At 45.0% G+C, this 288358-nt stretch overlaps 1 protein-coding gene across 10 annotated transcripts; it reads right to left on the bottom strand.

Moving 5' to 3' along the window:
* Positions 1 to 104931: 104931 nt before the first annotated feature.
* Positions 104932 to 286866, bottom strand: LOC139275034 (phospholipid scramblase 1-like). 10 transcript variants are annotated; one of them, XM_070891927.1, is made up of 14 exons: positions 286583 to 286601; positions 286101 to 286143; positions 269012 to 269090; positions 265953 to 266045; positions 165952 to 165993; positions 162397 to 162436; positions 157281 to 157400; positions 149999 to 150156; positions 146546 to 146588; positions 143299 to 143519; positions 123920 to 124081; positions 117251 to 117412; positions 112551 to 112651; positions 104932 to 105630 (listed from the first exon to the last, which is right to left on the bottom strand). In XM_070891927.1, the coding sequence occupies exons 6-13, from the start codon at positions 162407 to 162409 to the stop codon at positions 112586 to 112588; spliced, it is 945 nt and encodes a 314-aa protein (XP_070748028.1). In that variant the 5' UTR covers positions 162410 to 162436; positions 165952 to 165993; positions 265953 to 266045; positions 269012 to 269090; positions 286101 to 286143; positions 286583 to 286601; the 3' UTR covers positions 104932 to 105630; positions 112551 to 112585. The 10 variants fall into 10 exon arrangements, with proteins under 10 accessions (XP_070748028.1, XP_070748030.1, XP_070748029.1 ...); XM_070891929.1 differs by lacking the exon at positions 286101 to 286143 and having other exon boundaries at positions 286583 to 286866; XM_070891928.1 differs by lacking the exons at positions 286101 to 286143; positions 286583 to 286601 and adding an exon at positions 286482 to 286575.
* Positions 286867 to 288358: the final 1492 nt, after the last annotated feature.

Raw genomic sequence — 288358 nt, 5'->3', positions numbered from 1 at the left:
AAACAGCTGGGGCCCCAGCACAGAACCTTGCGGTACCCCACTAGTCACTGCCTGCCATTCTGAAAAGTACCCATTTACTCATACTCTTTGCTTCCTGTCTGACAACCAGTTCGCAATCCACGTCAGCACACTACCCCCAATCCCATGTGCTTTAACTTTGCACATTAATCTCTTGTGTGGGACCTTGTCGAAAGCCTTCTGAAAGTCCAAATATACCACATCAACTGGTTCTTCCTTGTCCACTCTACTGGAAACATCCTCAAAAAATTCCAGAAGATTTGTCAAGCATGATTTCCCTTTCACAAATCCATGCTGACTTGGACCTATCATGTCACCTCTTTCCAAATGCGCTGCTATGACATCCTTAATAATTGATTCCATCATTTTACCCACTACTGAGGTCAGGCTGACCGGTCTATAATTCCCTGTTTTCTCTCCCTCCTTTTTTAAAAAGTGGGGTTACATTGGCTACCCTCCACTCGATAGGAACTGATCCACAGTCAATGGAATGTTGGAAAATGACTGTCAATGCATCCGCTATTTCCAAGGCCACCTCCTTAAGTATTCTGGGATGCAGTCCATCAGGCCCTGGGGATTTATCGGCCTTCAATCCCATCAATTTTCCCAACACAATTTCCCGACAAATAAGGATTTCCCTCAGTTCCTCCTCCTTACTAGACCCTCTGACCCCTTTTATATCCGGAAGGTTGTTTGTGTCCTCCTTAGTGAATACCGAACCAAAGTACTTGTTCAATTGGTCTGCCATTTCTTTGTTCCCCGTTATGACTTCCCCTGATTCTGACTGCAGGGGACCTACGTTTGTCTTTACTAACCATTTTCTCTGTACATATCTATAGAAACTTTTGCAATCCGCCTTAATGTTCCCTGCAAGCTTCTTCTCGTACTCCATTTTCCCTGCCCTAATCAAACCCTTTGTCCTCCTCTGCTGAGTTCTAAATTTCTCCCAGTCCCCGGGTTCGCTGCTATTTCTGGCCAATTTGTATGCCACTTCCTTGGTTTTAATACTATCCCTGATTTCCCTTGATAGCCACTGTTGAGCCACATTCCCTTTTTTATTTTTACGCCAGACAAGAATGTATAATTGTTGTAGTTCAACCATGTGGTCTCTAAATGTCTGCCATTGCCCATCCACAGTCAACCCCTTAAGTATCATTCGCCAATCTATCCTAGCCAATTTACGCCTCATACCTTCAAAGTTACCCTTCTTTAAGTTCTGGACCATGGTCTCTGAATTAACTGTTTCATTCTGCATCCTAATGCAGAATTCCACCATATTATGGTCACTCTTCCCCAAGGGGCCTCGCACAACGAGATTGCTAATTAATCCTCTCTCATTACACAACACCCAGTCTAAGATGGCCTCCCCCCTAGTTGGTTCCTCGACATATTGGTCTAAAAAACCATCCCTTATGCACTCTAGGAAATCCTCCTCCACCGTATTGCTTCCAGTTTGGCAAGCCCAATCTATGTGCATATTAAAGTCACCCATTATAACTGCGGCACCTTTATTGCATGCACCCCTAATTTCCTGTTTGATGCCCTCCCCAACATCACTACTACTGTTTGGAGGTCTGTACACAACTCCCACTAACGTTTTTTGCCCTTTGGTGTTCTGCAGCTCTACCCATATAGATTCCACATCATCCAAGTTAATGTCTTTCCTAACTATTGCATTAATCTCCTCTTTAACCAGCAATGATATCCCACCTCCTTTTCCTTTTATTCTATCCTTCCTGAATGTTGAATACCCCTGGATGTTGAGTTCCCAGCCCTGATCATCCTGGAGCCACGTCTCCGTAATCCCAATCGCATCTTATTTGTTAACATCTATTTGCACAGTTAATTCATCCACCTTATTACGGATACTCCTTGCATTAAGACACAAAGCCTTCAGGCTTGTTTTGTTAACACCCTTTGTCCTTTTAGAATTTTGCTGTACAGTGGCCCTTTTTGTTCTTTTCCTCTCCCTTAACCCCATCTGTATTTCTCAATCTTTATTTTGCTTTCTGTACATAATTTAAAACTAATTTATATTTTCTGCTTTATCGTTCCCAGTTTAGACTCTGCAGCCTAGAAATTCTCTACCATACCATCAGAAGTCACTGCCGCAATCCTGGAGAAAAATAGCGGCTGCCATTCTAATACCCTTCTCTAGCATGGGACTTAGCCGCTGCCATTTTGGTGAGGGCCTTAGCACTGTTGAGCGCAGCACAAACCCTGGAGATGCAAATATGGAGAGTATGATGTCACGTGGACTTAACGTCACGCTCTGCGAACTTGGACCTTAGCGCTGAGTTTTGCACTAACTCTGAAAAGCGAGCATGTGGCAGAGTGACTGAGATGCTGTCAGCACTTCTTAAAGGGACACACACATCTTTCAGTTAAGTTTGCATTTAAGCTTTTGGACTGGATTTTTAAGATTTTATTGAAGTAGTGGGTTGGTGCAATAAATGTTAAAAGTGTTTAAAGTGATAGGGAGTGCAGGGAGTAATGCTGGATGTTTGCAAGGCCTCAGATCTTAAAGGAAGGCCTTGGAAAAGACAGAGAATGCTGGAAATATTCAGCAGGTCAGGCAGCATCTGTAGAGAGAGAAACAGAGTTCACATCTGTCGGGGGTGGTGTGTGGGGTCAGTTTGCCTTCCCTGACCCAGAGTGGTTACGAGTCGCTCCCACTCCCTGGTTCTCGAGCCTGGATTTATTAATCAGGGTGTGACAAAGTACAGCAGACAACTGTTTTGTACAAAGAAGGTATGAATTTTATTGAACAAAGTAAATAACACAAATACATTCCAGTAAAACTGTAAAATCTTACAAAAGCTTCTAAACAATGGAGAATACTTTATTACAGATAATAAACACAACAGAAATACCTCCCACCTCCCACTTACTCTCTAGCTAAGTTAGACTCTAGGACAACAGGGATAATGCTCACCAATCCTTCTTTTGACAGTTAGGGCTGTTTTGTGGTTTCAGGGTTCTTTGTTTATAGCCAGTTTGCCTTGCCGTACCTCGGATGTGGCAGAAGATCTCTGCTGTGTATTGAAGCCAGTTGGGCGAGTTCTTTTCTACGATATCACGATGTTTCTTCCTGCATTTTCTTGCCGTGTGCTCTCGATCTTTTTGTTCCGAAGTGTTTGGTCAGAAATATTCTTTCTGTGATGGTCAGAATAGAGATAGCTCTCTTGGTACGATAGGCCTTTAATTATACTCGGAGAGCCTGTTTAATCTTCGCACCAAATCAAACTTTTCTTTTGTTTAAGTTTTGCTGCCCAGCTAACTGAAACTTAATTCAGTTTTAATGTGGCGTTGATAGCCTTTTCTGAGTTGATGAGCTCTTGTCCATTGTGATAGCACTGCTTTTTGCTTCCAGAAGTCTGGCCTGAGCCAGATATTTCTATGCCTGTTGAAAAGGTGTTGGAATATATATGTGACATTTGGGTCCTCTGGGTGGGGTGGATAATGTTTCTTCCGTGGTCGATTGTTTAACTGCTAATGTTTTCTCGGGGCAGGTTTCGAGGGTAAACAGTTCCCAGACAATTTGATTAGCTCCAATGTCCAAACTTGCCTTTTAGAGATTGACCCCACCCCTTTTCTTGCAGACCCAAAATTCACCTTTTAAAAATCCCAAGCTTGGTTAAAACTTGTAGATTTCTTCCATAAGCATTTTAGGATCCCAAACTTTCTGTTTGTTAGTCCTAAATCGAATTTCCTTTCCAATGAGTCCAAACACTGAGGGGTTTCCATGAATTTTGCAATCTTACAGTCCCCCCTGTGATACTCTTCATGCTAGAGTGTCATGCTAGGTGAGCAAAATTCCGGATTCCTGAGAGTCAACCTTCCCCTGTAAGTTACCTAGCTAAACCCAAACGTACATTCCCCTTTGAAATGTATTACTGTTTATAGGTAAATTCAGTCATAAGTTACATTACAGCATAGAGGGGGTCCAATGCCCCTCCATTACTACAGTTTCACAAAAATACACAGTAAAACAGACATAGTAAAAACCTTTTAACACTTGACCTCTGCGTTTTTTTTTTACAGCAGGTAGAATCGAAACCAGACCTCACCGGGTGACTGCGAATTTTCTGCAGTGTCCTATCATATTTTGTGTTTTCCTCCCTGATACAACCCTTAAGTTCAGCTAGGGCTCGATCAGCACCCTCTGGTGCCAGGACCGATGACCTCTGCCCCTCACCCTGCAGGTTGTACACCATAGATAAAGAATAATCGCGAACTGGCAGATAACTAAAATGTGGGAAGCTAGTCTGATCCCGGCAGGGACCTCTATATTTCTGAAAATATCCCACCAGGGTGGAACTGTGATCACCAGAATTTTTCTCCCTATCTCAATTGTTTTCTGTTCTATAGTGTAGAAACATTTCTGTGAGATTACTACAGCTTCCAGTAGAGCAGTAAGGTGTTCGGGTAGAGGGGGAATTTCATAGCAAAAATGTGCAACATAATCTTGCAGGTTTGTGATTTGAATGTGTGATATTGTGTTCTTTATTTGAATGATTACAAGTATGACATTGTATTTTCTTGTCCTTAATAAAATCAAAGTTCTTTGCACCAAACCAGTTGTCTCTTGCACTTTGTCACATCCCCCAAATAAATCCAAAGTCTAGAACCCAGGGAGTGGGAGCAATTTGAACCACTCAGAAGGTCAGAGGTGAACCTGACCCCACACACCACCCCTACAGAAATGGCGACCGCGGCAGGACTTTGGTATAAGGGATGTGATGCAGAGAGTGCTGTTTTGGAAGAAAGAACAAAGATGGAAGAAAGGATTTCCTCTTATGTGTACAAGAAAGTGAATGTGTCTAAAAAATGGGTGCTTGGTCTATTGCGTGCTGAGCGCCCGGGAGATGCTGTGGCCCAGCGGACAGCAAGCAAGGACCATAAAGAATTGGTATAAAAGGCAATTTGATCTGTCTACAGCGACAGGTCCAACTCCTAGATAAAACCATGGAGTCACTACAGGCAGAACTATGGGACTGTGCAGAGACATCACATGAAAGGGCTATGGCAGGAGAAAGGTTATGGGGAGAACTCCGCAAGCTGAAGCATGGAAAGGCGCAGCTAATAGAGAGGTTCAAGAACAGCCAGGACTATTTTCAGTGTCAGGTTACCGAGGTTGGGAATAATGAAAAGATAATGCGGGAAGAAAACACTCGCCTTACCCTCCAAGTAAAAGAGCTGGAGGAGATGTTAAGAGATGTACAGGCAGCTTATAAAGTAACCAGCACTAATGGGTTTGAGTCAGGAGACCACGGTCCCTGCCAGCAACAAATCAAGTGTTTAACCCTTGCTCTGTTCAAGGCCAAAGGCATGGTATGCCTAATAAACTCAGGTACAGCCTGGGTAAACCTGAAAGAGAAGAAGGAAACTGTTCGACCACCAACTGTGGCGCCGGTAACTACACCGGTTCGTCAGCAGGAGGGGCGAACGAGTTGCGGGGCAGACAGGGATAACGAATTACCACCTGTGGTGCCGAGGTTCAGCTCGGTCTGGCAGCAGGGAGAGGTGGGTGAGCCAGAGCAGGAAGAGCCAGAGCCGGGGCCGATATGCCCGGTCCGGCAACAGAGGTTCGGCCCGCTCACCGGTGCTGGGGGTCAGGGGCCCCTGGAAAGTCAATTTGTGGTTCCCCACATGACCCAACAGCTTAGGGCTATGATAAGTCACATGGGAAAGCTCACTCCAAAGGGAGACACCTCGGTTCACTTAATGGAAGTGGAACAGGCAGGGGATATTAACGGGTGCGATGATGCCGAGATAACAAAGATGCTCCTCCTCTCACTGGATGGCAAGCTGTACCAGTCCCTCTCTGCCGAGAGCAAAAGTGGGCAGAGGACATGTGCCGCCATCCAGGAAGACATTCTAGAATCCATGGGCTGTAATGATGGGAGTCCCTTCTCCAGAGTGGAGAAGACAGTGCAGCTCACAGGGGAAACCCCACAGGCTTTCGCAGGCAGACTGTGGCCTATGTACCAGTACGCCTGTGGTGGGGACCTCAACCGGGGTCACCTAAACAGGGACAAGAGAGCCCACTGGCTCCAAAACCTGGGGGCAAACAGTTCGCTATGAATAAGAGCAAAGGCTGAGGCCTGGTTTGACCCGAGAGATCCCCAGGCCACTGAGCAGGGAGTGTTCAGGCCACTGACCCTTGACTACTGGAACGGCAGGAGGACGGAAGAGCACCCATCCAAGGGAAGGGTCCATGAAATCAGACCTCGTCAGGATAAGAGGGAATGGCGCCACGAGGGGGGAAACCCCTCCGATACAAAACGTACCTGCTTCGGGTGCGGAAAGAGTGGGCACTGGAGGAAGGATTGTAGGAATCCATGGAAGAGTAGTGCAGGGAAGAATTCTCCAGCCCCTGCACAAACGACCGAGACCGAGAAACCAGTCCCTCCCCACACGTTTGACACATTCAGGACTGCGCTCCGAACAATGCTAGATGGCCCTCCGCCACCGGTACCGAAATCCCATCTGCCCCATCCCAGCCAAAACAGTGACTAGGACAGGCGCAGCCTGGTCACCTGTGTTCCCTCGAGTACGATGCGTGGGGGAGACTGAACGTTCAGATGGAAGTGGAAAAGGTGAAAGGGACTTACCTGCTGGATACCGGTGCATCAAGCACCCTCGTCTATGCAGCTAACCCTACCGCCTCACCTCTGTCTAGCGGGGTCCCCTACAGCTTGGTGGGTTTCACAGGCGCCGAACAGGCTGGCTCATTCTCCGTTCCGTTCTCTATTCGTTTAGGAAAACTCCACACTAAGTGGACTTGTGTCCTGATGAAGTGGGAACAGGAAGGGAGGGGGATCCTGGGGGCTGACTTCATTCTAGGCCACGGGATCCTAGTGGATTTAAGAAATCACTGTCTTTGTGGGGCAGTATGTTCGGGACAGGTGGTGATTATACCAGAAAAACAGGGGAAAGGGACGGTGTGCACCATGAAGCCAAAGGAAGGTTACGATCTTGAATCACTGGTCAGTAACACTCCGATGGAGTACCAAGAGTATGTGAGGGCAAACCTTACAGCTTTTGCCACTCTCAAACACGACTGTGGAAGGATAAATGGGGTCGAGGTTAGCATAGATGGGGACCCCATGACCCGACAACGGAAACAGTATAACTTCCCCAGGGAGGCGGAGGCCGACATGGAAACAGTCTTGGGTTCGCTGGTTAAACAGTGGGTATTGAGACCAATAGCTACCCATGTGAACTCTCCATTGTAGCCGGTTAAGAAACCAGACAACTCCTGGAGAGCCACGGTGGATTATAGCCATGTACTCAACCGTAACATCCCCGCCTGTGCACCCACGGTTGCTGCCGTCGCCGACCTCATTGGAAGTATTCCAGCCTCCACGACCACCTTCACGGTGCTGGATATTTCCAACGTGTTTTGGTCCATCCCTTTACGAAGAGAAGACCAGTACAAATTTGCTTTTACCTTTAAAGGACCGCAATACACTTGGAACTGCCTCCCTCAGGGCTTCCACAATAGCCCTATCATTTTCCACCAATGTATGGCCAACTGTTTAAAGAACTTCAGCAGACCCCAGCAGCTGGTACAGTATGTGGATGACCTGCTCCTATTCACTGATGAGGGGGAGGAGCATGGCCCACTGCTGGCTGAGCTGCTGGAGCTGATAAAAAAAGAAGGGTTTAAAGTGAACCCCAAGAAGGCACAGATCGGCCAGAAGGAAGTAAAGTTCCTGGCTGTGCGTGCTGGGGAAAGGGCCATTGACAAAGCTAGAAGGGAAGCAATGCAGAAGTTACCCGCCCCCAACACAGTAACAGGAGTAAGATCTTTTCTTGGGCTGACCGGGTACTGCAGAGATTTCATTGAGGATTATTCAGCCACAGCAGCCCCTCTGCTCCGACTCCTACACAAGGGAGTGGAGTGGGATTGGGACGAAGGTTGCGAGGCAGCATTTATCCAACTCAAGAAAGACCTGCAGACTGTGCCAGCTCTAGGGGCTATTGATGGGGGAAAAGAGTTTTTCCTGGAGGTAGCAGCCAGTGGGGACAGTCTGAGCACAGTACTGCTCCAGGAGCGGCACGGCCGGCTGAGGCCAGTGGCCTACACTGCCAGCATACTCACGGACGTGGAGAAGGGATACTCCAACGGTGAGCGGCACCTCCTAGCCACTCACTGGGCTATGAAAAGATCACTGATCTTCACAGGGGGGTCCCCTATCACACTCCTTACCCACCATACACTCACTCAAATGCTCCTCGATGGGAGAATCAAGGACGGGACAGTGAGCAGTGCCCGCATTGCTCGCAGGACCCTACTCCTCTCAAATGGACCTGAGGGTAAAGGGTCTCTGCGAGCCAAGGCTCGCAGCCAACATGATCTGTCCAGGGACAGCCCATCGCTGTTCCATAGAAGGGGTATGGGAAGTTAACATAGGCTTTCGGGCCGGGTTACACCCCACAGGCCGAGAAATCTATGTGGACAGTTCAAGCATGGTATCTGCGGGTGAACGACTCACAGGCTGTGCAGTGTATGACCCAAAGGCAGGTATTGCCCTAGCGATTAAACTCCTGTTATTATGAGTGCCCAGCATGCTGAACTATCAGCGGCGGTGTACGTGGTCACACACCCAGAAGAATTCCCTACCCCATACACGATTTGATCGGACAGTATGTTCACATGCAATTCGTGTACGGAGTTCGTGGCCGAGGAGACGAGAGTCCGGCTTCACAGGCCTATAAAAAGGCCGCGAGCTCAGCAGTCGGGAGTTCTTGGTCGAGGAGGCGAGAATCCGGGGTCGGAGGCCTATAAAAAGGTCGCGAGTTCAGCAGTCGGGAGTTCTTGGTCGAGGAGGCAGAGTCCGGGGTCGGAGGCCTATAAAAAGGCCGCGAGCTCAGCAGTCAGGAGTTCGCGGTCGAGGAGGCGAGAGTCCGGGGTCGGAGGCCTATAAAAAGGTCACGAGTTCAGCAGTCGGGAGTTCTTGGTCGAGGAGGCAGAGTCCAGGGTCGGAGGCCTATAAAAAGGCCACGAGTCCAGCAGTCAGGAGTTCGTGGTCGAGGAGGCGAGAGTCCGGGGTCGGAGGCCTATAAAAAGGTCGTGAGTTCAGCAGTCGGGAGTTCGTAGTCGAGGAGGTGAGAGTCCGGGGTCGGAGGCCTATAAAAAGGTCGCGAGTTCAGCAGTCGGGAGTTCGTAGTCGAGGAGGTGAGAGACCGGGGTTGGAGGCCTATAAAAAGGTCACGAGTTCAGCAGTCGGGAGTTCGTAGTCGAGGAGGTGAGAGACCGGGGTTGGAGGCCTATAAAAAGGTCACGAGTTCAGCAGTCGGGAGTTCGTAGTCGAGGAGGTGAGAGACCGGGGTTGGAGGCCTATAAAAAGGTCACGAGTTCAGCAGTCGGGAGTTCGTAGTCGAGGAGGCGAGAGTCCGGGGTCGGAGGCCTATAAAAAGGTCGCGAGTTCAGCAGTCGGGAGTTCGTGGTCGAGGAGGCGAGAGTCCGGGGTCGGAGGCCTATAAAAAGGTCGCGAGTTCAGCAGTCAGGAGTTCGTGGTCGAGGAGGCGAGAGTCCGGGGTCGGAGGCCTATAAAAAGGTCACGAGTTCAGCAGTCGGGAGTTCTTGGTCGAGGAGGCAGAGTCCAGGGTCGGAGGCCTATAAAAAGGCCACGAGTCCAGCAGTCAGGAGTTCGTGGTCGAGGAGGCGAGAGTCCAGGGTCGGAGGCCTATAAAAAGGTCGCGAGTTCAGCAGTCGGGAGTTCGTAGTCGAGGAGGTGAGAGTCCGGGGTCGGAAGCCTATAAAAAGGTCGCGAGTTCAGCAGTCGGGAGTTCGTAGTCGAGGAGGTGAGAGACCGGGGTTGGAGGCCTATAAAACGGTCACGAGTTCAGCAGTCGGGAGTTCGTAGTCGAGGAGGTGAGAGACCGGGGTTGGAGGCCTATAAAAAGGTCACGAGTTCAGCAGTCGGGAGTTCGTAGTCGAGGAGGTGAGAGACCGGGGTTGGAGGCCTATAAAAAGGTCACGAGTTCAGCAGTCGGGAGTTCGTAGTCGAGGAGGCGAGAGTCCGGGGTCGGAGGCCTATAAAAAGGTCGCGAGTTCAGCAGTCGGGAGTTCGTGGTCGAGGAGGCGAGAGTCCGGGGTCGGAGGCCTATAAAAAGGTCACGAGTTCAGCAGTCGGGAGTTCATGGAGGCGTGCTTGTGCAGCTGCAGGGAGAAGGAAAAAAAGAAGTAGAAAGAAAGCAAAAGGTGACGTCACAGCCAAGGGGGTAAGTGATTGGCTGGTGATTGGTAAGTCGTTTTTCGTTTTCTTTTTTTTATCAGCAGGTAACCTTTATCATTGTTCTTGCCAATTTAAGTTAATCTAAGGGTTAAGTCATGGCAGGAGAGCTCAGACACGTGTTATGCTCCTCCTGTACGATGTGGGAAGTCAGAGACACTTCCAGTGTCGCTGACGACTATGTGTGCGGGAAGTGTATCTGCCTCCAGCTCCTGACGGATCGCATTGCAGCACTGGAGCTGCGGGTGGATGAACTCTGGAGCGTGCACGATGCTGAGAATGACGTGAATAGCACGTTTAGCGAGTTGGTCTCATCACAGGTAAAGGGTTCACAGCCAGATAGTAAATGGGTGACCAACAGGAAGAGCAGTGCAAGGAAGGTAGTGCAGGGGTCCTCTGCAGTCATCCCCCTGCAAAACAGATAACACCACTTTGGGTACTGTTGACGGGGATGACTCATCAGGGGGGAGCAGCAGCAGCCAAGTTCATGGTACCATGGGTGGCTTTGCTGCACAGGAGGGCAGGAAAAAGAGTGGGAGAGCTATAGTGATAGGGGATTCGATTGTAAGGGGAATAGATAAGCGTTTCTGCGGCCGCAACCGAGACTCCAGGATGATATGTTGCCTCCCTGGTGCAAGGCTCAAGGATATCTCGGAGCGGGTGCAGGACATTCTGAAAAGAGAGGGTGAACAGCCAGTTGTCATGGTGTACATAGGTACTAACGATATAGGTAATAAATGGGATGAGGTCCTACGAGACAAATTTAAGGAGCTAGGAGCTAAATTAGAAAGTAGGACCTCAAAAATAGTAATCTCAGGATTGCTAACAGTGCCACGTGCTAGTCAGAGTAGGAATCACAGGATAGCCCAGATGAATACGTGGCTTGAGGAGTGGTGCAAAAGGGAGGGATTCAAATTCCTGGGACATTGGAACCGGTTCTGGCGGAGGTGGGACCAGTACAAAACGGACGGTCTGCACCTGGGCAGGACCGGAACCAATATCCTAGGGGGAGTGTTTGCTAGTGCTGTTGGGGAGGAGTTAAACTAACATGGCAGGGGGATGGGAACCTATGCAGGGAGACAGAGGGAAATAAAATGAAGGCAGAAGCAAAAGATAGAAAGAAGAATAGTAAGAGTGGAGGGCAGAGAAACCCAAGGCAAAAAACAAAAAGGGCCATATTACAGCAAAATTCTAAAGGGGCAAAGTGTGTTAAAAAGACAAGCCTGAAGGCTCTGTGCCTCAATGCGAGGAGTATTCGGAATAAGGTGGACGAATTAACTGCGCAGACCAGCAGTTAACGGATATGATGTAATTGGCATCACAGAGACATGGCTCCAGGGTGACCAAGGCTGGGAACTCAACATCCAGGGGTATTCAACATTTAGGAAGGATAAGCAGAGAGGAAAAGGAGGCGGGGTGGCGTTGCTGGTTAAAGAGGAAATTAATGCAATAGTAAGGAAGGACATTAGCCTGGATGATGTGGAATCGGTATGGGTGGAGCTGCGGAATAACAAAGGGCAGAAAACGCTAGTGGGAGTTGTGTACAGACCACCGAACAGTAGTAGTGAGGTTGGGGACAGGATTAAACAAGAAATAAGGGATGTGTGCAATAAAGGTACAACAGTTATCATGGGTGACTTTAATCTAAATATTGATTGGGCTAACCAAACTGGTAGCAAGGCAGTGGAGCAGGATTTCCTGGAGTGTATTTGGGATGATTTTCTCAACCAATATGTCGAGGAACCAACTAGATCGCTGGCCATCCTAGACTGGGTGATGTGTAATGAGAAGAGACTAATTAGCAATCTTGTTATGCGAGGCCCCTTGGGGAAGAGTGACCATAATATGGTAGAATTCTTTATTAAGATGGAGAGTGACACAGTTAATTCAGAAACTAGGGTCCTGAACTTAAGGAAAGGTAACTTCGACAGTATGAGGTGTGAATTGGCTAGAATACACTGGCAAAGAATACTTAAAGGGTTGACGGTAGATAAACAATGGCAAACATTTAAAGATCACATGGATGAACTTCAGCAATTGTACATCCCTGTCTGGAGTAAAAATAAAACAGGGAAGGTGGCTCAACTGTGGCTAATAAAGGAAATTAAGGATAGTGTTAAAACCAAGGAAGAAGCATATAAATTGGTTAGAAAAAGTAACAAACCTGAGGACTGGGAGAAATTTAGAATTCAGCAGAGGAGGACTAAGGGTTTAATTAAGAGGGGGGAAATAGAGTACGAGAGGAAGCTTGCAGGGAACAAAAAAACTGACTGCAAAAGCTTCTATAAATAAGTGAAGAGAAAAAGGTTAGTGAAGACAAGTGTAGGTCCCTTGCAGTTGGATTCAGGTGAATTTATAATGGGGAACAAAGAAATGGCAGACCAATTGAACAAATACTTTGGTTCTGTCTTCACGAAGGAAGTCACAAATAACCTACCGAATGTACGAGGGGACAGTGGGTCTAGTGAGAAGGAGGAGCTGAAGGATGACCTTATTTGGTGATAAATTGTGTTAGGGAAATTGATGGGATTGAAGGCTGATAAATCTCTGGGGCCTGATAGTCTGCATCCCAGAATACTTAAAGATGTGGCCCGAGAAATAGTGGATGCATTGGTGATCATTTTCTAACAGTATATCAACTCTCGATCGGTTCCTATGGACTGGAGGGTAGCTAATGTAACACCACTTTTTAAAAAAGGAGGGAGAGAGAAAACGGGTAATTATAAACTGGTTAGCCTGGCATCAGAAGTGGGGAAAATGTTGGAATCAATCATTAAGGATGAAATAGCAGCGCATTTGGAAAGCAGTGACAGAATCGGTCCAAGCCAGCATGGATTTATGAAAGGGAAATCATGCTTGACAAATCTTCTGGAATGGTTTGAGGATGTAACTAGTAGACTGGACAAGAGAGAACCAGTGGATGTGGTGTATTTGGACTTTCAAGAGGCGTTTGACAAGGTCCCGCACAAGAGATTGGTGTGCAAAATCAAAGCACATGGTATTGGGATAATGTACTGACGTGGATAGAGAACTGGTTGGCAGATAGGAAGCAGAGAGTCGTGATACACGGGTCCTTTTCAGAATGGCAGGCAGTGATAAGTGGAGTGCCGCAGGGCTCAGTGCTGGGATCCCAGCTCTTTACAATATACATTAACGATTTGGATGAAGGAATTGAGTGCAATATCTCCAAGTTTGCAGATGACACTAAACTGGGTGGTAGTGTGAGCTGTGAGGGAGACACTAAGAGGCTGCAGGGTGACTTGGACAGGTTAGGTGAGTGGGCAAATGCATGGCAGATGCAGTATAATGTGGATAAATGTGAGGTTATCCATTTTGTGGGCAAAAACACGAAGGTAGAATAATATCTGAATGGCGACAGATTTGGAAAAGGAGAGGTGCAACGAGACCTGGGTGTCATGGTTCATCAGTCATTGAAGGTTGGCATGCAGGTATAGCAGGCAGTGAAGAAGGCAAATGGTATGTGGGCCTTCATAGCTAGGGGATTTGAGTATAGGAGCAGGGAAGTCTTACTGCAGTTGTACAGGGCCTTAGTGAATATTGTGTTCAGTTTTCGTCTCCTAATCTGAGGAAGGACGTTCTTGCTATTGAGGGAGTGCAGCGAAGGTTCATCAGACTAGTTCCAGAGAAGGCTAGACTGTCATATGAGGAGAGACTGGATCAACTGGGCCTTTATTCACTGGAGTTTAGAAGGATGAGAGGGGATCTCATAGAAACGTATAAGATTCTGACGGGACTGGACAGGTTAGATGCGTGAAGAATGTTCCCGATGTTGGGGAAGTCCAGAACCAGGGGACATAGTCTTAGGATAAGGGGTAGGCCATTTAGGACTGATATGAGGAGAAACCTCTTCACACAGAGAGTTGTTAACCTGTGGAATTCCCTGCCGCAGAGAGTTGTTGATGCCAGTTCATTGGATGTATTCAAGAGGGAGTTAGATATGGTCCTTACGGCTAAGGGGATCAAGGGGTATGGAGCGACAGCAGGAAAGGGGTACTGAGGGAATGATCAGCCATGATGTTATTGAATGGCGGTGCAGGCTCGAAGGGCCGAATGGCCTACTCCTGCACCTATTTTCTATGTTTCTATGTACCTGGCTATCTGGTCCTGTCGTGGATACACATCTGCAGACGGGAGACCCCTGGCAATTAAGCTTTTACTGGAAAAGATCATGACAGCCGTGCGGGAAGAAGGGAAGATTTATATACATAAAGTGAAGGCACATTCCACCACTGAACCCCGTAGCGGGGAAAACCAGCAGGCTGACATGTTGGCCAAGCAAGGTGCCTGCACGGGCAAGCTCTGGGATCCGTACAACCCAGGCCCCATCGCAGAAGTCAGGGGCAGAATTGGAGCGGCAAGAAGGGCAGGGGTAGCATTGCCCCCGGACCTGAAAACGGTTCAGAGCAACACTCCGTCCTCAAAATTGTCCTGAACACGCTAGCGAAAGGGGAAAGTGTAGACGGTCCGTATGTCACCGTAACGATTGCCATTAAGGAAGGCATGCTGTTCAGGGGGGAGCAATGGGTGGTACCGCAACAACACCGGAGAGAATTCCTCCAGCTGGCCCACGAGGGTCTAGGAGCAGAACACCCCGGACATGAGACCACTTGGCAACAAGTGGAACAGGCAGGGTGGTGGCCAGGAGTCGGGGAATATGTCCGCGAGTTCTGTGCCAGCTGTCTGGTGTGTGCTGCCAACAACCCTGACCCCCAGAAAAGGAAGGTGTCGATGGGACATATCAGGAGGGTAGAGGGACCCTGGCAGTCGATCCAGGTCGATTACATCGGGCCCCTACCCACTGACCAGGGAGGCTACAAGTACTGCCTAGTGTTGGTGAATGTATTCACCAAATGGGTGGAAACCTTCCCATGCCGAACAGCCACTGCTTTGGAAACAGCTAGGATCCTGGTCAGAGAAGTGTTCTCCCGATGGGGACCATGCCAGTATGTGGAGTCCGACCAAGGGAGTCACTTCACCGGGCAGGTGATGCAAGAGACCCTTAAGGTGCTCGGCATCGAGGGGAAATGGCATGGCGCCCACAAGCCGAAGTCAGCCAGGCCTGTGGAGCAATTAAACTGCACTTTAAAGGAAAGGTTACGTAAGGAGACAGGGGACTCACCCAAGAAGTGGTAGCGATCCTACCACTGGTCCTCATGGGGATCGGGGTCAGCCAGTCAAAGAGCACGGGGTACTCCCCGTACGAGCTCATGACCGGCAGAGCCATGCGAACCCCTACCCATGCACTAGCCCCGGTACTCACAGAAAGACAGCACAGGGAAGCGAGCCGGGACAGCTTTGTCAGGAATCTGTTTGAACACCTTAAACAGATTCACTGGCAGGCTGGTAACAACATGGGAAAACAGCATCGGAGCAACTGAATGCTGCTAGAACCCTGCCATCACCATGAATGGGAGGTAGGGGACCAGGTCATGGTAAGGAACTACACTCGAGTAGGGGTTTTTGAGGCACTGTACATGGGGCCGTACCACATTGTCGACAAGGCAAGCCCCATGGTCTATGCCATAAAGTTGCCCCGCAGTACAAAGTGGTTCCACATAAACCAGTGCAAACTTTTCAACCCTGGAATAGCTGCTTAGCGCAAGGGACAGCCAGGAACAGGGAACCGTACTAAAGACAGGGATCCTCAGCCAGCAGCCCCTGACTATGGAGATCCCACAGGGGACGTGGCAGACCCACAGACTGCACCCAGAGGGGCGGTGGATTGTGTTACTGGAGGAGCTATCCCCCCAATCATTTGGGACTCGGACGCGCCCCCAGTAGTTGGAACCCTGAGAAGAACTCTGCTCATGTCACGGCCTAAGACACCGTGGTCACCAGTGCCCCAATTTAAGTGGGTCAGCCCCGGGAGAGGGATCAGCCGCAAAGGGGTATCTAGGATCAGGGATCGGCCTGCGAGCAGGGACACCCAGCCGGTAGTCTTGGGCGACAAGGGACCCCCGGAGGAGATAGTGGTGGACCAGCCACCAATTGGGAGGCCCCAGCCCACAGCCCTTGACCAGGTAAAACCCTCAGGTGACGAAATGAACCGTGCAGCCACCCCCAAAGGGGCAGTGTGCTGCAGCACCAGAGGGGACGTTCCCCCAATAGTGTGGGACTCAGACCCACCTCCGGTCAGGACACACCGGGCCCTGCGGTACAGGCCAATCTGCTACCGGCCCCGCTGGAAACCCAGAGGCCAGAGAAGAAAGGAGAAGAACAGGAGTTAACCTGGCCACCCGGAGATGTGTGGCAGATATACATAATTCGGATGATAAGAATCGAGCGTAGCGTAGGATTATCTGTGTAAGGTTTTTTTTTAGGGTCACCATGACCGAAAGTAAACCATGTGTATGGAAGTAGTGAAACGAGTAAAATAGGATAAAAGCATTTGTATAAATATGTAATGGACGAGCTCCGGATGCCAGCCGATGCCAAATTAGTGACATAGGCCTAGTAGTATTTGAAAGAAGCATCAATAACAGTTCTTGGGGAAAGGAAAAGATCCCATCTTGTAAGCAGTAAAAGAGGCACTACAAGAACGATAAGAATAAGATGAGACAAAAGTTGATAACAGACATCAGTTCCTATGGGAACTGGAAAAGACAGCCAGTTGATTAAAGACCTTATTGTGTTCTCTCAGAAGAAATGAGCCCAAATTGGAATTCGATCACCTTTTGTCAAGCCGGAGAGCTTTTCTCAGGGTTGGACAATCTGTTTTATGTGCCCCTACAGGAAGGAGAACAACATGAGAAGGGTCCTGTTCCTGCTCACTTTGATAAGGATGAGCAGCGGCAGCTGAGGAGATGTGGAAGAATCCCTCATTTATGGGTGGTCAGGAGAGAGAGCACCGATCGTGACTGCAGGGGGTAGCACACCAGGTGTGGAAGAGCTCGTCGTTTATGCCCACGGAGGGAGGTGGCCAGGGTGGCTGGGGTCTAATTCCACTTGCTACTCCAGCCAGGAAGAGGTTACCTATGAGGAGGCTTCCGTTCCATGCCCCAGGATAGGGGCCTTGTTGCGCAGGTCAGTGTTACGGAGTGAAAACGTGTGTGTTTGACTTGTAAAGGGCAGATTCCCCTGGGTAGATGGTGGTGGCTTAGGAAGCTGAGCAAGGACGCGTGGAACCAGGAATCTGACTGGGAAAGACTCGATAATGACACGTACCTTACCATCACGTGGACACGGGGAGGAGTGAAGGTGTGTTGGAACAAGTGGTGGGAGTCTGAACAAGGAATATTTGTCTGCATGTGGGGGTCAGAGGAGATCTGTTCCACAGGCATATCAATCGCCTTCGCCAGGCAATGGCAAGATGGGGTGGGATTCCAGCCTACACGGGTATGCAGTCCCGCACTCCCCACTCCCAATTAATGCCACTGAACTTAGAGCGCACATTAAGAAACCCCTGCCCACGACCCCACCAGTGCGAACAATAATAGAAAGGTGTCCTGCCACCAGCAAGGGATCAGGGAATGGATTAGTATTGGTACTGACTGAAAAGGTACCAGGGGGTACACTATGTTGTAGCTTCAGTAATTTTAAACCTTACCAAGGTGCACTTACCTGCATGGTGCCCAAAGGAAACAGAACAACTATACCAGGCTCTACTTAGAGAAATGTTCAAGAAATTTTACGAGTTAGACTTTGGCAATGTAAACAAAGCAGATCTATATACCCTATATGCTAGGGACACCATGGGCACGGGGAGACCTAGAAGGGGAACCTTGAACAACACTTTTAATGCATATAATACAGGATCCTCTGTGATAAATAGCCTAGATAATATAGAACTGCAAACACAGATAAATAGTTTAAAGAACCAACTGAGAAAGATCCTAAAAGAGGAAAACACAGTAGTAGGCTCAGAGCTACACGAGAACCAGGCTGTGACGGTCCATTTAAAAGAGATTGTGGCTGAGCTGGAAAAACATGCACAGACAGTGAATGCACTCATACGGGAGGATAGCAACGCTTCGGACCAGGCTGCACAGAATGAGGTGTGCGTGCTGCACGAGGCATGGTTGTTGGGCGAGGGCCGCAACAACCTGGAGGATTTGAAACAAGGTTTAGTCCCCTCCTGGATCAGTAACAAGCACCTCGCAGCCCTCCACCCGTCTAGTAATTCACTAAGTCCGTGCCAGCTCCGCCTAGCTTCTGAAGCCTACCCTGTCCCAGTGGATTGCGGGAATTCTAATCATACCATCATGGGGATAGTACTAAGGATTCCAGTCATGGGTGCGACAATCCGACCCGCACCAGTATACAGGGTGGAGAACATTGGAGTCATTCAGGGAGGTGCACACGTTCATTTCACAGCGATCCCACCGTATGTCATAAAGTGGGAGCAAACTATGACGGGTACTGACCTCTCCAGGTGCCGGAGCCGGGGTGCACACATAATACTGTGTCCCCAGTACTTGAACGCCTATTCTAAACCACAGTGTGGGTTTAAAGCTGCTGGCGCACAGACTATCAACTGTACCATGGAGGTAACAACACAAGGCCATGTTCCTCCACAGGTAGCAAACATAGGGGGTGGGACATATTGCGTCACCACCAGCGCGCCCCACTACCAGCATGGACAACACTTCTGGTGTCCGGTGAGTGACAGCAGTTTTTGCTTTAAACCCGAGGCAGAAGTTCAAGTGGCCCGGGAACAGATTGTCCCCATCCCTGAACCCTCCACTGTTCACCTCACTGTGAGAGAAAACATCACAAACCTGCAGGATTATGTTGTACATTTTGGCTATGCAATTCCCCCTCCACCCGAACATCTTATCGCTCTACTAGAAGCTGTAGTAATTTCACAAAAACATTTCTATACTCTAGAACAGAAAACAATTGAAATAGGGAGAAAAATTCTAGTCGAGGAGGCGGGAGCTCGGAGCAGCGCGAGTCCGGGGTCGGCGAGAGGCCTATAAAGGCCAGCGGGAGTCGAGTAGTTCGAGCAGTCAGTCGAGGAGGCGGGAGCTCGGAGCAGCGCGAGTCCGGGGTCGGCGAGAGGCCTATAAAGGCCAGCGGGAGTCGAGCAGTTCGAGCAGTCAGTCGAGGAGGTGGGGGCTCGGAGCAGCGCGAGTCCGGGGTCGGCGAGAGGCCTATAAAGGCCAGCGGGAGTCGAGTAGTTCGAGCAGTCAGTCGAGGAGGCGGGAGCTCGGAGCAGCGCGAGTCCGGGGTCGGCGAGAGGCGTGCCGGTGCAGCTACAGGGAGAAGGCAAAGATACAAAGGTGACGTCACAGCCTAGGGGGTAAGTGATTGGCTGGTGATTGGTGAGCAGTTTTTTCTTTTTCTTCTTATATTGGTCAGTAACTTTTAACATTGTTATTACCAATTTAAGTGTATCTAAGGGTTAAGACATGGCAGGAGAGCTCGGTCGGGTGTTATGCTCCTCCTGTACCATGTGGGAACTCAGGGACACTTCCGGTGTCCCTGACGACTACGTGTGTGGGAAGTGTGTCCACCTCCGGCTCCTGACGGTCCGCGTTACGGAATTGGAGCTGAGGGTGGATTTACTCTGGAGCATCCACGATGCTGAGAATGACGTGAGTAGCACGTGTAGTGAGTTGGTCTTACCGCAGGGAAAGGGTCCACAGCCAGATAGGGAATGGAAGACCAGCAGGAAGAGTAGTGCAAGGAAGGTAGTGCAGGGGTCCCCTGTGGTCATCCCCCTGCAAAACAGATACACCGCTTTGGGTACTGTTGAGGGGGATGACTCATCAGGGGAGGGCAGCAGCAGCCAAGTTCATGGCACCGTGGCTGGCTCTGCTGCACAGGAGGGCAAGAAAAAGAGTGGGAGAGCGATAGTGATAGGGGATTCAATTGTGAGGGGAATAGATAGGCGTTTCTGCGGCCGCAACCGAGACTCCAGGATGGTATGTTGCCTCCCTGGTGCAAGGGTCAAGGATGTCTCGGAGCGGGTGCAGGACATTCTGAAATGGGAGGGAGAACAGCCAGTTGTCGTGGTGCACATTGGTACCAACGACATAGGTAAAAAAAGGGATGAGGTCCTACGAAACGAATTTAAGGAGCTAGGAGCTAAATTAAAAAGTAGGACCTCAAAAGTAGTAATCTCAGGATTGCTACCAGTGCCACGTGATAGTCAGAGTAGGAATCGCAGGATAGCGCAGATGAATACATGGCTTGAGCAGTGGTGCAGCAGGGAGGGATTCAAATTCCTGGGGCATTGGGACCGGTTCTGGGGGAGGTGGGACCAGTACAAACCGGACGGTCTGCACCTGGGCAGGACCGGAACCAATGTCCTAGGGGGAGTGTTTGCTAGTGCTGTTGGGGAGGATTTAAACTAATATGGCAGGGGGATGGGAACCAATGCAGGGAGACAGAGGGAAACAAAAAGGAGACAAAAGCAAAAGACAGAAAGGAGATGAGGAAAAGTGGAGGGCAGAGAAACCCAAGGCAAAGAACAAAAAGAGCCATTGTACAGCAAAATTCTAAAAGGACAAAGGGTGTTAATAAAACAAGCCTGAAGGCTTTGTGTCTTAATGCAAGGAGTATCCGCAATAAGGTGGATGAATTAATTGTGCAAATAGATGTTAACAAATATGATGTGATTGGGATTACGGAGACGTGGCTCCAGGATGATCAGGGCTGGGAACTCAACATTCAGGGGTATTCAACATTCAGGAAGGATAGAATAAAAGGAAAAGGAGGTGGGGTAGCATTGCTGGTTAAAGAGGAGATTAATGCAATAGTTAGGAAAGACATTAGCTTGGATGATGTGGAATCTATATGGGTAGAGCTGCAGAACACCAAAGGGCAAAAAACATTAGTAGGAGTTGTGTACAGACCTCCAAACAGTAATAGGGATGTTGGGGAGGGCATCAAACAGGAAATTAGGGGTGCATGCAATAAAGGTGTAGCAGTTATAATGGGTGACTTTAATATGCACATAGATTGGGCTAGCCAAACTGGAAGCAATACGGTGGAGGAGGATTTCCTGGAGTGCATAAGGGATGGTTTTCTAGACCAATATGTTGAGGAACCAACTAGGGGGGAGGCCATCTTAGACTGGGTGTTGTGTAATGAGAGAGGATTAATTAGCAATCTCATTGTGCGAGGCCCCTTGGGGAAGAGTGACCATAATATGGTGGAATTCTGCATTAGGATGGAGAATGAAACAGTAATTTCAGAGACCATGGTCCAGAACTTAAAGAAGGGTAACTTTGAAGGTATGAGGCGTGAATTGGCTAGGATAGATTGGCGAATGATACTTAGGGGGTTGACTGTGGATGGGCAATGGCAGACATTTAGAGACCGCATGGATGAATTACAACAATTGTACATTCCTGTCTGGCGTAAAAATAAAAAAGGGAAGGTGGCTCAACCGTGGCTATCTAGGGAAATCAGGGATAGTATTAAAGCCAAGGAAGTGGCATACAAATTGGCCAGAAATAGCAGCGAACCTGGGGACTGGGAGAAATTTAGAACTCAGCAGAGGAGGACAAAGGGTTTGATTAGGGCAGGGAAAATGGAGTACGAGAAGAAACTTGCAGGGAACATTAAGGCGGATTGCAAAAGTTTCTATAGGTATGTAAAGAGAAAAAGGTTGGTGAAGACAAACGTAGGTCCCCTGCAGTCAGAATCAGGGGAAGTCATAACGGGGAACAAAGAAATGGCAGACCAATTGAACAAGTACTTTGGTTCGGTATTCACTAAGGAGGATACAAACAACTTTCCGGATATAAAAGGGGTCAGAGGGTCTAGTAAGGAGGGGGAACTGAGGGAAATCTTTATTAGTCGGGAAATTGTGTTGGGGAAATTGATGGGATTGAAGGCCGATAAATCCCCAGGGCCTGATGGACTGCATCCTAGAGTACTTAAGGAGGTGGCCTTGGAAATAGCGGATGCATTGACAGTCATTTTCCAACATTCCATTGACTCTAGATCAGTTCCTATGGAGTGGAGGGTAGCCAATGTAACCCCACTTTTTAAAAAAGGAGGGAGAGAGAAAACAGGGAATTATAGACCGGTCAGCCTGACCTCAGTATTGGGTAAAATGATGGAATCAATTATTAAGGATGTCATAGCAGTGCATCTGGAAAATGGTGACATGATAGGTCCAAGTCAGCATGGATTTGTGAAAGGGAAATCATGCTTGACAAATCTTCTGGAATTTTTTGAGGATGTTTCCAGTAAAGTGGACAAAGGAGAACCAGTTGATGTGGTATATTTGGACTTTCAGAAGGCTTTCGACAAGGTCCCACACAAGAGATTAATGTGCAAAGTTAAAGCACATGGGATTGGGGGTAGTGTGCTGACGTGGATTGAGAACTGGTTGTCAGACAGGAAGCAAAGAGTAGGAGTAAATGGGTACTTTTCAGAATGGCAGGCAGTGACTAGTGGAGTGACGCAAGGTTCTGTGCTGGGGCCCCAGCTGTTTACATTGTACATTAATGATTTAGACGAGGGGATTAAACGTAGTATCTCCAAATTTGCGGATGATACTAAGTTGGGTGGCAGTGTGAGCTGCGAGGAGGATGCTATTAGGCTGCAGAGTGACTTGGATAGGTTAGGTGAGTGGGCAAATGCATGGCAGATGAAGTATAATGTGGATAAATGTGAGGTTATCCACTTTGGTGGTAAAAACAGAGAGACAGACTATTATCTGAATGGTGACAGATTAGGAAAAGGGAAGGTGCAACGAGACCTGGGTGTCATGGTACATCAGTCATTGAAGGTTAGCATGCAGGTACAGCAGGCGGTTAAGAAAGCAAATGGCATGTTGGCCTTCATAGCGAGGGGATTTGACTACAGGGGCAGGGAGGTGTTGCTACAGTTGTACAGGGCCTTGGTGAGGCCACACCTGGAGTATTGTGTACAGTTTTGGTCTCCTAACTTGAGGAAGGACATTCTTGCTATTGAGGGAGTGCAGCGAAGGTTCACCAGACTGATTCCCGGGATGGCGGGACTGACCTATCAAGAAAGATTGGATCAACTGGGCTTGTATTCACTGGAGTTCAGAAGAATGAGAGGGGACCTCATAGAAACGTTTAAAATTCTGACGGGTTTAGACAGGTTAGATGCAGAAAGAATGTTCCCAATGTTGGGGAAGTCCAGAACCAGGGGTCACAGTCTGAGGATAAGGGGTAAGCCATTTAGGACCGAGATAAGGAGAAACTTCTTCACCCAGAGAGTGGTGAACCTGTGGAATTCTCGACCACAGAAAGTTGTTGAGGCCAATTCACTAAATATATTCAAAAGGGAGTTAGATGTAGTCCTTACTACTCGGGGGATCAAGGGTTATGGCGAGAAAGCAGGAAGGGGGTACTGAAGTTTCATGTTCAGCCATGAACTCATTGAATGGCGGTGCAGGCTAGAAGGGCTGAATGGCCTGCTCCTGCACCTATTTTCTATTTTTCTAGATCACAACTCTACCTTGGTGGGACATTTTCAGAAATATAGAAGTTCCTGCCTGGATCAGAATAGCGTCCCACGTTTTGGTTGTCTGTTAACTCACGATCATTCTTTACTTATGGTGTCTCACTTGTCAAGTGAAATGCAGAGGCCGTCAGGTCAGGCACCAAAAGGTGTTGTACGCTCCCTGGCCAAACTTGGGGATCGCACAGGGAGGGGTAACACCATATTACCACGTTTGATTTGTTTTAATCGTCACCTGCTGTAAAAACGCACAGGCCGAGTGTTGTAAGAATGTTACTTAAAAATGTGTTTGACTATGTACCTTTATTTTCTGTAAAACGAGTCATGGAGGGGCGTTGGACCCCCTCTATGCTGTAACATAATTGAAATGGTTGTATCCACCTGTAAACTGCATTACATTTCAAGGGGGATGCACGTTTAAGTTTTAGCTAGGTAAATACAGGGAAGGTTGACTCTCGGGAGATCAGGAATTTTTCTCACCTAGCATGACACTCTAGCATGTAGAGTGTCACGGGGGGGACTGTAAGGTTGCAAAATTCATGGGAACCCCACCTCCCTCCCGCCAGTATTTGGACTCATTGGAAAGAAAATTTAATTTGGAACTATCAACCAGAAAGTTCAAGATCCAAAAGTGCACATGGAAGAAACTACGACTTTTAATCAAATTTGGGATTTTACAAGGCAGATTGGGTCTGTGTGGGAAGGGCTAAGAACTAAAGGATAACTATCCTTCAAAAGAAACCAGTTTTGAGTATTGAAACTGTCTGTGTATTGAAGCTGAAACAAATTGGGGAATTGTGTAAACTCGAAAAACCTTCTCCCCGGGAGACATTAACATAGCAACAATCAACCCAGAGATAGCCAGTCATCACCCTGAGCAAGAAACAAATCCAGCATATACATAATGACAATGGCACATCTAGCCCACATGGAAAACCCAGGCCTAGGCAGACATTGCAAATACCAAAGCTAATTTTTCCCCATCAAGAAAGAAATTTAAAAGATCGACACATCCGAGACAGGTTAACATTAATGAGCCCACCAAAATATGAGAAAGAGATATCAAGCCCACCAAAAATTAAACAAAGAATCCGGGCTGATTTGGCATGACGATTAGAACAGCTCCAAAAGTATAACTGGGACCCTGTTTTAACAAAGTTTATGCATAGCATCATAGAGCATCAAGAAGGGAGGAGAGAGAGACCACCGCAGCAGTTTTAACAAGCCTCTCCAGCCTCGGCGACATTACCAGGGCCACACTGCCCTGCTATCGAGAAGGAAGGAAAAACATTGCCACAGCAGAGAAAGCAGCCCCAGAACCTCGGACATCACCATCGCGGCAGCAATCGAACATGGTACCATCGAAAACACTGCAATCGACCAACTCCGAAACAAAACTCCTCAAAGAAGAAACCAAAGATCTGAAAGTTTCCACTCTACAATCTAGTCCTGACTACCAACAGGTGAAACATTATCTAAAGAGACTGTTGAAACCTATTGCTAACGGAAGAAAGTGGGTACTCACCCCATAAGTCCAATACATGCCCTACCGCATCAGCGGACACCACCCAACTGAAGACTACACAGTCAGAAGTCCTCACGACGTTCAGTGTACAGCAAGCAGAACCTACAGAGTCCAGCGAACCCCAAAATCGCGAACCACCGCCAGCTGACAATAAAGGATTGGTGAGCAGAGTCCCTGTTTGCCCTGGAGTTTAACCTAGTCAGAGTTAGGCATTGGGAGGTGGGAGGTGTATTATTTCTGTAACCCCTTTGAATGTGTGATATAGTGCTCTTTATTTGAATGATTACAAGTTTGACGTTGTATTTTCTTGTCCTTAATAAAATCGAAGTTCTTTAAACCAAACCAGTTGTCTCTTGCACTTTGTCACATCCCCCAAATAAATCCAAAGTCTAGAACCCAGGGAGTGGGAGCGATTCGAACCGCTCAGAAGGTCAGAGGTGAACCTGACCCCACACACCACCCCCTACACATCTCAGGTTGAGATGCTGCCTAATCTGCTGAGTATTTCCAGCATTTTATGCTTTTATTTCACCCACTAGCTGAGGCAGGAGGAAAACGCAGAAGAGGAGGAAGCAGAAGAGGAGGAAGTAGAAAGAAGGATGCAACCCAGACAGCTCCTTTGTGGTCAGGATATCCAGGATGGAATCATCTGCCTGTGGTACCAGTGGCTACAACCCCAATTCCCTTTTCAACATTTGTCCCACACCTTACCTACCCTCTGTTACTGACCATCACAGCATCCTCTTGGCCACAATGCTGAAATAAAAGTCGCCACAAAGCAAACTTTCTAATCCAACTTTATGTATCAATCCATCCAATATAACATCAAGAAATCAACTCATCACCCTTATGCATTCTCCTAGTGACTGCATGTGTTTGCGTTTGCCTATCCTACTGATGTCACACAGTGCTACCCCAGTGTCTGCAGCATGGCTGATGGAAGGCTGCTGACTTTCATGGCGGACTCTGCAAATGGTCTTCTTCTTCTCCTCCTTCTTCTCCTTCGTCTTTGTTATATATGCAATAAAGGTTCAAACTGAGTACTGTTTAACTAAGCAAGGTACAACCTAGCTTCTGCTTTATTTAGGTCCAAAGTGCCTGACTCACAAAATGACTGGTCTTTTATACCAGAGCAGCACCATGTGCGTGCTGCTCAGTGGCCTCCAACAATGACACCATCTGGTGGCTACAAACAGCATGTACATACATGACAATACCCTCCTCTGAGATCTTATCACAGCCTTTCACAGGTTGAGATGGTCCAGTGCTTTACGCTCCCGAGTTGACCATCTCAGTTCGATTCTGACCTTGAGTGAATGTGCGGAGTCTGTTGTGGCTGGTGGCTGGATGGCTGACTTGTTGGGGGTGGCAGTGGCCATGTCAGGAATTGCAAGTCAATTTTTATTGAACAAGTCCGTAATGGAAATTCCGGATTCACTGATGACCCTTGAGTCCACTGAAGGCTGCTCGTAGGTTGGTTGGTCGGCAACGGTTTCTTCATCCGACTGCTCTGGCTCGTCCGTGTGCCTCAGCTTTGTTTTTTTATCCATGTGTTTCCTACAAGTTTGCCCATTCTTGGGCTTAATAATAAATACCCTGTTGCCCTCCTTGGCCATGACTGTACCAGCGATCCATTTGGGACACTGACCATAATTCAGCACATATACAGGATCATTAACAGAAATCTCGCGTGACACAGTTGCCCTTGTTGACTCAATCTTCTGTATTCAACATGATTACTTAAATCCGGATGTACAAGAGATAACTTGGTCTTGAGACCTCTTTTCATCATGAGTTCAGCAGGCGAGACCCCTGTGAGTGTGTGGGGTCTTGTCCTGTAACTCAGCAGTATGCAAGACAAGTGGGTCTGCAGTGACCCTTGGATTACTCTCCTCATGCTTTGCTTGATAATTTGTACTGCATGTTCTGCTTGCCCGTTGGATGCAGGCTTGAACGGTGCTGTCTTTACATGTTTTATACCATTAAGTTTTACAAACTCCTGAAACTCCTGACTGGTGAAGCACGACCCATTGTCACTCACTACTATGTCAGGCAGACCATGTGTCGCGAACATGACATTGAGATTCTCTATGGTTGCCGTGGATGTACTGGATGACATTATTATGCATTCTATCCACTTTGAATAAGCATTCACCACCACTAAAAACATCTTGCCCAGGAAGGGACCTGCAAAATCTACATGGATCCTGGACCAAGGTTTGGATGGCCATGACCACATACGCAGCGGTGATTCTGTTGGTGCTTTGCTGAGCTGCATGCAGGTGTTGCACTAATGCACGCATGCTTCCAACTCAGAATCAATTCCTGGCCACCATACGTGGGACCTGGCGATGGCCTTCATCATCACTATACCAGGATGTGTGCTGTGTAACTCACGCACAAACTTCTCTCCCTTTCTTAGGCATTACAACTCGATTGCCCCACAATAAGCAATCTGCTTGAATAGACAATTTGTCCTTGCGACGAATGTACGGCTTGGCTTCCTCACACATTTGCTTAGGTATGGCAGACCAATTCCCTTTGAGGATGCGACCCTTTACCACCGATAATATTGGGTCCAGGTCTTAACTTGTTGAGCCGTGACAGGGATACCTTCACTCTCAAAAGCATCCATGATTGTGGTGTTTCCACCTCTGGTGTGGGAAATGGCAACCGGCTCAAAGCATCGGCACAATTCTCTGTGCCAGATCTGTGGCGAATGACGTAATCATAGGCAGATAATGTCATTGCCCACCTTTGGATGCAGGATGAAGCATTGGTATTGATACCTTTGCTCTCGGAAAACAACGAAATGAGAGGCTTGTGATCGGTCTCCAATTCAAACCTCAGACCGAACAGGTATTGATGCATCTTTTTAACACCATACACACACGCTAAAGCTTCTTTTTCGACCATACTGGAGGCTCTTTCTGCTTTAGACAAACTTTTGGATGCATACGCGACAGGTTGAAGTTTCCCCGACTCATTGGCTTGTTGTAACACGCAACCAATTCCATATGACGATGCGTCACAGGCCAAAACTAAATGTTTACATGGGTCATAATGTACCAGCAGCTTGTTCAAGCAAAGCAGATTGGTGGCTTTCTCGAAAGCTCTGTCTTGCAATGTGCCCCACACCCAATTGTTGCCTTTTCTCAGTAGCATGTGCAGCGGTTCAAGTAAGGTGCTCAATTTAGGTAGGAAGTTACCAAAGTAGTTGAGTAGTATCATGTATGCAAACTCTTTGTATTCACTATGTAACTATGTACAATGTACCACCTGAAGGTGCTGCTGTTGGAAGCCCAGGGGTTTCCTGCCCTGGTGTGCAGGGGCATATAAAAGGCAACCAGCCATGCTGCCCTTCACTTTGCAGTCGTATTAAATGGACTGAAGTCACACACTCTTACTCACAGTGCAAGGCCTTGTGGAGTTATTCGATGGTAATTGCAGGCATTATAAGTAGACCCAGGAACGAATGCAGCTCTGTCATGTTCTGCGGCTTGGGTGCATTCTTGATGGCTTTGGTTTTCACGTCAGTAGATCTGATGCCATCAGCGGCGATTTTCCTCCCAAGGAATTCGACCTCCAGTGCCATGAAGACGCACTTTGAGCGTTTCAGTCTGAGTCCCACTCTTTCCAAATGCAGTAGAACCTCTTCCAGGTTGTTCAGATGTTCCTTGGAGTCATGACTGATGATCAGGATGTCATCTTGGAACACGACGGTTCTGGAAATGGATTTCAGTACACTTTCCATATTCCTCTGGAATGTTGCTGCAGCCAAGTGAATTCCAAACGGGCACCTGTGGTAAAAAGACAGTCATTTGTGCGTGTTAATGCACGTGAGTCTCTTCGACGTCGCGACCAACTCCTGCGTCATATAGGCCGATGTCAAATCCAGTTTTGTGAACGACTTCCCTCCGGCTAGTATCGTAAACAAGTCATCAGCCTTCAGTAACGGGTACTGATCTTGTTTCGAAACCCTGTTGATCGTAGCCTTGTAGTCTCCACAGATTCTGACTGTGCCATAACTTTTCAGCACAGGAACAATGGGACTGGCCCATTCATTAAATTCGACCGGTGATATAATCCTTTCATGCTGGGGTCTGTCCAGTTCAATAACGACCTTCTCCCTCATCACATACGGCACTGCCCGAGCTTTATGATGGACGGGTCTTGCATCTGAGTCCACATGGATCTGTACCGTGGCTCCCGTGAAGTTGCCAATACCCGTTTCGAACAGCGAGGGGAACTTGCTCAATACTTGGGCACATGTATCTTCCTCCGATGACAACACCTTTATGTCGTTCCAGTCACATCTGATTTTCTCCACCAGCTCCTGCCGAGCAGCGTTGAGCCATTGCCTGGAACAATCCACGGCAGTAACTCGTGAACCGCACCGTTATACGACACGTTAATTTGTGCACTGCCAATCACCTTTATCAGTTCTTTGGTGTACATGCGCAGCTTGGTGTTAACAGGGCTCAGCCTGGGCCTCACAGTCTTAGTATCCCACAGCTTATTAAATGCCCTCTCGTTCATGATCGATTGACTCACCCCTGTGTCCAGTTCCATCGATACCGGTATCCCGTTAAACTTCACATTAATCAAAATTGCTCTTGGTTATGAAAGAGTACAGTCCATACACTTCCTCCTCTGGCATCTCGGATTGCGTATCCGAAACCACGCTAGTCTAATTCTCATCCTCCACATGGTGTGTCGCAGCTCGCTTGCTCATCTGCGGACACTTGCGCTGGAGGTGCCCCACTCTCAGACAGCCTTTGCAACTATATTGCTTAAATCGGCATTGCTGGTGCCGATGATTTCCCCCACAACGCAAACATGGAGAAGTCGGATACATTCCTGCTGGCAGACTTTGGGCAGCCACAGATTTCGCGAACGCAGCCGGATAGGCTCTGCCATGTGCCGTGCTGCTGAACGCCGAATCATTCGCGAACACAGCTGGATAGGCCCTGCCATGTGCAGCTCTGCCGAACGCCGAATCAATTACACTACTTGCCGAGGTTCGGTTCTTCACCGATATTTGCTTTAAACTCCTGTCTGTCGTCACACATGATTGAGCGATCTGGATGGCCCTTTTTAAATCCAACTTCTCCACCACCAGAAGTTTGCGCAGGATCATCTCATGGTTGATACCGATAACCGCAGCATGTCTGCCAACACCGTCCCGAACTTGCACAGCCCCGTTCGACATCTCAGGTTGGCAACGAATTCCACTGCGCTCTGGCCCTCTGATCGAACGTGTGTATAAAACCTGTATCTCATGATGATGATGCCGTTGTCTGGCTTGAGGTGCTCCCAATACAATGTACACAACTCCTCGTACATTTTATCTGTTGGATCACTAGGTATGAGTAGATTCTTTATCAGATGTAGTTCTTTGAACCACACACAGTGAGGAACACGGCCCAGCGCCGATCTGCATCGTCGACCCCCTTCAATTTGTTGGCCACAAAGTACTGGTTCAAATGGCTCACAAAGTCTGCCCAATCTTCTCCCTCCACGAATAGCTCTAAAAATCCAATCTTGCTCATTTTGCAAACAAAAGTTCTTGTATTCTCGTCGACAAATGTTATGTATGCAATAAAGGTTCAAACTGAGTACTGTTTAACTAAGCAAGGTACAACCTTGCTTCTGCTTTATTTAGGCCCAAAGTGCCTGACTCACAAAATGGCTGGCCTTTTATACCAGAGCAGCACCATGTGCGTGCTGCTAAGTGGCCTCCAACAATGTCACCATCTGGTGGCCACAAACAGCATGTACATATATGATAGTCTTCTTCTTCTCCTCCTCCTCCTCCTATCCTCCTCCTTCTCCTCCTCCTCCTCCTTCTCCTCCTCCTCCTCGTCTTTCTTCTTCTCTCTCCTTTCTCCCTTCTTGGTCAACCATTGGTTGGGCAAGCTGCAATTCTTGGGTTTGTAAAATGAGGAAGGCACAAGGGTGGAGTTGAGCTAAGGAAATGACAAGAAAGCAAGAGGTGCATGCGAGAAGGAGGATAACTTATGAGGATACCAGCATTTTTTATCCTTTCAGCTCTGCTGCTGGCCAAGGGCTCAGCCATGCCCCAGCCAAGAATGGCCAGTGCCATTTCCTCCAATAGGAGGCGTGCCTCCTGTTTGGTGCAGATTGTTGATAGGTGAGTGATTGTGGGTGGTGGTCGTGCATTGAGCAGTGGGTGAGGTTAGCAGTGCAGTTGTTAGGAGATGGCTTTTGATGATTCATTCACTGAACTTGATCACTAGTCTGAGGTCATGGAGCTTCTTTGGGCACTTTGGCCAGGTTGTGGGGGCGACACTGCTGGCAGTGACAGCCTCGGTGATGTGGTCTCACATCCTTCTTTCAGGTGGGTTTTGCTGGCCCCTGTGGATAGAGGACCTCTCTTGCAATATTGAACCCATGCACAAAGCTGGAGTGCTATGTGCAAGACCCTGGGTGTCCCTTCCCTGACTAGCTGAGCCATTTGTGTTGGTGCTGATGCACTTTTACGATGTTTTGAGGTGTAGATGGCAATTCAGCTTTAAGAGCTGATGACCCCCCATTTGGGAATTCTTTATAACGTTCATTTTTTTTCAGAAGGCAGTTGAGTGTAGGGCTAAAGATTGCTTATTTTTACATGACTTTTATCTTTTTTCATTTTGGAAGGCAGTTCCCCTTTAAGTTTCTGCTTTCTGAAATGACAGCCAAGCAGTAAGAGAAGGCTGTTTTTGCTGCAATAACGCTATGGCTATGCTACATTGTGCCTCCTGCCAGGACTACCGCCATAAAACCGGCCTTGCACAATGAGTTTAGCGCTGGACTAATGTTAATTAGTAGCCAGCATGAATATCCCAGTCCTGCCAATGCAATCAATTCTGGCGGCTGTTAGCTCCGGCCCACAGTGGCACCAGCAGGTTTTTAGCGATCTCAAAATTTCTAGGCCCGTTTGTCTCAGTGAGAATTCTTCAATATGCTTGGTTGAAGAGCCTCACTGTTTCTTGGCCTGCTCACAGATGCCGGATTAGAGCGAGCCTCCACTCTATACGCAGAGCGCTGTTCCTTCACCGCTGACCGCAAAGTTCAGGCCATTATTTGTAGAATAAGCCAATGTCATGCCACTCCATAGTACATCATGTTGGTGCACTAATTGCACAATCCTCCCAACTTTCTTTTACATTGAATTAAAAACTAACAAGTTTTGCCTCTCGCCAAAGTGTAGTCAGAGAGATTCTAACAGTCTTATCTCTTCCTTCTTCCCACATTACAACAGTGACTACACTCCAAAAAGTACTTCATTGGCTGTAAAGCGCTTTGAGATGTCCGGTGGTCGTGAAAGGTACTATATAAATCCGAGTCTTTCTTTTTTCTTTTGGTATGTCCATAACAACAAAACATATCATCAAAATTTTACATTCCGGAAGCTACAGTATCTGTGCCAACTTTCCTGATTGCAACTATGGCTGATTTTCAATGTGTCCTTGAGCCAACTATTCCTAACTCTTCCGGGTTATGACCCAGCTGAGAATTCCCCCATAATGTAGTAGCATTAATTTCAAATCAGGCAAACAACAGGAATTAATCGTCATTCCTCTGCGATCTGAAGTTATCATCTCTCTGTTGGGATTTGTTTGATAGCCAAAGGGCAATGGATGTATTCTCATACTGGTCTACCTAGCTGGATATTATGGATAGCAACTTGCTGAGTTAAAAGGTAGTCACATCTGAAATGTTTCCCTCCAAGAATACACAGAAGAATTCCAGTTAAATGGAAGATCATTTCCTTGTCTCAGACCTTTAGAATGCATTTAATGATTAAAATGCAAGCCCTGATAACAATCATTTTCAAGCCTCTCCACAGCTTTTACAGTTAGTACTGGAAATAAAACCATAGATTCCCACTGCCGGGCTCTATTCTTTATATCTTGCTCTGTTTCAAATGTTTATGTACTTTTCACCGACTATTCCCTGTGGAAAACTTTTCCATGCTCTAAAAACTATCTTCATGAAGACATTTCTCCTAACCTCTCTTCTCCTTTCATAACTCCTTGTCATTGAATCCCCAAGCAGAGAAAATAGTTTCTTCCTAATAGGAAATTTAATGGATAGAAAATCATGGACTGAGAGTTGTGCCATTTTCCTAATATGTACTCTATGCCTGAAGCAGAAAATCTCTCTCTAAAGTGCATCTGGCACCTCCTTTGACCTATCTATATCCTATTGAAGTGTTATAAGGGCCTCTTCGCTGATTGCTGAACCCGCTACTTCTGTGTCATCACCAAATACTAATATTGTGGCCCCTATATATTGATCTACAGACTATGCCACTCTCTCAGAAGTCTCAGAAGAAGGAGGGCTAGAAGTTCATCATAGCTAAGAAATGGGCAGAATTTAGACTAAAATGATTAAGTAGCACCAATTGAAAATCATCTAGGTTGCGTGCAAAATTTGTCGTCGTTCCTTATTAAAATAATTGCAGTCGTGATTCTAGTCTAAAAACCCAAGCTCATTGGCAATATACTGAAAAGATGGATCAATATTGGGGGCAGTCTAAACGCAAGTAATGATTGCTACAGGCCTTTTTCACTACTTAAAGGGGAGATTCATTTATGCTGCCTCAACTTATTCTCAGCCTTGTTGGGTGTGCAGCTGCCTCAACAACCATAAAGAGAAGGACATGGAGAAGGAGCACTTATTTACAAATCCTGATGGCAGATCTTCACCCCAGAGAGAGAGCCTGGAGGTTTTCCAAGAAAGCTTTAGAGGCATTGGTTTTAGTGGTGGAGAGAAAGCAGGCAGTCCTGAACCCGCCAATTGGCAGGAGGCTCTTGCCACAGGTCTGCCAGACTATATGGAGGGTGGCGGTACACCACGTCATGGGCAGCACTGTGCCCACCAGGACCCACACACAGTGCAGGAGGAAGTTTAATGAGCTCACACAACTGGTCAGGGTGAGTTAAGGCTTCAACAAATGCTACAGATCACCATCTGTACCACAAGCTTCACACACTGCTCAATGCACCACGTCCCCAGCACTCACCCACCAATAATCTCCACCTAGAAACACTCACACCCACATCTCACACCCTGCACATAATGACAGCTATTCAACTATGGCAGGCACAAGTGTAATTACTTATTAGAATTCATGTGATATGTGTGATATGTTTATAAAGATAAATTTATTAAGTGTATTTGGAATATTTTGTGGTCTCTCTCATTTCACCTTTGTGCCCAGCAGGATGCTGTGATATGGCATGAGACAAGGATGGTATTATGGGGATATAGGGTTTCATTCATGCGAATCAGAGTCGGATGAGCCAGTCACGGACATCCCGTCCAGAAGGCTGATTGTCTTGCTGCCTCCACCTTACCCCCTGTTCCTCTTCCTCCTCCTCCTCATCCTCCTCTGCATCCTCATCCTCCTGAGGTAATCCCACAATCCCTTGAACTCCATGACTGTGAGGAAGTGTTGTTGGCAGAAGCCTTTAACAAATTATGAGTGGATCATGCATTTGAATCAACACTCCCTGTCACCAAAAAACTTGAAAGAATGAAAGAAAGCTGTTTCAGTTGCAGGAAGTAGCAAACAGGCACTGAAACTGCAGAACCATGTTAGTTGGAGCTGATTGGGGATAGTACCTTTAAATCTCATTGCTGCAGCCTGCTTCCTGCTGGTAGACGCCAGCTCGCCCTGTCATTGTTCTGCACTGCCATTAAGGTAAGTGACTATAAGAAAGTTTGAAGATTGGACATCCAATAAGTGTTGCACATTCACTAACATCACGATCTCCATGATGGCGAGGTCCCCAAAGAGCGAATTTACCAGCAGCGCTACAGGCTACACTCGAGATATGGCGTGGGGCGCTGGAATCGGCATTAGCTGTCGTTTCAGCTGTCAATGGCATTGTAGCACCATCTTGTGGCACTAACAACACAAAGTTTCCCTGTGTGTCCCATTGCAAACTGACTTCCAGCATCCTCTCAAACACAAAAAAACAAATAACACACTTACTTCATTGCAATAAATTTCAAATCAGAAAGTGTTTTTACTCTAAACATAAACATTCAAAGGAAGTGCTTCTACACTCACCTACTCCTTATGATGTCCTTAAACCTATCCTGGGGCTCTGAGGTTATACCTAAGGGCCAAGGACCCCAGTGATGCTTGGCTGCACTGTGGTATCATGAGCTTTTTGGGACCCAATTGGTTCTCAGCTCAGGGTTTCTGAGTCCTAGGAGGCCTCTTCAGCAGGCTGTGTCACCAGAGGCTGGTGCCCCAGCAGCACAGTAAATTTCATGGCAATCCACCCAAATTATGCAAATGACCAAAATAGAATAGAACTGATGGATGCTGAGAAATTAGTAACTCTGTCTATCTTAAAAATACACAACCTGAATTCAGCTCACAGTGTCATAGCTTTGGCCAAAAATAGCAAGTCCAAGCCCAGGTTTTTGAGAGAGGCCGAGGCCTTCGAGTAACACTTTAATGATGGCAATAAAATGCAAAAAAAAAGACAATTCCATCTATAAATGTGACAGTGATATTGTCCATTATATCATTTTTAAAATTTTGTTTTAGTCTTTATTTTGGTCATCAGATTTTCAGTTACATAGAAACATAGAAACATAAAAAATAGGTGCAGGAGTAGGCCATTCGGCCCTTCGAACTTGCACCACCATTCAATAAGATCACGGCTGATTATTCACCTCAGTACCCCTTTCCTGCTTTCTCTCCATATCTCTTGATCCCTTGATGACAAATAGTGAATGAAATAATTTCAGAAATCATTTTGAGTGATTTGTGAGGAAAAGATAATATACCACCACCTAGTGGCTAGAGTGTCACATAGTGACAAGACCCAGTTGACAAATTTAATATGCACACAGTAATTTATGAAAAATGTATTAAATGTGCAACAAAAAGTTTGACAACAGGAAGTAAGGTTCTGAAGACAGGAAGTCTGTGCAGATGCAAAAGTGTTAATAGGATATATAGATAGTTATTTATCTGTCTTGTAAAAACTGAGGTGATCTTTGTATAGTATGCAACATTTTACACCGCTTTCTGTATTTTAAAACTGATTTATAAGCTTTTATATCTGTTATCTGCTTCTTTGTAAAAGTAGTTAGCAAAGCTGCAGTTTTGATCTTTCCCTTCCCCTTTTTGTTTTTTTGTCAGCTGGATATTTTCCAAACTGACCATGCCAGTTCTGATGAAGGATCACACCTGAAACTCAGGGCTCTTAACATTGAACACGTCCTAGGTGAGAGATTTCCAGCCACATGAAAATGCAAATATGGCTAAAAGCAGAAAGGTGTGTTTATCACAAAACCCACAGGAGATGGCCAAGTAGTTGTGTGCTCCTTCACTTGGCTATTCTCTTTTCCTGCCTTCCACCACTTTTGTTCTCCCTTTTCCTGTATTTCTTCTTTTTCTTCACAGTTCACCTCATTGTTCATAGAATTATAGAATCATGGAATCATAAAATAATACAGCACTGAAGGAGGCCATTCGGCCCATCAAGTCTGCACCAGCTCTTTTGAAGCACAATCCAGTAAATCCCACTCCCCCACTCTTTCCCCATATCACTGAATTTTGTTCTGCTTCAAGAATGTATCCAATTCCCTTTTAAAGGCTACTATTGAATCTATGTCCACTATTCCATAGGAATTGCATTCCAAATACTAATCACTCATGGCGTAAAAAAGTTTACCCTGATGTCTCCTCTGGTTCTTTTGTCGATCACCTTAAACCTGTGCCCGAGGTTTAGCGACCTTTTAACCATTAGAAACAGTTTATCTTTATTTACTCTATTTCAACCCTTCATGATTTTAAATGCCTTTATTAAATCTCCTGTTAGTCTTCTCTGCTCTAAGGAAAACAACCCCAGTCTATCCATGTAACTGTAATCCCTCATTCCTAGAACCATTTTAGTAAATGTCTTCTGTACTTTCTCCAAAGTCTTCATATCCTTCCTAAAGTGTGATGCCCAAAATTGGATACGATACTCCAGCTGAGGTCTAACTAGTGTTTTATGTAGGTTTAACAGAACTTCCCAGCTTTTGTGTTCTACGGGCTAAATCTTAACACCTAAAAACAGGTGGGTTGGATAAAATGTTAATCCTGTAAAAATTTCAAACCCGACCCCAACCTGCCTCCAGCTCGCTCACTTCAGATTTTAACAGAGGTGCACAATGTCCAGGCACCCAACCCACTCCCAGGAGGCAGGTTGGCCAATTAACTTATTTAATAAGGCCAGCAGCCTCTTATTTAACCTGTTTTATAGATTTAATCCTGGCCATCTTGGTTTCCCAGTCCTCTGGAAACCTGGCAGCTGAAGGGAGGCGAGGACAGCTTCAGGGAGAAGGTAAGTGTTTTCCTAACCCACCCCCCCCCCCAAGCTACCCCCAACCCCCACCATTCAGACCCCACCCAAAACATCGCCCTCACCCTTGGGTCGTGAATCAGACCCACCCCCCACCTGGGTCGGAGATCAGACCAGCCTCTTGCTCCCACTAGCAATAGCAGGCGACTTACCTGCAGCTGCGGCCTCCTCGGGCATGTACCCTGCCCAACTGGAAGCCAAGCCTGTCAATCAGGCTGACTTCCGGGAGGGGAACCTGTCAAACCAAAACTACACATGCTGTGAAGTCAAAACCCCACAGCATGGATGGGAACCGATCTTCCGGGTTTCCCAAAGGCAACTCCGTCCCCCACCTACGCAACCCGCCCCTGTCACGATCGAGGCTTATGCCTCTATTTATAAAGCCCGGGATTCTATTATTTTTATTAGCTGCTTTGTTAATCTATCTAGCCACCTTCAAAGATTTGTGCATACACACATCCAGGTCTCTGTTCCTGCACCCTCTTTAAAACTGTACCATATAGCATTTATTGTCTCTCCTCATTCTTCCTACCAAAATGTATCATCTCACACTTTGATATGCTGAATTTCATCTGCCATGTCTCCGCCCATTCCACCAGCATGTCTATGTCCTTTTGAAATCTATTACTATCTTCCCAGTTTCATGTCGCCTGCAAATTTCAAAATTGTGCCCTGTACCCCCAAGTCCAAGTCATTAATGTATATCAAAAGCAGCAGTGGTCCTTGTACTGAACCCTGGGGAACACCATTGTATACCTCCCTCTAGTTCAAAAAGCAACCATTCACCACAACTGCCTGTTTTCTATCCCTTAGCCAATTTTGTATCCCTGCTGCTACTGCCCCTTTAATCCCATGGGCTTCAATTTTGATAACAAGCCTAATATGTGGTATTTTATCAAATGCCTTTTGAAAGTCCATATATGTAACATCAACTGCATTGCCCTCATCCCTGCTCTCTATTACCTCATCAAAAATCAAGTCAGTCAAATATGATTTGCCCATAACAAATTCATGCTGGCTCTCTTTTATTAATCTATGCTTGTCCAATTTTCTCCTGGATTATTGGTCTGGCATTTCGGCTCCCTTGCACCTCTGGCTGCGCCCCGAAGGGCCGTTAAAGGCGTAACGGCGGGCAGACTGCTTTTACCGCCCAGTCGGAAAATTCGGCTCAGGGTTTGCAGCGGCACAAAAATTTACCACCCCGCCTCCAGTTTCAATGAGATCATGAAGTCAGTCGTCGTGCAATGCTCCGTTCGTGCCCCTAATGCATAATTTGGCCCTAACAGCGCATTATACGCATGCCCCAAATGACGCCTGAAAAACCAGGCGGTCTCACGGTCCAGTAGGCGGTATGTGCCGCGTATTTAAATTGAGGGAGGAGGATCCTACACTTCAGGTCACATTGACTGCAATGGTTACACACAGCACATTGCGTGAAGCTCTGACTTGAAAGCATCAGTTTTATCTGTCATTATAGTGTCTTTTCAACTTCAGTGAGAGAATTTAATGGGGCATTACTAGTTCGCCAGCATATCATGCTCCATGCTATTGCCAGGTGGCTTCAATCTAGTAGAAAGGCTGATGGCCATGTCGGGCCACGGATGAGGAGAGGCCGAAGACATCTGGGGAGGGGAGCTTACCCTCCATGGGTTTACAGTCACCAATGCTCATACCTCCAGTTCTTTAAGGAGCAGTGTGTGGGAAGGCTGCGCTTCCAAAAGGAAGTGCTGACAGAGATATGCCATCTACTCCAGGCAGGCTTACAGCTTTCCAGAGCCAACACAACTGCGATGCCCGTCACACTGAAGGTCACTATGACGCTGGCATTCTATGCCTCCAGCTCTTCCCAGGCAGCAGCAGAGGACATATGTAGCATCTCTCAATAAGCTGCACATCGCTGCATTCACCACATCACAAAGGCTCTGTATGCCCACAGAATGGTCTTCATAAAGTTCCCAATGAGCAGGAACAGCCAAAATAGATGAGCATGTGGGTTTGGCAGAAATGCTGGCTCCCCAAGGGTTCAAAATGGAGATCTACCTTCACCACACGACTGCAGCGGTTCAGGAAGGTGTTGCGAGCACCAGTACACAATGCAGAGGTATTCAGAAATTGAAAAGGATACCACTTTTTAAACGTGCAACTGGTGTGTGACCATATGCAGCGCATCCTCGCAGTGAATGCCCGTTATCCAGGGAGTGCACATGATGCATTCGTCTTGTGTGAGAGCAGTGTCTCACGATTATTTCAATGACCAACGGAAGGGCGCAGCTGGCTGCTCGGGGGCAAAGGATACGGCCACCTGGCTCATGACACACCTCCACAACCTCACCACGGAAGCGGAGCAGCGCTACAATGAGAGTCATGCAGCCACCTGCAACATCATCGACAGAAAATTGGGGTGCTCAAGCAGCGATTCTGATGCCTGGACCACTCTGGAGGCAGTCTTCAATACTCCCCTCAACAGGTCTTCTAATTCATTGTGGTGTGCTGCATGCTGCACAACTTGGCCATTTTGAGGGGCCAGGCATTGCGATTGGGGATTGCAGGCCCACCTCAGGAGGTAGAGGATGATGAATAGGACCCCATCCACAAGGGAGGCCGCGTGGAGATACTGCCGGACCAAGAGTCGCATGTTTAGTTGCCCTTGAGAAGATGGTGGTAAGATACCTTCCTGAACCGCTGCAGTCGTGTGGTGAAGGTAGATCTCCATTTTGGTCCCTAATTGGTTCCACAGCTCCTCTGACAAAACTTTTAATGTTAATATGCCTATAGAAGACCTTTGGATTCCTTTTTATGTTAGCCGCCAATCTATTCTCATACTGTCTACTTGCCTCTCTTATTTCCTTTTTAATTTCTCCTCTGTGCTTTTTATAATCAGCCTGATTCTCCCTTGTATTATCAAGCTGGCATCTGCCATGCACCCCCTCTTTATGCTTCATCCCACTATCTAACTCCTTCATCATTCAGGAAGCTCTGACTTTGATTGCCCTCCATTTGCTCCTTGTGGGAATGTACCTAGACTGTACTCGAACTATCTCCTCTTTAAAGGCCACCCATTGCTCCATTATATTTCTGCCTGCCAGTCGTTGACTTCAGTTTACCCGGGCCAGATCCCTCCTCAATTCATTGAAATTAGCCCTCCTCCAGTTAAGTATTTTTATTCTAGATTGTACCTTATCCTTCACCATATCTAATCTAAACCTTATGATACTACGATCATTATTCGCGAGATGCTCCCCCACTGTGACATTCTTAACTTGACCCATTTCATTCCCCAGGTCTAGATCCAGCAATGCCTCCTTCCTTGTTGGGTAGGAAACATACTGATCAAGAAAGTTCTCCTGAACACACTTCAGAAATTACTCCCCCTCTCCACCTTAACATAATCACTGCCCCATCCAATATTGGGGTAGTTAAAGTCTCCCATTATCACTATGCTATAGTTCAGGCACCTCTCAGTAATTTCCCTGCAAATTTACTCCTCTGCTTCCCATTATTTGGTGCCTACAAAATACACCAAGTAGCGTAAGCTCCGGTATTGTTTCTTAACACTAACCAAATATATTCTGTCTTTGATCCTTCAAGGACATTATCTCTCTTTTTCTAGCACTGTAATATGTTCCTTAATCAAAAAATGTTTTGTTCTCTATCTTTCCTGAATATCTTGTATCCTGCAATATTAAGCATCCAATCCTCCCCTTTTTTGAGCCAGGTCCCCTTATTGCCACTACATCATATTCCCACAAGAATGTTTGTGCCTGCAGCTCACCAACTTTATTAACTACACTTTGTGCATTTATACACGTGCACTCCAAACTTAACGTAGACCTCTTTGTATTTTCTATGAACTTACCTCATTCTGTATTATTTCTAACTCTAACGGTCTCTCCCAGTCCTCTGTGCACCTTGTTTCTACCTTTTACCACTACATCTTGGTGCCCGAAGCCCTATTAAATTTAGAAATTTTTTTTGTACTTTCTCTCACTGGACACCAAAAGAAAGAAAGAAAAACAGAAAATGCTGGAAATCTCAGCAGATCAAGCATCACCTGTGGAGAGAAACAGAGTTAACGTTTCAGGTCGATGACCCTTCATCAGAAGAAAGAAAGAGATGACTATGGAGGCTGGGATATTCCAGCATTCACAGCAATAGTGAACACTACAGGGCAATACTTCCAATAGCAGGATTTCATTAACACTATGACTCCAGGGGAAAAAAAACAAGAGAAATACTGAGAATTACCTTGAAGTTCATACATGAAGGAGATGTAATCCTCAGGTGGGAGGGAGGAAGATTGCAGTCTCCCTCATGAAACTTTTACAAATATGGAAAACTTGTTAACTTATCATTTATTTCAGATGTTGACAGATCTGCTGTGCATTTCTAGCATCTTCTGTTTTTATTCTCATTATACTCATCATAAGTTCGCAGATGTCTTATGGTCAGCCGTGCCTGAATGGTAGCACTGTCACCTCTGAGTCAGAAGGTTGTGGGTTGAAAACCCAGTGCAAAGACTTGAGCATCAAATTCTAGGCTGACACTCCAGTGCAGTGTTGAGGGAGTGCTGCAGTGTCAGAGGTGTCGTCTTTCGGATGAGACATTAAACCAAGCCTGCTCTCTCAGGTGGATGTAAAAAATCCCATGGCACTATTTTGAAGACGATCAGGGGAATTATCCCTGGTGTCCTGGTCAATATTTATCCCGCAATCAACATCATTAAGAAAAACCAGATTAACTGGTCCTTATCATATTGCTGTTTTTGGGAGCATGCTGTGCGCATATTGACTGCCTCATTTCCTACATTACAACAGTGACTACACTTCAAAAGTACTTAATTGGCTGTAAAGCGCTTTGGACGTCCTGAGGTTGTAAAGGTGCTATATAAATGCAAGTATTTCTTTCTTAAGCTGCGTACTGATTTTTGCTTGAACACACAACCTCTTTGAAACTTTAACAGCTTGATTTGGCTAAATACTTTGTCACAGAATTTAAGTGAACTGCCACTTCACTGAACGTGCTAAAACTGGCAAACACACAGCAATAAGAAATCATCATCCTCAGTGACAAGGCATATCTGTTCATCCAGATAAAGTATGACAACTTTGTTGAGGAGAAGAGTGAATTATTTATTTTAAATTAATCAGAATCCTACCATGAATAAAATAATGGTCCATTAATTCAGAATCCTCAGTGATTTGGCAGTTTAAGTTTGTTAAGCTGTAGGGCTGAATTTCCACGGGGCTTCTATCACTCCGCCACCATAACTTCAATGTAGGTTCAGCTGATACTCCATTTATGCAGATAAATGGGGTTTCTGCTGCACTTTCATTGGCGTTATGGCAGCGGAGTTATGGTGGAGGAGTTACAAGGCCGGAGCTACGGCACCAGAGTGGGAGAAGCCCAGAGGAAATTCACCCCCGCAGCTTTAATCCATTTCAACAAAGTGAGTAAAGGAAAATAATTCTGCTTTAGATGACCAAAATATAGGTATGAATAGAAAAATGAGTCTGTCTAGAATTATAGGATGTATCACCTCCACAGAACACACACAAACACACAAATCAGACCACCTGACAGGGATAACATTTATATTCTGCCTCTTTCTGCCTTCCTTTTGACTTAGTTGGTAAAGGTAATGTGTAGCTAAGCCGTACCAATGAGTATGTCCCTGGTCTTTGTTAAGTTACATAAGAACATAAGAAATAGGAGCAGGAATAGGCCATAAGGCCCCTCGAGCCTGCTCCGCCATTTAATAAGATCATAGATGATCTGATCATGGACTCAGTTCTGCTTCCCCGCCCGCTCCCCACAACCCCTCATCCCCCCATCGCTCAAGAAACTGTCTATTTCGGTCTTAAATTTATTTAATGTCCCAGCTTCCACAGCTGTCTGAGGCAGTGAATTCCACAGATTCACAACCCTCTGAGAGAAGAAATTTCTCCTCATCTCAGTTTTAAATGGGCGGCCCCTTATTCTAGTTCTAGTCTCCCCTATCAGTGGAAACATCCTCTCTGCATCCACCTTGTCAAGCCCCCTCATAATCTTATACGTTTCGATAAGATCACCTCTCATTCTTCTGAATTCCAATGAGTAGAGGCCCAACCTACTCAACCTTTCCTCATAAGTCAACCCCCTCATCCCTGGGATCAACCTAGTGAACCTTCTCTGAACTGCCTCCAAAGCAAATATATCCTTTCGTAAATATGGAAACCAAAACTGCACCCAGTATTCCAGGTGTGGCCTCATCAATACCCTGTACAGCTGTAACAAGACTTCTCTGCTTTTATACTCCATCCCCTTTGCAATAACGGCCAAGATGCCATTGGCCTTCCTGATCACCCACTGTACCTGCATACTATCCTTTTGTGTTTCATGCACAAGTATCCCCAGGTCCTGCTGTACTGCAGCACTTTGCAATCTTTCTCCATTTAAATAATAACTTGCTCTTTGATTTTTTTCTGCCAAAGTACATGACCTCACACTTTCCAACATTATACTCCATCTGCCAAATTCTTGCCCACTCACTTAGCCTGTCTATGTCCTCCTGCAGTCTCTTTATGTCCTCCTCACACATTGCCCTTCCTCCCATCTTTGTATCATCAGCAAACTTGGCTACGTTACACTCAGTCCCCTGTTCCAAGTCGTTAATATAGATTGTAAATAGTTGGGGTCCCAGCACTGATCCCTGCGTTGGTCTCAGCTGGATTGGTAGTAGAGGTCCTATGAGTAGTCTTAGCATCTATACACTTGGGAGGGAAAAATCAGGCAGGGCTCCTATGCCCGATCGCTATTATAAAGGATTACATTGGATATACAGCACTGAATCAGGCCATTTAGCCCAACCAGTCCAGCCGGCATTTATGCTCCACTTGAGCCTCCTCCCGTCTTTCCTCATCTAAATCTTATCAGCATAACCCTCTGATCCCTTCTCCCTCATATGCTTATCTAGCCTCCCTTAAATGTATCTATACTATTTGCCTCAACTACTTGCAGTGGTAGCGAGTTCCACATTCTCACCACCCTCTGGGTAAAGAAGTTCTGAATTCCCTATTTGATTTGTTGGTGACTACCTTATATTAATGGTCTCTAGTTATGCTTTTCTCCACAAGACGATAAATGATTTCAAAAGGAAATTGGATAGGCACTTGAGGGAAATAAATTTGCAGGGTTATGGGAATAGAGCGGGGGAATGGGACTGACTGGATTGCTCTACAGAGAGCCGGCATGGACTCGATGGGCCGAATGGCCCCTTTCTGTGCCGTAATGACTCTATGACTCTAAGTGGAAACATTCTCGCTGTATCTACCCTGTCAAAACCTTTCATAATTTTAAAGACCTCTATGAGGTGACCCCTCAGCCTTCCTTTTTCAAGTGAAAAGAGATTCAGCCTGTTTGCATTTTTGGTATCATCCTTGTAAATCTTCTCTGCAACCTCTGCAGTGCCTCTACAACTTCACTGTTTTTCAATTCGATCCCTCTAGTAATAAACCCGAGTGCTTGGTTTGCTTTTTTTATGGCATTGTTAACTTGTATAGCTACTTTTAATGATGATTTGTGTATTTGTGTTCCCTTTGCTCCTCTACCCCACCTAGACTCTCACCCTCCAAGTAATAAGTGGCCTCCCTATTCTTCCTACCAATTGTAATATAGTGTACCTCACATTTATCTGTGTTGAAATTCATTTGCCAATTATATGCCCATTCTGAAAGTTTATTAATGTCCTCCTGTAATTTGTTGCAGTCCTCCTCAGTATTGACTATCCCCCCCCCAATTTGGTGCCATCGGCAAATTTAGAAATTATGTTTTTGATTCCAAAGTCTAAATCATTAATATAAATTGTGAAAAACACTGGACCCAGCACTGATCCCTGTGGAACACCACAACCCATCTTCTGCCACTGTAAATAGCTACCCTTTACCCATTCTCCCTGTTTCTGTCTTAAAGCCAGCTAACTTTCCAATGTGCTACTTGTCCCCTGATTCCGCATTCTCTGACTTTTTTTTATTCGTTCATGGGATCTGGGCGTTGCTGGCAAGGCCAGCATTTATTGCCCATCCCTAATTTTCCTTGAGAAGGTGGTGGTGGTGATCCACCTTCTTGAACCGCTGCAGTCCGTGTGGTGAAGGAACTCCCACAGTGCTGTTAGGGAGGGAGTTCCAGGATTTTGACCCAGCGATGATGAAGGAACAGCGATATATTTCCAAGTCAGCATGGTGTGTAACTTGGAGGGGAACTTGTAGATGATGGTGTTCTCATGTGCCTGCTGCCCTTGTCTTTCTAGGCGGTAGAGGTCATGGGTTTGTGGGATGCTGTCGAAGAAGTCTTGGCGATTTGCTGCAGTGCATCTTGTAGATGATACACACTGCAGCCACGGTACACTGGTGGTGAAGGGAGTGAATGCTTAAAGTGGTGGATGGGGTGTCAATCAAGTGGGCTGCTTTGTCCTAGATAATGTTGAGCTTCTTGAGTGCTGTTGGAGCTGCACTCATCCAGGCAAGTGGAGAATATTCCACCACACTCCTGACTTGCACCTTGTCGATGGTGGAAAGGCTTTGGGGGAGTCAGGAGGTGAAACAGTCGCAACAGAATACCCAGCCTCTGACCTGCTCTTGTTGCCACAGTATTTATGTAGCTAGTCCAGTTAAGTGTCTGGTCAATGGTGACCCCAAGGATGTTGCTGGTGGGGGATTTGGAAATGTGAATGCTGTTGAATGTCAGGGGGAGGTGGTTAGACTCTCGCTTGTTGGAGATAGTATTTGCCTCGTACTTGTGTGGCGTGAATGTTACTTGCCACTTATCATCCCAAACCTGAATGTTGTCCAGGTCTTGCTGTATGCAGGCATGGACTACTTCATTATCTGAGGAGTTGTGAATGGAACTATGCACTGTGCAATCATCTGTGAACATCCCCACTTCTGACCTTGTGACGGAAGGAACTTCATTGATGAAGCCTTGAGGAACTCCTGTAGTGAAGTCCTGGGGCTGTGATGATTGACCTCCAACCACTACAACTATCTTTCTTTGTGCTAGGTATGACTCCGGCCAGTGGAGAGTTTTCCCCCTGATTCCCATTGACTTCAGTTTTACTAGGGCTCCTTGATGCCACACTCAGTCAAATGCTGCCTTGATGTCAAGGGCAGTCACTCTCACCTCACCTCTGCAATTCAGCTTTTTTTGTCGATGTTTGGACCAAGACTGTAATGAGATCTGGAGCCGAGTGGTCCTGGCGGAACCCAAACTGGGCATCGTTGAGCAGGTTATTGGTGAGTAAGTGCCACTTAATAGCACTGTTGACGACACTTTCCATCACTTTGCTGATGATTGAGAGTAGCCTTATTGGGCAGTATATGGATGGATTGGTTTTTTCCTGCTTTTTGTGGCCAGGACATACCTGGGAAGTTTTCTACATTGATCGCTAGATGCCAGTGTTGTAGCCATACTGGAATAGCCTGGCTAGAGGCGCAGCTAGTTCTGGAGCACGTCTTCAGCCGGGATGTTGTCGGGGCCCATAGCCTTTGCTGTATCCAGTGCACTTAGTCATTCCTTGATATCATGTGGAGTGAATCAAGTTAGCTGAAGACTAGCTTTTTTGATGGTGGAGTCATCAGGAGGAGCCCAAAAGAGATCATCTATGTAATATAGAGCTCTCCCTAGTGAACTACTGCTGCGCCTAGTGGACAACTGTGGTAATGCAACTACTGATATTTAACAATAAAAGGGTTATGTGGTCATATGAATACAGTTTCCAGTAAGAGTCATCTTGTGTAATGTGTGTTAGTAATGTCATAAACAATATATCACATTGGCGATGTAGGATAGGATTTCTGGATTCCCTAGCTGAAATTATTGTTGGTGGATGTTACTGCCAACCAACAGAGAGACTTTGAGAGATTCTTTGTTTTGCAATACAACTAAAAATCCACAATAAATTTCAAGCACACGTGGCTGATCTGACAGAGTCAAGATGGCTGTGCCTATGGGAATAATAGGCCACTTGGGTGAGTTCCATAGCGACTGAGAGACTTTTGGAGCGTATGTGGAGAGGCTAGAAATATTTTTCACCATGAATAGCATCATAGAAGTCCCCGATGATGAAAACCATAATCCGGTAGTTTTAGAAAGAAAATGGGCTATTTTCTTGACTGAAGCAGGCCCCGAGGTGCATGAAATCTTGAAATAGTTGCTTGTTCCCATCAAGCCAAATGACACGCCACTGACAGAGTTTGCATTACAGTCCTGAACCCCTGCAAATCGCTGAAAGTTATTGTTTTGGAAATCAAGAAGAGTTAAATGATATGACTATCTGGGAGTACATTAAAGAAGCTATCCATTCACTTTCATTTTGGAAACTTTCAGAACTGAGCATTACATAACCTCTTTGTTTCTGGGATGAAAAATGAAGCAGTCAGAAGAAAATGGTTGACAACCCCTAACTTGACTTTTGATTTAGCTTGTCAGACAGCTATGTCGATGGATATGGCCGACCAATACTCCCCAGAATTTCGCACCATTTCCAGTCATTCCGTGAAACAGGCATTCCAATCCGAGGCTTCAAGGCGAGTGTCAGAGTACAGAAGGAAGCTAGACCAGTTTATTGCAAGCCACGTCCTGTACCATACATACTTAAGGAGAAAGTTGAACAAGAACTCAAAAGACTAGAAACTGAGAACATTATCTCTAAGGTAGATCTGAGTAATTGGGCTACACCCATTGTTGTTGTACCTATGTCAGGTGGTAAGGTAAGGTTGTGTGGTGATTATCAAGTAACCATAACCATGTTCTAGAGGGTAAGTTACCAATACATTGCCAAATGTAGAAGATTTGTTCATAACACTGACAGGTGGTCAGATCTTCTCAAAGTTGGATCTTACAAATGCCTACTTACAACTTGAACTAGATGAGGAGTCCAAATCATGCTCGACTATAAATACTCATCTAGGCCTATATCAATTTAATAGGGTACCATTGGAATGTCTTCCGCCCCCGCCATATTCCAAGGATTGATGAACCAGATTTTGCAAGGCCTTGAGTGGATAATATGTTATTGAGATGACATACTCATTTCAGCACCAAACAGGCAAATCCATAATAATGTATGGAATAAAGTGCTCAAATGGTGCTGTTGGGGAGGATTTAAGCTAATAGGGCAGGGGGATGGGAACCTATGAGGGAAGTAAGATGGGGTCAGAAGCAAAAGGTATAAAGGAGAAAAGTAGAAGTGGAGGGGAGAAAAATCTAAGGCAAAAATCAAAAAGGGCCACATTACAACATAATTCTAAAAGGACAAAGAATGCTAAAAAGCAAGCCTGAAGGCTCTGTGTCTCAATGCGAGGAGCATTCATAATAAGGTGGATGAATTAACTGCGCAGATAGCTGTTAACGGATATGATGTAATTGGGATTACGGAGACATGGCTCCAGGGTGACCAAGGCTGGGAACTCAACATCCAAGCGTATTCAATATTGAGGAAAGATAGACTGAAAGGAAAAGGAGGTGGGGTAGCGTTGCTGCTTAAAGAGGAGATTTACGCAATAGTAAGGAAGGACATTAGCGTGAATGAGGTGGAATCTGTATGGGTAGAGCTGCGGAACACCAAAGGGCAGAAAACGCTACTGGGAGTTGTGTACAGACCACCAAACAGTGATAGTGAGGTTGGGGATGGCATCAAACAGGAAATTAGGGATGCGTGCAATAAAGGTACTGCAGTTATCATGGGTGACTTTAATCTACATATAGATTGGGCTAAACAAACTGGTAGCAATACAGTGGAGGAGGATTTCCTGGAGTGTATAAGGGACGGTTTTCTAGACCAATATGTCGAGGAACCAACTAGAGAGCTGGCCATCCTAGACTGGGTGTTGTGTAATGAAAGAGATTAATTAGCAATCTTGTTGTGCGAGGCCCCTTGGGGAAGAGTGGCCATAATATGCTACAAATCTTCATTAAGATGGAGACTAGAGTCCTGAACTTAAAGAAAGGTAGCTTCGACGGTATGAGAACTGAATTGGCTAGGATAGACTGGTGAATGGTACTTAAAGGGTTGATGGTGGATAGGTAATGACAGACATTTAAAGATCACATGGATGAACTTCAACAATTGTACATCCCTGTCTGGCGTAAAAATAAAACGGGGATGGTGGCTCAACCGTGGCTTACAAGGGAAATTAGGAACAGTGTTAAATCCAAGGAAGGGTCTTATAAGTGACAAAAAAAAGCATCAAACCTAGGACTCGGAGAAATTTAGAATTCAGCAGAGGAGGACTAAGGGTTTAATTAGGAGGGGGAAAATAAAATATGAGAGTAAGCTTGCAGGGAACATAAAATCTGAATGCAAAAGCTTCTACAGATATGTGAAGAGAAAAAGATTAGTGAAGACAAATGTGGGTTCCTTATAGTCAGAATCAGGTGAATTTATAATGGGGAACAAAGAAATGGCAGACCAATTGAACAAATACTTTGGTTCTGTGTTCACTAAGGAAGACACAAATAACCTTCCGGAAATACTAGGGGACCGAGGATCTAGCGAGAAGGAGGAACTAAATGAATCCCTTCTTAGTCAGCAAATTGTGTTCGGGAAATTGGGATTAAAGGCTGATAAATTCCCAGGGCCTGATAGTCTGCATCCCAGAGTACTTAAGGAAGTGGCCCTTGAAATAGTGGATGCATTGGTGGTCATTTTCCAACATTCTATAGACTCTGGATCAGTTCCTATGGACTGGAGGGGAGCTAATGTAACCCCACTTTTTAAAAAAGGAGGGAGAGAGAAAACAGGGAATTATAGACCGGTCAGCCTGACATCGGTGGTGGGGTAAATGTTGGAATCAATTATTAAAGATGTAATAGCAGCGCATTTGGAAAGCAGTGACAGGATCGGTCCAATTCAGCATGGATTTATGAAAGGGAAATCATGCTTGACAAATCTTCTAAAATATTTTGAGGATGTAACTAGTAGAGTGGACAAGGGGGAGCCAATGGATGTGGTGTATTTAGACTTTCAAAAGGCTTTTGACAAGGTCCCACACAAGAGATTAGTGTGCAAAATTAAAGCACATGGTATTGGGGGTAATGTATTGACGTGGATAGAGAACTGGTTGGCAGACAAGAAGCAAAGAGTAGGAATAAACGGGTCCTTTTCAGAATGGCAGGCAGTGACTAGTGGGATACCGCAAGGTTCAGTGCTGGGACTCCAGCTATTTACAATATACATTAATGATTTAGACAAAGGAATTGAGTATAATATCTCCAAGTTTGCAGATGACACTAAGCTGGGTAGCAGTGTGAGCTGTGAGGAGAATGCTAAGAGGCTGCAGGTTGTCTTGGACAGGTTAGGTGAGTGGGCAAATACATGGCAGATGCAGTATAATGTGGATAAATGTGAGGTCAGCCACTTTGGTGGTAAAAACAGGAAGGCAGATTAGTATCTGAATGGTGATAGATTAGTAAAAGGGGAGGTGCAATGAGACCTGGGTGTCATGGTACATCAGTCATTGAAAGTTGGCATGCAGGTACAGCAGGCGGTGAAGAAGGCAAATGGCATGTTGGCCTTCATAGTGAGAGGAATTGAGTATAGGGGCAGGGAGGTCTTACTACAGTTGTACAGAGCCTTGGTGAGGCCACACCTTGAATATTGTTTACAGTTTTGGTCTCCTAATCTGAGGAAGAACATTCTTGCTATTGAGGGAGTGCAGCGAAGGTTCACCAGGATGATTTTGGGGATGACAGGACTGACATATGAAGAAAGACTGGATCGACTAGGTTTACATTCAATGGAATTTAGAAGAATGAGAGGGGATCTCATAGAAACATTTAACATTCTGACGGGATTGGACAGGTTAGATGCAGGAAGAATGTTCCCGATGTTGGGGAAGTCCAGAGCCAGGGTTCACAGTCTAAGGATAGTGGTAAGCCATTTAGTACCAAGATGAGGAGAAACTTCTTCACTCAGAGAGTTGTGAACCTGTGGAATTCTCTACACAGAAAGTTGTTGAGGCCAGTTCGTTAGATATATTCAAAAGGGTGTTAGATGTGGCCCTTACTGCTAAAGGGATCAAGGGGTATGGAGAGAAAGCAGGAATGGGGTCCTGAAGTGCATGATCAGCCATGATCATATTGAATGGTGGTGCAGCCTCGAAGAGCCAAATGGCCTACTCCTGCACCTATTTTTTATGTTTCTATGTTTCTAGAAGCACAGAGTATGAGTGACTGCTCGCAAGTATGAGTTATTTCAAAACTCAGTGGAGTACTTAGGGCACAGAGTAGACAAAGATAGTTTACAACCAACCAAGGGAAAGCTGGAAGCAATCAGAAATGCACCCACTCCCAAGAATGTCACTGAATTGCGATCATTGTTGGGTCTTTTGAACTATTCTGATAAGTTCCTACCAAATTTGGCTACAATATTATATCCACCGAATGAGCTGTTGAAAAAAGAAGGTCCAGTGGAAGTGGTCAGAAAAATGTGACACAGCATTCCAGGAGTGTAAAAGCCAATTGATGGAGCGCACCATGTTGGTTCACTATGACCTTGCCATTGGACCAAGACCGAGCTCAGTCAAGCCTGTGTGGTGGCTGATTTGCAACGGCCACCATACGCTAAACAAAATCCAAGCATAGGCATCTTCCACCCTTCAGGATGTAGTTCGGAATCTGGAATATTAAGTCCTACATTGAAACACCTGTTAAACATAGAAACATAGAAACATAGAAATTTACTGCGCAGAAGGAGGCCATTTCTGCCATTGTGTCTATGCCAGCCGACAAAGAGCTGCACCGCCCTTGGTCAGCAGCCCTAAGGTTACATATAAACCTATGAACAATGACGGAAAGGCAAAGAGCACCCAGCCCAACCAGTCCACCTCACACAACTGCAACACCCCTTATACTGAAACATTCTATGCTCCACCCCAACCGGAGCCATGTGATCTCCTGGGAGAGGCAAAAACCAGATAAAAACCCAGGCCAATTTAGGGAGAAAAATTCTGGGAAAATTCCTCTCCGACCCATCCAGGCGATCAAAACTAGTCCAGGAGATTACCCTGACCACATTCTATTCCCTGCAGTACTTACCATTATATCTGCGCCGTTCAACAAAAGTCATCCAGTCTAATCCCAATTACCAGCTCTAGGTCCGTAAAACTATAGGTTACTGCACTTTAAGTGCCCATCTAACCATCTCTTAAAAGTGGTGAGGGTTTCTGCACCCACCACTCTTCCAGGCAGTGAGTTCCAGATCCCCACAACCCTCTGCGTAAAGAAGCGCCGCCCCCATCCCCCCCGCCTCAAATCCCCTCTAAACCTCCAAACAACCACATTAAAACTATGTCCCCTCATAATAGACTTCTCCACAAATGGAAATAGACCCTTACTATCCACTATGTCCAGACCCCCAATATTTTGTACACCTCAACCTCCTCTATTCCAATGAGAACAAATCCAGCCTATCCAATCTGTCCTCATAACTAAGATTCTCCATTCCAGGCAGCGTCCTAGTAAATCTCCTCTGCATCCTCTCTAGTGCAATCATGTCCTTCCTATAATACAGCAACCAGAACTGCACGCAGTACTCCAGCTGTAGCGTAACCAAAGTATTATACAATTTAAGCATAACCTCCCTGCTCTTATATTCTATGCCTCGACCAATAAAGGCAAGCATTCCGTATGCCTTCTTAACCACCTTATCCATCTGGCCTGCTACTTTCAGGGATCTGTGGACAAGCACTCCAAGGTCTCTTTGTTCATCTACACTATTAAGTGGCCTAGCGCTTAATGTGTATACCCTTTCCTTATTAGGAACTCATCCTTTTTGGCATGAAGCAAGTTATCCTCGATACAAGGGACCGCCTATGATGATGATGATCTAAGGAGATCAAGTTAACATGTGACACCTCTCCGCCTGAAGTTAAGGCAGTGATCTCTCATGTACTAGTTAGTGGGGAGGAGAGACCAATTGCTTTTGCTTCACGCACTCTCAGTGCCAGTGAGCGTAATTATGCGCAGATCGAAAGGGAAGCTGTCGCATTGATTTTTGGGGTCAAGAAGTTCGACAATACTTGTATGGTTGTAAGTTTACCATCATTACTGACCAAAAGCCCCTGCCAGCAATCCTACATCCAAAATCCCCAGTTCCAACCTTAGCTACAGCCTGAATGTAGAGATGGGCTTTGATTTTGTCAGCATATACTTTTGACAATGAGTACAGATGATCAGCTGATCACAGTAATGCTAATGCCATGCCTAAATTGCCTTCCCCATCACAAGTTACACCCAATAGGGAAGATGTGATCTATTTCTCATACATTGATGAGCTTCCAGTCACAGCTGAAGAGATTGGTAGAGCAACCAAACATGACCCAGTTATGTCAAAGGTCTATGATTACATAGCAAATTGCTGGCCAAACCAGGTATCAGATGAAGATATTCATCCATACTTTGTTCATAGGAAGGAATTATCAGTGAATAAAGATTGCATCATGTGGGGTGCAACAGTAGTTATCCCAAATAAGTTCAGGTCCAAATTATTAGGGGATCTTCATGACCAGCATCTGGGAATGTGCTTGACCAAGAGTTTTGCACACAGTTACTTTTGGTGGCCAGGTCTAGATAAAGATATAGGGCTAGAATCTCCACATTTTTTGCATGCTTAACACCCACAACGCCCATTTTACCGCTGAAATGACGTATAATGCCCAGATATCACCCATTTAGCCACAAAATGGAAGCTGACGGGCATTTTTCGGAAACTTATCGCCGAGCGTTACTTTCCCCATGTGCTTAACGCCGGGAAAAAATAATACCGCATACCCACTTTTTGGGGGCGGAATTATCAGAATGGGTGAAATCAACACCCATAATATCGCCCAGCATTAATTTCTGCACTGATTTAACGCTGAGATTCAATAATACCGCCCGCCCACTTTTTTTGTCGTAAAGAGCATATTTACCGAAACTAACGGTCATGAGATCGCCCATCGTCACTTTCACCACCTCGCACACATATCGGCCACAATCTTGCTCACCCAAAAAAACGCCCGGAGAAAGTGGAACTAACCGGAACTAATCACAGTGTTATGGACGCCATGTTCTACATCACATGTCGCATCCTTTAAAAGGTTGCTGTGCTTCAACCTCAGGAGAGTTTGGATCTACTCTGGAGGTCATTGGAGTTGATGTAAACATCTGTACAAACATCTTGACCATACTGTAACCGATTGGAATTGAAGAGGTGTCTTCGTCAGGACATTCATTGTTTGTGACCAATCGGTGGAAAACAGAGAGCTACTGCAATGGGGCCTGTCCTTTCTCACCCTCTCTTCGTGACCAATTACATGCAGCTGACTCGAGATCGCCGAAGGTATGCTCCACCGCATTACGTGCCCAATGTAAGATGCGACAGACTGATGAGGAGGACCAGACGTTACACCCCCCCACAAGTACAGGGAGAAGAAGTCTTACCTCGACTTGCCCGACACCATCTGCCTTCAGAGACTACGCTTCCACAAAGAGGTTATCACTGAGTTATGCCAGCTGATAAGGGGAGACCTGCAACCTGCCAGCACCATCAGTACTGCACTGTCTGTCGAGGTCAAAGTCACCTCGGGTTCTTTTCAGGCCACATTTGCGGACTTTCTCAGCATGCCACAAATTGCTGCATTAGACAGGTCATTGAAGCCCTATACGCATGCAAGAGGGACTTGATCAGCTTCCCTATGGCCAGGAGGCACAGAGTGAGAGGGCTCTAGGATTCTCCAGAATTGCAAACTTCCCCAAGGTGCAGGGAGCAATAGACTGCATGCACATCGCGATGTGGGCACCTTTTCAAGATGCAGAGGTTTTCAGGAACTGCAAGGGATTCCACACCACGAATGTCCAGCTCATTATCGACCACCAGCAAATTATACTGGCAGTGAATGCTCAATTTCCGGGCATCATCCATGATGCTCACATCCTGCTTGAGAGCACTATATCTGACTTGTTTAACAATCAGCCACAAGGTCAATGCTGGATGCTTGGTGACAAAGGATATGGCCTCGCCACCTGGCTGATGACCCCCCTGCATAACACCCACACTGAAGCTGAGAGGCAATACAATGAGAGGCATAGAGCCACTCGCAATATCATGGAGAAAACCAATGGAGTGCTTAAGCAGAGATTTAGATGCCTGGACCACTCAGGAGGTGACCTCCAATATCACCCTGAGCAGGTAACTCAATTCGTGATGGTGTGCTCCATGCTGCACAACTTGGCTATCAGGAGGGACAAGAATGGCCTGATGAGTCTGGAAGAGAGGAAGAGGAGGATGAGGAGGCGGACGCTGACATCAGCCCACACCATCAGGCTGACACTCAAGCCATGCCCCCGTCCCCCTGTATACCACATGAAAGGGCCCGTGGTGGCATGATAGCTGCAAGAGCCTTACATCAGGAGCTCATCAATGATCATTTTGCCCGAAAGAACGTTGTTATTTACAGGGCTGGCACACTGCTGAGTGTGCAGGTCATACATCAATGGTGGCCATCACCTTGGTGACAGTTAAAGTTTAAGTTGATTGAAGTTAAGTGTCATTATACCCTTTGATGTTAAAGAATCACCAGTGTGTAACGATGCAGCTATCTGAGCCAATGCGCAACAAGATTTTGTTAAATAAAAAACATTTAAACTGAACATTTTCTGAAATCATCAGTATTTCTGTAAAAGCCAAACATTCCACCCCCCACCCCCGGCTTCTCATCCCCACCTCTACCCCTTTCCCTGCCCCTCTTAACTCCAAGCCGCCTGGCCAAGGAGCTCCTTAGGTGATGCTTCATTGCTGGGGGGGGGATGACGGCCGAACTGCTGCTTGGACGGATACGGGAGAGGAAAGTCCCGAGGTGGGAACGTGCTCCGAGCCAGAAGCAAGATGTTGCTCCTGGCTCTCATGTGTGGTTGGCAATGGGGGTGCAGCACCTTGGGGTGCAGTGCCGTGCTCCGGAACCACTTGGAGCCCTCTGCCACCAGTGTTCCTGGCTACCAGCTCCAGGGCCTCCACCATCCTTCCATGTTATATCTTAATTGTTGTACAAAAACTCGGTGCCAACTAAGTTCTTGGTGCTTAGTAGGCTTTTTGCTGATGGTGAATCTCCCTCTAGCCTCCCACAACAGCCAAACAAGCACACACCACACTCACACACGCTTTCAGTCCTTCTCAGCTCTCTCTCTCTCTGTCTCCTCTTCTGCTCATGTCATGATAAACCTTGACTTCCTGAATGATGGGAATCGAGCGTTGCCATGCTGTTGCTAATGACGGCTACACTTTATAGCAGAAAGTCAGCAAGATTTAATGCTACCGCCCATTTCGTATCGCTCGCGGTAACGCCCATTTTCAAAAATGGAGACAATGGGCGAGAAGCCGGCGATCTGAAAACCCTTTTTTACCACCCATGCCAGAAATAATGCCCATTTTTGGGCGATAAGCACAAAAGTGGATAATCTAGCCCATAGAATACATCGTCAGTCAATGTACAACATGTCAATCGGTAAGCAAGAAATCTATGATGAAATGTTAAGCGGGTTGGGCCAATAATCATTGTAGCTTAGAAGACCTAGAGGTGATCTTATTGAAACTTACAAGATTCTGAGGGGTCTTGACAGGGTAGATGCAGAGAGGAGGTTTCCCCTCGTGGGGGAATCTAGAACTAGGGGGCATAGTTTCAGAATAACGGGTCGCCCATTTAAAATGGAAATTAGGAGGAATTTCTTCTCTCTGAGGGTCATGAATCTGTTGAATTCTCTACTTCAGAGAGCTGTGGAGGCTGGGTCATTGAATGTATTCAAGGTGGAGATTGACAGATTGTTGAAAGATAAGGAAGTCAAGGGTTATGGGAACGGGTGGGGAAGTGGAGTTGAGGCCAGGACCAGATCAGCCAAGGCAGAGCAAGGCTTGAGGGGCCAAATGGCTTACTCCTGCTCCTATTTCTTATGTTCTTATGCTCTTATGTAAACCACCATCAGTACCATTACAGCCATGGAAATGGCCTCCCAGGGTCTGGCAACGGTTACGTGTAGATTCTCTGAGCTAGAAGAACAACAATTGCTCTTTGTGATTGATAGTCTTTCGAAGTAGATAGAGATATTTCAGATACGGAAAATAACAAGTAAAACACTAGATAATTTGCGAAGATTGTTTTCTTCATCTGGCCTCACAGAAGAAATTGTATCTGATAATGGACTGCAATTATGTTCAGAAGAATTTGCACAATTCATGAACAGAAACGGTGTGAAACATACCAAAGTTCCATCGTACCACCCTGCTTCAAATGGTGCAGCAAAGCAAACAGTACAAATTGTAAAACATGCCCTCATTAAACAAATGTTGGATCCAAATTAGCAAACGGCAGTTGTCATTGTACCACAAATTAGCAAATTTTCGAATTACTTATCGTAATACTCCTCATACAACTATTGGTAGAATACCAGCAGAGTTGTTTCTCAAATGACAGCCACGAACCAGGTTCTCATTGTTAAAGCCAAACTTGGCATAGTCAGTAGTGTTGTGTATGGAGAAAGAGTCAGACTGAACACTGTGAGCTCAAAGTAAAGTGTGACTTTAGTCTTTTGTTGCAGGTCTCCAGAGTGCCTCTCCAATCTGTGAAGCCTTCTTAAATACCTGTGCTCCCAAGGGATTATGGGATCCCTTGGGGTTCCGGGGAATGAGCCCTCTGGTGGCTGTTCAGAGTAAATACAAGTCCACATATATAACAAGTAGAAGAGAAACAATTAAGACAGAATGAGAATCATGATAGAGGTAGAGTAAGAGAGGGAAGTATGAAATTAAATCAGAAGGTTAGAATGAAGAACCATCACCATAAATGGCACAAGTAGTTACCAGGAAGAGTAGTGAAGATATGTGGGCCTCGCACATATTTGGTCAAGATGTTTGATCATGGACAGGTTAGGTTTATTCACATTGATCATATTTTATCTACATGTGGAAGGAGTTGAAAATTGGAATGATTCGATTATTTCTGATGAGTCAGATAGTCTTGTTACAAGTAGATTACAGATGTTGGAAGCAGTGAGGAGCGGAGGTCGGAAGCTGCATGGAGCTGAAGTCAGAATCGGGGAGGAGCGGAGGTCGGAAGCGGCGTGGAGCGGAAATCGGAAGTGAAGAGGAGAAGACGGACGAGGCATGGAGGAGCGGAGAGGTTGGAGCGCAGAGGTGGAGCAGCGTGGATAAGACCAAGGAAAGGAACAGCATGGGCCAATAGCAAGGCTATGAGGTCGTGAGGCTCATATTGTGTACTATGAATTCTACATAGAGAGAGGTCCTGTGGGAAGGAGGAAGGAAGGAGGATAGTAGGAGTATGTTTGAGCTTGTGTGTATGTAATGTACTGGTCTCCAGCCATCTTGGATCCCCTTGCCACTGTACCAAGACCTTGCTCCATCAAGCCCATGGGGTAGCTGGTGTGCAATGGCCACCCCACAGTAAAAGATTTCATGCACAGGCATCTTCCACCATTTAAAATATGTTCATCATTCACCTGAGTACTCATTTTTAGTGTGGAAGCAAGTCATCCTCGACCCCGAGGGACTGCCTATAATGATGATGATGAGATTACCAGTAGCAAATCCTACATCAGATGTACAAGAAACAAGTCCAAAAGAAAGTCAGAATTTAAGTCTGAATCGGAGTCAGGCAGATGAACAGTCTGAAGTTGTAAAGAGTCAAAATGTAGATCAAGGGTTGCCTTTGGATCAGCCTAGAATGAGTCTAAGTTCGACACCAAGTTTGGAAAGTTCTGTTCGAGAGCGAAGGTATCTGCTTCGAAACAGTGGTTAAGTTTGATTTGTAAATGTAGCAAAATAAGTCCATATCTTTTGTTGTGTATACCATGCAAGTTATGTATGATGATTATTTTGTTACATTTCTCCCTCCTTAATGAAGAAATAATTATAATATAGAGCTCTCCTAGTGGACTACTGTGGTAGTGCAACTACTGATGTATAACAATAAAAGGGTCAAGGTCACATGATGACAGTTTCCAGTAAGAGCCGTTTTGTGTAATGTGTGTGTTAGTGATGTCATAAAGAATATATCACAATCCACTCGGCACTTCTGGCTGAAGATGGTTGAAAACGCTTCAGCCTTGTTTTTTGCACTCATATGTTGGGCTCCACCATCATTCAGGATTGGATATTCATGGAGCCTCCTCCTCCGATTAGTTGTTTAATTGTTTACCACCATTCACGACTAGATTTGGCAGGACTGCAGAGCTTTGATCTTATCCATTGATTGTGGGATCGCTTAGCCCTGTCTATAGCATGCTGCTTTTACTTTTTAGCAGGCTTGTAGTCCTGTTTTGCACTTTTCCCAGGGCACCTCATTTTCAGCTACTCCTGGTGCTGCTCCTGGTATGTTCTTCTACACTCATTATTGAACCAGGGTTGGTCCCCCGTCTTGATGGTAATGGAAGAGTGATGGATATGCCAGGCCATGAGGTTACAGATTGTGGTGGAATACAATTCTGTTGCTGCTGATGGCCCACAGCATCTCATGGATGTCCAGTTTTGAGCTGCTAGATCTGTTCTGAATGTATCCCATTTAGCACAGTGGTAGTGCCACACAACACAATGAGGGGTGTCTTTAGTGTGAACATGAGACTTTATCTCCACAAGGACTGTGCGGTGGTCACTGCTACCAAAGCTCTCATGGACTGATGCCTCTGCAACAGGTAGATTGGTGAGGACAAGGTCAAGTAGGTTTTTCCCTTGTGTTGGTTCTCTCACCACCTTAGTGCTTCTTCCAAATAGTGTTCAACTGCAGGAGTACTGATTCATCAGCTGAGGGATAGTGGTAGGTGGTAATCAGAACATGAGTTTAAATTCCCCAGCTGTCCATGGTGGGATTTGAACACATGTCTCTGAATCATTAGCCCAGGCCTCTGGATTACTCGTCCAGTAACATAACCATTATGCTACCATTACAGAAATGTGGTACCATATCGAAGCCCTTTTGAAAATCTAGATAAATTACATCGATTGCATTACCCTTGTCTACTCTCTCTTTTACCTCTTCAAAAATTTTAGTTAGGTAGTCAAGGGAGACTTTCCCTTTTGAAATCCATGCTGACTATTCAATAGAGTCTGCTGTGGCTCAATGGGTAGCAGACTCATCTTTGAGTCAGAAGGTTGTGGGTTCAAGGTTCAAGTCCCACTCCAGGGACTTGAGCACATAAATCTAGGCTGACACTCCAGTGGAGTGCTGCCCTGACAGAGGTGCTGTCTTTCAGATGAGATGTTAAACTGAGTCCTTGTCTGCTTTCTCTGGTGCATGTAAAAGATTCCATGGCACTATTTCAAATAAGAGCATTAGAGTTATCCCCAGTGTCTTGGCCAATATTTATCTCTCAATTAATGTCTCAAAAGCATATTATCTGGTCATTATCACATTGCTGGTTTGTGGGAGCATGCTGTGTGCAAATTTGCTGTGTCGTTTCCCACATTATAACAGTGACTACAGTCCAAAAGTACTTCATTTGCTGTAAAAAGTGTTTTGAGAAATCCGGTGGTCATGAAGGGCGCTATATAAATGTAAGTTTTTTTTATTGTCAAATGCCTCTTCCTAAAAAGAGAATTTGTGTGGACATCAGATGATCAGCTCTACAGTAATCTCTTTCTGTGATTAAATAACCTGTCAAAATTCTGTTGAGGCTCACTCATGAATACTGGCCACTTGGACAACAGGGCAACTGTCACCCATGGAACTGCAGCCCCTGCAACAAAAAAAAAAGGAAAAAATTAGCAACAAAAAAATTAAGTAAAGCCTAAGCCTCAAAATTGGCTGTGGCCTGGTACATGAAAGATTTGAATTTACATAGCGCCTGAGGCATTGGGACCGCTTTTGGGGGACAAAAGCTCACAAACTATAGGGCAGTAATAGTAGGGGATTTCAAGTATCTTAATATTAACTGGGACAAAATTAGTGTGAAGGGTAGAGAGAGTGCAGAATTCCTAAAATGCATTCAAGAGCAATTTATTAGCCAGTATGTAGCAAGCACAACACAGGAGGGAGCGATTCTGGATTTAGTTTTAGGGAATGAAGCTGGGCAGGTGGAAGGGGTATCAGTAGGAGAGCATTTAGGTGTTAGTGACCATAATTCAGTCATTTAAGGTAGTTCTGGAAAAGGACAAATATAGACCAGGAATAAAAGTTCTAAATTGTGCAAAAGCCAACTTTGCTAAGCTGAGAAGTGATTTGGCCATAGTGGACTGGAAACAGCTACTTGAAGGTAAATCAGTGTCAGAGCAGTGGGAGGCATTCAAGGAGGAGATCCGTAGGGTTCAAGCCAAATATGTGCCCTTAAAGAAAAATGGAGGGACAAACAAATCTAGAGCCCCCTGGATGTCGACATACTGGGTAGGATAAAGAAAAAAAAGGAGGCTTAAAAGAACATAAGAACATAAGAAATAAGAACAGGAGTAGGCCATATGGCCCCTCGAGCCTGCTCCGCCATTCAGTAAGATCATGGCTGATCTGATCATGGACTCAGCTCCACTTTCCCGCCCGCTCCCCATAACCCCTTATCCCCTTATCGTTTAAGAAACTGTCTATTTCTGTCAAATTTATTCAATGTCCCAGCTTCTACACCTCTCTGAGGCAGCGAATTCCACAGATTTACAACCCTCTGAGAGAAGAAATTTCTCCTCATCTCTGTTTTAAATGGGCAGCCCCTTATTCTAAGATCATGCCCTCTAGTTCTAGTCTCCCCCATCGGTGGAAATAGCCTCTGCATCCACCTTGTCAAGCCCCCTCATAATCTTATACATTTCGATAAGATCACCTCTCATTCTTCTGAATTCCAATGAGTAGAGGCCCAACCTACTCAACCTTTCCTCATAAGTCAACCCCTTCATCCCTGGGATCAACCTAGTGAACCATCTCTGAACTGCCTCCAAAGCAAGTATATCCTTTCTTAAATATGGAAACCAAAACTGCACACAGTATTCCAGGGTGTGGCCTCACCAATACCCAGTACAGCTGTAACAAGACTTCCCTGCTTTTACACTCCATCCCCTTTTCAATAAAGGCTAAGATACCATTGGCCTTCCTGATCACTTGCTGTACCTGCATACTATCCTTTTGTGTTTCATGCACAAGTACCACCAGGTCCCGTTGTATTGCGGCACTTTGCAATTTTTCTCCATTTAAATAATAACTTGCTCTTTGATTTTTTTCTGCCAAAGTGCATGACCTCACACTTTCCAACATTATACTCCATCTGCCAAATTTTTGCCCACTCACTTAGCCTGTCTGTGTTCTTTTGCGGATTTTGTGTGTCCTCCTCACACATTGCTTTTCCTCCTATCTTTGTATCATCAGCAAACTTGGCTACGTTACACTCAGTCCCTTGTTGCAAGTCGTTAATATAGATTGTAAATAGTTGGGGTCCCAGCACTGATCCCCATGGCACCCCACTAGTTACTGTTTGCCAATCCGAGAATGAATCATTTATCCCAACTCTCTGTTTTCTGTTAGTTAACCAATCCTCTATCCATGCTAATATATTACCCCCAACCCCGTGAACTTTTATCTTGTGCAGTAACCTTTTATGTGGCACCTTGTCAAATCCCTTCTGGAAGTCCAAATACACCACATCCACTGGTTCCCCTTTATCCACCCTGTTCGTTACATCCTCGAAGAACTCCAGGAAATTTGTCAGACATGACTTCCCTTTCATAAATCCATGCCGACTCTGCCTGACCGAATTATGCTTTTCCAAATGTCCTGCTACTGCTTCTTTATGACAGATACCGAGGGCTAAATACTGCAGAATCTCTAGAGGAGTATAGAAAGTCCAGGGGTGAAATTAAAAAGGATATTAGGAAAGTAAAGAGAAATCATGAAAAATTCTTGGCAAGTAAAATCAAGAAAAACCCAAAGATGTTTTATAAATATATTCAGAGCAAGCGGATAACTAAAGAAAGGGTAGGGCCCATTAGAGACCATGAGGGTATTCTGTGTGTGGAGGCGGAAGCTGTAGGTATGGTTCTTAATGAATATTTTGCATCTGTTTTCACAAAAAAGAGGGTCGATGCAGACACTACTATCGAGGTGAAATATTAGATGAAATAAACATAGTGAGAGAAGAAGTATTAAGGAGAGTAGCAGCTTTGAAAGTGGGTAAATCTCCAGGCCAGGATGAAATGTATCCCAGGCTGTTAAGTGAAGCAAAACAGGAAATAGCATACGATCATTTTCCAATCCTCTCCGGCTTCAGGTGTGGTGCCAGAGGACTGTAGGACGGCTAATGTGGTATCTTTGTTTAAAAAGGGAGAAAGGTATAGACCAAGTAATTACAGGACAGTCACCCTAGCCTCAGTGGTGGGAAAATTATTGGATAAAGTCCTGAAGCACAGGATAAATCTTCACTTAGAAAGACACGGATTAATCAAGGTGAGTCAGCACAGATTTGTTAAGGGAAGATTGTGCCTGACTAACTTGATTGAATTGTTCGAGGAGGTAACCAGGAGGGTCGATGAAGGCAAAGCATATGATGCAGTGTATATGGATTTTAGCAAAGCTTTTGATAAGGTTCACATGACAGACTTGTCACAAAAGTAAAAGCCCATGGGATCCAGGGCAAAGTGGCAAGTTGGATCCAACATTGGCTCAGAGGCAGGAAGTAAAAGGCAATGGTTGATGGGTGTTTTTGCAACTGGAAGGATGTTTCCAATGGGATTCTGCAGGGCTCAGTACTAGGTCCCTTACTTTTTGTGATATACATCAATGATCTAGACATGAATATAGGAGGTATGATTAAGAAGTTTGCAGATGAAACTAAAATCGGCTGTGTGGTTGATAATGAAGAAGAAAGCTGAGGACTGCAGGATGATATCAATCAACTGGTCAGGTGGGCAGAACAGTGGCAAATGGAATTTAATCCAGAGAAGTGTGAGGTAATGCATTTTGGGAGGACTAATAAGGAAAGGGAATAAACATTAAATGGTAGAATACTGAGAAGTGTAGAGGAGCAAAGGGACCTTGAAGTGCATGTCCACAGATCCCTGAAAGTAGCAGGCCAAATAGATAAGTTGGTTAAGAAGGCATACGGAATGCTTGCCTTTATTAGCTGAGGCACAGAATACAAAAGTAGGATGTTGTGTATGAATAAAGAGTCTGACCAGATACTGTGAGCTCACAGTAAAGTGTGACCTTAGTCTTTTATTGCAGGTCTCCAGAGTGCCTCTCCAGCCTGTGAGGCCTTCTTAAGTACCTGTGCTCCCAATTGATTGTGGGATCTGTTGGCACTCCAGGGGGTGAGCCCTCTGGTTGCTATACAAGGTATTTACAGGTTTATATATATAACAACACTCCCCCCTAAAATCAACAGTGTAACTATTTACAAAGTGAGTCAATCTGGGGCCTTTCTTTCCTTGGTGATCGTCTCGGTGCAAATGCTGGTTTTGGTGAATCGTTTGTTGGGCCCTCTCTGGGCTGCTGTGCAGCTGGCCTTGCTGGGCTGCCTGGTGTGGTGAGTCCTGCTGGGCTGCTGCGGGTGATGGATTCTGCTTCGTGGTCAACCGCAGTGTTAGTTGCCATTGGTGTGTATGTTGGGAGGGTCAAAGAAGGTAGGGTCCAACGTGGGTTGCTCAGGATAGTCCGTGAACCTGAGTTTGATTTGGTCCAAGTGTTTCCAGTGGATGGATGAGTCCATTTGAAAGTTTGACCCGAAACACCCTACTCCCCCCTTTGGCAACAACAGTGCCGGGAAGCCACTTGGGACCTTGTCCATAGTTCAACACAAATACAGGATCATTGATTTCAATTTCGCATGACACATTTGCGCTGTCGTGATATGTACTTTGTTGAAGCCACCTGCTCTCTACCTGTTCAGGTAGATCAGGGTGGACTAACGAGAGCCTTGTCGTAAGTGCCATTTTCATGAGCAGTTCAGTGGGTGGAATCCCAGTGAGCGAGTGGGGTCTCGTGTGGTAGCTAAGCAGGACTCGGGATAAGCGAGTCTGCAGTGAGCCTTCAGTTACCCTCTTCAAGCTCAGCTTGATGGTTTGCACCACGCTCTCTGCCTGACCATTGGATGTTGGTTGAACGGGGCAGATGTAACATGTTTGATCTCATTACGGGTCATGAACTCTTTGAACTCAGCACTGGTGAAACATGGCCCGTTGTCGCTCACAATGACATCAGGCAGGCCGTGTCTGGCAAACATGGCCCGCAGGCTTTCAGTGGTGGCAGCGGATGTGCTTGCCGACATTATCTCACATTCAATCCATTTGGAGTATGCATCCACAACCACGAGGAACATTTTACCCGAAAACGGGCCTGTGTAGTCGACATGGACCCTGGACCACGGTTTGGAGGGCCAAGACCATAAACTTAGTGGTGCCTCCCTGGGTGCATTGCTTAACTGCGAGCATGTGTTACATTTGTGCACGCAGGACTCATCGATACCGGGCCACCACGTGTGAGATCTGGCTATCGCTTTCATCATTACAATGCCTGAGTGAGTACTGTGGAGATCACTGATGAAAGTGTCCCTGCCCTTCTTGGGGACCACTACCCGATTACCCCACAGAATGAAGTCTTCCTGTATAGACATTTCATCTTTGCGTCGCTGGTACGACTTTATCACTTCCTGCATTTCTAATGGGACACTGGCCAGCTCCCGTGAAGCACACAATTTTTTACTTGGGATAGTAAGGGGTCCTAGCTCGTCCAGGTTCTAATCTGTCGGTCTGTGACGGGCTCACTCTCGAATGCTTCATTACCATGACTAAATCTACGGGCTGTGCCATTTCCACCCCCGTGGTGGGCAACGGCAGCCTACTGATAGCATCGGCACAGTTTTCTGTGCCTGCCTTATGGCGGACAACGTGAGCGCCCATCTCTGGATGTGGGCCGATGCATTCGTATTTATTCCCTTACTTTTAAAAAAAAGGGATATCAGTGGCTTATGGTCAGTTTCCAATTCATATTTGAGTCCAAACAGATATTGATGCATTTTCTTTACCCCATAAACACACGCTAACGCTTCTTTTTCAATCATGCTGTAGGCTCTCTCAGCCTTAGACAGACTTCTGGATGCATAAGCAACTGGTTGCAATTTCCCAGATTTATTACCTTGTTGCAATACACACCCGCCCCGTACGATGACGCATCACATGCTAGTACCAAACGCTTACATGGATCATACAACACAAGCAATTTGTTTTAGCATAACAATTTTCTCGCTTTTACAAAGGCATTTTCTTGGCTTTTACCCCATACCCATTCATCTCCTTTATGCAGTAAGGCATGCAGTGATTCTAACAGTGTGATGAGACCCAGTAAGAAGTTATGAAAGTAGTTCAGGAGTCCTAGAAACGACCGCAGCTCCGTCACACTTTGTGGCCTCGGTGCGTTCTCGATTGCCTCCTTCTTCGAATCGGTGGGCCTGATGCCGTCCGCTGTGACTCTTCTCCCCAGGAACTCCACTTTAGGTGCCAGAAAAACGCACTTCAAGCATTTTAACCTGAGCCCCACGCGGTTGAGCCGTCTAAGAGCCTCCTCCAGGTTCTGCAGATGCTCGAATGTGTCCCGACCTGTAACCAAGATGTCATCCTGAAAAACCACCGTGCGCGGGACTGACTTCTGTAAGCTTTCCATGTTTATCTGGAATATCGCCATGGCTGATCGAATCCCAAACGGGCATCTGTTGTAAATGAAGAGACCTTTGTGCGTGTTGATGCAGGTGAGGCCCTTCGATGATTCCCCCAGTTCCTGCATCATGCAGGCCGAGGTCAAGTCCAGCATCGTGAACGTCTTTCCTCCCGCCAGCATCGCAAAAGGATCGTCTGTCTTTGGTGGTGGGTATTGATCCTGCAGGGAGAAATGATTGATAGTTACTTTGTAATCACCACAGATTCTGACAGTGCCATCTCCCTTGAGGACTGGAACGCTCGGACTGGCCCACTCATTGAATTCGATCAGAGAAATGATGCCCTCTCGTTGCAGCCGGTCTAGCTCTATCTCCACCCTCTCTCTTATCATGCACGGTACTGGGTCGCGCCCCGGAATTCGGTGGATCTGCACTTTTGCTCTTTGGAACTTCCCGATGCCTGGAGTGAGGGGAACAGTGAGGGGAACTTGTTTAAGACCTGGACACATGAAGTGTCGTCAGCGGACGAGAGCGCTCAGACGTCGTCCAACTTCCAGCATATCTTTCCCAGCCAGCTTATGCCGAGCAGCGTGGGACCATCGCTTGGTACCATCCAGAGTCATAGCTTGTGCACCGCTCCATCGTAGGAGATCTTTACGGTAGCACTGCCGATTATGGAATCAGTTCATTTGTGTAAGTTCTCAGTTTAATGCAAATGGGGCTCAGGACTGGCCTTGAGGCCTTGCTGCACCACAATTTATCGAAAGTCTTTTGGTTCATAATGGACTGGCTCACGTCCGTGTCCAGCTCCATTGACACCGAGAGTCCATTTAATTCAACCTTCGGGGGAAACTTTATGGTAAATGTGTGCACCCCATATACCTCTGCCTCCTCGGTCTGAGGCTCTGATTCATCATAATCCGCCGTGGATCTGTTCTCCTCTGCAACATGGTGGTTTGCAGGATTAACAAGGTTTGCAGCTTGCCTGCACACTCGTTGGAGGTGTCCCATTGTTCCACAGCCCTTGAAAACATATCCTTTGAAACGGCATGAATGGAAACGACAATCACCCCTGCAGCACAGCAAAGTGTTAATGGCCTTGCATTCATCACCCTTGATGCTGGACTCTGAGTCATCTGCGGTTGTGCAGTTGCAGGCATTTGGAGCCTGCCCTGTACGTTGCAATTTGAAAACAACATCACTTTGTTCACAGTACTTGTAGCGACACTCGTGTGCTGAGAGATTTGCTTCGTATTGTCACTGGTGGCAATGAACGCCTGAGCTATCGCTATGGCTTTATTCAAGGTTGGGGTCTCTACAGTCAAAAGTTTGCGAAGTATCACTTCATGGCCATTGCCAAGTACGAAGAAGTCCCTGAGCATGTGCTCCAAATGTCCTTCAAATTTGCAATGTCCTGCAAGGCGTCTCAGCTCGGTGACATAACTCGACACTTCCTGTCCTTCAGACCTTTTGTAGGTGTAGAACCAGTACCTCGCCATCAGAACGCTTTCCTTCGGGTTCAGATGCTCCCAGACCAGTGTGCATAAATCGTACGATTTCTCTGTGGGTTTTTCTGGAGCAAGCGGATTTTTCATGAGGCCATACGTTGGTGCCCCGCAGACGGTGAGGAGAATCGCCCTTCGTTTGGCAGTGTTTGCTTCTCCTTCCAGCTCGTTGGCCATGAAGTATTGGTCAAGTCGCTCCATGAAGGTTTCCCAATCATCTCCCTCCGAAAATTTTTCCAGGATGCCCACTGTTCTCTGCATCTTTGGGTTCGCTATCTGTATCTCATCGCCAGTTGTTGTGTACGAATAAAGAGTCTGACCAGATACTGTGAGCTCAAAGTAAAGTGTGACCTTAATCTTTTATTGCAGGTCTCCAGAGTGCATCTCCTGTGAGGCCTCCTTAAGTACCTGTGCTCCCAAGAGATTGTGAGATCCCTTGGGACTCCTGGGGGTGAGCCCTCTCGTGGCTATACAAGATATTTACATGTTTACATATATAACACAGGGGGTTTATGCATGAACTGTATAAAACACTGGTTAGGCCACAGCTGGAGTACTGCGTGCAGTTCTGGTCACCGCATTACATGAAGGATGTGATTGCACTGGAGAGGGTACAGAGGAGATTTAGAAACATAGAAAATAGGAATAGGAGTAGGCTATTCAGCCCTTCGAGCCTGCGCCGCCATTCAATATGATCATGACTGATCCTCTATCTCAACACCATATTCCTGCCTTCTCCCCATATCCTTTGATGCCTTCTGTACCTAGAAATCTATCTATCTCCTTCTAAAATATATACAGCGACTTTGCCTCCACAGCTTTCTGTGATAGAGAATTCCATAGGTCACCACCCTCTGAGTGGAGAAAGTTCTCCTCATCGCAGTCCTAAATGTCCCACCTCATATCCTGATACTGTGATCCCTTGTTCTAGACTTCCCAGCCAGGGGAAACATCCTCCCTGCATCCAGTCTCTCCAGCCCCATCAGAATTGTATATGTTTCAATGAGATATCCTCTCATTCTTCTAAACTCTAGTGAATACAGGCCTAGTCGACCCAATCCCTCCTCATACAACAGTCCTGCCATCCCTGGAATCAGTTTGGTGAACCTTCGTTGCACTCCCTCTATGGCAAGTATATTCTTTCTTAGGTAAGGAGATCAAAACTGCACACAATACTCCAGGTGTGGTCTCACCAAGGCCCTGTATAACTGTAGTAAGACATCCTTCCTCCTGTACTCTTGCAATGAAGATCAACACACCATTTGCCTTCCTAACTGCTTGCTGCATCAGCATGTTTGCTTTCAATGACTGGTGTACAAGGACACCCAGATCCCTTATAAATCCATATTGACTTTGTCTAATCCCGTTGATATTCTCTAAGTATCCCGTTATCACAGCCTTTATAATAGACTCAAGCATTTTCCCTACTACTGATGTTTGGTTAACCGGTCTGTAGTTCCCTGTTTTCTCTCTCCCCCTTTTTTAAATAGTGGGGTTACATTTACCACCCTCCAATCTGCAGGAACTGTTCCATAATCTATAGAATTTTGGAAGATGACAACCAATGTATCTACTATTTCCATGGCTACCTCTTGTAGTACTCTGGGATGCAGATTATCAGGCCCTAGGGAATTATTGGCCCTCAGTCCCATTAGTTTCTCCAACACTATTTTCTTACTAATAATCATTTCCTTTCATTCCTCTTGCTCACTCGACTCTTGGTTTCCTAGTATTTCTGGGACATTATTTGTGGTCTCTTCCGTGAAGACAGAACTGAAGTATTTATTTTATTGTTCTGCCCTTTCCTTGTTTCCCATTACAAATTCTCCCATTTCTGACTGTAAAGGACCTACATTTGTCTTCACTAATCTTTTTCTTTTTACGTACTTGTAGAAACTTTTGCAGTCGGTTTTTGTGTTCCTTGCAAGTTTACTCTCATACTCTATTTTCCCCTTTTAATCAATCTCTTGGTCCTTTTTTGCTGAATTCTAAACTGTTCCCAATCCTCAGGCTTGCTACTGTTTCTGGCAACTTTGTATAACTCCTCTTTGGATCTAATACTATCCTTAATTTCTTTTGTTAGCCATGGTTGGGCCACTTTTGTGTTTTTGTGCCAGAAAGGAATGTATAATTGTTGCAATTCATGCATTCATTCCTTAAATGTTAGCCATTGTCTATCCACCGTCATGCCTTTTAATGAATCTTCTCAATCTATTATAGCCAATTCATTCCTCATACCATCGTAGTTTCCTTTGTTTAGATTTAGGACCCGAGTTTCAGATTTGACTACTTAACTTTCCATCTTAATAAAGAATTAAATCATGTTATGGTCACTCTTCCCTAAAGGACCTCACACAACAAGACTGTTAATTAACCCCTTCTCATTGCACAATACCCAATCTAGGATAGCTTATTCCCTAGTAGGCTCCTCAAAGTACTGGTGTAAAAAAACATCTCGTACATACTCCAGGAATTCATCCTCCACAGTATTATTACTAATTTGGTTTGGCCGGTCTATATGTAGATTAAAGTCACCTACGATTATTGTAGTACCTTTGTTACATGCATCTCTAATTTCCTGTTTGATGCCATCCCCTACATTACCACTACTGTTTGGAGACCTATAGACAACTCCCACCAGTGTTTTCTGCCCCTTGGTGCTCCTTAGCTCCACCCAGACTGATTCAACATCTTGATTTTCTGAGCCAATAACCTTTCTCACTATTGCTCTGATTTCATCCTTTACGAGGATGTTGCCGGGAGTGGAGAATCTAAGCTATGAGGACAGATTAGCTAGGCTGGATTTGTTTTCCTTGGAACCGAGGAGGCTGAGGGGAGACCACATTGAGGTGTATAAAATTATGAGGGATTGAGATATAATGGATAGAAAGGGCCTATTTCTCTTAGCAGAGGGGTCAACAACCAAGGGGCATAAATTTAAACTAATTGGTAGAAGGTTTAGAGGGGATTTGAGGGGAAATATCTTCACCTAGAGGGTTGTGGGGGTCTGGAACTCACTGCCTAAAAGGGTGGTAGAGGCAGAAACCCTCACCACATTTAAAAAGTACTTGGATGTGCACCTGAAGTGCCATAACCTGCAGGGTTACGGACCTAGAGCTGGAAAGTGGGAATAGGCTGGTTAGTGTCTTGTTGGCCGGCATGGATACAATGGGTCAAAATGGCTTCCTTCTGTGCTGTAAACTTCTATAATTCTATGTTTCTACGATGCTTTCACAACCGCTAGGCGTCTCAAAGCTCTTCACAGCCAATGAAGTACTTTTGAAGTGTAGTCACTATTGTAACGTGGGAACATGGCTCAGAGAATCAGGCACAGAGGTTGGTCTGATATGCAGCATTTTGGGGCACATCTAATTTTATGGCCATTGATCATAATGGCCAAAAAATAAGGACCATTCTGAATTGGGCACACACATCATTGTTATATATGTGTAAACCTTCTGTAACCCCCAGAGGGCTCATCCCCTGGAGTCCCAAGGGATCCCACAATCCCTTGGGAGCACTGGTACTGAAGGAGGCATCACAGGCTGGAGAGGCATTCTAGAGACCTGCAATAAAAAACTAAGGTCACACTTTACTTTGAGCTCACAGTATCGAGTCAGACTCTTTATTCATACATAACAACTGGCGACGAGATACAGATGACGAACCTAACAATGCAGAGAACAGTGGGCATCCTGGAGAAATTCTCGGAGGGAGATGATTGGGAAACCTTCATGGAGCGACTTGACCAATACTTCATGGCCAACGAGCTCGAAGGAGAAGTGAACGCTGCCAAATAAAGGGCGGTTCTCCTCACCGTCTGCGGGGCACCAACATATGGCCTCATGAAAAATCTGCTTGCTCCAGCGAAACCCACAGAGAAATTGTACAATGATTTGTGCACACTGGTCTGGGAGCATCTGAACCTGAAGGAAAGCATTCTGATGGCGAGGTACCGGTTCTACTCCTACAAAAGGTCTGAAGGCCAGAAAGTGGTGAGTTATGTTGTCAAGCTAAGATGCCTTGCAGGACATTGCGAATTTGAAGGACATTTGGGGCACGTGCTCAGAGACTTTTTCGTACTTGGCATTGGCCATGAAGTGATACTTCACAAACTTTTGACTGTAGAGACCCCAACCTTGAGTAAAGCCATAGCAATAGCCCAGGCGTTCAATGCCACCAGTAACAATACTAAGCAAATCTCTCAGCACACGAATGTTGCTACAAGTACTGTGAACAAAGTGATGTTGTTTTCAAATCGCAACGTACAGGGCAGGCCCCACATGCCTGCAGCTGCACATCCGCAGCTGTCTCTGAGTCCACCATTAAGAGTGATGAATGCAAGGCAATTAACACCTTGTTGGTGCTGCGGGGGTGAGCATCATTTCCATTCATGCCGCTTCAAAGGATACGTTTGCAAGGGCTGTGGAACAATGGGACACCTCCAACTAGTGTGCAGGCGAGCTGCAAACCCTGTTAATCCTGCAAACCACCATGTTGCAGAGGAGGACAAATCCACGGTGGATCACGATGAACCAGAGCCTCAGACCGAGGAGGCAGATGTATATGGGATGCACACATGTACCACAAAGTTTCCCCCGATAATGCTGAAGGTTGAATTAAATGGACTCCCAGTGTCATTGGAGCTGGACACAGGCGTGAGCCAGTCCATTATGAGCAAAAAGACTTTCAATAAATTGTGGTGCAGCAAGGCCTCAAGGCCAGTCTTGATTCCCATTTGCACGAAACTGAGAACTTACACAAAGGAACTGATTCCCGTAATCGGCAGTGCTGTTGTAAATGTCTCCTACGATGGAGCAGTGCACCAGCTACCACACTGGGTGGTACCGGGCGATGGTCCCACGCTGCTCGGCAGGAGCTGGCTGGGAAAGATATGCTGGAACTGGGATGAAGTCCGAGCGCTCTCGTCTGCTGACAGCACTTCGTGTGCCCAAGTCTTAAACAAGTTCCCTTCGCTGTTTGAACCAGGCATCTGGAAGTTCCAAGGAGCAAAAGTGCAGATCCACCTAATTCCGGGGGCACGACTCATCCATCACAAGGTGAGAGCAGTACTGTACATAATGAGAGAAAGGGTAGAGATTGAGCTAGACCGGCTACAACGAGAGGGCATCATTTCGCCGATCGAATTCAACAATTGGGCCAGTCTGATTGTTCCAGTCCTCAAGGAAGACAGCACCATCAGAATCTGTGGTGATTACAAAGTAACTCAATTGTTTCTCCCTGCAGGATCATTGCCCACTATCAAAGGCTGATGACCTTTTTGCTACGCTGGCAGGAGGAAAGACGTTCACGAAGCTGCAATTGACCTCGGCCTACATGAAGCAGGAGCTGGAGGAATCATTGAAGGGACTCACCTGCATCAACACGCAAAAAGGTCTCTTCATCTACAACAGATGCCCGTTTGGAATTCGATCAGCTGCGGTGATATTCCAGAGAAACATGGAAAGCTTACTGAAGTCGGTCCCGCGCACGGTGGTCTTCCAGGACGACAACTTGGTTACAGGTCGGGACATAGTTGAACATCTGCAGAGCCTGGAGGAGGTTCTTAATCGACTCAACCGCGTGGGGCTCAGGTTAAAACACTCGAAGTGCGTTTTCCTGGCGCCTGAAGTGGAGTTCCTGGGGAGAAGAATCACAGCGGATGGCATCAGGTCCACCGATTCGAAGAAGAAGGCAATCGAGAACGCACCAAGGCCACATTATGTGACGGAGCTGCGGTCGTTTCTAGGACTCTTGAACTACTTTGGTAACTTCTTACTGGGGCTCAGCATACTGTTAGAACCACTGCACGCCTTACTGCGTAAAGGAGACGAATGGGTATGGGGCAAAAGCCAAGAAAATGCCTTTGTAAAAGCTAGAAAATTGTTATGCTCAAATAAATTGCTTGTGTTGTATGATCCATGTAAACATTTGGTATTAGCATGTGATGCGTCGTCGTACGGTGTCGGATATGTATGGCAACATGCTAATGAATCTGGGAAATTGCAACTGGTTGCTTATACATCCAGAAATCTGTCAAAGGCTGAGAGAGCCTACAGCATGATTGAAAAAGAAGCGTTAGCATGTGTTTATGGGGTAAAGAAAATGCATCAATATCTGTTTGGACTCAAATTTGAATTGGAAACTGACCATAAGCCACGAATATCCCTTTTTTTCGAAAGTAAGGGGATAAATACGAATGCATTGGCTCGCATCCAGAGATGGGCGCTCATGATGGCCGCCTACAACTACGCATCCGCCACAGGCCAGGCACAGAAAACTGTGCCGATGCTCTCAGTTGGCTGCCATTGCCCACCACGGGGGTGGAAATGGCACAGCCCGCAGATTTAGTCATGGTAATGAACCATTCGAGAGTGAGCCCGTCACAGCCTGACAGAGTAGAACCTGGACAAGCTAGGACCCCTTACTGTCCCTAGTAAAAAATTGTGTGCTTAACGAGAGCTGGTCCAGTGTCCCAGTAGAAATGCAGGAAGAGATAAAGCCGTACCAGCTACGTAAAGATGAAATGCCTATACAGGCAGACTGCCTTCTGTGGGGTAATTGGTCGTGGTCCCCAAGAAGGGCAGAGACACTTTCATCAGTGATCTCCACAGTACTCACCCAGGCATTGTAATGATGAAAGCGATAGCCAGATCCCACGTGTGGTGGCCCGGTATCAATGCGGACTTAGAGTCCTGTGTGCACAAATGTAACACATGCTCGCAGTTAAGCAATGCACCCAGGGAGGCGCCATTAAGTTTATGGTCTTGGCCCTCCAAACCATGGTCCAGGGTCCACGTAGGGTATGCAGGCCCGTTTTCGGGTAAAATGTTCCTAGTGGTTGTAGATGCGTACTCCAAATGGATTGAAGGTGAGATAATGTCGGCAAGCACGTCCGCTGCCACCACTGAAAGCCTGCGGGCCATGTTTCCCACACACAGCCTGCCTGATGTCCTTGTGAGCGACAACGGGCCATGTTTTACCAGTGCCGAGTTCAAAGAGTTCGTGACCCGTAATGAGATCAAATATGTTATATCTGCCCTGTTCAAACCAGCATCCAATGGTCAGGCAAAGAGCGCGGTGCAAACCATCAAACAGAGCTTGAAGAGATTAACTGAAGGCTCACTGCAGACTCGCCTATCCCGAGTTCTGCGTAGCTACCGCACGAGACCCCACTCACTCACTGGGATTCCACCCGCTGAACTGCTCATGAAAAGGGCACTTACGACAAGGCTCTCGTTAGTTCACCCTGATCTACATGAACAGGTAGAGAGCAGGCGGTTTCAACAAAGTACATATCATGATTGCGCAAATGTGTCACCTGAAATTGAAATCAATGATCCTGTATTTGTGTTGAACTATGGACAAGGTCCCAAGTGGCTTCCCGACACTGTTGTGGCCAAAGAGGGGAGTTTCGAGTCAAACTTTCAAATGGACTCACCCACCGGAAACACTTGGACCAAATCAATCTCAGATTTACGGACTATCCTGAGCAACCCACATTGGACCCTACCTTCTTTGACCCTCCAACATACACACCAATGGCAACCAACATCGCGGTTGACCATGAAGCAGAACCCATCAGCAGCAGCAGCTCAGCAGGATTCACCACACCAGGCAGCCCAGCAAGGCCAGCTGGACAGCAGCCCAGTGAGGGCCCAATAAATGATTCACCAAAACCAGCATTTGCACCGAGATGATCAACCAGGGAAAGAAAGGCCCAGATCGACTCACTATTGACTTTGCGGAGGGGGGTGGGGGGAGACTGTTGTTATATATGTGTAAAGCTGTATATACCTTGTGTAGCCACCAGGGGGCTCATCCCCTGGAGTCCAAGGGATTCCACAATCCCTTGGGAGCACTGGTACTTAAGGAGACCTCACAGGTTGGAGAGGCACTCTGGAGACCTGCAATAAAAGACTAAGGTCACACTTTACTTTGAGCTCACAGTATCTAGTCAGACTCTTTATTCATACATAACAACCTCCATGTCTGATACTCCAATTAGTGCATCAAATGAGTGAAACTCTCACCAGTAATGGTGTCTGGCACTTTCAAGGCTATTCTCTGTCACTAGATACTGCAATTGATCAGAGCCTCTTTTCCCCACCTAAATAGACCACCAGAAAAGGTGGACTGCCAGTCAAATCTCCTTCACGCTGCTCACCCTATCCCTCTGAGCAGGCTAGCCCCATAGGCAGCCAAGCAGACATTTCTGAAAGGGCCGTCCACTAATCTGAAAATACTATTGAAAAATAGGAAAACATTACCATTATTAGTCTCTTCCTGTAATTCTGATTAATAATGTACGTTCGCCCCTAGTCAAATTAGAAAGGAAAAAACATCATAAGCTGCCATAAACTGTGCCAAATATTGTTCCTGAAATACTAGTTCAATTTTATCTGAGATGCAATTTCCATTGAAAATTATTTTTCCAGCTTGCTGCTCAAACAAGAAAGGCTACTGAACATTTCACTTATTCTGAAATGAGCTCTGGCACTTCATAATCTTCTGATGAGGACTCTGACAATACTGACACAGTTGATATAGAGAAGAATCCATTTCATGATCCATTTCTATAATTTTAATACTGGAAGTTGTCATGCAGCATCCTGTTTGTCTGTGAAACTGGGAACTGTGACACAAGCCTGATCCTTGTAACTGTGGAAAAAGGAGAGAAAGGTACTCAAGATCCTTGCACAGGCAGACGAACAAAAAATAGGATAAGGAAATGTGGAAAACTGTAACAAAGGCTAATTGCAAAGAATAAGAGATAAAGACTAAGAAGGCTTTTTTAAAGTTTTATTCATTCCTGGGATGTGGGCATCGCTGGCAAGGCTGGCATTTATTGCCTATCCCTAATTGCCCTTGAGAAGGTGGTGGTACACAGTATATAAAAGGAAATTGAATTCTGAGCAATGGGAAGAATGACATGCAGAGGACTTAGAAGTACTCCTGGAAAAAAAGATTATATGCAATGTTCCTGACCAATGATGCTCTTTTTCACAACAGCATAGGAATGGGAGGGAGGGAGGGAGAGTCTCGGGGGGAGGGGGGCAGCGATGGTGTGGGGGTAGATAGAGCGAGAGCCTGGAGGGGGGTGGGAGGGAGGAGAAAGCCTGAGGTGGGAGGGAAGGAGGGAGGGAGAGTCTGGAGAGGGGTGGGGGGAGGAAGAGAGAGAGCCTGGGGTGGGAGGGAGAGTCTGGGGGGAGGAAGAGAGAGAGCCTGGGGGGCGGGGAGAGAGACAGCCAGGGGTGGGGGGGGGGGGGGGGGGAAAGAGAGAGACACGGGTTGGGGGGATCGGAGGGGAGAGAGGGAACTCAGGGAAGATGGATCATATTCTTACAACCCCCTACAAGGGACTTCGCTGGAGTGGATGAAATCCAGAAGTCAATATACTGTCACTATTCACTTCATGCCCAATAAACCCGTTAACAATCCGTACACAATGCCCCATCTTGCGCTGGTGTAAGGAAGGACTTCAGCTGGGGGAGGCAGCATTGGTGCTGGGGTAAGAGACTTCGGTTGGAGGAGGGATGCACTTGCGCTGGGGTACGGGACTTTGGCTGGCACTTGGTGGCTTCTGAGATTTATCCTGTATGGCTTTTGGACGTCAAAGTGGATCGAGTTACAATTTGTGAAGTCGGTGAGAACTTGGGCTGGGCGGTTCCAGTTACACATTCCAGGATGTGGCTTATCCTCCAAGGGACCAATCAGATACAAAGGGCGACCATTTTTACAGTACAAATAAACACGTCCTTTTAATTGAGGCTGTGGATCCAGCCTCTTCGCCCTCAGAATGGGCAAGCTGCCAGCGCACTCCACCCAATTTACATCCTGCTATTTTCTACTATTTTCCATTGATTAGAAGGGCTGATTCACTTTTGTCCATTTTGCTCCCGGCAACAATAAAATAGTTCACAATAATTTACAATTGATTACTGAAAAGATCTATTCAGTATGGTAACTACAAAGCTCATTTTCAACATCTGTGAATTATTTGTTTTCGAAAGACACTTTTCAATATGAAATGCCTCTTTAACTTTACATACATTGCTGAATTTCTCCAGTTACAGCACTGTAAGTTGTGGGTTTGACTGCCCCCTACTGTCAGACTGATATTAATGTTGTTTATTTTAACCGTGATACAATGTAGGCTGGATCTGTACTTAATAAAAAATATTAATTGCATTCCCTTAGTTCGGTATCATGCTGAAAAACTTCAAAGCACTTCGGATGGTTAACAATTCCTAGAAATGCAATAACCTAGTATAATATCTCAGCCTCTTTCGATAAATTAGTGCTTGTGTCAGCATCTAAGTTGCCAATTGAAAAAGATTAGAGTTTATAAAACAAGTTAGTTATTCAAAACATTTCATGAAGGACCATTACATGTAAATAAAGATTTCCTCTTTAAAACTTCAGACTTTACATGAAAATATCAACAATGTTTCAAACTGTGATTACTGTTATAAAATCTGAACAATAAACATTTTAGCCATCTGCAGAACACAATTAAATACAGTGGGCCAAATCTTGCATCTCACAGAGTGTGCCGTTAGTTTGACTTTATCCTACACCCTTCAGCTGGAATATAATTTGCATATGATAACTGATAACAGTGTGGCGTGAGCAACGGGGCATCTTGGAACTTGATGAACAGTGGGACCAACAGTTTATCTCCTTAACCAATGAGATTTTAGGATGAGAAAGAAACAGAAATAACAGAGAAAGAGGATGAATTAGAGTCAAATCAGGTACAGAAAAGGAAATAAAGAAAGAGAGAGAAAGAAAGATTGGATTAAGGATTAAAAAAGACAGAAAGGAAAAGAAAGAAATAAAATTCCCAAATTACATTTTTTTTTAATCTAAGAAAAAGGTACTACATGCTGGAATGAGACTCAACAGTTTAAATTGTTCCCTTTCTTGTCCAGAGAGGTTGATTTGCATTGCATCAATAATTATTACCTTGTTAAAAGAGTACGTATGCTGTTAATTTTGAACCCTAACTTTGGCGGCGAGTTTAATGGCCAATTAGTGTGAAAATTCAGCAATTTCTAAAAAATGATGGGGAAGCTAAGAGCGAGATGCCGTTTTTGTGAATCTAATGGCAGAGTGGCATAAATCAACCAGCAAGTTCTGAAGATTCGCAACTCACAGAGTATCTCTTAATCCCCTGAGTACTGGCCGATTTGCGCATTAATAACAGAATGCATTGTGAACTCATTATTTGTCCAACAAGATTTGACCACTTGTTCCCATTGGAAGCTGTTGCTAACTGATTCAACAAAATTGATTATTTTCTAGCTTTTGTAATGCTCACTATTTTTCCTTCTGACTGGCTTCAAGATCTGAATTATGCTAATGCACATTTTCCCTTAATGGTGACAGACAATTTTTGTATATATTAATAAACAGAACCTTTCTATTTTCCAAAATGCAATTTACGAAATAATGACACATGATAGGTAATGTAAGAGTTCACATAATACAAATGCACTGCACTCTCCACATGTGCAATCCGGGGGCATGGGGCAGGGGGATGAAAAAGTGAGAGACAGTGGAAAAGGAATAAGTGGTCGGCCATTTAGGATTGCGATAAGGAGAAACTTCTTCACTTAGAGGGTGGTGAATCTTTGGAATTCACTACCCTAGAGAGCTGTGGAGGCTCAGTCTTTGAGTATATTCAAGACAGAGATCAATAGATTTTTGGATATTAAGGGAATCAAGGGATATGGGAATAGTGCAGGAAAGTGGAGTTGATGTAGAAGATCAGCCATGATCCCATTGATCTCATGGAGCAGTCTCAAGGGGCCGAATGGCCTACTCCTGCTCCTAATTCTTATGTTCTTATGAAATGAAAGGTAAGGCATAAGCAGTTCTTTGAAAACAACAACAGCAATTATATGGTGCCTTTAATGTACTAAAAGTTCTAAAGGTGTTTCACAGGAGCGTTATCAAACACAATTTGACACTGAGCCACATAAGGAGATAATAGAACAGGTGACTAAAAGCTTGGTCAAAAATATAGGTTTTATGTAGTGCCTTAAAGGAGGAGAGAGAGGTAAAGAGGCAGAGAGGTTTAGAAAGGAAATTCTAGCGCTTAGGGCCTCGGCAATAAAAGGCACAGCCACCAATGGTGGAACAATTAAAATCAGGATGAGGAAGAGTTGGAGGAATACAGAGATCTCGGCAGGTTGTAGAACTGGATGATCTCACAGAGATGGGGTGAGGAGAGGCCATAGAGGGGTTTGAAAACAAGGATGAGATATTTTAAATAGAGGCATTGTCGGACCGGGAGCCAATGTAGGTCAGCAACCACAGGGATGATAAAGCACTCCACCCCACCCGTCCCTCCAACTACATCTGCCTACCTGTGACAGAGACTGTACATCCCATATTGGTCTGATCAGTCACCTTAGATTCTGCAATTAACACCGGCGGAAAATTGATCAAAAAATAGGAAAAAAAATGCCTGGCGGGAAAAATGGGTTTTGCACGTGGATTCTCGGCGATAAACGTGATCCTGGTCAAATTAAATCTGAGGCTAGAGTCAGGTCTAGGGAGGGGAGAAAACAGAAAAAATATTTTTTCAAAAAATTAAAAATTAAAAATCGGAAAACTTTCACAGGAACCTTTTCCACTGAAGTGTTGCAAAAGAAATTTAAAAAAACCTTTCACTTATCTTTTTATATGCAGGGTTTCATACCTTCCGCCCATCGAAAGGCTGCTCCGACTGGGCACTTTTTTTTCAAGAAGTACTGTTCACCGCTCCCACCAAACTTGGAAGGGAGCGATTTTCCTAGCATTGCACGCCGGCGGTCTGCTCCCCAGCGATATTTCAAAACCGCCGGCGTAAGGCTTTGATGAAGTTCCCACCAATGAAACACCGCTGAAAAGAAGGAAATACCGCCGAGAAATTCAGGCCCAATGACTTTTACCCATCCCATGGTCCAATTATAAGGGAGAGGGTACCACTGACAGCCTCCCCATCTTGCTGAGGCAGCTTCTTTCTTATCTCTGTGCTAAGAGGTCTTGTTACATTTCTAAGGACACTTTGCCTATCTTAACAACTCTGTGCTGTCTTCCTTTATCAGTTTAAGTATTTCTAAGAACACTTTGTTTATCCTACTGGCTCCATGTTGTCTCTCTTATCAGTTTAGTATGTCCACCGGGAGGCGTGTACTTGTGATGACCTGAGCTCTATGTGCCCTCTGTGTTTATCTGATGTGGCTGGAATTCCTCCGTCAGTTCTCAACTGCTTAGTTAGAAGACCTACTATTTTTTGCAATCCCCTACTTTGAGATTAAAGATTTCTTGCAATATTATACACTGTGCTAAAAGGCTCAGTGGGAAATGTGTAGGTTCAGTTCATGGTATGTGTTGAGTCAACTAACCTTACCTGATGTACTAGTATGGACCCTACAAACCGTACTCATTGTCCCTGCTGTTGGTTCTGCAAGTACTGACCCATAATTTTAACTCTACAATCCTTTTTTCTGGTTTGACTATCACCAAGACACAATTCCTGTAATTGTCACGTGCATTTTATCCAAATACTGACATAGACAATTCATCCAGTACAAGCAAATATATAACATTTATGTTCCTTCAAATATTTGGCAGAAGTGATGCAGTATCAGAAATTTCCCAAAGCCACAGCTGACCTTTAAAGTTTCAGAATCTGTATCCATTGCATCTCAACAATGACAAACCATACTCACATTCAGGCAATAATCACTTTGAGAAGCTGCTGTATCTCCTTGCAAGCAGTAATTGACATCTACAGTTGTGTTAGGTCCTACACAAAAATCCACTATTTACATCACACACTCAGAAACCTCTGGAAACAAAGGCCACAAATAATAAATCATAGAGTCCAAGATTAGGAGACAGCTCTGAGCTTTCCCACATTGGCTCAGTGAGTTTATCCAGTGAGTAGCTGAGCTAACTTACCGAGAAGATCCCAGCTTTGGTTCTCTAGTCTGTGCTGAGTTTGCTCATTTCAGCGGCTGTGGTGGTAGAGGCACTATAATTACACCAACAATCCTGGCTTTGGGAAGGTTAAATCCCACTGTTTGCCATCCAGTAAGCCTTGCTGGAAGTGCCTGTATGTGGACATTGGATTAAATTTAGCTATGATACCCCTCGCCAAGTAGCTTTCCAATACTCGCTATCAAGGTTCAAGCACGAATAATGGGTAGATGACCGAGCTACAGAAGAGCACTGGTGGAAACATACCCAGCAAGAGCAAGAGGAGGTGAGAATATTTGTGAAAGATTGAACTGGACTTGAATGTAGGGTTTTGTGGGGAATAGGAAATAAATATGATGATGACAGTTCTCTATCTTTCAATTGGAAATATTCATCAAATAAGCATCAACTTGAGAAGTGTCATTTAGGTCAGTATTAATATCATCTTAAAATCTATTGCTCAGTAAACATTAGTCGCACTTGTTACTCAAAGTCATCTACTTTGCATGTAGAATCATATTTAGAATCATTTTGATTGCATCAGAAATTCTCTTCTAGCTTTGAAACACTAGAGGCTTGTGAATAGATAGTGATCACCAAAGTTGCTCTTGGGACCAAACTATTTTATATGCAAGTTAGAGTCAAAATCAGATTCCAAAGGCACTAATTGCACTCTGGTGGAAATGAGGTCATGTTGGGCAGTAGCACGAAATGGACAATAGCGAATTAGCAGTCCGTTTTACACTCTGCCCGATTTTCTTTTCCAATAACCACCCAAGATGACTCTCTACCCTATTGAGTTTCTGGATAATTGGAATGTGCAGAATTTGCACTGCAAGCTTTACTCCAGATTTGCATTCATTCATGCTCACTCATCCATGAAACTTGACACGTAAATGAAGTTATAATTACAGCTCCAGTTTTCTAATTGCTTGCAGTGATAATTATTAATTGGATATACTAACTTCAAACAATGTTAGGCAGAGATGGAGATGGCCATTTCAGAGCATATGAAACTTCTTACAATGGGAATGTTCTGTTCCAATCACTGATGTAACTGGGTGATTTAAAAAACCCTGAGACCTCAATTTGCTAATGAAATGTAGGAGCACAGCAGCAGCACAAACACGGAGTGAATGTTTATCCTTACATCTCATGAATCTACCTCATTAACTGTACTGAGTGACTAGTACTCACTGAAAGTAAGAAAAGTTGTGAGGGTGAAACGGTGAGCAGAATGAGTTAGTACACTATTCTTGCATAGGGTGGTCTGGTGAGTGGGACAGGGCAGTGTTGACAGTAATAACACATTAAAATAAACAGGAGCAAACAACACATGAATTTTTGTATACAGATTTTTTACCCAGATTTTAAGAATGTGCATTATATTAAAAAGGTTGACTCCCCCACTCTTATAATGTTATTCATTTAATGATTTGTATCTTTTTTTGTCATCTGGATGTGGGTGACACTGGCAATTCTGCATTTCTTGCCTATCCCTAGTTATCCTGAGAAGGTGGTGGTACTCTCCTACGATTTCAATTTGTCAACCCCTTTACTCTGTTTGACAAAGATCGTGTATAAAAAGGGTGAGAGAAGACATATAACTCCCAACCTCCAGCCACTTTGAGAAGATGGTCCAGGAGATCCATAGTACAGAGACCAGCAGAAAATAGCAAGCCTATTGTAGGAATAGGATTTCCAAATTTCTTCTCTTTGTTCCTATTCCTCACCACTGGAACTAAACCATACACTAAAGAACATTTCCATCTTAGTCATTCCTGCAGAAAGCTGCACCTCAAGAGTTGTCATGAAAACTGTTATAACATTAGTTCCTCTTTATCTCTAGGTATGCCACATTCAGATGAGTCAGGGTCCAGGGAACCAGAAGTAGCCAGCATCTCATAGCGTGCACTGTTCTTTTCAATAGCCTCCTCCTCCTGCCAGGTTACTCTACAAATTCTGTTGTTCCTGTGAGTTGTGTGCCATTCTTTTCCTGCATGAGAACAGAATGGTTGTTATTTTTATTTGACAACTATTGAAAAATTCCTAACATTTCTCTTACAGAGTTCCTAATAGGTAAATAATTCTTCGAATGCATTGCACTGCAGGATTCTCCACGGATACACTGTACTTGTTCCGTGTGAATTGTTTGAACTTGTTCTGTGTGAAGGAGTCGATATTGTTCTGTGTGAAGGAGCCTGTACTTGTTCCATGTAAAGGAGCCTGTACTTGTTCTGTGTGAAGGAGCCTGTACCATGCATTCAAGGTTTATATCCATACTGCATCATTAGGGTTGATATCAGTCGATGGTCTGTAAAGTTTAAAATATAGATGAATGGTAGCATGCAGCCATCGCACCTCCCTCTCCTGAACTTGTGAAGTCATTAAACCTCTTCCTGCACTGGAGGGAGCCCTTGGGATTAGAAGTTGCCACTCTCAGTCTGCACCACCTCCTGCCATATGGTACTGACTGTTGTGTTGGCAGGTCTCTTGCCAACCGCTCACACTAATCCATCCCTCCTGCTACTCTTGATAAGTTTGAGGCTCTCTTTTTATTGGTTGCTATTGGAGCAATGTTTTCACTTTGCTCCTGCTCGTTCTGTTGCAAGAGTAGTCCAGCTTTAAATCATACAGTTACACTCTTAGAAGTCCATTAAAACCATTACTCTCACTCACCCTGGTCATTCCTCCTGGTAAGGACCTCATCAACTTTAATTCTAAGGGACGCAGACTTGATTGGGGGCGGGGGGAGTGGAGGGCAGGGGAAGGAGCCAAAAATGGGCAGAGGTTATGCCCTGAAATTGTTGAACTCAATGTTGAGTCCAGAAGGCTGCAAAGTGCCTAAATGAAAGGTGAGGTGCTTTCCTCGAGCTTGCATGAGCTTCATTGGAACAGTGCAGGAGTCCGAGGACAGAGCTATCAGAGTGAGAATGGAGTGGAGAATTCGACCGGAAACATTAACTCTGTTTTTCTCTCCACAGGTGCTGCATGACCCACTGATATTTCCAGCATTTTCTGTTTTTATTAGCAGATATTTATTAACTGTCTCTCTCCTCAAGTGCTGTCCCCTCCCCTTCAAATCTGCCGTCATCACCCCTCTCCTCAAAAAATAACCTAGACCCCTCTGTCCTTGCAAACTACCACCCCATCTCCAACCTTCCTTTCTTCTCCAAAGTCCTTGAATGTGCTGTCACCTCCAAAATCCATGCCCATCTTTCCCGCATTTTTAATCCCTCCAATCACGTTTTTTCCCCTGCTACAGTACCAAAATGGCTCTCATCAAAGTCTCAAGTAACATTCTGTGGCTATGGCCATGGTAAACTATCCATCTCAACCTGTCTGCAGCCTTTGACACAGTTGACCACACCATGCTCCTCCAACGCCTCTTATCTGTCATCCACCTGAGTGGGATTGCACTCGCCTGGTTCCATTCTTATCTATCCAGCTATCCAGTCATAGCCAGAAAACCATCTGCAGTGGCTTCTCTTCCCACTTCTGCATCATTACCTCTGGTGTCCCCCAAGGATCTATCCTTTGCCCCCTCCTATTTTTCAACTACATGCTGCCTCTTGGCGCCATCATCCGAAAACACGACGTCAGGTTCCACATGCACGCTGACAACACCCAGTTCCACCTCACCACCACCTCTCTTGACCCCTCCATTGTCTATAAATTTTCAGACTGCTTGTCTAACTTCCAGTACTGGATGAGCAGAAATTGTTTGCAACCTTGGTGCCATATTTGACTCCTAAAGGAGCTTCTGACCACACTATCACTATGATCGCTTATTTCCACCTCTATCACCTGACTGCACTCCTGCCTCAGTGCATCTGCTGCTGAAACCCTCATCCATACCTTTTTTACCACTAGACTTGACTAGTCCAATATACTTCTGACGTGCCTCCCATCTTCCACCCTCCATAATTTATCTCTACCTCTCTTTCCTCCTTTAAGTCACACCTTAAAACCCATCTCCTTGAAAAGCTTTTGGTCATCTGCCCTATCTCCTTATGTGGCTCAGTGTCAAATTTTGTTTGATAACTCTTCTGTGAAGTGCCTTGGAACATTTGACTACATTAAAGGCACTATATAAATGTAAGTTGTTGTTGTAGTAGACATGTTTTCTCCACAGCTCCCTCCCACACACATTTGCCATGTATCCCTGGCACATTGCACCAACTTCTGGTGGTACTTGGGTCTTTCCCCATTTTAATACCAGCTGACCCTGCAATGTTTGATGAGATCAATGTTTGGGCTATTGGACAAGGGGCAATCTTGTCCCACATATCTTCTGGTGGTGGACTATGGGACTGGCCATTTTCGGGTCGTTTTCTTTAATGTGCTTCAGGCCCTCCATCTTAATGTTTATCCTCTCTTCTCTCCTAAATATTCATTGGCTTCCATCATCTCCTAAAGTATTTTGGGGCATTTTTCTGTACATGAGCACTACAGGTGTACATTTCCGAACACTGCTTCAACAAAAGCATTCGGGGGGTGAAATTGCCCTGCGCCCCGATTGAGGGCGGTAACCTTCCAGGGCTGGAACTGTTAGCGCCTGGCGCCACTGCAGAATTGCCCTTACCGCCACTGAAATCTCCCGTGCTCCATTTCCATTGGGGACGATAACCGGGGCGCTACTGCAGCGGGAGTCAAGCACTAGACGGATGCTCTGCATAACGCTGACATGCTTTGACGTCCCTCCCCTTCGCTTAAAGGGGAGGGCCGCTGCGCACGCTGCACGACCTCTTATGACCTCCACTGGGCCAGGGCAGTGTGTGACCGGGCCAGAAGCCCGGCACCCAAGGCAGACTGCCGGGCTGCACGATGGCAGCTGGACCATGCTAGGGCTGCCCTCATTGAGCCGACCAGAGAGTCTGCCGACAAAAAAAAAAATGGCAGCGCCCTCGCCATTAAGCTTCACCATGAGAGTGGATGTCAGCCAGCTTCGCAACCGATGCCGGCCTCGCGACCAAATTTCTCCCCTGGGGCTGTAAGTGGTCGGCACGGGGCAGTGAGAGGTCATTGCACACGACGATGACCTCATCGCCGGTTGCGCAGCATCCTGGGGCGCTAACTGCAATTTCCCAAAAGGTGATAGTGCAACCCTTCCTCAGGTGAAAGCTGTCTTGGGAGTGGAGGCGCTACTGGGGCAATTAAAAGGGGCAATTTTGCCTCCGTGAAATTGAATATTTCTTGGTTTCAATGTCTTTGTTGTACTTACTGTGTTCAATTATGCCGGTGTTTTTCTCATCTCTTGATCAGCTATTTTGGAGCTTGTGCTGAATTCAGTCTTACAAGAGCAACAAATAAATCTGTTTTCTTATTCTTAAATAGTTAAATTGCTGGGAGAGCAGCAGCCGATCGGAGGGGAGATAAAAACAGCTAGCCAAAACAGCACTAACTGACCTGGAAATATAGGAAGTAAGCAGAATCAAAGTGTGACATCACAGAAAAGCAGGGAAGTGATTGGTTGGTCTGTCTTTCTCTCTTTTTCTTGGGCAGTGGTTTAAACATAGAAACATAGAAACATAGAAAATAGGTGCAGGAGTAGGCCATTCGGCCCTTCGAGCCTGCACCGCCATTCAATGAGTTCATGGCTGAACATGCAACTTCAGTACCCCATTCCTGCTTTCTCGCCATACCCCTTGATCCCCCTAGTAGTAAGGACTACATCTAACTCCTTTTTGAATATATTTAGTGAATTGGCCTCAACAACTTTCTATGGTAGAGAATTCCACAGGTTCACCACTCTCTGGGTGAAGAAGTTTCTCCTCATCTCGGTCCTAAATGGCTTACCCCTTATCCTTAGACTGCGACCCCTGGTTCTGGACTTCCCCAACATTGGGAACATTCATCCTGCATCTAACCTGTCTAAACCCATCAGAATTTTAAACGTTTCTATGAGGTTAATTTAAGAAAACTTAATTAATTAATTAAGCAAGTAATTAATTGATTAATTATTTAATTACTGAATTAGAGATGGCAGGGCAGGCGATATGTTACTGCTGCAGCATGTGGGAGCTGGTTGACCCCATTGAGATCCACAGCGACCACATCTGCAGTAAGTGTCTGAAGCTCGAGAAACTTCGGCTCAGTGTTGATGAGCTGGAGTCCGAGCTGCAGACACTGCAACACATCAGAGAGTGGGAGAGTTACCTGGAAGCTGTGTTCCAGGAGGGAGTCACACCCCTTAGATTAATTCATTCAAATTTGGTCTGTCGTCAGTGACAGAAGGTTATGACTATGAGCGAGATAGGCAAGGGGACCCAGGATGTAATGTCCATTAGGTACGAGATTCTTGCTCCCTGTGTGGAAGAGACAGAAACTGCAGGGAGGATGAGCAAACTGACCACAGCACTGTGGTACGGGGGGTCATTCAAGTGGGGGGAGTAAGAAGAAATGTTGTAGTCGTAGGGGACAGTATCATTAGGGGGATAGATACAGTTCTCTGCAGCCGAGAGCGTGAGTCCCGAAGGCTGTGTTGCCTGCCTGGTGCCAGGGTTAAGGACATTTCCTGTGGGCTGGAGAAGAACTTGGAGTGGGAGGGGGAAGATTCAGTTGTTGTGGTCCATGTAGGTACCGATGACATAGGTAGGACAAAGAAAGAGGTTCTGCTGAGGGAATCTGAGCAGCCAGGGACTAAATTAAAAAGCAGAACCACAAAGGTAATAATCTCTGGATTACTACCAAGACACGAGCAAATTTGCATAGGGTAAATAGGATCAGAGAGATGAACGCGTAGCTCAAAGATTGGTGTGGGAGGAATGGGTTTCAATTCATGGGGCATTGGCACCAGTACCGGGATAGGAAGGAGCTGTTCTGTCAGGATGGACTTCACTTGAACCAGGCTGGGACCAGTGTCGTGGCGAATCGAATAACTAGGGCAGTAGATAGGGCTTTAAACTAAATAGTGGCTGCGGGGGGGGGGGGAGGGAGGGGAGGAGGGACCCAGTGAGCAGAAATTTAAAAAGTCAAAGAGAAAGGAGAAGGAAAAAGTGCAGGGTAGCAATAGGGGAAATGATAACCAGAGTGTGACAGGAAGGGACAGAGCGTATACACAAAAGACAAAATGAAAAGCTCTGTATCTGAATGCACGAAGCATTCGTAACTGGATGAGTTGATGGCACAAATAGCAATAAAAGGGTATGATCATGGTTGCAAGGTGACCAAGGCTGGGAACTAAATATTCAGGGTTATTTGCAATTTTGTAAGGATAGGTAGAAATGAAAAGGAGGCGGGTTAGCTCTGTTACTAAATGATGAGATCAGTACATTAGTGAGAGCAGACTATTTTAGATCTGGTAATGTTTAATGAGTCTGGATTAATTAATGATCTTGTAGTGAAGGATCCTCTTGAGAGTGATCATAGCATGGTAGAATTTCAAATTCAGTTTGAAGGCGAGAAAGCTAGGTCTCAAACTAGTGTCTTGAACTTAAATAAAGGTAATTACAAAGGTATGAAGGCAGCGTTGTTTAAAATGGACTGGGAAAATACATTAAGTGGTAAGACTGTAGAAAAGCAGTAGCAAGCATTTAAGGAGATATTTCATAGCATGCAGTAAAGATTTATTCCAGTAAGAAAAAAAGATGCTAAGAGAAGGATGAACCATCCGTGGCAAACTAAGAAAGTAAAGGATGGTATCAAATTGAAAACAAAGGCATACAATGTTGCAAAGAACAATGGAAGACCAGAGGATTGAGAATTTTTTTAGAAACCAGCAAAGGATGACTAAAAAAATTAAAAAGACAGAGAAAATAGCATATGACAGTAAACTAGCAAGAAATATAAAAATAGACAGTAAGGACTTCTTCAGGTATATAAAAAGGAAGCAAGTAGCTAAAGTAAACGTTGGTTCCTTAGAGGATGAGACTGGAGAATTAATAATGGAGAACAGGGGAATGGCAGACACTTTGAATATATTTTGTATTGGACTTCACAGTAGAAGACACTAAAAACATCCTAATAATTGATAATCAAGGAACTATGGGGGGGGGAGGGGATCTTAAATCACTTTGAGATAAAGTACTAGGCAAACTAATGGGACTAAAGGTGGACAAGTCCCCTAGACCTGATGGCCTGCATCCTAGGGTCTTAAAAGAAGTGGCTGCAGAGATTGTTGTAATCTACCAAAATTCCCTGAATTCTGGAAAGGTCCCAGTGAATGGAAAACCACAAATGTAACACCCCTGTTTAAGAAAGTGTTGTGTATCTGTAAAACATGCACTCCCATGTTCCACCACCAGGGAGCGCATGCCCTGAAATCCCAAGGGATCCCAGCATCCCTTGGGAGCACTGTATATAAGCCGGCCCCTAAGGCCTGTTCCCCACTCTGGAGTGTCTTAATAAAGACTGAGGTTAGTTTTACTTTAACCTCCGTGTGCAGTCTCATCTATGTTAGGAACACAATAACTGGCGATGAGTATACGAATCCAACGCAAAGATGCAGGCATCCTGGAGAAGTTCTCGGAGGGTGAGGACTGGGAAGCCTATGTCGAACGGCTAGACCAGTACTTTGTAGCCAACGAGCTGGACGGAGAAGGAAGCGCTGCAAAAAGGAGAGCGATCCTCCTCGCGGTCTGCAGGACCACGACCTACAGCCTCATGAAGAATCTTCTGGCTCCGGTGAAACCCACAGATAAGTCGTATGAGGAGCTGTGTACACTGGTTCGGGAGCATCTTAACCGGAGAGAGAGCGTGCTGATGGCGAGGCATCGGTTCTACACGTGCCAGCGATCTGAAGGTCAGGAAGTGACGAGCTACATCACTGAGCTAAGACGACTTGCATGACAATGTGAGTTTGATGGCTACCTGGAGCAAATGCTCAGAGACTTTTTTGTACTGGGCATTGGCCACGAGACCATCGTATGAAAACTTTTGACTGCAGAGACACCGACCTGCAGTAAGGCCATTGCGATAGCACAGGCGTTTATGTCCACCAGTGATAACACCAAACAAATCTCTCAGCACACAAGTGCTAGCAATGTTCATAAATTAACTGGAACTGTGTTTACGAGCAGAAATGTACAGGACAGAAACCACGAGTCTGCAACTGCCAGCAGGCCTCACGTGATCCAGATGATTCAGAGTCTGTAACAAAGGATGAATGCAAGGCAATTCACACCTTCTTGGTGTTGTGGAGGCTTCCATTCAGCCTATTCATGCCGCTTGAAAGGGTATGTTTGCAAGAGCTGTGGAACAATGGGGCACCTCCAACGAGCTTGCAGATGAGCTGCAAGCTCTGCAAAACCTGCTAACCACCATGTGGCAGAGGAAGATCGGTCCATGGTGGATCAAAGCAATTTCGATCCTCAGAGAGAGGAGGCAGATGCTGAAGTACACGGTGTGCACACATTTTCGACAAAATGTCCACCTATAATGCTAAACGTAAAATTGAATGGCTTACCCGTAGCCATGGAACTGGACACTGGCGCTAGCCAATTGATCATGAGTAAAAAGATGTTTGAGAGACTGTGGTGCAACAAGGCACTCAGATCAGCCGTGAGCCCCATCCATATGAAACTGAAAACGTACACCAAAGAACTTATCATTGTCCTGGGCAGCGCCATGGTCAAGGTCATCTACGAGGGCATGGTACACGAACTGCCACTCTGGATTGTCCCGGGCGATGGCCCCACACTGCTTGGAAAGAGCTGGCTGGGAAAAATCCGCTGGAACTGTGATGACATCCGAGTGCTATCACATGTCGATGAGGCCTCATGTACCCAGGTTCTTAACAAATTTCCTTCCCTTTTTGAGCCAGGCATTGGAAACTTTTCTGGGGCGAAGGTGCGGATCCACTTGGTCCCAGAGGCATGATCCATTTACCACAAGGCGCAAGCGGTACCTCACATGATGAGGGAGAGAGTGGAAATCAAGCTGGACAGGCTGCAACACGAAGGCATCATGTCCCCAGTGGAATTCAGTGAGTTGGCCAGCCCGATTGTTCCAGTACTCAAAAGTGATGGCACGGTCAGGATTTGCGGCGATTATAAAGTAACTATTAATCGTTTCTCGCTGCAGGACCAATACCCGCTACCTAAGGCAGACGACCTATTTGCGACGCGGGCAGGAGGCAAGACATTCACCAAGCTCGACCTGACTTCGGCCTATATGACGCAGGAGCTGGAGGAGTCTTCGAAGGGCCTCACCTGCATCAACACGCACAAGGGACTGTTCATCTGCAACAGATGCCCATTTGGAATTCGGTCGGCTGCAGCGATCTTCCAGAGAAACATGGAGAGCCCATTCAAGTCGGTACCACGCACGGTGGTTTTACAGGACGGCATATTGGTCACGGGTTGGGACACCATAGAGCACCTACAAAACCTGGAGGAGGTCCTCCAGCGACTGGATCGCATAGGGCTGCAGCTGAAGAGGTCAAAATGTGTCTTCATGGCAACAGACGTGGAGTTTTTGGGGAGAAAGATCGCGGCGGATGGCATTCGGCCCACAGACGCCAAGACAGAGGCTACCAGGAACGCACCCAGGCCACAGAATGTCACGGAGCTGAGGTTGTTCGTGGGACTCCTCAACTATTTTGGTAACTTCCTACCGGGGTTAAGCACCTTCTTAGAGCCCCTACATGTGTTATTGCATGTGTCATGTATCATACATTATTTTATATAACTGTATCCTAATATGCTATACATGACTGTAATAAGATATGATCTGTAACCACCAGCATACCTTACCACCAGGGGTGCACTTGCAAGAGACAGGTAGAAAAGGACAGGTCTCAGGCAAGTGCAGCATTCCAGAGCTGTGAAATAAAGGTGCAGGTCCAGAGTGACCTTGATATCACTACATGCCTCATGTAAATCTGTACTGAGGGGACAGGACTTTACAGTGGCGACGAGTTACGGGATTACAGAATCCACAGAATGGCGAACAATGGATCAGATGAAAAGTACAATGCTGGAAACAATTGGGAGGACTTTATAGAAAGACTCCAGCAAAGCTTTGTAACCAAAGACTGGTTAGGAGATGACAAAGCAGACAAGAGAAGAGCCCATCTCTTGACCAGCTGTGGCTCGAAAACATACGCTTTAATGAAGGATCTGGTGGCACCCGAGAAACCAGCAAGCAAGTCGTTTGAAGAATTGAGCCCACTGGTAAGAGACCACCTGAAGCCAGCGAGCAGCCTACACATGGCCAGACACAGGTTCTACAACTACAGATGCTGTGTGAGCCAGAGCATACCCAACTTCGTGGTGGAACTTCGGAGGTTGGCTAGTTTACGTGAGTTCTCCGATGAACTGAGGAGAGAAATGCTGAGACTTTTTCATTGAAGGAATAGGCCACGCAGGCATATTCCAAAAGCTCATAGAGACCAAGAACCTGAAATAGAGGCAGCAGCATTGGTTGCACAGACATTCTTGGTAGGGGAAGAAGAAACGAGGTTGATTTACAATGCAGGTACGACAACTAACAAAATAATGGAACAAGGAGTTCACAGCATTAGACAAGCTGCTACCCCCACACACAGACAAAACAGGGAGAACAGGCTCTCGACAGCAGGCAGTGGCACCAGAAGCCATCAAGGGCCACAGGAACGGCCATTCACACCTCATCAACCCACAATGCGAGCAATCAACTACAAACTGAGAGAAGCTCAAGAGAGATCAGCCAGACGCAGCTCATTCTTTGGGAATAATGAAAGCAGTCTGTGCTGGAGGTGTGGGGGTGGGCACTCGTCAAGGGATGTCGATTTCAGCAGGCTGTTTGCAGGAACTGTGAATATACAGGGCATTTGGCCCGCATGTGCAAAAAAACGGCAGCTCGGCTGGTATACGAATTGGATGGGTCGGAAAGCGGACCAGAAGACGGTGGGGACAGTACCCGGGACACCGATGTACAGCGGGTCAACACGAACAATGGCCGCTGCTCCTACAACAGGACGCCTCCTATAATGATGAGGGTCCTACTCAACGGGATACCTGTCAACATGGAGCTGGATACGGGAGCGAGTCAATCTCTCATGGGCGCTCAACATTTTGAACAACTGTGGCCGCATAAAAGAGACAGACCAAAACTCACAAGGGTCGACACCAAACTAAGGACCTATACCAAAGAAATCATACCAGTCCTCGGCAGCGCCATGCTCTCAGTCACACACAAAGGGACAGTGAACCGACTTCCCCTGTGGATTGTCCCCGGAGACCCCCCCAGCACTGCTGGGGAGAAGCTGGCTGGCAAAATTAAACTGGAAATGGGATGATGTCCATGCCATGTCATTAGAGGAACGGACCTCCTGCTCAACAGTTATAAAGCGATTTGAACATCTCTTTCAGCCAGGTGTGGGCACTTTCAAAGGGGCCAAAGTCAAAATCTACATCACACAGGATGCTAGACCAGTCCATCACAAGGCCAGAGCTGTACCCTATTTGATGAGGGAAAAGATTGAACACGAACTAGACAAGCTTCTGCGGGAAGGCATGATATCACCTGTGGAATTTAGCGACTGGGCAAGTCCCATCGTCCCAGTCATGAAGCCTGATGGATCTGTACGAATCTGTGGGGACTACAAATCTACCATAAACAGAGTCTCCCTACAGGACCAATACCCGCTGCCCAGAGCGGAAGACTTATTTGCCACATTGGCTGGAGGTAAACTTTTTTCAAAACTAGATCTCACATCTGTGTATATGACGCAAGAATTGACCGAAGAATCCAAGCTACTCACCACCATCAATACACATCGAGGCCTTTTCATGTACAATCGATGTCCATTCGGCATCAGGTCGGCAGCTGCCATATTCCAGCGCAATATGGAGAGTCTGCTCAAGTCCATCCCGGGGACGGTTGTATTTCAAGACAACATACTTATCATGGGCAGGGACACCGACTCCCATCTCGGTAATTTGGAGGAAGTACTAAAGCGGTTGGATCGGGTAGGCCTACGAGTCAAGAAATCCAACTGCCTGTTTTTCGCACCCGAGGTTGAATTTTTGGGCAGAAGAATTGCCGCTGATGCAATCCGCCCAACAGAGTCCAAAACAGAAGCAATTCGCCTGGCACCCAGGCCCCGGACTGTCTCAGAACTGTGCGCCTTTCTCGGGCTATTCAATTACTTTGGGAACTTTATGCAGAAATTAAGCACGCTGCTGGAGCTTCTCCAGGTGCTACTCAGGAAGGGGTGCGATTGGTTTTGGGGGGACGCCCAGGAACGCGCCTTCAATAAGGCACGCAACCTTCTGTGTTCCAACAGTGTTTTGACTTTCTTTGATCCAGGTAAAAAGCTAGTTCTCACATGCAATGCGGCAGCATATGGGGTCGGGTGCGTTTTACAACATGTCAATAGAGCGGGCAAATTACAACCCATAACTTATGCCTCCAGGTCACTTTCGCAGGCGGAGCGCGGGTACAGAATGGTAGAGAAGGAGGCGCTCGCGTGCGTGTATGGTGTCAAAAAGATGTACCAATACCTTTTCGGGGCCAAGTTTGCGTTAGAAACCGACCACAAGCCCCTCACGTCCCTCCTATCTGAGAGCAAGGCAATAAACGCCAACGCCTCGGCGCGAATTCAACGGTGGCCACTCATGCTGGCGTCCTACGACTATGCCATAAGGCACAGACAACTGTGCCGACGCACTCAGCAGGCTACCACTGGTGACCAAGGAGGGTCTGACGAACAGGACTGTGAGATAGTCATGGCAATCAATGCCTTTGAGTCCACAGGTTCGCCCATGACGGCTCGCCAAATCAGAGCCTGGACGGCCAGCGACCCCACGTTATCCTTAGTAAAAAGATGTGTCCTAACCGGTGACTGGGCAGAGGCTCGCGATGCCTGCCCCGAAGAATTAAAACCCTTTCACAGGCGTATGCATGAGCTATCACTACAAGCAGACTGCCTGATGTGGGGCAGCCGAGTAGTCATGCCTCTGTGAGGCAGAGAGGCATTTGTCTGGTAGCTCCACCGCGAGCACCAGGGGATCGTTCTCATGAAGGCCATAGCCAGATCCCATGTCTGGTGGCCTGGTATTGACGCGGACTTGGAGCTTTGCGTCCGAAGGTGCACCATTTGTGCCCAACTCAGCAATGCCCCCAGGGAGGCTCCACTGAGCCCCTGGCCCTGGCCTACCAAACCGTGGTCGCGGGTGCACGTGGACTATGCGGGCCCATTCATGGGCAAAATGTTCCTCGTAGTTGTAGATGCATTTTCAAAGTGGATCGAATGCACCATTTTAAACTCGAGCACAACCTCCACCACTGTGGAGAGCCTCGCAACCATGTTTGCAATGCACGGAATCCCTGACATATTGGTCAGTGACAATGGTCCGTGCTTCACCAGCGCAGAATTCCAAGATTTTATAATTGACCACAGCATAAATCATGTTAAGATGGCACCGTTCAAGCCGGCCTCCAATGGCCAGGCGGAGGGAGCAGTGCAAATCATTAAACAAGGCATGCTTAAAATCCAAGGTCCCACGCGACTGCTGCTGGCATACAGATCTCGTCCGCGCAACTGTTGATGAAAAGGACTTTTAAAACAAGGCTCTCATCAATCCTCCCAGACATGCACGAAATCGTTGAGGCAAAGCGCTGTAAGCTGACTGAGTACCATGACAGAAATTCGAGGGGGAGATGGAATGAGATAGGAGAGAAAGTGTTTGTACTAAACTATAGCAGGGGTCCCAAATGGCTTGCAGGGACAGTAACGGGCAAGGAAGGAAACAGGCTACTGGTGGTACAAATGGACAATGGCAAAACCTGCTGGAGGCATGTAGACCAAGTCAAAAGCAGATTTACCAACAACACTGCGGACTACAATGTGGAACTCACACCACACGTGGTGGACAGACAGAGGGAACAACCTGAGGAAAAGGCAGTCCCAACAGACAGCCCAGGCGAATCAACAACAATCACACCAATCAAAACAGACAGCCCAGGCGAGATACCAGCAACCACACCCAAAGAAAAACAGACACCAAGGCAAACAACTGAACCACAACTCAGACGCTCCACGCGAGAGCATAGACCACCTGAGAGACTGAACCTATAAAGACAATAAGACCTTGGGGGAGGGTGATGTCACGTATCTTACATTATTATACATAACTGTATCCTAACATGCTATACATGACTGTAATAAGATATGACCTGTAACCACCAGCATACCTTACCACCAGGGGTGCACTTGCAAGAGACAGGTATATAGGGACAGGTCTCAGGCAAGTGCAGCATTCCAGAGCTGTGAAATAAAGGTGCAGGTCCAGAGTGACCTTGACTTCACTACATGCCTCGCGTGAATCTGTACTGAGGGGACAGGACTTTATAAGGTGAGAACTGGGTATGGGAAAAAAAAAACAAGTAATTGCTTTTGAGAAAGCCAGAAACATTTTATGCTCCAACAAGCTGCTTGTATTGTATAACCCATGTAAAAGATTTCTGTTAGCATGTGATGCGTCATCGTACGGAGTCGGGTGTGTATTACAAGAAGCTAACGTTGCGGGGAAGTTGCAACATGTCTCCTATGCCTCCAGGAGCTTGTCTAAGGCCGAGAGGGCCTACAGCATAATTGAGAAAGAGGCATTAGCGTGTGTGTTCGGGGTAAAGAAAATGCATCAGTAACTGTTTGGCCTAAAATTTGAGCTGGAAACCGATCACAAGCCCCTCATATCCCTGTTCGCTGAAAACAAGGTGATAATTACAAATGCCTCAGCCCGCATACAACGGTGGGCACTCACGCTATCTGCATATAACTATACCATCCGCCACAGGCCAGGCTCCGAGAACTGTGCGGATGCTCTCAGTCAGCTACCATTGCCCACCACGGGGGTAGAAATGGCGTAGCCTGCAAACTTGTTGATGGTGGCGCAGCCCGCAGACTTGTTGATGGTCATGGAAGCATTTGAAAATGATAAATCACCTGTCATGGCCCACCAGATTAGGACTTGGACCAGCCAATAATCCTCTGCTGTAAAAAAAACTGTGTGCTGCATGGGAGCTGGGCCAGCATCCCCGTCGAAATGCAAGAGCTATTCAAGTCGTTCCAGCGGCAAAAGGACAAACTGTCCATTCAGGCAGACTGCCTGTTGCGGGGTAACCGTGTAGTGCTACCCAAAAAGGGCAGGGAGACGTTCACCTCGGATCTCCACAGCACACACCCAGGTACAGTAATGATGAAAGCGATAGCCAAATCCCACGTGTGGTGGCCCGGTATCAACTCTGACTTAAGAGTCCTGTGTACGGCAATACAGCATGTGTGCTCAGTTGAGCAACGTGCCCAGAGAGGCACCACTAAGTTTGTGGTCCTGGCCCTCCAGACCATGGTCGAGGATCCATGTTAACTATGCGGGCCCATTTTGCGGTAAAATGTTCCTGGTGGTGGTGGATGCTTTTTCCAAAATGGATTGAATGTGAAATAATATCGGGAAGCACCGCCACCGCCACCATTGAAAGCCTGAGGGCCATGTTTGCCACCCACGGTCTGCCTGACATACTGATCAGTGACAACGGGCCATGTTTCGCCAGTGCCGAATTTAAAGACCCGCAATGGGATCAAACATGTCACCTCGGCCCCATTTAAACCAGCCTCCAATGGGCAGGCAGAGCGGGCAGTACAAACAATCAAACAGAGCCTTAAACGAGTCACAGAAGGCTCACTCCAAACGCGCCTGTCCAGAGTACTGCTCAGCTACCGCACGAGACCCCACTCGCTCACAGGGGTGCCCCCAGCTGAGCTACTCATGAAAAGGGCACTTAAAACTAGACTCTTGCTGGTTCACCCCAACCTGCAAAATCAGGTAGAGAGCAGGCTGCAGCAACAAAATGTAAACAATGGTCGCGCCACTTAAACACAGGAAATTGATCTGAATGACCCTGTGTATGTGCTAAACTATGGACATGATCCCAAGTGGATTGCAGGCACAGTGATAGCTAAAGAAGGGAGTAAGGTGTTTGTAGTCAAACTAGACAATGGACAAATTTGCAGAAGGCACCTAGACCAAACGAGATTGCAGTTCACAGACTGTCCTGAACAACCCACAGCAGACACCACCTTTTTCAAGCCCACAACACACACCCAAAGGATCAATGACACCACCCCGAACCAGGAAATCGAACCCATCACGCCCACCAGCCAGCAAGGCCAGGCTCACCCAGCAGCCCTGGAGGGCCAACAACATGCCAGCCCAGCGAGGGCACAGCTAAGGCACCAGAACAGACATTTGTACCGACGTGGTCCACCAAGGAAAGAAAGGCTCCCGACCGCCTCACCTTGTAAATAGTTTTCACTTTGACTTTGGCGGAGAGTGATGTTGTGTATCTGTAAAGCATGCACTCCCATGTTCCGCCAGCAGGAAGGCATCCCCTGAAGTCCCAAGAGATCCCAGCATCCCTTGGAAGCACTGTATATAAGCCTGTTCCTCACTCTGGAGTGTCTTAATAAAGACTGAGGTCACTGTTACTTTAACCTCCCTGTTGTAGGCATTAGGCTCCTGCTTGTATATATCAAACACTAGGCATTAGGCACCTGCTGAATATATCTAAACTCATATAGGTTTAAAGTGGCCACATATAAAATGGCTGCCCAAGCATGATGGATACTCAGTTAGTCAAGTCATGAACTACTGACTGAGGCTGACCGAGCAATGACCTAGTGAGGCCCACTACCGGGAATGCCTTGGATACAAGATAATTATATCGAACCATTATAGTACACTGGTATAATCAGTGACTTCACACAACCGAGCCCCAAGGAACAGAGATAAGGGGGGAACCTGCCTCACATAACAAGGTCATTAATCAGCCCGAGCTGACAAGAACCGAACATACAGCCCTGAGGTATCAGGGGAATTCTATTGGGTTAAAGAAACCTATATGTAATCTATAATTGTTATGATTGGATTGTGTCCAGCCGAAGTGGGCTGAGTAACTGTAAAGAACTATTGTAAAACATATAAATATCAATGAGTTTCTTTGTTCGTCGGAGAGAAGTGCCTGGATCCAGTCCTGAGGCTTCCACCCTGCTAGCGAAAATAAAGGCCGCATTGGCGTTGGAACCGACTCTGAGTGTTGAGTGATTCTTCCGAGAAAACATTCACGCTAACACTCCCTGTGTGCAGTCTCATCTGTGTTAGGAACACAATAGAAAGGAGAGAGACAGAAAGCAGGAAGCTATAGAGCAGTGAGCCTAACATCTGTCATTGGGAAAATGCTGAAGTCCATCATTAAGGAAATAACAGCAGAACATTTAGAAAATCATAATGCAGTCAAGCAGAGTCAGCATGGTTTTATGAAAGGTAAATCATGTTTGAGAAATTTGTTGGAATTCTTTGAAGATATAATGAGCAAGGTGGATGAAGGGGAACCAGGTGATGTCATGTATTTGGATTTCCGTAAAGCATTCGATAAAGCGCCACATAAAAGGTTACTGCACAAGATAAGAGCTCATGGGGTTGGGGTAATATATTAGCATGGATAGAGGATTGGCTAACTAACAGAAAACAGAGAGTCAGGATAAATGGGTCATGTTCAGGTTGGCAAACTTTAACTAGTGGGGTGCCACAGGGATCAGTGTTGGGGCCTCAACTATTTACAATTTATATTAATAACTTGGATGAAGGGACAGAGTGTAACGTAGCCAAATTTGCTGATGATACAAAGACAGATGGGAAAGCAAGTTGTGAGGAGGACGCAAATAATTTACTGAAGGATATAGATAGGCTCAAGTGAGTGGGCAAAAATTTGGCAGATGGACTATAATGTGGGAAAATGTGAGGTTATCTGTTTTGGTAGGAAAAATTAAAAAGCAAATTATTATTTAAATGGAGAGCAATTACTAAATGCTGCAGTAGAGGGATCTGGAGATTCTTGTACGTGAAACACAAAAAGTTAGTACGCAGGTACAGCAAGTAATCAGGAAGGCAAATAGAATGTAGGCATTTATTGCAAGGGGGATGGAGTATACAAGTAGGGAAGTCCTGCTACAACTGTACAGGGCGTTGGTAAAACTACACCTGGAGTACTGTGTACAGTTTTGATCTCCTGATTTAAAGGAGGATATACTTGCATTGGAGGCAGTTCAGAAAAGGTTCACGAGGTTGATTCCTGAGATGAAGGGGTTGTCATATGAAGAAACTATTTTCTATGTTTCTATGAAAGGTTGAGCCTATACTCATTGGAGTTAAGAATGAGAGGTGATCTTATTGAAACATATAAAATTCCGAGGGGGCTTGACAGGGTAAATGCAGAGAGGATGTTTCCCCTCATGGGGGAATCTAGAACCAGAGGCATAGTTTCAGAATAAGGGATTGCCCATTTAAAACAGAAATGAGGAGGAATTTCTTCTCTGAGAGTCATGAATCTTTGGAATTCTCTACTCAGAGCTGTGGAGGTTGGGTCTTTGAATATATTTAAGGTGGAGATAGACAGATTTTTGAATGATAAGGGTGTCAAGGGTTATGGGGAGTGAGCAGGAAAGTGGAGTTAAGGCCAGGATCAGATCTTATTGAATGGTGAAGTAGGTTCCTCCTGTCTACTCCTGCTCCTATTTCATGTTCTTATATTGTTCTTAAATGCTGAAACAATTCTTGTGTCAACAGATATACATGCTGATTTAAAACTTCAATATGGTTTCATGTGTGATATTATATTAACTAAAAAAAAATTTGAATTCTAAAAATTAGGTTATGATTGTCTAGACAAAATAGTAAAAAGGAAATTAGAACATTAGATAAAGAATTCAAAACTAGTGCACAATCCAACAGGGATCAAACAACCAGTAGCAGGTTAAAATTGATACTACGAATGCAAATCTATCACTTCAGTTTAATTGCTCATTTATCTCTGCCCTTATCCCACAGCAAGATCTGTGGTTGTTGCATTCACCAATATTAGTGACTAAACTTCAAAATAATTAAATTGTATGTGAAGTGGAGCGGCCTACTTTCCATCTATTCCACCCGAAATAACTTACCCATTGAAGACTCTGGTATCTACTGAGGCCTTCAGTGGTTCTCAGTTTGCAATCTTCAGAGCACTTCTGGCTCGTTAAGGTCCCTTGCTCGATCTTCTAGTGCTGCAGTGGTGTCTGGGGTTTTGTGGTTTCTGTGGCGAGAACTTTTAAATGATTGTGTTCAGAGATTTGGGTGCCCTTGTGCAGGAAACACAGAAAGCTAGCATGCAGATACAGCATGCAATAAGGAAAGCAAATGTCATGTTGTCCTTTATTGCATGGGGGTTGGAGTATAAGAGTAAGGAAGTCTTGCAACAATTGTACAGGGCGTTGCTGAGACCACACCTGGAGTACTGTGCACAGTTTTGGTCTCCTTATCTAAGGAAGGACATATAGTGGAGGCGGTACAACGGAGGTTCACAAGATTGATTCCTGGGATAGAGGGTTGTCTTATGATGAGAGATTGTGTAGAATGGGCCTACACGCTCTGGAGTTTAGAAGAATGAAGAAAAATCTCATTGAAACATACAAAATTCTGAAGGGTATTGACAGGGTAGATGCTGAGAGATTTTTTTCCCCTGGCTGGAGTGTCTAGAACTAGGGGACATAGTCTCAGGATAAGGGGTAGGCCATTTAAGACAGAGATGTGGAGGAATTTTTTCACTCAGAGGGTTGTAAATCTTTTGAATTCTCTGCCCCAGACGGCTGTGGATGCTGAGTCTCTGAATATATTCAAGGCTGAGATGGATAGATTTTTGGAGTCGAGGAATAAAGGGATATGGAGATTGGACAGGAAAGTGGCATTGAGGTCGATGATCAGCCATAATCTTATTAAATGGTGGAGCAGGCTCGAGGGGTCATAGACATAAGAAATAGGAGCAGGAGTAGGCCCTATGAGAAGTCAGGCTATTTTGACATTCAATTGAAATCAGCATAATTTAATAGGGAATTCCTAATGCGAGCTGCTGTGACATCAACAAGCCAATCATAGTGCAGAATTCTCAGAGAGCGGGAACCAAGAAGTAAGGTCCTTTGTTTCTAAAATGTTTTAAATGTTATAGTGAGAGCAAAACAAAGATTGAGACTCTCACATGTGTAACCTGAAATAAAGGTAAAGAATGTTTTTTTAATGTGTTAATTTTTATTAAAATGGATAAATATGACGCTCCACAAAATTAAGAGTAATTTATCAGGGCCATAATGTTTGTTGGGCAGTCAATACGTTGTTAAAACCCGAGTTACACCTAATCCAAAAGGGCCTAACTTTTTATGGGGTATTTAACAGCGATATTACCGCGGAAGAGCCAAAGTTAGTATCAGTTTCACAGATTACACTAATTGTCACCAATGGGGATTTGGGGGGGTGGTGTGGAGGGCACGGGGAGCACAGAGCAGCCAATAATCGGAACAGTGAATGACTGGTTGCAACTTCAGGATTTCCACGTTTAGATACACATGCACTACATCCTGACGTTGCGGTCAGTTTTAAAGGGGTAATGACTGAACGCTGTTCATTCACTGTTGTTATCCACCGCAAGGTCCTGGTCACGGTGTGCAGCTTATCAGAAAATTGCATTGCCGGCAATTTTGCATCAGTCACATTAATGAGCAGAAAATTACAAGTTTTCCCTCACGATTTTCTGATAACTGCAGGCGAGACCCTGCCAGTGGTGCAAAGATTCAGAAAATTCCGCCCCAAATAGCCAACTGCAACATAAGCAACTCTTCAAACTCACCTCCCCCATTCAGGGAGAATGAACTAGAATTAGACCATCCTTTTCTCAAAATTCTCTTGTTGGTTTAATGCAACATTTGTAGTGTTTACAATGTCACTGAAAGCACAAAATCCAAACACATACCGTTAAAAGCCTTGCATGTAGATGTAAGCAAAATCACACATTTGTGCAGGGCTTGGAAACCTTTAGAGAAGATCACAGCCATATATTTCTTTGAGGAAAGCAGCTTTAATTGCTTACCACATATTAATACAAAGGTAGTATTTTTGTGTAGGAGAATTTTAATTAAAAAAATTATAAGTCATATCCATATTTACAATCAAAGCCTCTGAGTTTTCAACATTTTCCCTACTTCTATTTTCTAACTGGCATTGAAAATGGCTATACTTAAAAAAAAAAAAAAAAAAATTTTCTCTTAACATGTTTCTTGTTCCCCGATATGCCCACCATGGATAAATTTTGTGCAGTTAAAACCTTTAACCTCCTTGGAAAATTGTTACCTATCTCAACAGATCTGAAGATTGTAACAGTAAGAACTTCCATGGTTATCAGATGGATTTCTCCAAATGATTCAAATACACGGTAAAAATCTGGGACAGTGATTGAAGTATAAATAGCAACCTTTTTTATTAACATTATTTGGTTACAAGGATTGAATGTTCCTTTTTAAAGAACGTATCTGTTCGTTACAAACAAAGTCTTTGGTGCTAAAGATTTGTACCAATGATGATAAAGTTTGACATACATTGATATTATTTTCTAATGGTGCTTACATACTGAAATACAACTAAATAAAAGTATGTTGCACATAACAAATAAAAAACTATGGCCTAGAATTACCTTGGAGCCAGTCCCACTCCAATGCTGCAACTTCACCAGCAATGTGGCAGAAACCGCACTGTCCGACAAACGGACTTCTGTTGCACTTCCGGTGAAGTTATGGTGGCAGAGTGACAACAGGTTCAAGGAAATTGCAGGCTTATTATTCCAGTTTATTGTGATAACAATATAAATGTATTTGACCGTAACAGACATCACAGGATGCACCGATAAAGCACCAAACTTTGTGATATAAAATAAGTGTGGTAAATAAATCCACATTTCAATAACATGACACTAAACACACATTTTGTATTGTGAAATAATAAATGAAACCATTGTTGCAGTATAATAACTGCAAGCTCACAAAGAATACCAGTGAATTACATTTGCTCCTACTGATCCATGCTGCAATTAAGTTAGGCACATTATTGGATATCCGTCATGTTCGCGCAGCTCCTCTTTAATCTTTATTAAAGCATCTGTATGAAAAAATACAAGAGACGTTAAAGGAGCGACCTTTTGGGAAGACACAAGATAAAATGCCAATGACATATACTAAGCATCATGTACATCTAGATCCTAAATGTTGTTAAATAAAAACAAATTCAAATGGTGCATTTTAAATACAGTAACAGAAACTCATTTGCATAAAAGTACTTGCAGGAGAATAAGCTGGGTTTCCTCAATGGATCAGTGGCCAAGAATACAGTATGATGTTGCACTATATTTTACAGACCAGGAAAGATGGATCCCTGGTCTATACTGAGCTGGCTGACGTCAACAATTGACAACGATCGGGATGCAATAGATTGCCTTTAGTGTCCTTGGTCTTGGAAATGGAAAAGAAATCAGCCAAATCATGACGGTTATCCAATGATCCCTGATGATGTGCGTGTATGTACATGCATGTACACCAAATCAGTTTTGGCTGTGATGCCAAGAGGAAAAATTCAAAATTTTCAAAACCAGACAGCAGCCTGCTATGTTGGGTTGCCCCACTCAGAAAAGATTTGCACATGTAATTTACATGGTCATTTTGACCTATGCCAATTTACCTTTGAAATAGAGTCCAGAACCAGTAGCCGACCACAACACTAGCCTGAAAGTGCATATATTTGTTTATTAAGCTCCAAGCTATAGTTATAAATAGCCAGCAGTAACTAAGATAGTAACTCAATCTAGGGGTTGTGCTTGCATTCATAAATTAAATAAATGACTGCCTTGCAACTCACTGCTAACTTTTAATTTCAAAAACAGATGCAAACCTTCAATTTGTGGCATTTTTTAAAGGAAGAAACACATTTTTGTCGTAAGGGATAAAAGGAGACTCATGAATCCTGGTCATTATCCCAACTGTGAGTATGTAAGATGCAAAATCTTTTCATTTGCACAATTTTCTGAATTATTTTCCCACAACCTTCTCAGTCTCTGGGATGACTGAATGAAGAACTTCAAAGTTCAAACAATGTTTGATCAGTCCATTTACTTTGAAAATTAACATATATTACATGTAGTTGGCCTCCTAGCTGGCACCAAGAGACTGCCAAGAGCTGGTCTGTTAGAAACACTCAGATGCTCGCAGCCTGCCCAGCCACACATAACAAAGTACCTCTCAGACAAAGAGATACTCTATGGTAAATATATATATCACATTATAGAATCATTATTTTGGACTATTTTTAGTCATGCTTTATTTAGAAACATAGAAATTAGGTGCAGGAATAGGCCATTCGGCCCTTCGAGCCTGCACCACCGTTCAATAAGATCATGGCTGATCATTCCCTCAGTACCCCTTTCCTGCTTTTTCTCCATACCCCTTGATCCCTTTAGCCGTAAGGGCCATATCTAACTCCCTCTTGAATATATCCAATGAACTGGCATCAACAACTCTCTGCGGCAGGGAATTCCACAGGTTAATAACTCTTGAGTGAAGAAGTTTCTCCTCATCTCAGTCCTAAATGGCTTACCCCTTATCCTTATACTGTGTTCTGGACTTCAACATTGGGAACAATCTACCCGCATCTAACCTGTCCCGTCCCATCAGAATCTTATATGTTTCTATGAGATCCCCTCTCATCCTTCTAAACTCCAATGTATAAAGGCCCAGTTGATCCAGTCTCTCCTCATATGTCAGTCCTGCCATCTTGAGAATCAGTCTGGTGAACCTTCGCTGCACTCCCTCAATAGCAAGAACGTCTTTCCTCAGATTAGGAGACCAAAAACTGACCACAATATTCCAGGTGAGGCCTCACAACTGCAGTAAGTCCTCCCTGCTCCTATATTCAAATCCCCTAGCTATGAAGGCCAACATACCATTTGTCTTCTTCACCACCTGCTGTACCTGTATGCCAACTTTCAATGACTGATGAACCATGACACACAGGTCTCATTGCACCTCCCCTTTTCCTAATCTGCCACCATTCAGATAATATTCGGTCTTTGCGTTTTTGCCACCAAAGTGGATAATCTCACATTTATCCACATTATACTGCATCTGCCATGCACTTAACCACTCACCTAACCTGTCCAAGTCACTCTGCAGCCTCCTAGCGTCCCCCTCACAGCTCACACCACCACCCAGTTTAGTGTCATTTGCAAACCTGGAGATATTACACTCAATTCCTTCATCCAAATCATTGATGTATATTGTAAAGAGCTGGGGTCCCAGCACTGAGCCTTGTGGCACTCCACTAGTCACTGCCTGCCATTCTGAAAAGGTTTGAATTATAACATTAGCAAAATTAATGTTCAACTGGCTTAAGTGCAATGAAGTAAGTGTTAGTGACTTCCATTCCTGACCCCGCTAGAGTATCTGCAATTACAGTGGATTCAACTGTTCTGCATATATTGAGGGGGATGGGGGGGGGGGGGGGGCATACATGCCATATGGGGACATTTTTAATTACCAGATACAGGGGCGAGAAATGGGCACCATCAAGCAACTCAGAAAATTTGTAACTTTCTGCCTAAGCAGTCCCCTTTATCCAAGCTGTATGCCGGGTTCACTCCGGTGCTCAGGTCTCTGGGTGGTAGGGAGGCTGAGGGCAAGACAATATGTGAAATCCCTCTCCTCATTCCCATCCCCTCTGACATCAGGGACCATGACTGGGATGGAAGTTCCACACACACCAGGACCTTTCATCTGGTGAGACAGCAGTCTTCTGGGTGGAAACCCAGCATTTCTGGTTCCGTCCCATTTTGGTGTTTGGCTAGCCTCCTGTCCCACCTCCACTTGGGATCTGTCGCTGGGACCTTGGATTTTCTGCTCCAAGAGTTATACAGTTATATGGATGGCGTTGCCGCTTTTTTGAGCATATTTACAGCATGACATGTTTATATAGGCAGTTTCCAATATAAATCTGGGCACAGTAATTTATAATGGAAATTTTTAATTTTAATGACTGAACATATGCAACTTTAAATTAGGAATTGTACCATGGTCCAATTATCTCTTGCCCTCTAACTCCAATTCACCTGCTGACCATATTCCAACAACAAAAACAGTGTATTTATATAGCGTCTTTAACGTAGTAAAATATCCCAAGGCGCTACACAGGAGTATTATGAGACAAAAAAATTTGACACCAAGCCTCATAAGAAGAAATTATTGCAGGTGACGAAAATTGGTCACCGAGGTAGGTTTTAAGGAGCATCTTAAAAGGGGGAAAACAGGTAGAGAGGCAGAGAGGGTTAGGCAGGGAATTCCAGAGCTTAGGGTCTAGGCAACAGAAGACACAGCCACCAATGGTTGAGCAATTATAATCAGGGATGCTCAAGAGGGCAGAATTAGAGGAGTGCAGATATCTCTGGGGGTTGTGGGGCTGGAGGAGAATACAGAGATAGGGAGGTGCGAGGCCATGGAGGGATTTGAAAACAAGGATGAGAATTTTGAAAATCGAGGCGTTGCTTAACTAGGAGCCAATATACGTCAGCGAGCACAGGGATGATGGGTGAGCGGGTCTTGGTGCGAGTTTAGACACGAGCAGCCAAGTTTTGGATCACCTCAAGTTTACGTAGGGTAGAATGTGGGAGGCCAGCCAGAAGTGTGTTGCAACAGTCAAGTCTAAAGGCGACAAAGGCATGGATGAGGGTTTCAGCAGTGGACGAGCTGAGGCAGGGGCAGAGACGGGCAATGATACGGAGGTGGAAAAATAGGCGGGCTTAGTCATGCTGCGGTCTGTAGTCAAAAGCTCATTTCATGGTTAAATGTGACACCAAGGCTGCAAACAGTCTGGTTCAACCTCAGAAAGAAGTTGCGGAGAGGGATGGAGTCAGTGGCTAGGGAACAGAGTTTGTGGTAGGGACCGAAAACAATAGCTTCAGTCTTCCCAATATTTAATTGGAGAAAATTTCTGCTCATCCAGACCTGGATGTCAGACAAGCAGTCTGACAATTTAGAGACTATGGAGGAGTTGAGAGAAGTGGTAGTGGGGGAGAGCTGGGTGTCATCAGCGGTGTACATGTGGAAATTGATGCTGTGTTTTCAGATGATGGTGAGTAGAGGGCCAAAGGCTGGACAGTTGAGAGTTCATAAGTGCAGTTGTAAGAGAATCAGGAGAGTGTTTTTTTCCCCCAGAGGCGGACACAGAAGGAGGTAGGGTTGGGGCGAGGGGGGGTGGGGTGGAAGGGGAATGTGGGGGGAGAGCGATATGAGGAAGTGGTCAGAGATGACCTTATCTGTGATTGACACAATGGGAGTAGCGAGACCACGAGAGATGGCAAGGTCGAGGGGGGTGACCATGACTATAGGTTGGGGAGTTTACATGGAGGGAGAGATTAAGGGAGGATAGGAGACTAGTGAGCTCAGAGGAGAGAGAGTATGATGAATTGAGATGGAGGTTGCAATCACCAAGAATGAGAAGTCATTCGGTGTAGAGGCTGAGGGAGGAAAGAAGTGAAGAAATATCGGTCATACCATTTTTATGGTACTTGAGTGAGCAGTAGAGAACGAGAATTTTAAATGAGAGGTGAGAGGGATGGAATAAGGTGAGATGGTCAATGGAGGAGAACGTGCTGGAGGAGTAGGGAGACAGACCAAGGTGTGATTTTCTGATGAGAGCCACAGTGCCACCACGGCGGTCTGAGCGGGGCAAGTGGTGGAAGGTATAGCCAGGTGGGGAGGCTTCATTTATGGGTAATGTGTCATTTGCCTTTCAACCAGGTTTCCGTCAAAGCCATGATGTCGATGCAATCATCCATGATAAGCTTAAGTATGGCAAGGGCCTTGTTCGCAAGCGAACTGACATTCTGGAGGGAGGTGCAGAGTGGGTTGGCGATGGCTGTTCCACTGCCAGTGATCACAGGGTCAGCGATGAGGGCAATGAGTTGGATGGGGAGGAGAGTGGCAAGATTAGCCCCCAGTAGGCAGGCAGGCCGGGAAGGTCGGTGAGAGAGTAGGATGGGACAGTTGGGGTTGCTGCTCGTAAGGAGGCAGCGACGAGTGCCTCGATGGGCCCTTAGTAGGATGCCAAGAGAGGCACAGAGGGAAGCTGTAGGCTTATCTATTCCAGATCATCATAACTCGCCGAGTAAAAAAGTTTATCCGCATCAGCACCCTGGCTTTTTTGCCAATTATTTTAAATCTGTGTCCTTCGGTTACCGACCCTACTGCCAGTGGAAACAGTCTCTCTCTATCTACACTATTAAAATTCCTCATAATTTCAAACACTTCTATTAAATCTCCCCTTAAACTTCTCTGCTCCAATCCAAGCTTCTCTCGTGTCTCCAGTTAACTAAAACCCCTCATCCCTGGTACCATTCGTGTCAATCTCCTCTGCACCCTCTCCAAGGCCTTGACATCCTTTCTAAAGTATGGTGTCCAGAATTTGACACAATATTCCAGCTGAAGTATAATCAGTGACTTATAAAGATTCAACATAGTTGTCTTGATTTTACACTCTATGGCCTAGAAATTTGGGACATTTACATCTCCCATTAGTGCCGTTGGTCCAGCCGAAACCGTCCTTGGTAGCCCAGTGGACCTAACTAGAGTTCACAGTGGCTCTCCCCTTTAACTGAAGGGGAGAGACGTTATGACATGCCAGCGCAATGATGTAATCAACACGGTGCTGATGACTAACAGCTGAGAACACTCCATTCCGCCCCCACTTCCACCCTGCTAGTGACGGCCACTGCGCTCCACTCCCACTTCTGCCCCGCTGGAAAAAAAAAACGAGGAGCTGAATTTCGCCAGATAGTCCACCGCATCCATTGCGGTGGCGCAACCACTTCAAAAAGGGTAGGTGCGACCCATTTCTGGTGGAAGGCAATTTCAACCCCCACGTCTCCGCCCATTTCACCAGTCTGTTTATGTCCTCCTGAAGTCTGCTGCTGTTCCTCTTCACTGTTTACTACATTTCTAAGCTTTTATTGAGTTCATTGATGAAATAACTATATAAGGGTAGCATGGTTGATGTTGTGTATATGAACTTTGTTTGACAAAGTGCCATATAATAAACATGTTAGCAAAATTGAAGCCCATGGGATTAAAGAGGAGGTAGCACCATGGATATGAAATAGGATGCGAGACAGAAAGCAGAGTAGTAATGAATGGTGGGATGTATACAGGGTGTCCCTCAGGGAACTGTATTAGGATCACAAATTTTCAGACTGGAGGAAGTACCCAGGGGATGGTATTAGGACCACTGCTTTTTTTGATACATATTAATGACCTGGGCTTGGGTATACAGGGCATAAAATAGCTTGCAGAAGTTAGCCAAACATAATTTGTCTTTAACAAATCCATGATGGCTGTCATTTATAAACCCATGTTCTTCCAAGTGACAATTAATTTTGTCCCAGATTATGGTCTCTAAAAGTTCCCCCACTATCGCTGTCAGGCTGACTGCCCTATAGTTGCTGTATTTATTCCTCTCCTGTTTTTTGAACAGAGGTGTAACATTTGCACTCCTCTAGTCCTCTGGCACCACTCTAATATCCAAGGAGGATTGGAAGACTGAAGACTTCCCTCAGCAACCTAGCATCTGCGCTGGATAACTTTTCTACTTTGAGCACGCTGACTGTTTTAGTATCCTCTATCTATTTTTATCCTATCCAATGTCATTACTACCTCTTCCTTTACTGTAACATTGGCAGCATCCTCTTCTCTAGTGAAGACAGATGCAATGTACTCATTAAATACCTCAGCCACGTCCTCTGCCTCCACAAGATGATCTCCTTTTAGGTCCTTAAACGGCCCCATTAGTTCCTTCAAATCTTCCTAAACTTAGAAACTACTAGGAAAAACTTTAAAAGGCATCTGCACTGTTAGTAGTTATGTTATTAAATGTAATTAGTTTTATTTTTAACAATCGGAAAAATCTCTCATGCTTCATCACAGGCAGGATTTATTCAACATCTGAACATTACATATCTTCTCCATAACAGCCTTAAATCTTACCGTAATATTTTTGATCAAGCTCTGTAATTTTGTAACTATAGCATCCGCCAAGCTCCACCATGCTGCATCCCTCCAGAATTTTGCTCAAAGTACATGAAATCCTGAGGAAAAGAAATTATTTGACAACTGTGTTTGCAATTCAAGTATCAATCTGTTACTGGTAAACATCAAAAATGTTTATAAAGGACCTTAGTCACTAATGTTATAGTTAAATCTCCCCGATGACTTAAAGGAAAAGTACATTACATGATTTCAGAAGACTCGGTTTATTTAAAGTTAGATTTTCTCAGGCAGAACAATCCTAGGGATGTTACAATTACCCCAGTTTCCTAGGATAAGGTGGGAGGAGAGGAGGGAAAATGAACCAAGGTTCCTACTTCTGAATGGAATCAATAATCCTTGCTGAAAATGTGCATGTATGGATATTGAATGAGAACAGAATTGCAATCTATTATAATATCCCGCCATGCTCAAATAGTTTGCGAACACTAACTGTCTTGCCAAATATATGAAAATGACTTGAAACCAAATGTCAGCACCACCTTCGGGGAATGGGGTGAAAATGGGAAAACTGTCTTTGTCCTGCACATTTGTTACTAGGGCTGCATTATTACCTAAATGTGGAGCACAAGGCTGATGGTTTATAATGATCTGAAAAATCATGCTGTCCAGCAAGATCACCTGGACTGACAATTTCAAATAGTTAGTAACAGTGCCGTTAATGAAAAATCAGGAGGTGGTGTACTGGGAAATGCAGACGATCTGTCAATTTGTTTAAAAAAAAATTGTACCTTCGCATTAGTAATTACTTTTATACATGCTGCAGTACAAGCAAGTGGAGCAAATAAAGTTAATTTTATGTAAAATAAAAACAGAAAATGCTGGTCAGGCAGCATCTGTGGAGAGAGAAACAGAGTTAACGTTTCAGGTTGGTGACCCTTCGTTAGAACTGGAAAAAGTTGGAGATGTGATTTATATAACTTGTTTGATAAATATGGACCATTAGTGAAAAAACCCGTGCAAAAGCATATTAGCAACTCCTGAAAAGGCTGTTGAGCTTTATTTCCAAAAACGTGTTACAAAAGCTGAATGTTCTTCTCAACTTCGGATTGTACTGTACGCATCAGCATACGCGGCACTTTTGAGATCTTAGGCAGCGTCATTGATTTTAAAGTCTGTCGTTCCACCTGGACAGCAGAATAAATGGAAAAAGCTTGGAATCTGCCAGGAAGCACATTTAACTTCCTACAGTGCACTGAATCACCCAGACACAGCAAATATCAAAAAACTGAGTAAGTCAGAGCTTATGTCTGGAAAGGAACTTACTTGATTCTCCTCCACTCAGGGAAGGGGTGGGGGCTGTTACAGATAGTGTAGAATTGATATGTGGTCAAACCTAGGGCCCAGGGAAGCCAGAGGACGTTGTTGTGGAAATACAGTTTAATGTAGTTGAGTAGAAGCTTAAGACATGCCAGCCCTTGGTTACAGAGCATGTGAATCCTTCCATGAAACAAAGGGTGCTTGCAGCAAAAACACATATAGAGGTTAATGCACAAGTACCCAGAGCTGGGTGAAATGGTAAACAGAGTCAATACCTAAAGAGTGAAGACAGGAATTTAGTGAGAGTTTGAAGAAGATACAAAGGGGGGAGGAGATTCTAAGTAATATAAAGCGAGGGACAACAGCAAAAGAGTAAGAGGGCAGAGCAGAGCAGTCTAAGTAATTAGAATTTCATAGCTGGAAACCAGCATTTCCGATCGGTCAAGTTTCTGGCTTGACAGATGGCCGCATCTCGGGAGCGAGGACACTTGTAAGTGGAAATTTCCAATATTTACGCTTACAAATGTCCTCAAAAATCTTGCGCCTGAAAAAGCAGGCATATAGCCTACTTTTGCAGGCGCAAGTGTTTTAAAAAAACACAAAAACATAAAAACAAAGTTATTAAAACATATTTTATCATTAAAAACCCTCCCCACAATGGTAAGTTTATTTTAAAAATCTTAAGAAAATCAGGAAATTATTTTTTTTAAGACATGAATAACTACTTTAAATCAAGGTAGTGTAATTATTTTCTATTTTTTTAGTGTTTTGGGCTCTATCACAATCATAGTAATAGGGGTTTAAGACCCTGCGGAACTCCTATTACTATGATACTTTACCTGATTGGCTGCCCAGAGCCATGTGACTCCAGCTCGAGGCCTGCGCACACGTCGACGTGCACACGCTGCGAATTGCAGTCGAAGGAGGCTTTAGTATCGGAAAGTCCAACGTGGGCACCAGCATATTTTTTCTCTAAAATGCCCGTGGGAAGGCGAAAACGGAATTTCAGGGCAAATGTAATGTAAATATTAAATAAATAATAAATAAATAGGAGTAAGGAGTATATATAATACATATATACATTAGAGACAAGGGTGGAGAGGGGGGGGGTGGGGGATGTGAAGCAGACTAAGATGGGTTTAGGCGTTACGTAAATGCACGGAGCATGGTGAATACGGTTGGTGAGCTGCAGCCACAAATTGCCACATGGGATTATGATATTGTGCTAATAACAGAGAGCTGGCTCAAACAAAGTGAGGAATGGGCACTAATATTCCTGGTTGCAATGTATTCAGGAAAGATAAGGAAGGAAAAAAAATGAAGGGAATTGGCTGTATTCAGCTAAGAAACTATTATAGTACTGGAGAGGAATGACGTAGTTGAGGGGGTCAAAGATAGAATCTATTTGGTTAGAATTAACAATAGAGGAGCTATTACACAGCTGGGTGTGTATTAAGTGGAAGGGGACAGAAGAGCAAATTTGCAGGTAGATTGCAGAATAAAGTGGGGCAAGTGGAGCATATTTCAGTCTGGGAGCATTTGAGAAACTGTGATCGCATTACTATTGACCTGGAATTTGCGGTGTGTAATAATAGCGAATGAACAGTGTTTGCTGTTATTACCCCTATTACCGCAACCTCAGGATGTAGTGCACGTGCATCTTAAAAAAGAAATCCTGAAGTTGCATTCAGTCATTCACTGCTCCGACATTGGCTGCGCAGTGACCACTGCCAGCACTGTTGCCCAGACGACCTGGCTCCAGTGACCAAAGAAGCTTCATGACCTCAGACCACTGGTCAAGGTCAGTGAATGCATCTTCAAAAGCCATCTCCTACCAACTGCATCACCAGCCTCACATACTGACCAATGCATAACCCCCCTACCCAATCACTCAATTATCAACAATCTGTACCTATCACAAGGCACACCTCCCATTCCTAGCCTCACTTCACGCCTTTGGAGGAGACGATGCAGGCCATTCTTGGCAGAGGCATGGCTGAGCCCTTGGCCAGCACAGGGCAAAAAGGACACAAGATGCTGGTATCCTCATATGTTATCCTCTTTCTGGTGTGCACCTCTTGCTTTCCCATCCTAACACTACAACAATTCTACCTTTGTACATTCCTCATTTCACACAGCCATGAAATGCAGCCTGCCCAGCCAGTGGTTGGCCAAGAAGAGGGAGAGGAGAGTGAAGAGTGAGAGGAGCATGAAGAAAGAGAGACACTGTTACTTGATTTCACATTCCCAGTCGCCAGCTCCTCAAGATTGACCAGCAAGGTCATTTGCAGTGTTCCCCACTGAAAGTCAGCAGCCTTCCATTAGCCATTCTGCAGCCACAGGGGTAGCATTGCATGATGCCAGTAGGATAGGTAAAGGTATACACAAGACAGTCACGAGAGAATACATAAGGGTGATGAGTTGAATTCTTGATGTCATATTGGATAGATAGAGGTATAAAGTTGGATTGGAAGGAGTGCTATGTGGTGGCTTTTGTTTCAGCATTGTGGCCAAGAGGATACTGTGATGTTTAGTAACAAAGGGAAGGTAATGTGTGCGACAAATGGGGGAATTGGATGGTCACTGGTGCCTCAGGTGAATGATTCCATCCCAGATATTCCAGCCTGAAAGGAGCCATCTGGGTTGCATCCTTCCTTTTGCTTCCTCCTCTCCGGTTTCCTCCTCTTCAGCATCTTCCTCTTCTCTCTGCGCGACAGCATAACAAGCTGGAAATACTCAGGCACAGTCAGCATCTTGACCTGAGACATGAACTCTGCTTCTCTCTCCACAGATGTTGTCTGACTTGCTGAGCATTTGCAGCATTTTCTGTCTTCTCAGAGACCATCCTTTACCATCTGAGGCCTTGTAAGCATCCTGCAGCACTCCCTACACACTTTAAAAAAACTTTTAACATGCATTGCACCAAGTCACTACCTCAATTACATTTTTTTTTAAAACCCAGTCGGAAAGCTTAAATGCAAATTTGCCTGAAAGATGTGAGTGTCCATTTAAGAGATGCTGACAGCATCTCTCTCAGACTGCTGCATGCTAGGTTTATATGGTGAGCTTAGGACCCAGCGCTGAACTCAGCACGAAGGTCCAAGTTCACCGTGGTAACGTTAAGTTGACGTTGCACGCCGTCTAACATCACCTCTCCTTCCTTTCAATTTGCAGGATGATGGATGTTACCAGCAGCGCTACCAGACCTTCAAAAATGGAGGATGCCATGGGACCTGCCACCAGCTGCAGCCGCCTTCTTTTGCCAGTCAGCCCCCAAATTTTTGCACAGTAAAACTTTGAATTCAGCATCATATTAGCTCATGTTGTTTGCCACCTTTCCCTCCCAACAATGCCAACTATAATATTATTTTGTCACTTACCACTAGTAAGCACGCTCCAAGAAGGACAGCTTTAATTTTAACATCCAAATCCACTGGAAACTGAATTCCGAAGTTATCAGTATCTGTGAAGCATTCTCGAATAAGACCTGACCACTGCTTCGATATCTTTCCAACAATGCTAGTCTCATCCAGACTCACAACCTATTAAAAAATATCAAAACAGAAAATATTTTGTTTTGATTCAAATTATAAGAAAAATAACCTCGATTATTGATTTCCCTCAGCTGACTTTCATAATTTCAATTTAAGTTTGATGAATAGGCTATTGAACACAATATTGATAATGCTACAAGCCATTCCTTCTCCCACTGTAGAACTAGTCATTCACTGGACCAGAAATCATGGTTGCTAATTGAAAATGTTCCAACATTCCTACTCTTATAAATCTATTGGGTCGTTTCATCCCTTTGCTAAAAGCAACAATATCACACAAATCACTGAATATGTACAAAAGTGATGAATTTTCTGAAATAAAGTAGAACTGTTTATATAAATCTTAGAAATCTCATCTTTGTGAAATTTTATAATTATCAATATAAATCTTTACCTTATTTTTCATTTTTGTGACCAGAAATTCTGAGAAATCATTACACATGAGACACACTCCCATTATCAGCCATTTTTAAAGGTGATCTGGGAGTCTACAAGGCCCATGGAGGACCCAGACCAATGCTTGCTGGCCCTATAAGCTCCTTTCCCTCAACACACGAGGTAGTGCAGCTCTTACTGCTAGGTACATAAAGGTGCATCCCCCAAGCAAGCTGGGCAGAAGACCACCCCATAACAAACATGTGGCTGAACCACTGGTGGGACACATCCTATTCTAAAAGTTCAGTCTCACCCGGACCAAGAAAAATACAAAGCTATCAGAGGCCCATTCGGCACAACCTACCAGTGCCCTTTCTATCATACTCAAAACTACCTCCCAACAGAGAAAAGGACAGTATAGGAGGGAAAATTAGTCAAGAACCATAACTCACTCAGGCAAGGGCAGCAACCACAACACCATGGGTAACAAACCCCCTTTTCCATGGCATAGAAACATAGAAAAATAGGTGCAGTAGGAGGCCATTCGGCCCTTCGAGCCTGCACCGCCATTCAATAAGATCATGGCTGATCATTTCTTCAGTACCCCTTTCCTGCTTTCTGTCCATACCCCTTGATCCCCTTAACTGTAAGAGCCATATCTAACTCCCTCTTGAATATATCCAGTGAACTGGCATCAACAACTCTCTGCGGCAGGGAATTCCACAGGTTAACTACTCTCTGAGTGAAGACATTTCTCCTCATCTCAGTCCTAAATGGCCTACCCCTTATCCTAAGACTATGTCCCCTGGTTCTGGACTTCCTCAACATCGGGAACATTCTTCCCGTATCTAACCTGTCCAGTCCCGTCAGAATCTTATATGTTTCTATGAGATCCACTCTCATCTTCCTAAACTCCAGTGAATAAAGGCCCAGTCGATCCAGTCTCTCCTCATATGACTGCCCAGCCATCCCTGGAATCAGTCTGGTGAACCTTCGCTGCAATCCCTCAATAGCAAGAACGTCCTTCCTCAGACTAGGAGACCAAAACTGAACACAATATTCCAGGTGAGGCCTCACTAAGGCCCTGTACAACTACAGTAAGACCTCCCTGCTTCTATATTCAAATCCCCCAGCTATGAAGGCTAACATACCATTTGCCTTCATCACCGCCTGCGTGCCCACTTTCAGTGACTGATGAACCATGACACCCAGAGCTGAATCCCAGAGACCATAAACAATTAAATTACTTTGACCATTAATCCAAGCACAAGTAGGCCGAGAATCTTTAATATACACGAACCTAAAGCACCTTGTAATGTAAATGTACAATGGCTGCATAAAATATATGTGTGAATGTAAATTCTTGAAAATGCAATTTTAAAAACTCAAAATTTTCATATGCAACTATTATACTTAAACCAACTCTTTCAATTTGAGGTAAATGTTGAATCAAGTGTGCCTACTTCAAGTACTTCAAGAATCAAGTGTGCATATCATTGCTACCTCACTCCTAACTCAGCCTATGTGCCTTAGAAACCCTCATACATGCCTTGCTCATCTCCAAATTACTACCCTAATGATCCCCTGGCCGGCCTCTCATCGTCCACCAGCTGTAAATTTTAGCTTTTGCAAACCTGCTGCCCTTATTCTATCCCGAACCAAGTCCTGCTCGCCCATCACACCTGTCCTCACTAACCTACACCAACCCTGTGTCCTTGCAAACTATCGCCCCATCTCCAATCTCCCTTTCCTCTCCAATGTCCGAGAATATGTTGTTGCCTCTTAAATATATGCCCATCTTTCCCACAATTCTGTTTGAAACTTTCCAATCGGGTTTCCACCCCTGCCACAGCATGGAAATGGTTCTAAACAATCATAAATGTCATCCTCCATGACTGTGGTGTAGTATTTGACCTGTCTGCAGCCTTTAACACAGTCAACCACAACATTCTCCTCCAAGGCTTCTCCTCTGTTGTCCAACTCAGTGGGAATGCCTTCACTTGGTTCCACTCTTACCATGTTCCATGTAGTTTTTTTGGAAAGCACCAGACTGTGCTATTTGGCCCCAAACTGTGCTTCCTACCCTATATCCTGTCCATCATAAAAACTGCCTACTTCAATCTTTATAACAGCGCTCAGAGTGCTGCTGAAACCCTCATGCGTGCATTTATCATCTCCAGATTCGACTATTCAAACATTCCCCTACTAGGCCTCCCATTCTCCACCCTTGATAAACTTCAGCTCATTTAAAACTCAGCTGCCCAGATCCTATCCCACCAAATACTGCTCACCCAAGACCCCTGTGCTTACTAACCTACATTAGCTCCCAGTTCAACACCTCAAATTTGAAATTCTCTTGCTCATGTTCAAATCCCTTCACGGGCTCACACCTCTCCATCTCTGTAACCTTCTCTAGCTCTACAACCCTCTTAGAACTCTGCGTTCCTCCAACTCTAGCCGCTTGTGCACCCCTCACACACGTTGTCCCATCTAGGTGCTAAAGTCTTGAATACTCTCTCTAAACCTCTCCACTTTTATGAACCTGCTCAAAACCCATCTCTTCGATCAAGCTTTTAAATCACCCTTACTAATATCTCCTTATTGGCTCAATGTTGATTTCTGTTTGATTATGCTATTGTGAAGCATCTTGGGATGTTTTCCGACATTAAAGGCAATACATAAGTGTAAGTTGTTGTGTTTGCTGACATTACAACAGTGACTACACTTCAAAAGTACTTCACTGGCCATGAAACACTTTAGGACATCCTGCGAGTTCTTTCTTTCTTAACTTTCTAATATGCCAATGTATACAAGAATTTAAATAGAAGTATAATCCAGGGACTGCAACATGGTGCAAATAAACAGATGCAAATTAATCCCAGGATAAAGTCTCACACAATAATTATTCAGTTGAGCTTTATTTAAGAAATAAACCAAGAAATCACTTTTATTCACTTTAAGGTGATATTAGCCGATTAATAGTTCAGGCATTTATAGGACGTGCCTCTTTCTATTTTAATGCAGGCATTAACCCTGCTTTACATAAATGGGTTAATGTCTCGACTAAAAATATAAGATACAGGAATGACATAAAAGTGCAATAACATTCACACGCTTATGTGAACAGCGATAATTTATTAGTGATAATGAGATATGTGAGCATTTTTCATGTCATGCAATGAAGTAAGTGATACTTTGGCCCCGATGCCGGGGATGCAGAGGCCCTGCCTGGTTTTTACATCCAGCAGCCAGCCAGATCGAGAGGCTGGCCGGCTGCCGGGCAGGAAATCCAGTGGTAGATGTTCGCAGCCGGCTATCGAGAAGATCGGGAGCTGGTGAGTGGGGGGAGGGGCTTTGAGGGCGGCAGCAAAGGAGAGATCGATCACAGCAAAAGATTTGTTTGAGGGGCTGAGAGAAGCACACCTGCTCCTTCTGATCCACAAGCAGTGCTGGAAAAGTACTTACCTTGTGGATCTGGCAATTCCCATCTCCCTGCAGCTGCTGGGTTTCTCTTGCCCTGGGAAACCTGACCCACAGATGTTAAATTCAAATCGCTCCCCAAATCTAAAGAATGACACCTTATTAAGATATTATAATTATGGACCCGCCTCTCCAGAGCAGGTTACTCGGATGCCCCCAAACCTGTCGCGGTTAAACCGGAAGTAGATGTATCACGGCAGGTTGGTGCGGGTTTCACATTTTTACCCACCCCTGCCTCAGGGTTAAAATTCCCCTCTTGATTTATATGAGGATGTAACTAGCAGAGTGGACAAGGGAGAACCAGTGGATGTGGTGTATTTGGACTTTCAAAAGGCTTTTGACAAGGTCTCACACAAGAGATTGGTGTGCAAAATTAAAGCACATGGTATTGGGGGTAATGTATTGAAACATAGAAAACATAGAAACATAGAAAATAGGTGCAGGAGTAGGCCATTCTGCCCTTCGAGCCTGCACCACCATTCAATACGATCATGGCTGATCATTCACTCAGTACTCCTTTTCTGCTTTCTCTCCATACCCCTTGATCCCCTTAGTCGTAAGGGCCATATCTAACTCCCTCTTGAATATATCCAATGAACTGGCATCAACAACTCTCTGCGGCAGGGAATTCCACAGGTTAACAACTCTGAGTGAAGAAGTTTCTCCTCATCTCAGTCCTAAATGGCCTACCCCTTATCCTAAGACTGTGTCCCTTGGTTCTGGACTTCCCCAACATCAGGAACAATCTACCCGCATCTAACCTGTCCCGTCCCGTCAGAATCTTATATGTTTCTCGGATATCCCCTCTCATCCTTCTAAACTCCAATGTATAATGGCCCAGTTGATCCAGTCTCTCCTCATATGTCAGTCCAGCCATCCCAGGAATCAGTCTGGTGAACCTTCGCTGCACTCCCTCAATAGCAGGAACGTCCTTCCTCAGATTAGGAGACCAAAACTGAACACAATATTCCAGGTGAGGCCTCACCAAGGCCCTGCTCCTATACTCAAATCCCCTAGCTATGAAGGCCAACATACCATTTGCCTTCTTTACCACCTGCTGTACCTGTATGCCAACTTTCAATGACTGATGAACCATGACACAGGAGTCTCGTTGCACCTCCCCTTTTCCTAATCTGCCACCATTCAGATAATATTCTGCCTTTGCGTTTTTGCCCTCGAAGTGGATAACCTCACATTTATCCACATTATACTGCATCTGCCATGCATTTGTCCACTCACCTAACCTGTCCAAGTCACCCTGCAGCCTCTTAGCCTCCTCCTCACAGCGCCACCCAGCTTAGTGCCATCTGCAAACTTGGAGATATTACACTCAATTCCTTCATCCAAATCATTAATGTATATTGTAAAGAGCTAGGGTCCCAGCACTGAGCCCTGCGGCATTCCACTAGTCACTGCCTGCCATTCTGAAAAGGACCCGTTTATCCACGTGGGTAGAGAACTGGTTGGCAGACAGGATGCAGAGAGTCGGGATAAACGGGTCCTTTTCAGAATGGTAGGCGTGACTAGTGGGGTGCCGCAGGGTTCAGTACTGAGACCCCAGCTATTTACAATATACATCAATGATTTAGATGAAGGAATTTAGTGTAATATCTCCAAGTTTGCAGATGACACTAAGCTGGGTGGCGGTGTGAGCTGTGAGGAGGATGCTGGGTGACTTGGACAGGATAGGTGAGTGGGCAAATGCATGGCAGATGCAGTATAATGTGGATAAATGTGAGGTTATCCACTTTGGTGGCAAAAACAGGAAGACAGAATAGGAAAAGGGGAGGTGTAACGAAACCTGGATGTCATGGTACATCAGTCATTGAAAGTTGGCATATAGGTACTGCAGTCGGTGAAGGCTGCAAATGGCCTGTTGGCCTTCATAGCTAGGAGATTTGAATATAGGAGCAGGGAGGTCGTACTGCAGTTGTTCAGGGCCTTGGTGAGGCCTCACCTGGAACAGTGTGTTCAGTTTTGGTCTCCTAATCTGAGGAAGGACGGTCTTGCTATTGAGGGAATGCAGCGAAGGTTCACCAGACTGATTTCCAGGATGGTAGGACTGACATATGAGGAGAGACTGGATCGACTGGGCCTGTATTCACTGGAGTTTCGAAGAATGAGAGGGGATCTCATAGAAACATATAAAATTCTGATAGGATTAGACAGGTTAGATACAGGAAGAATGTTCCGGATACTGGGTAAGTCCAGCACCAGGGATCACAGTCTTAGGATAAGGGGCAAGTCATTTCGGACCGAGATGAGGAGAAACTTCTTCACTCAGAGTGGTTAACTGTGAAATTCTCTACCGCAGAAAGTTGTTGAGGCCAGTTCGTTAAACATATTCAAGAGGGAGTTAGATATGGCCCTTATGGCTAAAGGGATCAAGGGGTATGGAGAGAAAGCAGGAAAGGGGTACTGAGGGGAATGATCAGCCATGATCTTATTGAATGGTGGTGCAGGCTCGAAGGGCCGAATGGCCTACTCCTGCAACTATTTTCTATGTTTCTTTGTTTCTATTAACATGGCTTTGTCAGGAAAAAAAGTTAGAGTAGAATGTTGGAATGAAACTTTGGCTATATTTCATCTGCTTTTATGTAAATTGATATTGGAGATCACTAAAATGTGCGTTGTACTTACTTCAAAATTTACATCACCAAGACAACTGAACGCCAAGCATGGACCTTTGATTTTCAATACTGTTTCATGATTTTCATTCTGGATGCTGAATTTAGGTATAAAGGGGTGCCATTCCTGGACAACATAGCCAATAGCCTTTCCTGGTGGTGCCTGAACTTCTAGCTGCAAGACAGATAAAATAAATGTATTAAACTGCTCACTCATTCCTGAATATTAAAATAATAATTGAGCCATCATGCATTATTTTTCAAGATTATAAAACAAGTTAGAAAACAAAACAAAATCAATTGAATGTAAAAACCAGTAAGTGCTCAGGCTCCATGTTGAGACACATTTATATTGGTATGAGTTAAACACTAGCTAAACAAGGCTCATTACTGATGGATAATCCTTCTCACACCTTGGCTTCAAATGTATTTCCCTCCAGTCACAATTTTACTCATCTCTCCATTCTATTGATATTATAATATTCATTGTTTCTTTCAGCTTCTCTCTGATTCCTCATAAGTTCTAAATATGCCATCCTACACAATCGTCCTTCGCTGTGCACATGATGCTGACATCACAATCTGCTACTCTAACTCATTCTTTGCCAGGAACCACCAACGATAGTAATTCTTACATCCCTCAATCTTTCCTTCCTCATGCATATGTACAGTCTTTTAAAACCTAAGACTATCACTGCTTTTTGAATTATCCTATTGGACTAGAATTTCCTATCAGTCCACCAGCGCCCGATCGCTGTCCAAAAGACCGCTAAGACTGGGAAGATTATCGCCAACGAAAACTTCTACCCAAAATTAAATCCGCCAAGCGAAAAACATGGACCTTGCACCCCCATTCTGGGTGAAAAAGGGCAATTTAGGGTCCACTGGGCGGCTCCTAAGCAAATTCGGCGATAAATTAAAAAATCAATAAAAATTTACCCCGAGGCTGCGGGTTGGGCCTAACAGCAAAAAAACAAAAATAATTTTTTAAAAACATCACAAAAAACCCCCCAAAAAACATTCCAAGGCACTTTTAAATTAAATAACCATGACAGATTTTTAAAAATAAGTAATAAAAAAAACAATCACTAACCTTTTTCTTGGAGAGGTACTCACCTACCGCTCAGCTCCGCTGATCCTCGTGGGCGGTTTTTAAAAACTTACCTACGGGTCACCGCTCAGCCAAATATCGTGCCAGGGCGATCTCAGGATGGTGCACAACAGCGGTCCGCTCCCCAGCGGTGTAACTCGGGTAAGGAATTTCTCGCTTACCTGATTACCACCCACATTGCCCAATACAGCCCAAAAACAGGGCGATAAACCATTGGAAATTATAGCCCAAAGTCTCTATTTTTCTCCCAACTTTCATAGTGGCCTGTGCTAGAGGTCTTATCCCTTTACCCTGGATTTTCAATGCTCATCAGGTAACTACAGATCCATGCATTTCATTTGAAATGGACAGTAAATTAATTATCAATCTGAAAACCAGTACAAGTGCCCAGGATAAACCCATACATTTTGAATAATGTTTTAAATGTATATTTTGTAAAGTTCAATTTTTGCATAAATTATGCTGCACGTTGGCATTCCATACATCTTCAATAAGTGGAATTACAATATGCACTAATCACAATTTTTATTTTTGCAAAACACCATTTATATGGGGCATTTAAAAACTGATATGGAAATGATGAAGACCTGATCAAGGATAAAAAAGGTCACTTACAAAAGAAGAATTTTATCCAATCTTGAGCATTCTCCCAAGACAGACATTAAAACCTTTAGCTGAAATGTATTGTTAGTCACAACTTTATGAAAAAAAATCTGAAATAAATGTAATGATGTCCATACAATGTATGTAGGCATTTTAATAAGAACATAAGAAATAGGAGGAGTAGGCCATATGGCCCCTTGAGCCTGCTCTGCCATTTAATATGATCCTGACTGATCCGATCATGGACTCAGGTCCACTTCCCTGCCCGTTCCCCATAACGCCTTATTCCCTCATCGGTTAAGAAACTGTCTATCTCGGTCTTAAATTTATTCAATGACCCAGCTTCCACAGCTATCTAAGGCAGCGAATTCCACAGATTTACAACCCTCTGAGAAGAAATTCCTTCTCATCTCAGTTTTAAATAGACGGCCCCTTATTCTAAGATTATGCCCCCTAGTTCTAGTCCCCTCTATCAGTGGAAACATCCTCTCTGCATCCACTTTGTCAAGCCCCATCATAATCTTATATGTTTCAATAAGATCATCTCTCATTCTTCTGAATTCCAATGAGTAGAGGCCCAACCTTCTCAACTTTTCCTCATAAGTCAACCCCCTCATCTCCGGAATCAACCTAGTGAACCTTCTCTGAACTGCCTCCAAAGCAAGTATATCCTTTCTTAAATATGGAAACCAAAACTGCATGCAGTATTCCAGGTGTGGTCTCACCCGTACCCTGTATAACTGTAGCAAGACTTCCCTGCTTTTATACTCCATCCCCTTTGCAATAAAGGCCAAGATTCCATTGGCTTTCCTGATCATTTGCTGTATCTGCATATTAATCTTTCATGTTTCATTCACAAGTACCCCCAGGTCCCGCTGTACTGCAGCACTTCACAATTTTTCTCCATTTAAATAATAACTTGCTCCTCGATTTTTTTCTGCCAAAGTGCATAGCCTCACACTTTCCAACATTATACTCCATCTGCCAAATTTTTGCCCACTCACTTAGCCTGTCTATGTCCTTTTGCATGTTTTTTGTGTCCTCCTCACACATTGCTTTTCTTCCCATCATTGTATCGTCAGCAAACTTAGCTACGTTACACTCAGTCCCTTCTTCCAAGTGATTAATATAGATTGTAAATAGTTGGAGACCCAGCAATGATCCCTGTGGCACCCCACTAGTTACTGATTGCCAACCCGGGAATGAACCATTTATCCCGACTCTCTGTTTTCTGTTCGTTAGCCAATCCTCTATCCATGCTAATATATTACCCTCAACCCAGTGAACTTTTATCTTGTGCAGTAATCTTTTATGTGGCACCTTGTCAAATGCCTTCTGGAAGTCCAAATACACCACATCCACTGCAGGAATGTCTTGGATTGAATACAAATGCGGAAAAAATATGGAAAATACATAAAGGTCCTCCATGGTGTTAATTGCTTAACTAATAATTCTTGGATAGTTTTCAGGTAATTTCATAACAGAATATTAACAACGTAATTGGAAACTACTTTACTGTGCTATGTTTCCCACAGATGATGTGATGAATAGAAATGAGCTCAGTTACAATTCAAATTATAAAGTCTTTTTTTTTTTAAAACAGGATTAACATTCAAAATCATCAAAACCTCAATCTATCCAACTTCCTCCTCTTTATATTCTAGCCCTCTAGGTGCTAAAGGCTAACATTCCATTTACCTTTCTAATTATTTTTGTATCTGACTACTACATTTAGTGATCTGTATACATGGAACCTTAAATCTCTTTGGACCTCCAGTGTTCTTAGCTTTTCACGACATAAGAAATACTCGGATCAATCCTTTTTTGGTCGAAAATGGATGACCTCACACACTACCTATATTGAAATCTATCTGCCACAGTTTTGCCCACTCACTTAATCCATCAATGGTCTGAAATTTGCGGTGGGTACTAATAGTGAACGAACAGTGTTCGATGTTATTACCCCTTTGAAACTGACCACAACCTCAGGATGTAACGCATACGCATCCTAACGCAGAACTCCTAAAGTTGCGGTCAGTCATTTACTATTCCGACACAGGCTGCACTGTAACTTCTGTAGATTTGAAACCTATAAAATTGTGAGATCAGTTCGAAGAGCCTTTTCAATTACGTTGCTATTGCATATATGGAATGGTGAGAGTTTCACTGTGATAGGGTTGTGAAGAACTGTTAGAACTGCACTTGCGTCACTCTAGAAATGTATTCAGCTCGTAAGCATTTAGAATATGCTGTCAATGTGAAACAGATTACATTAACATGCAGATCTGTCAGTTAACGTCAAGTGACATTTTCAGTTGCTCTTTACACAGATTTTAAACAAAATGAATGACTGAAATCATTATTTCTGTCCATTTACCTACCAGACCTCGAGAAACTTCAGTTTGCTTAACTCCATTCCAAGTATCGAAATTTTAAAAATATCCAGATTATTAAAAATGTTGGCCAGAATATTTCGCTTCTATAGTCTCCAACCCACATTTCCCTTCCATTAAAATGAATGCGTGGAAAATTGCAGGCTGAGGAGCAGAGAAACATAAATCTGCAGCCCATTGTAAAAACATGAGTAGTAGAAACACCTGCAGAGTCCCTTCAGCATTGCTGGTCCACTCTACAAACATGTGGCATTGTTGGTCTCAGTGATGTGAAAGATGCCCACCAACTTCACCATCAGCTCCAAAAACAAAAAAGGTTGAGTGCTGTAAAACAGCTCACCATCTGCATGCCCTGTGATATTAGCTATCTGACCCAATTCTCACACCTTTAAACCACTCCTTCCCACTCTCTGTGCCTTCCACATGCACCTTTCATGCCCATGGCACGCCTGCCTCTCGCCTATTCTCTCTCTGCCTGGCCTCCCATTTGCTTTCTCAGTGCCTCAAGCCTACCTTCAGCCCAACACAGTATTTTGTTTTGCAGCCGAGAGGGTATCGTCCATGGTTCAGGAGGTGGCACTGAGATATGGTGCTTTGAAGTGTTTGAAAGTCACAGATAGGCTTACTCACTTGATTTTGAGGATTATTTCTATGATTTCTTTCTAAATGCCTCGCTTAATTTGAATAAAGTGATTTCTTTTTGCTTGGCAAAATTGGGCACTTTAACTTAAAAAAATCATAAGTGCGCTCTTGGGGCGGGAGGGAGGGAGGCAGGAGCGGGGCGCTGTGAGTCATCCCTCCCCTTCTCTTAAAGGGGAGGGACACTGCGATCCATGGAGCCAACTCCGTGGCCCCACTGGGCCACCAGGGAGGGTTTTGGCCGGGCCAAAGACTGGGCACCCAAGAAGGGGTGCCGGCTGCCTGTTGGAGCCCGGCCAAACCAGTGGCTGCCATTGTCAGGTCGACTCTAAAGTTGGCCGACAATAAAAAAATGGCGGACACGGCGCAAGGCCCTCCCCCTGCAAGGGTGGCTGGAGCACCCCAGCCACAACAGCTTTGTGACCTGCAAAGCTGTCGGTGGCATCATCCTGCGTCAAACTCGCTTTTGCGGGGTCGTCGCAGGGTGATTAAGGAGTTGGCGCACAAAAATTACAGGGTGCGGCAGTAACCTGCTCCCACTGCTGCCATCCCAGGGGCAACTGCAGGTGGGTCGCTTCCGCCACCTGGCTCCGGGCAAAAAGCCCTTATCGGCCCATTACTAACAGGACTTTTCGAAAGGGGCAACTGTTTAAAACTGCTCAATTTTGCTAAATTGTAAGAAATGAAGGGGGTGAAATTGCTCCGCGCCCCGTTTGGAGGCGGTAACCTTCCAGGACCGGGACATTTATCGCCTGGCCCGGAAGTCGATCCTTCTGCTCATCAACGGAGTTGGAGCACTATCAGAGGCACTCCGTGTCCATGGAGGGGCGTTCCCAGGGCGGCAGAATGGTGTTGAGTCCAGTGCCGCGCTCCGGAACCAAGCGCCCCGTCGGCAATGTGACACGGCAGAACAGCCCGCCCCTTCAATTAAAGGGGAGGGCCGCTGCGCGCTCTGCAATCCTATTGGCCCATTTGTGCCTCCAGGGGGAGCAAAGTTATCGGTCGGGAAAGGGTCAATTGCACCTTCGGGGAAATTGCCCCGGAGTTTGGGGGGGCGGGCCACTGTGCTGGTAGCACCACACGATTTGCGTCCTGGATTGGTCAACGCACATGGCGATGAAGTCATCGCCATGCACGCCGACCCCTTTGCACCCCGCGAGGAAAATAGGCCCTGCGGGCGGCGAGGATAATGCCGGTCAGTCACTGCCAGCTTCGCGGGTTGTGAAGCTGGCGGACATCCGCCGCCGGGGCGCACTTAAAGGGGAGGCCCATTTGCGCCATATTTTTCTTGTCGGCCAACTCTTCTGTCGACCCAACAATGACAGCCCTCGCCTTGACTGGGGTGCCATCCTGCAGCCCGGCACCCCGTTATGGGTGCTGAGCTGTTGGCCTGGTCAAGAGCATCCATGGGCATTTTGTGCCCCAAATACTTTGTCTTGTGTGTGCTTTTTAGACTTTTTTTAAATTAAAAAAAAATTAAGAATGTGATTTAAGAAGACACACTAGCCACTAGATGGAGTCACAGAATTGTATTTCTACTTTGCTGGGTCCTTGATACGGTATGAAAAACAACAAGATTTAACTCATTTATTATTAGGCTTGGTAGCTTGATTCTGCATTCTCCATCGCCATTGCGATGCAGCGTGCATCCTGTAAGCTTTACAGAGATATGGCTGAATCACCACTCTTGGCACGATCTCACTGGAAATAATGTTACTGTTTGAATCCGATTCCAATGAACTAGGAAGTAAATATTTACATATTTTGTAAAATATACAAGCACTGCTTTAAAACATACAGTGTCAGATATCTTGAGATCCCTGTATTGACTGTACTCCAGCACATCATAAATGAGGTAGCTGTTGTGACTGTACGGAAACAGGCAGGTAGCAGCACTCATAAATTTAAATGAGGCCTAGGTGCTAAAACGGCCCGGAACTATGCAGCCTTGTGAGTCTGTCACTTGCATCGGCCCCAATACTAACGCCCCTGTTAAAATCAGGGATTATAACTCATCTCATCATTGTCTGTGGAGTGTTGCTGTGTGCATAAATGGCTGTCATGCTTACCCTGCGTGTTACTGTACTTCAAAATAATTTCTTGTAAGAACATAAGAAATAGGAGCAGGACTAGGCCATTTGGCTCCTCGAGCCTGCTCTGCCATTTAATGAGATCATGGCTGATCTGATCACAGACTCCGCTCCACTTCCCTGCCCGCTCCGCATAACCCTTTATTCCCTTATTGCTCAAAAATCTGTCCATCTCTGCCTTAAATATATTCAATGACCCAGCCTCCACAGCTCTCTGGGGCAGAGAATTCAACAGGTTTACAACCCTCAGAGAAAAAATTTCTCCTCATCTCAGTTTTAAATCGTCAGCCCCTTATTCTGAGACTATGACCCCTAGTTTTAGTTTCCCCCATGAGTGGCAGTATCCTCTCTACATCCATCTTGTCGAGCCCCCTTATTATCTTTTATGTTTCGATAAGATCACCTTTTATTCTTCTGAACTCCAATGAGTATAGGCCTAACCTACTGATCCTAGCTTCATAAGTCAACCACATCTCTGAAATTAACCTAATGAACCTTCTCTGAGCATCCTCCAATGCAAGTATATCTTTTGTTAAATACAGAGATCAAAACTGTACACAGTACTCCAGGTGTGGCCTCACCAATACCCTGTATAGTTGTAGCAGGATGACTTTGCTTTTATACTTCCCCCCCCCCCCCCCCCACTCCCCTCCCTTGCAATAAAGGCCAACATTCCATTTGCCTTCTTGGTTACTTGCTGTACCTGCAAGCTAACTTTGTGTTTCATGCACATGGACACCCAGGTCACTCTGTACTGCAGCACTTTGCAATTTTTCTCCATTTAAATTATAATTTGCTTTTCTATTTTTTATGCCAAAGTGGATAAACTCACATTTTCCCACATTATACTCCATCTGTCAAATTTTTGCCCACTCACTTAGCCTGCCTATAATCTCTTTGCAGATTTTTTGTGTCCTCCTCACAAGTTGCTTTCTCACCCATCTTTGTATCATCAGCAAACTTGGCTCCTTCATCCAAGTCATTAATATAGATTGTAAATAGTTGAGGCCTCAGCACCGAACCCTGCAGTACTCCACTAGTTACTGTTTGCCAACCGGAAAACGACTCATTTATCCCGACTCTCTGTTTTCTGTTAGTTAGCCAATCCGCTATCCATATTTAATATATTATCCCAATCCCTTGCACTTTTATCTTGTGCAGTAACCTTTTATGTGGCACCTTATCGAATGCATTCTGGAAATCCAGATGTACCATATCCACTGGTTCCCCCCTTATCCACCCTGCTCGTTACATCCTCAAAGAACTCCAGCAAATTTGTCAAACATGATTTCCCTTTCATAAAACCATGCTGACTCAGCTTGATTGAATTATGGTTTTCCAAATGTCCTGCTAATGCTTCCTTAATAATGGACTCCAGCATTTTCCCAATGACGGATGCTAGGCTAACCAGTCTATAGTTTCCTGCTTTCTGTCGGTCTCCTTTTTTTTAAAAATAGGGGCATTACATTTGCGGTTTACCAATCCACTGGGACCTCCCCAGAATCCAGGAAATTTTGGTAGATTTCAACCAATGCATCCACTATCTCTGCAGCCACTTCTTTTAAGACCCTAGGATGCAAGCCATCAGGTCCAAGGGACCTGACCACCTTTAGTCCCATTATTTTACCGAGTACTACTACTTTAGGTGATAGTGATTGTATTAAGTTCCTCCCTCCCTTTAGCCCGTTGATTATCCACTATTGGGATGTTTTTAGTGTCTTCTACCGTGAAGACCGATACAAAATATTTGTTCAAAGTCTCTGCCATTTCCCTGTTCCCCATTATTAATTCCCCAGTCTCATCCTCTAAGGGACCAACATTTACTTTAGCCATTCTTTTCCTTTTTATGTACCTGTAGAAACTCTTACTATCCATTTTTATATTTCATGCTAGTTTACTTTCATAATCTAACTTCCCTCTCTATTAATTTTTTCGTTGTTCTTTGCTGCCTTTTAAAAGTTTCCCAATCCTCTGGCCTCCCGTTAGTCTTGGCCACATTGTGTGCACTTGTCTTAAATTTGATACCCTCCCTTATTGCCTTAGTTAGCCACAGATGGTTATCCCTTCTCTTAGTCTTTCCTTCTCATTGGGATATATTTCTGCTGAGAGTTATGAAATATCTCCTTAAATGTCTGCCACTGCTCATCAACCGCCCCACACCTCAATCGATTTTCCCAGTTCATTTTAGCCAACTCTGCCTTCATACCTTTGTAGCCTCTTTTATTTAAGCTTAGGACATTGGTTTGAGATCCAACTTTCTCACCCTCCAACTGAATTTGAAATTCAACCATGCTATAGTCACTCATTCCTAGAGGATCCTTTACTAGGAGATCGCTTATTAATCCAGATCTAAGATAGCCTGCTCCCTGGTTGGTCCCGCAATGTATTGTTCAAGGAAACTATCCTGGATATACTCTATGAACTCTTCTTCAAGGCTACCCTGGCCAATTTGCTTTGTCCAATCAATATGAAGGTTAAAATCGCCCATGATTATTGCTGTTCCTTTTTTACAAGCCTCCATTATTTCTTGATTTATACTCTGTCCAACAGTGTAGGTACTGTTAGGGGGCCTATAGACTATGCCCACCAGCAACTTTTTCCCTTTATTATTCCTTTTCTCCACCCAAACTGATTCGACAACTTGATCTTCTGAGCCAATATCATTTCTCACTAACGCACAGATCTCATCCTTTATTAACAGAGCTACCCCACCTCCTCTTCCTTTTTGTCTGTCCTTCCGAATTGCCAAATCCCCCTGAATATTTAGTTCCCAGCCTTGTTCAGCATGTAACCACGTCTCTGTAATGGCTATCAGATCATACCCTTTTGTATCTATTTGTGCCGTCAATTCATCTATTTTGTTACGAATGCTGCGTGCAAAGTATATGCAAAGTGCTTTGAGACATTTGAGAGTTGTGAAAAGCTATTTCATATCTGCAAGTCTTTATTTTCTTTGTGTTATTTAATTGTTTTTTTTTTAAATGAAGAAAAGACTGTCGCTTTTAGAGCATCTGTGGAGCATTTGGTATATTCAACCCACAGTATTTAACAAACCAGGCCAACTTTCAAAGGTCATTCCACGGACCAAGAATCATTCCGGGGACCAGAAAGCATTCCAGGGACCAAGAATCATTCCGGGGACCAGAAAGCATTCCAGGGACCAAGAATCATTCCAGGGACCAAGAATCATTCCGGGGACCAGAAAGCATTCCGGGGACCAGAAAGCATTCCGGGGACCAGAAAGCATTCCGGGGACCAGAAAGCATTCCGGGGACCAAGAATCATTCCGGGGACCAGAAAGCATTCCAGGGACCAAGAATCATTCCGGGGTCCAGGAAGCATTCAGCAACAATGAGGCATTCAGAGATACAGGGCAACAATATATAGGTATTTACGTATAAAAATCCTTTAGCATGGTATTGAGGTAGCATAGAGATGCTCGAACATTAAAGAGGGACATTAGCATCCTGGAAGATACTACTCAAAGCAACATGTTCTTCACAATCTATATTAATGATCTGGATGAAGGAGTTGGGAAAACTGGCCACAAGTTTGCGGGTGACACAAAGGTGAGTGCCTGTCTTACAGCCTGGGATGAGAAACAACGACAATCAGATCTAGGTACGACTGACAAATAATGATAAAAATAGTGTTATACCCATGGATCTGGTTGATGCCACGCTTGTGTAAGCTGTGCAGGATTCCAAACTAAACCATCTCAGGTGAATTTGCCCCTGAAATTTTGGGGCGATGTGCTGGTAGCGTGGGCCCAGCGGTTAGCGCCCCAGTGTGCAACAGGTGATGACATCATCGCCGTGGGCACTGACCCCTTTGTGCCCCATACCACCCCTTCGCACCCGCGGTGGAAATTTCCCCCCGGGCCGTGAGGCTGACGCAGGCTTCGCGAGTCGCTGACATCCGCCTGTGGCGCCCCTTAAAGGGGAAGCTGTGTGTGCCCTGGGCCACCATTGTATTTTGCCGGCAGACTCTATTTTGGGTGCCGGGCCACTGGCCTGGTTGAACACGTCCCTGGCGGCACAGTGCCGACCACCAAAGGGCCTGCAGAGTGCGCAGTGGCTCTCCCCTTTAACTGAAGGGGAGGAGCTTCCGCGTAGCACTGACCTCTTCAGCTGACATCCCAGGAGCGCCCCTCCAATGAGGCAGAGTGCCTGAGACAGCGCTCTCCTTCATTTGAGGGGTGCAAAGCCCAATTGCACACTGGAGATAGGACTTCCGGCCAGGTGGTAATAGTTCCGGGCTCAGAAGGTTACCGCCCCCAAACGGGACTTGGGGCAATTTCAGCTCCCACATGTTCTACATGATGGCAGATTTAGGGCTAAACTTTCACCATCATTCTGCGCTGTTTTTTTGGCCTATGATTTTTTTTTTGGAGCAGACTAAAACCTGCAAGTTTCACTAAAGCTTCTGTGCCATTCTAAAGTAAGTACGTCCGACTTTTTTAGTTCCCGTCACTGGCTATTTAAGCAAGTTTGGCCAAGTACGATTTTTTCTAAACCGATGCACTGCACCCTGCTGAGAAACCTTCCCTGCACTTAAGGAAATCAGCGGAGAAGAGAAAATCGGCAGAGAGAAGACACCATTATTTTAGTGGAGCTGAAGACACGGCGGGGGGGGGGGTGGGGGGGGGGGGGCGGCGGAGCGGGGATGCAGTGTTCTTTTGGCCAGGGGTAGGTCCGGTGCGGGTCCTTTTGGCCCAGGATAGGTGCGGGCCGGGTCGAATAGGATAGCCAATGAGAGATGCCTGAGTAACAGGAACCACAGGACGCTGGCAGGTGGTCTCAGGGGAGACCAAGGTAGTCAGAGAGAATTTCTCAGCCAGAGGCACTGGAAATGGACTCACCACAGCAAAACACGGTAGAGCCCACGGCTAAGAACAGTCGTAGAAAGTCCATGGAGGCTAAGGTAGCTGCATATATATGCAACAAATTGGACATTTCAAAGCCATGGGCACAGGAAATGCTGCACTCGGGGAATCCACAGGAAAAAGCGGCAGAGTGGACAGTCAGTAACAACCACAAAGGGTCAAAAGGGAAGGCGGTTTGGCTCATGTGCCTGCAAAAACATGTAAGCATCGGCTCCCCAAGGATTGTTGGGCATTATCTGGACATTGCATTTTAATATTTCTCACTGCAGAAAGAGCTGGCAGCCTGTTGTGAGAGGGGCCCAGATATTTTTCTGTGTTGTACACGAAATCCACATCTGATGGGCGGAAGTGGTCTGGGAAGTTACAATGGCCAGGAGAAGGCAACTCATCACAGGTAATGGGCAAAGCTGGAGGGTTCATTGTTAAGCAATGTGAACTGGTCAGTGATCAAGACATTACCTGGTTGAGATAACCCTGAGAGGCGGGAAACCAGAACAATAGAAAGCCATTAAGCCCCAGACCGGTTGGATGCGAAACCCCATCACCAGCCATCACTGGAATACACATGGGCCGCTCAGACAGAAAACAAGGGAAAACTTTATTTGGCCAGAAGCAGCAAACAGACTTTGGATATAAAAGTCTCTCTCTTTTGCTCTCGCTTGCTTCACCTCTACCGAGCACTCCGTCTGGGACGGAGAGAAGAAACCACCAACGAGCAACCAGAGCCTCGCTATTCAACTGTGAAGCTAATCTTGAGACTGGGACTTGGATGCTATAGACAGTACGGAACCAGAAGAGACACGTTTTCACCAGGAGAAGCAACGAGTAAGCTAACGAATTGGTGAGCATCATCCCTGCCCACGCATCTTTAAGATCGCAGCCACTGTGTGAGGAGGTGTCGTGTGATCTCTCAACCAAGCCTTAGAAGGGTTTTAGTGGGGAGGTTTTGCTGTGAGGACCATAGGGGTATGCCCAGCCAGTCAGTACAGATTCGGTGGTACACTGTGGATCCGAGCAGAGGTTTTAGACGTTGGGTACTTCACAATAGGGGTGGTTTAGACATGCCAAGGTATTGGACTGTACTGCATTGTCACTGCATTTATTTGTAGTTTTGCTGTGGTGTGGTGGCTTTAAAAAAGCATTGACAGTTGAGGCCAAAGTATTTGTCCATGACTCATTCATCTGTTCAGTACAGTAATCACTCCAAGGTCTAAAACTAGTGTAACGTGGGGGTGCATCAAAAACACCGAAGGGAAACCACTTACAAGCAGGCACAACTGTAAAGAGAAAAGGGAAAAAAGCTGGAGGAGAATAATAAAAGGTTAAAAGAAGAAGTAGCTAGTTTCGAGAAAGGAAGGACCAGGGTAGGAAGGAAGAAATGGCACGGAATCACTTAGAATATTTACAGTGCCAGATTACCGAGGCTAAGTTCAACGAGCAAGTCCTCCGAGAAGAAAATTCCCGACTAGCAAAGCGAGCTGACAAGGCTGAGGGTCAGTTAAAAGATATAAAGGTGGCAGACAGGGTAGCTCAAAATCGGGTATGTGAAGAGGCCGATCACTGGTCCTGTAATGAAAAAAAAATCAGTAAGTTGACCCTCGCATTATCCAGGGCCAGGGGTATGGCTTGTCTTATGACATCGGGGGAAGTTGGGGTAGATTGGGATAGTGAGGATTAGCCGGCTCCTGAAACACCGGACCGATCAATAACTGTGATGAGGATGAATTGGCAGCATCGAGCCGAGATATAGGCCCCATTAACTCCACGGATAGTCTGCTGGATGTTAATAGACGCTGGGCGGATTTTTTGAGGGGTAATCCGGAGTTGGGGGATGGGAACTTGAAGCAGATCCTCCTTAGTAGCTGCAAAAACAGTTTTAGAAATTTGAAAGCTGACAGTAAGGTAGTGCAGGAAAAGGTGAAACAAGGTGAGCAGAAGGATCCTGCAGGATCCAAAAGGAAGAACAAAGCATGGCAGGGAAGCATTGTGTTTACGGTAGTAAACCGTTTGTTTAAGAGACAAAAAAAATAGAAAAGCATTTTTATGAGTCTAAGAAACTTCTAACTTTCGTGCCGAGAGAAATAAAACATAGAATTTGCTACTGTGGATGTTTGAAAAGTTATGAATGTATTGTATGTGATGCTTCATTGTGAATGGTAAAGTTAAAAACATGTGGATGTTTATTTGTCTGTATGTCCGTAGTTTTTTTCAACTGGCACTGGTTAGTTTGAGATTGGTTTGGATTAATTTGGAGTTATTGAGTTTAATTAACCTGTGAAAACCAGATTTTTACTATGGTCATGGTGAATTTTGGCTGGTTTAAATTGTGAAAAATCTCTAGTTCCGGATACTAGGCAATCACATATATTTGGTATTTTAAAAATAAAATTTTACGACCAATTCAAGAATGTGTGACCAGTGGAGAAAAGGCTGTGTACTGCTATAATGCGTGAAAGAGAGAACCATTGTAATGTGTAAGCTATTGGTATGCATGGTGTTGCTTTACAGATGCATGGTACCATTGTTATGTGTTTGTTGAACTTTTAAAATGCGAAAAAAAAGGTAACTCTCTGTACAAGACTTCAGAAGGCAACATCTTGTGAAGAGTGGAATAAATATTCTGAGCATTTGTAAAATTTTAAAGAAAATAAAGTTTGGAATTTGAGTGGATGTTTTCCCTCAGTAGTAGAAAGGGGATCAGAATTGATGAATTAACCCATTGGGCGGACAGAAAAGCCACAATGGATGTTCTTTTTTTCTCTTTAAAGCAGGAGTGCAAATTACCAAAAGAGATCCTTTAATATGGAAATGACCTCAAGGTGTTACCGAACTTGAACTTTGAGAGGGAAGCAGTGATCGTAAAAAAATGTTATGTAAATATGTGAATAACTGAAGAAGGACCTGTGAGGGGGAGGCCCCACAGAGCAAAATCATTTTCTTTCTTTTTTTTATCTTAATAGGAACGAATCGAGCCAGGGATACGAGATGAGGTGGACATTGTGGATAGGCCTGTGGATGGCTATTATCATTAAAAGATGGGGAGATCGGGGAGATCGGGGAGATACCGAGACATTCCTTACACACAGATGTATGGGAGGAACCGGTCCCACTGTAACTCAAGAGGGAGCCATACGGAGCAACAAGGACACAAATGCCTGTACTCACACTGGGAGTTGGCCAGGGTGGTTAGGGTCAAATTCGACCAAGTACTCCAGACAAACCGGAAACAAACTTGATGAGGTGTCAGTATCCCGCCCCAGGCTAAACAACACGACCAGGAAGGTACGGGTGAGAGAAGGTAGATGAGTTTGTCTGGAATGTAAAGGGATTACCAGAGGAAAAACTAATGCAGCCACAGAATGGGAGAAACTGGGTAATAGTTCTAACAGGCGAAACACAGGAAAAAAGTAAGGGCGAAATTGTGTTGGGAAAAGTGGTGGAAGGAGGAACAAGGGATTTATGTCTGCGTGGTTGGATCTAGCCACAAGAGCAGGGGAGGTGTGGGGATTGTCTTTAAAAGGTAATGGCAAGATTCTGGGTCAGGAATGAATTGGGCGCAGTGTTTTGATTCTTATGTAACCTTGAACCTGCCAAAACCAGTCAATGCAATAGAGTTGATCGCGAGCAGATTAAAACCTCTCCCTAAAATGCTGGAGATTCCAAATCAAGAAATTCCATGTCCTGTCCTGAAACCCGGGCCTAAGAATGGGCTTGTGTTAGTCCCAACAGGGAAAATGTTGCATCATACTGTATATTATGAAGTAGCGTCGGTTATTCTAAATTTAACAGAGTTACAATTACCCCGGCAGTGCCTGCCAGAAATGGAAAAGTTATATGAAAAATTGTTAAAAGAAATGTTCAAACAATTCTATCAAAAGAATTACAGGGACTAGAGTCAAGGGGAAGCATACAAACAGAGACGGAAAAGGGGGCTAATGAGTGATGTAGCTACAGCATTTAATACTGGGACATCACTGGTAAATAGTGTGGACAATGCGCAATTGCAAGTCCAAGTGAATGCCTTAAGGGACCAGTTAAAGAAAATACTGGAGGAGGGTAGCAACATAGAGGATAACAAATTACAGGAGGACCAGGCAATGACAATTCATTTGAAAGAGATGGTACCCGAGGTGGAAAAATAGGCTCAGACCATCTATGCTTTAATCAAGGAGGGTAGAAACGTGTTAGATCAAACTGCTCAGAATGACGTGTGTAATGTATGGAACTTGGTTGTTAAATGAAGGACGCAGTAATTTAGAGGATTTAACACAAGGCCACCTACCGTTGTGGATCAGTAACAAGCACTGAGTGTCTATAACAACCTCCTGAATTCGTGCCAGCTACGGTCAGCCTCCGAAGCATATCCAGTCCCGGTCAAATGTGGTCAAAGCAAACAATCCATAATGGGGATAGTGCTTTGAATATCGGTGTTGGATCAATACTGGTGGAAAATATCGGTGTAATTCGGAACAGGGTACATGTGAAACATCATAAAATCCCGCCGTATGTGGTAAAATTGGGAGACTCAATAACCGGTGCTAGTCGGGAGGGATGCCAGAGAGGGGGTACACACGTGATATTGTGCCCCTATCATCTGAACCCTTTCGACCGGCCGGTATGTGGGTTCAAGAACAAGGACGGGCAGCCTATAAGCTGTATCATGGAAGTGACGGCTCACGACCATGTTCGCCACAGATTGCGTATAAGGAAAACGGGACATACTGTGTCACTACCAGCGAAAGTCGGTATAGAATACACCAGGACTTGGTGCCCAGTAAGGGATTCTACCTTTTGTTTCAAATCCCAGGTAGAGACACAAATAGCACAAGAAAGGATAATTCCCATCTCAGACCACAAACACAAAAGTATCACAATCAACAGTACTTTACCAAACCTCCAGGGATACATATCGCGTTTTGGATACGATATCCCGCCGTTACCCGAAAATCTGACTGAACTATTAAATAACATCGAGCTGTACCACAAACATTATTACACATTACACCAGGAGAATGATAAAGTAAGGGGAGAAATCGAGGAAATGATGGCCCCTCCATGATGGGGTCTGGGACTCAATATTGAAACCCCTCCCCGGTTCGAATCGTATCACACTCATTAGTAATTGTACGGTTGATAATAGTGTTGTATCTACTTGTCCTGTCCTGTAAATTAAGGAAAAGGATGAGGAACGGGAATCTGGAAGGTTTATTAAAGTAAATCCAAGCCGAAGTGTTTGTAAAAACGGTATAAACCGAAGTCATAATGGTTTTGTTGTAAGAAACTGTTGTATTGTAAAAACATTGGGTTTTGTGTGTAAAAAGAAATGCAATGGGGAGATTTGACTCAAGGCTGCAATACCCAAAACTCTCATGGAAAAAGATGCCACCCAGAATAATGTCTCTGTTTATTATAAGAGACATTAAAAGGAGGGATTGTAAAGTTACAAATCTTCAGAAAAACGCAGACCATGAACTAAAAATTGATTGATCCAAGCTTTTTGAATTAAGCTGGACAATTAAGGACATTCTGTGGTCATGGACATAAAACTGACATCATGTATAACAATAATGGAGTTGTTATGTGAGGCTTTGAACTTGATTGACCAGGGTGGGGGAAACAGCCATTGGAGTCATCGAGTCTGTAAAAAGACCGGACAACAAAGGACCCCCACGGAATGCAAATTTTTGGATAACAGCATTCAGCATAAGGAAATATCTTTTGCACTGTCGACTCCGTGTGCAAATTAGTAGCCATTCAAACATCACCGACCAGTTAAACAGATTACCACATCGATAATCGAATCTCGCCCCAGCGGGAAACTTATTCAAAACCTGGATATAAATATACGGACACAGACACACAAGCAGGTTACGCAGAAGGAGGACAGGCAGCAAAAGAACAGAAGCTGCAGAGAACAACCGGAAGAAGAAACAGCAGGTTACAGAATCAAGGACCACGAATCTCTGGTGATTGTATGTCTAAAGTCAAATTTCTGTCAGCAGTCTAATCCTGTAGTTTTAGCCGATTTTTGTTGCATAATAAAACTGACACTGGGTTAAGCCTAAATTTTTGTGCCACGTGTTGTCCTTTCCCACGATAAGTTCCAAGGTCTAAGAATCAGAATAGTGTGAAAAACAAACACCCGACAGGGGGAGGGGGAAGTGGGGGTCTTTTTTGCCCGGGTTGGCAGCGGGTCGGTGTGGGATCCTTTTTGCCCGCGATTGCAGCAGCACTGACACTAGAGGTGAAAAAGATCTATAAATGCTTAAAAGGAATAAAGGAATTTCATATTGTTTCATATATTGAGATTTCAGTCTGTTGTCCCAAATCTTCACTTAGTGAGCTATTTTACAAATGGGAAATACTTTATTTGTACCTCAGCCCTTCAGAGCGTCCCTCATTACCCTGGCAACCTCAGTTTTTTGGCACAGACCTTAAGCTCCATGCACAGAGCTTAAGGACATCTGCGCCATTCCAAAATGAAAGATTATGCTGACGAAACTTGGAACTTTTTTTTGGCGCAGTTGGGCCACTAAAAAAAAAATGGGACGTACTCTACAACTGTGTCAAAAAAAGTCCATGTGGAATTTTGGACCCTATAAAATATTACAAGATTTTTTTTAAATGCAGTCGTTCTCAATAATTGGCATTAAAAGCTATGTGTTTTCCTTAGGACTGAGAGGTTTGAAAGCCAAATCCAGTACATAAGCTTTAAAAGTCTAAATAACATTTATAATTTATCAATACAGGGGGGCCGAAATTGCCCCTCTCATTAAGGCCTGTTACCCCCGCAAATTGGCAGCCACACTGTAGAGTGGATTGGCCACCGACTTTTGGTGAAATGGCTGCTGATAGCCCAATTGCCCTCCTGAGTTTTCCCAGCGGTACCCCGACCTCCCCCACCGCCCGCCTTACCGCTCCACTGCTGCCGATCCCCGGTATGTGTGTCATCACCGTGTGCACTGCCGATCTAACCCCCGATGGCGACATTCCCCTCCGAAAATCTTCAGCCCACCCGGCGGTGCCAAAACCAGCTTTCACCCGTTGGTCCAGTGAGGCTGTGGCCTTCTACAGCGGTGGTACAGCTTCCCTTAAAGGGGAGGGCCTACTGCCGCTGCCGCCGTGTTTTCTTTTGTCGGCGACTGCCAGGTCAGCCCGACAAATATGTCGCCGGACTCGGCTGGGCTGGCAACAGGCAGCCTGGCACCCCCTCTTGGATGCCAAGCTACTGGCCTGGCCCAAACCCTCCCTGGTGGCCCCGTGTCCCGAAGTTTTAAAAGCGTGGAAGTTGTCCCCTTTAAGTGAAGGGGAGAACCATGATGATGTCATCGTGGCAGTGACTCCACACCCGCACCCAAATTCTGCCCCTCAGTTGCTGTCACCGCCACGTTTTTGCCCCTCAGGTGTTGTCACCACCTTCATTATAACCGACTTCCGGATCAAAACCAAAAAAAACCAAAGGAGCGCAATTTTGTGAAAGAGTCAACCTGAACCGTAGCTGTGGTAAAAACCACCGAAACGGGCGGGGGGCAATTTGTACCCCAGGATTATTTTCAATGTGGGTAGTGGATCATAAAAACAACCAACAACTTAGAAAAAGTTGTCAGCTGAAAGGCGAGTAAACAGAAACAACTCCAAACACAAACACCAGTTCAATTTTTATGCACTCACCTGATGTAGACAACAAGGGCAGCAACATGATCCACATCCTAAAGGACGCACAAGGTGCATGACAGTATGTCCTATATTATCCAAAATCTTTATGATAAATGCTCGATTAGCCCCACAACATAATCGGTTACAGAATTCACTGTCTTCAACTGCATAATAAACTCTCTGCCCCAAACTGTTTTTCAGTTCATACTTGTTTTTGGTCTCAAATCCTGATAAGGCTGTAAAACAAAACAATACCATACTTCAATACCCAGCACAATGTAAAAAAATAACCTGTTGTTATTAGCTTCGATGTATAAAATAAAGCACCATACCACAGGTGTGAAAACCACAAATCATTAAAACATAACTAATAAATATCTGTAAATTAATTAATAAGTAATACAAGGGATCAGAAGACCACATAAACCTCTGAAATCTGACTGTGTTACAGCCTTGATAAACTTCCAATTTTGGTTTAAAAACTAGTTGACCTCCCATGGTGTTGAACATGCTTGGCTGAAATTTCCGTGGTAACATTGGCAAAAGATTGGCGGAAACCCTGGAAAAACGGCATACCCATTTCTTCAGGTTTCAGCAGAAGATCGGAGGAATCCCTGAAAAAATCCTGCCCCAGAGAGTCAATACCAAATGTAGTCTTTCGGCAAAGTAGGGTAAGATTCTGAGGTGTCATTGCATCGCAGCATATAAACATAATTCTGTACTATTACTAACTTTTCATTTATTCGGCACACCAAACTTGACTCCATAATCACATCAGGGAGAATTCAAGTGACAGAAATGTAGATTGAAAAATATGACAACCTTTCCATAACCAAACATGTTAAGTTGATGATTTTTACCAGCTGCAGGAAGAATTCTTGACCTCTGTCTGGTCACAGAAGGATTCCAATTACGGAAGAAATGTATATTATTTTGGTTTTGATTAAAAATTCCTTGCTGTTGGGACAAAATAATTCCTCTAGTTGTTCACAGTGGGGAAAAATAAAATATGGCTTACTGATGGGTGCATAGGGTGTCGATAAATTCCCTCATCCAACCTAGCTTCCTCGCACTGGCAGAATTCAGAATGGGAAAACTTGTAAGGCAGGTGCTTCCTCCAGTTTTTCCAGAGGGGAAAAGTTATTGTAACTTACCCTTTTACATGGTTACTAGATTAAACCATCATTCCTACTTAATTAATCAAGTTAAAAAGGACAAAAGTAAAACTCGTCCACATATCAGGCTCTTAGTTTTAGTCAAACACCGTCAAAATTAAATCCCTCCCCCAACCAGCGTGTTGCTTTATGTACCCATGAAATAAGAAAAGTATTATGCATACATAATCACCTACAGGCACTATACCAAGAAAGTGTTGTGACCATTCACAAAAAGAGTGTTTAAATTGTTTAGCCCCCAGAAATGGGCACCGAGATCACGATGCGTGATTAAACCGTGCCCGTTCAGTGGACTGCAGGCAGAACGCCAACTTCGTGCAGCCTGCTTATTATAATGATTTTCTGCATGAAGCCAGTGCTAGCCACACTGTTCATTGGCTGAATGCATCAGCAGGGGACCCAATATGCTGCACCTCATAAAAGGAAGGTGCATTGTATTGTGGCTGCTGGAGGCGCTGAGATCTTTGGGTTGGGCTGTGATGTGCATCAATCAGCAGCGGCTGACCATGGGAGAGAGCAGACACCAAGATTTTCAGATGCTGCACTGGAGGTCTTGGTGGAGGACATGGAATGGAGGAGAAATGTACAGTATCCTCAGGGGGGCAGGAGACCCTCCGGATACATGCTCAGAAGGCAGTGGCAAGAGCTAGCCATGGAGTTCTGCACATGGTGAGGCACAACTGTGCTGCAGGCAGGACAGGGGGAAAGGATAGTGCAGCTGCCAGCTTGCCGGAAGGCAAGGTCACACACTGGGTCTGCTGCAGATGACTCAGAGGATGACTTTGATGGGCCAGGCTACAGTAGAAGACGTACACACCCAAATTGCTTATTGCACTGGGAACCCTGCCGGAAAGCCTGCCCTCAATGTCAAGGATCATGGAGGAGTCCAGCACCAACTGCGCACAGTGCTTTGCGCAGAGCTTGAAGCCCATCCTTTCCAACATGAAATGTTGTCCACCTCCATCAACTCACTTGTGGAGCCAACCATGATGCAGCATCTGATGGCCGATGTCTCAACATCAATTGCAGCACAAGCAGCAGCCAGGCAACATTTCAGTGCTGCCGTGGAAGCTCAAACTGCTGCTATCGCGGTTCTGGATACCAGTGTGCAAAATGGCTTCCAGGGTATCACAGCACTTCAGAAATCTGTTCTCCATCAGATCTGCTTCCTAAAGACCTTCCGCAGATATGGTCTCTTGCTGAAAGCTCTTCTCCCCCTGCTCCTCCTCCCTCTTTTTGCAGCTTGTTTTGCTCTGCGTCACCTCTGCTTATTCTCCCAGTCATGCTCAATGCCGAGGGGAAGTCCTACTGATCACCCCCATGTCTAGGAGCAACTGTTTTTCGCACAAGCCTTTAAGTCACCAAAAAAGTACTTCAGTACCTGCCAGATCACTCCCTGTAGACTAGTGAAACTTTAACCAACTATAGAAAGCACCCAAAACTCGTAAAATTGCAGCAACAGCCAGAAGAAATAAACCAGCAACTAACCTGTAATTAGTTGATGATCCCTTTAAATAGCACTGGTGCTATTCATGCTGCTGAACATCGTATTCAGCTGTATGACATTAAGAGATGACGTCGGCTGGAGCGCGGTGCTCCAAAATGGCAGTGTTGGCATCAAACCAGCATTGCACATAGATTGACGTTATGATCTACCTGCTCGGCATATTTCCGGCGGATGTTAGTTGCACGCACGCTAACCCCTTTACCAAGATGCCGGCAAAAGTGTGCATGCCCACTGCAAACGTCATTTTGGAACCTTAAGGGGCTTTGTAGCATCCAAAAAACAGGTGCTACCGAGCCCAATTTCACCCCTGAGCTATCCATTGAAACACAAAAAGAGGATGTTAGAGAAGGAGGTACTAAATAAGGGTATGTTTAAGAATAGAGGACTGTTTGACCCCACTTTAATGCCATATTTTACTGTTTTTTGAATCCTAACAGGATTCTTGCAACCAAAGTTTTTCCAAACAAATTATTGAGCAAATTCAAGAGTTAATGGGTGTCAAATACACATTGTTCAGCTCAACTATTTAAAAAAATAGCAGACGAAGTGTGTTACCAACGATCAACAAAATTACACTCACCTTCAACAAGTTCAACAACTTGATGAACAAGTAAATGGTCAACCTGTGGAGGAAAGAATGATTGCAACTCAATACTTGACAGTTATCTTAAGAGTTTCTTATTTCATTAATTAAGAGCTCAATTTCCCCATGCATTACCTCTGTACAATCTGTGTAGAGAGATGTGATTCATTGCTCACGTGTAAATACTATCTCCTTCAAATAAAGCTTCCATTTCATTTTTAATGTCAATTGTTATGCAATGGAACCTGATCATTTTAACGAAGTAATGTAGCCATGAGCTTAGTTAATTTGTTGAGCTATTGACAAGAACTTGTACAATCCTCTGTACATATATTACATAAAGATTAAATGCCTGTCACTATATTACTAGATTATACCCTAAATAATGAACGAAAATCAACATCCAGGTACAGAAAACCTTAAAAAATGTAGCTAAATAACAATTCACAAACTTAAGATTTAGAGGGAAAAACATAATTTATAAAATTACTACTCATCATACCTTTGATAGAATTATCTGCAGAATTTAATTATTTTGCCTCCATCTAAAGCTTTATATTGGGGACATTTTGCATGGGATCTCACTCCTGAGGCCTTCATGAAAGAAAACTGGCCGTGAGGGAGCGATTGGTGGCTGGGTCCAGGAGATTGTTATCTAAGTTGGGGCAATTGGTGGCTGGGTCTGAGAGAAATTAGTAGTGGGGAAGGAGCGGACAGTGTTCTTTTAACATGGAGCTCCTGGTCCTCCCAGCTCCATATTAAGGTAAGCATATTTTAAAAGCTTACATTGTTGGTTGCGGCCTAACAGGCTATCTCTTTAAAGCCACCTGTTAGACCGCGTGTAGGCCTGGTTTTCCCGAGTACAATGGCCGCCAGTTGCCTCAGGTCAAGCCAAACTTGCAATGGGGGCTTCATATGCAAAGGGCCTAACAACTGTTTCCTATTTTTTGACCTTAAACTATATGGCTGGTGGCTCACTTCTGGATTATAATGAGCATATGTTTCTTGACAACCATATTGGAGGCTTAGGAAACAACTTAGCACCTGAAAAACAGGTGCAGCACAGTTGAATTCCCAGGATATTGTATATGAGTAACAGAGAGAGAGAGAGAGAGAGAGAGAGAGAGAGAGAGAGAGAGAGAGAGAGAGAGAAAAAGAACGATCCTGGCCTCGAGAGGGGCAGAAAGTGAGCGCGAGCGAGAAAGAGGAAGAGAAAAATAAAAGAGAAAGAGAGCCGGGGGCGGGTCGGTGGAGGAGTCGAGAGACACGGAGGGGGGGCGGGTCGCGTCGAGAGACACGGAGGGGGGGGGCGGGTCGCGTCGAGAGACACGGAGGGGCGCGGGTCGCGTCGAGAGACACGGAGGGGCGCGGGTCGCGTCGAGAGACACGGAGGGGCGCGGGTCGCGTCGAGAGACACGGAGGGGCGCGGGTCGCGTCGAGAGACACGGAGGGGGGGCGGGTCGCGTCGAGAGACACGGAGGGGGGCGGGTCGCGTCGAGAGACACGGAGGGGGGGGGTCGAGAGACACGGGGGGGGGGTCGAGAGACACGGGGGGGGGTCGAGAGACACGGGGGGGGGTCAAGAGACACGGGGGGGGGTCAAGAGACACGGGGGGGGGTCAAGAGACACGGGGGGGGTCAAGAGACACGGGGGGGGTCAAGAGACACGGGGGGGGTCAAGAGACACGGGGGGGGTCAAGAGACACGGGGGGGGGTCAAGAGACACGGGGGGGGGTCAAGAGACACGGGGGGGGGGTCAAGAGACACGGGGGGGGGGGTCAAGAGACACGGGGGGGGTCAAGAGACACGGGGGGGGTCAAGAGACACGGGGGGGGTCAAGAGACACGGGGGGGGTCAAGAGACACGGGGGGGGTCAAGAGACACGGGGGGGGTCAAGAGACAGGGGGGGGTTCAAGAGACACGGGGGGGGGTCAAGAGACACGGGGGGGTCAAGAGACACGAGGGGACACGGGGGGAGGGGGTCAAGAGACACGGGGGGGGTCAAGAGACATGGGGGTGGTCAAGAGACACGGGGGGGGGTCAAGAGACAAGGGGGGGTCAAGAGACACGGGGGGGTCAAGAGACACGGGGGCGTTTAGGGAGACAGAGGTTGGGGGAGGGGGGGGTGAGAGGAGGGGGGGGCGGGGAATCAGAGGGCCATATTGGCTTGACAAATATCCCCTCGGGTTTGGCCGGACCGCCAACAGGCAGCCTAGCACCCCCTCTTGAGTGCTAGGCTGCTGGCCCGGCCGAAAACCTCCCTGGTGGCCCAATGTTTGAAAATCGCGGAGGTTCTCCTCTTTCAGTGAAGGGGAGAGCCGTGGTGACACGGCACCGTGATGACTTCAGCGTGACGGTGACTCCGCTCCGCACTCAACTTCCACACCTCAGTTGCGGTTACCGCCCTGTATCCATCCCTCAGGTGTTGTCACTGCCTCCATTACCATTGTATTCCGGATGCAAGGGGAAAAGAAACAACAAATAGCCAAATATCATTCAAGAGGCGACCTGAACCGCAGCCTCGGTAAAAACCATTGAAACTGGGTGGGTGCACTCCGTTTCGGGCAAGGGGCAATTTCTACCCCTTGTTTTCTAACACTCCACGAGATGCACAGCAACTAGCCTGTCGGCCCAAATTGAACTGATCAGCTGTAACATGACCACATCACCATAATGCACCTCTCATCACAGATCACTCAGCAGCCTTTTACCATGGCAAGTCTCCTGAGAATAAAGTCATTATATTGTCTCAATATTTTAAAACAAGCTCCTAAGGTCAGACAGCTTGCGCTATAAAATAAGGAGTGCGTGTCACAGAAAAATACACCACTAATGAGGCAGACATGGAAAATTAATTTACCCTTCTGCTTCTTCAGTTATGTTTTGTTTTTAAAATGTTTGTGCTAATCAAGGCGAGGGATGTTAGTGCTGGGGAATTAAATTCTTCCTATTTGAGGCAGCCAGTCTCAACACCAAGCACTCCCAGTCAGGTGGAACACTGCCAGATGCTCCTTCTACTCTTCCCCAACAAGGTGCTTCAGCCCCAATCTCTGAAGAGCACCCCCTTAGTACACTAGCCACCCCGTGGCCACTCTGTCTGAGATTGCCAATTTGTGCTGAAATGGAGACATTTGTTTTTGTAAACTCATGCTCACTTGGAACTGGACTGACTGAGGCTGCTCAAATTCTTTTACCATCAGATCCTTGTAGTTAGAAGACAGAAGCAACGCCAATCCCATCAGTCAGGGCTGGATTGGAACCAAGATTCCAGACAAAAAGAGACCAGTGCCTAATCTATAGTTTCACCCAGTTCTCCCACGAATTATATTTCTAATGTTCAGCCATTTATTTTTCAGTATATATAGTGGTTTACTACAACATATAAAAAACAAAGGTAGGTCATGCTCCCAGGCCTTGACATGAATTGTTAGCATAACCATCACTTGCTTACCGCTGTAAGATACTCTAATCCAGGTGGACAATTAGGAATCGGAGCTGGTGTTTGCATCCACTGTACTTGGGGCTGTGATGGTCCACTTGCTTGGTGAGTTAGCATAGAAGCACTGGATGGAGGGTAGATAGCATAACCTGGCTGCGGTGCAAAAGGACCTGCTCCCACACACAGGCAAATAGATAGAGACGGACAGAGAGAGAGAGAGAGAGAATCAATGTCATTTCCAATCACAATTACAATTTTCAAATTACGTATTTATTGTCAATTATTTACCAGGTGAGTGTTTACATTTCTTGTGGCAAAATAATTTACACACTAAGTTTCCAAATTACTGTCTCATAACCCAATGGTTCCTCCCTCGGTTTACCTGCTCCTTTCTCTTCCACTGAACTACTATTTGCAGCATTTTTGGCACCTGCGCATGTTAACGTCCGATTTTTTTTGTACATTCGCGTCAGAAAAAAAAAATTCGGGACTTTCGCCAAAGAAATATTTGAATTTGCCGCAGCGCTCTCCGAAGTTAGTCTGGGGGCGGGCGGAGCTTCAAGTCTGCACTAAAAACTCTTTGGGCATGCGTGAAAAGCTGAAGTTGCCAGTACAACCAGAGACGCTGAAGCCCGCTCCCCCAAAAAGGCTGGTACCCCACCGCTGCCGAAAGGACCACAAAAGGACCTCTCCCCTCCGGCTGGACCCGCTGCTACTGCTCCCCCCGCCCCAAGCTGGACCCGCTGCAATCCTAGGCTGAAACGACTGCTTGCCCCCGGCTGGACCCACAGCCACCGCTCCCCCCCACCCCCCCCTCCCCGGCTGGACTCACGGCCACCACCTCCCCCCCCCACCCCAACGGGTCCAGCTGGGGGGGGGGGGGGGAGCAGTCCTTTTGTCCCGGAAATAATCTTCCCTTGCTCCAAAAGGTGTTCCCTGTGAAAAAAAGGTATTTTATTGTGTATTCTTATTACCTCTCTCCTGTCCTCTTGTGCGCCGCGACTATTCCTTAAATTAACGTATGTTTTTTTTGGCGGGGATTTTGAGCAGTGTGCACCGCGCTGAAAAAAAATCGTGGACGGCCAAAATCGATTAAGGTCACAAAAACAGCGCCCGATCCCATTTTGACTCGTGTCTGCGCCAAAATTTTTTTAAAGTGGCACACATGGTCGGCGTCGACGTTCAAACATTGGTGAAATTTGGAAAGTTGAGTATTTCACCCAAAAAATTTTTGGACGCCAAAAGACAGCGCACAATCGTGACGAAAATAGGGGCCATAGACATTTAACTGGACTTGAAATTGCACACAGCAAGTGGCTCCAAGGAAATGCTACTGACCGGATACTTACGACTGCCGATCCAATCTAGTGCTGAGCCCATCAGAATTCACAGGGTCAGCTCATTTGCATTCTCACTATCGTTGACTTAGGGCAACTCCTATTTAACATGGGGGTGTGCGTGTTACATCATCTTCTGATGCCACCTAAGAGACATTCCTCAAATGCTAAGTTTCATCTAATCCCCTCAATTATGTTTCAGGAGAAACTTGAACACAATTCCCATGTGGGACAGGTGACCAGGAGAGGCATACCATTATGGAGCTGGCTCCCTATGAGATACAAGCCCTAGGGGAGGGCTTTAATCATGGGGGACAGCGAGAATGGTGGGACAATGCAAGCTGCAGGTTAAAGACTTCATCACCATGGCATCCCTGTAAGCAGCAGACAGCTTCCTCATCGTTAACTGTTTACCCAATGTGTAGGGGTTGTGATCACTCATTGTTGAGTTATGTCCACTTTCCTGCAGAGCCATTACAGCAATGGTGGCAGGGATGGGGGTTTGGGGCAGAGGATGATGATAGTGGTAAGGAGCAGAAGGTGGAGGTGGCAAAGACAGGAAGAAATGTCTTCCTTGTAGACCATGATGATAATGAGGAGGATCATCATCATGATAATGATGAGCATGAGCCCACACAGGAGTCTCTACAGCAAGATCCTGGCCCATGTTTCTGTGTCCTAACCACTTGATAACACTCGCTGCGCTATTAAGCAAGGATTTTGCACTGACTGAGGGAAGGGGTAGGGGAAGACAGAAAGAAAGGAAGAGACAGACAGACAAGACAGAAAAGACAGACACAGACAGAAAAGACAGACACAGACAGACAGACAGAAAGACAGAAAGACAGACAGAAAGGCAGACAGAAAGACAGAAAGACAGGGCCTCGGTTTAATGTCTCATTTGAAAGACAGCACCTCCAACAATGCAGCACTCCCTCAGTACTGCACTGGAGCGACAGCATAGATTTTTTGTGGGGACTTGAGCCCACAACCTTCTGACTCAAAGGCGAGTGTGCTACCTACTGAGCCACAGCTGACAAGAACGCAAAAAGCCTTGGCCAGGTTCTCAGTGGAGCTGTGGAGATAGATTTCCTTAACTCATGAGTCATGAGACTCGCATCTCGTCTGTACTCCCCTGAAAATAAGGATGTTCAAATGTCACACCTACATGCAGGCAGTCAGGACAGTGTCCAAGGATGTTCGGGAAACTGTCAGAAGTGATGCAAGAGTGCACATTCCTCATTTCTGACATCATGGAATGAATGTCTTACTTCCTCGTAGTCATCAATAGTTCCTTACTTCATTGGCATCTGTGAAAGTCTCCAATCTCACAAGTGGCTCAGGATCAGCAGGTGCTTCTTCCTCCACAGAAGCATAAACTGCTGCCCTGAAGGTAGTCGGGGATAGGTTGACAGAACGCAGCAGTTTTCAGACATTTGGGACTGGGATATGGGTAGCTGACTTTCAGAATCTGATAGCAGCTGATCAGTGGACAAGGAGATCCAGGGCCCAGAGATATGGCACTGACAGGCGGCAACCTGCATAAGTTTACCATTTCTTAAGACAACCATATGCTAAACATCTGATCTATCCCATCAGAGCATCATGCAAGCGGCATTAGTAGGAAAAGTTAAGCAGGAGCTCCAGAGATGCAGCCCATAGTGAGTCCTTCTGAGGACCATGTTGTCATGAGAGGAGTGCCAATTCCACCCCAGAACAGACGTAACTACAATTCAGTTGTAATTTTGATAGGTTTTAAAAAGGATTTTAAAACCTCTGGGCCACCTTTAGCAAGCTCCCAGTGTTACTAACTAGAGGATTTTTAAGAGGTGACTGGCACATTGCTGTTTTATAAGTTTCAACATAGAGTGCTTTAAAAACAGAAACTGCTAAAAATATATCCATTCCGTGTTTCACAGAGACTTAAGGCAGGGGCAATGGAGTACTAACAGAGGAGAACACTTCATTCATGGTTTGAATTCTGATGCCCTTGCAGCCATTACTGAGGAAATTCCCCTGATGCTCCCTCCAAAGCAGTTGGTGCCAGCTCCACAGGAATTTCCATGTCCAAGTAATGTAAAGTCGTGCAGGGCCATGTAAGCTACCACAATGCAGGATACCAGGCCTAGCTGGGACCATATTGCAGACCCACTTCCGATCTGAGTAAAGCAGTGAAAGCATCCTTCTGGTTGTAAAATTAGGTATTTTGAGCATATAAAATTTACATTTGATTAGGTGCTTTTAACATATAATCCATAGAACCACTCACTTTTAGGTTAGGCATCTTAATACATAAACAGCACATGCTTCTAAGATAGCTGAATCAAAGGATAATAGCGAAGAATCATGAAATGGTCAAGTTAAAACCACTCAGATGCAGAAGGACAGGTTGAGTAAGGGTTTGCCTTGTTCTTGTGCACTTCAGCTGCTGTTCTCACTGGAGTTCTGCTTTGTCACCCACATGACATTGAGTTCATTCAGATTCTTTCTTGAAACAAAAATCAAGGAGAGCAGAATTCCTGACGATAAAAGCATCATGGAAATTTATGACAATGACGAACATAATTCGTTTCATCTGGTCACGTATAATCTGCACATTCAGCAAGTGGAAGCCTTCATTACTCACAGTTTAGGGGGTGCATTGTAAGGGCTCAAAACATTACGCGCGTTCTAGCCATTGCACCTTGGGGAACTTAGCAACTTGTTAAAACTTTCTGGCCCTATCACATTGCTGCCTGGCAGTCATACTAAACTGAATGAATACCCCTGCTCTCCTAAACGGTGTCAGTTACATAATGAATGGTACCCTGAGTGATATAACACAGGTAGGTCCCTTGTGGCTGCTTGAAATGAGCTAGTGGCATAAATGTTGAGTGCCAAGGTAATTATCACTGCCAGAGGCAAAGGTGTCTAAACAGACAATCTTGACTACAGTTCTTCATGTAGAAGATACAACAAATCTTCTATAGCCTTTTTATTTATCTTGTGGGGTACACCCTCATCAAATGCTGCCTCCCCCTCCTTTTCTCTATCCTGTACTACTGCTCTTCTGATAAAATAGCAAGTAAGGGAATGTCCATGCCTGGTATTCAGAACCTCTTACTTCATGTGGGTGGAAACAATTCCTGGTAGTCTCACAGACCCTCAGGTTGTTAGAGGCAAAATCAGTTATGTCCAGGTAGTCAGCAAAAGAAATCCACATTAAAAGCTCTCTTGCAAGACCAGCAACCACTTTTTAAAACTTCTACAAGCTTCAGGCTCCATTTCTGTCAGTTCACCTGATACTGGCAACAAAGACGGCTCTTATCTCACACTGATTTATCCTCGATGCAGTGGAGGGGCTAATCGTGCAATTTGGGGTTATAAGAAGCTTCCAGAAGCATTGGTATGCAGACTATCAGAAGGCCCAAAAGCTGACCAGAAATAGCATTGCAGCCAATACAGGATGGAAACATGGGACAGGCCAGATGGACCAGTAGTTTTTCTCTTGTCCAGCAGTTTTGCACGTTCATATAAACAGGATTCATCCCAATTTGTAGGCCTCAGTGAGCACACAATCCTTTCCAGCGCCAAATGAATACTGAGCAAGCTTAGAGCCAATATCTCTTTATTCACATGATAGTTTTGCATATGTCTGCCAGGACCATTTCACAAGATAATTAAGGATGAGGAAGGCCATTTGGGACATCTCAATTTGTCCATCCGGAAGCACATTACAGTTTCCCCCATTGGTCCCCAAGTGATTTCCACTGGCAGTTTGATCCATGTTTTGATCACACTCCATGTGAAGAGTTTCCAAGATATCAGTCCTAAATGTGTCTTTTACTAGTTTGAACATGTGATCTACTCTTGCAGTTTAAAGGAATATTTTAGATTTACCTTTTCAATACCCTTAACTAACTTTACAATCAACCCTCAAGATGTCTCTTTCTGGAGTCTGAAAAGCCCAAGTTTGCCCAGTAACTCATACGCTTGCCAATAGGGATCAACCTCATGGTTTTTCTCTACATTGCCATCTTGTTGAACTATATAGCCAAAACAAGTCAGAGGAAGTCATAATCAAACTGTACAGTGCTCTGTACACACCATATTTTTGAGTATTATGTCTTGTTCTGGTCAATGAGATGCAAGGTGATGGAGGCGGAGGCAGCAGAGAGAAAAACCACAAAGAGGAATTTCAACCCCTTTTCGATCAGCTCATTGAATATATTGTTGTTTTAATGTTTTTATTTGCTTTAGTATGTTGCACAACTGTTACATGCACTTTTTTGTGTGACAAGTTTTAAATCATGTAACTTGTGTACTGGAACCACATTTTTAGTTTTGGATACTTTATAAGTCCAAGATTCCTATTAGGCCCAGCATGAGCTAAACTACCAGTAGAGATATTCTGACATATTTAAGACCGTCTTTCCCGGATAGGGAGAAGAATCTTGTTGAAGTTCTAACTCCAGAGTTTCATTGTTCCCGATAATTGAAATCTTTATTCAATCCATTCAGTGGAACATGTTGCCAGAATAATTTCCCAAGTACTTTTTAATACAGAAGATGTATCCTGATTTTTCTTTTAGTTATTACTTCCCAAACAAGATGCATGATTTTCAATAAAATTGAGAGAAGCTTTGGCATCCGGCATTAGTCTGCAATGGCCAATGGCTCAGCTATTGACTTGAACAGAATAAGCCATCAAGGTCTAACTACCCAGGTCATCAAAACTTTTTAATAAAAGCCTGCAAACTTCCACTCAGAGCTGTGTAACTTCATTTGAAAAAGGATTTGATGCTTACAGCACAGGACCTTCTATGGTGAAATTATATAGATTACAGCCTCTAGAATCAAGGCCTGAAACACAGTTTGATTCGGATATGTGATCCTTGCCAGGTGGATTGGGGGCTACTAGAGATTATAGCTTGTTTATGAAGGAAACCTGGCACTTTTAGACATAGTTCATTTTGTAAGGGCTTTAGACTTTGCCGACAAAATTTGGAGCTCCTTTATGTTAGTTTAGCACAGGCTATTCATCGCCTACAGGACCAGACCTTACCCCAGAGTCCTGTGTCAATTCATTCTGATCTGGGAGGTTTTATATTCCTTTTCAATTCTCTTCATCCTTATTATGTAGAAAAAAGTAATAGTTTGACTATACTTTTGTACATTTCTTACAATGTAAATAGAGTATTTGTTAATTACTTCAAGTTGAAAATATTTCACATGGCCACAAAATAACACCTCCTGTTCTGGATAGTGGATTGTATTGCCTTTTGCAGCAAATCAACAGTATGTCAGATATGAGGCTCTATTGAAGGAAACATCAACTAAGTCCATGGCTTTTACCCGAGCTAGTTTTCATTGGCTGTTGGAATAGCTCAGAATAAAGCTGAAAGAGACTTGGGAGTCATAGACCCAACCTAAGCATGTCCACCAATGCAGAGCTGCATTGTTCGATGAAGAGAAGGGAAGTAATCCCGGTGTCCTGGCCAACATTTATCCCTCAACCAACTCCACTAAACAGATTCTTGTCACTTATCACACTGCTGCTTTTGGAACTTTGCAGTCTGCAAATTGCCTGCTGCATTTGCCTGCATAACAATAGTGGCACACTTCTAAAAGCAATTCTCTAGCTATGAATCACTTTGGAATGTGAAAGGTACTATATTTCTGTATTACAACAGTGACTGTACGTCAACAAGTACTTCATTGGCTGTAAAGAGCTTTGGGGCATCTGGTGGTCCTCAAAAGTGCTATATAAATGCAAGTCTTTCTTTCTTTATATAAATGCAAGTTATACATTCTTTCTCAGATCTTCCTATGTTTAACTGGTGCAATATGGTATAGTTAATCGGAGATGGTTAAAGTAGTTTATCAAAATCGTACTGTTCAAAACAAATTAATATAGGCTTGTGTGTCTAAAACCACTTAATTTCAGTTGCACAAATAAGTCAAGTTAAATTAATTACCAACATAGCCTGCTGGAGGAGCACCATAATGATTTGGAGGTGGTGGGTAAGGACCCTGTAGAGGCTGGACTGGAGGATATGGAGGTGCAGTGGGCCCATAAGCAGGGTACGAATAAGGACCTGGAAAACAAAGTGTATTAGACTTTTTAAAAATAAAATTTATTGGATACTATTCTAATATTAGATTTGTATTCAAGCGACTTGGACTGTTACATAGGATATACGGCACAGAAACAGACCATTTGGTTCAACCAGTCCATTCCGGCGTTTATGTTCCACTCGAGCCTCCTCCCAACTTTCCTCATCTAGAGATATCATCTATATATATTAGCATGACGCTCTACTCCTTTCTCCCTCATATGCTTGTCTAGCCTCCTTCATTAAAGGGGAGGGCCAAGCAGCTGACTCGACGGGTCCCTACCTGGACTACCGAGGAGCAGGGTGCCTTGGCGTCAGCCTGGCACTTAAGTGGAGTGCTTGGCTGTAAGATTATGGCACGGACCCCGCAATCCACCATTCAAATGGGCCGCGACCGGTAAGTCGGATGATTTTTTTTTTAAAGCACCACCTCCTCTTTAAATAGCACCACGTGAGCGGCCTACAGCCTGATATGTGCCCCCTAAAGCTGTCACTGGCATCGCCCGGCGCAACTTCAGGGGGCGCTTCTGAATTTTTGCTGCAGACGGGTCGCTGTGTTGTGATGACGTCGTCATTCAGCGGGAGTTGTTAGCGGCGCTGCACCCAGGCGAAAAGTTGTTTGCGCCCCCGGGGGTGCTAAAAGGTGGCGCAAACGACACAAATTTCTCCCCCTTAGAGCCTTCTCATTCAATTATATATGGTAAATGGAACCGTGTGTACTGCTTCCTCTCAAATTTCTGCGTCTCGCTTTGTCCTTACTATTATTGTTTGGCTTTCTCTCTCTTCTTTCTAATTCTCTTTACTTGTCAGTTGGAGTTATGAGTTCTGGATCCCTAAAGCTGGTAAGTAGTGTGGACACACTTCAGTAATTGGGAATGTGTATGCACTGAGATTTTCTGAAAAGGTGTACAATTTAATTTCCCCTTCTCATTCCCCCCATTTGTGAAATGTGCTGATAAGCATTCAGAGGGCAATATCTACTTTTGGATTGGTACACCTGTACATATGGGAGCACTATACTGATCAAAGAAATTAAACGGAGAAATTGAATGGGCCGCTAACTTTTAAATTTTGAAAATTTAGCGTCAAGCGCAAAAGATTCTGAAGTTACTCTAAATTGGGCTTTAGCGCTCCAGGAACGATGGGACTGGTAAATCAAGCGCTAATGACCTCTGTGGGCTGCTATCACCAGAGCATGACTTAATTTCAGGTGACTTGCATTCAGCAATCATCCTTCAATCCTTCACACTGGCTCATTCCAGCTCTTAAAAGGGAGGTTCTATCATTCTGCAGCTTCTCATTTTGGGTATTCCTGCAACTGAAGTCGACTTGAGACCAACTGAAAGACCTCATGGCTATGGATGCTCCCAATCCAAATTCAAGGGAGGGAGCTTGTTGGTTCACTGAAGTTGCATTGGAGTCATTGGTGGTGGCAGTGGAACAAAGGAGGGAAGCGCTGTTCCCAGCCAGTGGAGGGAGGCCATTGGCCCAGGTCTTCAGGGCAATGTGGAGGGAAGTGGCTCAAGAGGTCTCGGCCAGTAATGTCATGGAACACAGCCTGACACTGCCGTAAAAAGTTCAACGACCTCGGTTGGGGGTTGAAGGTGAGTACATGCTTCAACAGGTCCGACATACCAGCATCTGAACACCGTACAAAGCACCACACCCCACCACTCACCCAACAAACATCTACAACTACTCAAACTCACGTCCTCATCTCACACCTTGCTTACATTCACAGCTATTCAACAATGGCAGGCATACTTCCCAAACACATAGCTGGACTCTGACTCATACACATGCCTATCTGTTGCAGGCCAAAATGGCACACAATAGGAGGGAGCAGCTGGGGACAGGCAGAGGTGAATCTCAGCTCCAGCAGCACTAAGACCTGGAGGAGCGAGTGCTGCGGCTCATTGGGTAACAAGTGGTGGGTGCTGTGGCAATCGGCGATGTCGACCCCGTTGGAGGCAACAACGGTATCTTCACCCCTCTCCTTTTCTCATCCCATTTCCACCTCACACCAGAAGGCTTTATCACTTTCCAGTGCCTCAGACTGTCTGCATTTCTTGCTCCATTCCTGCCCCCCTACCCTCCCCTTGTGCCTTTATGCTTTTTGGTAATCAACAAGCAGATAACCAGCCTGTCCCTGTGTCCCCCAATGAGTGATGAAGCAGAAGAGGAGGAGGACCCAAGCACCTCTCGCCCGCAGGCACCACATCAGAGACTGGTACTACTCGTCCATTAGAGGGGTCTGCACTGGGTACGAGCTGGCTACAGCAAAGCCAAGGGGAAAGGATAGCTCAGGCGCCAGCTCCCTAGAGGGAGTGTTCGCGCGAGCGTTCTGCTGCACAGGACTCAGATGAGGACCTCGATGGGGAGGCGTTCATAACAAGAGTGATGGACATGCACTCCGAGATGATAGGTGCAATGACAAGGATGCCCGGAAGTCTCTCAGCAATGGTAAGGAGCGTGGAGGAGTCCACCTCCAACATTGTACAGGACTCTGCGCACGCCATGGAGCCCATAACTTCCAGTCTGCAGAAAATAGTGGATTCCTAGAGACCGTGGGGACCCAGACCTCATGACGCCGGTCATGGGCGATGTGATAGCTTCCATTGCAGGACAGGCAGAACCCACGCATCGTCTTAGTGCTATAATGCAGAAAATGGTTGGTGGCATCGAGTCCCAGACTTCTCTCACGCAGTCCCAGCTGGATGCCACGTAAGCTCTGACTGCTGCCATTGTTGCTGGGTCCACCACAGGCGACCGAGGATCTCAGTGTCGCAGTTGGCCACCAATCTGTGCTCCTGCAGATTGATAGGGATGCTGATATGCGGCCCAGGGGAGTGGCAGTAGATCAGTGGAGCAGGAACCTGCTATTCTCTCTCAGGATGACAGCATTCCTGATCCCATCACTGCCACTCCGCCATTGCGCTTTTAGCTGTCCGTCATCCAGCAAGCCCAGACTACTGCCGCCCAAGCCTGAGTTAGTGCAGTCTACAGCTGGGTCTTCCAGGCGCAGAGCTGGTTGAGGACATCCTGCAAGGCCATTCATAGTCTCTGGCCCTGAAACTCAGTAGCCTTCCACCAGCCGTGCTGCAGCCACTGGGGAGACACTATGTAGGAGCAGTAGAATAGGTAAAGGCATTGTTAAGAGGGGCAGTTTTGCACAGACAAATTTAATTGTTGTGTATATATAAAATATATAGATACACACACACACACACACACACACACACATATATATATTTTAATGTTTTCTGGTAATTTATTTTGAATGTTGCATATTTGGTGCTCTCATTTCAGTTTTGGGGCTCTGTTATGGAATGAGATTGATGTAATGATGGGGATGTGCAGACAAACCGGGAAGTGGCCTGGAATTCATTGCAATTGAAGTCTGATGAAGTGGTCGCGGACCGTCCCTGCAGAAGGCAGATTGTGTGCCTGTCTCCTCCATCACTGCTCGTGTTCCTCCTTTTTCTTGTCCTCATCCTCCTACTGCTCCTCCTCCTCCTCCTCCTCCTCCTCCTGAGGTGGTGGAGCTATGCCTGCTGGCAATGGCTGCACCCTCAGTTGGCCAAGTTTTGCAGCATGCAGCAGATAATGAAAAAGGACACCCACTCAGCTAAGTACTGGAGGGCTCCTCCTGAGCAGTCAAGGCAATGGAACCGTTGCTTGAGCACTCCGATGGTCTGCTCAATGATGTTCCTGGTAGCAGCGTGGCTCTCATTATATGAGTGCTGGGCACGAGTGTTGGGGTTGCGGAGGGAAATTGGCGAGCGGATAGCCCTGGTCTCCGAGCAGCTAGCCACAAACTTAATGTGGTGGCTGGAAGAGAGCTGGCACACCAGTCTGGCGCAGGATGAATGCATCGTGGCTGCTGCCAGGATAGCGGGCATTGACAGTGAGGATTCGGTGTGTGGGCGCACACCAATTGCACAGTGAGTGGTAGCCTTGGCGGTTATGGAATACCTCAGGATTGTTATGCGGTGCCCACAAAGCGACGTGGGTGCTGTCAATAGCACCCTGCACCATGGGGAAGCCCACTATCCTGGCAAAGCCACATGCACGCTCATGCTGTTTCTTTCTTATGATGTGGAAGGAAATGTAGCTCTTCCTTCTTCTCTCAAGAGCATCTGTATCATGGATGCAGCAATGTACTGAAAACTGGGAGATGTTGGAGATTTCTCAAGTTGCACACTGGAGGGATCCACTGGATAGAAATTGAGCACGATGGTGACCTTGACTGCCACTGAGAGCCGTCCTCACCCTGGTCTGCGGCTCAAGGTCTGGTTGCAGGAGGTGGCCTGTTTGAAACTAAGAAGGAAACATTATTGGCTGACTAAAACTTCACCAGATGCTAGCACCTTCAAATAGCATCTGACATCTGACATCTGACTGAAACCCAACTGTTGACGTCATCAGCACCAAGCACTAAACCTGGGGGCAGGGGCCAATTTTTGTTCCATGGCGCTACGCACGGTGATGATATCAGCATCGTTGGGCGCAGAAAAGCGGGGCGCTACATGTTACCGGCGCCACAAAGCTCCCTCCAAATTTAGAGAGAGGCACTGTTTTCGCTGCGCTCTGTCGTAAACACATTTGCTTCCCCAGGGGCGCTAACTGGATACGCAAAGTAGCCCAATGTCTCCCCCCACATCTTTATCAAATGGGAAGTTCAGGATATATATACACACACAACTCACTCAAGGCTATTAAAGACAAAGTACTGAGAGATAACCCAGTTGGTGCCAGTCCAGTTTCCCCAGGATTCATTCTATATCATTACACCTATCGCTGTGACTGACTCAGCAGAAGGTGGAATTAAGAAATCAGCTTTATATTATAAAATGAAGTACTCTTGAGAAACATTTCAAAATCACTATTAATACCAAGTTGTTTTTTTTCCCAACCTATTTTAGATCCATTCCTTTAGTACATATTCTGCACATAAATAACAGGGAGCTGAACTCACCTTGAGCAGCCATAAAGAGAGCTCCTTAACTGAAAAGTATCTGTGAAGAAGGAAAGAAAAAAAATTAAGATGGCAAATTATAATTTGGTAAATAAGATTAATAATTATAAATATTTGTTATCTATTTTTCCATTACCCAACTTAAGAATCAAAATCTACCAAAAATCATCCTTCCAGTTAGGAGTATGAATAGTCATAAAAAGTTGCATTAGGCCAAAAGATCCTATGGCCTGGAATTTCTTTACCTGCCCCAGCAGGGACAAGGCAGGACTTCCACCCTGACCCCAACCCCATTTCCTGAATTGGAGGTCGTTGAGCAAGCAGGGCAGGCTACACCTATGGGGTTCCCAGCAGCAAGCAGAAACCAAAGCAGCTTCAGAGCAAACTTTTTGGTGGTGCAGCAATAGAAGAGACAGGACAAGTAAAAAGGGGGGCAGAATAGAGTCTCACAAATGAGAGAGACAGACAGGTTTTTTAGATCTCAGCCAGGAATGAAACCTAAAGAGGGTATGCGACCTAATGGTAGTGTGTCCACTACAGAACCCTCCCATTCCCTAAAAAGGGCACCAGTCGCTCCCTTAGAGGTTACCACCAACCCCTTCCTGGCAGTCTCTGTGAGCGGAAGTGGCATAGGCACAAAGCAAGGGAAATGGGGTAGATTGTCAGGTTCACCCGCCAGTCATAATTTACATTCAATGGGCACGGAAAAGATGGCCATCCTAGTAGAAATGAGAGGAGGAGGGAGGAAATAGAATAGTAACTTTTTAAAGGGAATTTGATATATATTTGAAAAGGGAAAATTTACAGGGCTATGGGGAAACAGAAGGGGAGTGGGACTACTTGGATAGCTCTTTCAAAGAACTGGCATAGGCACGATGCGCTGAACGACATTCTACTGAGCTGCAAGATTCTAAGGCCTAGAAATTCAGGTCATTTTCACCTCCCGTTGGTGCCCCCGGTGGGCGCTAATGGGGTGCAAATGGCTTTGTGACCGCTAACGACTCCCACTAAATTCAGCGGATATTTCGCGGCAGCGGTAACTCGTAGCACCCCACTCCGCTGTGCTGGCAATGTTGACTGCATCACCGTGCGCAGCGCCCTGTAAGCACCCCGGATGCTAAATTGGGTATCACATCCGAAGCTGCACCAGTTTCAGCAGACTCATACCGGGCAGATGGCCTTACCCAGAGCGAAAGTTAAAGAGGAGGTGTGCAACTGTTTTTAAAAAAAAGTGGCGATTTTTTTGTGCGCACCGTCGGTGCTTTGAATGCGGGGTCCATGCCGCAATCGGTCAGCCCTGCACTCTGAGTGCCGGGCTGTTGGCACAGCAGCCCCGCTCTCAGGTGGTCCAGGTAGGACTAATTTTTTGCTGCAGAGTATGTAGCTTGGGCCCTTCGGCCTAGTGCATAGCACTGCGCCCCGCTACCACCCCAGAAAGGAAGTGGAACACTTGATTTAGCCCTCCACTTCCTTTCGGGGGCGGTAGCCCCAATTTCTCATGAGAGGCGAGACTTCTGCGCCTGGCTCAAAGTCTCGCGCCTCGCGAGTGGTACTGCCAAATTTTACCTGTATGATTTGGGGCAGGATAGTGCAGGAAAATCCAGGCCTATATATATTTCAACCTTCACAACTCACTAAAAATATTATGGAAAAATGAATGATTTCTATATTTATGAATTTTTTACAAACTTATGCCATTTATAGTTTTCATATTTCTTCAAAAGAGGCTTACATTGTCAGACTGCTTGTCCAACATCCAGTTCTGGATGAGCAGAAATTTTCTTCAATTGAATATTGGGAAGACCAAAGCCATTGTTTTCGGTCCTCGCCACAAACTCCATTTCCTAGCCAATGGCTCCATCCCTCTCCCCAACTTCTGTCTGAGGCTAAACCAGACTGTTCGCAACCTGGGTGTCATATTTGACCCTGAAATGAGCTTTTGACCAAATATCCGCAGCAGAACGAAGACCGTCCATTTCCAATTCTGTAACATTGCCGGTCTCCGCCCTTGCCTCAGTTCATGCACTGCTGAAGCCCTTATTCATGCTTTTGTTACCTCTAGACGTGCCTATTCCACCACACTCCACATATTTCATATTCTATCCTACGTAAACTTGAGGTGATCCAAAACTCGGCTGCCCGTGTCCTAACTTGCACCAAGTCCCACTCACTCACCAACCTTGTGCTCGCTGATCTACATTGGCTTCCGGTTAAGCAATCTCAATTTTAAAATTCTCATCCTCATTTTCAAATCCCTCCATGGCCTCATCCCTCCCCATCTCTAATCTCAGCCAGCCCCACAGCCTCTCTCCCCCCCCACCCCCCGAGATGTCTGCGCTCCTCTAATTCTGCCCTCTTGAGCATCCCTGATTATAATCGCTCAACTATTGGTAACTGTGCCTTCTGTTGCCTAGGTCCCAAGCTCTGGAACTCCCTGCCTAAACCTCTCTGCATCTCTACCTCTCTTTCCTCCTTGAAACCTACCTCTTTGACCAAGCTTTTGGTCACCTGCGCTAATTTCTACTTATGCGGCTCGGTGTCAAATTTTTTCTTCTCATAATACTCCTGTGAAGCGCCTTGGGACGTTTCATTACGTTAAAGGCACTATATAAATACAAGTTGTTGTTGTTTTTCAGTTTGCCCAATAAAAAGTCTGGATATGGTTTATAAAATGAATGTGATTTCCTGATCTATTAAAACATAGGTTACAATGTTGCATATCTATTCAAAATGAGGAAACTCAATTATTTTAGATAGGCTGCTGGCAAATTATATCATTACGGTGAAGCAATCAGGTAAGTCTTCTTAGTTTTGTTCATGATCAATCTTGAATGTCCTGAACCTTGAATGGTTGGCAAATTAGAGCGTTCAAACAAGCTCAATGCCAGCATTTAATTAAGTGGGTCCCATCGACACACTGGGTGACAGGATTCCAGAGAAAAAACAGGCAAGTTTGATGTTTAAACTTAAAAATAGATATTGAAACAGTTAAATTATGCATATATTTTTTTAGAAATAATGTAGAAACTAAAACAGTAAAATAAGTAAAACAGTAAAAAAAATAGGAGAAACACAGGAAAAAAATAAAGATGAGGAAAGCAGAAATGTTTAAAACATTACATTTTATTTAAATTTTAAACGTTTGTTAGGAGTACAGGTTCATTTTACAGCAATGTACAGGTTCATTTTACAGCAGCATTGATTTTTCATCATAAGGAGGTTAAAAATCACAAATAAGGTGGCTAACCTAGGGATACTAGAATTTTCTGTAGATGCTGGCAAACTACAGGTTAATAATAATGTCAAAATTACTGATAATGAGAAACCTTTCTAAGTTTACACCATTTAAAGGGTCAAATTCCTCTCTCAAAGAAATGATTGAAGAAGAGATTTAGAAAGTCTTTATCAGGACAATGAATGTGTGTGTTTAGTTTCTCAAATAGATATGGTTTATAAAATGAACGTGATTTCCTGATCTATTAAAACATAGGTTACACCATTAAGTAAAGGATCAACTTTCTTTTAATTAGAAAATAAAGTTAGAAATGGCCTTACCAATTAGAACAAGTATGCTCATCAAAATCTTTAAAACAATCTCTGCAAAAAGAGTAAGATTTAGATTAAATTCAAAAATTTAGATTTTATAACCACCAGAAAGGAATGCTTCGCCAAATGGTCCAATATAGATCAAAATTTCACCTATAGAAGTTAAGAACTTCTAAAATACATACTAAATTTCTGTATTGTATTGAGATGAGGGGTCTTCAAACCTGCAGCTTTCATTCTACATACTAATGTGACATGGAGGTTGTCTTGGAAAAAGAATTAAGTACGCATTTTCCATCCTGAATCAGCATCTTTTAACAGCTTCCTTATCACAATAAATCAGACAATGAACAAAATTCTTTGAGAACAGAGACTATAACTGCACCAGGGTTAGAAGCAATGAAGATTGGTCTACAACATAGCAAACAAAAATACATTCCTTAACTATTTAAAAAGGGCATTTAAAGCAGCACAGTGACCAGGTGAGAGGTCTCGTTACACCCCACCACCAAAAGGGGCCACAATTATTTATACACAGAATTTATTTATTGATTCATTAAAGCTGTCATCAGATATGCTATTATAAATTCCTCGACATTCAGTTGCATGTTTTGTTACTTGGTTGTTTTGACTATAGATATTAAGGTTTTGGTATGTTCATAATAACAGATCAATAATTATTGTTCTCATATTCCATATATGATAGCAAATTGCTAGCTTTGTTAAAAAGTACATAGATAAACATAGGGGGTAATTTTAACCCCCCAAAATGGGTGATTTGGAGCTGGGTGGGATGTTAAAATGTTTTAAATTTTAAACCTGTCCCCAACCCGCATTCTTTCAGTTTGAATGGGGGTGGGGCCAGCAACCAACCCACTGCCAGGTCTAACCTTGGCCAGCTGGATTCCCAAGCCACAGGTAACCTGACAGCTAAAGGGAGGTGAGGACTGCTTTGTAGAAAGGCAAGTGCCTTTCCAACACTGCTTGTGGGCCAAGAGGAGCAGGAGTGCTTCCTTCCAGCCCACCAAGCTTGCCTGCCATCAGACCAGCACGCACCCCGCCCCCCCGGCCGGGATCGGTGACCCCCCCCACCAACTCAGTTGCAGGCTCCCTACCACCCTTGGGCTGCGGCCTCCTTCGCTGCATTCTCCGCCCGACAGGGAGCAAAGCCTGCATTCAGGCTGGCTTCTGGGAGGGAACCTGCTGGAAAACAAGATGCACGCTGTGGAGTCTCCACAGCCCCCCAGCCAAAACTCTTTCCCCCTGCTCATAAGACAAATCCCAATAAATATCGGGCCATATGATCCTTCATTCCCAGTGTTGAGCCGTGTTCAAAGGGAGTGTGGCTTAGAGTTATGGCCCAAATTCTATGTAGGAATGCAGAATCACTGAATTTACACCCTAGTGTTGTGTGCCAAATCAATACGAACCAAGGGTTAAAATGTTGGCTACATGGAGTGACATCACTAATCTGGGCCAGAATGGAGATGATTGGGCAATTCCCCCATCAATCATGCCTGGATCACTACTGTAATGATTGATTTTACGCACATAATCTGTATGTAACTGTCCTCCACTCACTGCATTTTGCTGGAGAAATGACCCTGCTTTTATCGGGAGAAGTTGCTGCAGTTTTGGTCGTGATTCCTGTTTGCTACAAACTTTTTAAAAATAGAATCTGCAAATAGCTTTTGTTTGCTGTAAAAGTCATGTTTACTGTAAGTCCTGCCCTGCCTTCAACTCAATGGCTGACACAGTGCAACTTATTGACGGACAGTGGTGTTAATGGACATTCCGTACTGTCATGTATCTAGACATGTTACTACCTGTACTATTACATATGATGTGCCCCAGAGGACACTACCATGGGAAACTTGTACACCAGTTGTATGGTCACTAAGGTGTGCCACCAGTGGTCAGTGCAGTGGGAGACTTGTAGGTTACCTGCACAGGTATGCCAGGCCTAGTATAAAAGGCAGGCCAACATGTGTGATCCTCACTCTGGAGTTACATTAAATGGACTAAGGTCACTACAGTTCAAGTACAATACATTGCCTCGTGGAGTCATTATCAGAGCATCTAAAGACATAACACGTACTCTTACCAAAGATTCAGTAAGTTCTTGGAGACTATTTTCCCTGGATGCTTTAGGTGCTAAACAGTCTCCGAGGTGGTGAAGATAGAGTCTTGAGCTGCATTGCCTGGTTATCCTGCCTTTAGCCAAGATGCCAGCTTAGTAAAGGAGTTTAAGCGTGTGCTAGTAATGGCTGTCTCTTAAAGCACTGGTGACCAATTAAATTTGCTCCTGATGCTTATGAAAGAGGCTATGTGCAATTTTGCAGGCTAGGGCTGAAATGAACAACCTGTCCTAAGCAGAACAGTGAACTGGAGAAAATAAATTGTTGCTGAGGATTGCAAGAGCTAATTAAAGCCATGCTCAGCTTTTACCGTTCACTTGCTGCTGGAGATCGACTGACTTCACTGTGTTTGAAGAGAACTTTTGATACACATCAAGAGACTTTCTGGGAAACTTTGTCAAGACTTCACAAACGCTCTATCAATATTTATTCCGGAAATTCTCTGAGAACTTTACCCAACGAGAGTGAGTGCTGTGCTACTGTACCTTATTGAAGACCTCAGAAGAGTCACCAGGAGAAAAGGAGGGGTTAGTCAGGAGGAGGAATAAGAGGATGAAATGAGACCAGGCAGTGCAGCACCAGCTGATGGAGGAGAGGAGGGATGGGAGGGTGAGGAGGGCTCCAGATTTGTGGTAACTTGCGGCACACTCCACAATGTGGCGATCATGAGAGACTAGTTGTTACCAGCAGCAACTGTACCAGAGGGGCAAGCTTAGGAGCCACAAGAGAGAGGAAGAGGAGGAGGTTGAGAAGGAGGTGGATCACCAAGTTGTTCTAGGTAGACGGTTGCACCTGGGAGGGACACTTGCCGCCATCTAATTGAAGACCATTTATGATAGACATCCTCCACCATAAGAACATAAGAAATAGGAGCAGGAGTAGGCCCTATGGCCCATGAAGCCTGATCTACCATTCAAGATTATGGCTGATCATCGACCACAACTCCACTTTCCTGCCCGATCTCCATTAGCCTTGATTCCCCCAGACTCCAAAAATCTATCTATCTCAGCCTTGAATATATTCAGAGACTCAGCATCCACTGCCCACTGGGGCAGAGAATTCCAAAGATTCACAACCCTCCGAGTGAAGAAATTCCTCCTCATCTCTGTCTTAAATGGCCTTCCCCTTATCCTGAGACTGTGACTCCTAGTTCTAGACACTCCAGCCAGGGGAAACAACCTCTCAGCATCTACCCTGTCAATCCCCTTCAGAATCTTGTTCATTTCAATGAGATCACCTCTCAGTCTTCTAATCTCCAGAGATGTTAGGCCCATTCTACACAATCTCTCAACATAAGACAGCCCTCTCATCCCAGGAATCAATCCAGTGTACTGCCTCGAAGGCAAGTATATCCTTCCTTAGATAAGGAGACCAAAACTATGCATAGTACTCCAGGTGTGGTCTCACCAAGACCCTGTATGATTGTAGCAAGACTTCCTTACTCTTATATTCCAACCCCCTTGCAATAAAGGACAACATGCCAGTTGCCTTCCTTATTGCTTGATGTACCTGCATGCTAGCTTTCTGTTTCTTGCACAAGGACACCCAAATCTCTCTGAACACCAACATTTAAAAGTTTCTCACCAGTTTTTCTATTCTTTCTACCAAAGTGAATAACCTAATTTCCCTACATTATACTCCATCTGCCTCCTTACTGCCCACTCACTTGGTCGATCTATATCCCTTTGCAGATGCTTTGTGTTCTCCTCACAGCTTATTATCCCACCTAGCTTTGTATCATCAGCAAACTTGGATACATTACACTCGGTCCCTTCATTGAGGACATTAATATAGATTGTTAATAGCTGAGGCCCCAGTACTGATCCTTGCAGCACCCCACTATTTACAGTCTGTCAATCTGAAAAAGACCCGTTTATCCCTACCCTCTGTTTTCTGTCCGTTAACCAATCCTCTATCAATGCTAATACATTACCTCCAATCCCATGAGCCCTTACCTTGTGCAGTAACTTTTTTATGTGGCACTTTATCAAAAGGCTTTTGGAAATCCAAATATACTACATCCACTGGTTCCCCTTTATGTACTCAAAAAACTAAAATTTGTCAAACACTATTTCCCTTTTATAAAACCATGTTGATTCTGCCTAATCATGTTATGATTATCTAAGTGCCCAGATACCAGTTCCTTAACAATGGATTCCAACATTTTCCCAATGACTGATGTAAGGCTTACTGGCCTGTAGTTCCCGGTTTTCTCTCTCCCTTCTTTATTGAATAGTGGTGTTACATTTGCTACCTTCCAATTTGCTGGGACCATTCTAGAATCTAGGAAATTTTGAAAGGTCAAAACCAATGCATCCACCAGCTCTGCAGTCACCTCTTTTAGAACCCTAGGATATAGGCCATCAGGTCCAAGGGATTTGTCGGCTTTTAGTCCCATTAGTTTCTCTAGTACTTTTTCTCTATTTATATTTATTACACGAAGTTCCTCACTCTCATTAGACCCTTGGTTCCCCATCATTTTAGGTATGCTTTTTGCATCTTCTACTGTGAAGACAGATACAAAATATTTGTTTAACGTTTCTGCCATTTCCTTATTCCCCATAATTTCTCCTGCCTCAGTCTCCAATGGACCAATGGTTACTGTAAGAGCGAAAAACCTTAATCAGGGGTAAAGTAATTCGGTGTAATTAATATATAAAGAAAGAAAGACTGAGAGTAAGGGTTAAATGCGTTCATGGTAGAATAGCTGAATTCCACATCCCAGCAATTAGGCAGAACATAGAAGGTCAGAGAAATTCTCTTAGGAGATAAGAACACCCATAGGATTTATATAGACAGCTTACAGAAATAATGAGATGAGACCACTATGTTCCAGTCACACGAGATAACAGGATCAATGCCTCTTTTAAAGCAGAGGGTAACCAGAAATCTGCCAAGGACAGAGTTAGCCTGGGAAAACATTCACAGAAATATAACCTATAACCTTTTCCCTAGCAACAGTTGCCGGAACTGAATGTACCAACAGAATGATTGGAAATTACTGTAACCAATAAAATTAATGTAATGCTAGTGACCAATGACATTGCTGAAAATGTATTAACCAATGTATTAGTAGTAGGTGGGCGGGGACTGGTAGCAAATAACCAATGGAACACTTCCCCGGGTAGTTCCACCATTTTGACTGTATCTCAACTGTATAAGAATGTAACTGCGTAGCTTGTCCCATGAGATCGGTGTTGAGAGCACTCAGTAACAGTACTGATGAGGCTGGATCTCCCTTCATTAATCAGGTTTTAATAAACAACTCTTTGCTCAATAAAAGACCTTTCATGTGAGTGTTATATTTTTAATACTCCACAACAGTTACTTTTGCTGCTCTTTTCCTTTTCACATGTAGAAGCTTGTACAATCTGTTTTTATATTCCTTGCTAGTTTTCTATCAGTCTATTTTCTGCCTCATCAATTTTTTGGTCACCCTTTGCTGGTTTCTGAAACTCTCAATCCTCAGGCTTACTACTATTCTTTGCAACATTAAAAACTTCTTCTTTCAATCTAATGCTATCCTTAACTTCTTTGGTTAGCCATGGATGGGTCACATTTCTGGTAGAGTTTCATTTCTCAATGAAATGTATTTTTGTTGAGAATAATGAAATATTTATTGAAATGCTAGCCACTGCTTAGCCAACTCTCCCTTCATACCTATGTAATTGGCTTTATTTAAGCTTAAGACTCTAGTTTTGAACTTGGGCAAGTCACTCTCAAAAGTAATGTGAAATTCTATCGTATTATGATCACTCTACCCCAGAGGATCCTTTACTATGAGACTGCTAATTAACCCTGTCTCATTACACAATACAAGATCTAAAATATCCTGTTCCCTGGTTGGTTCCATGACATATTGTTCTAGGAAATAGCCCAAATGCATTCCATGAACTCGACCTACAGACTACCTTTACCAATTTGATTTGTCCAGTCTATAAGAAAATTAAAGTCGCCCACGATTATTGCATTACCTTTGGTATTTCTTGATTAATATTCTGTCCAATGCTTTAGCTACTGTTAGGGGGCCTATTTACTACTCCCACCAGTGTTTTCTGTCCCCTGTTATTCCATCATGAAGCACTGTTGCCACATGCCTTACCTTCAACGACTAAGGATCCATCAAGAAGTCCACCATCTGTACATAGAAAATAGATGCAGGAGGTACACAATCCTTTCAAATCCTTCACTATGAAGGACATAATAAAAAAGACCACCAGTTCCAGCACTAACCAATTATCATACTCACTCTTAGAAACATAGAAATTTACAGCGCAGAAGGAGGCCATTTCGGCCCATCGTGTCAGCGCCAGCCGACAAAAAGCCACACGGCCCTTCATCAGCAGCCCTAAAGGTTACATACAAACCCATGAACAATAACGGAAAGGCAAAGAGCACCCAGCCCAACCAGTCCGCCCCACACCACTGCATTAGTGGCCGTTAATTCGGGCTAAAGGCAGCTGGTCTGCTTTCAGCTGAACTCGAGTTTCCAACTCGAGGGCGGTTTATTACTGATAACTCAAAACAATTATCCGATCATTTAAAATTAAATAATTGTAACTAAAACGGGAATTTAGTGGTTAAGAATGTTACCGATGTTGGGGAAGTCCAGAATCAGGGGTCACAGGCTAAGGATAAAGGGTAAGCCATTTAGGACTGAGATGAGGAGAAACTTCTTCACTCAGAAATGTGAACCTGTGGAATTCTCTACCACAGAAAGTTGTTGAGGCCAGTTAGTTAGATATATTCAAAAGGGAGTTAGATATGGCCCTTATAGCTAAAGGGATCAAAGGGTATGGAGAGAAAGCAGGAATGGGGTACTGTAGTTGCATAATCAGCCATGATCATATTGAATGGCGGTGCAGGCTCGAAGGGCCGAATGGCCTACTCCTGCACCTATTTTCTATGTTTCTATGTAACACCCCTTATAGTAAAAACATCTACACTCCACCCCAACTGTTAGATGAAGTCCTTACTACTAGGGGGATCAAGGGGTATGGCGAGAAAGCAGGAATGGGGTACTGAAGTTGCATGTTCAGCCATGAACTCATTGAATGGCGGTACAGGCTAGAAGGGCCGAATGGCCTACTCCTGCACCTATTTTCTATGTTTCTATGTAACTGGAGCCATGTGATCTCCTGGGAGAGGCAAAAACCAGATAAAAACTCAGGCCAATTTAGGAAGAAAAAAATCTGGGAAAATTCCTCTCCGACCCATCCAGGCAATCAAGACTAGTCCAGGAGATCACCCTGGCCGTATTCTATTCTCTTCAGTACTTATCATTATATCTGCGCCGACCAACAAAAGATCATCTAGTCTAATCCCAATTACCAGCTCTAGGTTCGTAACCCTGCAGATTACGGCACTTTAAGTGCCCATCCAACCATCTCTTAAAAGTGGTGAGGGTTTCTGCATCCACCACTCTTCCAGGCATCGAGTTCCAGATCCCCACAATCCTCTGTGTAAAGAAGCCCCCCTCAAATCCCCTCTAAACCTTTCACCAACCACCTTAAAACTATGCCCTCTCCACCAATGGAAATAGACCCTTACTATCCACTATGGCCAGGCCCCTCAATATTTTGTACACCTCGATGAGGTCTCCTCTCAACCTCCTCTGTTCCAATGACAACAAACCCAGCCTATCCAATCTGTCCTCATAACTAAGATTCTCTGTTCCAGGCAGTATCCTAGTAAATCTCCTCTGCACTCTCTCTAGTACAATCACGTCCTTCCTATAATAGAGACCAGAACTGCACACAATACTCCAGCTGTGGCCTAACCAAAGTATTATACAATTTAAGCATAACCTCCCTGCTCTTATATTCTATGGCTTGGCCAATAAAGGCAAGCATTCCGTATGCCTTCTTAACCACCTGGCTTGCTACTTTCAGGGATCTGTGGACAAGCACTCCAAGGTCTCTTTGTTCATCTACACTATTAAGTGGCCCACCGCTTAATGTGTATACTCTTTCCTTATTAGCCCTCCCAAAGTGCATCATCTCACACTTCTCTGAATTAAATTCCATTTGCCACTGTTCTGCTCACCTGACCAGTAGATTGATATCCTCCTGCAGCCCATGACTTTCCTCTTCATTATCAACCACACAGCCAATTTTAATGTCGTCTGCAAACTTCTTAATCATACTTCCTATATTCAAATCTAAATCATTGATATGTACCACAAAAAGCAAGGGACCCAGTAGTGAGCCCTGTGGAACCCCACTGAAAACATCCTTCCAGTCACAAAAACATCCATCAATCATGACCCTTTGCTTCCTACCTCCAAGCCAATTTTGGATCCAACTTGCCACTCTGCCCTGGCTCCCATGGGCTTTAACCTTCATGACCAGTCTACCATGTGGGACCTTATGAAAAGCCTTGCTAAAGTCCATAAATACTACATCGTACGCACTACCCTCATCGACCCTCGTTTACCTCCTGAAAAATTTAATCAGGTTAGTCAAACACGATCTTCCCTTAACAAATCTGTGATGACTGTCCCTAATTAATCCTTGCCTATCTAAATGCAGATTTATCCTGTCCTTCAGGATTTTTTCCAATAATTTTCCCACCACTGATGTTAGGCCTGTAATTACTCGGCCTATCCATTTTTTCCTTCTTAAACAAGGGTACTACATTAGCAGTCCTACAATCCTCCGGCATCATGCCCAGATCCAAAGAGGACTGGAAAATTATGCTATTTCCTCTTTTACTTCGCTCAACAACCTGGGATGCATTTCATCTGGGCCTGGGGACTTATCTACTTTCAAAGCTGCTAAACCCCTTAATACTTCCTCTCTCACTATACTTATTTCATCCAGAATATCACACTCCTCCTATAGCAGTATCTGCATTACCTCTTTCCTTTGTATTCGTTAAGAACCCTCCCAACATCTACCGCCTCCTCACAAAGATTACCCTCATGGTCTCTAATAGGCCCTACCCTTTCCTTAGTTACCCTCTTACACTTAATATATTTATAGAACATCACAGGGTTTTCCTTAATTTTATGCAAGAATTTCTTGTGCTCTCTCTTAGCATTCCTAATATCCTTTTTAATTTTACCTCTTATCTTTCTATATTCCTCTCAAAATTCTAAAGTATTTAGCCGTTGATGTGTGACATAAGGTCTCTTTTTTTTCTTAATCCTCCCCTGTAATTCCCTAGACATCCAGGGGGCTCTAGAATTATTTTTCCCAGTTTTTTTCTTTAAGGGCACATGTTACATAGAAACATAGAAACATAGAAAATAGGTGCAGGAGTAGGCCATTCGGCCCTTCTAGCCTGCACCGCCATTCAATGAGTTCATGGCTGAACATTCAACTTCAGTACCCCATTCCTGCTTTCTCGCCATACCCCTTGATCCCCCTAGCAGTAAGGACCTCATCTAACTCCTTTTTGAATATATTTAGTGAATTGGCCTCAACAACTTTCTGTGGTAGAGAATTCCACAGGTTCACCACTCTCTGGGTGAAGAAGTTCCTCCGCATCTCGGTCCTAAATGGCTTACCCCTTATCCTTAGACTGTGACCCCTGGTTCTGGACTTCCCCAACATTGGGAACATTCTTCCTGCATCTAACCTGTCTAACCCCGTCAGAATTTTATATGTTTCTATGAGGTCCCCTCTCATTCTTCTGAACTCCAGTGAATACAAGCCCAGTTGATCCAGTCTTTCTTGATAGGTCAGTCCCGCCATCCCGGGAATCAGTCTGGTGAACCTTCGCTGCACTCCCTCAATAGCAAGAATGTCCTTCCTCAGGTTAGGAGACCAAAACTGTACACAATACTCCAGGTGTGGCCTCACCAATGCCCTGTACAACTGTAGCAACACCTCCCTGCCCCTGTACTCAAATCCCCTTGCTATGAAGGCCAACATGCCATTTGCTTTCTTAACCGCCTGCTGCACCTGCATGCCAACCTTCAATGACTGATGTACCATGACACCCAGGTCTCTTTGCACCTCCCCTTTTCCTAATCTGTCACCATTCAGATAATAGTCTGTCTCTCTGTTTTTACCACCAAAGTGGATAACCTCACATTTATCCACATTATACTTCATCTGCCATGCATTTGCCCACTCACCTAACCTATCCAAGTCGCTCTGCAGCCTCACAGCATCCTCCTCGCAGCTCACACTGCCACCCAACTTAGTGTCATCCGCAAATTTGGAGATACTACATTTAATCCCCTCATCTAAATCATTAATGTACAGTGTAAACAGCTGGGGCCCCAGCACAGAACCTTGCGGTACCCCACTAGTCACTGCCTGCCATTCTGAAAAGTACCCATTTACTCCTACTCTTTGCTTCCTGTCTGACAACCAGTTCTCAATCCATGTCAGTACACTACCCCCAATCCCATGTGCTCTAACTTTGCACATCAATCTCTTGTGTGGGACCTTGTCGAACGCCTTCTGAAAGTCCAAATATACCACATCAACTGATTCTCCCTTATCCACTCTACTGGAAACATCCTCAAAAAATTCCAGAAGATTTGTCAAGCATGATTTCCCTTTCACAAATCCATGCTGACTTGGACCTATCATGTCACCTCTTTCCAAATGCACTGCTATGACATCCTTAATAATTGATTCCATCATTTTACCCACTACCGATGTCAGGCTGACCGGTCTATAATTCCCTGTTTTCTCTCTCCCTCCTTTTTTAAAAAGTGGGGTTACATTGGCTACCCTCCACTCCATAGGAACTGATCCAGAGTCAATGGAATGTTGGAAAATGACTGTCAACGCATCCACTATTTCCAAGGCCACCTCCTTAAGGACTCTGGGATGCAGTCCATCAGGCCCTGGGGATTTATCGGCCTTCAATCCCATCAATTTCCCCAACACAATTTCCCGGCTAATAAGGATTTCCCTCAGTTCCTCCTCCTTACTAGACCCCCCGACCCCTTTTATAACCGGAAGGTTGTTAGTGTCCTCCTTCGTGAATACCGAACCAAAGTACTTGTTCAATTGGTCCGCCATTTCTTTGTTCCCCGTTATGACTTCCCCTGATTCTGACTGCAGGGGACCTACATTTGTCTTTACTAACCTTTTTCTCTTTACATATCTATAGAAACTTTTGCAATCCGTCTTAATGTTCCCTGCAAGCTTCTTCTCATACTCCATTTTCCCTGCCCTAATCAAACCCTTTGTCCTCCTCTGCTGAGTTCTAAATTTCTCCCAGTCCCCAGGTTCGCTGCTATTTCTGGCCAATTTGTATGCCACTTCCTTGGCTTTAATACTATCCCTGATTTCCCTTGATAGCCACGGTTGAGCCACCTTCCCTTTTTTATTTCTATGCCAGACAGGAATGTACAATTGTTGTAGTTCATCCATGCGGTCTCTAAATGTCTGCCATTGCCCATCCACAGTCAACCCCTTAAGTATCATTCGCCAATCCATCTCAGCCAATTCACGCCTCATACCTTCAAAGTTAGCCTTCTTTAAGTTCTGGACCATGGTCTCTGAATTAACTGTTTCATTCTCCATCCTAATGCAGAATTCCACCATATTATGGTCACTCTTCCCCAAGGGGCCTCGCACAACGAGATTGCTAATTAATCCTTTCTCATTACATAACACCCAGTCTAAGATGGCCTCCCCCCTAGTTGGTTCCTCGACATATTGGTCTAAAAAACCATCCCTTATGCACTCCAGAAAATCCTCCTCCACCGTATTGCTTCCAGTTTGGTTAGCCCAATCTATGTGCATATTAAAGTCACCCATTATAACTGCTGCACCTTTATTGCACGCACCCCTAATTTCCTGTTTGATGCCCTCCCCAACATCACTACTACTGTTTGGAGGTCTGTACACAACTCCCACTAACGTTTTTTGCCCTTTGGTGTTCTGCAGCTCTACCCATATAGATTCCACATCATCCAAGCTAATGTCCTTCCTAACTATTGCCTTAATCTCCTCCTTAACCAGCAATGCTACCCCACCTCCTTTTCCTTTTATTCTATCCTTCCTGAATGTTGAATACCCCTGGATGTTGAGTTCCCAGCCCTGCTCATCCTGGAGCCACGTCTCCGTAATCCCAATCACATCATATTTGTTAACATCTATTTGCACAGTTAATTCATCCACCTTATTGCGGATACTCCTTGCATTAAGACACAAAGCCTTTAGGCTTGTTTTTTTAACACCCTCTGTCCTTTTAGAATTTTGCTGTACAATGGCCCTTTTTGTTCTTTGCCTTGGGTTTCTCTGCCCTCCACTTTTCCTCATCTCCTTTCTGTCTTTTGTTTTTGCCTCCTTTTTGTTTCCCTCTATCTCCCTGCATTGGTTCCCATCCCCCTGCCATATTAGTTTAACTCCTCCCCAACAGCACTAGCAAACACTCCCCCGAGGACATTGGTTCCGATTCTGCCCAGGTGCAGACCGTCCGGATTGTACTGGTCCCACCTCCCCCAGAACCGGTTCCAATGCCCCAGGAATTTGAATCCCTCCCTGCTGCACCATTGCTCAAGCCACGTATTCATCTGAGCTATCCTGCGATTCCTACTCTGACTAGCACGTGGCACTGGTAGCAATCCCGAGATTACTACTTTTGAGGTCCTACTTTTTAATTTAGCTCCTAGCTCCTTAAATTCATTTCGTAGGAACTCATCCCTTTTTTTACCTATGTCATTGGTACCAACGTGCACCACGACAACTGGCTGTTCTCCCTCCCTTTTTAGAATGTCCTCCACCCGCTCAGAGACATCCTTGACCCTTGCACCAGGGAGGCAACATACCATCCTGGAGTCTCGGTTGCGGCCGCAGAAACGCCTATCTATTCCCCTTACAATTGAATCCCCTATCACTATCGCTCTTCCACTCTTTTTCCTGCCCTCCTGTGCAACAGAGCCAGCCACGGTGCCATGAACTTGGCTGCTGCTGCCCTCCCCTGATGAGTCATCCCCCTCAACAGTACTCAAAGCGGTGTATCTGTTTTGCAGGGGGATGACCACAGGGGACCCCTGCACTACCTTCCTTGCACTACTCTTCCTGCTGGTCTTCCATTCCCTCGCTGGCTGTGGACCCTTCTCCTGCAGTAAGACCAACTCGCTACACGTGATACTCACGTCATTCTCAGCATCGTGGATGCTCCAGAGTGAATCCACCTTCAGCTCCAACTCCGCAACGCGGACCGTCAGTAGCCGGAGGTGGACACACTTCCCGCACATGTAGTCGTCAGGGACACTGGTGTTGTCCCCGTGTTCCCACATGGTACAGGAGGAGCATATCACGTGACCGAGCTGTCCTGCCATGACTTAACCCTTAGATACACTTAAATTGCCGACAACAATGTTAAAAGTTACTGACTAATAAAGAAAAAGAAAAACTACTCACCAATCAGCAGCCAATCACTTACCACGTTGGCTGTGACGTCACCTTTTGATTTCCTTCTACTTCTTTTTTGCCTTCTCTCCCAGCTGGAGCTGCACCGGTACGCCTCTCTCGACTCCTGCCTCTCTCGACTCTCCCCGGACTGCTGAGCCTTTTATAGGCTGCTGCCTCTCTCGACTCCCGCCTCTCTCGACTCTCCCCGGACTGCTGAGCCTTTTATAGGCTGCTGTCTCTCTCGACTCCCACCTCTCTCGACTCTCCCCGGACTGCTGAGCCTTTTATAGGCCGCTGCCTCTCTCGACTCCCGCCTCTCTCGACTCTCCCCGGACTGCTGAGCCTTTTATAGGCTGCTGCCTCTCTCGACTCCCACCTCTCTCGACTCTCCCCGGACTGCTGAGCCTTTTATAGGCTGCTGCCTCTCTCGACTCCCGCCTGAACCTTTCGGATCTCCTCCTTGAATGTCTCCCACTGTTCTGACACTGATTCACCTTCAAGTAGCTGTTCCCAGTCCACTATGGCCAAATCACTCCTTAACTTAGCAAAATTAGCTTTTCCCCATTTCGGAATTTTTATTCCAGGCCTATTCTTGTCCTTATCCATAACCAACTTGAATCTGACTGAATTATGGTCACTGGCACCCAAATGCTCCCCCACTAATATCCTTTCAACTTGCCCAGCTTCATTCCCCAAAATAAATCCAAGACCGCCCCTTCTCGCGTTGGGCTTGTTACATACTGACTAAAAAAGTTCTCAAATGCATTTCAAGAATTCCGCACCCTCTATACCCTTCACACTAAATTTGTCCCAATCTTTATCTACAGCAAACTATTAATTCATGACATAACCAACAGCACTTAAAATATTAAACTATTCACCCTGGTGCTTGCCCTTAGTGGCCATCATATAATTGCTCTTGCATACTCTGGTGCTTCTAAAAGTGAAACCCGAGTGGCAGTAGCACGTGAGGTGGATGGCTGCTGAGAATCTGGAGAACAGTTCAGATGTCCTCCTGCGATGCCCTATAGATGCCGTGATGCCCCTGCCTCAATCTGCAACACCTCAGTATGGGCTTGAGTAATCTGGGCCAGCTGGCTGACAGGCAACTGCAAGGGAAATGGCGAAGTGGCGGGGGAGGGAGCCAGTAGGTTCCTGCTCCATGATTCCCACGGCCACTACCTCAGGGCATCTGTTCAGCCCGCCCAGTGATCTGCTGGAGGACAGATCTGTGGGCATCGGGAACATTCTCCATGCCACTTTCGACTGAGGAGCCCAGAGCCACCATGGCAGCTGCCTGAGCTTCCATTGCGGCAGTTTGCCATCCATGGAAGATACTAGTAGTGCAATGGAAATTCCGGTCTTATTATTCCTCATCTCCACCCAACCTGTTTCAACATCCTGATCAATTGAGCCAATATCGTTTCTCACTAATGCAGTGATTCCATTCTTTATCAACAGAGCTACCCCACCCCTTTTTCCTTTCTGTCTGTCTTTCTGAATTGTCAAGTACCCCTGAATGTTTAATTCCCAGTCTTGGTCACCTTGTAACCACATCTCCGTTATGGCTACCAGATCACACCCATTTGTAACTATTTGTGCCGACAGCTCATCTAATTTATCCGAATGCACGCAGCATTCGTAACAAAGAGCTTTTAAACTTGTTTTCTTGCTATTTTCTCCTGCTATGGCCCCAGTTTCTGATACTCTCATGTTAATAGATTCTGTCCCTTCCCGTCACGCTCTGGTTTTCATTTCCCCCAATGCTACCCTGCTCTATTGCCTTCACCTTGTTCTTTTGAGCTTTTAGGTTTCTGCTCACCTGAACCCTGCTATCCCCGCAACCCCCCACTAATTAGTTTAAAGTGCTCTCTGCAGCCCTAGTTATTCGGTTCGCCAGGACCCCAGCCCCAGCACGTTCCAAGTGGGGTCTGTCCCGAAGGAACAGCTCACTCTTAGCCCAGTACTGGTGCCAGTGCTCCAGGAACCAAAACCCATTTCTCCCACACCAGTCTTTGAGCCACGAGTTTAGCTTTCTGATCTTACTTAACCTATATAAATTTGCTCGTGGCTCGGGTAGTAATCCAGAGATTATTAGCTTTGTAGTTCTGCTTTTTAATTTGGCCCCTAGCAGAACCTTCTCATCTGTCCTATCTATGTCGTTGGTACCCACGTGGACCACGACAACTGGATCTACCCCCTCCTACTCCCTCTCCAGCCCTGAGATGTCCTTAACCCTGGCACCGGGCAAACACAGCCTTCGGGACTCACACTCACGGCTGCAGAGAACTGCAACTATCTCCCTAATGATACTGTTCCCTGCTACTACAATGTTTCTTTTTACTCCCCATTGGTATGATTGCACTAGGATGAGGGCGAGTGTGAGGGGTGGCTAGTGAGATGGGGATGTGATAATGTAGATAGAGAGAGAGGGATGTGTGGAGTGCAGTGCAAGTTGGTGTGAGTAAGGATGTGCAGGAGTAGGATAGGGAAGGGGATGTGATGAACGGCACAGCAATATGAAGTTAAGTTGATTGTGGCTTTGTACTAACGTTTCCTGATCTAATGAGATCATTGAAACATTTGCAGCACTGCAGCCGGGTCCTCCTGAACACATCCCTGCTTGTGATGATCTCTGCAATCTGCAACCAGGCTGCTTTGGTCTCCTGGGGAGGCCTCTTCTGACCTCTGTGTGCTCTGACTCCCTCCATAAGCATTGGAGAACCTGGATGCGGACCTCTGCCTCTGTGCAGTCAGTGTTTGCAGCACTTCAATGTTGTAGTACACTGACAGCACTATGTTAGATTAAGCATCAAATGTAATGTGGCCATGGTCCCTTTAAAGATCTCAGCTGAAAATGCATCATGAATGACATCACCAGACCTGCCCCATTTAATTGGGCTAGGTAACATGCTGAGCAGGCTTAATATGTCCTATTAAGAGAAAGTCTCTTTCAGCAGCTCGATGGAGCAAGCAGTGGGGTCGCAACCTGCCATGCTGACCGCCCGCACCAGACCCATCAAGGTAGGCAAAATTCCGGCCATTGTCTTCGGTTCATGCCACAAACTCCATTCCATTTCCACTGATTCAATCTCTCTTCCTGGCAACTGTCTAAAACTGAGCAACTTTGTTTGCAACCTTGGTGTCATATTTGATCATGAATTGAGCTTCCCACTTCATGTCCATTCTATCATTAATTTGGGCCATCATCCCTTTTGTCGAGTGCAGATCAGGCGCAACTGTGGCCCTGTGGGAATAGCCGGCCGACACGGGGTTGGGGGTAATATATTAGCATAGATAGAGGGATTGGCTAACTAACAAAAAGTCAGGGTAAATGGTTCATTCTATGATTGGCAATCAGTAGCTAGTGGGGTGCCACAGGGATCAGTGCTGGGACCCCAACTATTTACAATCTATATCAACGATTTGGAGGAAGGGATCAAATATAATGTATTGCTGATTGATACAAAGTTTGCTGATGATACAAAGGTGGAAGGAAAAACAATGTGTGAGGAGGACACAAAAAACCTGCAAAAGGACATAGACAGGATAAGTGATAGGCAAAAATGTGGCAGATGGAGTATAATGTTGGAAAGTGTGAGGTCATGCACTTTGGCAGAAAAAAAAAATCGAAGAGCACGTCATTATTTAAATGGAGAAAAATTGCAAAGTGCCGCAGTACAGCGGGACCTGGGGTCCTGGTGCATGAAACACAAAAGGTTAGTATGCAGGTACAGCAAGTGATCAGGAAAGCCAATGGAATCTTGGCCTTTATTGCAAAAGGGGATGGAGTATAAAAGCAGGGAAGTCTTGCTACGGTTATACAGGGTATTGGTGAGGCCACACCTGGAATACTGCGTGCAGTTTTGGTTTCCATATTTAAGAAAGGATATACTTGCTTTGGAGGCAGTTCAGAGAAGGTTCACTAGGTTGACTCCAGAGATGAGGGGGTTGAATTATGAGGAAAATTCGAGTAGGTTGGGCCTCTACTCATTGGAATTCAGAATAATGAGAGGTGATCTTATCGAAACGTATAAGATTATGAGGGGGCTTGACAAGGTGGATGCAGAGAGGATGTTTCCACTGATAGAGGAGAATAGAACTAGGGGGCATAATCTTAGAATAAGGGGCCACCCATTTAAAACTGAGATGAGGAGGAATTTCTTCTGAGGGTTGTAAATCTGTGGAATTTGCTGCCTCAGAGTTCTGGAAGCTGGGTCATTGAATAAATTTAAGACAGAGATAGACAGTTTCTTAAATCGATAAAGGAATAAGGGGTTATGGGGAGCGGGCAGGGAAGTGGACCCGTGTCCATGATCGGCTCAGCTATGATCGTCGTAAATGGTGGAGCAGGCTCGAGGGGCCTACTCCTGCTCCTATTATGTTCTTATGAACACACAAGTGTTGTTTTATCCAATGTTTATTTAAAGTTTGTTAATGTGGTGTCAAACATCAAAATCTTTATTTTCAACACTCTCCAGTCTTGGGCAGATGTGTATGCATCTTTGGAAGTGGCTTAGTGAGTTGCAGTGAATGATGAGATATAATGGTAACTCAAGCAATAGTGATGTGTGAAAGGAATGGCTTGGTCATTGTAGGGATGTTTTATGGTGTTGGTGTGGGGTGCTTCCAAACTGGCACAGCATAAAGTTAATTAAATCTGGCCATGATGACGCCATCCCAAGCAACAATGTGCTCAGATGCTGATGCCCTCTGTAGCATTAGGTGATTGCGGAGAAGGTTGGTGTTGTTGTTGGTGCTGCTGGTGTTGGGGCTCATCATGGTCCAATTCTGAGGACCAAGGTGAGACAGTATAAACGGCACCCATGTTGATGGAGTAGATGGCAGGTAAAGTACAGATGACAGAAGCATTCTGTCAATGGTGAGAGAATTCTTCTATGGTGAGGCTGGCTGGAGACTTTGCTGGAAACATATGCAGCCTGCAGAATCTGTGCTCTAAATGGACCGAGGAACAGCTTCAGCCACAGGAAAGTTATCATCTATCGGGTGAGAGATTTTACTGTACATTTGATGCTGCCAAGTAATCAGCTGGCGCAATGGCCATGGAACCCCCGCCTCATGTTGACAGACGTGGTTCCCAAGCTGCGTGAATCCCATGGCCATGCAGGGAAATTTGAAATGGAGGGAAAAGATTGTGATAATGATTTCAATTAGATCGCCCCCGTTGCCAGTTGGGTCGACTCCATGATGACAGACGCGCCTGTGGGAAAGGCGCATGGGGGCGGGATAATGACCCGTTGTCAAAAATAACATCTTTCCCACCCGATCCACTACCAATCGAGCCTGCTACCACACTGGAAAATTCTGGTCAATGGCTTCAGACTTCCTGATATTCAATTGGAGGAAATTTCTACTCATCCAGTGCTCAGACAAGCAGTCTGATTGTATAGAAATGTTGGAGTGTTCAAGAGGTGGAAAGAGGTAGAGCTGGGTATCATCATGGTACATGTGAAAACTTACAATGTGTTGCCGGATGCGGTCACCAAGCAGCAGCATGTAGATGAGAAATGCAGGTTGGTCTCATTGACAAGATGAGCTTTGAAAGAGCAAGAGGGGAGATAGGAGAGACATTAAAGAAATATGCAAATTTATCATTAAGGCGGGGGAAAACGGAGAGGAAGTTCTGGTGGGCTAGGGGAAGGGAGGCAATTGAAAGCAGAAGCAGAAGCAGATTAATGGATGTTCTTGATCTTTTTAACAAAGAAGTCTATGAGCGCTTCACATTTATTATTGGAAGTGAGGGAGGAGGAGTCAGGGGAGGGTGGTTTGAGAAAACGGTTATTGGTGAAGAAAAACCTGGTATTATTTTTGCCATCCTGGATGATCATAGAATAGTGAGCGGATTTAGTGATGGAGTGTGTAATGTATTTGCTTCATGGGTTCTTTGCTTAAGAATTCATAGCAACACATTACTATTAAGAACTAGTTGGTTTATTAACAAAGGTTTATCAAACTACACATCATCAGTTCATCCACTCGGCTCACAACTGCATACTTCATCATAGACCTTCTCATAGTAGAGCACAGCAAGAAGATATACCGGCAGCTTGGTTCCCAAATGAAAGTCTGGCAGCACCATTTCTTTTGTGAGTAATTAACTGTGTTGAATTGACTTAAAGAGCTTGTGGAAAGCCAATTGGAGTCATTGTAAAGCAATTCAAAATTATTGAAAGTGATTAATGACTATTAAGCTAAAAGGCAACATGGATGCAACAAAGAGTTGTGTCAGTAATTTGGGAGCTTTTGACCAGAATAAGGAATCGGAAAGGTTGCAAATTTTTTTTTTTTTTAAAAAAGAGAGCTAATGATGTCAATGAAGTCCCAGCAGTTGTGACTAATTCTTAATTAAAGAACCCATGCAGAAAATACATTAGAGATAGCAGGATCCAGCAGCGCTTTATATGATCTAATCATCCATCACCAGATTTGGCTAGATCAGTTGTCCGCGAAAGATGTTCAAGTCTGCATCCCTTAGACTTAAGGGAATGGAGATGAGATGAGAGGTATAGCAGGAGGAACGACTAGGGTGAGCAAGTGTAATGATTTTAGTGGGGACAAGGGCATCAAAGGTGGTGGAGAGGGTGTGATTTAGTAAGCCAGTAGCTGCAGAGATGTCATGGAGAATAGCAGGCCAAAGGCTAGGTAGTTGGGAATTAGAAAGTGCATTGGTAAGGGACTTGAGGGAATGTTTTTTCCATGGGAAAATACGAGAAGAAATGGGTTTAAGAGGGGGAATGTGATGTAAGGAAATGGTCAGAGATTGCCTTATCGGTGATGGTTACAGAGGGGATCGCGAGGCCATGTGAAATGATAAGATCGAGGGGGTGGCCGTATATACAGGTGGGCGAGTTGACATGAGGGGCGAGATTAAGGGAGGAAAGGAGGGCAGTGAACTCAGAGAGGGAGCAAGAAGAGTTGAGGTGGATGTTGAAATCACCAAGGATGTGAAGTTGCTCGGTGCAAGGTACAGAGGCAGAGGGAGGAAAGCAGAGAAGATATCTCCATGAGAAAATTGGTGTGGTATTTGAATGGGCAGTACAGAATAAGGATTTTAAAAGAGAGAGAGATGAGAGAGGTGGAACAACACACAGATTCTCAAAGAAGGAAAAGATACCGGAGGAGTAGGGAGGCAGATCAAGTTGTCATTTAGGTATAAAGGGCTAGACTTTCCACTTTGCTGGCTATCGCCCAAAAATGGGTGATGTACGATGTCTCAAGCCTTGCTGATTGCTAGAACATTGCCCATTTTTTGGATCGCGATTTTCCACTCGGTGGTAAGGCCAGCGATGCGAAAGGTCGGGGATGTGACTTGCGCCCAGCGAACGGCCAGCGATGTGGAAGGCAAAAGCTTCCCTAGCAATGGCCTTCTGCGCATGTGAATTTTTTTTTTTCCTTGGTGACTGGTTTTCCCGCAATTTGGGAGGTCAGGGGTCATCCATACATGCGCAGAAGGCAGAGCGAGCGAGAGTGCGAGAGACCAAGAAGGCAGTGAATTGGAAGTAACAAGAAAGAGTTTGAGGTTTACAGTGGTGCTCACGGGAAATCCCCACCCCGTATGTATTGTAAAATTTGGGTGGAGATCACAGACGTGTTTTCGACCTCCCATGAGGCAAGGGGGTCGAATCAGTGCCAGAAACACTGGAACAGTTTGGTAGCTGCAGCAAGAGTAAGTTGCATTTTATATAGTACTGATGCAAATTGTAATTATAATAATGAACCTCCTGGATTGAATTTAAGTTTGTTATTCATACATGTATTACATAAACTCCATATTAAGATCTGGACAGGGCTCTGAACCTGGGACTATGTAGAGGGAGCTTTACTCTGTAAATAACCCCATGCTGTACCAGCCCTGGGAGTGTTTGATGCGACAATGTAGAGGGAGCGTTAATCTGTATTGAACCCGTGTTATACCTGCCCTGGGATTGTTTGATGGGATGGAAGTCTCTCTGGCTGCTGCAGTATAGAGATGTATTTTGTCAAGCTGTAGCATGTAACATTTGAAACTGTTGTGACTCCATGATACTATCTAGTCAATTAGCTTATGCTATGCTCTTTTCTCGTTTGCAGATGATATCTAACAACCGCGATGAGCAGAGACGCACCTGTGGGAGGGGGGGGGGGCTCTGCTCAGCTTCAACCTTTAACAACCGTGGTGGTGGGCCATGAAAGCCATTCGGCCACCACCCGCGGTCTGGCGCAGCCCAGCTATGTGTCTCGTGAGTAATGTGTCAAACAGTATTAAAAAGTAATGTAATGTCCTGTAATTATAATGCAATATACGAATGTCATGTCATGTCATGTCATGCATACAGTCTTTGCGCATAAGAAGCAGGGGATGCAGCCGCTACAGCTTTCTGGGGTAGTGAAATGTATTGATATGCAACGTCTCTCGTTAATGTGTAACGTTATGTTCTAATAAGCTTAAATGTGCTTTTAAGGTCATCCTGAGACATTGGTCGAGCTGCAACTAGCACCTGGGGAGGAAGAGGAAGAGGAAGAGGAAGAGGAAGAGGAAGAGGAAGAAGAAAAAGAGGAAGGCGACATCATCACCGAGCCAGAGGAGGAGGAGGAGGAGCACCAGCAGCAGCAGACAATTGTGGAGGGGGATGAACCTGCGGTCATCTCAATTGAGACTGAAGAAGCACCGGGACCAAGCGGCATGCAGCCAGCAACACCATTATATTGCACATGCCGACCCCACGGAGGCCAGGTCAGCAAGGTCAGCAATCGCCTCCCTCGGACAATCAGTTGGTGGGCTTGATCGCCATATGTTCGGAGATGGTTGAAAACTTCTACGGGGTTCTTCTCAGTTCGCGCGTGACTTTTCACAAGTGTCTGCTGCGCAAGTCGAGCTACTGGAGGTAACACAGCAGACCCTGGAAGGGATGTAAGAGCAGACCGCCGCAACAAATGCCATTCGGCATGCGCTGCTGGCTGAATACGGCGCTGCACCCAAAAGTGTCATGTTGGGTCCAAGCATAACCCCGAGCACTCAAGCGAGTACAGAGGATACACTTCCTCCTGACTCGGAAGACGAAACGCCAGCTTCGTCTTCCACTCCAACACCCCCACCACGGCCGGAAGTCTATCCGGCGCCCGCTGCACGCCAGCGTTGTCTCGGTCTCTGGGGACCAAAATGGGTGGGTGGTGCTAAGACACGGGGCGGGGAGGTACAGGACCTGGATGGAAACATGGCCGCAGTTAGGGGGGGTGGGGGGGGTGCAATGTTAGCTTATTCTGTTCATGTTCATGTTAAATTGTTTACCAAACCTATTTTCTGGAAATGGTTACCATTTTAGACCAACTCATGGAACTTTTACCCAGATCATAAATAGCAGCTCCACAGAAAACAAAATCTGGGCAAAATAGGCAAGATGCAAATTGTCCACTAAATGCTCAAAACTATAAAAATCTTACAAGAACTCAAAATTTTCTTCACTTTGCCAAGACTTCAGAAGCTTTATGCAAGAGATATTTTAGGTTGTGAAAGTCCAGACAGCCTCTTTCTTGAAGATGGATTATCATCACATATCCAATGGGTCCATTTCTGAGGCAACTCGTCATGAATCAAAATGCTTCCTTGCGCAATGCCAATCTTTTCAATGTTACTGGTGTACTGGGATTGACATTTGAAGCTTGCAAATGTACTTACCTACACTTGCATAATATTGTGGCCATCAATTAGAGACCAAAACAAGTCAGTGAAGTTGGTTTTATTACAGCTGGAAGACAAGTCATGAATTATGGATGCTTCTGGCTAATAACATATGTGCGCACACTAGGTCCGTGCAGCAGAGCGGGTCTCCAGTCGTCTTGGTTAATCCTTGCTACTGGACCAAGACCTAGCTCTGTCAAGCCTGTGTGGTGGCTGGTGTGCAACGGCCACCACACGTTAAAAAAAAATCCACACGCAGACATCCTTCAAGATTTAGTTCGGGACCTGGCATTTTAGGTCCTTCATTGAAACACCTGTAAACTTTTTGACGTGGAAGCAAGTCAACTTGATTCGAGGGACTGCCTATGATGATGAATTTTTTAGTGTTAATGTTAAAATGTTATTGTTATTGCTAATGTGCATTCATAGTTTGGGGGGTGGGTGGTGTTGATAAAAAAAAAAGTGTTTGCAATAATTTTTTTTAAATGAATTTAACAATTGTTGTGCACTTAATAAAAATGTTGTACAACAATGGCCAGGCAAGGCTAAAAAGTAACTCAACGCAAATGCAACTTTTGTTTAACCGTAACTATAAATGTGATTATCCCCAATGTAAGTTCATGCAAAGCGTTTGTGAGCTACTGACGCAACAACTTTGCAGCCACATAACTCCCATGGGGTACTGGTCTTCCGGGGGGACGGGAGACGGACCATGGCTTCATCGCCAGACTGATTGTACTCCCAGAGGTCCTCACCAGCATCCTCCTTCTCGCCGGCTGGCTCTTCTGTCTTCCCTCCTTCTGGAGGTGGACCTGCAGCCCCATCTGGCATTTGTTATCCTCTCCTTATAGTTAGGTTATGCAACATGCAACACACCACAATAAACTCAGCGACCTGGTCAGGGTGGTACTGTAGGCTGCTGCCAGAGTGGTCCAGGCATCTGAAGCGCTGCTTTAGGATCCAATTGTCTTTTCGATGATGTTGCGTGCAGCCATATGGCTTTCGTTGTAACGTTTCCTGACTTCAGTAACGAGATTACGCAGTGGGGTCATCAGCCAGCTGGCAAGGCCATATCCTTTATCCCGCTGTATGTTGTCCCTCTGGGGCTGCTAAGAGCCCGATGTGTGTTGTATACAGCGGGCCCCGAGCAGCCCCAGCGGGACAACACACAGCGGGCCCTGAGCAGCCCCAGCAGGACAACACACAGCTGGCCCTCAGCAGCCCCAGCGGGACAACACAGAGCAGGCCCTCAGCAGGATAACAAATAAACGTTACCTTGCAGTTGCCGAAGGGATCCCGTGCCGGCCACTTCTGTCCCGGGCCGAAGAGATCCGCACCAACTGAAAGGACTCCACACCGGTCCCGGGCCATCCCGGCCGAAAGGATTCCACACCTGCCCACGTCTGTCCCTGTGGTTGCATACCAGGTGTTCATTGTGCTGACAGATTGGGGGAACGTGGAACCAGCCAAAGGGACTCCGGGAACGTCGAACCAGCCAAAGGGACCCCGGTGGCGGCGTTCAACCCAACTTTTAAACTTTTTAAACAATTTGGGAAAACTTTTAAAAAACTTACATTTTAGACTTTTAATTGAAATACTTATAAACATCTATTATTGATCTACATCCTTGACTTTTTAACAATCTTTAGAAACTTTTTAATCTGGGGAAACTTTTATTATCTATTATTGATTTACATCTTAGACTTTTTAAACAACTTAGAAATTTTTGAAATAAATTGAGAACCTGTATCAACTTTTAACTTTTAAAATAACTTTGGAAGTCACCTTCCTAATGCCTGGCCCCCAACCAAGCCAACACTTCGCCGTAGGCAATTAGGCTTATAGAGCTGTGCCTGGTCTCCAGTTGTCTTGGACCATCTTGCCACTGGACCAAGACCTTGCTCAGCTAAGCCCGTGTGGTTGCCGGTGTGCAGCGGTCACCCCACGTTAAAAGAACTCACGCACAGGCATCTTCCACTTCGTCAGTATGAAGTTCGGGACCTGGAACGTCAGAACCCTCATGGACAATCCCAACAGCAACAGGCCGGAATGCTGCACTGCCATAGATGCCCAGGAACTCAGATGTTTTGATATTGACATCGGCGCCCTAAGCGAGACCCGGCGGGCAGGGGAAGGACAATTGAAGGAACCTGGTGGAGGTTACACCTTCTTCTGGAAAGGGAAGCCAGAGGCAGAACGCCGCCTTCATGGAGTCGGCTTTGCCGTCAAGAATGAGCTGGTCGACCGCCTCAAAGGCTCCCCCTGTGGGGTTAACGAACGCCTCATGACTCTTTGTATTACCCTATCCCGGAACCAATGCGCCACAGTCATCAGTGCGTACGCCCCTACACTCGATACAACGGATGAGGCTAAAGAGGGTTTTTATTCCAACCTCGAGACATCCTTGTCCCATGACCCCACGGGCGACAAATTGATCTTCCTGGGCGATTTTAATGCCAGGGTCGGCAAAGACACAGCCCTCTGGGGAGGCGTGACTGGCAGAGAGGGGATAGGGAAAACCAACTCCAGCGGTACCCTACTCCTGACAAAATGTCTAGAACATGAACTCATCAACACCTTGTTCCGCCAGAGGGACAAATACAAGGCATCGTGGCAACATCCTCGCTCCAAACACTGGCACCCGCTTGACTATGTCATCACCCGAGCCAGGGATCGCAAGGATGTGCACATCATCCACGCCAAGACAGGAACTGACGACTGCTGGACGGACCACCGCCTAATCCGATCCATCATCAACATTAACATTGCCCCAAAGCAGAGGGGACAGCAGAAGCAGTTCAGCAAAAAAGTTCATGCCGGAGCACTTCGAGACCCAGCTAAGAGAGCCCTATACAGCCAGTGCCTCACAGCCAATCTGGCGTGTCTTAATGACCCGGAGATGCTGAATGCCCATAGTGCTTGGTCTGCCCTCCAGGCCTCTATAACCAGTGCCTATGAAGAGACATTTGGTCACTCAACCAGAAAACATCAGAACTGGTTTGATGAGAATAATCACATGATCGAAGAACTAATAGATTGCAAGCGCAAAGCATTTCTGAGCCTCAAGCAACAACCCAACTCGGGAGCTGCAAAACAACATTAGACGGCTCAAGGCTCAGGTCCAACAAAAAACTCGGGATCTAAAGAACAGGTGGTGGATGGAGAAAGCACAGGAAATACAACTGGCTGACAGCCATGATACGCGAGGATTCTTCGCTGCAGTCAAGGCCAGCTATGGTCCAAACTTCCAAGGCCCCACCCCACTCCTGGTCAATAACGGGGAAACAGAGGCTGTCGATGGAAGGAGCACTTTGAATATCACCTCAATCGAGACTCTGCCTTTGACTCGAGTGTTCTCTACTCCATCCCGCACATGCGACCCGCCACCACCTCAGTGAAACTCCAACGTTGCATGAGGTAGGCAAAGCCACAAAAAACAGCTCAAGAATAACAAGGCTACGGTTGTGGATGGAATCCGTGCTGAGGCACTAAAGTATGGCGGAGAGGTGCTGTTGGCGCGGATACATGACCTCATCTCTCTCATCTGGAGGGAGGAGAGCATGCCAAGAGATCTGAGAGATGCAGTGATTGTGACCATTTTTTAAAAAGGGGACAAGTCTGACTGCGGCAACTACAGGGGAATCTCCCTGCTTTCAGTCACTGGGAAAGTTGTTGCTCAAGTTCTCCTCAAATCATCTCCTCGTGACCAAGGAGCTCCTCCCAGAATCACAATGCGGATTTCGTCTCCTATGGGGCACAACAGACATGATCTTTGCAGCGCAACAGTTGCAGGAAAAATGCAGGGAGCAGTGCCAGCCCTTATACATGGCCTTTTTCGATCTTACAAAGGCCTTTGACACTGTCAACCGTGAGGATCTATGGAGCGTCCTCCTCCATTTCAGATGCCCCCACAAGTTTGTCAACATCCATCGCCTGCTTCACGATGACATGCAGGCTGTGATCCTTATCAACGGATCCGTAACGGACCCATTCCACGTCCGGACCGGGGTCAAACAGGGCTGGGTCATCGCTCCAACCCTCTTCTCAATCTTCCTCGCTGCCATGCTCCACCTCACAGTCAACAAGCTCCCCGCTGGAGTGGAACTAAACTACAGAACTAGTGGGAAGCTGTTTAACCTACGCCGCTTCCAGGCCAGGTCCAAGATCACCCCAACCTCTGTCGTTGAGCTGAAGTGTGCGGACGAGGCCTGCGTCTGTGCACATTCAGAGGCTGAACTCCAGGAGATAGTCAATGTATTCATGGAGGCATATTGAAAGCATGGGCCTTACGCGGAACATCCGTAAGACAAAGGTCCTCCACCAGCCTGTCACCGCCGCACAGCACTGCCCTCCAATCATCAAGATCCACGGTGCAGCCCTGGACAATGTGGACCATTTCCCATATCTCGGGAGCCTCTTATCAACAAAGGCAGACTTTGATGCGGAGATTCAGCATCGCCTCCAGTGTGCCAGTGCAGCCTTCGGCCGTCTGAGGAAGAGTGTTTGGAGACCAGGCCCTCAACTCTACCACTAAAGTCATGGTCTACAGGGCTGTAGTAAGACCCGCCCTCCTGTGTGGATCTGAGGCATGGACAATGTATAGAAAACACCAAGTCGCTGGAGAGATATCACCAACAATGTCTCCGCAAGATCCTGCAAATCCCCTGGGAGGACAGGCGCACAAACATCAGTGTCCTCGACTCGGCTAACATCCCCAGTATTGAAGCACTGACCACACTCGATCAGCTTCGCTGGGCAGACCACATAGTTTGCATGCCAGATACGAGACTCCCTAAGCAAATGCTTTATGCAGAGCTCCTTCATGGTAAACGAGCCAAAGGAGGACAGCGGAAACGTTAACAGGACACCCTCAAAGCCTCCCTGGTAAAGTGCGACATCACCACTGACACCTGGGAGACCCTGGCCAAAGACAGTCTGAGGTGGAGAAAGTACATCCGGGAGGGCGTTCAGCTCATCGAGTCTCAACGCAAAGAGCATGAAGAGGCCAAGCGCAGGCAGCGGAAGGAGTGCGCGGCAAACCAGCCTCACCGACCCCTTCCCTCGACGAATGTCTGTCCCACCTGTAACAGGGTCTGTGGCTCTCGTATCGGACTGTTCAGCCATCAAAGAACTCACTTTGGGACTGGAAGCAAGTCTTCCTCGATTCCGAGGGACTGCCTATGATGATGATCCTTTATCCCCCAGCGTCCAACCGTGACCTTCTGGCTGATTGACAAACAGGTCAGGGATAGCACTCTCACACAGGATGTGTGCATCATGTAGCACTTACTGTCATAATAATTTTGTTGTGGTCGACAACAAGCTGCACATTCAGGGAGTGGAATCCCTTTTTGTTACGAAAAGGGGCTTTCAGCGTGATGTGCGTGCAGTCAATTGCTCCCTGCACTTTGGGGAAGTTTGCTATTCGAGAAGCCCAAAGCTCTCCCGGTCTGTGCCTCTCTCGGGAAATTTATAAAATCCATCCTGCGAGCGTAAAGGGCTTCAGTCACCTACCGAATGCAGCAGTGTGTGGCATACTGAGAGATACCACAGATGTTGCCAACTGAAGCCTGAATGGATCCAGATGTGTTGAAGGATAGTGCCGCAGTAACCTTTATCTCAATGGGCAATGTGGTTCTGATGGTGCTGGAAGGCTGAAGACCCCCCCTTGTTGAGCTGGCAAATCTCATCACAGCCTCCGAAGACACGAGTTTTCAGACAAGTGGAGGTAAGATTGCTTTTCCGTGTACCTTTGTTGGCTGTACGCTCGCCTCTTCTGTCTCCACATTACTCTGCCACCTCTTCAATTGATCCTTTCAGAAACCAGCGTGGGAGCAGTTACGAGTAATGGCAGAGAAAGCATAGGCCCCACCACTATCAATAATTATTTTCACTTGCTATAAATGCACTTTCGTAAAAAAATGCCTAATCTACAAAGCTATTAGTATAATTAAATATAAGTATAAATGTGAGTGGATCTATCTGTAAAAGACCCTGAAATAATTCTCAATATATGTGAGTTTTTTAAGCTGCCTCCTCCTTTCCTCTGAAATTCAAAATGGCATCCGTAGTGCCCAGTTTGGTGAGGAAGGCCCGGGAAAAGCAATATTATCCAGCAATGTTTTCGGCGAGCCATCATCCCGGCGATGTGCCGAACGTTCCACTCAGCGATGTGCAGGCGATCACCTCGGCGATCAGCTCGGCGATCACCTCAGCGATCAGCTCGGCGATCACCTCGGCGATCAGCTCGGCGATCACCTCAGCGATCAGCTCGGCGATCACCTCAGCGATCAGCTCGGCGATCACCTCAGCGATCAGCTCGGCGATCACCTCAGCGATCACCTCAGCGATCAGCTCGGCGATCACCTCAGCGATCAGCTCGGCGATCACCTCAGCGATCACCTCAGCGATGTGCAGGCGATCACCTCAGCGATCAGCTCGGCGATCAGCTCGGCGATCACCTCAGCGATCAGCTCGGCGATCACCTCAGCGATGTGCAGGCGATCACCTCAGCGATCAGCTCGGCGATCACCTCAGCGATCAGCTCGGCGATCAGCTCGGCGATCACCTCAGCGATCAGCTCGGCGATCACCTCAGCGATCAGCTCGGCGATCACCTCAGCGATCAGCTCGGCGATCACCTCAGCGATCAGCTCGGCGATCACCTCAGCGATCAGCTCGGCGACGTGAACCAAAACTTGGGGGCTTAATTTTCCAGCGATGTTCCAGCCTGAGTTTCCACTTTTTGCTCAAAATGGGTGATAGCCAGCCATTTTGGGCGACGTGAAGTGAAAAGTCTAGCCCAAAGGCTACATCACCACCATGGCGGTTTGGGTGTGGAATGTACATTGCAGATGCCCCATCTATAATCTTCCAACGTTCTCTCGATTCAGGACCCGTTCCTTTAGATTGGAAAATTGTGCACATCACTTCACTATTTAAGAATGGTAGGAGGGGGAAACCAGGGAATTATAGACCAGTTAACCCAACATGTGTTGTCAGGAAATTACTAGAATCTGTAATTGAGGATACGGTGACTGAACACCTTAAATTTTCAGCTGATCAGAGACAGCCAGCACAGATTTGTGAAAGGTTGATCATGCCCGATGAACTTGATTGAATGTTTTGAAGAAGTGACTAAAATAGTGTTCAGGGGAATGTTTATTAAGATTATTTAAGGCATATTATAAAAGGCATTTGATAAAGTCCCTCATAAGTAACAGTTAACAAAGGTTGAAGCCCATGGAATTGAAGGCAAATTATTAACCCAGTAAGAAATTGCTGAGCGGCAGAAGACGGAGCGGCTGAAATTGCCCCTTTCCTCAAGGCCTCAACACCAGAAAGCGACGGCCACGCTGCGAAATGCAATGGCCGCTGACTTTTCGTGTAACGGCCGCTAGTTTCAAAATTCCGCTCCAGTGTTATCGCGATGGTGACCCGTTCCTCCCCCACCCCCACCGCTGCCGATCCATGTTAAGTGCATCATCACAGTGTGCACCGCCGATCTACCCACCCAACGGCGAAATTCCGCCGTGAAAATCTTCGGCCCGTCCAACGGTGCCAAAACCTGCTTTTTCGCAGTGGTCCAGTGAGGCTGAGGCCTTCTGCAATGGTGGGGCGGCTTCCCTTAAAGGGGAGGATGCACTGCCGGCATGTTTTTTTTTGTAGGCTGACTGCTGTCAGCCCGACAATTATGCCCCTGGGTTCAGCCGGGCCGCCAACAGGCAGCCTGGCACCCCCCGCTTGGGTGCCAGGCTGCTGGCCCAGCCGAAACCCTCCTTGGTGGCCCAGTGGACTGAAGTTTAAAGATCGCGGAGGCTCTCCCCTTTAAGTGAAGGGGAGAGCCATTGTGACACGGCGCCGTGATGACATCATTGCGGCGGCCACTCTGCACCGCCCCCAACTTCCACACCTCTCGTGTTGCGACCACCGCATAATCGCCCCCATTAAGAACGACTTCCGAATCCAAATTTAAAAAAATCAAAGAGCGGAATTTCACTCAAGAGGCAACTTCAACCACCCATGGTAGAAACACTCAAAATGGGTTGCATGGCGGGGCGGGGGCAATTTCGGCCCCAGAGTGTAGGTATAATGGGCAGGTTGTCAAATTGGCAGGATGTGACTAGTAGTGTCCCGCTGGGATCTGTGTTGGGACCTCAACTATTCACTGTATTTAACAATTGTTTAATGGGTTAGAAAGCCACATATCCAAATTGCCGATGATACAAAGATAGGCAGTGTTGTAGGAAGCATAACATTACAAAGAGATATTGATAGATTAAGTGAATGGGCAAAAAGGTGGCAAATGGATTTCAATGCAGGCAAATATGAGGTCATCCACTTTGGACCTAAAAATGACAAAGTACCTTGTTCTAAATGTTGAAAATCTAAAAAACAGTGGATGTCCAAAGAAACTTGGGGGTCCAGGTACATAGACCATTAACATGTAATGAACTGGTACAGAAAATAAATTTTAAAAAAGTTAATAAAATGATGCCCTGTATATCTAGAGGACTAGAATACAAGGAGGTAGCAGTTATGCTACAGCTATACAAAGCCCTAGTTAGACCACAGCAGGAATACTGTGCGTGGTTCTCGGCACCATACCTTAGGAAAGATATTTTGGCCTTGGAGGGAGTGCAGTATAGGTTTACCAGAATGATACCTGAACTCCAGGGGTTAATTTTCAAGGAGAGATTACATAAATTAGGGTTGTATTCCCTGTAATTTAAAAGCTTAAGTGATGATTTGATCAAAGTTGTCAAGATATTAAGAGAACAGATAGGGTAGATAGAGAAACGATTTCTGCTTGTTGGGGAATCTAGGACTAGAGGGCATAATCTAAAAATTAGAGCCAAATCTTTAAGGAGTGAAATTAGGAAACACTTCTACACATAAGTGGTAGAAGTTTGGAACTCTCTTCCGCAAATGACACCCCCCATGCAAAATTAATGCCCTGGGGTTCATTTTAAATCGGAGATGGATAGATTTTTGTTAATCAAAGGTATTAAGGGATCTGAGGGAAAGTCGGGTGTATGGAGTTAGGTCACAGATCAGCCATGATCTCATTGAATGGTGGAACAGGCTTGAGGGCTAAATGGGCTACTCCTGTTCCTGTAAATATAGCCAGGTGGGGACGTTTCAGTAAGGGGAAAGATGTCATCACCCCTCAACCATGTCTCCATCAATGCCATGATGTCAATTTGATCATCCACAATATTATGGATGGCAAGGCCCTTATTTACAAGTGAACGTACATTTTGATGGGACAATGATACCTCATTTACTGGTGTAGTCCAGAGGGGCAGAGCAGGGAGGGACTCTGAGGAGGTTGGCCAGATTAGCTCTCAGCAGGTGCTTAGTGTGGGGAGCGTGTAAGATAGGACAATTTGATTTGCCGCTAGCTAGGAGGTAGTGTTAGCGACGAGTGCCTCAGTGGACCTTTTGAAGAATGTCGGGAGGCAGAGAGGGAAGCTATGGAATTATTTAGGAGAGTTGAGCCTGGTGCAGCAGAAGGAGGGTAGGAAGGATGATAAGCAGTGGCGAATAGGGGTTAGTGAGGATAGAGTACTGTAATGTATGCTCACAGATTTGTAAAGCTGTTCACAAGACTCAATAAAATCCTAGTCAGTTGGGTCGAGGTCACCCACGATGAGGTATGCAGTTGTGAGCCTAGTGGATGATCTGGTAATGTGTAGTATGTTTGTTAATAAACCAATAGTTCTTAATAGCAATGTGTTGCTATGAATTCTTAAGCAAAGAACCCAATGAAGCAAATACATTAATATCAGCAGAGGAAAAAAAATTGGAAGCATGAAGGCTGAGGGAGAGTAAAGAAGAAAGAGGAAAAAGGGAGAGATCGAAGTGATGGAACGGGGCAGCAGCCAAAACTTACACAAGCAAGGACATAGGGAATTAAGTTAAAAAGACATGATTAAATGACAACTTCTAGCAAAACATCACCCATGCAAAATTAATGCCCTGGGGTCTGTTTTACTCAAACAAGCTTCTTAAAAGGGAGATAACATTTTCAGTTGCTGGTAAAATTTTGTTTTTCTTCCACTTTAAATCAGATTTTACTGCATTTTATTCCAATCATTTGTTGAGTAGTCTAATAATACCTTTCTTCATTATTCTTGGTCGCTGCTGGAATTAAAATTGTGCCATACTTGTTGGCTTATGCCTTTTGGGTTCCATGTGTGCTGCATGATTTAGAGGAGGAAGGAGAATTCGTGTGGGGGCAAAAGATACAGATACAATTAAACACTGGAAGAGTTTTAACCACACACTTTACTAGCTCAGGACCAGTGGCCAAGGCACCAAGAATTCTTAGTCCAGCTTTGAAGATGATCTTTAGTCCCAAAGAGCACACCTCCTTTGGCTCACCTTTAGTAGCAGGACCTGCAACTCTAGCTTTTCATGTGCCAATAGCATATTCAAATTAGATGGAGGAACTCATTGCAAAATTTGGTGCAGCAGCCCGCCCCCATGGGCAGCATCATGGGCTCAAGTTTCGGCCTGAGATGCTCCTATTTTTTTGGAGCAACTAGTTTAGAATGGAGCATCTTAGAAATTGCAATTCTCGGCATTTGGTTTGCTCCAGTTCTAGTGAGTTAGAATAGTTTCATTTTAGAACAGATTTTCTTTCCAAAAGGGGGCATGTCCAGTCATTTACACCCGTTTTGCAAGTTTAGGCAGCGAAAACTTACTCCAATCTAACCTAGAATGGAGTAAGTGTAGATTTTTGTATGCTCAGAACACCTTGCCTACACTTAAATCAGGTGTAAGGAATGAGAGATGGGGGTGGTGGGGGGTGGGAGGGTTTACAAGCATTAAACACTTCACTCTTACAAATAAGGAGCTATCAATAATAAATGATAACTAAATCAATAAATAATAAAAAAATATTAACTTTCCACTCACTGACTGCAGCACCGGGAGCCCTCCAACAGCGTGCTGAAATGCGCCCCCCCCCCCCCCCCCAAGGGTGTCTCTCTGTGTTTCTGACAGCGAGGGGAGAGTGGAGAAAGAGGGGGGAGGGTGGATGAAGAAAGAGGGGGGAGGGGGGGGTGAAGAGAGGGGGAAGAGGAGAAGAGGGGGGGAGAAGAGGGGGAAGAGGGGGGGAGAAGAGGGGGAAGAGGAGAAGAGGGGGGGAGAAGAGGGGGGGGGAGAAGAAAAGAGAAGAGGGGGGAAGAAGAGAAGAGGGGAGGGGGGAAGAAGAGAAGAGGGGAGAGGGTGGGGGGGGGGGAGAAAAGAGAGAGGCGAGGGGGAGGATGGGAAGAGAGAGAAGAGGGGGGAGATAGAGAAGGGGAGAGGGTGGGGGGGAGAGAGAGAAGGGGGGGGAGAGAGAGAGAGAGAGGAGGGGGGAGGGGGAGGGTGGGGGTGGGGGGGGGGGGGATGGTAAGGGGGGCTGAACGGGCCCCGCCGCCGGTTCCAAAGACGATTTCGGGGGACTTCGGGCGGGGCCCGTCCCCAGCGAGAGGCCGGGCGGGCGGGCCCAGCCAACAACAATGACGACGCCGGCTGCGAGGATGACTTCAGGCGGGGCCCGTCCCCAGCAAGATGCTGGGCAGACGGGCCCGCCGACGAGGTAAGGTCACTCAGGTCACTCAGCCCGGGATAGACGCCATCGCCATGTCCCTTCGGCCTGGCTTAGAGTCGTCGCCCCGGAGACAGTTCGCGCTGGGAAGGCACGTGCGCAGTTGCCGGCACTGTTTTTGGCGCAGGGGTGTAGCTCCGCCCCCAGCAACTCCTGCAGCGCCACGCCCAGCTGCAAACTGGCCTACAGCTATCGGAGAATCGCGAGGTAAGTATTCGCCGCAATTTTTGATCTACAAATTAGGCGGGCATCTCCGATGTGCGCCGTTCTAGCAGGCATTGGAAACTTGAGCCTCATGAGTCTGCACCATGACCTGTACAACACCATTTTTACTATTCTCACAAAATGAGAACAGTTAAGTTTTAAGACAGGTACAAATAAAGCATAATGGTGCTGCTGAGTTTGGAAATCTGTCTTGTGTTTTATCTGGTTTCTGAACATTGCAAGAAGGCAAAGTAATGCTGGAATCCTTCAAAGTTTTTCTTATGTTACCTGTTTCATAGTGAAGCGTATTTGTAAAAATGGGTTGTATTATGGGAATCTCAAAATCTATGCCTATTGTTCTTATCCGAGGAGCTTTCCTGGAGAACAGATATGTTTGAGACTATTAGTCTACGGTGGAAGTACTGATAAGTTATGTATTAAAGCAAGTACAACAGTAAGATTTTCCTTTGGCTTCATTTTTCACAATGCTAGCTTAATTATCAACACAACAAAGTCAATAAACATAGTTGTCATGAGAAAATTTGATGTGGAGTTTTAACTCCTGCATAGCCTGGCATCACCTGCAGTCACCCCAAAATGTTCCACAAATCTTTCATTAAAATAATCAGCAAGGAAGTTCTGTACATTAGCAGCTCTGTGATCTGGTGGATCCCAGATAGGGTCATCATGAAATGACATCTGGCAGCATGCAAGTCCTTTCTTTATCTTGTCCAGGATAAATAACATTTGGCTTCCATGGACTAGATCACAGTCAACGCCAAAATGGTGAAAAATGCACCAAGAAGTGTAACACCAGGCATGCTGCCATGAAATAAACCTTGTTGTTTCAGGATTCACACTTCACTTGTACATATTATAAATTTGAAAGTTCACTTTCTAAATACACTTTTTGTACTTTGTTCTTTTCACACAGACAAGTGATGAAAGTTAGCCATGCAGATTGGCAAACTCTCCTCTCTGTATTCTCATAATAACAACTTATTTTCTGGTCCTGGACATTTCCAAGTGAAAACATCACTGAGATCCATCTGACTGGCCCCAGAGTTATAGACAGGGCCATGGAGTTTTCAATTTTTCACAGAAAAACAGGTTGAGTTGCAGAATTAAACATTAGAAACTTGTGAAATAAAAGCAGTATTGAATCTATTCAGTCACAATAAAGCAGTGGTCTCTGTTATAGGCCTATATTTAAAGCTGCATTTGAGTGGCCTGTTTTTATGTGTTGTAAGCTTTTTGGGGCTGCAACAATTTTAAAGTTAGGTTCTGCATCAAAATATTTCATCCACGAATATCTGCAACATGTTAAGTGTGATATATTCACAGAGCACAAGCACACACCGCTTTCTAACATGGCAGGCAGCTCTCTCTCAGAAACCTCCAGAACATGCTGCTTCTATTTAATTATTAACTCTGTAGTTGCAGTACACAATACGTCCACATCCACAGTGTGGAGCTACAAACATTACAAGCTCACAGACATTACGCTTCTCCCTCCTTAATGAAGAAGTTATTACAACAAACATCATACATAACTTGCATGCTTATACATAACCAGGATATAGAAACTTATTTCTTTTCCATACTTACAAATTTAACTTAACCACTTGTTTTCTGTTTCGAAGAGGATATCTTCGCTCTCGAACAGAACCTTCCAAACTTGCTATCGAATTTAAATTCATTCGAGGCTCATCCTGAGGAACATTTTTCTCCACAGAATTTCCTTGATTTTCATTTGAACTCACTAACTTCAGACTGTTGGGTTTCCTGACTCGGACTCAGACTTACATTCTGATTTTCTGTTGGATTTGTTTCCAGTACATTGGATTTAGGATTTGCTACTGGTGTATCAAAACTATCTGATGAATCAGAAATAATTGAATTATTCCTATCTTCAACTCCTTCCATGTCTGTAGGTAAAATATCAATATGAACAAATTTAACCTGTCCATTATTAAATATCTTGACCAAATATGTGCGAGGACCACATAACTTCACCACTCTTCCTAGTAACCACTTTAACCATTTATGATGGTTCTTCACTCTCACCTTCTAGTTTAATTTCACACTTCTCTCTTTTATTCTACTTCTATCATGATTCTCTTTCGGTCTTAATTGTGTCTCTTCTACAGACTGTGCCAAATTTAACAATGAGAATCTGGTTCATGGTTGTTGTTTGAGCAACAATTCTGCTGGTGTTCTACCAGTAGTTGTGTGAGGAATATTACGATATGTAATCAAAAAATTAGCCAATTTGTGATCCAATGACAACTTTCGTTTCTTTGATTTGGATCTAATATTTGTTTGATGAGGGCACGTTTTACAATTTGTACTGTGCGCTCAGCTGCACCATTTGAGGCAGGGTGGTATGGTGGAACCTTGGTATGTTTCACACCATTTTTGCTCGTGAGCTGTGCAAATTCTTAGCAACAGAATTATGGTCCATTATCCAAAACAATTTCTTCAGGGAGGCCAAAAGAAGAAAATAATCTTCGCAAAATGTCTAATGTTTTACTTCTTGTTATTTTCCACATTGGAAACACCTCGAACCACTTCGAATGGCTATCAATCACAATGAACAATTGTTGTCCTTCTAGCTCAGCAAAATCAATATGTAGCCTTTGCCACATTCTGGGAGGCCATTGGTACTGATGGTGGTTACTTGTTTACCGATTGACATGTCGTATACTGACTCACGATGTACTCTATCTTTATCGAGACCTGGCCACCATAAATAACTGCATGCAAAACTCTTGGTCAAGCACATTCCCAGGTGCTGGTCATGGAGGTCTGCTAATAATTTGGACCGGATTTTATTTGGTATAACCACTCTTGCACCCGACATGATGCAATCTTTATCAACTGATCATTCATTCCTTCGAATGAAGAATGGATGAATATCTTTGTCTGTTACATGGTTTGGCCATTCATTTACAATATAATCATACACCTTTGACATCACTGGGTCACGTTTGGTTGCTTGACCAATCTCTTCAGCTGTGACTGGCAGTTCATCAATGTATGAAAAATAAAACACTTCTTCCCTATCGGGTGTAACTTGTGATGGGGAAGGCAATCTAGACATTGCATCAGCATTACTGTATTAGCTGATCTTCTGTATTCAATATCATATGTATATGCTGACAAAAATCAAAGCCCATCTCTGCATTCGGACTGCAGCTAATGTTGGAACTGGGGACTTTGGATGGAGGATTGCTGTCAGGGGCTTATGGTCCATAACGATGGTAAACTTATGACCATACAAGTATTTGTGGAACTTCTTGACCCCAAAAATTAATGCCAAAAGCTTCCCTTTCAATTTGCGCATAATTACTCTCACTGGCACAGAGAGTGCGTGAAGCAAAAGCAATTGGTCTCTCCTTCCCACTACTTAATACATGAGAGATTACTGCCCCAACTCCATACGGAGAGGCATCACATGCTAGCTTAATCTCCTTAGATATGTCATAGTGAACTAACATGGTGCTCTCTACTAATTTGCATTTACACTCCTTGAATGCTGCATCGCATTCTTTTGACCACTTCCAATGGACATGTTTTTTCAAAAGTTCATTCAGTGGATGTAATACTGCAGCCAAATTTGGTAGGAACTTCCCATAATAGTTCAAAAGACCCAAGAATGAACGAAGTTCAGTGACATTCCTGGAAGTGGATACATTTCTGATTGCATCCAGCTTTCCCATGGTTGGATGTAAACCATCTTTGTCTACTCTGCACCCTAAATACTCCAGAGTTTTTAAATAACTCACACTTACGAGCAGACACTCGTACTCTGTGCTTCTCTAGCCATTAGAGAATTCATTCAATATTTTATTATGAATTTGCCTATTTGGTGCTGAAATTAGTATGTCATCCAAATAACATACTATCCCTTCAATACCTTACAAAATCTGGTTCATCACCCCGTGGAATATGGCAGGGGCGGAAGACACTCCAAACGATAGCCTATTAAATTGATATAGGCCTAGATGAGTATTTATAGTCAAATATGACTTGGACTCCTCATCTAGTTCAAGCTGTAAGTAGGCATTTGTAAGATCCAGTTTTGAGAAGATCTGACCACCTGTCAGTGTTGTGAACAAATCTTCTATATTCGGCAATGTATTGGGGACATTATCCTGTAGAACCTGGTTTACGGTTACTTTATAATCACCACATAATCTTACCTTACCATCGGACTTAGGTACAACAACTATGTGTGTAGCCCAATTACATCGATCTATCTTACAAATAATGTTCAGTCTCTAATCTTTTGAGTTCTTGCTCAACTTTCTCCTTGAGTGCATATGGTACGGAATGTGGCTTGTAGTAAACCAATCGAGCGTCCTTCTGTACCCTGACACTCTCCTTGAATCGGACTGCCCATTTCGCAGAACAACTTCAGATACTTCTTGATATCATCCATTGATTCAAATCTTGCTTCCGCATGGAAAATCTCACTCCAATCCAGCTTCAGTGATCTCAACCAATTTCTTCCTAGTAAGGCAGGCTTGTCTCCTGCCACTACGATTAGAGGCAAGTTCTGAAATTGATCCTTGTATTTCACCGGTACGGTGATACGACCTACCACAGGAATTTTCTCTCCCAAGTAGCCTCGCAGCTCTATCTTGGATTTCTCCAATGGAAAATCACGCAATTTGTCAAGGTATAGCGACTCCGGTACTATACTCACGGATGCACCCATGGTCGATTTCCATTGGTATCTTGAATCCCGCAACATCTATGTGGATTTTGATTCTTTCTGAATCGCTGGCCGTTAACCTCGTGCTCTTGATGACGTTTAACTCTAACATCTGTTCTGTTGTTGTTCTTCCATGCTATGTAGTCTCTGGGGATTTCTACTCATAGCTTTTAAATCTGGTTTACCCTTCAGTCACAAGATGCTCAGTCTTTCTGCAGAAGAAACACTCTGCCTTCACATATGGACAACTTTGAGCAATATGTTGTCCCAGGCACCTAGAGCACGACTTCGACGCTCTGTTAGAATTTCCAGTTCCTGAGACTTTGGTCCCTCACCGCCTTTTACTTTGAACCTATAGAAACATAGAAACATAGAAAATAGGTGCAGGAGTAGGCCATTCAGCCCTTCGAGCCTGCACCGCCATTCAACAAGATCATGGCTGATCACCTCCTCAGCACCCCGTTCCCGCTTTCTAACCATACCCCTTGATCCCCCCAACCGTAAGGGCCATATCTAACTCCCTCTTGAATATATCCAATGAACTGGCATCAACAACTCTCTGCAGCAGGGAATTCCACAGGTTAACAACTCTCTGAGTGAAGAAGTTTCTCCTCATCTCAGTCCTAAATGGCCTACGCCTTATCCTAAGACTATGTCCTCTGGTTCTGGACTTCCCCAACATCGGGAACATTCTTCCCGCATCTAACCTGTCCAGTCCCGTCAGAATCTTATATGTTTCTATGAGATCCCCTCTCATCATTCTAAACGCCAGTGTATAAAGGCCCAGTTGATCCAGTCTCTCTTCATATGACAGCCCAGCCATCCCTGGAATCAGTCTGGTGAACCTTCACTGCACTCCCTCAATAGCAAGAACGTCTTTCCTCAGACTAGGAGACCAAAACTGAACACAGTATTCCAGGTGAGGCCTCACTAAGGCCCTGTACAACTGCAATTAAGACCTCCCTGCTCCTATATTCAAATCCCCTAGCTATGAAGGCCAACATACCATTTGCCTTCTTTACAGCCTGCTGTACCTGAGTGCCCACTTTCAGTAACTGATGAACCATGACACCCAGGTCTCGTTGCACCTCCACTTTTCCTAATCTGCCGCCATTCAGATAATATTCTGCCTTCGTGTTTTTGCCCCCAAAATAGACAACCTCATATTTATCCATATTATACTGCATCTGCCATGCATTTGCCCACTCACCCAACCTGTCCAAGTCACCCTGCAGCCTCTTAGCGTCCTCCTCACAGCTCACACCGCCACCTAGTTTAGTGTCATCCGCAAACTTGGAGATATTACACTCTATTCCTTCATCCAAATCATTAATGTATATTGTAAAGAGCTGGGGTCCCAGCACTGAGCCCTGCGGCACCCCACTAGTCACTGCCTGCCATTCTGAAAAGGACCCGTTTATCCCGACTCTCTGCTTCCTGTCTGCCAACCAGTTGTCTATCCACGCCACACCATTACCCTCAATACCATGTGCTTTAATTTTGCACACCAATCTCTTGTGTGGGACCTTGTCAAAAGCCTTTTGAAAGTCCAAATACACCACATCCACTGGTTCTCCCCTGTCCACTCTGTTAGTTACATCCTCAAAAAATTCTAGAAGATTTGTCAAGCATGATTTCCCTTTCATAAATCCATGCTGACTTGGTCCGATCCTGTCACTGCTTTCCAAATGCGCTGCTATTTCATCCTTAATGATTGATTCCAACATTTTCCCCTGTAATTACCTGTTTTCTCTCTCCTTCCTTTTTTAAAAAGTGGTGTTACATTAGCTACCCTCCAGTCCATAGGAACTGATCCAGAGTCGATAGACTGTTGGAAAATGATCACCAGTGCATCCACTATTTCTAAGGCCACTTCCTTAAGTACTCTGGGATACAGACTATCAGGCCCCGGGGATTTATCGGCCTTTAATCCCATCAATTTCCCCAACACAATTTCCCGCCTAATAAGGATATCCTTCAGTTCCTCCTTCTCACTAGATCCACTGTCCCCTGGATCAGTGTGGCGTGGATAGACAACTGGTTGGCAGACAGGAAGCAAAGAGTCGGGATAAACGGGTCCTTTTCAGAATGGCAGGCAGTGACTAGTGGGGTGCCGCAGGGCTCAGTGCTGGGACCCCAGCTCTTTACAATATACATTAATGATTTGGATGAAGGAATAGAGTGTAATATCTCCAAGTTTGCGGATGACACTAAACTAGGTGGCGGTGTGAGCTGTGAGGAGGACGCTAAGAGGCTGCAGGGTGACTTGGACAGGTTGGGTGAGTGGGCAAATGCATGGCAGATGCAGTATAATATGGATAAATATGAGGTTGTCTATTTTGGGGGCAAAAACACGAAGGCAGATTATTATCTGAATGGCGGCAGATTAGGAAAAGTGGAGGTGCAACGAGACCTGGGTGTCATGGTTCATCAGTTACTGAAAGTGGGCACTCAGGTACAGCAGGCTGTAAAGAAGGCAAATGGTATGTTGGCCTTCATAGCTAGGGGATTTGAATATAGGAGCAGGGAGGTCTTAATTGCAGTTGTACAGGGCCTTAGTGAGGCCTCACCTGGAATATTGTGTTCAGTTTGGAAGGTTATTTGTATCTTCCTTTGTGAAGACAGAACCGAAGTATTGGTTCAATTGGTCTGCCATTTCTTTGTTCCCCATTATAAATGCATCTGAATCCGACTGCAAGGGACCTACGTTTGTCTTTACTAATCTCTTTCTCTTCACATATTTGCAGTCAGTTTTTATGTTCCCTGCAAGCTTCCTCTCGTACTCTATTTTCCCCCTCTTAATTAAACCCTTAGTCCTCCTCTGTTGAATTCTAAATTTCTCCCAGTCCTCAGGTTTGTTGCTTTTTCTAGCCAATTTATATGCCTCTTCCTTGGTTTTAACACTATCCTTAATTTCCCTTGTTAGCCATGGTTGAGCCACCTTCCCAGTTTTATTTTTACTCCAGACAGGGATGTACAATTGCTGAAGTTCATCCATGTGATCTTTTAAATATTTGCCATTGCTTATCCACCGTCAACCCTTTAAGTATCCTTTGCCAGTCAATTCTAGCCAATTCACGCATCTTACCGTCGAAGTTATCTTTCCTTAAATTCAGGACCCGAGTTTCCGAATTAACTTTGTCACTCTCCATCTTAATAAGGAATTCCACCATATTATGGTCACTTTTCCCCAAGGGGCCTCGCACAACAAGATTGCCAATTAGTCCCTTCTCATTACACATTACCCAGTCCAGGATGGCCAGCTCCCTGGTTGGTTCCTCGACATATTGGTCTAGAAAACCATCCCTAATACACTCCAGGAAATCCTACTCCACTGCATTGCTACCAGTTAGGTTAGCCCAATCGATATGTCGATTAAAGTCGCCCATGATTACTGCTGTACCTTTATTGCACACATCCCTTATTTCTTGTTTGATGCTGTCCCCAACCTCACTACTACTATTTGGTGGTCTATACACAACTCCCACTAGCGTTTTCTGCCTTTTGGAATTCCGCAGCTCTGGAGATTGCTCTCATTGAAGCAGAGAAGGTTAACAGGAGATTTAATAGAGCGGTTCAAAATTCTGAGAGATTTTGATCGAATAAATAGGGAGAAACTGTTTCCACTGGCAGGAAGATCGATAGCCAGAGGGCACAGATTTTAAATAATTGGCAAAACAGTCAGGGGGAGGTAAAGAGAATGTTTTTTCTTCAGTGAGTTGCTATAATCTGAAATGCATTCCCTGAAAAGGTGGTGAATGCAGATTCAATGGTAACTTTTAAAAGGAAATTAGATCTCTATTTAAAAAAGAATAATTTGCAGGGCTATGGGGAAAGAGCAAAGGAGTAGAACCAATTGGATTACTTTTTCAGAGAGTCGGCACAGACAAGATGGGCCAAATGGCCTCCTGCTGGATTGAATGATTGTACGATATCATAAATGAGCCATTTCATCTATTCAAAAAACTTTCCTCTCAATGTACAGAAAATATAACTGAGCACAGAGTGCTGATTGTAACTTTCAGCAGTGGTGACAAACAGGCGATGACAGATGGGCTCTCAGTTGTACATGGAGCCAATGGAAAGAAACTTTCGGCAGGGTACATAACGGATGGATGATCCAGTACCGCCCATTTCAGACACCAAAAGTAAAAATCGGCTCTCTAATCTTATTGCTAGTTATACAATTTATCAAACTGAATGGTTTAACGGTGGGCACATAAAGGCAACCACATATAACTGAAAATCATCCAAGCATTTAGTACACTGTAGTTTTATAATTCCAGTAACACTTGAAGATAGGCAAAACATTGAGTTCAATAATAAAGGTTGGGTGTGCAAGATCCAAATGTGGCCACTCATGAGAATATTGACATGGATCCAAAAAGTCCACCTGGTGGAACAAGGGCTTGACCCACCATCTAGCTTCTGTGATTCTGGTAAGTTGTACTTTGTTTATAAAACTACCTCTTCAGAATTTCAATAATTTTTTCTATTCCCTATTGTACAATATGTATTGCAATAATGAATAATAAAGGCTGGTGGAAAGGGCAGAAATGTGACAGGTGAAATTTAAAGCAGAAAAGTACAAAACGATACATTTTAGTAGAAAGAATGAAGAGAGGAAATATAAACTAAAGGGTACAATGTTGAAGGTGGCAGGGCAGGTTGAGAAAGCAGTTGAAAAAGCTTATGGGATCCTGGGCTTCAACAATAAGAGTACGAAAACATTGAAATTATGATGAACGTTTATAAAACACTGGTTCAGCCTCAACTGGAGTAATGCGTCCAATTCTGGGCACCGCACTTTCGGAAGGATGTGAAGGCCTTAAGAGAGGGTGCAGAAAAGATTTATAAGAATGGTTCCAGAGATGAGGAACTTCAGTTACATGGATAGATTGGAGAAGCTGGGGTTGTTCTCCTTAGAGCAGAGAAGATTGAGGAGAGATTTAATGGATGTGTTCAAAATCATGAAGGATCTGGACAGAGTAGAGAGAAACTGTTCCCATTGGCAGAAGGGTCAAGAATCAGAGGACACAGATTTAAGGTGATTGACAAAAGAACCAAAGGCAACACGAGGAAAATTTTTTTTACACAGTGTGTGGTTAGGATCTGGAATTGATTTACCTCGGTTGACTGACAACCGTAATTATTACGAAATTCTCGGGAATATTGTTCGGCCATGCCCATCAACCTTGCTGTCTGACAAGCAATCTCAAAAGTCAAATCATCTGTGGTCAATAACTTTCTTCTGATCGCATCATTTTTCACCCCACAAACAAAACGATCCCACAATGCTCGGTTTTGAAAGTTTCCGAAATTGCAGTGAATAGATAGCTTTTTTACAAATGTAATCACTGATACTTTCATCAGCCTTTTGATTCCGAATCCCGAAACGATAGCTTTCAGCAATTTCTAACGGTTTGAGGTTATAATGCTGCTCCAGCTTCGTTAAAATCTCTAAGCGTTGTGTCCTTTGGCTCGTCAGGCACAAACAGATTTATCAGTGTTTCATACAATGCCGGTCCAGCTTCCAATAAGTAAATTGCTCTCTTACATTCCAATATTGCCTGATTCTGGACTGCATTGTCTGGAACTTCAATTATGTTATTTGCAGTGAAATACATTTCTAGCCAATCCACATACGCTTTAAAACATTCCCGGTTGTGTCGATATTCACCCAGATGTCCCATTACACCTGCGGGTGCTACCATTTTAATTTCTAGCTGTTCACACAGTAATTCAATCTCAGAACTCTGTTATCGAAAGGATATAAATCAGAATCACACTGAATTGCTATCCTGTAATTGTATCCATGTATAATGATTATTTAAGTGACTGAAACATTACCCTTTGTACCATTTGTGGTGTCATAGTGAGGAGTACTGTAGCTACTTAAAATAACCTTTTTAACCCACTCCACCCTCTGGGCATGAGCTACATTTTCCTCAGTTTGCAGATCCTCGGGGAACGGTTTGTGAATATAAAAGCAGGGAAGCTGACTTTTCACTAGCATTGAGAGAGGAAAACACACCCCATTGTTAAGGTGGATGTTTTGGTCTCTGAACTTCTGTAGAATCTCTTTCCTGTTAAAATTCTAATTTTGATGTACATTTGGAAAATCACCCATTGTTTTGTGAAACACAAGCACTTGCATGAGAAAATGGCGATTTCTCTTTTTGACAAATAAAAACCTGCCATGTAGAAATTCTGGAACAAACATTGATGTTTCTGCTCGACAGCACCACAGGATAAAGCCCTTCCAACAAGTAATGGAAGAGGGAATGTGCACAAACTGTACATGAAAGTCCTGCATTATTTCCTTAATTTTTTTTTTAAATGTTTTGGCGTTATACAAGCTACAATTTGAAAATAAGTTACCATTAATACCCAAGTTCAATTCAGCCACTTTAATTTGCTATCTCACCTGCTACAATATGATGTGTAAAATATAGAAGATTTAGCATATTAGATTGCAGTCAGCCCACAGGCGCAAACATAGAACAGCAGTCCACAGGGTAAAAATAATTTTTAAATTTGAAGACGCTTATCTTTTAAATGATCAATATTGAAAACAAAATGATAGCACTCCACCACATATACACATCATCCATTTTCATTGTGGGTAGACTCAACAGACTACAGCTTTGTATTCCCACCCTACTCCAGTCTGGATTGCATTCCCCGAGCAGCACAACAGCAGTGACTGAAAATAAAGTCTTGCTGATATGGCTCAGAGTGTGTGCTTGAAAAAACCCTCAATAAAAGAGGATAACCTATTGAAATTAATTATTTTTTTAATAAAAGTATTAAAACTTTTCATCGATCACCTTCCCTTTGGTCAGGCATTACCTGTGGTCAAGAGGATTGGAGAACTGGTCCCAGCCTCTCACGTGACACCAAAATGTTAGTTTGAAAACCAATAAGTTGTGACATTGCAATTGGAAGTCTATAGCCTGAATGAAAACCAGATCTCAATCACTGTCAACAAAGAAAGATTTTCCTATCGACTGCAGTGCTGGTGGAAATGGTAGGGTAGGACTGCAGTCTGCCCCCAAATCTTTGCCGATTTCCCAGGGATCGGGTCTTTTGAAGAATTTTGGTAAGCCTTGCCACCAGAGGGGGAAGGAAGAGGAAGCACCACCTGCTGCAGTATAGCTAGCAATCCTAGCTGGGAACAAAAATCCAGTTTTCTCCCATTCCGTAGTGGAAGTTAGGAAAGGAAACCCTTGAAAATTTAAATCCACACCTCGCCATGACACTGTAGCAACCCTGAACACTTGGCATTCCTGGCATCCAGTCTTCACATTCCAGTCACTTGCATCTCAATGCTATTTGCCCACGCATATTCAGTGTATGCAATAGAAGGATTCCACATGGAAGCAGCAAGTAGCTACTTAATGTGACAGTATTAGAGATGTTGGTTTGACAAATAAAATGGACACATTCCCCATTTTATTAGGAGCCCAAATAACAAAACTGCAACTAATTTGATAAAAGATCAATTGTTCAATTATAAAACTACATACAGGCAGCTTCCGTGTCGAAAGAGTTTGCAGTCTGGACTGTGACTATTTTAAAAATAGTAACATGGCAAATAACATGATACAATTGCTAACATTAACTATTTGCCTTTCCAAGCACTATAAATAGAACATGAAATCCTTCTCTCACAGCAAAAAAAAATTATTAAAATTATGTATAAATTTTCATTGCTTCCAATTCCCAAAGAAAGAAATTCTAAACATACAAGCAATACACTGTTTATGTTCTGCTCATTAATTATCTGCAGTACAAATTATCTTTAATATCCAGAATGTAATCTTATTTTAGAAAACAATGTACCTAGAAAACCGTTCTAATTAGGCACCTCACCTTGCTGGGAGCGAGCCTTTGGCTTAAATGGTACTATCCTGCCTCGGAGGTAGAAGATACACCATGCAAACCTGCTCCAAATCCTGAATTCTGGGTTAACATCTAGGTGGATACTGGCATCCGGTGGGTGTGAATGGTCCGCTCTCATCATTACGGGTTGTGGTAGCCCATAAATCCCTCTGCCAGAAAGGGCTAACCACCCCATTGTCTAGTATAAAAATGGTTCTGAGCATGAAAGGAATGTTCACATCACAGCCGGTTAGACTTTTAATCAGCCTCCAAATCCTTCCACTACTGCACACTATTCTCCGTGGGGAGACTGAGAAGATAGGAAAACCATCATCTCCTCGTGCCAAGGTTATAGAGGCAATTTTCCTGTGGCCTGTACCCGAGTGTATAGCTGACAGATTGCGTCTGAAATGCACTTTGATGGAGGAGGGGGGGCTTCAGTGCACTTGCATTTCCAGGGCAACCTCATTTGCAAAGGTTGCATGCAGAGTATATGTGGTGTGTAGCCAGGAGGTACATGCCCACAGAATAGTAGCAGCAATGCAGCAACAGACCTTAAAGGCCTAAAGATGTTTATAAGGACACTTGAAGATAGCAAACATACCCAGTTTAGTGCCGCTATCATGACCACAGAACTGCTCCCTGCTCAATTCCAGTGTTTCCTTAAAAAATTCTTGAAGAGCACTGGAATAAAAAGTTTCCAAATTTCCTCCAGTAACTTCAAGTTGAAGCAGCAAAATACAACATTTCTCCAATGACCGTGATGCATATTTTCAAAGATGGACCATATTCCGGACTTGCAACCTGTGGAAATGCAGAAAAGCTGACCGCAGACAGGAGCAATGTCATTTGATCCCAGTATAAATGCGGCTTGCAGACACTGGGTTCAGATGTGAGCATACACAGAAAATTTGCAGGCTACTAAACATTACTGTGCCACACTCGAGTGATTGCAACCGGCATTCGAAGTTAGCACATTTTCCTATCGCTTCAAGCTTTAAAAAAAAAGTGTGACTTTCAGCACACACCTAGGAAAATTGCTCCTTGTAATTCTAAACATACTGGGGGAGAAATTCGGTTGCGCCTCAGTTGGGGCGGTATCCCAGGCAGAGTGATAATTTTAGCACCTTTAGCGCCTCCTTCTGAGAAATTTGTCGGAATTGGGCGAAGAGCTGAAGGTGGCACAAAATCAGCCGTTACATACTTGACCTGGGGGGGGTGCCAACGGAAATGCCGCCGCTAAATTTAACCAATCCATTGTGTATGCAATGTACTGACTGTTTTTGCAGATGTGGTTATTGGTGGGCGCTCAATGAGGCAGCCGCACCTAATTTAGCTTGCAGGCTTGCAGAGTCGTTAACTGGTGGCCACTTAAAGGGATGAGGAAGCATTTCCCTCAGAGGTCACAGTCAGTTCAGCGTTTACACAGCACAGTGCGTGAGCCTCCGAGTTAGGTGCATGCATGGGTATACACCAGGACTGACTTCATGATCGGACTGATCAGCAGCCAGGCGCTAGCGGCTTGCACCCCGCTAAACCTCTAATAAATTTTCAGTCAGTGCACTAAAAGCTGTGCGCCTGGTCACTAAGCTCTAATGCTCGCATTACCACCCCCTCTGGGTGCTAACTGAGGCCATAGACAACTGAAAATCCAGCCCACTGTGTATTAGTGTCATTTAATATGAAAGTTTGGTGCCTTCCTCCTCCCCTCCCTCAGAGTATTCTACCAATTTGATAAAAATGTTGGTGTAGTGTATATTTTAAATTAAACTATTTAAGGCGGCAGAAAGGAGACATGATGTAAATCTTTAAAATGTTGAGAGGAATGAACATTATAACTGCAAACAGATTATTTAATTTTAGCTACAAGTGCAGAGAACAAACATAAAATTAACGAGCTTCATGCAAAACTTGAGATAAAAAGGAATTTTAAAATCCATGCAATAAAAAAGACAATTCTGTGCTTCAACTCCTTAAATAAAAAAGAGTGGATTAATTGGTTTGGAAAAATATTGAAAGTTATAGAAATAAGAATGGATTGAAATGATAAATGCTGTTTGTAGATGATGATTGCCGATTTCATGGAAATGTCATGCCAAACTGGTGAAGAACATAAGTTTGGATTTGTCATAGGAATTTTGATTGGTCTACTGTGGAAGGGGAGAGATGCAGGGAGACATATGGAGAATCTTTCCTCTGGATATCAAGCTGGTTGTGTAAAAGGTAATGGAGCGCTCAGCAGAAATAAAATAAGTTGGCCAAAAGATTTTTTGAGAGATGAGAGCCAAGTCCAGGTCATTAATAATGTTAAAAGTAATGGCTCAGAAATTCCAGTTGGCTGCTTACCATGGGCGATCGAGTAAAAAAAAAACTTTAAAAAGATACGCACTTACTTGAAGCTGCTGCGCCCATGTGAGTTCCCGGTCCCGAGGCCTTCATGTTGCAATGCGTGCACGTCAGGAGCTACAGTCACATGGCTCTGGGCAGCCAATCCAGGTAAAGTATTTTCTCATTCAGAATAATGGAAACTCGAAGTTGGAGTTCGCATTTTTATGAATGAGAACCCCCCCCCCAAAAAAAACAATAAAAAATACTAATTTTTACTAATTAAATTAAAGTTATTTATGTATTATAAAAATTATATATTTTTTTTTTAAAGATTTTTTTTTAACTAAAGTTTAAAATAAACTTACCATAGTGGGGAGGGTTTTTAAACAATAAAACGTGTTTTTATAATTTTATTTTAAAATGTGTGCGTTTTAAAACTCATACCTGTAAAAATAGGCTATGCGCCTGCTTTTATCAGGCACAAGTGTTTTCAGGACATTTGCTGGGCAAGATATGGGTAAATACCGCAATTTTATCCATGCAAATGTCCTGGCTCCCGAGATACAAAAGATCTGTCAAGCCAGAAAAGCCGGTTTTCAGCTCATGCGCATTGTGCGCTGAAAACCGGCTTTTGCGATGCCTTCGCGGATTTGTACACGCTCATACGGACCCGGGCAGACCGGGATTTCTGCTCCATTATAAATACTTCAGGTTCAGAAGCAAACAACAAAATCGCTGATAAAAATACAACTGAACAAATAAAAATAAACAAGGAGTGCAATAAGGTAAAAACAACAGGGCATAAGGACAGGACAAGGTCTATTGCACAATTAGAAGCTCTAATGCTTACACTTTTCCCCAGCAATGGGAAGAAATAACCTGTTGCTCTCATCAAGATGGCATGATTGGAGATAGCTGAGGAGGTGTGCAGCAGGAGCATTGTGCTCAGTTCATGGATACAATGTAGGAAGTGGTTTAATGACCTAACCAGGTTAGGAATAGTGAGTATATTTGCTGATTCAACTACATCTGGTGCTTTAAGCACCCCTCACCCTGTCTTGCTAAGCGTTGTCTATCACTTCACTTCTCACACCCACTCAACTTTCAGCAGCACCATGCCTTCACTTTCAATGCACTTCATCATCTCCCCATTTATCCATCCACCATTCACACTGATCCCAATCCTTATACAATGTGGTGCATCAGTCTCAAAGTTGCCCTCACTAAATGTACTGCATCCATCGCACGAATCCATCGCACCCTCACTCACTTACAGGTCTTTTTATCACCCCTGGTAGAAGAGAGCGCAAAATGCAAAGGAGAGGGACAGGATTGGAGTTTGACCATCACAAATAGTACAGCTTCTTCTCTAAGCTCTGCTCAGCTGGACACAGGACTGTTTATGAAAAGGATAATTATTGAGGAGCAGCAGAGTATTTGCGATATACTGACAGGCCTTCCAAGCACACTGACCATGACTTAAGAAAGAATGGAGCAACCCACCTCAAGCATGTGTGTGTTGATGTTGCAGGGCATTGTGATGATATCTTCTTGCATGTATAGAGTGGCCAACTCCGTAAAACATCAAATGTGACAATCAAATGAGTCCATGCATGCCTTGTCCACAGTCGTGTGCACTCTGAATGCTAACATGTCTGCTGCATTAAATAGGAAGATAGATAGATACCTCAGCTTTGGCCTTACAGCACCGCAATGATCTACACCAAAGTGCTCTCCAGCAGAGTGGCAGCAGTGAAGTATGGCTGGCCCATAAGAGGGATGATGGTAAAAGGGGACATGGAAGTGGGAACTCCACTCAAAGCGCTTCCCCCTCTCACCTATTGCCAACCACCCTCCAACCCCAGCCCCCACCCCCACCCCCAGACAGTAGCCAACTTGCTGCCTCATGTCCCAATAGCCGAGTCTGCCCCTACACAGGTGCAGGTGGAGCAGTCTTCGGCGGGGCCCTCACAGACTCCAACACCCAGAGGACATCCACCAAGAGCATCTAAGCAGTCAGAGTTGGGATCTGAGCAGCAGGCCTTTACCTCTGCTCAAGCCACACAGGTTGCATCATGAAGGAGAGAGAGGAAAAGGAAGAGTAAAGTTTTGTAGTTGTACAAGGGTATGCACGTAGGTGTATGATAAAATGTAACGTTGTGAAGTTTCTGTTCTTTAGTAGCATCACATCAATTTTATTACTTTGCACCACTTTCTCATGCTGGGTGCCACATCTCCTTTTAACTTGATTAATGATGAATGGGAAGAGATGAATTGATGGGGACCAATGTGTGTGTGTGTGCAAGGGGTAGTTGGCTGGTTCGTTGCAGGACTGCTTTGTTACAGTGGCTATTGGGGAGGGTGGGGCAGGATGAGTAGCCATTGCATGGGCTTGTGACAACGGTGCACTGGTAGACCTGAAGTGAACCTTGCATTAATAAAGGCACCCCGAGCAGCAATGCGAGAAGTCAATCTTGCCCCAGTCCAAGCTCCCTGATGTCTTTAGATGGGGTGGCTGCTAGATGACAAGGGATACCCACTTCAAACTTGGCTGAGGAAACCTGATACGTCCTTACTATACAGTATAAATGCACACGAGGCCCATGCTTGAAAGGTCAGTCTGTGACCGGTCATTTATTTCTTAGCACCCAAGTGATGAAGGTGGGTGGAGCTTCCCCTTTTACACCTGAAGGTCCAGGTTAGGAGCATCTCCCACCTAGTGGTCAGTGTTCTCACAGTGTACAACTTAGGTCAGATTATACATGGGTTACAATGCTGGTCGAATACATGACATCTCCTCTCCCCCAAAGTCTTATTGGGATCACAGGTTGAGTCTCTCTGGTGGTTTACGCTCTCTTGTAGAGCGCCTGAGTTGGGGCTCCGGTTGTTGGGCGCTGGCCTGAGTGTCTGCTGTTTGCGGTGCCTCAGGCCTATCCAGACTGCCCACAGTGATTGGACTCTCCTCCCTTTGATTCCGGTGTGCGGTCACCTGTGGTGGAGTGAACTCTACATCGTGTTCTTCCTCTGCTTCTTCTATGGGGTTGCTGAACCTATTTTTGTTTGATCCACGTGTTTGCGGCAGATGTGTCCACTGGTAAGTTTAACTACCAGAATCCTATTTCCCTCTTTGACAATCACAGTGCCTGCGAGCCATTTGGGCCCTGCAGCGTAGTTGAGGACAAAAACAGGATAATTTACATCAATACATCACGCCCTCGCATTTCTGTCATGGTAATCATATTGTGGCTGGTGCCTGCTCTCGACAATTTCTTTCATGGTGGGGTGTATAAGGGATAACCTTGTTTTGAGCGTCCTTTTCATTAGCAGCTCTGCGGGTGGAACCCCTGTGAGCGAGTGTGGTCGGGATCTATAGGCCAACAGGGGGCATAAGCGCCTTTGTAGGGAACCACCTTGGATTCTGAGCATCCCCTGTTTGATTATCTGCACTGCTCGTTCTGCCTGGCCGTTTGAGGCTGGCTTGAATGGTGCCGTTCTGACATGGTTAATTCCATTGCCTGCCATGAAGTCCTGGAATTCAGTGCTTGTGAAGCACGGGCCATTGTCGCTGACCAAGACACCCGGTAGACCATGGGCGGCGAACATTGCCCATAGACTTTCTACCATGGCAGAGGATGTGCTTGAATTTTAAATGTCATACTCGATCCATTTGGAGTAGGCGTCTACTACAACCAAAAACGTTTTTCCCATGAAAGGACCTGCGTGGATGCATGACCAAGGCTTGGCGGCCCATGGCCAGGTGCTAAGGGGGGGCTTCCCTGGGCGCATTGCCCAGCTGGGCACACGTGTTGCACTTGCGAACACAAAGTTCCAGATCTGCGTCTATCCCTGGCCACCAAACGTGCGACCTGGCAATTGCCTTCATCATGACAATGCCCGGGTGCTCATTGTGGAGTTCTCTGATGAACACCTCTCTGCCCATCTGAGGCATGACTACTCAGTTTCCCCACAGTAAGCAATCGGCCTGAATCGAGAGTTCATCCTTGCGCCCGTGAAATGGTTTAAATTCCTCAGGGCACGCCCTGTACGTGGCTGCCCAGTCCCCATTCAGGACACATTTCTTGACGAGACAATAGCGGGTCTCTATTTGTTCAGACTTTAATCTGACGGGCTGTCACGGGTGAGCCTTCGCTTCCGAAAGCTTCAACAGCCATGACTATCTCAGCAGCATGCTCGGTAGCCCCCTCAGTGGTGGCTAGTGGGAGCCTGCTGAGTGCATCGGCGCAGTATTCAGTGCCCGGTCTGTGCCAAATTGTATAGTCATAGGCGGCTAACGTGAGTGCCCACCTCTGTATGCGGGCCGATGCATTTGCATTTATGGCCTTGTTGTTGGCCAAAAGGGACGTTAGGAGTTTGTGATCTCTCTCCAGCTCAAATTTCCTGCCAAACAGGTACTGGTGCATTTTCCTTACCGCATATACACACTTGAGCGCCTCCTTTTCTACCATCCCGTAACCCCTTTCTGCCTTGGACAGACTCCTGGAGGCATAAGCTACCGGCTGTAACTGACCCTTGACATTGACATGCTGCAACACACACCCGACACCATAGGACGCTGCATCGCACGTTAACACTATACGACCCATGTAAGAAACTTGTGTTAAGAGTGTTGGAACATAACAAATTGCGTGTTCTATTAAAAAGCCCTTTCCTGGCTGTCCCCCCAGACCCATTCGCGACCTTTGTGTAGGAGCACGTGTAGCGGCTCTAGCAGCGTGCTCAATTTGGGAAGAAAGTTACCAAAATAGTTCATGAGCCCCAGGAACGAATGCAGCTCCGTCGTGTTACGGGGTTTGGGTGCTCTCTGGATCACTTCCGTCTTGGACGCAGTAGGGCTGATCCCGTCTGCTGCTACTCTCATCCCCAGGAATTCTACCTTTGGAGCTAGGAAGATGCACTTCGCCTTTTTCAGTTGCAGCCCTACCCGGTCCAGTCTGCGTAGCACCTCCTCCAGGTTGTGGAGGTGTCCTTCAGTATCGCAACCAGTGATGAGGATGTCGTCCTGAAAAACCACCGTCCCTGGAATCGACTTGGAGGCTTTCCATATTTCGTTGGAAGATCGTGGCGGCCGAGCGAATCCCAAACGGACATCAAACAACCCCTTGTGTGTCGTGATGGTGGTCAGCTTTTTCGACTCACTCACCAGCTCCTGGGTCATGTAAGCTGAGATCAGGTCCAATTTTGAAAAAAAGTTTGCCACCGGGATAGTGTCGCAAAGAGGTCCTCCGCTCTCGGTAGCGGGTACTGGTCTTGGAGTGACACCCGATTGATGGTGGCCTTGTAATCACCACATAACCTGAATGACCCATCCGCCTTGAGCACCGGCACGATCGGGCTCGCCCAGTCACCGAATTCGACTAGCGAGATGATGACTTCCCTCAGCAGGCGGTCCAATTCGCCTTCTATCTTTTCCCGCATCATGTACGGCACCGCCCTGGCCTTGTGGTGTACTAGCCTGGCGTCCGGGTTTATTGAATCACTACCTTGGCCCCCATGAAAGTGCCGATGCCGGGTTGAAATAATGAGCCAAATTTGTCCAGAATCTGTGAGCACGATACTCGTTCCACAGAGGAAATTGCATTGACATTGCCCCATTTTCAGTTCATGACAGCAAGCCAACTCCTCCCTAGTAGTGCGGGTCCATCCCCTGGGACAATCCAGAGTGGCAACCTGTTCTCCGAATCTTTGTGGGTCACGACTACCGTGGCGCTGCCTAGCACCGGAATGATCTGCTTTGTGTATGTCCGTAGCTGTGCGTCAATCGGCGATAATTTTGGCCTCCTGGCCTTGGACGGCCACAACTTTTTGAACTGTTTGATACCCATCAGGGACTGGCTGACCCCCGTGTCTAGCTCCATTGATACTGGGATGCCATTGAGGAGCACTTTCATCATTATCGGTGGCATCCTGGTGTATGAACTGTATACATGCTCCACATGAACTCGCTGAACTTCAGCTTCCAGCGATTTCCCCCAGCATTCATTTCTGCAGGTATTTTGCTCATCTCTGCAAACTCCGGCTGAGTGTGTGCCTCCACGCCTCCAACATGAGCTGCTGTTGGAAACAAAAGGTCCCTTGCCAGTCGATCGTCCCTGACCGCCTGTGACTGTCCTTGAGTGCGCCATTAACAGGTGTTGATGGCCCCATTACAGGCCGCATTGTCCCTTGCAATGGCATGAATCACCGTTCAACTTGCCATTGTCTCGGTCGATCTCCCCCTCTGGGTTCGACTACATATTGGGGCATGCCCGACTGCCCTTGTCTGCCTGGAGAACTGTGTGCTGCTTTAACAATGTTGAATCTCTGTCCCAACCATTCCTTAACACAGTACCTCTCGTCTGTTCTGCTAGTGGCCATGCTTGCATGGTTTAAATCCCAGTTTCTCGTCGCCATTGATACGTCCTTACTATACAGTATAAATGCACACGAGGCCCATGCTTGAGAGAAGGTCAGTCTGTGACCTGTCCTTTATTCCTTAGCACCAAAGTGATGAAGGTCCAGGTTAGGAGTGTCTCCCACCTAGTGGTCATTGATCTCACAGTGTACAACTTAGGTCAGATTATACATGGGTTACAATGCTGGTTGAATACATGACAAAATCATCACCACCTTCCTCTGCAGACGATGTGCACTCTGCACTTTGGTCCTCCTGCAGGTCTAAACCACGCTGCTGCGCAATATTGTGCAAAGCACAGCACATCATGATCATTCTGAACACCCTGGCTGGTGCATACGGAAGGGTGCCTCCAGCATGCTGATGGCTTGTTCGATCAGACATCTGGTGGTCAAATGGCATTTATTGTAGCATTGTTGGACTTCATTGGTCTGGTTTCGGACGGGTTTCCTCAGCCAAATTTGAAGTGGGTATTCCTGGCCTCCTAGCAGCCATCCCATAAGTCTGCTCCCAGATCTAAAGACATCCGGGAGCTTGGATTGGGGCAGGACAAAAGTATTATGGCAGCTCCCTGGGAATCTTGCGCACACTTGCAGAAATATTTTTGTGGCTGCACACCTATGATGGAGTGGAAGCCTTTGTGCTTAACGAATACACCGGGTTGATCTGGGATGCACGGATTGCCACGTGTGCAGTTGATGACACCCTGCACCCACGGGAAGCCAGCCAGAGAGGCAAACCCGCTCATTCTGACTGGAGTCATCACAGGCGAAGTTGACATAATTGCCAGTCCTGGCAAACAACACACGCATTTGTGGGATATCTTGAACATCTGTGGCAGAGCCCTGGAAGGATCTGGAGACAAAAACATTGAGGATGGTGGTCACTTTGACAGCCACTGGTAATTCATGGCCAATAGGTCCAGCAGTGAGAAGGTCTTTCTCTTTGAGGCTGCAAATGTCTTCCACCACCTGATGCGACAATCTGAGCCTCTTAAAGTACTGCCAATCCGACAAGTCAAGGAAATTCAGCCTTTCCCTGTAGAACCGGTGTGGTGGGTAGTGCCTCCTGTGAGTTGCATCTCGCTGTGGTTCCCCTCTGTTGCGGCCCCTCTCATTTCTAGCTGCAGATCTCTGAACAGCAGTCTGCTGCTGCTGGTGCTGGTCATATTGCTTCTTGCCCGAGGTCCAATCTAAGGCAGCCAAGGTGCCACCATCCCGATGTGATGCAGAAAACCTCCAAAGTTTAGAAAGTAAACCATCAGCAAAAATACCGTGAACAACCCTTTCATACTAGTAGGTAAGAAAGCAACTGTGAGTACTAAGTATTTTTGCAATATTTCCATTAGTTTGAATCATCCCCTCAATTGCCACTGTGTTCTTGCCAGTCAGGAAACCTAGGAAACCAGTGGATAGAAACATAGAAACATAGAAAATAGGTGCAGGAGTAGGCCATTCAGCCCTTCTAGCCTGCACCGCCATTCAATGAGTTCATGGCTGAACATGCAACTTCGGTAACCCCTTCCTGTTTTCTCGCCATACCCCTTGATCCCCCATGTGACGTTAAATTTAAAGCAGTGTTGAAACATTGCTCCAATTGAGCGATTACCATGTGTTAATAAGCAACCTGCCTTGCCAGAGGGAGTTGCTTGCAATCGGTCTAATGCGCCCAAGTCAGAAATGGCGGGTTGGAGCCAGCTTCCCGACAGGTTTGCTGGTTTTAAATCCCCACCGCACCCAAACCCATGCGCTCCTCCAGGTTAAAATTGCCCCCTTTGTGTCCTAAAAAGAGAGAAAGTTAACACCCTTGGGCTACAGAAAACAGGAGGCCTGGTTTTGCCAAACCAATGGCCTTTAATTTCAAACCTGTGATACTACGAGCACAGCTTCTAGCTAAGAAAATAAGAACATAAGAACTAGGAGCAGGAGTAGGCCATACGGCCCCTCGAGCCTGCTCCGTCATTTAATACGATCATGGCTGATCCGATCATAGACTCAAGTCCACTCCCCATAACCCCTTATCGGTTAAGAAGCTGTCTCTCTCGGTCTTAAATTTATTCAATATCCTGGCTTCCACAGCTCAGACGGCAAATTCCACAGATTTACAACCCTCAGAGACAAATTCAGTTAGCAAGTAATAGAAAGCCATGCAACCTCCTGTAGAATCTAGTGTTCAACAAAAAGAGTCAGTTTATAGGAACAATGGTTTAATGTTGAGAAAGGACATTTGTATTTCAGAACTGCTACTGGGCATAATGGGCACGATTAATCAGGAACAATCAGCACAGATTTGTTAAAAGGAAGATAGTGTTTGACTAACTCGATTTAATTTTGAGAGGATGTGACCAGGAGGGTCGATGAGGGTAGTGCGTGCGATGTAGTGTATATGGAGTTTAGCAAAGCTTTTGATAAGGTCCCACATGGCAGACTGGTCATGAAGGTAACAGTCCATGGGATCCAGGGCAAAATGGCAAGTTGGATCCAAAATTGGCTTAGAGATAGGAAGCAAAGGGTAATGATTGATGGATGTTTTTGTTACTGGAAGGATGTTTCCAGTGAAGGTTCCACAGGGCTCAGTACTGGGTCCCTTGCTTTTTGTGGTGTACATTAATGATCTAGATTTGAATATATAAGAAGTTTGCAGAGAACACTAAAATTGGCTGTGTGGTTAATAATGAAGAGGAAAGTCAAGAGGATATCAACCTACTGAGAAAATGGAATTTAATTCAGAGAAGTGTGAAGTAATGCACTTGGGGAGGGCTAATAAGGAAAGGGTATACACATTAAACGGTAGGCCACTTCGAAGTGTAGATGAACAAAGGGACCTTGGAGAGTTTGTCCACAGATCCCCGAAAGTAGCAGGCCAGGTGGATAAGGTGGTTAAGAAGGCACACGAAATGCTTGCCTTTTTTGGCTGAGGCATAGAATACAGGAGCAGGGAGGTTATACTTAAATTGCATAATACACTGGTTAGACCACAGCTGGAATACTGCATGCAGTTCTGGTCGCCGTATTATAGGAAGGACATGATTGCACTGGAGAGGGTGCAGAGGAGATTTACGAGGATGCTGCCTGGAATGGAGAAGCTTAGCTATGAGGACAGATTGAGTTTGTTCTCCTTGGAACAGAGGAGGCTGAGGGGAGACCTCATTGAGGTGTATAACATTTTGAGGAGCCTGGATATAATGGATAGCAAGGGCCTATTTCCCTTGGTGAAGGAGTCAATTACGAGGAGACATAGGTTTAGAGTGGCTGGGGGAAGGTTTAGAGGGGATTTGAGGGGAAGCTTCTTCACGCAGAGGGTTGTGGGGAACTCGCTGCCTGGAAGGGTGGTGGAGGCAGAAACCCTCACCACATTTAAAAAAGGTACTTGGATGTGCACTTGAAGTGCCGTAATCTGCACAGTTACAGACCTAGAGCTGGTAAGTGGGATAACCTCTTGTTGGCTGGTGCAGACATGATGGTAAGTACTTCAGAGAATCTAATACGGCCAGGGTGATCTCCTGGACTAGTTTTGATCGCCTCAATGGGTTGGAGAGGAATTTTCCCAGATTTTTTTTCCCCTCAATTGGCCTGGGATTTTAATCTGTTTTTTTGCCTCTCCCAGGAGATCGCATGGCTCCAGGTAGGGTGGAGTGTAAAATGTTGCGATACATGGGGTATCACAGTTGTGCGAGTCGGACTGGTTGGGCCGGATGCTCTTTATCTGTCCGCCATTGTTCATAGGTTTATATGTAACCTTCAGGGCTGCTGACGAGGGCCGTGTAGCTCTTTGTCGGCCGGCGTGGACATGATGGGCCGAAATTCTGTAATTTCTATGTTTCTAGGTCTGCCATGCTGTCTGAACATTATAGCACTCGAATCCCAGGTCTTTGAGAGGGTGTGTGGTAGGGCAAGATGGAAAAAAATGAATTAGAATGTAATGGAAGTAGGAATGGATTCAGGACAGTGCGAGACATCTCAGTCCAATTTGAAGCTATTACTGGATGTTCAGCAGTCTGGAGAAAATAAAAGTTGAAATATGGCAGAATCTCCATTATCTGACATAATGGAGGGACCCATTTGGTGGATCGTGAAAGTAGAGTGTCCTAAAATTGTGGTCTGACTCATAGTACCAGAGGTATGCTGGACACGGGAACAAAAATAACAAATTGAATTTAGTACTTTTTGGACTGTGAGGTTGATCTATGGCAGACAGAATGCGCTTAGTGTTGGCAGGCTGTACAATGAGATGACTTCTCGCACAAGACCATGTCCCATGGCCACTCTGATGGATGAATTAGATAAGTGGATGATTCGAGCTTCTAAATTGAAGGTTCTACTAAATCACTGCATTACCTCACAGTCCAAAAAGTACTAAATTCAATTTGTTATTTTTGTTCCCGTGTCCAGCATACCTCTGGTACTATGCGTCAGACCACAATTTTAGGACACTCTAGTTTCTGTCTACTTTCACGATCCACCAAATGGGTCCCTCCATTATGTCAGGTAGCATGAGAAACGGATGGGAATAATTGAGCGAGAATCAAGCTTCCATATTAAAATAATTCCTTAGGAACAGGAGTAGGTTAATCAGTTCCTCCAGCCTGTTGTGCCATTTAATTAGATCATGGTTGATCTGTACCTCAACACCATTGGCTGCATATCCTTTGAGATCCTTACCCAACAAAAATTTATCAATCTCACTCTTGAAAATTTCAATTGAACCAGCATCACAGCCTTTTGGTGGGGGTTGGGCGGGCGTTGGAGAAGAGGCTTCCAGTTTTCCACATTTGGTAGGAAATGGTGTTTCCTGATTTCACTCCTAAATGGCCTAGCTCTCATTTTAAGATTATTCCCCATTGGTCTGCATTCCCCTCAGAGGTATTGGGCTCAATTTTCCACGAGCTATTTTTGCCACAGTTGAAGAGGTACTTCCGATTTTTTAGTGGTCCGACTGCGCCAAAAAAAAAGTTTCAAGTTTCGCCGGAATGAACTTTGAATTTGGAGCGGCGCATAATGGCCCTAAGCTCTGTGGGTGGAGCTTAAGGCCTGTGCCAGGGTAACGAGGGACGCTCTGAAAGGCTGAGGCTGGAAACTGACACTGACCAAGGGCTGAGGCTGGGCAGGAAGCTGAAGCCCGCTTCTATCCCGGGCCGAAAGGCCCCCGCACCGGCCCGCTTCTATCCCGGGCTGAAAGGTCTCTGCACCGTGCACTTCTAACCTAGGCCAAAAAATCCCCCGCACCGGCCACTGCCATCGTGGGCTGAAAGACCCCCCCGCCACCCGGTAGTGTCCCAGCGTGGCTAAATCAATCTCTGCCGATCTCTGCATCTTCTCTCTGCCGATTTCCCCAAGTGTAGGGAAGGTTTTTCCGCAAGGGTGCAGTGCACCGTTTTAGAAAAAAAATCGTACTTGGCCAAATTCACTTAAATGGCCTGGAGTGGTGCACACAGCAGGTTCCACCCCAACGACATCAAAAAATCGTGAACTTGAAAAATAAATCGGACATCCTACTTTAGAATGGCACAGAAACTTGGCGGAACGTGCAGATTTTAGTCTGTTTCAAAAAAAAGCTGCGTACGTCAAAAAAAACAGCACAGAATGGTGGCCAAAATTCAGCCTATATATAACCCTATCAAATCTCGACTGGATTTTCGGCTTTTCAGATTTCGGACATTAATGGCGGCAGGGCGGTCCTGATACCGCCTGGAAAATGTTTGCGCTTCTGTCAGCAAAATTGGGCAGTTGGTCCCAGAGTGTGGGCGGAGTACTAAAGGAGGCATTGCACACCTCTCTTGGGTTGCTTGGCTGACATAACAAGCAAAAATCCTGAGCTAAAGAGCCGGCCTCAGAGCGCTAGAAGAGAGGCCTGGGGAGAAAAAAAACAAAACCCACCCAAAACATTCCCCCAAAAATATCTCACGCCACCACTACATAAATCGTAAAAGAAATAAAATAGAAAACGATCACACTTACCTCACTGCAGCCGCGACAGCTCGGACCACCTGTTTACACATGCGGTCCCAGCACATCGCTCCACGCAGCGCAACAGGTCCGGAGGGGAAGCGAAAACAAAAATAAAGAGCCGGTGTCGCAACGGAAGTGGCCCTGAAAGCCCTGGCGGGCTAGAAGCTGGATGCCCACCCAGAAGAGCTCACCACCGCCATTGCCGCCCCTCAGGGGCGAAAACCAAAACAGCCAGCAGTGGAAAATCCAGCCCTAGCTGTGCCCAAAATTGAACATAGATGGGGTCTGGCCAAGATTCTGGACAACTGAACATTTCCTCAGCTTTGTATTCTAACCTCCTTGAAATAGAGGCCAACATTCCATTAGCCTTTTTGATTATATTTATTCCTGTGCACCAGCATTTAGTGATTTATGTACATGGGTACCTAAATCCTTTGGGATACAGAAGCCAACAGTGATGATGTTTTTATGCAGGTATTTTTACCAGAGGAGGCAAGAATAAATTAGCAAAAAAAAAGTGTTAAATTCCACTTCTGTGGTGCCCATTTTAAGATTAGTATTTTAACGAGTTAAGTACTAATCAGGCTCTATTATACACTAGTGAACTCCAGATCCTGGCAACACATAGTTTGAGCAAATGCTGAAAATGTAACCCAGAGACTGATACTCCGCTCTACCTGCTCTGAGAGTGCATGAATTCTCTAACACAATAAATTGGCGTAGTACATAAGAACATAAAAAATAGCAGGAGTAGGCCACCTGGCCCCTCGATCATGGACTCAGCTCCACTTCCCTGCCCGCTTCCCACAACCTTCAACTCCCTTATCGCTCAAAAGTCTGTCTATATCCGCCTTAAATATATTCAATGACCCAGCCTCCACAGCTCTCTGGGGCAGAGAATTCCATAGATTTACAGCCCCGAGAGAAAAAATTTCTCCTCATCTCAGTTTTAATTGGGCGGTCCCTTATTCTAGGACTATATCCCCTAGTTTTAGTTTCCCCTAGGAGTGGAAATATCCTCTCTGCATCCACCTGGTCGAGTCCGCTTATTATCTTACATGCTTCGATAAGATCACCTCTCATTCTTCTGAACTCCAATGAGTACAGGCCCAACCTATCTTCATAAGTCAACCCCCTCATCTCCGGAATAAACGTAGTGAACCTTCTCTGAACAGCCTCCAATGCAAGTAGATCCTTCCTTAAATACGGAGACCAAAACTATACGCAGTACTCCAGATGTGGTCTCACCAATACCTTGTATAGTTGTAGCAGGACTTCTGTTTTTATACTTTACTCCCCTTGCAATAAAGGCCAACATTTCATTTGCCTTCCTGATTACTTGCTGTACCTGCATACCAACTTCATGCTTCATGCACAAGGATCCCCAGGTTCCCCAACTGCAGCACTTGGCAATTTTTCTCCATTTAAATAATACCCAAATCAAGACTCAAATCCCTGAAAAGCTGGACTATATTTTCTGGTGGAATCCTATTTTTTGTTCCAGAGAACAAGGTGGTCATTTGATAACAAGAAACATTCTCAAAAGAATTAAGATTGCTCTCCCCCACCCAACTAAGGTCATGGCATATTTGAGAGAACTGTTCCTGCAATGTAAAGTAAACTACCCAAGGCTGGAGACAGATATAGAGGATCCTTCCTTTAAATTGCTTGGTTATCTCCTCCTTCCACTGCACAGGGAGAGGAAAGGAAAGGCCAATACAACTTAACAGTTTTGACCAAGTTTGACTGGGTGGAGGTATCCATAACCCAAAAGGCAATGTGGCCATATGTCCCCTAAATATAGATCTTCACTGCGTCTAATGCTTGGTTTTTCACACCGCATTCCACATTTCAATAGAACATTTATATACAAGGCGTATTCAAACCAAAGGATACATTATCTCCTTCTTCTATACACTTTTAATCAAGATGTATAGTAGGCTCTTTAATTAACATAGTACTTGCATATAAAGCCAAAGCTTCAATAAAACTACAAAAACAGAAGTGTAAATCATTTAGGTTAAAAATAAATGTTAAATACACTATAATTTTACTTTCCAAAACAATTGAAGAAGGGTTCAAACAAATAGGAAAAGATTCTTTGTAGAACTGCACACACGCAATTTCTTTCCATCATCCTTCAACAGTTTTGTAGCAAAAACTAAGTAATTAAAATTTTCCAATTTACATCCTGGCTGGATAGCGGGGTGGGGGTGGATGAGAAATACTGAAGACCAATACAACTCACCTCAGTCTCGACTTCCGTTAGAGTCCTTTTTATTGCTGTCCTTCCCATCTACTTTATGTTTTGCCGATTTTATACTGTAGTCAGAAATGGCCCACCCTACCTCTCACACTAAATGACCTTCATGCTTTATTATTTTCTTAAACCTACTTGGAATGGCCCAGGGTTATTATGAGACGTGCAATACAAACTCCCACCATTCACCCAGCCTCTAGGGGTGCAGCGTGGCAAAAAAAAAACGAAAGAAAATAAACTGCAGCCAACTCAGGAAAAGGTTTAGGAAATTCCTCTCTGGTTCTCTAACACAATCAAGCAAGCTTCTGGTTCTGTGGTTATTTATATAGTCACAACTATATGAACAACTTAATCCCCATTAATAGAACTGTCCTCTTATTTCAGGAACTTTGTCAAGTTCATTTGATGAGAATGATTGAGATCCATGTGGTGAACATAGAATCAGACAATTTCTTCCAAAGGACAATGACTCTATATGAAAAGAAATACCTCTTAATATCTAAACTAACTCTTTGCCTACAGATTTTATAGGCATATCCTCTTGTACCATATCCTCACTCATTTCATGCCTCCAGTCCACTGAAATTAATGCGTAATACTTTTGAGTGTAGGCATAAACCTTTGGCTGAATAAGAACATAAGAACATAAGAAATAGGAAGAGTAGGCTATATGGCCCTTGAGCCTGCTTCGCCATTCAATAAGATCATGGCTGATCTGATCATGGACTCAGCTCCACTTCCCCGCCCGCTCCAGATTATCCCTGATCATTTAAGAAACTGTCTATTTTGGTCTTAAATTTATTCAATGACCCAGCTTCCACAGCTCTGAGGTAGCAAATTCCACAGATTTACAACCCTCAGAAGAAATTCCTCCTCATCTCTGTTTTAAATGGGCAGCCCCTTATTCTAAAATCATGCCCTCTAGTTCTAGTCTCCCCCATCAGTGGAAACATCCTCTCTGCATCCACCTTGTCAAGCCCCCTCATAATCATATACGTTTCGATAAGGTCACCTCTCATTCTTCTGAATTCCAATGAGTAGAGGCCCAACCTACTCAATTTTTCCTCTTAAGTCAATCCCCTCATCTCCAGAATCAACCTAGTGAACCTTCTCTGAACTGCCTCCAAACCAAGTATATCTTTTCTTAAATATGGAAACCAAAACTGCACGCAGTATTCCAGGTGTGGCCTCACCAATACTTTATATAGCTGTAGCAAGACTTCCCTGCTTTTATACTCCATCCCCTTTGCAATAAAGGCCAAGACACCATTGGCCTTCTTGATCACTTGCTGTACCTGCATACTAACCTTTTGTGTTTCATGCACAAGTACCCCCAGGTCTCGCTATACTGCGGCACTTTGCAATCTTTCTCCATTTAAATAATAACTTGCTCTTTGATTTTTTTCTGCCCAAGTGCATGACCTCACACTTTCCAACATTATACTCCATCTGCCAAATTTTTGCCCACTCACTTAGCCTGTCTATGTACTTTTGCAGATTGTGTCTCCCCCCCTCACACATTGCTTTTCCTCCCATCTTTGTATCATCAGCAAACTTGGCTACATTACACTCAGTCACTTCTTCAAAGTCGTTAATATAGATTGTAAATAGTTGGGATCCCAGCACTGATCTCTGTGGCACCCCACTAGTTACCAAACAGAGAATGAACCATTTATCCCGACTGTTAGTTAGCCAATCCTCTATCCATGCTGATATATAACCCCCAACCCAGTGAACTTTTATCTTGTGCAGTAACTTTTTAATGTGGCACCTTGTCAAATGCCTTCTGGAAGTCCAAATACACCACATCCACTGGTTTCCCCTTTATCCACCCTGTTCGTTACGTCCTCAAAGAACTCTAGCAAATTTGCAAACATGACTTCCCCTTCATAAATCCATGCTGACTCTGCCTGACCGAATTTTGCTTTTCCAAATATCCTACTACTGCTTCTTTAATGATGGACTCCATCATTTTCCCAACCACAGATGTTAGGCTAACTAGTCTATAGTTTCCTGCTTTTTGTCTGTCTCCTTTTTTTAAATAGGAGCGTTACATTTGCAGTTTTCCAATCTGCTGGGACCTCTCCAGAATCCAGGGAATTTTGGTAAATTACAACCAATGATTCCACAATCCCTGCGTCTACTTCTCTCAAGACCCTAGGATGCAAGCCATCAGGTCCAGAGAATTTATCTGCCTTTAGTCCCATTATCTTACTGAGTACCACCTCCTTAGTGATTCTGATTGTGTTAAGTTCCTCCCCCCCTATAGCCCCTAGACTATTAACTGTCAGAATATTGTTAGTGTCCTCTACCATAAAGACTGATATAAAATATTTGTTCAAAGTTTCTCCATGTTCCCCATTACTAATTCCCCAGTCTCATCTTCTAAAAGGGACCAACATTTACTTTAGCCACCCTTTTCCTTTTTATATACGTATTGAAACTCTTGCTATCTGTGTTTATATTTTGCGCTAGTTTACTTTCATAGTCAATCTTCCCTTTCTTAATCATTTTTTTAGTTGTTCTTTGCTGGCTTTTAAAAGATTCCCAATCTTCTGTCCTCCCACTAGTTTTGGCTACTTTGTATGCCTTTGTTTTTAATTGGATACCATCTTTTATTTCTTTATTTAGCCACAGATGGCTATTTTTTCTCTTACACCCTTTCCTCCTCACTGAAATATGTTTTTCTTGAGAGTTGTAAAATATCTCCTTAAATGTACACCACTGTTCATCAACCGTCCTACACTTTAATCTATTTTCCCAGTCCACTTTATCAAACTCTGCCCTCATACCTTCATAGTCTCCTTTATTTAAGCTTAGTACGCTGATTGGAGATCCAACTTTCTCACCCTCCATCTGAATTTGAAATTCAATCATGCTATGATCACTCATTCAGAGGGGATCCTTCACTAGGAGATTGTTTATTAATCCTGTCTCATTACACAGGACCAGATCTAAGATAGCATTTCCATTTTTAAGTCAGAAGGTGAAGGGTTCAAGCCACACTCCAGACAGCCCTACTAAATAGAGACTAGAATATTGTCTCCAAATATTAGGTTGACATCCAGCTGAACACATGTCCGGATGGAGTAACCAGTGGTCATATTCGCGCCTCTATGTCAGAAGAGTTGGGTTCAGGCCTCACTCCAGACATTAGTGGCAAGCAAATGTCAGCTCTGAATACTGGACTGACATCCAGTGAGGGTACTTGCTTCCAAAAGGTACGGGTACAGGTACCCTCTACCCCCTCCATAAAGGGTACGTGGAGCTCATATTCCTTGGTTGCAGCCATTTGAGGATATAAACCGTGAAGAAGGCAACGGGAAACCATCTCAGCTACTTTTCCCTAATAAGCTATAGTGGTATGGGATTCTATTGTCAGGGGAATAGATAGATGTTTCTGCAGCCACAATCGAGACTCCAGGATGGTATGTTGCCTCCCTGGTGCAAGGGTTAAGGATGTCTCGGAGCGGGTGCAGGACATTTTGAAAAGGGAGGGTGAACAGCCAGTTGTCGTGGTGCATATAGGTACCAACGATATAGGTAAAAAACGGGATGACGTCCTACAAGCTGAATTTAGGGAGCTAGGAGTTAAATTAAAAAGTAGAACCTCAAAAAGGTAGTAATCTCAGGATTGCTACCAGTGCCACATGCTAGTCAGAGTAGGAATCGCAGGATAGCTCAGATGAATTCGTGGCTTGAGGAGTGGTGCAGAAGGTAGGGATTCAAATTCCTGGGACATTGGAACCGGTTCTGGGGGAGATGGGATGAGTACAAACCGGACGGTCTGCACCTGGGAAGGACCGGAACCAATGTCCAAGGGGGAGTGTTTGCTAGTGCTGTTGGGGAGCGGTTAAACTAATATGGCAGGGGGATGGGAACCTATGTCGGGAGACAGAGGGAAGTAAAATAGGGGCAGAAGCAAAAGAAAGAAAGAAGAAAAGTAAAAGTGGAGGGCAGAGAAACCCAAAGCAAAAATCAAAAAGGGCCACATTGCCCTTTTAAAATTTTGCTGCAAAGTGTGCTAAAAAGACAAGCCTGAAGGCTCTGTGCCTCAATGCGAGGTGTATTCGTAATAAGGTGGATGAATTAACTGCACAGGCAGCAATTAATGAATATGATATAATTGGCATCACGGAGACATGGCTCCAGGGTGACGAAGGCTTTGAACTCAACATCCAGGGGCATTCAACATTCAGGAAGGATAGACAGAAAGGAAAAGGAGGTGGGGTAGCGTTGCTGGTTAAAGAGGAAATTAACGCAATAGTAAGAAAGGACATTAAATTGGATGATGTGGAATCTGTATGGGTGGAGCTGCGGAAAATACCAAAGGGCATAAAACACTAGTGGGAGTTTTGTACAGATCACCAAACAGTAGTAGAGAGGTTGGGGACAGCATCAAACAAGAAATTAGGGATGCGTGCAATAAAAGGTACAGCAGTCATCATGGGGGACTTTAATCTACATATTGATTGGGCTAACCAAACAGGTAGCAATACGATGGAGGAGGATTTCCTGGAGTGTATTAGGGATGGTTTTCTGGACCAATATGTCGAGGAACCAACCAGAGAGCTGGCCATCCTAGACTGGCTGATGTGTAATGAGAAAGGACTAATTAGCAATCTTGTTGTGCGAGGCCCCTTGGGGAAGAATGACCATAGCATGGTAGAATTCCTTGTCAAGATGGAGAATGACAGAGTTAATTCAGAGACTAGGGTCCTAAACTTAAGGAAAGGTAACTTCGATGGTATGAGATATGAATTGGCTCGAATAGACTAGAAAATGATACTTAAAGGGTTGACGGTGGATAGGCAATGGCAAACATTTAATGATCACATGGATGAATTTCAACAATTGTACATCCCTGTCTGGAGTAAAAATAAAATGGGGAAGGTGGTTCAACCGTGGCTAACAAGGGAAATTAAGGATCGTGTTAAAAACAAGGAAGAGGCATATAAATTGGCCAGAAAAAGCAGCAAACCTGAGGACTGGGAGAAATTTAGAATTCAGCAGAGGAGGACAAAGGGATTAAATTGGAGGGGGAAAACAGAGTATGAGAGGAAGCTTGCCGGGAACATAAAAACTAACTGCAAAAGCTTCTATAGATATGTGAAGAGAAAAAGATTAGTGAAGACAAACGTGGGTCCCTGGCAGTCAGATTCAGGTGAATTTATAATGGGAAACAAAGAAATGGCAGACCAGTTGAACAAATACTTTGGTTCTGTCTTCACAAAGGAAGACAGAAATAACCTTCCGGATGTACTAGGGGACTGAGCATCTAGTGAGAAGGAGGAACTGAAGGATATCCTTATTAGTCAGGAAATTGTGTTAGGGAAATTGATGGGATTGAAGGCCGATTAATCCCCGGGGCCTGATAGTCTGCATCCCAGAGTATTTAAAGGAAGTGGCCCAGAAATAGTGGATGCATTGGTGATCATTTTCTAATAGTCTATTGACTTTGGACTGGAAGGTAGCTAATGTAATACCACTCTTTCAAAAAGGAGGGAGAGAGAAAATGGGTAATTATAGACCAGTTAGCCTGACATCAGTAGTGGGGAAACTGTTGGAATCAATTATTAAAGATGAAATAACAGCGCATTTGGAAAGCAGTGACAGGATCGGTCCAAGTCAACATGGATTTATGAAAGGGAAATCATGCTTGACAAATCTTCTAGAATTTTTTGAGGATGTAACTAGTAGAGTGGACAAGGGACAACCAGTGGATGTGGTGTATTTGGACTTTCAAAAAGCTTTTGACAAGGTCCCATACAAGAGACTGGTGTGCAAAATTAAAGCACATGGTATTGGGGGTAATGTATTGACGTGGATAGAGAACTGGTTGGCAGATAGGAAGCAGAGTGTTGGGATAAACGGATCCTTTTCAGAATGGCAGGCAGTGACTAGTGGGGTGCCGCTGGGCTCAGTGCTGGGACCCCAGCTATTTACAATATACATTAATGATTTAGATGAGGGACTTGAGTGTAATATCTCAAAGTTTGCAGATGACACTAAACTGGGTGGCGGTGTGAGCTGTGAGGATGATGCCAAGAGGCTGCAGGTTGACTTGGACAGCTTAGGTGAGTGGGCAAATGTATGGCAGATGCAGTATAATGTGGATAAATGTGAGGTTATCCATTTTGGGGGCAAAAACACAAAGGTAGAATATTATCTGAATGGTGGCAGATTAGGAAAAGAGGTGGTGTAATGAGACCTGGGTTTCATGGTACATCAGTCATTGAAAGTTGGCATGCAGGTACAGCAGGCGGTGAAGAAGGCAAATGGTATGTTGGCCTTCATAGCTAGGGGATTTGAGTATAGGAGCAGGGAGGTCTTACTGCTGTTGTACAGGGCCTTGGTGAGGTCTCACCTGGAATATTGTGTTCAATTTTGGTCTCCTAATCTGAGGAAGGACGTTCTTGCTATTGAGGGAGTGCAGCGAAGGTTCACCAGACTGATTCCCGGGATGGCTGGACTGACATATAAGGAGAGACTGGATTGACTGGGCCTTTATTCACTGGAGATTAGAAGAATGAGAGGGGATCTCAGAGACATATAAGATTCTGACGGGACTGGACAGGTTAGATGCGGGAAGAATGTTCCCGATGTTGGGGAAGTCCAGAACCAGGGGACACAATGTAATGATAAGGGGTAAGCCATTTAGGACTGAGATGAGGAGAAACTTCTTCACTGAGTTGTTAACCTGTGGAATTCCCTGCCGCAGAGAGTTATTGATGCCAGTTCATTGGATATATTCAAGAGGGAGTTAGATGTGGCCCTTACGGCTAAAGAGATCAAGGAGTATGGAGAGAAAGCAGGAAAGGGGTACTGAGGGAATGATCAGCCTTGATCTTATTGAATGGTGGTGCAGGCTCGAAGGGCTGAATGGCCTACTCCTGCACCTATTTTCTATGTTTCTAAGTGGCTCAAGAATCTAGTGCGAGACTCTAGTTAGGACCTCCTCCAGGGCACACTTTAAATGCCAGCTTGGCTTTTGGCAGCAGACTCCCATCGGGACCAGAAAATGGTGGGTTCAAATCCAGGATCGAAGATAACACATTGGCACAAAAGGGAGTGTTGCAGTGTATGAGGTCAGTCTTTGAGATGATACATGAAACAGAATTCCAATCTGCCTGGCAGTATTCAAAGAGCAGAGGTGGTTTTCCAGTGCCTGGCAACATTTATCCTCAATGAACATGACAAAAAGAGAGATTAGCCTGGTCATTTCTCTTATTACTGTTCACTGGGCCCTAACTGCACAAATTGATTGCCACATAGGCCTACATTACAACAATGACTACACTTTAAAAGTAATTCATAAGATGTGCACAGATATTTTGAGGATGCAACAGATACTTTAATAAATAGCCCAGAATTTGCTGGAATGATGCAGTTGGCCCCGAATTCCATAAATTAGACCATTGTGCACCCAAATGAACAGGAAACTTTACAACCATCTAGTATGTCCAAAACATAATTATTTTTGCTTCAATCTTGGAGCAATAAATCATGGCACTGCTCGGTTACCAGCGGTGTTCTGGTTCAATCCAAGTGGCAGTGGCAATCAAAGCAGTCACTCCTTTTCACCATGGACGTCCAGTCCCCTCCATCCCCAACTAGGATGGCCCACTTCTTCCTTGAACGTAGGTCAAACCAGTCCCCATTCACCAACACCCATACTCCGCTTGGATGAATTTGCTCTTGCATTTGAACAAATTTTTCTTCAACTCCACTCACTTCCTCCAAATATGAGAAATGTTCCCTTACATTTTGTTTGGCCCTGCGCAGGCCCTTTAAGGGGTTGCCCGGGCTATCCAAAATGCCACACATGCGTGGATTTTGTACTGACAAGGCTGCTGCGCAGGTACCCTGGAGCGCTGTGCAGCCACGCAGCTTACAAGGAACATTGAATATGAAGTGTCAATTTGGGAACAAATATGAGTCCTAGCTATGCCTGCTTTTTCATGGGGTATTCTTTGTTCTACAAGATTCTTTGTTCCCCTCCTATGCAGTTCACCTCCCTCACCTTTTTATCTGGTAAATTGCTAACTATATTGGTGCCGCTTCCTGCTCTCGCCTTGAACTGGAAAATATCAACTTCGCTTCAGTTTCTACCTCTCCCTCACCTTCACATGGTTCATCTCCGACTCTTCCCTTCCTCAATATCCATTTCTTAGGGATAGTCTTCCACCAATGTCTACTACAAGCCCAATGTCTCCCACATCTACCTTGATTGTACTTGCTCCCACCCAACTTCCTGTAAGGACTCCATTCCATTCTCTCCATCTCATCGGTTCTGATGATGCTACCTTCCACACTAGTGCTTCTGATGTCTTCTTTTTCCGCAACCAAAAATTCCCCTCCACCGTGGTTGACATGGCCCTCGACCGTTTCCGTCTTACTTCCCGCACATAAGAACATAAGAGCAGGAGTAGGCCACCTGGCCGGTCGAGCCTGCTCTACCATTTCATCATCATAGGCAGTCCCTCGGAATCGAGGAAGACTTTATTCCACTCTTAGAATGAGTCCTTAGGTGACTGAACAGTCCAATATATGAGAGCCACAGTCCCTGCCACAGGTGGGACAGACAGTCGTTGAGGGTAAGGGAGGGTGGGGCAGTTTTGCTGCACGTTCTTTCCGCTGCCTGTGATTGTTTTCTCCATGCACTCGGCGAGAAGACTCGAGGCGCTCAGCTCCCTCCCGGATCCACTTTGGGTGGTCTTTGGCCAGGGACTTCCAGGTGTTGGTGAGGATGTTGCACTTTATCAGGGAGGCTTTGAGGGTGTCCTTGTAACATTTCCTCTGTCCACCTTTGAACTCCTTCATGGGAAACGAGCCAGAATACAGCGTTTGCTTTGGGAATCTCATGTCTGACAAATGGACAATGTGGCTTGCCCAGCGACGCTGATAGAGTGTGGTCAGTGCTTCAATGCTGGGGATGTTGGCCTGGTCGAGGACACTAAAGTTGGTGCGTCTGTCCTCCCAGGGGATTTGCAGGATCTAGCGGAGGCATCGTTGGTGGTATTTCTCTAGCGACTTGGAAGTGTCTACTGTACATGGTCCATGTCTCTTAGCCATGGTATTGGGGGTAATGTACTGATGTGGATAGAGAACTGGTTGGCAGACAGGAAGCAGAGAGTCAGGTCCTTTTCAGAATGGCAGGGTAATGGAGTGCTGCAGGGCTCAGTGCTGGGACCTCCAGCTATTTAAAATATATATTAATGATTTAGATGAAGGAATTCAGTGTAATATCTCCAAGTTTTCAGATGACACTAAGCTGGGTGGCAGTGTGAGATGTGAGGAGGCCTCTAAGAGGCTGCAGGGTGACTTGGACAGGTTAGGTGAGTGGGCAAATGCATAGCAGATGCAGTATAATGTGGATAAATGTGAGGTTATCCACTTTGGTGGCAAAAACACGAAGGCAGATTATCTGAATGGCGGCAGATTAGGAAAAGGGGAGGTGCAACAAGACCTGGGTGTCATGGTACATCAGTCATTGAAAGTTGGCATGCAGGTACAGCAGGTGGTGAAGGCGGCAAATGGTATGTTGGCCTTCATAGCTAGGGGATTGGAGTATCGGAGCAGGGAGGTCTTACTGCAGTTGTACAGAGCCTTGGTGAGGCCTCATCTGGAATATTGTGTTAGTTTTGGTCTCCTAATCTGAGGAAGGATGTTCTTGCTATTGAGGGAGTGCAGCGAAGGTTCACCAGACTGATTCCCGGGATGGCAGGACTGACATATGAGGAGAGACTGGATCGACTGGGCCTGTATTCACTGGAGTTTAGAAGGATGAGGAGGGATCTCATAGAAACATATAAAATTCTGACGGGACTGGACAGGTTAGATGCAGGAAGAATGTTCCCGATGTTGGGGAAGTCCAGAACTAGGAGACATAGCCTAAGGATAAGGGGTAAGCCAATAAGGACTGAGATGATGAGAAACTTCTTCACTCAGAGTTGCTAACCTGTGGAATTCCCTACCACAGAGTTGTTGATGCCAGTTCATTGGATATATTCAAGAGAGAGTTAGATATGGCCCTTACGGCTAAAGGGATCAAGGGGTATGGAGAGAAAGCAGGAAAGGGGTACTGAGGTGAACGATCAGCCATATCTTATTGAATGGTGGCGCAGGCTTGAAGGGCTGAACGGCCTACTCCTGCACCTATTGTCTATGTTTCTATACAGGAGGGCGGGTATTATTACAGCCTTGTCGATCATGAACTTGGTGGTAGATTTGAGGGCCTGGTCTTCGAACACTCTTTTCCTCAGGCGGCCGAAGACTGCGCTGGCGCACTGGAGGTGTTGAATCTCCTCATCAATGTCTGCTTTTGTTGATAAGATGCTCCCGAGGTATGAGAAATGGTCTACGTTGTCCAGGGCCACGCCGTGGAGCTTGATGACTGGGGGGGCAGTGCTGTGCGGCGAGGACAAGCTGGTGGAGGACCTTTGTCTTACCAATGTTTAGTGCAAGGCCCATGCTTTCGTACGCATCAGTAAATACTTCAACTATGTCCTGGAGTTCAGCCTCTGAATACATAGACGACGCCTGCGTCTGCGCACACTGTAGCTCGAAGACAGAGGTTGGGGTGGTCTTGGACCTGGCCTGGAGACGGCGAAGGTTGAACAGCTTCCCACTGGTTATGTAGTTTAGTGCCACTTCATTGGGGAGCTTGTTGACTGTGAGGTGGAGCAGGCGATGACGCAACCCTGTTTGACCCCGGTCCGGACGTGGATTGGGTCTGTAATGGATCCATTAGTAAGGATCACGGCCTGCTCCACCATTTAATAAGATCATGGCAGATCTGATCATGGACTCGGCATTCCATTTGCCTTCCTGATTACTTGCTGTACCTGCATACTCACTTTTTGTGTGTTTCATGCACAAGGATCCCCGTGTACTGCAGCACTTTGCAATTTTTCTCCATTTAAATTATAATTTGCTTTTCTATTTTTTATGCCAAAGTGGATAATCTCACATTTTCCCACATTATACTCCATCTGCCAAATTTTTGCCCATTCACTTAGCCTGTCAATATCCATTTGCAGATTTTGTGTGTCCTCCTCACAATTTGCATCCTCACCAATCTATGTATCATCAGCAATCTTGACTACATTACACTTGGTCCCTTCATCCAAGTCATTGATATAGATTGTAAATAGTTGAGGCCCTAGCATCGATCCCTGCGGCACCTCACTAGTTAATGTTTGCCAACCGGAAAATGACCCATTTATAACGACACTCCGTTTTCTGTTAGTTAGCCAATCCTCTATCCATGCTAAATATATTACCCCCAATCCTGTGAGCTTTTATCTTGTACAGTAACCGTTTATGTGGCACCTTATTGAATGCCTTCTGTAAATCCAAATACACCACATCCACTGGTTCCCCCTTATCCACCCTGCTCGTTACATCCTCAAAGAACTCCAGCAAATTTGTCAAACATGATTTCCCTTTCATAAAACCATGCTGACTCTGCTTAATGGAATTATGCTTTTCCCAAATGTCTCGCTACTGCTTCCTTAATAATGGACTTCAGCATTTTTCCAACAACAGATGTTAGGCTAACTGGTCTATAGTTTCCTGCTTTTTGTCTGCCTCCTTTTTTAAATAGGGGTATTACATTTGCTGTTTTCCAATCCGTTGGGACCGCCCCAGATTTCAGGGAATTTTGGTAGATCACAACCAATGCATCCACTATCTTCACAGCCACTTCTTTTAAGATCCTAGGATGTAAGCCATCAGGTCCAGGGGACTGGTCCACCTTTAGTCCCATTATTTTACCTAGTACTACTTCTTTATTGATAGTAATTGTATTAAGTTCCTCCCTCCCTGTAGCCCCTTTATTATTCACTATTGGGATGTTTTTAGTGTCTTCTACCATGAAGACCGATACAAAATATTTGTTCAATGTCTCTGCCATTTTCCTGTTCTCCATTATTAATTCCCCGGTCTCATCCTCCAGGGGACCAACATTTACTTTAGCCTCTCTTTTTTCTTTTTATGTACCTGTAGAAACTCTTACTGTTTTCATATTCCGTGCCAGTTTACTTTCATAATCTATCTGCCCTCTCTATTATTCTTTTAGTCATTCGTTGCTGGTTTTTTTTTTTTAAATGTTTCCCAATCCTCTAGCCTTCCACTAATCTTGGCCACATTGTATGCCTGTTGTTTTCAATTTGATATCATCCCTTATTTCCTTACTTAGCCACGGATTGATATCTCTTCTCTTAGTCGTTCCTTTTCATTGGGATATATTTTTGTTGTGAGTTATGAAGTATCTCCTTAAATGTCTGCCACTGCTCAAACTTCAATCTATTTTCCCAGTCCGCTTTAGCCAACTCTGCCTTCATACCTTTGTAGTCTCCTTTATTTGAGCTTAGGACACTGATTTGAGATAGAAACATAGAAAATAGGTACAGGAGTAGGCCATTCGGCCCTTCGAGTCTGCACCACCAATGACTTCTTCCCCTTATTACTCCTTACCTCCACCCAAACTGATTCAACATCTTGATCTTCTGAGCCAATATAATTTCTCACTAAACGCACTGATCTCATCCTTTATTAACAGTGCTACCTCACCTCCTTTTCCTTTCTATCTGTCCTTCTGAATTGTCAAATACCCCTGAACATTTAGTTCATAATCCAGGTCACCTTGCAACCACATCTCTGTAATGGCCATCAGGTCATAGCCATTTGTATCTATTTGTGTCGTCAACTCATCTATTTTGTTACGAATGCTATGTGCATTCAGATAAAGGGCTTTTAAATTGTTGTTTTTTTTTTTTTAAAGCCAATTTTCCAGGCTTTGACCCCACTTTCTGATTCACCGTTATGTTTATACATTCTGTCCCTTCCTGCCATGCTCTGGTTTTCATTTCCCCCAGTGCTACCCTGCTCTATTGCCTTCTCATTCTTTGACTTTTTTTAATTTTCGCTCATCTGAATCCTCCCCCCTACTAATTAGTTTAAAGCCCTCGCTACAGCCCGAGTTATTTGATTTAACAGGACCCCAATCCCAGTATGGTTTAAGTGGAGCCCATCCAAACAGAACAGCTTCCTCTTACCCCAGTACTGGTGCCAGTGTCCCACGAACCAAAACCCATTTCTCCCACACCAGTCTTTGAGCCACGTGTTTAACTCTCTGATCTTATTTATCCGATGCAAATTTGCTCATGGCTCAGCAAGTAATCTAGAGATTACTACCTTTGTGGTTCTGCTTTTTAATTTGACCCCTAGCTGCTCATACTCCCTCAGCAGAACCTCTTTCTTTGTCCTACCTCTGTCGTTGGTACCCACGTGGACCATGACAACTAGATCTTCCCCCTCCCATTCCAAGTTCCTCTCCAGCCCGGAGGAGATATACTGCTTTGGATATTGTTGGGGGAGATGGCTCACCATGGGAAGGCAGCAGCAGCCAAGTTCATGGCACCGTGGGTGGCTCTGCTGCACAGGAGGGCACGAAAAAGAGTGGGAGAGCAATAGTGGTAGGGGATTCTACTGTAAGGGGGATAGATAGGCATTTCTGCAGGCGCAATCGAGACTCCAGGATGGTATGTTGCCTCCCTGGTGCAAGGGTCAAGGATGTCTCGGAGCGGCTGCAGGGCATTCTGGAGGGGGAGGGTGAACAGCCAGTTGTCGTGCTGCATATAGGTACCAACAATATAAGTAAAAAGCGGGATGAGGTCCTACAAGCTGAATTTAGGGAGCTAGGAATTAAATTAAAAAGTAGGAGCTCAAAAAGGTAGTAATCTCAGGATTGCTATCATTGTCACGTACTAGTCAGAGTAGAAATAGCAGGACAGCTAAGATGAATACGTGGCTTGAGGAATGGTGTAAGAGGGAGGGATTCAAATTCCTGGGACATTGGAACCGGTTCTGGGGGAGGTGGGACCAGTACAAACCGGACGTCTACACCTGGGGAGGACCGGAACCAATGTCCTAAGAGGAGTGATTGCTAGTGCTGTTGGAGAGGGTTTAAACTAATATGGCAGGGGGATGGGAACCTATGCAGGGAGACAGAGGGAAATAAAATGGGGGCAGAAGGAAAAGAGAGAAAGGAGAATAGTAAAAAAGTGGAGGGCAGAGAAACCCAAGGCAAAAATCAAAAAGGGCCACATTACAGCAAAAATCTAAAAAGTGACAAAATGTGTTGAAAGGACAAACCTGAAGGCTCTGTGCCTCAATGCAAGGAGTATTCACAATAAGGTGGATGAATTAACTGCACAGGCAGCTATTAACGATGATATAATTGGGATTACGGAGACATGGCACCAGGGTGACCAAGGCTGGGAACTCAACATCCAGGGTTATTCAACATTCAGGAAGGATAGACAGAAAGGAAAAGGAGGTGGGATAGCATTGCTGGTTAAAGAGGAAATTAACGCAATAGTAAGAAAGGACATTAGCTTGGATGATGTGGAATCTGTATGGGTAGAGCTGCGGAATACCAAAGGGCAAAAAACGCTAGTGGGAGTTGTGTACAGTCCACCAAACAGTAGTAGTGAGGTTGGGGATGGCATCAAACAAGAAATTAGGGATGCTTGCAATAATGGTACAGCAGTTATCATGGGTGACTTTAATCTACATATAGATTGGGTTAACCAAGCTGGTAACAATGCAGTGGAGGAGGATTTCCTGGAGAGTATTAGGGATGGCTTTCGAGACCAATATGTCGAGGAATCAACTAGAGAGCTGGCTATCCTAGACTGGGTGTTGTGTAATGAGAGGGGACTAATTAGCAACCTTGTTGTGCGAGGCACCCTGGGGAACAGTGACCATAATATGGTAGAATTCTTTATTAAGATGGAGAGTGACAGTGTTAAGTTCAGCACCCTAGTCTCTGTATTAAGGAAAGGTAACTCCGAAGGTATGAGACGTGAATTGGTTAGGATAGACTGGCGAATGCTACTTAAAGGGTTGACAGTGGATAGCTAATGGCAGACATTTATAGATCACATGGATGAACTTCAACAATTGTATATCCCTGTCTGAAGTAAAAATAAAATGGGGAAGGTGGCTCATCCGTGGCTAACAAGGGAAATTAGGGATAGTGTTAAATCCAAGGAAGATGCATATCAATTGGCCAGAAAAAGCAGCAAACCTGAGGACTGGGAGAAATGTAGAATTCAGCAGGAGGACGACAAAGGGTCCAATTAGGAGGGGGAAAATAGAGTATGTGAGGAAGCTTGCAGGGAACATAAAAACTGACTGAAAATGCTTCTAGAGTTATGTGAAGAGAAAAAGATTAGTGAAGACCAACAGAGGTCCTTTGCAGTCAAAATCAGGTGAATTTATAATGGGGAACAAAGAAATGGCAGACCAATTGAACAAATACTTTGGCTCTGTTTTCAGTAAGGAAGAAACAAATAACCTTCTGGAAATACTAGGGGTTCGAGGGTCTAGCGAAAAAGGAGGAACTGAAGAAAATCCTTTTTAGTCAGGAAATTGTGTAAGGGAAATTGATGGGATTGAAGGCCGATAAATCCCCAGGGCCTGATAGGCTGCATCCCAGAGTACTTAAGGAAGTGGCCCAAGAAATAGTGGATGCATTGGTCATCATTTTCCAACATTCTATTGACTCTGGATTAGTTCCTATGGGCTGGACGGTAGCTAATGTACCACCACTTTTTAAAAAAAAGGAGGGAGAGAAAAGAGGTAATTATAGATCGGTTAGCCTGACATCAGTAGTGGGGAAAATGCTGGAATTAATTCGTAAAGATGTAATAGCAGCGCATTTGGAAAGCAGTGACAGGATCGGTCCAAGTCAGCATGGAATTATGAAAGGGAAATCATGCTTGACAAATCTTCTAGAATTTTTTTGAGGATGTAACTAGTAGAGTGGATAAGGGGGAGCCAATGGATGTGGTGCATTTAGACTTTCAAAAGGCTTTTGACAAGGTCCCACACAAAAGAGATTAGTGTGCAAAATTAAAGCACATGGTCGTGGGGGTAATGCATTGATGTGGATAGAAAACTGGTTGGCAGACAGGAAGCAGAGAGTCGGAATAAATAGGTCCTTTTCAGAATGGCAGGCAGTGACCAGAGGGGTGCCGCAGGGCTCAGTGCTGGGACCCCAGCTATTTCCAATATACATCAATGATTTAGATGAAGCAATTGAGTGTAATATCTCCAAGTTTGCAGATGACACTAAGCTGGGTGGCAGAGTGAGCTGTGAGGAGGATTCAAAGAGGCTGCAGGGTGACTTGGACAGGTTAGGTGAGTGGGCAAATGCATGGCAGATGCAGTATAATGTGGATAAATGTGAGGTTATCCACTTTGGTGGCAAAAACAGGAAGACAGATTGTCTGAATGGTAACAGATCAGGAAAAGGGGAGGTGAAACGAGACCTGGCTGTCATGGTACATCAGTCATTGAAGGTTGGTATGCAGGTACAGCAGGCAGTGAAGGCGGTAAATGGCATGTTGGCCTTCATAGCTAGAGGATTTGAGTATAGGAGCAGGGAAGTCTTACTGCAGTTGCACAGAGCCTTGGTGAGGCCACAGCTAGAATAGTGTGTTCAGTTTTGGTCTCCTAATCTGAGGAAGGACATTCTTGCTATTGATGGAGTGCAGCGAAGGTTCACCAGATTGAATCCCGGGAAGGCAGGGCTGACATACGAGGAGCGACTGGATCGACTGGGCTTGTATCCACTGGAGTTTAGATGAATGAGAGGGGATCTCATAGAAACATATAAAATTCTGACGGGATTGGACAGGTTCGAGGCAGGAAGAATGCTCCCATTGCTGGGGAGTTCCAGAACCAGAGGTCACGGTCTAAGAATAAGGGGTAAGCCATTTCGGACTGAGATGAGAAGAAACTTCTTCACTCAGAGTGGTTAACCTGTGGAATTCTCTACCGCAGAAATTTGTTGAGGCCAGTTCGTTAGATATATTCAAAAGGGAGTTCGATATGGCCCTTACGGCCAAAGGGATCAAGGGGTATGGAGAGAAAGCAGGAAAAGGGTACTGAGGTTGAATGATCAGCCATGATCGTATTGAATAGCGGTGCAAACTTGAAGGGCCGAATGGCCTGCTCATGCACCTAATCTCTGTTTCCTTAACCCTGGCAGCAGGCAGGCAACAGCCTTCGGGACTCTCACTCACAGCTGCAGAGAATTGTATCTATCTCCCTAATGATGCTGTCCCCTGCTAAGACAACTCTCATCTCTTCTTCCTAGAACCATGACAGGGTTCCCTTTGTCTTCACCCTCCACATTCAACAGATCATCCTTCGCAATTTCTGACAGCTCCAGCGCGATGCCCCCAATAAACACAACTTCCCTCCCCTCCCTCTTCAGTATTCAGATAGGACCATTTGCTCTGTGACATCCTGATCCACTCTTCAATCACCCGCAGTACTCCCTCCCGAAGACACTTTCCCATGCAAGCACAGGAGATGCAACACCTGCACCTCCTCGCTTCCCACTATTCAGGTCCCCAAACACTCCTTCCATGTGATATAGTGATTTACTTGTAGTCTCATAACTTATACTGTATTCACTGCTCACGATGCAGTTCCCTCTACATTGGAGATTACCTTGCTGAACACATCCCTTCAGTCTGCAAGCATGGCCCTGCACGTTCGATCGCCCGTCATTTTAATTCTCCATCCCACTCCAACCTCCTGCACTGTTCCAATGATGCTCAACAATAGCTCGAGGAACAGCATCTCATCTTTTGATTATGCACTTTACAGCCTTCCAGACTCAACATAGAAGTTCAGATCATAATCATAACCTATCATTTCTCAAACAGCAGGTGCTGGTAATGGTTTTGCTGTTCCCATTTATACCTCCTCTGAATCATCTTTTGTTTTTGCTTCTTTTTTTGCCTTCCAGCCTCATCCCTTTTGACATTTAAACAATCCTGTCTCCCACCCTATCACCGACCTTCCCTTTTGTTCTTTTCTCAACTCTGCCGCCACCCCCGACCACCACCGTTTTCCCTGGCTCTGTACTTGCTTATATATCTCCAACTTCTTCCAGTTCTGATGAAAGGTCATCGACCTGCAACATCAACTCTGTTTTTCTCTCTCTCTCTACAGATGCTGCCTGATCTGCCGAGTAATTCTAGCATTCTGTGTTTTTATTTCAGATTTCCGCATCTGCATTTCTTTGAGTATGGAGATGGGAGTTAATTTCCCTCAGACCACGTGAAATAAATAGCTATTAATAGCAAAATATCACAAGATTTAGAAGGCCGATAGTTCATTAGATTTGTGGCTGAGCCCTACACACCAGGGAGTTACTGGGTTTGATCTGCGTCAAGTCAGTTATTCTCAGTCATTAGAGAACATCACCAAATGAAGGACAGGAAAAGACTAGCTGGCCCATGAAACCTGCTCCATACAGTCATGATGTCACTTGTGCCACCCCACCACTAGCAACACAATCTCCTGGGAGAAAAAAAAAAAGAGAAAAATCTAGGCTAGTTTAGGAAAATATCCTGGAAAATTCCTCTCTGACCCTAAAGATGATCGAACAAGTTCCAGGGGACTACAGTGACTGGGAAACACATTGGCCAATACCCCACCTACTTTCTATATGCACTTATGTTAAGCACACTCAGGAATTCAACCAGCTCCCTTTTGAATGCTTGCAACAAAGTTACACTCCCTATGTGTTACCGGCAACTTATGCCAGAGGTCGACATCTCTCTGCAAAAAGTAAAGAATTAACTTGCATTTATATAGCGCCTTTCACAAATCAGGACATCTCAGATACATGACAGCCAATTAAGTACTTAACTCTTTACAGTTAACCTAGTTCTATTCTTACATATTTTCTGTTCCTTGCTGCTCCCTAACCTATTGAGCTCAAAAGCCCATCTATAATAGACCAATTCTAATTTGGTCATTGTTTTAAAGACCTCAATCAAATCTCTTCAAAATATTAGTTTAAAATAAAAAGCCCCAGTTCTCTAAGCCAATACAGAAGCTACACTCGCCCTCAGTAACAGACAATTCTGACCAGAAGTGCGAGTGTTTGGACAGAGGGTGAAGATAAGTTCTAGCTTGACCACAATGCCTCTCAGTTGAATAGCCGACCAAACCTTGCTATCAAGGCACACATGAATAATGGTCATTTGCACAAGGTACCAAGGTACCCACCCCAGCAGTGAGTCAACACTTTCAGGAATAGAGAGGAAGGGAGGAGTGAAAAAAAGTTAGAAAGCAAAACAAATGGTGCAAACTAAAAATGGACACATTTGAATTGGAAACTTTAATGAATACAAGAGTGAAATACATCTGCTGTGTGATTTAAGTATTTCTCTTGTGAATACAGTCAATGAAAGGCCAAGATGAGCTCACTTAACTTCTTAGAATCAAAATCTTGATGAATGTTTCCATTTATAGAAGGTAAATTATGGGTTAGTTAGGCTTAGAAGGATTATAGGTTACTGTGGTCTGCTTGATTTTTTTTACTTGATTTCTTTAGGGAGTTGTAGAGAAATTCCCCAGACTTTTTCCTAAATTAACCTCAGATATTTTGCATGAAGAGGTGGATCAATGATGGACGTGGCTGCACTATATCAGAGTGGGCAGGCTTGATGGAATAGATTTTCTTCATTCATTTTGTATACTCATGTGTAAACTGGAACAAAATTTGATTTTTTTAAAATTTGGACCAAGGTTGATAAAATTAGTTCATTTTTAATTTAAGCTAAGAGCCCTGGATAAACATAAATTATGGATAAACATAATTTGGGTTATAAGAAGTATAAGTTAAGGTAAGATAGCTGGTTAAAATGTCAGCTTGCTATTTCAGAGCCCGGGGGAGGGGGCGTGGGGAAGGATAATGTTATGGAGCTATTGTCACAAACTTAAAAACTATCCAAATCTTTTATTTGGAGTCATTTGTACCATTGGCTAGGATTTCTTTACTTGTGTTTTCATTGTTGTGAAAGCTCTCAAAAATCAGCTAATTGCTGCCACTCCAACCCCACTCTAGTTGCTAACTAGCTTGAAAGTGTACCAAGTTTTTGTGATTTGTGTTCCCACAGACATGTTTTAATTGTGGTAAAATTAACTCCTTTTTTAATTAGGGTAAGACTTTAAAGTCCACCTTCTAGGTAATAATTGGTTCCCTAATCTTATTCAAAATGTTTGTTGGAGGGGCAGGGTAGGCTGCACATTGCATAGACCCAAGTACATATGTATTGAGCACTTGTGCATTCTAACTCAATGGCCGTAATCTTTACCTTGGAGTTGGGTTGTATGCATGCGGGCCGCCTAGCGTGTCGGGAACCCAAAAGGTGTGAACAGCGTGTTCTGCAGTGAGAGTTTAATTCAAGGGCCCCAATTAAAAGTCTTGCACATATTTCATTTTGTTGCTGTAGGAGTGGTGAAGGTGATTTCCAGAGCTCTAAATAGCTGAATAACTGACAATTCTGTGGGTCATGGAAACACAAAGGTAGTGGACAGCCCCAAAATTCACCAATGCCTCCCTGGAAGTTCTGGTGCTGGCAATAAGAGCATGCAGAGAGCTCCTCTTCCTGGCAATTGATGCAAAAGACCACCCAAAGATACAAAAAGGGAATGGTTGGAGATCGCAGAGGAGGTCAGTAGCAGGGATGTGGTCAGGAGGATGTGGATCCAGTGCCAGAAAAGATTCAGTGATCTCATGAGGCCAGAAAAGGTGAGCACAATGCCACACTCCCCTACATCTGATGTGCCCATCAGCACAACCCCATCACTCTGCCTTCCCAAGCTTACTCCTGCACATCATGACCAGATTTACTCAACTTGCTCCAATGCATAGGTCCACCCATCCCTCTCCGTCTATTTTCCGACTCACATCCCCATCTGGCTATCCACCACTGACACTCAACCTCATCGTCAGGCAATCATAGCAAGTAACACCACAGAAGGAGGCAATTTGGCAATGTCATGCCACTCCATTATAGTTACCCTCTGCAGATGTAGCCCATTCATTCCTTACACTCCTTTCATCACTCTCACTTGAAATTCTCTTCTTTCCCTCCTTGTAGGAGGAGAAGAGAGCCAACAATAGGGAGAGGCAGAGAACCGAAGGGATGCCCTCCAGTCTTCAGTCAATTGACTCCAGTAGAGAGGATGAGGCCCTTGAGATCCCTGGAGTTTCAGAACTGCTGGGAGATGGAGAGAAGGGGACTTCCCAGCAACCTGGTGACAGAATTAAATCTCTTACAGCCACATGGCATACAACAGTCACTTATATGGTGAATGATGTCAACATCCTGTGAAATGTCATTGTGTGCATGTTACCCATTCTTATTAAAGCACTTCTAATTCATCTCTTTACTCTCCCACAGGACCATCAAATACCCCCCGCCCCCCACCGGCCAGCTGCAGTAGGAAGATGGCCTCTCAGAGGAAGCTGCAGCCTCTGAGGGTGCACCATCAGCACACCCAAGTGCACCCAGCTCCAGCGCAGATACGCACATTTCGATGGGTCCTCTGGCAGATAGTGTTGTCACATCACAATTGAGCAAGAGCAGACAGTGTTGGCAGGGACAGCAGTGGAGACTCCTCGCTAGAGGGTGCAAGGTGCTCCAAGCTGAGCTGCATGCAGAACCTCGGGGGCCCATCAAGAAGGAAGGTGATCTTGGAGGGGCAGCAACAATTGCATGAAGCTCTGACATCTTTTTCAGCTGCGATGTGTGCAAAGAATGGAGGAGTCCATCTCCAACATGAGCAGCACCATGTCGCAGGTGATGAAGACGATATGCTCTTCCATGGAAAATATGGCCACCTGCATGGAGCAGCAAATGTGCCAGTCACATAAGAACATGCTTGCTGTGGACAACAGATGGTAGATGCTCATTGAACCCATCTCAAGGACAGATATAAACGTAGACGTCGAGCCTTCATCGCCTCACTGATGTGCAGCAAGGTGCTCTCCAGCTCCTTGCTAGCAGGGAAGTGTGGTTGGCCCATGAGAGGGACAATGTTGAAAGGGGACATGGAAGTGGGGCCTCTCCTCAAAGTGCTCATATTTCTCCCCCATTGACTCCCAATCGGTCATAGCCCCATAGGCTTCCTCAAGTCCTGATTGCCTCATCATGACCTTGGCCGCGTCTGCCCCTGGACAGTCGCAGGAGGAGCAGTCTTTGTTGGGAACCTCACAGGCCCTAAAATCCAGAGGACATCTGCCAAAAGTGTTGAAGCAATCCCAGCAGGGAAGTGAACAGGCTTCCTCTACCTTTGCTGAAGTCACGGGGGTTGCACCTCGTAGAAGCACTTGGAAAAGAAAAAAAAAACACATTCCTAGATGCACAAGAGTATGCACATGGGTGTATGAAAAATGTTAACTTTCAGATATATTTATGATGCACATAAATGTATTTGTTTGCACTACTTTCTGGTCTTGTCCATTTTTGCCTGCGACCTGAGAAGTGGCCTTGTCACTTGGAGTGAATGGTGAGACATCAGTTATCCTTGAGTTATGGGGATTTGGCTGAGAGGAATGGCTTGGTCATTGTAAGGCTGCTTTATGGTGCTGTTGGGAGTGGGGGTGGGGCATGGGGAGTGATGGAACTTAGTACAGCATGTGCCAGCTATATGGGTGCATTGGAGCAAGTAAAGTAAATCAGGCCATGATGAGGCCATCGGGCCTCTCAGAAGCAACGTGCCCAGCTGCTGATGCCATCACCCTCTCAGGTTCCTCCTCTTCCAACAATTCCTCCTTTTCCGAAGAGGCTGTGCGCTCGGTGCCTTGATCCTCCTGCAGCTCCAATGTTGTCTTTAGCATCTTCAACATGCCTATTGCTTGCTCGACGACACATCTGGCTCTCATTATAGTTCTCCTCAACCTCGTTTCCCCTTTCTCTCCCCCGCCCTCCCCACCCATCCCCTGGAATCAGGGGTCCAAAAATGTTCAGATGGGGTGAGGCAGTGGCAGTCAATCAAATAAAATGCAGATCTTAGTATATGCAAAGCACAAATGACAATTTATAAAAGGATGAACAAGTGTTTCCGGAACCCAGTATTCCATAAGCAAAGTTCAGGGACACATTCAAAGCTCTTCACTTCCACTTGGATCAGGTGACGGGGGGGGGGGGGGGGGGGGGCGGGGAGGAATTGCTGCTCCTCTTATTTGGGTACAAGTTACCCAGAGTGCAATAGGGGCACAGCCCCTACTGGCTGAAAGGCACTGGTATGCAAATGGGCATGGCAGAGGCTTAAAGGCATATTTTAGGAAGGGCCATAAAAATCAAGGTACCTCACGAGAAGCGATTTATACATGCACAAGCAGCAGAAATTGCCCCCACCCGAATTTCCTGAATGAAAATCAATTCTATGTAATTCCAGCACAGTACGTGTGTCAGAAACAGTGAGAAAATTCACCCACATAAAAAGCAGGGAAGCTTCGGAGAGGGATTGAAAATTGGCTAATTTCAAGAAAGGAAGGTGTTGGTAATGGAGTGGTATTGACGTGACATGGTGTCAATAGCAGAATGCCACAGGAATGTGTACTGTAGCCATTTAATAGATGACTGAGCTGGGGCAGGAATATTAAATTTGCAGATGACACCAAATTCTAAGGGGGTGGGGGGAGGGAAATCAAACAATAGGGAAACAGCATTCCAAATACAAGATCTTAAGGAGCCAAGGACTTCCCATACAATGCCTCTCGAAAGACAATCGACCAGCCAATTTAGATGGTCTAGACAGAGCTGGCAAAAGCTCAAAAGACCAACCATACTTTAAAGGCAGTGCACATAAATACTGTAGTTACAAGAGCAGGTCAGAGGCTGGGTACTCCACGGCGAGCGACTCACCTCACGACTCGCCAAAGCCTTTCTACCATCTACAAGGCACAAGTCAGGAGTGTGATAGAATACTGTCCACTCACCTGGGTGAGTGCAGCTCCAACACTCAAGAAGCTCGACACCATCCAGGACAAAGCAGCAGCTTGATTGGCACCCCATCGATCACCTTAAACATTCACTCCATCCACCATCAGTGCACTGTGGCTGGAGTGTGTACTGTCTACATGATGCACTGCAGCAAATCAAGGCTTTTTCAACAGCACCTCACAAACCCCTGATCTCTACTACCTAGAAGGATAAGGGCAGCAGGCGCATGGGAACACCACCACCTCCATGTTCCCCTCCAAATCACGCTCCATCTTGACTTGGAAATAGATCGTCGTTCCATCATTATTGCTGGGTCAAAATCCCAGAACTCCCTCCCTAATAGTACTGTAGTTCGTCAGACTGATTCCTGGGATGGAGGGTGGGTGGGGGAGGGAAATATTCCCATGAGGAGAGATTGAGCACACTAGGCCTATATTCCCTACTATTTAGAAGAATGAAAAGTGATGAAATAAAATTCTTACAGGGCTTGACGGGGTAGATGTTAGAAGAATGTTTCCTCTGGCTGTGGAGCCTAGAACTAGGGATCATAGGCTCAGAATTAGGGAATTGCCATTTAGGACTGAGACGAGAAGAAATTTCTTCGCTCAAAGCATTGTGAATCTTTGGAATTCTCTATTCTAGAGGGCTGTGGAAGCTAAGTCATTGATATATTTTTGGATATTAAGGGAATCAAGGGATATGAGGAGTGTGGAAAGGTGAAGTTGAGTAGAAGATCAGCCATGATTTATTGAATGGCGGCGCAGGCTTGAAGGGATGTATGGCCTACTTCTGCTCCTAATTCTTCTGTTCACCTCATGGACTGCAGTGGCTCATCACCACCTGCTCATGGGCAATTAATGCTGGCCTTGCCAGTGATACCCACATCCCATGGATAAATAAAGTCAGACCACCTGAGGTATCAGTGATGCCCAGCCTGAACTAACAGGGTGGTACTGTTACAGGATGGGTTTTGCAACATTATAGATCAAAATTAGTTCACAATGTAGCTTCGCACAGCATTCCATCTTCCATATTTTTCCATCTTCTCAGTCGGAAGAATTAAGCATAAAGTTCCTGTAAATCTACAGTGCATCATTGTTTCTGTTCACATTCATTTACTGGTTAATGTATCAGTTTGGTTATATCCAAAACAACCTCCTAGTGTTTATTCTATCCCCTCACAAAGTCAAAGTTAAGGAAGATAAAGGCCAGAATTTTCACATTGCAGATTTGAGAGCGGGTCGGTGGTTAAAAGTTCTGACATTTTCAACGCGTCAGGAACCCGCATTCATCCCACTGACTTTCACCTTTACTCGGGCTCGTTTAGAAGCCATCATGGACCCGCTTGGGAGAGGTGGGAGACCTCATTAAGATTGTTAACTGCTCATTGAGACCCTCAATAGCTTTTAATGTGGGGTTTCAACTTTAGCTGGTTGTGCACGGGATTCACGGATCTCGGTAAGCTCGCCTGTGAAGTTCATTAAGTGACAACTGGAAAAAGCACATAGATACCGACACTTTACACTACTTCCTTGACTAAGGGAAAGGTTCTTGCTGGCCCCATTTTATGCAGAGACTTTGCTTTCAGGAGTTTGTAGGTGATTTTGACAACATCGGAAGCCACTCTCACTGTTATATATGTGGACTTGTATTTACTCTGTACAGCCACCAGAGGGCTCATTCCCCAGAGTCCCAAGGGATCCCATAATCCCTTGGGAGCACAGGTATTTAAGAAGGCTTCACAGGTTGGAGAGGCACTCTGGAGTCCTGCAATAAAAGACTAAGGTCACACTTTACTTTGAGCTCACACACTTTCTCCATACACAACATTCACCACATTGGAGAATTGTGCGTCTGATCTCCACTTTACCTGGCATCTATCAGATCAGCATGGGTGCTGCTTATGCTGTCTCACCTTGGACTTCAGATTCGGACAAAGATGAGTCCCAGTACCAACACCAGCAGTACCACCACCAGCAGCACCACCACCAGCACAACCCCCCCACCCTTCTCCTCAACGACCCGAGAGGGTCCACAGGAGAGAGGGGATCAGCACAGGGGTGCACCGCGCTGCAGGCGATACTCCATCACAAGGTAGTCCAGGTACAGCAGAGCGACCTATAAAGGCCCAGCGTCGTTTGGAGAGGCGGGAGTGCGAGCAGCAGGAGTCTAGGACAGCGGAACAGCCTATAAAGGCCCAGCATCGTTCGGAGAGGCGTGCTTGTGCAGCTGCAGCGGGAAGAGAAGTCAAAAAAGTAGAAAGAAATCGAAAGGTGATGTCACAGCCAAGGGGGTAAGTGATTGGTGAGTAGCTTTTCTTTTTCTTTACTATATCAGTAAGTAACCCTTAGCATTGCTGTTGCCAAATTAAGTAAACCTAGGGGTTAAGTCATGGCAGGACAGCTCGGACATGTGTTAAGCTCCTCCTGTACCATGTGGGAACTCAGCGACGCCTCCGGTGTCCCTGACGACTACGTGTGCAGGAAGTGTATCCGCCTCCAGCTCCTGACGGACCGCGTTGCGGAACTGGAGCTGCGGGTGGATTCACTCTGGAGTATGCATGATGCTGAGAATGATGTGAATAGCACATTTAGTGAGTTGGTCTTACCGGAGGTAAAGGGTCCACAGCCAGATAGAGAATGGAAGACCAACAGGAAGAACAGTGCAAGGATGGTAGTGCAGGGGTACCCTGAGGTCATCCCCCTGCAAAACAGATACAGCGCTTTGGGTACTGTTGAGGGGGATGACTCATCAGGGGAGAGCAGCAGCAGCCAGGTTCATGACACCGTGGCTGGCTCTGCTGCACAGGAGGGCAGGAAAAAGAGTGGGAGAGCAATAGTGATAGGGGATTCAATTGTAAGGGGAATAGCTAGGCGTTTCTGCGGCCGCAACCGAGACTCCAGGATGGTATGTTGCCTCCCTGGTGCAAGGGTCAAGGATGTCTCGGAGCGGGTGCAGGACATTCTGAAAAGGGAGGGTGAACAGCCAGTTGTCGTGGTGCATATAGATACCAACGATATAGGTAAAAAATGGGATGAGGTCTTCCGAGACGAATTTAGGGAGCTAGGAGTTAAATTAAAAAGTACAACCTCAAAAGTAGTAATCTCAGGATTGCTATCAGTGCCACGTGCTAGTCAGAGTAGGAATCGCAGGACAGCTCAGATAAATAAATGGCTTGAGCAGTGGTGCAGAAGGGAGGGATTCAAATTCCTAGGGGAGGTGGGACCAGTACAAACCGGACGGTCTGCACCTGGGCAGGACCAGAACCAATGTCCTAGGGGGAGTCTTTGCTAGTGCTGTTTGGTAGGAGTTAAACTATTATGGCAGGGGGGTAGGAACCTATGCAGAGACAGAGGGGAATAAAATTGAGACAGAAGCAAAAGATAGAAAGGAGAATAGTAAAAGTGGAGGGCAGAGAAACCCAAGGCAAAAAACAAAAAGGGCCACTTTGCAGCAGAATTCAAAAGGGTCAAAGTGTGTTTAAAAAGACAAACCTTGAAGGCTCTGTGCCTCAATGCGAGGAGTATTCGGAATAAGGTGGATGAATTAACTGCGCAGATAGCAGTTAACGGACACGACGTGATTGGCATCACGGAGACATGGCTCCAGCGTGACCAAGGCTGGGAACTCAACATCCAAGTGTATTCAGCATTAATGAAGGATGGACAGAAAGGAAAAGGAGGCAGGTGGCATTGCTGGTTAAAGAGGAAATTAATGCAATTGTAAGGAAGGACATTAGCTTGGATGATGTGGAATCGGTGTGGGTGGAGCTACGGAATATCAAAGGGCAGAAAACGCTAGTGGGTGTTGTGTACAGGCCATCAAATAGTAGTAGTGAGGTTGGGGACAGCATCAAACCAGAAATAAGGGATGTGTGCAATAAAGGTGCAGCAGTAATCATGGGTGACTTTAATCTACATATTGATTGGGCTAACCCAACTGGTAGCAATGCGGTGGAGGAGGATTTTCTGGAGTGTATTAGGGATGGTTTTCGAGACCAATGTGTCGAGGAACCAGCCAGAGAGCTGGCCATCCTAGACTGGGTGATGTGTAATGAGAAGGGACTAATTAGCAATCTTGTTGTGTGAGGCCCCTTGGGGAAGAGTGACCATAATATAGTAGAATTCTTTAGTAAGATGGAGAGTAATTCAGAAACGAGGGTCCTGAACTTAAGGAAAGGTAACTTTGATGGTATGAGGCACGAATTGGCTAGATTAGACTAGGCAAATGATACTTAAAGGGTTGACGGTGGATAGGCAATGGCAAACATTTAAAGATCATATGGTCGAACTTCAACAATTGTACATCCCTGTCTGGAGTAAAAATAAAACGGGGAAGGTGGCTCAACCGTGGCTAACAAGGAAAATTAAGGATAGTGTTAAATCCAAGGAAGAGATATACAAATTAGTCAGAAAAAGTAGCAAGCCAGAGGACTGGGAGAAATTTAGAATACAGCAGAGGAGAACAAAGGGTTTAATTAGGAGGGGGAAAATAGAGTACGAGAGGAAGCTTGCCGGAAACATAAAAAAATGACTGCAAAAGCTTCTATAGATATGTGAAGAGAAAAAGATTAGTGAAGACAAACGTAGGTCCCTTGCAGTCGGATTCAGGTGAATTTATAATGGGGAACAAAGAAATGGCAGACCAGTTGAACAAATACTTTGGTTCTGTCTTCAAAAAGGAAGACGCAAATAACCTTCCAGATCTACTAGGGATCCGAAGGTCTAGTGAGAAGGAGGAACTGAAGGATATCCTTATTAGGCGGGAAATTGTGTTCGGAAAATTGACGGGATTGAAGGCCGAAAAATCCCCAGAGCCTGATAGTCTACATCCCAGAGTACTTAAGGAAGTGGCCCTAGAAATAGTGGATGCATTGGTGATAATTTTCCAACAGTCGATCGACTCTGGATCAGTTACTATGGACTGGAGGGAACACCACTTTTTAAAAAAGGAGGGAGAGAGAAAACGGGTAATTATAGACTAGTTAGCCTGACATCAGTAGTGGGGAAAATGTTGGAATCAATCATTATGAAATAGCAGCGCATTTGGAAAGCAGTGATAGGATTGGTCCAAGTCAGCATGGATTTATGAAAGGGAAATCATGCTTGACAAATCTTGTGGAATTTTTTGAGGATGTAACTAGTAGAGTGGAGTGGATAGGGGAGAACCAGTGGATGTGGTGTATTGGGACTTTCAAAAGGCTTTTGACAAGGTTCCACACAAGAGATTGGTGTGCAAAATCTAAGCACATGGTATTGGGGACAATGTATTGACGTGGATAGAGAACTGGCTGGCAGACAGGAAGCAGAGAGTCGGGGTAAACGGGTCCTTTTCAGAATGGCAGGCAGTGACTAGTGGAGTGCCACAGGGCTCGGTGCTGGGACCCTAGCTCTTTACAATATACAGTAATGATTTAGATGATGGAATGGAGTGTAATATCTCCACGTTTGCAGATGGGTGGCGGTGTGAGCGGTTAGAAGGACGCCAAGAGGCTGCAGGGTGACTTGGACAGGCTAGGCGAGTGAGCAAATACATGGCAGATGCAATATAATGTGGATAAATGTGAGGTTATCCACTTTGGGGGCAAAAACACGAAGGCAGAATATTATCTGAATGGCAGCAGATTAGGAAAAGGGGAGGTGCAGCGAGACCTGGGTTTCATGGTTCATCAGTCTTTGAAGGTTGGCATGCAAGTACAGCAGGCGGTGAAGAAGGCAAATGGTATGTTGGCCTTCATAGCAAGGGGATTGGAGTATAGGAGCAGGGAAGTCTTACTGCAGTTGTACAGGGCCTTGGTGAGGCCCCACCTGGAATATTGTGTTCAATTTAGGTCTCCTAATCTGAGGAAGGACATTCTTGCTATTGAGTTAGTGCAGCAAAGGTTCACCAGACTGATTCCTAGGATGGCAGGACTGACATAGAAACATAGAAACATAGAAAATAGGTGCAGGAGTAGGCCATTCGAGCCTGCACCGCCATTCAATGAGTTCATGGCTGAACATGCAACTTCAGTACCCCATTCCTGCTTTCTTGCCATACCCCTTGATCCCCCTAGTCGTAAGGACTACATCTAACTCCTTTTTGAATATATTTAGTTAATTGGCCTCAACAACTTCCTGTGGTAGAGAATTCCACAGGTTCACCACTCTCTGGGTGAAAAAGTTTCTCCTCATCTCGGTCCTAAATGGTTTACCCCTTATCCTTAGACTGTGACCCCTGGCTCTGGACTTCCCCAACATTGGAAACATTCTTCCTGCATCTAACCTGTCTAAACCTGTCAGAATTTTAAATGTTTCTATGAGATCCTCTCTCATTCTTCTGAACTCTAGTGAATACATATGAGGAGAGACTGGATCGACTGGGCCTTTATTCACTGGAGTTTAGAAGGATGAGAGGGGAACTCATAGAAACATATAAAATTCTGACGGGACTGGACAGGTTAGATGCAGGAAGAATGTTCCCGATGTTGGGGAAGTCCAGAACCAGGGGACACAGTCTAAGAATAAGGGGTAAGCCATTTAGGACTGAGATGAGGAGGAACTTCTTCACCCAGAGAGTGGTGAACCTGTGGAATTCTCTACCACAGAGTGTTGTTGATGCCAGTTCATTGGATATATTCAAGAGGGAGTTAGATATGACCCTTGCAGCTAAAGGGATCAAAGGGTATGGAGAGAAAGCAGGAATGGAGTACTGAAGGAATGATCAGCCATGATCTTATTGAATGGTGGTGCAGGCTCGAAGGGCCAGATGGCCTACTCCTGCACCTATTTTCTATGTTTCTATGTTAAACAGGCAGGGCATAAGCTTCCTGGACATCAGTGAACAACAGTGCTTCAGGCAGCTCAGGCTATCATGTCAGGTCATCACAGACATTAGTAACTTTCTGGAACAAAACCTGCAACCCAGAGGACCTGGTGGACGTGCCTTACTAGTATCGCAAAGTCACCAGCGGCCTCAATTTCTTCACCTCAGGCTCCTTCCAGGGATCTGCAGCAGACATTTGCAGGATCTCACAGTCGGCCACCCACAAATACATCACCCAGGCCGATGCCCTGTTTCATAAGTCAGCCACTTGTGTAAACTTTGCCACTGATGAAGCCAGTGTTACTGAGCAGGCGCTCGACTTTGCAGCTTCCCACAGGTGCAGGCATCATCGACTGCATGCATGTGGCCATCAAGACATCCCACATCACCCAGGAGTGTTTGTAAACTGCAAAGGCTTCCACTCCATCAATATGCAGCTCATCTGCAACCATAAAAAGATCATACATGTGTGCCAGATTCCCTGGGAGCTGTCATAACTCTTTCATGCTGTGCCAGTCCACCCTCCCTCAGCTCTTCACACCGCCAAACAGACTTACCGGCTGGCTGCTTAGAGACAAGGGGCCGACTCAGCCATCGAGATGCGAGGCAGCATGTGGGACTCTGACTGAGGGGGAGGCAATGGGGGAGAAGCGAGAGCGCTTTCAGCAGAGTCCCCACTTCCATGTGCCCTCTCACCATCAACCCTTTCATGGGCCACCCTCATCTCCCTGCTACCAAGGAGCTGGACAGCACCTTGCTGCACATCAGTGGGGCAATAAACACCCAAGTCTATATTGATATCCCACCTAGAGATGAGGTCAATGAGAGTCTGCAATGTGTTATTCACAGCAAGCATGTGCTTGTTTGACTTTTGCATTCGCTGCTCCATACAGGTGGTCATCCTTTCCATGGAACTGCATACTGTCGTCATCGCCTACGATATGGTCCTGCTCATCTCGCAGATGAACTCTTCCATGCTCTGTACAATTGCGCACATCCCTGCTGGAAAAGCTGCCAGAGCCTCAAGCTGTTGTTGCTGTTCCTCCAAGATCAATCTCTTTGTCGACAGCCCCCAAGGTCCAGCTAAGCAGAGCTTGAAGCTCCGGCATGGACTCTGCACTGCTATCCCCGTCTCCACCATCAGCTCTTGTTCATTTGTTATGTGAGAGACACAAGGTGACAACACTACTCTGTCTAGATGGAGCCACTGACGTGCGCATATCTGCACTGGTGCTGGGTGTGCATGGGTTTGGTGTCAGTACGCCCTCAGAGAGGGGAGCCTCCTCTGAGAAGTCATCTTCCTCCTCCAGCTGGACAGTGCAGGGAGAAGGGGGGGGGGGTGCATTTGATGCAGCTGTGAGAGAGTATAGAGATGAATTTGAAGTCTTATGATAAAATATGTAACATTATCATTATGTACCTGATGACATCTCACTGGCGGTTGACATCAAGTCACCATGAGTGACTGTTGTATGCTATGTGGCTGTATGATATTTAATTCTGTCACTATTTTGCTGTAAAGTCCCCCTCTCTCCATCTCCCATTGCCATCAGCTCTGCAACTCAACTTATTTGTAGCACTGACTCCAGCAGAGGAGGACATGTGCTGTAAATTGTAGGGCCTCTCTGATTCTCTCCCTCTCCCAGATGTTCTTTCCCTCCTTGCAGGAGAAGAGAGTGTAGAAGAGAACTTTTGAGTGAGAGCGATAGAATGAACGTAATGGATGGTGGGCTACATCTGTCGAGGGTGACTATGTGGCAGTGGCGTGACATTGTCAAATGGACTCCTTCCTGTGGTTGCATTAGAATGAGGTTGAGTGTCAGTAGTAGTCAGGTGGGGTTGAAAGGTTGGTGTGAGAATTGACGTATAGGAGTAGGCTCGAGAAAGCAGAGTAATGGGGTTGGAGTGACATGCACATCAGGATGTCGTTGAATGTGTCATTGCACCTCACCTTTCCTGACCTTTTAGGCTCATTGAACCTTTTGCGGCACTATATCCAGGAGCCGCTGACTATACCCCTGCTGCTGAACTCCTGGACGATCTCCAACCGTGCTCTCTTGGTCTCAGTGGATGGTCTCTTGCGCCTGTTACCAGGAAACAGGATGTCCCTGCATGCTTGAATTCCCTGGAACAGGACTTCCAGGAGGAAGTCGGGACTCCACGCTTCCCCCTTAAGCCTCAAAGCAAAAGTCTCACCAATCACATCTGTGATGCTCCTCCAACAACCTACAAGTGTTGTGTGTGGAAAACCCCTGTAAATATGTAGCTTAAGGTGAGTCATTGATGATGTCACCAAACCAGTCCATTTAATTGGCTGGGGAATCTGCATGCCCAACTCAATTGATCTAATTCAGTTAAAGACAAAGTGTTCAGCGCACTGCTGAGAGGTTCATGAGGCAGACTTGCTAGACAGCCCCCCTGCACCCGATTTTCCTCACAGGTAAAATTTCCAGCCCATGTGAGGGCACATGTTATAACCAATAAGCCAAAACACAGCACTGAGAATTTTCCATTCACTGCCTGGGCTCTCTACAAATTAGTTAGATATTGGGCCATAAGGACCAAGGGCTTACCTACAGAAGTGGTCTGAGAACCTATGCCCAACATAATTATTTACAGCTAAAATCCCCAAAATTTAAAATCTATTCCAAGTTTACTTTTCAGTATTTTCCATTTATGTCCTCTAGGTCTTCGTGGAATAATCTGAAGTACTAATCTGTTTTTATTTATCAATACCTTTTAATTTTTATGTAATTAAATCTTGCATAGCTTCAGACCTACAAAGGTGTCACACATTTACGGGCAAAGGAAAAATGATTATTGCCACAAATAACCATTGGCTCGGTTTTTTGCGGGGGTTAATAACTGCGAACTGTCAACGATCGCCAGCGTCAGTCATCATTACTCCTCTGAAACTGACTGTAACCTCATGATTTCGTGCTTGCGCAGCTAAAAAATCCTGAAGTTGCGGTCAGTCATTCACTGCTCAGACACTGGCTGTACTGTGGACTACATCCCCATAACCGGCAATCAGTGAAATCAGTCGAACTGACGAAAACATCAGCTTTTCCACACTGTCACTGTTAAACATCCCATTAATTGTTAAGCCTTACTGGAACTGGTTGGGGTTTTAACAGCATATTGACTGCTAAACTACCGTTCTGCTCCTGAAAAACTAATTTTATATTTATGGAATGTCAAATATCTCTATTGGTGATAAAAATTACTAGATTTGTTTAAATATATGTATTTCTTTTAAAGATTGGTCATAATATGTCAGCTTCCACCTATGTACCTACCTACCTATTAACCACATGTGTATGTCTCAATCTTTATTTCACTAACGTTTTTTTTAAAGTGCAGATAATTAGTGCTTTTCATTTCCTGGTTTGTTGTCTGTGAGAATTCTTCAATATGATTGGCTGCTTCGACAGCTTGATGACATCACTGCTGCTCTATGCTAGGAAACTTCTATTGACAGCGCTACAAATCAATTACACATCGAGAAAGCTAAAGTTGTCGCCACAGACCACAAATTACTGGCCATTAGCTGTTAATTTAACCATGTTAATTAGATTGTTGGAAATATCCCATTGACAATACAAACCAATTCAAGAAAACATTTCTATTCACTAGATGGGCAAGAACAGCTACTAATCGGCAATGAGCAAGTTCGGGTGGTTTGCATCAACCATTAAATAGCAACAGAACAACGGCAGCCACCATTTTCAACAAGTTGGCAGCACTACCATTGCCTGCTATCAGCGAGAGTATTTTAAGGAGGTAGAGCAGGATGTCAATCGGCATGCAACGTCAAGTTGATGCCAGCTCATCCATTTTGCTTGCATTTCCGCCTGCGCTAAATGACACTTGTATTTGCTGCCGCTAAAAGTTTTTTCAGCAGCGTTAACGACCATGAGGAATCTGGTAGGACTTATGAGAATGGATGCTGGAAATTCAAAGGCTTCTTTTGCCAAGCTTCTTCCTTTCAACTTTAATTTTTTTGTCCATCAGTGGATGGGGGGGAGGGGGGGGCAGGGGGTTGCATTTTCTGGCAGCTTTCCAGGAGGCCTACAGTGTTTGTGGGTCAGTAAATCAATGGATGAACTCCATTGCACCAACTGAAGATGATCTGTGATAAGATCTCTTTTTATCTGCATTCATTTTATAAACGAACAATAAAAAAAGACAAATATCGGATGGCAGCTAATATGTTTTGGAACAAGTGCAGCAATTGTTCTCGTCACTCCTTTCTTCCCTGCTCCCCTACACTGCAAGCGGGAGACAGAGGCGACCTTTGCCCTCCTTCTGAGATTTGCACTGCAAAGAGCGCGTTACACTAGAAAATCACCGCCAAGCTGATGTTAATGAGCAGGCAGTACCAAATGCTCTCTCGGGCAGCGATTGTTACCCTTGGCCGCCAATGTTACTGGCAGGTTTCCAGCGTTCCCCAATTTCTAGGCCAAAGAGCCCAAGTTTTTCAAATTCAACCCAGCAATCTTGAATCAGCAACTACCATAAAATGAACTAAATAACTTAAATGATTGTTAAATGACTTTCAGCCACATGGTCATGTATGCTTGGGATTACTAGCCACCAGGGGGCGCCACTGTTGGAGGTCATTGGGCTGTACGCACGTGTGCGGGCCAGGTATATAAAGCAAGCCATCATGTAATGTGGGCACTTTGGGCCCAAATAAAGTTGAGCCAGGTTTGCACCTGAGTGAGTTTACAGTATTCAATCTAGCGAGTTATTACATACATAACACACATTTAGGTGACTACACATTTAGCTAAAATCACTAAACCTTATCCATAAAATTAGTCATTTCATGTTTGAAATATCTACCAGATGTTTCCCGGTCAGCTTACCTTTTCTCTCTCTCGGGTTTAAAGCTCGAGTTTTGCTTCTGTCCCAAAGTTGGAAATTTCACCAGGGCTTGAGTGTCTGGAAGAATTCAGCTCCTGCTGACAATGTGAGAGAGACACATCAGTTTTGTCATTTTCACAATTTGGTCCCGTGGAACTACAATTGTCCAGAGTACACCATGACAATCAACCAGAAAATTTACAAAACAACTAAAAAAAAAATTTTTTTAAATCACTTTTTTTCAGCGATTTCCATTAAATTAAAAACATTCTAAGCTGAAAGTATGGTTTGAGTTGAGTTTATTTGAATGTTTATGAAGCACTTTGACCTTGCATATCGGAGTTAGACCCAAGTCAGGGCATGACAGAGCATCTAGACGAAAGATTAACATGCTAAATGAAACTTTGTTTCCCTCATGTCTAAACGATAAGCAATTGTTAAACTGTCTATATAAATCAAGAAATACATGACCCCATTGTGTTGGGAAGTCCTTTGATTCCTGTGTGTGTGTGAAAAACAAATGAGAAGATGACAAAAAGAGAACTAAATAGGCAGAGAGAGACTTCTGAAATAGAAGAGAGATCTGCTTTTGAAATGGGAGAGGCGCTTTTGAAATAGGAGAGGACAGGCTTTTGAAATGAGAGAGACAGGCTTTTGAAATAGGAAACCTATGAGGGCAGTCAATTTTATTCAGAGAAGTGTTGAGGGCTTTCACTGAAGCAAAGAGGTTAGAAATTATGGAGCATCATTGAAAGCCAGCCATCTTGTTTAAGTTAAAGTAAGAAAACCCATAGATGTGGGTCAGCATGGTGTGCTCCCTCATTTTGTATTATTCAGTGAAGATAAGTTGTACATATTGCATTAATCGAGTCTGATCATAATGGCCGTCCTGCATGTTCTCCTTATTGTGAAATAAGGCAGCTTAACAATTTATATTTGATCGCATCTCAGCAAGTGTTTGCTTGGCTCACCTTCGGAGAGATTGAAGTACCGATGATACGAAAGATGCAAATACCCAATTCAGGGCACAAGGAGACACTATTTTGTTACATCCCAGGTGACATGATTGCAGAAGTAGATATAGGTAGAGCAAGTCAATTCCCACAAAAGCACTTAAGGCTGTTTATGGCAGCAACCAACTTCACTGTACCAAAGAAGGTATCTATGGCAAAACTGAATTTGTAATAAATATCAAAGCTCAAGTAATTCCCAAAATTTCTTTATAAACTTACCCTTAAAATCACCTCTCATTGGAAAGGAGTTCAATAACTTCGCCTAACCTCCCTCAGGGACCAGAGCTTTTGCATTGCTGTCTTCCAATGACTCTTATTATTCAGGCTTCCATGAACACAGGGCCCCAATATCCACGGACATCATTACCAGGCCACTATTCTAATTGCTTCAGTTTTTTTTTTAAGTGCCTTTTTTTTAGCCCCAAGTGATTCAATACAAAAATTAAACATATGTCGCCATGTAGACTGAAACAGAGGAAGACTTTGAGGATGTAAATATTAATACCAAAACATTCTTTCATTCTGAATAGATGCAATACTTTTATAAAAAGCTTTGAAGATACAAATAATTATGCAACACTGTGTATCCTGGCCTCCCCTAGGCACCAGATTAAAACAGACATATTATTAAGTATTTTTGTAGCCCTTATATATACTCTAGGTTTCTGGAAGAAGAAAAGTGGTTAACGGAAATAATTAGATCATTTCAGAATTTGAAGATTTTGATTCATAAAGGAGAATCAAAATATATAAGGCAAGATATTGATTTTTTTAAAAAAACAAGTTCTTGTAAAGAGAATATCCCTTAAGAGGTTATTAATGAAGGTAAAACTGATCTATTGTGTCAAAAATACAATAGTTCTAGCTTACTTATTAGCATTTCCTTGGTAGGGGTTCGGCAGGTGAGGGAAAAGGTACTAAGAATTGGTTTACTTTACTAGTGTGCTTCAAAATGTTTCCCTAAAAAATTGACAAATATATCAACACAACAAAATATGAAATATAAAGCAAATAAGCAGAGACTGATTATCACAGTAGATTCTGCTTACCATTTTTCATTTTTTTTAAAAAAGTTTTTGAATGCTATTCTTTAGCTAATCAAAGAGCATCTTTGTACTTAACATCCCACCTCATGCATGTGCAGTAAAAGACACTTGTTTTTCTTAGAATTACAGCAAGACATCACTGTTGCACCCACACTCGACCCATACAGATTTCAAGCTTGTTTGAACAGGTTTTATTTTCCCAGTTGAAATTATTTTTCTAAAAGCCATAGGGAGGTGGAAAGCTAAAGTCTTGCTTAATGGCATCAATTTTTATACTTTTTGATGACCAAGCACGAGTACTAGAGATTATATAGAATTATAAAATCAGACTACTGGTCCTAACCAATCAGGAGTAACCCATGCACAAGAATATACTACACAATCACAGGTTTTATACAGATTTATAAACCGCGGTTAATTACAGGCATCCAGTAATTATGGTTTCCACCGCTTTCAATAATTGTAACATGCTGGGCACAGTAGAAGGAAATAAACTTTTTCTTACAAGAAGAAACAATCATGTGATGTGCCTACATTAATTCTGGGTGGTTTGATTTTTATAATTATATTTATCAGTGTCAGAAGTGTATTACAAGGCAGTAACACAATTGAGGGGTCGAGATAATGTCACAAATCACAACAGCAAAGCCCGAGTAGTTTAGTAATGTCACCTCACCCAGAGTGATGTTACCACCTGGTAACAGATTCCTTTTTATATATATTTTGTGCATATAAATTTAGGGATTTCTTACAATTTTCAGTGAAGACAACATTGACGAACAGCAAGCACCAACTAATGTGATTTGACAAGTGCAATTTTGTTCCACGTGACTAACAAGGAGAATAATCAGGATTTATTTTATAAAAAGTCATTGCAATTTTTAGAATGCAATTACTGTCACAGTTAACGGTCTATTTATTGAATAGTGTATTCTGCTGAGCTGGAATGTCTGTACATCTGCCAGAAAAAGGAAGGTGCCGAGTTTCATTGGCAGCACAAACCTGGAGCAGCTGGAGGGAGATTTAAACATCAGCGTCTCCCTGACAACAGAGGCAGCACGAGCCTGGAGCTATACAAGTCCTGTCAAGAGAACAAAATGAGAAATAAAAAAGTAATAAAATTATGACATCACAAGGATGGAGGACAATGACTGGATCTTCCAGATTAATTGAATCTTAAAGACAGCTAATAACTGATTTAATTTGCTTCAATTGCTGATTTTCAAATTTTAAACTTCATTTATAATTATGGTATATTATTTAATTTTGTTTAAGTATAATTAATCTTTATTACACTGATTTTACTATTGCATACTCCTTATTGTAATATTTACAATATCATTTGAATTTTTAAAGTTTTTTCGCCTGTTTCTTTCTGCATGCACATTTTGGCTGCCGCTTCGGCCCCAAGCCTTTAACATCTTGTTACACTTCCGTCTCGCACTTTTTCTCTCTTTCCCTCAATGGTCAATATCTAACATGTTGCAAAATTGTTGTGAAGTGCCTCGGGACGTTTTACTACATTAAAGGCGCAATATAAATAAAAGTTATTATTATTCATTGATAAGGAGTCAGATCATTTTGGCCAGGGGGCAACAGGATGCTACAATTTGCCAGAAATTATCAGCAAGTGTTTCAATTTATGCTCATTTGAATTTTAGATGAACAAAACTGACTTCAGTTCCGATGGGGTTTCTGGTTGAAATTCTGGAATTCCCTCCCTAAAACCTCTCCGCCTCACTACCTCTCTATCCTCCTATAAGACGCTCCTTAAAAATCAACCTGTTTGATCAAGCTTTTAGTCATCTGCCCCAACATCTCCTTATCGGTGTTAAATTTAGTTTGGATACTGCTTCTATAAAGCACCTTGGAATGTTTTATGATGTTAATGGCACTATATAAATGTAAGTAAATGTTTTTGTTGAAAAGCCCATAACAATCACTGTTTAGATTCTCATATAAAGGATTTCTCAGGCAAGGCACTGAAGGACTTCTGACACACCACGACATGAGTCGCTACCTTCAAAAATAAGGGAAGGGAAAAACAACACAAACAACAAACTTGAAGGAAGTAAGTAAGGTTACTCAGCAAAGGATTGCATGATTCAGGACAACGCTGCATCAAGAATAGAGCGTGGGTTTCAAATATTTGTGTGTGGGATCTCTGCAAATATTGACACATTCCTGGAAACCTCTGGTCCAAACTTCTAAAAAAGTGTCAACTATCCAATGGAAAGCAGTACTATCACTGCCAAATCAGGTAAAAAACGGGATGAGGTCCTACGAGACGAATTTAGGGAGATGGAGCTAAATTAAAAAGAACTACCTCAAAAGTAGTAATTTCAGGATTGCTACCAGTGCCACGTGCTAGTCAGAGTAGGAATCGCAGAACAGCTCAGATGAATACGTGATTTGAGGAGTTGTGCAGAAGGGAAGGATTCAAATTCCTGGGATTCAAATTCCTGGGATATTGGAACCGGTTCTGGGGGAGGTGGGACCAGTACAAACCAGACAGTCTGCACCTGGGCAGGAGCGGAACCAATGTCATTGAATCATGGAAAATAGGTGCAGGAGTAGGCCATTCGTCTCTTCGAGCCTGCACCGCCATTCAATGAGTTCATGGCTGAACATGCAACTTCAGTACCCCATTCCTGCTTTCTCGCCATACCCCTTGATCCCCCTAGTAGTAAGGACCACACATCTAACTCCTTTTTGAATATATTTAGTGAATTGGCCTCAACAACTTTCTGTGGTAGAGAATTCCACAGGTTCACCACTCTCTGGGTGAAGAAGTTTCTCCTCATCTCGGTCCTAAATGGCTTACCCCTTATCCTTAGACTGTGTCCCCTGGTTCTGGACTTCCCCAACATTGAGAACATTCTTCCTGCATCTAACCTGTCTAAACCCGTCAGAATTTTAAACGTTTCTATGAGATCCCCTCTCATTCTTCTGAACTCCAGTGAATACAAGCCCAGTTGATCCAGTCTTTCTTGATATGTCAGTCCCGCCATCCCGGGAATCAGTCTGGTGAACCTTCGCTGCACTCCCTCAATAGCAAGAATGTCCTTCCTCAAGTTAGGAGACCAAAACTGTACACAATACTCCAGGTGTGGCCTCACCAAGGCCCTGTACAACAGCAGTAACACCTCCCTGCCCCTGTGCTCAAATCCCCTTGCTATGAAGGCCAACATGCCATTTGCTTTCTTAACCGCCTGCTGTACCTGCATGCCAACCTTCAATGACTGATGTACCATGACACCCAGGTCTCGTTGCACCTCCCCTTTTCCTAATCTGTCACCATTCAGATAATAGTCTGTCTCTCTGTTTTTACCACCAAAGTGGATAATCTCACATTTATCCACATTATACTTCATCTGCCATGCATTTGCCCACTCACCTAACCTATCCAAGTCACTCTGCAGCCTCATAGCATCCTCCTCGCAGCTCACACTGCCACCCAACTTCATGTCATCCGCAAATTTGGAGATACTACATTTAATTCCCACGTCTAAATCATTAATGTACAATGTAAACAGCTGGGCCCCCAGCACAGAACCTTGCGGTACCCCACTAGTCACTGCCTGCCATTCTGAAAAGTATCCATTTACTCCTACTCTTTGCTTCCTGTCTGCCAATTAGTTCTCAGTCCACGTCAGCACACTACCCCCAATCCCATGTGCTTTAACTTTGCACATTAATCTCTTGTGTGGGACCTTGTCGAAAGCCTTCTGAAAGTCCAAATACACCACATCAACTGGTTCTCTCTTGTCCACTCTACTGGAAACATCCTCAAAAAATTCCAGAAGATTTGTCAAGCATGATTTCCCTTTCACAAATCCATGCTGACTTGGACCTATCATGTCACCTCTTTCCAAATGCACTGCTATGACATCCTTAATATTTAATTCCATCATTTTACCCACTACCGAAGTCAGGCTGACCGGTCTATAATTCCCTGTTTTCTCTCTCCCTCCTTTTGTAAAAAGTGGGGTTACATTGGCTACCTTGCACTCCACAGGAACTGATCCAGAGTCGATGGAATGTTGGAAAATGCATCCGCTATTTCCAAGGTCACTTCCTTAAATACTCTGGGATGCAGACCATCAGGCCCTGGGGATTTATCGGCCTTCAATCCCATCAATTTCCCCAACACAATTTCCCAACTAATAAGGATTTCCCTCAGTTCCTCCTTCTTACTAGACCCTCTGACCCCTTTTATATCCGGAAAGTTGTTTGTGTCCTCCTTAGTGAATACCGAACCAAAGTACTTGTTCAATTGGTCTGCCATTTCTTTGTTCCCAGTTATGACTTCCCCTGATACTGACTGCAGGGGACCTACGTTTATCTTTACTAACCTTTTTCCCTTTACATATCTATAGAATCTTTTGCAGTCCTTTTTAATGTTCCCTGCAAGCTTCCTCTCGTACTCTATTTTCCCTGCCCTAATCAAACCCTTTGTCCTCCTCTGCTGAGTTCTAATGTCCTAGAGGGAGTGTTTGCTACTGCTGTTGGGGAGGAGTTAAACTAATATGGCAGGGGGATGGGAACCTATGCAGGGAGTCAAGGAGAAATAGAATGGGGGCAGAAGCAAAAGATAGAAAGAAGAAAAGTAAAAGTGGAGGACAGAGAAACCCAAGGCAAAAAGCAAAAAGGGCCACATTACAGCAAAACTTTAAACATAGAAAATAGGTGCAGGAGTAGGCCATTCAATATCATGGCTGATCATTCCCTCAGTATCCCTTTCCTGCTTTCTCTCCATATCCCTTGATCCCCTTAGCCATAAGAGCCATATCTAACTCCCTCTTGAATATATCCAATGAACAGGCCTCAACAACTCTCTGCGGCAGGGAATTCAAAGGTTAACAACTCGCTGAGTGAAGAAGTTTCTCCTCATCTCAGTCCTAAATGGCCTACCCCTTATCCTAAGACTATGTCCCCTGGTTCTGGACTTGCCCAACATCGGGAACATTCTTCCCGCATCTAACCTGACCAGTCCTATCAGAATCTTATACGTTTCTATGAGATCCGCTCTCATTCTTCTAAACTGCAGTGAATAAAGGCCCAGTTGATCCAGTATCTCCTCATATGACAGTCCAGCCATCCCTGGAATCAGTCTGGTGAACCTTCGCTGCACTCCCTCAATAGCAAGAATGTCCTTCCTCAGATTAGGAGACCAAAACTGTACACAATATTCCAGGTGAGGCCTTGTACAACTGCAGTAAGACCTCCCTGCTCCTATACTCAAATCCGCTCGCTATGAAGGCCAACATACCATTTGCTTTCTTCACCGCCTGCTGTACCTGCATGCCAACCTTCAATGACTGATGAACCATGACACCCAGGTCTCGTTGCACCCTCCCCTTTTCCTAATCTTCCGCCATCCAGATAATATTCTGCCTTCGTGTTTTTGCCCCCAAAATGGTTAACTTCATATTTATCCACATTATACTGCAGCTGCCATACATTTGCCCACTCACCTAACTTGCCCAAGTCACCCTGCAGCCTCTTAGTGTCCTCCTCACAGCTCACACCGCCACCCAGTTTAGTGTCATCCGCAAATTTGGAGATAATGCACTCAATTCCTTCATCTGAATCGTTAATGTATATTGTAAAGAGCTGGGGTCCCAGCACTGAGCCCTGCGGCACTCCACTAGTCACTGCCTGCCATTCTGAAAAGGACCCGTTAATCCCGACTCTCTGCTTCCTGTCTGCCAACCAGTTCTCCATCCACGTCAGTAGATTAACCCCAATACCATGCACTTTGATTATGCACACCAATTTCTTGTACTGGTCCTTGTCAAAAGCCTTTTGAAAGTCTAAATACACCACCTCCACTAGATCTCCCTTGTCCACTCTGCTGGTTACATCCTCAAAAAATTCCAAAAGATTCATCAAGCATTATTTCCCTTTCATAAATCCATGCTGACTTGGTCCGATCCGGTCACTGCTTTCCAAATGGGCTGCTATTTCATCCTTAATAATTGATTCCACATTTCATTTTCCCCACTACTGATGTCAGGCTAACCAGTCTATAATTACCCGTTTTCGCATGTGTTAGAAAGGCAAGCCTGAAGGCTCTGTGCCTCAATGTGAGGAGTATTCAGAATAAGGTGGACGAATTAACTGCGCAGATAGCAGTTAACGGTTATGATGTAACTGGCATCACGGAGACATGGCTGCAGGGTGACCAAGGCTGGGAACTCAAAATCCAGGGGTATTCAACATTTAGGAAGGATAGACAGAAAGAAAAAGGAGGCAGGGTGGCATTGCTGGTTAAAGAGGAAATTAATGCAATAGGAAGGAAGGACATTAGCTTGGATGATGCGGAATCGGTATGGGTGCAGCTACGAATACTAAAGGGCAGAAAACACTAGTGGGAGTTCTGTCCAGACCATCAAACAGTAGTAGTGAGGTTGGGGACAGCATCAAACAAGAAATAAGGGAAGCATGCAATAATGGTACCGCAGTTATCATGGGCGACGTTAATCTACGTATTGATTGGGCTAACCAAACTGGTAACAACACGGTGGAGGAGGATTTCCTAGAGTGTATTAGGGATGGTTTTCTAGACCAATATGTTGAGGAACCAACTAGAGAGCTGGCTATCCTGGACTGGGTGATCTGTAATGAGAAAGGACTAATTAGCAATCGTGTTGTGTGAGGCCCCTTGGGGGAAGAGTGAACATAATATGATAGAATTCTTTAAGATGGAGAGTGACACAGCTAATTCAGAAACTAGGATCCTGAACTTAAGGAAAGGAAAGGTCGATGGTATGAGGTGTGAATTGGTTAGAATTGACTGGCAAATGATACTTAAAGGGATGACGGTGGCTAGGCAATGGCAAACATTTAATGAGCATATGGATGAACTTCAACAATTGTAAATCCTTTCTGGTGTAAAAACAAAACGGGGAAGGTGGCTCAACCGTGGCCAACAAGGGAAATTAAGGATAGTGTTAAATCCAAGGAAGAGGCATATAAATTGGCCAGAAAAAGCAGCAAACCTGAGGACTGGGAGAAATTTAGAATTCAGCAGAGGAGGACAAAGGATTAAATTAAGAGGGAGAAAATAGAGTACGAGTGGAAGCTTGCCGGGATCATAAAAACTGACTGCAAAAGCTTTTATAGATATGTGAAGAGAAAAAGATTAGTGAAGACAAACGTGGGTCCCTTGCAGTTGGATTCAGGTGAATTTAAATTGGAGAACAAAGAAATGGCAGACCAATTGAACAAATACTTTGGTTCTGTCTTCATGAAGGAAGACACAAATAACCTTCCGGAAGTATTAGGGGACCGAGGGTCTAGTGAGAAAGAGGAACTGAAGGATATCCTTTTCGGCAGGAAATTGTGTTAAGGAAATTGATGGGATTGAAGGCCAATAAAGCCCTGGGAGCTGAGTCTGCATCCCAGAGTATTTGAAGCGGCCCTAGAAATAGTGGATGCATTGTGATCATTTTCCAACAGTTCCTATGGACTGGAGGGTAGCTAATGTAACACCACTTTTTAAAAAAGGGAGGAAGAGAGAAAACGGGGAATTATAGAACAGTTAGCCTGACAACAGTAGTGGGGAAAATGTTGGAATCAATTATTAAGGATGAAATAGCAGCACATTTGGAAAGCAGTAATAGGATCGGTCCAAGTCAGCATGGATTTATGAAAGGGAAATCATGCTTGACAAATCTTCTGGAATTGTTGTGAGAATGTAACTAGTAGAGTGGACAAGGGAGAACCAGTGGATGTGGTGTATTTGGACTTTCAAAATGTTTTTGACAAGGTCCCACACAAGAGATTGGTGTGCAAAATCAAAGCGCATGGTATTGGGGATAGAGAACTGGTTGGCAGACAGGAAGCAGAGAGTCAGGATAAATGGGTCCTTTTCAGAATGGCAGGCAGTGACTAGTGGAGTGCCGCAGGGCTCAGTGCTGGGACCCCTTCTCTTTACAATATACATTAATGATTTAGATGAAGGAATGGAGTGTAATATCTCTAAGTTTACAGATGACACTAAACTGGGTGGCGGTGTGAGCTGTGAGGAGGACGCTAAGAGGCTGCAGGGTGACTTGGACAGGTTAGGCGAGTGGGCAAATAAATGCATGGCAGATGCAGTATAATGTGGATAAATGTGAGGTTATCCACTTTGGGGGCACAAACACGAAGGCTGATTATCTGAATGGTGGCAGATTAGGAAAAGGGGAGGTGCAATGAGACCTGGGTGTCATGGTTCATCAGTCATTGAAAGTTGGCATGCAGGTACAGCAGGTGGTGAAGAAGGCAAATGGTATGTTGGCCTTCATAGCTAGGGGATTTGAGTATAGGAGCAGGGAGGTCTTACTGCAGTTGTACAGGCCCTTGGTGAGGCCTCATCTGAAATATTATATTCAGTTTTGGTCTCCTAACCTGAGGAAGGACGTTCTTGCTATTGAGGGAGTGCAGCGAAGGTTCACCAGACTGATTCCTGGGATGACAGGACTGACATATGAGGAGACATTGGATCAACTGGGCCTTTATACACTGGCGATTAGAAGAATGAGAGAAGATCTCATTCGAAACATATAAAATTCTGACGGGGCTGGACAAGTTACATGTGGGAAGAATGTTCCCGATGTTGGGGATGTCCAGAACCAGGGGACACAGTTTTAGGATAAGGGGCAGGCCATTTAGGACTGAGATGAGGAGAAACTTCTTCACTCAGAGTTGTTAACCTGTGGAATTCCCTGCCACAGAGAGCTGTTGATGCCAGTTCATTGGATATATTCAAGTGGGAGTTAGATATGGCCCTTACGGCTAGGGGGATCAAGGGGTATGGCGAGAAAGCAGGAAAGGGGGTACTGAGGGAATGATCAGCCATGATCTTATTGAATGGTGGTGCAGGCTCGCAGGGTCGAATGGCCTACTCCTGCACCTATTTTCTATGTTTCTATGCTGGAGTTCTGTGAGGGTGTAACGAGCAGGGTGGATAAAGGGGAACCAGTAGATATCGTGTATTTGGATTTCCAGAAAGCATTCGATAAGGTGCCACACAAAAGGTTACTGTACAAGGTAAGAGCTCACAGGGTTGGGGGTAATATATTAGCGTAGGTAGAGGATTGGCTAACAGAAAATAGGAAGTCAGGATAAATGATTCATTTTCAGGTTGGCAATCTGTAAATAGTGGGGTGCCACAGAGATCAGTGCTGGGGCCTCAACTATTTACAATCTATATTAATTACTTGGATGAAGGGACCGAGTGTAACGCAGCCAAATTTGCTGATAACGATAAATCGGAAAGCAAGTTGTAAGGAGGCCGCAAAGAATCTACAAAGGGATATAGATAGGCTCAGCAAGTGGGCAAAAATTTGACTATAATGTGCGAAAATGTGAGGTTATCCACTTTAGTTGGAAAAATAAAAAATAAAACTACTATTTAAATGGAGAGAGATTACAAAATGCTGCACTAGAGGGATCTGGGGGTTCTTGTACATGAAACACAAAAAGTTAGTATACAGGTACAGCCAGTAATCAAGGCGGCAAATGGAATGTTGGCCTTTATTGCAAGGGGGATGGAGTATAAAAGCAAGCAAGTCCTGCTACAACTGCACAGGGTGTTGATAAGACCACACCTGGAGTACTGCGTACAGTTTTGGTCTCCTTATTTAAGGAAGAATATACTTGCATTGGATGCAGTTCGGAGAAGGTTCACGAGGTTGATTCCCGAGATGAAGGGGTTGTCATATGAAGATAGGTTGAGTCTATACTCATTGGAGTTTAGAAGAATGAGAGGCGATCTTATTGTGATCTGCACAGAGATCTTAAACGGAGTGGAGTTAAACAGAGTGGTTTATTCGGGAATTTGGAAAGAGTGAGAATTCGGAGAAGAGAAGATTAATTTAAAAATTAAAAATAGGCAGTGATATTTCAGAGGCAGCGGACCTGCATGGGAGCAGCAGCGGGAGCGGAGACTTAAAAGACAAGGCTCAACAGGCAACATTCGAAAAGGATGTCAAAGTTTAAAAGTAATGTCGGCACAAGGAAATAGCTGATTGGGGAGTGTGTTTTTTTTTCTCTTAAGTTAGTACTTAGTCTTTAAATAAAGGGGAGTTAAATCAGCTGATTGCCGAGTAGTTGCTGGGTGTGTTTTGCTAAGATTCAGAGTTTAGTATTGCTTGATAGTTCAGAGTCTAACTAGAGGCATGGCAAGGCAGCTCAATCCTGTGGATTGCACATCCAGTGGCATGTGAGAAATCCTGGACGCTTCACGCAGCCGGGACGACCACGTGTGCAGGAGGTGTCTCCAGCTGCACCAACTTGAGCTCTACATTTTGGAGCTTGAGAAGCGGCTGGAGTCACTGCGGTGCATCCGAGAGACAGAGAGCTACGTGGATAGCATGTTTCTAGAGCTGGTCACCCCACAGCTTAAGAGTTTGCAGGCAGAGAGAGAGTGGGTGACCGCCGGACAGAAGAGGTGGTCTAGGCAGGTAGTGCAGGAGTCCCGAGTCCAACTGGTATTCTCTTCTGAGTACTGGTAGGGGAGACGGTGCCTCTGGGGAATGCAGTTGGAGCCAAGACCATGGCACCACGGGTGGCTCAGCTGCATTTGGGGGGGCGGGGATAGGAAGAAGAATGGAAGACTATAGTGGTGGGGAATTCAATAGTCAGGGGAGCAGACAGGCGTTTCTGCGGCCGCAGACATGACTCCAGGATGGTATGTTGCCTCCCTGGTGCCAGGGTCAAGGATGTCACCAAGCAGCTGCAGGGCATTCTAGGGGGTGATCAACCAGAGGACGTGGTCCATATCGGGACCAATGACATAGGTAGAAAGAGGGATGAGGTCCTGCAGGCAGAGTTTAGGGAGCTAGGAGAGAGATGAAAGAGCAGGACCTCAAAAAAGGTAGTAATCTCCAATTACTCCTGGTGCCATGAGCTAGTGAGAAACAGGAGGCTAGAGCAGCTGAATGCATGGCTGGAGAGATAGTGCAGGAGGGAGGGCTTTAGATTCCTGAGACATTGGGATCGCTTCTGGGGGAAGCGAGACTTGTACAAGCCGGACAGGTTGCACCTCAACAGAGCCGGGATCAATATCCTCGCGGGCGGGGTTTGCTAGTACTGTTGGAGATGGTTTAAACTAGCTTGGCAGGGGGATGGGAACCAGAGAATAGATTCAGTAGGGAGAGGAGTAAAGTTGGAATTAGAAAGCAAAAATGTACAAAGTAAGTTTGAAGGACAGAGGAAACAAGCAAGAAAAAAAAAGGGTAAAAAAAATTTAAATGCTCTTTGTCTAACTGCATGTAGCATTCGTAGCAGAATAGATCAGTTGACGGCACAAATAGATACAAATGGATATGATCTGTTAGCCATTGCAGAGACATGGTTGCAAGGTGACCAGGACTGGGAACTAAATATTCTGTGGTATTTGATCATTCAGAAGGACAAAGGAAAAGGAGGTTAAGAATGGGATAAGTGCGCTAGTGAGAAACGATATTGGCTCAGAGGATCAAGATCAGTTTGGGGGGAAAATAAGGAATAATAAAAGGGAAAAAGTTGCTGGTGGGTGTAATTTATAGGCCCCCTAACAGTAGCTACACTGTTGGATGGAGAATAAATCAAGAAATAATGGAAGCTTGTAATAAAGGAATGGCAATAATCATGGATGATGTTAACCTTCACATTAATTGGACAAAGCAAATTGACCAGGGTAAACTTGAGGAAGAGTTCATAGTTTCCTTGAACAGTATGTTGTGGAACCAACCAGGGAGCAGGCTATCTTAGATCTGGTACTGTGTAATTCTAAAGTGCTGCAGTACAGAGAGACCTGGGGGTCCTTGTGCATGAAACACAAAGTTAGTATGCAGGTACAGAAAGTAATCAGGACAACTGTACAGGGTATTGGTGAGGTCACACCTGGAGTACTGCGTACAGTTTTGGTCTCTGTATTTAAGGAAGGATATACTTGCATTGGAGGCTGTTCAGAGAAGGTTCACAAAATTGATTCCGGAGATGAGGAGGTTGATTTATGAAGATAGGTTGAGCCTATAATCATTGTTCAGAAGAATGAGTGGTGATCTTATTGAAACTTATAAGATAATGAGGGGCCTCAACAAAGTGGATGTAGAGAAGATATTTCCACTCAGAGGAGAAAGTAAAACTAGGGAATATAGTCTCAGAATAAGGGGCTGCCCATTTAAAACTGAGATGAGGAGAAATTTCTTCTCTCAGAAGGTTGTAAATCTAAGGAATTCTCTGCCCCAGAGAGCTGTGGAGGCTGGGTCTTTGAATATATTTAAGACGGAGATAGACAGATTTTTGAGCGCTAAGGGAGTAAAGAGTTATGGGGAGCGGGCAGGGAAATGGAGCTGAGTCCATGATCAGATCAGCCATGAACTTGTTGAATGGCAGAGCAGGCTCGAGTGGCCAAATGGTCTACTCCTGCTCTTATTTCTTGTTATGATTTTATAAATACCTTTTTTCCCCCCCAAAAAAATGACTTTACCACATGCATCTTGTCCTTCATTCAGTTCCACTTGACCATCACTCCTCTCTTTACTGATCTACATTGGCACCCCATTCCCCCAGCATTACATTTAAGATGCTCAAATTCAATCTCGTCTTTAAATCCCTTTGTGGCCTCACCTCACTTTATTTCTGCTATCTCGTGCAAAAACTCTGTTCTCAAGACTGTCCTTTTGCGCATCTTTCCTCTTCCCTTCATCCCACCATTGGAGGCAGAGCCCTCAACTGCCTGGCTATAGTCTCCTGACTTTGCTCCTTAAACTTCTTAATCGCCCTCTTTTTCTTTAAAACCTTCTCAAATCCCATCTCTTCGACCAAGCCTTCATTCACACCTCCTAATCTGGCTTAGGAATGGTTTTCCTTACACCTATCTGCGTAGCTTCTTGGAACATCTACATTAAAAGGCATTAGATAAAAGGCAAGTTTTTAAACTGTTGGTTATTATCCGAAGACATGGGGCGAGTGCCAGACGTACACTGCTGACACACAGCTCTACATCTACACCACTTCTCTTGAACCTGCCACTACTTATCCAACAGCCGGTCTTGGCTGAGGTGCAATCTCCTTCAGTTAAACATTGGGAAGACAAAAATCATTATTTGTCCTCGCCACAAACTCCTTACTCTTGCCACTGATTCCGCGCACACTCCAGACATTGGCCACAATTGTTCATATCAGGTCAGGAACGAGGTGGGTAACTTTGAGCACAGCTGGAACCTTCTTCATCCGCCTCTGTTCAAGTGGCTGGGGTTTATTAAATCTGTCCTGTGAGGTTCCAGGCCAATTAAAAGAAAGCGGGTCTGACGAGCCGGTTTCCTTAAAGGGACCATGCCCATATACATTTTGATCGATGTGCGGTCAATGTTCTGCAGCATTGAGGTGCTGAAAACACTGACAACTCTTTCTGTTGGGAACAAATAAACATGAACTCAAGTGCTGGGGGACACTCTGATCTGGGGGACACTCCAAACACTTTCAAACAAGTACCCTTTTTTTTTGTCTTTTTGGGGGGGGGGGGGGTAGGTGGGGTTTGTGTTTTCTTTTGGCGCTAAAACCATAAATTTTTACAAGTGCCCCCTATAAAAGGGGAGGGGGACACTAAAAACCCAGCAATAAAAACAAATTAAACTTTAAAACATGTCAAATCAAATTAAAATTTGGTTGCCGGGGGTGATGATGCACTCCAGTCCCTCCGGCGCCCACCTCTCGTGGAAGGCCGCGTGCGTACCGGTAGACACCGCATGCTCCATCTCCAGGGACACCCTGGCTCGGATGCAAGCACGGAAGAGAGGCAGGCAGTCAGGCTGAATGACCCCCTCGACTGCCCGCTGCCTGGACCGGCTGATGGCACCCTTGGCCGTGCCCAGGAGCAGTCCTACGAGGAGGCCTTCGGACCTACCCGCACCCCTCCGCACAGGGTACCCAAAGATCAGGAGTGTGGGACTGAAGTGCAGACAGAATTTGAGGAGCAGCCCTTTTAAATAATGGAACAGCGGCTGCAACCTCGTACATTCAGTAAAGACATGGAACACGGACTCCTCCAGACCGCAGAAATTGCAGGCGGCCTGGGAGCCCGTGAACCGACTTAAAAATTTGTTGCACTGGACTGCTCCATGCACCACCCTCCAGGCCAAGTCCCCGATAAATAGTGGGAGGACTCCCGCGTAGAGTGCACTCCATCGGGGACCCCCGCCTCCTCTGGACGGCAAGGTGGTGCGCCATGGCGTGTCCGGACGGCAGACGAGGATGGCAAGGTGGAGTGTGTGCAGGAGCAGCCCGTACAGGAAACCCCTCCACGCAGAACTGAAAGGCATGGAGGAGATTTCCCCGAGGTGGCTCAAGTTGTGATGCAAACACTAACAAGCACTGCATAAAGATGCACAGCTGCATCCAGGCTCTCCCATCACTCCTTCCAGATGCTTATGGAGGAAATCACAGCACACAGGTAGGTTTTCTTCCCTTCCAATGGGCGAAAGAGACCTCCCCAGGACACCAACGCAGCCTGGTTGCACATTGTACTGGAGCACATAAGCAGGGATGTCTTCAGGAGTGCCTGGCTGCAGTGGCGCAAACATTTTAATGATTTCAGTCGATCACGAAACGTTACTGCAAAGCCACACTCAACCTCATGCTGCTGTGCCACTCAACACATCACCATCACTTTGCCTTCCCCACCCAACTCCTGCACTTCATTACTCATACTAACTTACCCTGCACCTTCAACCATCCCTCGCTATCTACATGATTACATCTCCATCTCATTAGCTGCCCCTCACATTCACCCTCATCCTTGTCCAATCATATCAACTAACAACACTCCTGAAGACATCCCCATTTGTGTCCTCCAGTACAACGTGCAACCAGGTTGCGTTGGTATTGTGGGGAGGTCTCTTGGATGTTATCACCAATGCTGATGCAAAGTTTCTGCTAATCTGTTGTCAAACATTGAAATCTTTAGTTTCAACATTTTGCCTTCTTGGACAGATCTGTGTGCACCTTGAAAATGGCTCAGTGAGTTGCAGTGAATGGCGAGACACAATGGTACCCCCCCCCCCCCCCATCACAATGGTGATGAGTGTGAAAGGAATGGTTTGTCATTATAGAGATGCTTTATAGTATTGGTGTGGGGTGGTGCCAACCTGGCACATCATGTGGTAGCCAAGGTGTACAGTGTCAATTGAAGTAAATCAGACCATGGTGAGGCCATCCCTGGCAGCAATGTAGTTGGGTGCTGATGCCGTGTCCTGTGTAGCATCAGGTGATTGCGGAGAAGGTTGTTGTTGTTGTTTTTGGTGATGCTGGTGTGCCTAGTGATGTTGGTGTTGGGGCCGATTGTGGTGGGATTTTTTCAAGGGCACCAATGCTGATGGAATAGATGGCAGATGAAATTATGACAGGAGCGATCTGTCAATGGAGAGACATTGAAGTGACATTGGATAGAGAGTTCACTGCAAACACTTCAAACCTGCATAAAGCTGAAAAGTGTGTTCAAAATCCTGAAGACTCCAGCTTCTAAGATTGGAAATCAAACAGTTATGAAATGGCAGCTTTTATACCACTTCTGCAGCTGTCAACTAGTCAAACCAATCCAGAGTTATTGCAAACCCAACGCATCTACCCGTCGTGATCCCTGAAGGACTCAACATCATAAAAGACTTGGTAAAATGGTTAGGACCTGGTAAAATTCTGCTTAACTATCTTAATTGCCTGACATGCCGCTTAGTGCCAGGTCTGAAAACTGCTGGCAGAGTCGGCACTTGGGAAATTCACATGGATGTGGATTCAGAGTGAACTTCCACCCTGCTGTCAATCACAGCCATTTTGACAGCAGGCTCGCCTCCAAACTCGCATGCCCAGGGCTGGTAAGATTCCGGCCAAAGTGTCAGGCAAAATCAATCTGTACGCCTCCCTCGGCATCCTATTGATCCCCAAGCTAAACTTCCCAACCCATATGCTCTCCATCACATCTCCATCTACTTTCACCTCCACAACATTGCCCACCTCAGCCTTTCTGCTGCTGAAACTCTCATCTATACCTTAGTCAACACCAGACTCATCTAGTTCACATGCTCCTATTCCAATGCTCTCCGAGCCAAGCTGCCATTCCCTATGCTCTGTAAATGTCAGCTCATTCATAACTCTTCTGCCCATTTCCTATGCTGCAGAAAATTCCACTCACCAATCACCTTGTCCTTGCTAATTTACATTGGTTCCTGATCTTCCAATTTAATGTTTGTGTTTAAATCACTCCACAGTCTTGTTCCTCTCTATCTTTTTCACCTTTTCCAGCTTTGCATCCCCAGAACTCTCCATTCATCTGATTCTGGCTTCTTGTGCATCCCTTCCTCACTTCTTCCTACCATTGACAGCTGTGAATTCAGCCGCCTTCGCTCTAAAATTACCTCCCTAAACCCGCCTCACTTCTCTTTCAAGACCCTCCTTAAATTCCATTATTTGACTACGGTTCCCAAACTATCTTTTTCTTTGAAACGGTATCCATTTTTGTACGATTATTCCTCTATAAAGCGCCTTGGGAAGTTTTTTTTCTGTTAAAGACACTACATAAATGCAAATTGTTGTTATTGTAGTACATCAACGGGAATAATAGCACAGAATTTGCTGGATGGGACATCGCGTGGCAGCCTCATTGGTTAGATTTTTCCTCAGCCTTCAGCTTGAACATTTTTTGGCCCTCAAACTGCTGGAAGTGCAAACTGGTAACGGTAAGTTCAACAGGGCCTCTGGGTCATTGGTAATTGAAGGGATCAACTGTCTAACTCCTCAACCAATGATATTTAAGAATAAAGAAACAGAGGAATGATGGAGAAGGAAATAGGGTGAATTAAGAGTCAAATTAGGGAAAGAGTGAAAAATGAGGGGGAAAGAAATATTGGATTAAGAAAACGAGATAAAGAGACAGAAAGGAAAATAATTTTTTTAAGTTTTAAGCTTCAACTGTTCCATTTCTGAGCCGGAGGGTCCTGACATCATTAAGTACCAGCCCTAACTTTCTGCAGCATATTTAATACATTGTAACAGTGCAAATGCAGCAATTTATTGAAACTCGCAGGGAAGTTGAAGATGAGCTCTCACTTTTTGCAAAGCTAACGGCAGAGCAGCGCAAATTGTCCAACAACTTGTGGCAATTTGCAACTCACGGGATCTATCACCCTCGCCACAAATTGTTGGGTTATTTACACACTTGTGGCAGCATGAGCATTAAACTCGCCGTTGTTTTGCCAGCAAATTCTGGCCCAATGTGCCAATAAATTCATACAGAAACATTCAAAGATCTGATGCAGGTGGACAGAAATCAGAAGATATCAGGAGTTTCCCCCAAGTTGAAAATGTATGATAAAAATAGTAACCGCTGTCTGCAACAGAATTCTTTTTATTTTTGTTTACGTTAACTGCTTCTGCGTTGTTTGAACAATTTGATTGCGACTGTCCCGGTGTCTAATTTCAGATTACTCAACAGGCCACCATCGAGCACCACCTGCTCATGCATAAAGCCCAGAGCGGTCTATCTCCGAGTACCCAGGTGGACTACACTTAACCAATCAAGAAGCAGAGAGTTAATCAGGCACGATGCGTCACTGGCCGTCAATTTCCGAATCTGAAACTGAGGTAAAGTTCCAGGAACACCTGGCATCCAGACACACGACAGTAACCATGTGTCCCAGCTTCTAAAACATTTTTCGCAAGACCTATTCCAGATAACATACATAAATAAGTATATTAACTTTTTTTAAAAAGAATGCACTGGGCGAGTGATGTGTCTTTAAAGTCCCATTTGATTCCCTTCTAACCGCAGCCCTTCACCCTGTTTAAAAGCCCAGGATCACCAGCTGCTTCCCGCAGTTAACAGTAAATCCTTACATTCTGAAAAACGAACAACAATGCAAGAACATCTCAGCTCGGTAAAACCACCTAATATATAATTATTACAAGAAATTGACCCCGTTATCGACTGTAGCTATATGTTGGAAACAGTCTGCGAGATTATAAATGGCTTGGTTACAACCAGAAGCCGATGGCAGCCATAACCATGGACACGAAACATCTCACACTTCCGCTCAAGAACAAATATAAAAACACAACTCACACAGGAAGCCGAACAGCGCTGTCTAGATTTGCCTCGGAACACTCTGGAAAAGACAAGAGAGGGCCCACTGTGCTGCAGAAATGCTTATAACAGCCTGACGTCACCTAAATCTATCTTTAGTCCATGACCAATAAGGAGGAGATTTAACCCGTACACTGCCGTGAAATGAGGAAGCACTATATTATGATTTGTATGTTTTAATACTGTATTTATTAGATGCGTTACTATATATGTCGCATTTAAAAAAATGTATTAGTAATGCACACAAAGGGTGAAATAAAAAAGGACTGTAATAGCATGTTAAATCTTCGTGTGCAGTTATGTTTTATCTAACGGGACGCCAATGGTGTGACAATACAATACACAAAGTAGGAAATTTACCAACAGTGAACGCTTGCTATGCAGCTATTAGATTTGTTTTCCGTAGTAGGTTGAACCTCGAGAGACAAAACTTCTATATAAGCAAAAGAAAATAAATATACCGCAGGGAGATATAATTCTGATCTCCTTCCGCTTGTAGAGAAATGATTGACAGAGCCGTCATCCAATGAACAATTACCAAGGTCGAAAAAAGTAGCCAATCACGAAAGATGCGTTTCTGATCTTAAAAATAAATTAAACTGAAGGTTAGATCTACGGACTAACTATTTGTACTGCACTTTTTTGACCGATAGGCGACAAGTCCCGCCCGAATCATTCCATGTGTGTGGTGTTGAGCAGCAGGACTTGAGGCACCGACTCTCCGCCCCCCCCCAGCCCCCACCTAGCCAGCGTGAGCCAGATGGCGGCAGGGGGGGGGGGGGGCGATGGCGGCAGTCCTGGACCCGAAGGCGGGTGAGGAGAGAGAGAGAGGGGCTGGGGGAGGGAGAAAGAGACAGGCGGCGGGGGGGGGGGGGGGGGGTCAGAAGGGAGAGAGGGAACTCAGGAAAGACGATCACGTTCTTCCAACCCCCTACAAGGGACATCGTTGGAGTAGATTAATATGTCCTTACTATACAGTATAAATGCACACGAGGCCCATACTTGAGAGAAGGTCACTCTGTGACCAGTTACCTTTATTAGCCAGCACTGAAGTGATGAAAGTGGGTGGAGCTTCCCCTTTTATACCTGAAAGTCCAGGTTAGGAGTGTCTCCCACAAGTTCACCACCTAGTGGTCAATATTCTCACGGTGCACAACTTTAGGTCAGTTTATACATGGGTTACAATGACAGTTGAATACATGACATCACCTCCCCCACCAAAATCTTATTAGGATCACAGATTAAGTCTCTCTGGTGGTTTACTCTCCCTTGTAGAGCGCCTGAGTTGGGGCTCTGGTTGTTGGACGCTGGCCTGAATGTCTGCTGTATGCGGTGCCTCAGACCTGTCCAGACTGCCCACAGTCCACCTGTGGTGGAGTGAACGCTACATCGTGTTCTTCCTCTGCTTCTTCTATGGGGTTGCTGAACCTCCTTTTTGTTTGATCCACGTGTTTGTGGCAGATTTGTCCATTGGTAAGTTTAACTATCAGAATCCTATTCCCCTCTTTGGCAATCACAGTGCCTGCGAGCCATTTGGGCCCTGCAGCGTAGTTGAGGACAAAGACTGGATCATTGACATCAATACATCGCGCCCTCGCATTCCTGTCATGGTAGTCACATTGTGACTGGTGCCTGCTCTCAACAATTTCTTTCATAGTGGGGTGTATAAGGGATAACCTGGTTTTGAGCATCCTTTTCATTAGCAGCTCTGCGGGTGGAACCCCTGTGAGTGAGTGTGGTCGGGATCTATTGGCCTACAGAAGGCATGATAAGCGGCTTTGTAGGGAACCCCCTTGGATTCTGAGCATCCCGTGTTTGATTATCTGCACTGCTCGTTCCGCCTGGCCATTTGAGGCTGGCTTGAACGGTTCCGTGCTGACATGGTTAATACCATTTCCTGCCATGAAGTCCTGAAATTCAATGCTTGTAAAGCATGGGCCATTGTCACTGACCAGGTCCGGTAGGCCATGGGTGGCGAACATTGCCCGTAGACTTTCTACCGTGACAGAGGATGTGCTTGAATTAAGAATGTCACACTCAATCCATTTGGAGTAGGCGTCTACTACAACCAAAAACATTATTCCCATGAAAGGACCTGCGTAGTCCACATGGATGCTTGATCATGGCTTGGCGGGCCAGGACCAGGGGTTAAAGGGGACTTCCCTGGGTGCATTACCCAGCTGGGCACACGTGTTGCACCTGCGAACACAAAGTTCCAGGTCTGCATCTATCCCTGG

This window comes from Pristiophorus japonicus, chromosome 10, assembly GCF_044704955.1.
Source record: "Pristiophorus japonicus isolate sPriJap1 chromosome 10, sPriJap1.hap1, whole genome shotgun sequence".
In the NCBI taxonomy this organism is placed as follows: domain Eukaryota; kingdom Metazoa; phylum Chordata; class Chondrichthyes; family Pristiophoridae; genus Pristiophorus; species Pristiophorus japonicus.
Note: the sequence above shows the minus strand (reverse complement) of the source record. Positions and strands in the feature narration are given on the sequence as shown.

Bases quoted from the DNA above. Each gene is read 5' to 3' on its own strand.
- LOC139275034 (XM_070891929.1), bottom strand. The intron at 124,082-143,298 runs GTGAGTGCATAA...TCTGTCTTGCAG, and splicing joins GCCCTTGTTGTCTACATCAG to CTAGAAGTTCAGGCACCACC. The intron at 117,413-123,919 runs GTAAGTACAACG...ATTTTTTAATAG, and splicing joins TTGGTGATGTAAATTTTGAA to GTTGTGAGTCTGGATGAGAC.